The sequence below is a fragment of the Phyllostomus discolor genome, chromosome 4 (genome assembly GCF_004126475.2).
Source record: "Phyllostomus discolor isolate MPI-MPIP mPhyDis1 chromosome 4, mPhyDis1.pri.v3, whole genome shotgun sequence".
NCBI classification, from domain to species: Eukaryota; Metazoa; Chordata; class Mammalia; order Chiroptera; family Phyllostomidae; genus Phyllostomus; species Phyllostomus discolor.
The window spans coordinates 207,929,996-208,211,726 of record NC_040906.2 but is presented as its reverse complement, the minus strand read 5'-3'; the positions used below and the strand labels follow the sequence as shown (position 1 = coordinate 208,211,726).

The following is a 281,731-nucleotide window of genomic DNA, read 5'->3' as shown; positions in this document are numbered from 1 at the left end:
CTCGCTCGCTCTGGGGGTGTCACCGGGACATGCGTTTCAGTGGCATTTTGGCCACTAATGAACAGTTTGACCTCGGACAAGTCGCTGTACCTCTCTGACTCCCACGAAGACAGACAGCGTGGTACCTAGACCGTGAATCCTAACTTTGCAGTGGCAGGTGGGACCGGGTTTCCCGGGGCCCCTCCGGCTGCGTCGGCCGCTCGCCAGGACCACCCTGTGTGGGGCTCCCTTGGGGGCTTGGCTCTCACTCCCCCGCCCCGCGAGGGCAGTCAGCTGGCTTGTGCGCAGTCCCCAGGCCTCCAGCCCCCGCCCACCCGTGTGCCGCCTCCCACGGCAGCCTTCCCCGCCCACGGTTTCCTCACACCCCTGCCGGCAGCCGGCGCCGGCCCCTGCGACAGCGCCCGTCCTCCGGGGAAGACAGAGCCTGGCTGGTGCCTGTCCTGGCCCCTGACGAGCACCAGGAAGACGACCGAGCCGGCTGCTGTCCCGCCCCAGTTCCGGGCACGCAGGGCGCCGCCGCCTTGCTGGGGGATGCACGTGCTTTTAAACGGTTCCTTCGCCAGCTCTATGGAGCCGTTCCCCCCGGGTGCCGAGCGCATCCCCCAGGCGCGCAGGGCACCAGGGATCTGAGGCTCCAGCCAGGAGGAGCGACCGAAGCCTGTTCCCGGGGAACCGAGGAGCGCCCGCGCCTTCGAGCTTTGGCTCCAACACCCGATACCCGCTCAGGGGAAGGGAGCGCGGCCCTCCCCACCGGCGCCCGGAGGAGCTGCCGGCCACGCCATGGCTTACCCCACGGGCAGGGCGAGGTGCGGGGCGCGGGCCGCAGGGTGGTCACGGAGTCAGTCACTGTGTGGTCCACGCATACAGCCCCCAGGGCGGGGGTCTCCTCGGTAAAGGTCACGGTACCCACCACAGCGGGGGAGACAGCGGCTCCGGCTCAGGCGAGCGGCCGCTTCGTGCGTCATGCGGGGGAGGGAAAGTCATCCTCGGTGTCTGGGGACGATCAAAGACGGAGCGGTGGTCTCCGAGTGAGGGGGACGGTCACAGACGGAGCGGTGGTCTCCGAGCGAGGAAGACGTCACGGGAAGCCGGTGCCGTCCGTGCCACGGAGGGCGGCACGTGGTGATGGGGCGGGTGACCTGTGAGCAGGTGGAGGGGACGGCGCTTCCGCCGGGAACTGAGAGGCAGCAGACGCCACGCACGAGACAACCCAGAACGGAAAATGCCTTCTCAGGCCCCTTCCACGGAAGTCCCTCCGAGGTGACGGAGGAGCGTGACCGCCCTTCGCCCTTCCGAGGACGGGGACAGTGAGATGAGATGCACTGCCACCAGGAAGCAGGACCGACAGGTGCATCTGTAACGTTTTAAAGCCGGACCGCTGCTGCCGCTGCGGCTCCCCGGGCAGCCGAGGGATCCTGCCCGATGCGACCCGGTTTGCACATTTTCGAACCTCCCCGCGAACCCACACAAACAGAAGAGGCCTGGCTGCTTGCAGGAGGGAGAGGTGGATGCCGGGGGCTCAGGGGCCCCCTCTGTCTCTGTCTGTGTGTCCGTCACCGCGGAAGCTGGGCTGGGGCTCCGGTCGGAGGGGGGCTTTGCAGGTTGCCATGGGAATTCCAACGGGGGGGGGGGTGTTTGTTTGTTTTTGCCAAAATTTAAATTGGAGTGGCTCCCGTTTCCAGGAAACTTGTTATCATTAATTTTGATCGTTAATCATCAAATCTTCACTCAAGTTAATTAGGCATCTTGAACCACGCCACTAGGTTCAATTAGCCTTGATGACTGATGTCATTGAAATGTTATCTTTCCCCGTGAAGGTTCTCAGCTGCTCCCATCCGTGGCGAGGCGGCTGCACACGTGGCGGTGGGTTCCCGATGCTCCTCCCTCCGGCCACGCGCCGTCCTCCAGCCGCCGCCGGGGGGGACGGCTGCCCTTTGGAAGCCGTGGACAGCGGTTGTGGGTTCCACAGACACACGAGTGCCTGTGCTCCGTCTTCCCGTGCGGTCCGGACGTGGCCAGCGTGGCCCTGTGCTGGCACGCGGGGCGGTGACCGGGCTCTGGGACCCGCCGGGCCCGGGCCGCAGAAGCACAGCCGACATTGCCCAGGCTGCCCCGAGTCTGCCCCTCGTGTCCCCTCGTGTCCCCACGCCGAGTCTGGTGCAGGGTTCACGGCACTTTTTCTCCCGTGAGACCCGGCTACTCAGGATCCCCCTCATTCTCTGCTCGTCGCAGCCCGTGAGCAGAGTGTGATCAGGAACTTCACTGTGAAGTTGTCATCGGCCCCGACCATCATATTGTTTTGAGAAAGGTGATAGCAACACACTTTTAAACTTTACAGGTTACCTGTTTTTCCAACTCAGCGTAGACGCATTTCTTTAAATGACGTGTATCTCGGTACGCACGAAGGGCAGGGGGCGTGGTGTCGGGCTCAGGGCAGGACGCCCTAAACAACGGCCGTGTCAGCAGAAGGAAGACAGAGCGCAGGGCTGCCGGCGGCTCTCTGAGCGGTCCACGTCGAGCGGCGCCCACCAGGGACGGGACGTGGCCCGAGTTTCCCGGCGCCCTCGCCGCCTGGTCCGCTGGGGCCTCGAGTGACTAGACCACACACCGGCAAATGCGGTGAGAACCCCGCAGCCCCGCCGGGAAGCCACGGGGAGCGAGCACGCGCCCCTGCTCACGGTCAGGACCGAGAGGCCCCCGGTGTGTCAACACCCGCTTGTCTCTCATTATTCCCAGATTGCGCGTCCAGAATGCTTTCTAGTTACACACCGATGTGTGTCTGTTACACCGATGTGTGTCTGTTACACCGATGTGTGTCTGTTACACCGAGGTGTGTCTGCAGACGGAATACAGTGCGTGAGTCATTTGCCCGGTTTTCAGACTGTAACACACCGGCACTACCGACCGTGTGAGAATGCTGCCTGCCATAAAAAGAACAAGTATTGTGAGTGGTTGTGAAATTGCGCATGAACAGAGGACCCTGAGGCAACAGTAACGCCAAAGAGACAGAGGAAAGGCATCGCTCCCCAGCTGAGGGGACGGTCACCCCCGCCCCTCCCCCCCGCCCCCCACTGTCCTTCTGAGCACTGCGCATTCAAGGTGAGGCAGCGGTGGCCCTGTGTCGGCAGGTGGGTCTGCACTCACCCTGGGTGCCGAGGGGAAGCTCAGCATCACGGAGAAAGGCAAGCTCTAAAACACAGAGGGGAAGTGGCAGGTTTAGAAAATAATCATTCTGTAGCCCCCAAGGAAGTACCAGGTTTGGCCAGGACCACCGGCGGGTTCTAAAAATCAGACCGGAGCTGCTGCAGAACGAGATATTCCTAGGGTACCCGCCCCCAACAATCGCCCCGCACATTATACCCGTGAACTGCAGACGGTGAAACCGTGCATAATTGTCACTGAACCAAGCCATCACGCTCAGCCCCGTGACAGCGTGAGGCACGCGGCATCGCCAGGAGGCGTCCTCGCCGGCACGGTCCCCCTAAACTCAGTCAAGCCTGTAGACCAGGGGGCGCTGAGTGTCCGTTTGCTGTTTGCAGCCGCTTCCGGCCTGATGCCCAGGTGCAGCTGTGTGAGCAAGGCCCCCTTGCATCTGCGCGTGCTCCAGTTTGGTGGGGGTTACCTGGTGTCCCGTTTAAGTCCCTCCCTTGGCACACAGGAGATGCAGGGCCTGGAATAAGCCACAGGGTGCTGTGAGGAAACACCCGGCAAGGTCCAGGACGTGGGGCAGTCTGCAGAAGGACTGGCCTGTTTCTTCACAGCTTCAAGGTCACGGCCATGAGGGGAAGGAAGGGGGCACGGCCGGGCCTTTGTTGGTTGAACAGGACTCGAGGCCCAGAGCAGCCAGCCGAAAGGAAGTCCCAGTGGCCCCTCCATTGGATCTCGGTCTGGAGTAAAAATAGAAGCTGTAAGAGGAGACAGGAGAGAGTGAGCGATGAGACTCGATCTGAGACGACGTTAGGGAGGTGTTCGTATCGTTTTGGGAAGTGCACGTGAGCGGGAGGGGGCATCATGGACCACCCTGCAGGCAGGTCCCGGCCGACTCTCACCATCCGCCACCGTGGGTTCATGTCCATGTGGACCAGCACTGCGCACCGGGCAGGCTGCTGGGTGTGGCGGGGTCCTCCTCTTCAGGGGGGTGGGAGGGATCTCTGTTGGCCCAGATGGGATCTGGCTGCTGAGCACCCGTCCCCGAGGGGCTGTCTTCCCAGGCATCAGAAGAACCAAGGCGGCTCTGGCCGCAGAGCCTCCTGGGCCGGGGCCACGGTCCCAACCATGTTGAGCCAGCAACTTGCTACGATGAGCCAAGGCCTCCTTCAGGGGGACACCGAGACAATGAAGGCTAAAACCGCAGTACAGCAAGACCCCCAAACCCAGGGCAGGTTCCGGGGCAGGCTCCCCCACCCCCAGAGGACACTCTGAACAGGTGTGCGAGACGATGCTCTCTGGGCTACGTCTGTGTCCCCAGCTCACCGTGAGCATTGCAGGGCAGGAGAAGGACTGGTGTCAGCCCAGGGCGGTGGCCCGCTGTCCCCTCAGAAACTGTGCCCCCCAGAAACTGCCCCCCCCCAAGACCTTTCTCGGAGATCCTGGCACAGCCTGTCCCGGGTCATCGTTGGGGTCATCCCGGCTGGGGATCAACCTGCAGAGGCAGCGCGATGGCACATGGAACGTGCCGGGGACAGCAGGGGCGGGGGAGGAGTTCCAGAAGGCAGAGCAAGAAGAAAGTAGGAGAGAGGAGAGAAGAGAGGAAGACAAAGGCGTTGGCAGGTCACCTCAAGGAGGGGCCGCGGCTCGGTCCCCCGGAACCACCCCCGGAGAAGGGAACAATAGCGGCAGGCGCAGGGGCTGCGGCGCCCCGGAGAGCTCCCCCCCTCTGACGCCCAGCTGACAGCTCGGGGTTGAAAGCGTCTAAAATAAGCCGTGTCACCCGAGGTGCTCTTTTCCGGCGGAGGATGTGTGGAATTCTGATTTCCCCTCGCGGGCCCGTGTGCAGCGCGGGGTAGGCATGCACACTCGAGTTTCTTCATCAGTAGCCCTGCGGGTCTCCCCATCCCCCGCCGGGGCCCGAGGGCCTCCCTCCCGAGAGCTGCCCCGGCTCCCCGCGCTCACGAAAGGCCACGACCAGATCCTGGTCGCACTTGAGACGTGTCCCTTAAGGGACAGCTGTGGCCGGGGGAGGCCGCGGCTCAGAGGGTCCAGCTGTGTCAGCGCCACGCCACCGTCCTGTCCGACGAGAGGACGGCCCGTGTGCGTGTTGGAGTGCATGCGCGTGGGTGTGTGAACGGGCACGCGCATGTGAGAGCATGTGGCTCTCCCCGCCTGAACACCCGCAGATGGACGACACGGATGTGTGGACTCTCGGCCACGTGCGCCCAACCTCCCGTAAAGTCTCCCCGTCGGTGCCCCCTCTCTCCCCAGGTGCCCCAGGTGCTGTCACCGCAGTTGCAGGGCGGCAGGAAAGCTGAGCAGGGGCACAGCGCCCTCCTGCACTCCCCCAGACCCTGGCCCGCTGTGAGCACCTGGGGCCGGGCGGGGGGGCACTTTTGTGGCCCCCGATGAACCTGAGTCGGTGCTTTTTGCTCACGGAAGTCGGTGCTGGACACCAGGCGTGTGCTCCCGGCGCTGGAGAGACGGGGCCACGGCACACCCCCCACTGACGCGACGGCTGCTTCCTCTGTCCTCTCGTGTACCCGCCTTCTCAGCGACTCGGGGCATTTTCTAGGTGCCTCCCCGGCTGAGCCTCGGGGGTGCGCAGCTGGGCGAGGGCCAGCCCAGGGTGGCGGGCGCTCACGGCGGTGGGGATATCGCCGCCACCGAGCGTCCGACCTTCGGTGCCGAACGCTGGGAGACTCTGTTTCACTTCTTGGAAAAGTTCCGTGTTTATCGACTCTTCGCTCCTCAGAAGTTACGGTGCCCTCTTGTGGGTTTGCGTGTTTGTTAGTAACGTAGTGGTCGTGGTGTTTTGTTGGTGCTTCCGGGGGGGTGGGGGTGGGTATTTATTGAATCTTATCTACGACGGTAAGGGACAGCTTACTGTTGTAGTCGTGTTTGCGTTTATGATGCCGTCAGCTCTGAGGCCTCATCCATTCAACTGAATGTGAAAGTACCCACTGGGAATTACATTGCAGCTAGAGGAGTAATAATATATTTAGTTACTAAGACGTGTTTGTTTTTTAGAATGAGGCCAGAAAGTATTCTATACACGAATTCAAGCTTCGGAGTGGTTACTAATACCACTGCCATTCTTGCCGTGTACGGTGATTTGAGATCAGCAACTCAGTTTGAAGTAGGAAAGCCACTTTAGCCAACACAAAACGAGGTCGAACAGAGGGCCTCTGTAAGTGCCTCACTTCACGATCCAGATTTTGTGCGTCTCTCGGGCCCATCCGTTCCGAGTGGCTTCCGTCTTGCCCGTCGGACGGAGAGAAGCCGCTCCTGCCTTTTCCCGACGGAGAGAAACCTGGCGTCGGTCGCACGGGCCCCACTAGAACCCAGGACCAAGGCCGGGTGCGACCATCAGCCCCCTCAGCGCACGTGGGTCTGCTGTCCCGTAGAAGCCGCCGCTCCCTGCGACGGCCGCTTGGACGCCGAGTCTCCTTACGTGGAGAAGCAGAAAGCGCCTTCGTTCCCGAGCACCAGGTGGGAATGGGCTGACCCTCAGTCCGGGTTCGCTTTCTGTTCGCGGCGGGTCTGAGTGGGGGAGACCGAGGGGCTGCGCCCGGAACCGGGGCTTGGCTGCCGCCGTCTCTTCCCTCGCCCCTGGCGGTCACCTGGGAGCCAGTGGGTCACCTCTGGGTCGTGCCGACTCTGCCCGGCCTGGGGCCACCCTCCTCTGTGCTCCTGGGGCTCCTGGGGGTCCTGGGGCACAGGACTGAGGCTTAATCGTGATTTGGCAGGAACTCCCCATGAAATTTTCACTCCCACAGATGTGCACGGTCTTAGGGTCTGAGGCTACACCTGGCGTAACCCACCTCGTCCCCACGTGTGTGCTTCTCAATAAACTGGTCACCTGGCGAGCCCGGTATTCTGGAATGTATCTCTCAGGTCTGTCCATTTTAGGCCGTGAGAAACCATGACAAGTGGTGAGGGATGCCGTTAGTTTGAGGAATATAGTTACCACGAGTCCAAGAGTTACGAAAGCAGCTGCGAACCAGGTTACGACCGTGCGTGTGCAAATTGCGATCCGAAGCCGTCGTTTCAAAGGGGTCGTTCCGAGCGCCGTCCGTGGCCTCCAAGCCCGTGTGCACGCCACAGCCGCCTCCCTGAAATGCCGGGTGGGGGTTGGAGGTGTGTGTGTGTGAACCACGCGTGTGAGCCTGTGTTCTTGACGCTCCCCTGTGACGCTGCGTGCAGCCCCCGTTGGGGACGGCTGGCCGGGGGTCTCCTATCATCCCTCCTTCCCTTTTTCTCCCTTTCATCCATGACACCGTTTTAGAAAGGCGTGTGAACTACTTTGGTTTTGAACTAAGCCTCTTCTACAAAGTGCACACATTTGATAAAAGGTTATTTTTTCATAGGCAGTGGGTTGAGAGACATTTAAATTTTGAGCACACCAAGTGAATGAGAACTTGGTTTGATACATGAAGTTACAGCAACAATAATTTTTAGCCCCAAGGCCTTTAAAAACTAAGTTGAATTGTCTTTGTGAGGATACCTGTGACATGAATCAAACCCTCTCTAGTTAGAATCTAAACTTTATTTTGTCAACTGGATGTAACTATGGACTCAGAGAGAAAGCAGATTTTAAAGTCCTTGCTTTGTCAGAATTTATGCCCCCAATTTGAAAAAAAGAGTAGTTGGGGGGGTGGGGGGGCAGAGAGAGAGGGAGGGAGGGGGGAAGGGAGAGAGAGGAGGGAGGGGGAGGGAGAGAGAAGGAGGGAGAGAGAGGGGGAGAGGGAGGGGGTGGGGGGAGAGAGAGAGAGGGAAAAAGAGGGAGAGAGGGGGGAGGGAGATAGAGGGGGGGGGAGAGAGAGGGAGAGAGGGAGAGAGAGGGAGAGGGAGGGGGAGAGGGAGAGAGAGAGGAGGGGGGGGGAGGGAGAGGGAGAAAGGGAGAGAGAGAGGGAGGGAGGGAGAGAGGGAGGGAGGGAGAGAGAGAGGGAGAGAGAACTGTTACTATTCGTGTTACTATTCGCTGAGCAGCCGGTCCACGTGAAGGCTCGTGTTAGGCGTTCACTGTAAATAACGGTCCTCAGTCCCCACAGCAGCGCCGGGAGGCAGGAATCATGTGCCCATTTTGCAGATTGGGAGACTGGGGTTCTGCCCCTCCCACATGTGGTACAGCGACACCTAGCGAGTGAAAGCTGAAGTAGGGATGAAGGAGGCGCGAGTCTGTACGATGGTTAGGGGCAGGTTGACGCCTCCCCCCGGGCCTGAGTCGTCCGTGTCGGTTTTTGAGTCGGTTTTTGAGTGGATGACGACCCACCCCTCTTGGGCGCTGGGCTCCCCAGGGCAGCAGCGGACCTGTGGGGCTTGGGGAGGTTGAAGGGCAAGTCTGCCTCAGGCCCCCACCCCCACAGTCAGGGGTCCGCCAGGAGCCCTCCCTGGCGCTGCAGCCCCAGCCCCACCTTACCCTTTTTGTGCTCGTCTTCATGCGACTTGATTGACCAAATGACCACATGGCCACAGGTTCCGTGACTTGTGTTCGAGTCGTCTGGTCTGTGCAGTTCCCCACCTAAACCCCGCTCACAGCCAGGGCCACGGAGCCCCCGCCGCCCCCCCCCCCCAGTGCCCCTGCCGACCCCGCTGTCTGTCCTCCCCCCACGCTCCGGCCGGCCAGAGTGGCCTCCACGGGAAAGGACAGAATGAGAGCAAAGTTACTGGAGATGTCTGAGCTCCGTGTTCCAAGTGGACCTTTAAATTAGTGACTTGGCGTGGCTCGCTGTGTTTTTACGCCTAGCTCTATTGAAGACAGAAGCACTATGAGTTGCTTGGTCTATTGTTTTGTGTTCTACCATATTGAATGTTCGGATTATTGAAATTTCCTCAGGTGTCCTAGCTTCCTTCCCTTTGCAGGAAGGGCTAACCATTAAAAAGAGAAGGAGGGACTGAAATGGCTGGTGGAAAGACTAATGTCGTAGGCAAACGAGCAGGAAGTTAATGTAGGGAAGTAGGGAGCGGGAGGTGTGTACCAAGAAAGTGAACCACTAGGCAGGTTGCTTGATTAGCAACCAGGAGGACCAATGAAACGAGCTTTACTGAGCGCTAGGGTGAGGCCTGGAGGGCAGACGGACCAAAGACCGGCTCCCACTGCCTCATCTGGCTCTGTCCCTCTGGTGCCAGCCCGTCCCTCTCACACGCCCCACCTGGGCTGCCCTGGGCACCCAGGGCAAGGAGCAGGGGGAGCCTGACGAGTCGCTGATGCTCTTTTGTCCTGATTTCCTCTCCCTGACATCGAATGGGGGTAAGGACATGTATGCTCCTGTCAGTCCCACATCCAGACGGTGTCTTTCCAGAGCCCTCCCGTCTGGGCAGCCGCCGCCGAGGGTCCGCACAGCGCCCATGCTGTGCTGGGAAGGCACCCGCTCCAGGACGCTCTGGCTCCCGGGGTGCGAGCCCCCTGAACCAGCCCTCTGCCCGACCGCGCCCGCGCCTCTCCCTCTGTGCCTCTGAGGAGGAAGACCCCCGTCTTGAGAGCCCTCCGCTCTTCCATGACCCGTGTGCCTGGTGCCGCCCGGGAGACCGGGCCACGGCAGAGCCGCCAAACGACGGAAGGGCCTCAGCCTGCAGGAGCGGCCTCCTCTTCCATGTACACACACACACACACACACACACGCGTGTCTCAGTTCTCTTCCTTCATCTCCATGTGGAGAAACGGGGGGGCGAGAGGCCGCGCCCCCTGCAGGCCGAGGCGGAGGACAACACTCCGACAGCTCTGCCCCTGACCGGTGACGAGGACGCGTCCCAGAAAGACCGACAAGACGCGGGTTCAAACCCCGCCGCGAGTTCTGCCGGTGGCCCCTGCGCCAGCCGCCGGGCCTGCGGGGAAGTCCGCTCTCCTCGGGTCATCACCGGTCACCGTTCCTCCTCCCTCTGAGGAGGGTTCCCGGCACGGGCCCCACTCGGCCCCACTCGTGAGCAAGCACACTAGTGGGAACGCCGTGGCAGGTCGCCGAGCAGCCCCAGAACGGCCGAGTCCTCCAAGGACGACATTGCCTTATGGAGCCGGGGGGTCGGAGCTGTGCCCTGCGGGGGGAGCCGGGGGGTCGGAGCTGCGCCCTGCGGGGGGAGCCAGGGCGCAGGGGCCCCCGGAGGGACCGCCCGGCACGCGGGGAAGGGCTTCGGTGACATGAAAACACGCCCAAACATCTGTATTTATGGAGGTCATTTTGTGCTTCCCTTTGCATTCAGCGTCCTTTAAGAAACTGTATACGATTCATGCTTGGAAATGGAAACCGGCCTTTGAAACCTGGCCTGTGGCCCCTGCCCCCCGAGGCGTGTCCCAGCGAGGGGGGCGCACCGGGGGCAGCCGGTCGACCAGCTGGCCCGCGAGTGTGTGTCCCTGCACTCTTGGGGAGACACTGTCCTGGTGTCCCTCTGAGCAGGGGCCTCAGTTTCAGAATCAGCTGGAGACAGGGACGGGGACCTGGGGGGTGGGGGCCCGGGGGAATCGTGGGGAATCATGGGGAACTGAGTGAGGGGAGTTCCACACCCCACAGGAAAGGTCGGCGGGGGGCGGGTCGTGGAGTCCGGTGTCCGTCTCTGAAGGTCAAGTGCAACAGTGACAGCGCCCGGACCTCTGCTCTGAGTGTGACTCTTGCACGCGTCAGAACCGCCGCTGGGCCCGGCCTGCCCTTGAGGCCGTTGGTCACGCCGCGCTCCCCAGATTCCCCACGGCCGGTCCTGCGTGGCCCCCTCCGACGCGGTTCTCGGCGCTCTCCGGTTCGGGCGGTCCGGTGGGCGTCTGAGACTGGGGGCGCGGGCGGGGGTGTCAGCGGCAACGCCCGGGAGGCAGCCTTACGCTGGCACAATGCGGTTCCTCCGCAGGAACTAATCAAATCCGTGAGGGGGATGACAGTCGCGTCCCCGAGGACAATTAACTTGTCAGCGACTCACATGCCTCAGTCCTCTCACTGAGCTGTATGCTCCCTGTGTGATTCGCGTTGAATTACTAAGAAGAAACTTCTGATTTGAGGGATGCGAGGCGAACTACTTTAATTAGAACTTGCAGGCGGCACGTGGCTCAGGCAGCAGAGCCACGGCCCTGGTTCTCGTCGTCCTGGGGGTGTCGTGTCTCCCTGCCGTGGCTTTCTCGCCCGGAGTGCTTGGGCCAGTGCTTGGGGCATCGGATTGTTTTTCTGCGGCTGATGTAACAAATAACCAAAAATGCAGCAGGCTAACCTGACATGCATGGGCCATCTTATATAGTCCTGTGAGTTTCAAGTCCAGCTCAGGCCCCTGGGGCTGCGGTCAAGGTGCTGGCGGGGCCGCGTGCCCTCCGGAGGCTCCGGGGAGAACCATTTCCCGGGCTTTTCCAGCGTGTGCAGGTGCCCGCACGCCTCGGCCTGTGGCCTCCTCCTCATCCTCCCAGGTTCACTGTCTCCGGTCCCGCCCTCCTCCCCCCGCATCACCCCGACCTTCCCTCCCACAGCCAGGCCTCCTCCTGCCGTCCCCTCTGTCCTGGGATGTCACTGAACCCACCTGGACCGTCCAGGATAACTGCTCCGTCTCAAGATCTGTCACCCAATCACATCCTGAGGTCCCTTCTGCCACGCGAGGTGCCTCTCACAGGTCCCGGAAGCTAGGAGGTGGGCAGCGCCGGGGAGGGGCGCGCTGCTGCGGACCACAGGCTCTCGGCGTGAGGGGGTGGCTCTTTGTGTGTGTGTGTGTGTGTGTGTGTGAGTGTGAGTGTGCGTGCGTGCTTTATTTTCCCTTCCACACACGCCCGTGAAAGGACGACACCATGGCCGCCTCTGCACCTCTCCGTGCTCTCTTCAGTGAACTCACACAGCCGCTCGGTCACCGGGCTGAGTGCACCACGCAAGGAGTGACAAAGCGGCACCCAGAATCAAGCCAGCCGGTGGTCAGGTGCCAGACGGATGCAGAAAACTGGACGAGCAAGGAACAAACGCCGAGTGGAAAGCACGGTCCAGGCCATGCGCTCCCATGAATGCAACAGAAGATTTGAGAGTCAGACACCGCGGGCACGTTCAAGGCCAACGGTGAACAGTAGTGCGGGAGGGGAGCCCGGGGCCCCGCCTTGCACCTGGGAACCCACTGGTGACTTGCCGTGAAGACCGGGTGACCTCAGAGGCACAAAGAGGGCCCAAGTGAATGCTCCTGGAAGATGTTTTCTCCCGGCCTCATCCAGCTCGGCCTCCACAGCCCCTGGAGCCCGGGGGGGCAGAGTGTCGGGCAGGTGTGCGCGTGTGCCTCTGCCCTTGCGCCCCCGATCTCCTGCGTCCCTGCCGCGATGATCTGCTTTTACCGAACCAGGCCCTCATGTGTCATCTAGAAAACACAGCACCTGCAAATGAATCACATCGGGGATTTATTAACTGTTCTCTTACAATGCAAAATTGTTACACTGTTGCCTTCCTAGACTCAGCATCTCTATTAATTACATATTGGAATTCATTAAGCATGACAAATTTCAATTACACGTTGAAAGGAAATGGTCTCTGTGAATAACAGAGACTATTCTAGGTTATTGAATTTTCCCAGAACTGTTTAGGCAAAAAAAAAAAAAAGCACTAGGCACTATTATTTTTATTATTTCTTAAATTTTCATTTCCATGGAACAGCGGTTTCCAAGTGGTGGGCCCCGGGAACGTGTGTAACATGCAGTCGATTATCTGGGGTTGCGAGCAGAGCCGTCGAGCTGGAGCTGCAGGGGGAGCCGATAAAACTCGTGGGAGCAGGGGTGCGCAAGGAGGGGCGGGCCCTGGAGGAGCCCTGGTTCCTGACGGTGGGGTGAAGAAGGGGAGACGAGGTGGGAGTCACCCCGAGTCCCGCGGGTCTCACGGACGCAGAAGGAAGAGATGCGGAGAGGCACGAACACAGAGGATCAAACAGGCCCTCGCTCGGTTAGTGAGGTGGACACGAGTGGCCTTGAAGGTGGTGGTTTCGCCCGTGTGGAGCCCGCCGGGGGCGAGGAGTCGGGAGGCGGAGGCAGGGAGCGCCTGCAGCCCCTGGCCTGAGCGGACAGCAGAGCGGAGGGTCGCCTAGACTAGAGGGTGGTGTGCAGAGAAGAGAAGGAGCCGGTGGAAGGGAGGGAGAGGGAGAGGGAGAGGGAGCGGCCGAGGAGCTGAGGGCCGGGGGAGGGGGGCGTGGGGGAGGGCCGGGGGAGGGCTGGAGTGCTCGGCAGTTCCCACCTCCATGGTTCTCTCATCCTCTCATCGGCCTTTGCCCAGGTCTTACTCTCTGGGGACACACCCTCTCCTTTGCCCTGTTTGCCTCACCTCCTGGGACTGGACTCTCTGGCACTGGCACCCCCCACCCTGAAGAGCTGCCCCGTCCCACCCAGGTGCCCCCTCAACAAGGTGTGTGTCTCTCTCCCTCCTGATGCACCACGTGGTTTACAGTTCACGACGTCCCCGCACGCCCCGCTGGCCCACGCGCCTCTGTGGGCAAGAATCGCGTCTCATTCAGTTGCACATTCCCCGCCCCCCCCCCCCCCCCCACGTAGAAGGCTGTACATACAGGGTGGTTGTTGTCGACCGGGTGGGGGAGCAGCTGCAGCGGGGGGCAGGGGTGGGGGGTAGCAGGTGTGGTGTGGCCCGGCAGGTGCGCTGGCTGGTCGTGTTGAACCCCGAACGTGCCGGGTTCTGGAGGCGGTGTTTGCCTGGGGCGTGTGACTGTGCGTGTTGGTCTCAGAGACTGGAGGGGCAGGGCCAGCGACCGTGTCCCGTTCTGGGCTTGCTGGGTCTCCTCAGACAGCGGCGCTGAGGGTCTCCAGGAGGAGGGGGAGGAGAGGCTTTGCGGGGGTGTTTTCAAATCAGCTTTTCTTTGTTTTTGGGGGTGTGTGGCGTGCATAGCCTTTTTATACTTTAGAAAAATTTAAATGTGTGTTATTAGTGTCATAACTAGTAAGAAAAAGCTACATGATTTATGTAATTTACAAGGCTCAATCCTAAAAACATAATTTTAATTGGTGTACGTTTTACAGCTAAAAATCTTTGATAAGAAACATTGGAGTGTTTTTTTTTCTCATAGAGTGGAATGTTTGAAAACAGTTAATAGGTAAGTGAGGCTCAGTCCTATTGGCAGGCTTGTGTGTGTTCTCCAATGAGCCAGTCTGACGAAATTATCCGAAGGCTTGGGCAATGCGGAACCCAGTTAAATTTATTGTTCACGAGTTTTAGTGATTATAAAACAACACGACCATTGGCCATTGTTTTTGTTGTTGTTGCTGACAATTAGGCATCGGTTTTAAACTCTAACACTCGTTAATGGGACCATCCATTAAGTTTGCATTTTCGCAACTATGAGTGTTACAGGGATACTTTAATAACCAGCATTGGAAGATAAACCAAAAAGAAAGTCAAATTGCTTGGACACAACAATTTGTTTTCAAACAACTTCATTCTTCCTGACAACCAGAAGCAGGGTAGTAACGTGCCGTCCATCCCACTGGCGCCTCTTTGTCCTAAATGGTGCCCCGGATGAAATCTCAGGTCCCCGTCCCCGTGTTAAGAAGGGCAGGAAGCTCATCTGATTTCTCTCAGCTGAGATTTCTGCCTTCGCTCTGAGGGATGGAGCTCAAGGGCGGGGGTGGGGCCGGGGGCTGGGCGGTGCAGCCGGAGGAAGCCGGCTTGTTTTCAGCCCCTGACCTTTGGAAAGTTCAAGAACAGCAAACAGTCATCCTGTTGCCAAAACAACTGACGATTTCAAAGTGTTCCGAGGGTTGCTAAGGAAGCGTGAGGCGGCGTGTGCTATTGTGCGGCCGCGGTGGTGGCGGGGCCGAGCGTGTCAGGAAAACGTCCCTCGCTCCAAGGGGGCCACCGCCCCCCCCACCCCGGCCTTGCTCGCAGCCCTGAACGGCAGCCCCGGCCCCGCCACCGACCCCTCGTCCTGCAGCCGGCCGGCCTGGCACGGGGTTCGGAACGGGGCGCCTCTGTCTCCCCGCCGCGTTCTCCGCGAGATGCCCGAGATAAACGAGAACAATCCTTTCCACGTGCCCAGCTGCGAGCATTCACGTTTCCGCTGGATGGAACGTGGGCCGTTTGCAGAGGTCGCCAGCGGGAAGCGTGGCTTCCACGTCAAGGCCTGGCCCGCTGCACGGGGTGCTCAGGGGCTGCCTTTCATTGTGTTTGTTTCCCACGTGACGGCACCGCAGGACGCCAGTGAGCAGTGACGGGCTGGCCGCCAGGAGCTCCAGCTTCCCTGTCCCCAGAGGCAGGGCCACGGCCGATGGCCACTGAGCTCTTGGGGAATTGTCTTAAGCATTTCTGTGGGAGCTTGTTGTCAGGTTGAGAGAGCCCCCATCCGCTTCCAGCGTGGCGAGCGTTTGGATCCCGAAAGAGGACTGGGTGTCCTCACCTTTCCTCCGTCTGTCTGGGTGACCCCGGGTTCTGGTCTTGTGCTGGAGTGACGGGTGCATCGCGTGAACCGTTTTTACGTGTTAAACCAACCCCCCTTCTTGCAAACACTGAGGCCTCCGACAGAGGTCCTCTGATGAGCAGCTGTTCGCCCGAAGGTCGGGGGAAACGTGCCCGGGAGTGAGGCAGCCCAGGGAGCCGGCCTTGCCGTGTGGTGCGCGAACGCCGCTGTGCCGCCGCGTTCATCCGTGTGGCCGTGTTTTGTGTTTTGTGTTATTGCGTCTCAGAGAATGCTCTCATTTCCCTTTTGATTCCCCATTGTTCTTTGGAAGTGTGTTGTTTAATTTCGATACACCTGCGAATTTTCCAAATCTCCTTTTTTACTGATATCTAAACAAATCGTATTCTCTCCAGAGTTAAAAAAATGAACTGTTAAAGAAACAAAAAATGCCAAAAAGGAAAGTAAAGAAAGCCATGAAACCATAAAGCTATTTCCCAACCATCCAGAACTGAGAGTTATACTTTTGCCACATGAGCTTCCAAGCAATATTCTTCTTTCAAGAACAGATTGTTAGCAACAGTGAAGGGCATTTTGATATCGAGCCCCCGCCCCCACCCTCCAGAAGCAATGCCCCTTGGGAATTTGGGGTGTTCGATTCAGGCCAGTCATAGAGTCAAGAGCAATGTGTAGCTCTTCTACATGTGTTCTCAAAATATACAGAAAAATCCATTTGTCTCTGCAATTTGCTTTCTCCCCTCGACATTCTCCTGAAAGATATTTCTAATTTCTCTTGCTGCAAATCTACTACTAGGAGTCCATTTAATGGTAACTTTCAGAGTAAAGTTGAAATTAAGAAAAGGCAGCACAGGTCAAGATAATCAGGTCCGAGTCACATTCCTGCCACCTTCGCATTTTAGAAATCCTTTCATGTTACTTCGGACTCTTACATTCCTTTAATTTCTCTCTCTCTCTGTCTCTCTGTCTCTCTCTATGGAGACCGTGCTCACATCTGAAAGGCCTGTAGTCACTGGGGGTTCTGAAGAAGCTGGCGTTGCCCCCACGTGAATTTCCCAAACAGCTGAAACGCCAGGTCTTTCTTCTAACTGGAAAGTTCGGGTGGAAGTCCCTCTGAAACCATGCCTTAACCGCATCCCAGCCTTAAAAAAACGAACACAAACAGCCACACAGGCTGAGCACGCGCGCTGAGCCCGCGGCTGGCTGTGGAGCGGCAGCAGCAGTTCTGAGAGTTTCCGGGCCCCAGGCCGGTGTTTCCCGCTGAGAATTGTTGCATGTGGGCTTGTGTTCTTGTGTGTCCTTGGTATGGTGTCCCCCGTGCATTTACTTATCTTTACACGGACACGGTTGCTTTTTGCCCTCCTCCATGGTGAAGATTCCGGGAACAGTCTCCATTCCATCTCTGCCCTGCTTCTTCACAGACCGGTCCCTGAACTGGCGAGCCCAGCTGACCGTCTGTCCACTCGGGGCTTGCTCCTCTCACGCCCACGTCTGCCTCGGGGTCTCTTCCCCTTCCCCTGCCGTTGGCTCCTGGCTGCATCCTGGCCACCCCTGAAGATCTGAGCTTTTCTGAAATTCCATGTGTCAGGCAAAAAAAGAAATATTTGAACATCACCATTTTTTAATTTTTTGAGTTTATATTCTTATTTGAGGCTATGAAAGAGTAATGAAGCGTGGAACCCTGTTTTGTCCCGAGAAGGAGGAAACCAGCTTTTCTTTTGCTTCTCCTGCGTTTCGGATTTGTTTCCGTCTGTCCGTTTTCGCTCGGTTGCGTTTCTATCGCGGTGTTTGCACGTCCGAGCACCGCGCGGGGGGTAGATGTGGAGACTCTTGCCACGACTCGTTTCCGGATGAAGAAACTGTCTTCTTGACATGTCAACACATCCCTTGGTGCTTTCTGAAATGACATTACAAGAAAAAAATCAGAACCATGCCATAGATGAAGGATGGTCTTTTTGTCTACAAGGAACTTAGGTTCCTGGAGTCCCTTCCAGTTTTTAAGGGAGCGTGCTGCACAGATCATGAGTTTCATCTGCACAGAAGAAGGACAAACCCCGCGCGGGCTGGAGTGCCAAGGGAGCGGCCGGCGGCGGGTCTGGGGCCGGAGATCGGGGCCCCTGGCGCGTCCGCGTCCTAGATGCTCTGAGTCTGCGTGCAGACCTCAGGCGCCGTCCCTGCTCACCAGCCGGCGCAGGTTTTACGCTCCTCTACGAGGGCGAGCATGTGCTTTCCAAGATTTTCACAGGGTGCGAAAAACTACGAGCAATTACACTTTCGTTTAATTTTAGTTACACGCTTGGCAGCGCGGAGGGCCTCTGGAGCCAGAACCCCGCGCACACGCTCGCCTCTGGCAGGGAGACGGCATTTCTCACTCGCAGTGCGCAGCGCCGTTCAAGCCACCCGCACCGAGCACCGCAGACGCTGTCTCTCGCCTCCTGCTTTTCTGCGAAATGGTTTACGGCTCCAATAGACTCTCCCATCCACTCTGAAACTCACGTGCACTGTCAGAGCAGACTCTAGACGCCGGGCAAGCAGACCCTGCTGTGCAGAGAGCAGCCGCCAGGTGCCTGTGGCCATTTCAATTCACCTGAATTCCAGTCGGATCAGATTGAAAAGGTAGCTTCTCAGCTGGGCCGGCTGCATGTCAGGCACTCCATGCCGCACACGGCTGCCGGCCATGGCAGGGGACCCTGGTCATCGCAGGAGGTTCTGCAGGTCAGCATCGGCCCGGAATGCGCCCGGTCCACGAGCGGAGTTGCAACGGGAAGGTTTCTGCCGTAGCGTGTAAAGTGCACGGAGGAGAGCACGCGGTTTCCTGTGTGTTCCTTGCAGGACAGAGCACGCACTGCATGTGCAAACTCGGTGGTGCGTTTTGCCCCAAGTTCCCTCACCGTGCGACACCCTGGACTTCGGGGAGCTCCGTGCTTGGTGTGTGTTTGGCTATCTTGTGCACAAGCGGAGGGAAGTGTGAAAGTAACAGAGAGGGTCACGGGCACAGTGTTTCTCAGGGTTGATACCCCCCAAGATCTGAGTCAGAGTCGGGTGCGGCGCCTCCCTGGGGTGGGGGGGCATTAGGGGGTCCACTGCCCTTCACAGACTCTCCAGGAAAAGTGAGTCAGGGGGCCAGCCGTGACCTCTACCTTTGTTCCCAGTGTTCTTCGAATGTCGAACCCCAGATTATCATTACATACATTATGGCGGATTCAACAATATGATGTATTTTATGTAGCTACATCTTTTATAAATCACATAGACTGTATATCCTATATTTCTGCAATATGTTAAAATGATAACATATATGATATGTTGAGTTTCAAAACTGCTTAGAAATACACAATCAGATTACTTCTATACGGTTCTAATGCTTTTAACGATGTTGTATAGTCTTCTATTTCCCTATACATGTTGGAAAGTTTGAGAGCTAAATGCAATACATTTAAAATGTTGGATTGGCCAAAAAGTCTGTTATGTTTCTCCATAAAGTAAAAGACACACTTTTCATTTTCACCAATGACTATTGATTTGGGTATTCTGAGGATGTCAGCACTCTCCTGCTACTGGCGTCCAGAGGGCAGAGGCCAGGGTGCTGCTGAGCGCCTTCCAGTGCATCGGACAGCCCACAGCAAAGGGTTATTTGGCCAAAATGTCAGCAGCACCAAGAAGCTTCACAAACCACCTTTGACTCATTTGATCAGTCACAGCACCTTCTCCATACAGGGCACAAATATTTTTTTTGCATTTCAGTTGCACTTTACTTTTCTTGAAATAACAAAGCATGATACACTGAACATGTTGCATATCTTCTTCCATCTTCATTATTAAAATGTCTGCACAGAAATTCACCAATTTTCATAATTTTTTTTAATGTACAACAGTCACAATAAAATCTAATGAAATTGTTTTGAATAAAGTTAAAGACAACTAAGCACTACTAGAGCCATAGTATGGAAAAAACTAATGGACTTTTTGGCCAACCCAGTAAATGACTGCCTTACACAATGAACAACAATTAACTCAAAATAGACAAAGACCTAAATATAAAGGCTGAAATGATAAAACTCTGAGAAGAAAGCATGGGTGAAATCTTTATGGTCTTAGATTAGGGGATGGTTTCCTACCTCTGACACCAGAGCATAAGCAAGAAGAGAAAAAGTAGATAAAATGGACTTCCTCAAAATTAAAGACTTTTGTGCTTCAAAGGCCCCCAACCCCCAAGAAAGCGAAAAGGCAGCCCACAGGTGGTATATGCTGCTGGGGTGGCAGAATATATTTGCAAATCGTATAGCTGATAAAGGTTCAAGATACATAAAGAGCTCTTACAACTCAACAAGAAAAAGACAAGCAACTCGATGTAAAAATGAGTGAAGGATTTCAGCAGGTATTTCTCTCAGAAATGTATACAAATGGCGTGTGGGCACATGAGGAGATGCTCGGCTTCATTGGCAACAGGGACATGAAGAGCCAAACCACAGTGAGATGCCGCTGCACACACAGTAGGGCGGCTAAAACTAAAACACAGGTGCAGGCCTCCGATGCTGGCAGGAGCGCGGCGACACTGGAGCCCCAGGACACTGTGGGCGGGGTGCAGAGACGGCGCGGCCGCTTTGGAAACCGTGTGCAGTTCCTCCGAAAGTCCGCCACGGCGACACCAGCGACCCACCGGAAGCACAGGGCCCGGCAGAAGGGACGCCGGCCGGAGTGCAGTTGGCCGGCTAATAACAACACGGGTGTGAAACTTTGTACTTTCAGTGTGCACATTTCCCCTGAAATGTCCTGTGGCGTGCTCGCCTGTGACGTTGTCATGTTACCGAATGACTTGCTCATTTATGGCTTTGCAGTAAAAGAATTTGTGATAAAAGAGGGGTGTTCTTTGTGCCGGACCCTGTATCTACCCAAGATGACCGAAAGCCAACATTCCCACAAAACTTGGGTCCGAGTGTCCAGAGGAGCAGTGACCAAGGCGGAACGGATGTCCGTCAGCTGACGCACGGAAGGTAAAGGGAAGACGGCTCATTCGTACCCCGGCACGTCGCTCAGCCACGAACAGGAGCGCGGCGCGGACACAGGCAGCGACCCGGCCGCCCCTGGAAGAGGTCACGCTGTGTGCGAGGAGCCAGACGCGGAGGACTGCTCCCCGTGTGATCCCGTGTCTGCGACACGTCCGGAACCGCGAGCCCACGGAGGAGAGAGGGGGCTGGCGGATTCCCGGAGCTGCAGGGCGGCGTCCGGCAGGCGGGGGCTCGCCCTCAGATGTCAGGGGGTGCTGCTGGCTTGCGGCAGGGCCAGGGGCCGGCGACCTGGAGAACACACCAGAACCCATCGAACGGCCCCCTTTCAGGGAACAGATCGTATGGTGTGTGCATCGTACCTTAATAAAATATTTACAATAAACCCATGTGTATATGCACCCAGTTCTGGGTTTCTGCTTTTTAACCACCTAATCTAACAATAAGTCATTTTTCCCCCACTGCTATCTGACCTAGTCTTTTCCAGAACCCAAGGCCAAAAAAAAAAAAAATCCGATAAGACTAAGTGTCAGAGTGAAATGATTTAGCAAAATCAAGGCCATGCTTTATGTGGGAGCATAAGAAGGCACTGCCTTTCACTCCAGCTAAAAGTACAAATTAGAAGTGGGGTGCGTTCCTTGGGAGCCAGGAGATTCAATTATAAAACAATAGAAAGTTTGAAAGTAGTTGGCTTCTTTTTTCGGCAAAATCGCACGTTATGTAATCTCTCAATGGGTATATAAAAAGATCTCTGAACCATACGGGCTCTTCACACGTCTCTAAAGTTTTAGACAAGCGGGGCAGTTCCGGGTGCAGCGGCAAAGGCTTCCCCCCACACGTGTGTGTCCACGTTCCCGCCCCTGCTTCCCCGGGGCACGTCCGTGTCTCCGGCGGCTGCACGCTGGGGAGGGGCCGAGGGGCCGGGGTGAGCGGTAGGTCATCCCCCGCCGAACTGCCTGCAGGGCGTGCTTCCCGCGCAGCAAATAAGCAGTAAAAATAGGGAGTGGGCATAACAGTTTTAAAGACTTGACCAGTTGGCAAACACACACACACACACACACACACACACACACAATTGCATGGGGACTTGACCTTAATCTGCAGGAGCTTTCAGGTTACCTGCTAGGGTTCCAGGTCACTGTCTAGAGTAAATGTTACCCAGAGCTTTTCTGCGGGGCCCTGAGCCTTGGTTTTCACGCCGGATTTAGAGCGAGGAGAAGGCAAATCAAATTTTAGAATAAAAGTCTTGCCGGGGCCCATTGAGCAGTGTATAACTAGGTGAGATAACCATACATAAGGATCACTCTTTTTTCATTTTTGGTTTTTGCTTTCGGCTTCTTGATGAGATGTACCGGGGTGGCCTCGGCTAGTGTGAAGGCAGGGGTTTCGAGTGGACACTTCTGCGGTGCACCACCTGTACATGGCACTGCACTGCGTGTCCACCACCCGCCGTCAGACCGTCTCCCGTCACCGCAGACCTGGCCCCTTCCCTGGGTGACCCCCACACTGCTGTCTGGGTGTACCCCGTTCCCTCTGGGGACCCCCACACTGCTGCCTGGGTGTACCCCGTTCCCTCTGGGGACCCCACACTGCTGTCTGGGTGTACCCCATTCCCTCTGGGGACCCTGACACTGCTGTCTGGGTGTACCCCCTTCCCTCTGGGACCCCCACACTGCTGTCTGGGTGTACCCCCTTCCCTCTGGGACCCCCACACTGCTGTCTGGGTGTACCCCCTTCCCTCTGGGACCCCCACACTGCTGTCTGGGTGTACCCCCTTCCCTCTGGGACCCCCACACTGCTGTCTGGGTGTACCCCCTTCCCTCTGGGACCCCCACACTGCTGTCTGGGTGTACCCCGTTCCCTCTGGGACCCCCACACTGCTGTCTGGGTGTACCCCGTTCCCTCTGGGGACCCCACACTGCTGTCTGGGTGTACGAGTCTCAGTTCCATGTTCCACGCATGAGTGAAACCACGTGGCCCTTAGCTTGCTCTGACTGGCGGGTTCCTCTGAGCACAGTGTGCTCCAGCTGGTGGTGGGAACGTGGGCTGGAGCGGCCACCATGGAGACATCTGGAGGTTCCTCCAGAACTCAGGATGGAGCGACCACCCACCCGGCCGCCCCTCTCCTGGGCACCTCCTCCCCAGACCCGAGGACACTCCCCCGCAGATGCACGCAGGCCCCGTGTTCACAGCAGCGTCACTCACGGCGGCCGGGACGGGGACACACCCTGAGTGCCCTTCCACAGAGGACCGGACGGAGAAGGCGGGGGACCCAGGTGTACGCTGCGGGACACCCCTTGGCCATGACACAGGGCGAAACACCGCCGTTTGAGAGTCACTTTCTCCATCGGGAGAGCCTGCCCAGCCCAGGCTCACGCCCTTGTTTCTGGTGGACAGGAGCCGGCGTCCGAGGCAGGCCTGCGCAGGATGCACATGAGCCGCTACAAACGGCCCCCCGCCCGTGGCTCCTGCCCTGGGGCTGTCAGCGGCCGGCTGACTCTTTCCCGGCTTCTGGCACACACATCACTCACGTCCCTTTGCCCCCCACACGGCATTTCTGGGGACAGGCCCCCCTGAGGGGGCGGGGGACTTGAGAGGTGGCAGACACCAGCTGTCCGAAATGAGAAAGGGTTTGCTCTTGTTTACTGGTGGACGGTTCACTGACTCTGTCCTCCAGATTATTTTCTTGTGCTTTTAGAGGAAGTGTTTTAGAACCGTGCATTCGATATTTAAAAAATAAAAAAAATTCAACAATTTGCTTCATTGTTTAAATTAATCATGCCAGAATCTGACAGAGGCTACACGTAAACTTTGTTGATTTTTCCAGGAGGGAAAATAATCAGGGCAGCATTGCCCCATCTGCCGTGTCAGATTCTTTGGCGAACAGATTTTTAACACTGGAATGTATTAGAGCCAGCGTGATCTTCTAGATCGGTTTTAATAATATCTCTCACTGCTTGGGTGCCTGTGAGGAAAATGCTAATATTATCTTTGCTTTCTAGGTGGTAGAAGAGAGTTTTTCAAACTAGCTAACAGAGAGCTCAGCCTCCAAGGAGAGCTCAGAGCCCCTTAAGCGCTCCAGCCCCAGCCAGACCTGAGAGGTGCCCGGGGCTGCCCCTGTCTGTCCACCCCGGCCTGCTGTCTGTCTGCCCCAGCCTGCCGTCTGTCTGGCAGCCACGGGACGGCCTGCGGGTCCCACCCTCTCCTCACCAGCCCAGGGGTCCTGGGCCTCAGTTTCCTCGTGTGTGACGTGGAGAACAACCAGATGAAAATAATCTTGATTTCCCTTTGTGACTGTTGTCCAGATACCATTTTCTTCCCCTGTAAGGAAATGCATGTTTTTCAAGACCTCACGACGGGGCGAGGAGAGGAGGACGGAACCTCCGAGCACAGGACGACGCGCCCCTTCGGAACGGCGGAGTGTGCGGACTCGGAACAGGCGGGCCTGCAGCCGGGGGGCGGGTGCCAGCCCCCCGTGAGCCGCAGCCTTCCTCGTCCTGGGGGCTTGGTTCAAAGGCCAGGCCGGGAAAACACGAGGCCTCGTACTAGGTGTTTGATCTCAAGTAAAACTTATGCGCGATTCTGCACCTGTCACAGCCTTCCGCTTGCTGTGGAGACGGCCGTCCTGGGGGAGGACTCACTCAAGGGCCGGGGCCCGTGACACTTCCCCTTGCTGCCATTTTCACAGATTGTCGCCCCTGGAGAGCCACACAGAAGCCTGAAAATGTGTTAAGGTGTACTAAAAAAATTAGAAATCAGGATGAATCCAGCCTGCTCTTAGGGAAAATAAGCCACCGTTGTGAAGTTGGTAATTCTCCCTAAGTCATTCCAATAAACACATGAAAATTATTTTAAGGAGACCAGGTGTTTCGAGAGGTCACTCGGCAAGATAAATAAATTGAAAGTTGCGTTGCCAGACACTGAAGTGTTTCACCAGACCACGGTGGTCAGAGCCGGGCCGCGTGCCGTCGCGTGCACGACCGCAGCTGTTTCTCCACGCGTCTGCCTGCTGGTGGGCCCTCGGGCGCCCCCAGATCGGGGCGACTGTGAAATGACCTTCCTCCATTTCCGGCATTACCTGGTCGTCACATAACATTGTTGGGTTCCCCCAGGGCCTGGCTCATCTGCTGCTGTCTGCGTCACCTGGGTTCCGTTCAGGGCTGAGTCCGTGTGAAGCGAAGGTCACGTGTCCCTCCTGGACGCGGCCTCCGTGGGCACAGCCCTCCGTGTCCCCGGGCGGAGTCAGCGGCAGAAAGAGAATTGTGGGCCAGGGGGCTCCAGGCACATCTGCCCACGCCCATGTCTCTGCCCTTCTCCCAGACTTCTCAGCACTGTGGCGTGCGGGTCCCATCGCCAGCCCTGCTCCTGAGTGACGTGACCCCGGGATCCTCCGTCGTGACGTCTGGCCGGGTCCCGGTGTCCACTGTGCAACCTCTCTCCCACGGGTGCTGTGCTTACCCGTTCCCTGTCGCCTCTTCTGGGAGCCTCCTCGCCCGATTCTTTCCCTGTTCGGTCTTCCGACACCAAACCCTCGCGTCCCCTGGTGTGCATCACTGTCTGTCTTCCGAATTCCTAGGGAAGGGTCAGCTTCGCAGGGTCCTTCACAGTGAGACGGACGCCCTGCTCACTGTGCCGTGAGTTACGGAAACGAGCGGGGCTCGTGGGGCTGTTTCTGAGTGACAAGCGTTTCAGGGCGGCCTGTGCCTCCTCGGCCCCCCAGCTGCTCCCCCGGGGCGGGGTTGTTTCACAAGCCTGATTGTCCGCAGTCCCGCTGGGCACCGTGGGGTTGAAGCTGGTGAGCACTGGCTCACAGCGTGCTGGGCGTCAGGAGCTACTGTGCAATGCCGACGCCGGGGCCGTCTTCTGTGGGAACGCAGGCGCTGTCAGCAAAGCACAGGGGGTTCAAACTCAGCCCCCCGATCTCAGGTCCGCCCCCAGGGGGCGGGGCGGTCAGCTGCCACCTGTGTTTGTGTCCACCGCTGTTTCGTTTTTACGTCGGGGGTTCTGTGCATGGAGGGCACGGCTGCTTCTTCAGGGGAGTTTGACTGAAAGAGAAAAACATCGGTGGGACTTTCCTTCTGCCTCGCCCTGCCCCCGGCGGAGCCTCACCCAGAGTGGACAGAGGGAACGGGGGGCTGTGTCCTTCTGCTTGGGGAGACGACACCCGAGGCGGGCACTCTTCCTCCTCCCGCTCCTAACCGACCGTTGCTGTTAGAGCAGGGGGACGTCACACGAGCGTTTTCAGTGGGCATTTAGTGTTTCTACTTCGATGGGTGAATATATATATATATATCGCCATATACATTACTTGTATGAGTAAGTTTTATATCCCCGTTTTACAGCTAAGAAAGGAAGTTTGTCACAATTAAGTCATTCCCTGAAGCTATGAAGTGAGAGCTCCGGGACTGGTGTGCGGGGGCAGCAGGCCCCGGACCTCCGCGCTGTGCAGGCCCACCCAGGTGCGGGCCCACCCAGGTGCAGGCCCACCCAGTGCGGAAGCCTCACCTGCCAGGGGTCCGGTGGCCGGGGCACTCGCCCCCCTGGGTGTGGGCACCTTTACCTGGACGGTGGAGACTCCCCGCCCCTGACACACAGCTTTGATCAAGGCAGTGCAGATCCTGTCCAGTGGCGTCAGGGACTGAACATGACCTGGGGACCTAATGCCTCATTTCTGCTGTAGGAAAATAAACGAGCGACGAAATCCAAGCAGGTCAGACCGGGTTCCGGGCCTTGGCCTCACCTGGCTCTGGTCGACGGCCCGGGCGGTCCGGCCATCGCCGCCCGCAGGGAGAAGGGGGCTCCCAGGAGGCTCCCTGCCGGGGAAGGAGCGCGTGAACTTCTGTGCAAACCCCTCAGCTTCCTGTATGGGAAGATGCTCTTTTGAGGGTCGTTTCTTACGGCGGTGCCTCTGAAGACGCGCCCGTCGTACGAGCGGCTGTCCTGTGTTGGCTGTTTGTCAGTACGGCTTCTCACTTTCACCCTTTCTGGCTGTTTTATATGCATGGTTTGCACGGTGTGCTTTTTTATTCCTGTCAGCAACGCCTGCATAACATTTCGCCTTAGGAAGTGACTTGTGAGAAAATAGGGTGGTTTTTCTGAGTGGCCATGAATGCACATTGAAACACACAGGACGACCCTCACCCCTCCCTGACTGAGGAATGGGAACGCCAACCTCACCTGTCAGACGCCCCCCCACCCCCATTCTCAGAGGGCGGAGACGGCCACTGATTAGACAAGAAGTAATTCAAACATTTTTAAACATTTATTTTAAACCAAAGGATGCTGAGAACCTACACAAAACAATCAGCCACTCTCCCTGGGTTGTGCTTTTGTGCTGGTTCCTTTTTTCTGTAAAATTTTATAAATTTTCAAATTTTATGTAATTATATGTAGCACATTCTCATCAGGAGGAACGAACAGAATATATCAGAAGCAAGATGCGTAATGAGGTAAAAGAAACTTTTGCATTTCATATTTGGTTTTAAAAACACACGGTTTTGAAGGAAGCACTTTGAAAGGGAAAACCCTTGCAGGCGATTTATCAGCACGTTCCGGAAACGCACAGAGCTGTTGAAGTAAGTGCCACAGGTACGCCGAAGACCCAGACTCCTCCAAACCTTGTCAGTCTTCCCTGCATGTTCTTGTTTTGGAAGATGGCGCTCAAATGTTTGGGTCACCTGGCAAGCAGCTGCGTTTTCTTACATCGCGTACGGTCTGCCCGGCGACCGGCCCCCCTGCCCGGACCGCCCTTCCTGCCCTGGGTGGGGCCAGCCGGCTGCTGTTCTGGCTCGGGGACCCCAGGGCCTGCGTGCACCCCGCACTCCGCCCCCGCCCCCGCCCCGGTTCCCTAGGGAACATGGGTGGGAGGAAGGAAGAAACGCGCTGCTCCTCTAGGGCAAGCCCCCTCCAGGGCAGGCGTCTGCGGGAACGGCCCCTCTGGGTCCCACGTCCTCAGGCGTCGGTCACGGAGGCGTACACCCGCCGTGGGCGCAGCCTCGGCCCAGCCCACTCCGGCCGACACCCCGTTCCCGGAGTCCCTGGCTGCACCTTGCGTGGATGAGTGAGCTCACCCCACACAGTCCGAAACTGCCCCTGACCTCGACCCCCAGGCACGTTGCTGTGTGTGCCGCTGCGTGTATTTTCGTTCCGACGCCGGTGTCTCTTGGGTCATCGTGAACACAGTCACCCCCCCCCGAAGCTTGTCCTCGCTCCCCACTCTCAGGTCCCCACAGTCAGCTGCAGACCAGCCTGCTGAAAGTTCCAGAAACAAACAGTTCGTACATTTGAGGTGGTGTGGCATTCTCAGTAGGGTGACAGAATCTCGTGCCTCCCCACGCGGTCCTGTCCGGGACGCGAGTCATCCCTTGGTGCAGGGTCTCCACGCTGGCTGGGGCCGCCTGTCACTCACGGAGCGGGCATGGTCATTATCTGATTGGATGTCGGCAAGTGCAAGGGTGAGGCCGCATCCACGTAATTTCAGTCACAGGACGGGGCTACCATTGCTCCATCTCCTTATTGGTTGCTGCTGTTCATCTCTTACTGCGCCTAACTTGTGAATTAAACTGTATCACGGGTGCGTAGGTCTAGGAAGACACCTACTATGGTAACACTGGTGTCAGTGGGAGGCATCCACCGGGGGGTTTGGAATGTGTCCCCGGCGGAGAGGAGGGGCTCCAGGGTCTCTCGTTTGTCAGGCTAAGACGTCTTCAGAGACCCGGGTGCTCCCAGGTCGCCCCTCGCTCCGGCCCCTGGCCGCGCATCCGCAGTGCAGGTTCCTGGGCCCCGCCCACAGATCACCCACACACGTGTGCACATGCACACGTGTCACCGTCGTGGATGCGTCGCCCACTGGCTCTGGCACACGAAACAAAAGAAAGAATACTGTAACGAACATCCGTGCCACGCCACCCAGCTCAAGACCCCTCCCCGTGTGTGACCCCCCAGTCTGGTCTCCCGGCCCTTCGCTGCACCCCGGGGAACCCCTGTCCTCGAGTTGCTGTTTGTGGTTCTCGGTGCGTCTCGAAACCTTCACGACGTATGACGCAGACCTGAGCAACACTTGGGTTTCTTTGCAAAGTGAAAAACCACACCCCAGCAGTCCCGTGACGAGTCCGCCCCTTGCCCTCTTCATGCGCTGACCTGAAGCTCTGGCTCGTCCAGGTTTCCGGGGTCCAGGAGGTGCTGCCGCACGGACAGGCTTCAGCTCACTGGCGGGGTTGCACTGTGAGGGGCATTTAGGTGCTTCTAGTTTTTTACTATAAAATGCTCTGTTTTTGACACCTGCCTCCTTGTGCTTGCACGTGAGAGTTTTCGCGGATGGGTCGGCGACCTGGGCCACACAGTAGGCGCACCTTCGGACTTGCCGGCGGTGGTCACGCACAGCGCCTCCGACGTCCTCTGACCGAGTGCAGATGGTCCTGTCCTCTCCCCAGCCCACCGTGGGCATTTTAGCTTCCCAGGCGTCTGCCGTGTGGGAGGCCGTACGTGGCGGCCCTAACTGTCACGTTCTTATGACCAATGGATTTAAACACATTTGTGTGCTCAGTGAGTGTTTGCTTTTTTGGTCATTTCTTTTGCTCATTTTTTAAAATCTGGTTTTTGATGTTTTCCTGGTTGATTTGGGGTTCTTTAACCTTCTAGATACTTTCTCATTTCTATTTCTGTTTCTGTTTCTGTTTCTATCCATAAGCATTGCCTAGCTGTTTGTGTCTTGTTTGGTTCTGTTTATTTTCTTTTCATGGACAGAAGTTTTTTTGCTTTGACGTTCTCCCTTTTGTCAATTACTCTTTTTAAGATTTGTGCTCCCAGAACCTAGAGATAGTCTCCCAAATTTTCTTCTAAGCATTGCAAAGTCTCCTTTTTCTATAAAGGTTTTTTCCCCACCTGAACTGATTTTTGTCTATGGCACAAGGTAGGGAGCCGATTTCTATTTTGCTCAAGATGAGAAAAGCAACCGCTCCAGCCCCGTTGATTTAAAAATATGCGGGACTTAGGTCACAGTTTAATTCCTGCCGAGGTGTGCGCCTGTTTCTAGGTCCCGTCTCGCCCCCGTGGATGGTCTGTCGTTTCTGCGCAGCCACCTCATTGTCATTGTCGAGGTCGCTGCAGGTGAGAGAGAGTAAGCCTTGGCTGCAGGGACGGCCCGTGCCGACTTCCCCTCCTCAGGATGCTCTCGGCGTCTGGGCCTTCGCGTGCCCCCAGTGACTGTGGACTCGTCTTCCCGAAAGCCCCCTGGGGAGCCGGGTTGGAGTTCACGGGACTTTCGGGTCAGTTTCGGGGAGGACCGGGGTCTTCCTCACACGGGCCTGCCCGTCTCGTCCGTGTCGTATCACTCCGTGTGGTCACACGTTTTAAGGATCTTTTCCTATAGTGCAGTAATTTCCTGTTTAAGGATAATTAGTGCTTTTATTAGACTTAGAACGAGTGACTCTGTAATTAGCTGCTCTCAGAACAGCCCGTTGTTTGAGCCGCATTTGCTACATAGTTGTTACCAGCTGGCAGGAGGCAGTTGGTCCTCTCTCCGGCGAACTTGAACTCGTCCCAACGACCCGTCCTTGTGTCTCCCGGGTCCTGTGTCGTTAGGGATCTCATCTGCACACACGACAGTCTGAAATCCCCCTTTCCAATAATGCAAGTGACTCCTTTTGTGTATGTCGAGTTACCCGTTGAACACCGATGGTGCCCGAGGACACGTGTGCGGCACTGCTGATGGGACATGCTATGTCAGACAAGGACATAGAAGCAGTGATGTGGAGCCCTGCTGGCGTGTGGGACAAGCGGCGGTCAGCCCAGGTCAGAGGCCGGGCAGACACGGACTGACAGGAGTCAGGAGCTGCTCACCTGCCCAAGACCCCGCCCACCTGCCTGAGGCCCCGCCTAGCAACCAGAGGTGGGCGTCCCGGCTGCGATGCATTCTGTCGCACACATGGGACTCCGGTGTCTCGGAGCTGACAGCGGGTGGTCGGCAGCCAGAGGCAAGGCGCTATGGCCGGCTGCTGGGCGAGGGGCCCCAGCGTGGGCCCTGGAGGCGTTGCTAACGGGGGTGGGCGGGGGCTCACAGTCGGACGGGCTGGGTCTGGGCCAGGACACCCTCGCTCACGGGCGACTTTCTCACTCTGTGCGGCGGCCTTCCTTCCTGAGATGGGGTCACTGCTGAGCCCCACTCGTGTGTCACCGTCATAATGATGCAGTGACGTGGGACTCGGGAAGGCCCGGGGGCGGAGGCACTTGCTAGGTGTGGGTGGTGCAGTGTCTTAGGCCAGCGGGGGCGGACGGTGTTTTCAGCTCTGAGTGGCGGGGGTGGGGGTGGGGAGACGCTGGAGCAGTGAGAAGTCGGTGCAGGTTTCGACGGCTCACAGACGGGTTTCGACCAAGGTGCGTGACGTGACTCTCTGCGTCTCGGCGGTTTTCTGCTTTACACCTGAGATGGACGACACTGACAAACTCGACCCTCGAGTAAGATGACGCACAGGGAGAAGCTGTCACCAAACCAGCGGCGGATGCAGCGATGGCTGCTGTCACGGCCCGGACCACTCTGCCGCACGGGCCTGCTCCTGACGCCCTGCAGCCTCGCTGCCAGCTGGGCGCGGGGTGGCGCAGCCGCCGCCCCAGCGCGTGGTGTTTGCGGGTGACAGGCTGACAGGGAACCTCTAGGAAGAGCCCTTGTCCGTGGCCTGTGACCCTGTAAATTTGGAGGTTGTGCTCTGCAGACTTTTTTTCAAAAAGTCATTCACTAAAAACATGAATAAATCTAAGAATTTCGAACAGTCCAGTAGTTTCTCTGGCTCGAGCTTCCGACGTCTGGGGACCCTGGGGACTGTGAATCTTGGCGTGCTCGTTGGTTTCATGTCTCTCACGGGGTCTGGTCCCTCCTGTTCGGTCATTGTCACCGTGAGGCCGTTTTGGGTGGGAAGCCGGTTGGCTCAGGTGGCGGCAACGCCCCTCCGGGTGGGTTTGCTCTTATTTAGGGGAGGCGGCCCGGGAATGTCACCTCCCTGTGTGTGTCCCATCCTCAGGGCTGCCGTCCCCCAGCGGGTGGGTCCCCTGGGAGAGCACGTTCAGACCCCAGACCCGCTTGAGGTGCCGCTGCCACGAGATCCCACCCGGGAGACCTCTCCTTTGACTGAGTGGATGGGGCCGCCGGCCGCACGGTCAGCCTTTCCCGGAGGCTGGGTCCTCCTGGCCCCCTTTCTCCGTGGGGAGGCCGCCCCCGAAGAGTCCTGGCCCTGAGCTCACACCCGTCTTGCACGGTGAGCTCCTCTCCCCAGCTTGCAGGGACCCAGAGCCTCATGCCGCACCCACGCACAGGGTGGGGGCGTGTGGCTGGATGTGGGGGTTGCACCCCGGGATCCTGTGTCTCCTCGGGGCTGTAGGTGCTGCTGTGAACAACAAGTCACTGTTTCTTTGTCCTCTGGGACTGGGTGTCTCGGACCCCGGCTACTGGGGTCCACGGCGTTGTAGCTGAAACAAAAGAAATTCACACGAACTAACTACTGAGTCCTGTGGAGAAAAGGGGTGGGTGGCTCTTCTCTCAAGAGGAGCCAAAAGCCTCAGCCCTTGCTTTGATGAGCTTTTATTGTCTTTTTGGGCACATGACAAAAAGGACCCCGTTAACTGTGCACAGGTTCGCTTTAGGTGGTTACCTTTTACAGAAAACAAAGGAGCCAATGCGGCTAATCACATCACAGAAGAAGGATATTTGCAAATGAAAAGGCAAAAGTGGTCGAACTAGTTACACTCCTTCTTGGAAGGCTTAGCACGGATTTTAGGAAGTTGCTTTGCAGTAAATGTTTGCTATCTCAATTCAGGGTGAGGGAGTTTTAGCAAAAGCAGGACTCCAAGTGGCCTAGGCACATGGCAGGCCTGATTCCCCACGGGAGAACCTACCCGTGGGCGTGGGTCCTGTGCACCGGGCCTTCCTCTCCACTGGGAGCTGGGCCCACGCCATGCAGAATGGTCCCCTGCAACCGGGTTGTCTTTTCAGGGAGTATCTGCACAGCAGCCTCTCCCACGTGGAACTTTCCTGACTTCAGAGAAAGTTTGGTGCAGGAAGAGCGAGACCGTGGGGTGCGGTGAGTGAAAGAGGAGCATTGTATCTTTTGAGACGAGAGAACAGTTTAATTTTCTCCTGTCAAACAACTGGGTGTTTTAATAATCGGAGCCTTTTAAAGGCTCAGACTTTCAAGTCTCCTTGCATCTCTGACACGGTGTCTCTTTGCCATTCCGCCCACTCCGTGTGGGGGTAATAACGTGCTAATGCTCCATGCTGCTCCCGGCTCTCTGTGCAGAGAGCTCCCCGCACTTTACAGACGCCGCCGTTTATCCCGACAGCCCCTCTGCAGGGCCCGGGGGGGGGGGCTGCTGTCGGGAGGAGAGTCGGGGTGGTGGGAGCCAAGGCCCGGCCGCCCAACCTGGGCGACTCGGAAGCCCGTCTCGGAGTGCATGCACCTCGGGCGCGTTGGCCCAGGGCAGCCCGTGGCGTCGGGGGGCTTGCCCCTGTTTTCCAGCCCCGAGCGCTGTTCTCTAACCTAAAGTGACACATAGGGAAATACATCTCCATCCTGAATACTCTTCAAGGGCTTCTCGCTTGACTGGGTCTCGTGTCTTGGTCCCGCCGGCTGCTGCTGGTGGCGTTTCCGAGGGCTGAGGGCAGGGCCACCGAGGGCAGCCGTGGCAGGGAGGCAGCCAGTGTGTGTGTGTAGTGCTGACGGCCCCGGGCTGGGCGTCACGGGCGTGCCGCCGCTGGGACCAGGACACCTCCGCCGGTGGTGACACTCTGGAATGTGCAGCAGGCCCCGGGCACCCCCGAGCACTGTCACCAGAAACCGGGGGCCAGAGTGACTATACCCACCGACTCCTGTAAGGGAGCTCCCCAAATCCGAGCGACTGCCAGGGCACCCCTTGGCGTCGGTCGCTGGAACCCTAGACCCCCTGTACAGGAAGGCAGGAGGCAGCACGCACTTGTGGGACAGCCCAGGGAGGTGCCCCCGGAGGGCCGAGTCCCCCAGTGGTTCTGCTGGGGAAACTGCTTGTCCTCACGGTCCCTGAAGCCACAGCAGGGAGCAGGGTGGGGTCACGGTTTCCTGGCAAGGGGCAGCTGCCTCGAGGGGCGTCCCGCGCTGGGGCCGGGCTGCCGTGACCGTCTCCTGGCAGAGCACCGACTGCTGCTCTTCCTGCCTGGTGGCCCAGACTCCGTCCGGACAGCTAATAATCGTGTGAGTTTGCCAGAGAGATTCTGAGACCCACGGGCATGTGTATGTCTTTGTCAGAAATGTGGAGAGCTTACTTGGCTACGTCTTACGTGTACCCTCGGCAGCAGGAGAAACAACAGAACATCCCGAGTTTTCTGCGCATCTCCCAGGAGAGAGGCCCGCGAACTCCCCGAGCGCTCCCTACATCCTAGGCGCAGCGCCAGGTGTCTGATGCCTGCACACACAGCCTCGCAGCAGCGCCGTGCAGGGCCCACATCGTGGGAGGGGAAACGGAGGCCCGGAAAGGCTGAGGACCCCGCCCCGGGCCACGCTGGCACATGTGCAGTGTCAGGGCTCCCACCGGAAGTGTTGGCGGTGGCGGGCGGGCGTGGAACCGACCCCTCTGCCTGCGACGCTCCCCGGATCGGGGCCGTGTGGGGAGGCCGTAGACAGTATTCACGAGACACGGCCCCAGTGACGCGGCACTGGTTGGCTGAGACCGTTGCAACGTAACCCGGCGTCTGCTTGTCCGCTGGGTGCGTACTGGCGGCAGCATCCGCACTGTCCGGCTCCCCCGTCACCAACACGACACTTGGGGTCATCCTTCTCACTGCCGAGTGTCCCCCGGCCCCGGTGGCCTCTGCTGCTCCTCCAGCGCCCGGGCACGCTCCTGCTGGACATCACCCTCCATGCTGCTGCCCGAGCCCTCTTCCCCAGATGTTTGCGGGGCTCCCTCCTTCGCCCGTCCCCACATCTGCACAGACGCCCACTTAGCAAAGGGGCCCCGCCCCACCTGGCACAGCACGCCCCTCCCCCACCGGACCCTCCTCTGTGGCGCTCGCCCCGGGGCACACACAGGTGCCCGACTGCGTTACCATCCCTCGCTCCAGGAGGCCAGGTCTTGCTCCCGAGTCCTCTGTCTCCAGGACCCCGGGCAGCGGCGGCCTCGGGGGTCGCAGTGAAGGGACTCCATCGGCTTCTGGGTGTGATGGTGTCTGTCCCTCAGGTGACCTGGGTACCCGGTTTGGCGTTGTCATCTCTGTCAGTCACACATTTGCTTACGTTTTTGTGTACATGCTGGGGTGCAGGCTAACGCAGAAAACGCTCGGAGTCTCAGAGGAGGGGATCTATTTGACCGAGGGACCAGGGGGTGTGGGATGACTTAAAAAAAAATGCAGCTTTTGAGTGCAGTCTGAGAGAGAGGACAGGAGGGGGTGGGAACACCGGGCAGGTTTGCCCTCAGCTCCGGGTTCCCCGGGTCTCGGGATTCCCTGCTAGTGTTTTGTTTGTTTGTTTGTTTGTTACCCTGTCTTGAGTTTGGGCTTTTTTTTGTCATCTTTTCACTGGAGTGCATCTTTTTGACATCTTCCAAGAAGCATGCGTACACAGCTGGCGTGTTTACTGAGGAAACGTGTGCCTCGGCTGCCTTCACACAGTGTGGCCGCACGCACCACCCTCTGCCACCAGCAGCGGAGACTGCCCTGCTGTCTCCGGCTTAGGCGTTACCTGCCGGTCCGAGGCTAGTCTGGTTCGCCCTTCCAAACACACAGCCTGGGCTTTTTTCCTGCCCAGCAGTCCGCAGCAGCTGTAGTTATTGGAGAACGGGTTTGAGGACTTGCAAACTTCTCCCCTTTACAAAGGGTCGGCTCGGAAGGCATCCATCCCTGCTGTGCAGGTCCCGCCGTGCAGGTCCCACCGTGCATGTGCTTTAAAAAGACCGGAGTCAAAGGTCCGTTGAGACTCCGAAGGATCCCCAGGACACTTGGGTCCCCGGGGCTGGCCCCCTGGCTGCCCGTCTGGGCTCCCAGGTCAGCTGAGGATTGGGTTACCGCCCCCCGGTGGTGGGAGCTGGGGGGGGGATTGTAATTTTATTACACTCTTTGTCTTTAAATGTCTCCGAACACAGCTCTTTTTAAAAATAGATTTCCAGCATTTCATATCTGAGAATGCTTTAAGGGATTTATACAAATACTCTGGTTTTTTAAAAATGTCTTTATATCTGTAAGTTGGAGAATGAAACGAGGGTGAAAACACCTCTGTGTAGTTCGGGGATTTTCCATCTGAAGGAGGCTGGTGTTCAATGTCGCTGAAACTGAATTTTAACTGGGAAGGTTTAAATATATCCATTTTTTTCTAATTCTCTTTAATTGGCTTCATTTCAAGTGATGATTCTTTCTCTTTTTGTTAAGTTTGTCTATGGCTCTTATATAACGTGGCTAATGAAGAAAGCAGAGTGTCAAGCACTGAGGGGCTGGGGCCACCTCTTGCCCCCGGGATGGCTTTCGTGTGGCCCCAGAAGTGGTTAAATTTCCCCGGGGACATCTGTGCCTTGGGGCGCGTGGTCTCTTCTTCCCGGCTGTTTTACACACTTTAGCCACCTCAGCTCTCTGACGGGTGACTTAAATATCATTTTTCCTGGACATGGCGTCGCGGCCACCCAGCTCTGCGGGTGCTCTCACTGTGGCCACCCCGCCCCCACTGCGGAGGGAAAACCAGCTGTGGGAATGGCACGTGGATGCTCTGTCTCCGAACCCTCCCAGCTCTCAAGATGCAGATTATTCCCGGCAAGCTCCCAGTGGAGCGGGAAAGCTGATCTCTGTGCGGGGTCCGTGCCCGCACCCCAAGTCCCTCCAGAAGTGGGCGGGGCCAGCGCTAGGCGCTGACGGAGTGCGCCGCGCCCTCCCCTCCGGCGCCCTGGGGACCGTGCGCGGGCGTGTCCGCCTCGGGAGCGGCTGGGGAGGTGCAGCGCGGAGGAGGAGCCGAAGGAGAGGATGGCGGGAAGCAGGGCGGCAGACCCGCGGCTGTCCCCCAGCACGCGCCCGACTGGCAGGCGCAGGGCCGCAGAGGGAATCACGCCCCCAGAGCTCCTCCCTGCTGACCGGCCCGCTGCGGCACCGCCGGGGGATCCCCTGAACGGCGCGTGCGTTGGGGGTGGGGGGCTCCCTCGCATGGTGGGACTCTTGCCTCGTTTTCAGCCGCAGACCAAGACCTGGTTGGAAGTCTGGGGAAGACCGCAGTGGTCCCTTCCTCTGCTCTCTCCCGCAATCTCACTTTTGCAGACACACGATGCAGCTGTCGATGGCAGTCTTTTCGGCGGCGTGAGCCGAAGCGCAGCTGGGCAGGATAAAGTGACTCCGTGCGTCTTTGGAAACACGCATTAGTCCAGTCCTGTGTCACTGAGTAAACAAACATGCTGGGGGGTTTTCCTTGAAGCGGCTGGACAGGAAAGTACGTGACTGATTCATTTCTTTATAACCTCCGATCTTCCGGCTGCCTTGCTCCTGGCCACGGGCCCAAATCTCCGGAGACATCCAGAGTTCCTGAATCACCACTGCGGCTCTGGCCTTAGGGAAACGGCCAGCGAGCTGGCCCACCTGTGGGACCCCCTGCCCCCCAGGCCAGCTGCCCATCAGGGCTCAGCTTTCCCCTGGGACCCCTCCTGGACCCCGGCGAGGGAAGGAGACGTTTTCAGGGAGAGGAGGAGAAGGGGTGGGGACTGCACGCTGCCCTGTGGAAACGTCCCCAGAGGGGCCCCGCGTGCCCTGCCGGGGGGGCCCCACGCCGGGCTCTCTGGCTTCGCCGGGAAGCTCTGTGCGCCGACCTCGGGCGTCAGGTCCTGAGCCCGGATCAAGGCGAGACGTGCAATTTGGCTCCGACTGGAGCACGTGATTCTGGGAAGGGAACGTGTCAGCGCTCAGTCTCCGTACAAATCACTCTGCTGGGTGGGCGCCCGGGGCTTCTGTCTGAAGTCGGCCCTCGGCCGGCCCATGACGGGGCCGCCCAGGTGGGGCCGCCCAGGTGGGGTGGTCCACATGGGGTCATTCAGGTGGGTTCATCCAGGTGGGTTCATCCTGGTGGGTTCATCCAGGTGGGGTGGTCCACATGGGGTCATCCTGGTGGGTTCATCCTGGTGGGGTCATCCAGGCGAGGTTGCCCAGGTGGGGTGGTCCACATGGGGTCATCCTGGTGGCTTCATCCTGGTGGGTTCATCCAGGTGGGGTTGCCCGGGCGGGGTCCCGTGTGTGGCCATCTCAGCTGGGAAGAGCCCCCCGTCCTGGGCAGGCACCCAGCACAGATTCTGGGTGGGAGGGGGAGGAAGGAAGGAAGGGCAGAAGCGCCCTCAGCACCCTCCCTGCTCCTGTGCCTGGTAAGAGCCTCTCCGTTCGGACCCCCTCCGGACAGACAGGATGGCATGTCTCCTGCTCCGCAGACCTGCCCACCTGCCCCCAGGCAGCTTGTGCTGACACGTTGGGGCTTCCCTGTCATCTCCAGTGGGGCCGGCGGAGTGGAGTTTTCCAAGGGGAATCCCAGCTCGTCTCCTCCTGGTGGGCAGCTGGCCTGGCGAAGTGCTCCTCTGCGTCTTCAGCTCAGCAAGGGTGGTCCCGCGCTGCCCCCCGCCCTGCCCTGACCTTGGGGGGACCGGCCTTCCCGGGGAAGCCGACCCCGGGGGGTCGGTGGGTCTAGGCACCTGCTCTTACACGGACCGGCCTTGATGACCGGCCCAGACTTCATCCTGACGGGGAGCCACCGAGCCCGTGCAGCCGCCTCCAGCCCCTCCTCCACCCGCTCACGCTCTGGGGTCTCGCGGGCATCGCTGGGCTCGCGGCCCCCGGCGGGCGTTTGTCCTGCTCGCTCGTCAGACCAGCCCCGCGTGTGGCTGGGGCGAGATTTTGCAGATTTCCATTTAACGGCTGAGCACCATGCTTGTCCCCGGTGAAAAATAATGTTTAATGTTTTCTCCATGTATTTCCCCCAAGGTTATAGTGTTTTTCATTTCGGTAAAATAATTCTCAATTTATTTACTTGCTTGCTTCGGAGAACCCAGCGCTGCTGGAGGTCCTGTATTCTCCTCCCCTCCCACCCCCACCCCCTTCCTCCGAGAGCCGGGAAGTCGAGCTCTCGGGAAGCAAACGTGTGGTGGACGAGCTGCCGCCTGTGCCCTGTGAGACCCTGAACTTGACCCTTTATACCCGTGTGGCTCCGTGGGTCTCCTTTCCCCGCCTTGCGTGTGCAGCAACGTAAGACATCTTTGCGTCTGTGAGCCCAGCGGACACAGAGCCGGTGCGGTGAGACCGTGCTCTCCCAGGGGAGCTCCCCGGAGGAGGTGGGCCACGCCGATTTGACTCTCGCCCTGTGGAGGGCAGGTGGGCTGGTCCTTCAACGCCCCTGAGCTCCGAGGCCAGCTCCTTTGCCTGACAGGGGCAGACACAGCCACGCTGGACGTTTGCAGAGGGCGGCATGTTGCTGGGGTTGGCAGAGTGGACAGGTCTTGGTGGCCGGTTGTCGCGGAAAGAATGCATCTCCGTGGGAAGCAGCAGAAGAGGAATGTGGGGCCCGTGGGAGAGCGAGGGAGGTGGTGGGCGGGGGCAGGGGGCCCTCCGTCCGCACTGCCAAGGAGAGATGTACCGATGGCTGATGTCCCCAGTAGCACGGAAGGCAGGGACCACATTGAGAAGAATGGGAGTGGAGAGACAGTCGTGAGCCGTTGGGTGGAAGGCAGCCAGTCCCCCACATCTGAGGGCACAGGTCTCAGGACACCCGAGCAGGACTCCCCACAAAGGGATGACCTTCAGTGAGCCCCCTCTGAGGTCTGGGTCCTCTGCATCCCTGGAGGGGGGTGGGGCGGGGGGGCCGCCTCTGCTCCGGAGCAAAGGTGGCACCGGGATGGGGGCTTGCCTGGTGTGTGGTCGGCCGTCTCCTGACTCCCAGGGTCCGCCTGCCTTGACGCCACCGTCTGATCCTCCCGCTGTCTTTTTTCCACCTCATTGGCAACGTCAGGGAACCTTGTTTGACGGCCCCCGTTTCGCAGCGAACTCGGACACGGAGCAGACTTCCGCGATGGCCGTGGGAGGCAGGCCTCAGAGGAACGGCAGGGACCCTGTGGGCGTGGCGGAGGGAACTTTGAAATGACACTTGGCATACTCCCAGGCGGGACGGACCCCACGAGGACAACATGAGAAACAAACGCTCCTTGTCCTGGGCTGGGAGACTCGAGACGGCCCGCGGGCTTGCAGCCGCTGTCCTTCTAGCCGCCCGGCTGCTTGCCTTCCGGCCCAGCACAGCGAGGCCCAGACGCCTCGCCCTCGGGCACTGCGTCCGGGTCGCCTTCCTCGTCTTCTTGCGGCACCTCCCCTGGACGGCACTCTGAGCCTCCAGACGGCCCGAGGAGAGCGGGGAAGGTTTTCTTAGATGACACGTCGGAGCCCCTGGCGGGGGGGGGGGTGGACCCCGTGACGTTCACCGTCCTCTCGCAGCTGCGGCATCTTCATCTGCGAGTTCGCACCAAGTCCCCGGTTTTGCAGGGCGACTGCGTGGCCAAGCTCCCCGGTGTGGAGTTGCTCGGGGTGACACCCCATGTGAGCACTCGGACGAAGCCGACTCCTATGTAGCGGTTCACCTCCAAATGCCGACAGGCTGAGAGCTGCATGCTTTCGCCCGGAGCACCGGGAAACCCGGCCGTCCCGGTTCTGGGAGAGCTGGCGTGACTCCAGGGGTGCGCTGCTCGGTGAAATAAGGTCCCTTTTCACCCCGGCGTCGCTCAAGGGAGATTTTACTGTTTGAATAAAACAATCTTCACAGACTAACCTCCAAGGGAACACAGAGAAATAATCAAGCCTTTGCATCATTCCTTGTTTGTTCGTGCGCCTTCAAAGTTGGCTCAACCCCGTTTAAGGAACCCACCGAGGCTGCTAATCAGCACCGGCACGCGGCTGTGACAGGGCTCAGAGGGAGAGGGTTTCGGGTCCTGCCCGACCTGCTTCTCTGGGACGGGCCAGCCCCCCCACCCCCCCCGCCCCGTGCATCCCTGGCTGCCTCTGAGTGGTCCCTTGAAGGTGTGGGATTTCGAGCGGCTCTCGCAGACCACGCTCCAGTAGGGTCGCATGAGACCGGCTCACGCCGCTCGGGAGCCTGACCGGCAGGACGCGCAGTCCGCTCTCGGACTCCAGCCTGCGTGACCTGAGCGAACCCTCCGCTGCGCGTGAGCAAGCGGGGCCTCCAGTGCAGCGGGACGGGGAGCTCGCTGCTCCTGCAGGAATGCCATGTTCGAGGCTCAAGGGCTCGGAGAGCTTTCTGTGCTAGACACGAGGGTAACAAGCACCCTTGCCACCTGCTGAGAGCACCAGGGGGAGAGATCGCCAGGGGGGACGGCGGGAAAGGGGAGACAAGGGGTGACTGGGGGTTGTCTGCCGTAGGTCTCAGAACTGCAATTACGACCCTGGGCAGCGTCCCACAGCCTGTCCTCTGGGGGCGCCCGCCTCCCCTGACCCGGCAGGCCCTCGGGAGGGTGCCTCTCCGCTGTCGCTGCAGGGACGTCAGCGGGTCTGTCTGGTCCCCCCACTGGACCGGGTGGCACCGAGACCCCAGGGCGAGGCCGGATCCCCAGCTTCCGTCTCCGGAGCTGCGGCCGCCCAGGGCCGTGCCCCCCTTTTGCTTCCATCGACTTGAGAGGAATGGCGCGTATGTGGAGTTCCAACGGGGGTGCTGTCTGGATTGGGCTTCTGAGGGGCCACACAGACATGCATTTACTTTGGATCAAATTTCGTGAAAGAATCGGCGAGATCTGTAGGCCGTGCTGTTTGGCCCGCCAAGGTCGTGACCTGAAGTTAACTCTGATGTTTTGGGTGCTCGGTAGGAGCCCTCCAGACTGCCCAGTGTCTTGGCTCACCCGGGACTGATGGGGCGTGAACACGGGTTAAAATCAGCCCCCAACACTGCGTCCTGGCTGCCCACGAATGGAGCGGGGTCAGGTTCCCGGGAGGCCCCTGCGCGTGTCCCCAGGCCATGGCGAGGCGACAGGGCAACGCTGCCTCCTGTCACGGTGCGGACACGCCCGGGAAACGAGCTTCTGTGAAGCTGATCTGAGATCGAGGTGGGGTTCGTCAGGCAGAACTATCGGGCGTTCTCATGGGAATTATTCCGCCCCATGCCGGTATTTGGGAAACACAGGTGGGATGGCTCACACGAGTCCGTGGTTTCGCGCCTGTGTAAGAAGTCACCTTGGAGCCCTGGCTGGTGTAGCTCAGTGGATTGAGCGCGGGCTGCGAACCAAAGTGTCGCAGGTTCGATTCCCAGTCAGGGTACATGCCTGGGTTGCAGCCCACGGCCCCCAGCAACCGCACATGGATGTTTGTCTCTCTCTCTATCTCCCTCCCTTCCTTCTCTAAAAATAAATAAATAAAATCTTAAAAAAAAAAAAAAGAAGTCACCTTGGACCCCCAGGTTCGGAAACCAGACTGATGTCACGGAATCTGCAGTCCCCACCCCACCAGTTCGCAGCTGGACAGGACAGGTGGTCCTGAGCAGCTCTCGGAGGGCGATTGTAGCAGCTGTAGGAATTCTGTGAGAGCCTTAGCGCCTCTCAGTGAACCTATCAGCGCTGCTTCCTGGGCCATATGCACCGTGTGTGGTGGGCAGTACCTGCCGGCCAGTGAACCTGCAAACAGGGTTGTGGGCCCCCCCGGGGGCAAAGGCCCAGGGGGCTCCTGTGCAGATAAAGGTCTGAGGGCGACCTGTGACGGTGCGCCCCAAATTCTGCTTACTTTCCCCACAAACATGACTGTTTACCGGGCACAGCACCTGGATTCCACCGCTATTTCACTCCTCGTGGCCCGGGGCGGGGTCTGGGACCACCTATGGTGTCCCAGCCCCTCAGCGGGCGCTGAGCCAACAGGCAGGAAACGGGGGTGAGAGGAAGGTCTCTTCGGGGCAGCTGAGGAGTCTGGGTCCACCGTCCTCAGGAAGTTGTCTTGGGTCTCCTCCGTATCCCAAAGCGCCCTCCACCTCGACGCCGGTAACCAGCAATGCGGTGCTTGCACGCTGAGAGGCAGCGCAGGCCTGGCCCCACACGGCCGACCCAGAGGCCTTGGGAGCCGCGAGGAAGTGTGGACGTGCGTCCATCACAAACCCCTGGCTCTGGGAAGCTGGTGCGGCCTGCGCACGGGGGCTCTCTCGACAGGGCCCTCTGCCCCATGCCGCGGGGCCAGGGGCCAGCCCCAGCGGTGAGGCGGCGCAGTTCATCTCGGAAGCGCTCCCTAGGAATTGGAGAGCCCTTCAGCATAGTGAGCCACATGTCTCTCTCCACTGGGTCCGTTGTAATCCAGAGAAGTCCAACGCACCGCCGTTCCGCACGGCGTTCTAATCCGAAGGGGGGTTACGAACAACCGTGCCGACTCCGCGTGGCCGCCCTTGGCCGTGAGAGAGAGCGCAGTGCCGCCTCAGGGCCCGGCTGGAGCAGGGGGGTTGGAGACCGTCTTCCACTTCTTGCGGGAACTTTCATTCATTCGTCCTCAAACTGCATTTCAATGCCTCACCCCTTAGCAGTCGCGTCAGACCTTGGGTGCTGCCCCAGCCAACCAGCCCAGCCACGCCTTGTTGCGGGTGGGGGGGGGGGTGGACGTGACTGTCCAGCCAGGTCGGCCAGCTCCATGTTCCCCAGGGCACTCCTCAGCCTGGTACTCGAGTTCTTCGGGGCCGTGGGGGGAGATCCGTGAGTCCCGCTTTCGTGGGCTGGGCGTCTCCTGGGACCGGCTGGGCTCGGCCCCCAACCCAGGGTGCAGGGGTTATTACTCTGCACGCACGAAGTGGTGGCCGGCTGTGACCCCGCCTCAACCCGGGGGCACAGAAGAACGTGTGTGTGTGTGTGCGCGGACACAGACGCGGCCCCTGCGCTGCCCCCAGCCCAGCCACGTGGTCAGTGGGGCGCCAGGAACGGGCTGCTCTCCCCCACCATGGCCTTTCTGCAAAGTCGAGAGGCAGAGGCCGCCTGGGCAGCCCATGTGGTATGCCGAACGGGCCGGGCGTCAGCCTGAGGGACCAGCACCTCGCCACAGCCCGGCCCTAGGGAGGACGGGTTAACTCTTACAACGGGGTGAAAGACGGGACACCGCAGGGGACAAGGACAACCCGCCGGACGGTCTCCTGAGATTGAGCGCCACACCATGAACTGTCCAGTGAGGTGTTTTTACTCGTCTGGCTTGGACTCAAATAACAGTAACAAATAATGTCCAGTGGCTGGAATGAACCCCAAGCAGCCCACCGGCCGTGTCTGTGTCACAGAAATGCATTTGAGACCCACAGGGGACGAGGGCGGCGGCGCGACCTCTGGCTGCTCGTTCTGAAGAGCGTGCAGCGCAGCTGAGTGCGGTCTGCGTGGTGCTGGACAAGCAAGTTCGTCCTGCTCGTCACCCACACGGTCCCCTCACCCCCCCGCCCACCCCAGGGTCACACACACATTCCATTCCTGCATGTCAGGTCTGGTTGGGGGTGGGGCCGTGCAGGCTGGCCTGAAGCCCCCTTAAAACATCCCCCAAGTCAAGTCCGATCCCAAAGCCCTCCCGACGGCGGCGGCCAGCGCCCCCCGGCAGGGTCTGAAGCAGGTGTCCTCGCGCACGGGAGTTCCTGGCGTGCCGGCTCTGAACCCGCAGGTGGGAGCCGTGTCTGAGCGGGCTGGTGCGTGCACCCCCCACACGGAGGGCCACCTGCAGCCCTGCCACACCGTCCTGCGTCCATAAGGGTCCCTCCGTGACTGCGGGGGACCCCTGACCACGGTGGGTATTTCAGTGGGAGTCGACATTAACACCGTGTCCTGTTGTTCTCTCCAGCCAGCTGTCCCCCCTTCACACTGGACAGTGTGAGCAAAGGACCCACCGCCGTGCGGAGCCTGAGCTGCAGGACCGGCGCCCGGGAGCCAATGAGGGATGAGCCGGCCGGAGGCGGCCTGGAGCCCTGCAACGCCACAGGTACCGGGGGGGGGGGGGGGGGGGGGGGGCGGCGGCGGGGGGGTCCCGGGGACTCCGCCCTGATGGCTTCTGCCCTTCTCCGACCGACCTCCAGCCTGTCCTGAGCAGGGCCCCCCAGGCAGGCGGGGGGACCCCAGCTGTGGCTGGACAGCTGTGGGTTCTCCGTGACAGAGCAGCGTCCAGAAACACAGAGTTCTCCGAAACTTCTGCCTGGCTTTGCTTTTTCCTTTTTCTACTTTTGGGGACTTCTGTGACTGACACACTTCCTTTTTATCTTTTATTTTTTGAGATGAGGTCAGATACCTTCTTGATTAGTGCCTCTGCCCAGTGAGTCATTTCACATGACGAAGTATGTCCCGATCACCGCCAGCCCAGGACACTTTCTCCACCCGGCGTTCTTGTATCTCTTTCATCCGACAGTCTCTGGGGCTACACAACGGATCTAGCCAGAGGTCCCTGTTTTATTTAAAATTCTTTATGAAATCAGACTGTTAGAACCTTGGAAGCACACTTCCCCGAGTACAAAACACACGTGTGTTTCTCTGTTTTGAACATGGAGCAGGTGGTGGCTGTCTTTGAAAGGCATCCGTTTGCATGTCGAGGCATGTTTTATGGTGGGGAAACACAACTTCTGAGCCGCCTTTCCCTGATTGTTCACGGAAACCACATGGACGTTGCCGGGCCCAGGACCGGACCCTGGTCGGCTGAGTGCTGCCCAGGGGCGGCCGCTCATTCCTCCGCAGACAGGACGGGGCTCCCGCCGCGAGCTGCTCTGGCTCTGGTCCCGGGAGCCCGGTCAGGGCCAGGGCTCGGTCCCCGTCTGCACGGGCTCGCGTCCTCTTTGGTGGGTGGGAAGTGCAGAGCCCACCCGGGGCGCCGCTCCGAGGGCACAGGTTGTGGGGTCTGCCGGGGTGTTGTAGATCGGGGGGTGTGGTGAAGAAAGGGGGGCAGAAATGTTCCCGTGGGCTGGTGGGTTTGTGGTGGGTTTTTGTCCCAGGGAAGATGCGGGCGTGCGGACCGGGAGGACTGAGGACCGTCCTTCGGACATGCCAGAGAGGGGGGCTTTTAGAGAGACGCCCGAGGTGTGGACGTGGAGGGGACAGAGGGATGCGGGACGTGGTGCAGAGGGACCGACGGGAGCCCTGCCGGGGTGTCTCCAGTCATCGCGCCGGCGGAGACGCCCCCGAGAGGTCGGGGGTGCAAGCAGCCGAGCGCTGGGCCTGCCGCGTGGTGGGGAGGGGCGCTGAGAACGCAGGGGGCTGAGGTGCGGCCACACAGGTGGGGGTAAGGAGGGGGCCAGGCCTGTGGTGGCCCACAGCCTGGGGGGGGCGTGTCCAGGGGAAGGAGAGCGGGGGTGACAAGCACGTCGAGGGTGTGATGATGGGACAGGAAGACCGTGTCGGCCTGGCTGAGCGCTGCTCCCACCGGGGCCGGAGGCCAGCCCGCAGGGGAGGGTCCAGGCAGAAGGAGAGCCGTGGGGAGGGAGAGCCGTGGGGAGGGAGAGCCGTGGGGAGGGAGAGCTGTGGGGAGGGAGAGCCGTGGGGAGGGAGAGCCGTGGGGACGTGTCGTCCGGTGAGTGTTGTTTCCAGAACAAAGACTCGGACGGCCGTTGGCAGGGCCTGGGTGTCACGTGGGCTTGTCCATTTTTTCGATAGTGGCCCAGGCAGACTGGCCGCAGTGGGGGCCGCCTCCCGGCCTGGAGGGGATCCCCCCCCGGCCTGCGGGAGGGTCAAGAGCGAATCAGGACGTGTGTTTCCAGTCTGGGTCGTAGGGGAAGGTCGCTTATCCCCCCCTTAGAAGAACTTGGCGGGTGAAGGACACCAGGAGGCGACAGACGGACACAGGGACGGACACCCCCACACACGCGCACACTCACTTCCGGCGTCAGCGGCACCTCCCGTGCGGACACCAACGAAACGTGCTCCCGTTCTTGGGCGGCCGCGTGCCTTCCGTGGCTGTCGTGGTTCACGTTCATGGAAATTCCGTTTCCCAGTGGCCCCGCCACCTCCCGGGGTCAGCAGGCTTGTGTGGCGAGTGGGCACTCGTGGGACAGCAGGGACGTGGCCGGCTGCCCCGGCCTCCCGCCTGTGGGACAGCGCTGCCGTCCGCCGGGGGAGGGGTCGGTCCGGAGAGAGCAGCCCGGGGAAGAGGACGTGGTCAGGACAGGCGGCAGAGCCAGCCGAGAGGCGGTTGCGGCAAAACCCTGGACGCCGCTGGGGAGACGCCGTGAAAGCGGGCTGTGCCTTCGAAGCCCGAGGAGACACTGAGTCACGTGAGGAGACGCTGAGTCATGGGTCGCCATGAGGACCCAGGGGTGAAGGCCAAGGGCACAGCTGCTGGCCGGAGCCGGACATCAGAGGCCAACAGTGAGCGCAGACGGCCGTCAGGACATGGGACTGGAGCTCCAGCAGCTGCCCTTCCCAATCGGTCAGCCGTCCAGCTCTCGGCGGCCCCGAGGAGGGGCCTGAGGCTGGGCGGTGAGCTCCAGAGGGCCCCCCATGCCCCACTCCGAGACCGTGGACGGCGGCTCCTGATGCGTGCTCCTGTGGCTGACAGCCGTTTCCCGCTGCCTCCTATGTGAGGGGTTGAGGCTAAGCAGGGTTTCGCCTTTCAAAAGCTGTTCTGGAAAATGGTTCTCCCTGAAAGGGACCGTGAAAAATTGTTATTTAGGAGTCTTTTCCTCCCTAAAGTTCAGATGTTAAATGAAAATTCGATTTTGATGTTTTCTAATGCTGGCTCCCAAAGGATCCCTTTCTCAACAATGGGAATTGTTCACCCAGGTTTCCCCTTTTGTCTTGGCTGCCAGGGAGCTCCTCGCAAAGTGTACTGACTGAGTCGAGGTCTTTGGGGTTTTAATGGAAAGGAGGTGCTAACACGGAGACCAAAGGGAATCATTAGGATCAGGGGGGAGGGGCAGGGAGCAGCAAGCGGGGACAGGGACTCTGACTCCACCCCACCCCTGTCTTTATCAGTATCAGCGCGGGGTCAGAGACGGGCAGAACCTCAGCAATCACCCCCCAGGAGAGCCCACTGCCGCTGGGAGTGTTTATCGGGACGCTTCCTGGCTGACTTCCACTGGCCGCAGCCCCTGTCCAGTCACCAGGGGGCTCCTGTCCGTGACCCATGGAAACCTCTTCCTGACCTTACGATGCCTAGGGCGCCAGGGCGGTGACCAGGATGGGCTCAGAGAGCAGGGCCTGGAGGCACGCGGCAGGGACTCCTTCGCAGGACGTGTCGTCCAGACGACAGTAACACAGCAACGTCCCCCAAAGACACCTGTTGCCGGGTCAAGAACATTTTTCCTGTCTCAGGGCGCTTTTCCTCCTCGGTCTCTCTTCCCCCTCCCCCCACGCTTCGGGGCCCCGCCCGGCTGTCCTGTGCTTCCCAGCACCCACGATGCCACGTGAGCCCTCCACTGCGTTCTCCTGTATGTCCCTCACCGACACGGTGAGAGCCCTGTGCCCGGACAGCGGCCCCACTCAGGGGACAGCCGTGCCCTGGCCTCCGGGTTCTGGGAGGACTGAGGTCCCGCCCACGCCTCCTCTTTCAGCACACCTGTGTTTCCTGAGCAGCCACGGGTGTTCTTGAAAGGGAGGCCCCGCTTGCATCGCGAATGCAAATAAACACAGTTTGCATCATTGAAGTGAGGGCTTCATCCGCAGCAGACGATTGGTTAGTTGTTGTCTGAATGACGCACAGGCGGTTGTCAGGTGTTTCAAGTTGTGGCATCTTTTTTTTAAAAAAAGAACAGACTCCATATTTTCCCTTTCATCAAAATTATCTGCTACCTCCATGATAATAGCCATCTTAAACACCAAAAGAATCACGCCCCCAGGCTGTGTATGCATAATTTTCCAGCTGAAAGTCGGCTTACACTCAGCTGTACTTGGAGTAACGAAATTACGTTGCATGGACTCATCCGAACGATCCTTTGAATTCCTGCGATCGGCCGCCCCACCCCGAGAGCAGTGTCTGGGGACCTTGCCTGAGTGGGGTGCCCATCGGTGCTACCGGGAAACGTGATGGAGCCCCACACCATCTCCGGTCGACAAGGCCTTGTCTTGGAAAGCTTTGCGGGGGTCCCCAAGTGTTTCCTCGTGGGAGATGCAGGGAGAGCTGCCTGCCCTTGGATGAGCCCTGCCCCCTCACCCCGAGAATGGGCACCCGAGGACAGCGGGGTCCGCGGTGCAGGGGGACGGCCTCCGAAAGGGGGACGCCAGCGGGCCGAGACAGAAATGAGTTGTCCTGGGGGACGAGGGGACCCGCAGGTGTGTGCCACTGTGGAGCATTTGCCTGCAGACTTTAGCCACTGAAGATGGGGGTCGCTGGTCGTGTGTCTTCATATGTAACTGAGCATGTAACAGGAAAGACTCTGTCGTGTGTCTGTCCGGTGCTCCGTCCCTTTGTGCGCCTCCTTCAGCCTCTTTCTCTTCTCACGTGAATTGACACAAAGGGGGCTTCCTGCTCCGTGACACCTGTTCACAGGACCCCGTCAGCACTTTTTCTCTGGCTGTGGATCAGATCTCCTTGATTCATTTTTTTCCCTCCGAGGGCTCAGCACACGGGGAACTTGCAGGTGTGGTGGCAGGTGTGTGGTGACAAACAGGATGAGGGATGCAGACTCCCCGTGGACTCTTCCCGGAAAGCGCCCCACGCAGAGGAAGCCGGGGGTGCAGGGAAAGGTCCCTCCCCGCCGCCCCTGCAGCCAGCTTCCCCTGACGCTGTCTCGGCCGCACACCCCCTCTCCGTGGGCTGGGCCGAGGAGGGTTGGCTGGGTGACAGTTTAATGGATCCCCTGTGCTCCCCCACCCCCCACCCCCGGCCTTCCCGATCATCGCACCCCCTCCCTTTCTTGGAAGGAGCACAGCGGCCCCCAGAGCTGTGGCCAGGGGGAGCGCCTGCCCCTCTGGCACTGGATGTTGTTTGAGGAGCCCAGACAACGCCGCCCACGGTGCCCGCTGGCCCGGAGCCCGTGAGCGCGCCCCCGCGCCCCAGCGCACACGGAGCCGCTCCGTCAGGGACGACAGGCTGTGCGTGGCTGCGCGGCGGCTGAGCCTGCCCCCGCCGCGGTGAGCCCGCGTGAGGCTGTTTGGATGTGTGTGACAGGAAGGGCTAGAGTCCGCGTTCGCCAGGACCGGCCTGCTCCTGCTGCCGCGGCTCCACTCACTCTTCTCCGTGATCGGAGCTTGGGCTCGTGAGGTCGCTCCCCGCTCCTGTGGGGCCGGCCACCCGCCCGCACTGCTTCTGAGAGAATCTCGGGGGGTCTCAAATCGAGGAGACACGGGCTGGCTGGGCCCCGGTCATCTTCTCAGCCCCCTGCCATCCCACAGCCGTGCGTGGGAGTTGGGGAGGGGGCGGGGGTGGCTGCTGGGAGGGAGCGGGGCTTTGGGGCAGGGGAGGGGCTGGATGGGGACGGGGAGATGGGCGTTCCCGAGGAAAGTCAGGGGCTGGAGACCGAGTCCCCCAGAGCCCCGGGGGCGGACAGCGTGCCCTTCAGAGCGGGTCAGCAAACCGGACCGAGTTCCCGAGCCTTCAAGTGTGTGGCGCTTCTCTCCTGTGTCCTCGGAAGACAGCACCAGCTCACGGCCGTGCGCTTTAATGTCGTGTCCACAACGGCTGCAGGACCTTCCAGAGGCTCTCGGCCGGCACACGGTCGGTCTCGGCCCCACGTTGTCCGTCTTCGGAACTTGTGCACAGGGGCTGGGGAAGACCCGGTGAAGCGACAGGTGTGAGAGGCAGCCGGCCGCTGGCCGAGTCTGGTTTTTCTGCTCTTTGGGCGTCTTCACCCGCAAAACCCTCTCCGGCTCTCGAACCTGGTGCACTGGCCCGGGTCAGCCCACACCGGTGCCTGGACCAGGCTGGAGCATGCGTGCTGCGGGCCCAGCGTGCCGGCTCTGATGGCTTGCTGTGGCCGAACCCGGCCCCGGGGCCCCGGCCCCACACAGGCTGTGAGGCCCTGTGACCTCGAAGTGTGAGTTACACCGCTAGACTTGGGGGACGGGTGTGGTTCCGGCTGACCAGAAGTAATTATCTGCAACCTTGCAAACGCCCCAAGAACCTGGTCTTGGCCACACAACAACCCAACCTCCCTTCTCCGAAGCGAGTCTCTGAGTAAGTGAAGTGGGCACCCTTTTCGTGGAGGGGACCCCGTCTGGTGGACCCCCCAGGTGTGTTTCAGCCCGCGCGGGAGCCTGGAGCGCAGCAGGCGGTGTAGTCACCACAGGTCCCTGCAGAGGGTTATCATCGTCTGCTGACCGGTTTCCAGGACCTGAGGCTCCCCAGAGCGAGGCCCGGTTCTGGGAACTCTCCCTTCCCTTCCCCCGCTCGGGTGCAGATTAGATAAGGAGAGGGAGTGGTCCCGTGGGTGTGCGGGCGGCGGGGTGACGGGGAAGCTGCAGCTCCCCGGGCGGGAGGCCGGCCGCCAGCTCAGGTCACCCGGGGCCCGTTCTGCTTCCGCTCCCTGGGGCTCCGTCCTGCCGGTCAGCTCAGCACCGTTCAGAAGCCTGCCACATGCTGTCCCCTCTGCCAGCCGGGGCAGCTGACCCAAACAGTCCGCTGCTGGACCCTCAGCTGCATGTCTGTCTGAAACGTTGCTGGAACCCCCCTCCCCCCCCCCCCCGCCATCTCCGCGGGGCTCGCGTGGACAGGTGTCCCCAGAAGGGCAGCGCTGTCCCAGGGAGGCTGCCAGCCCTCATGCCAGAGATTGGAATCAGGCCCTCGGGGCCGGCTTGCGGTCCTGGCTCGGGCGGGAGGCCATTGACGTCAGCGCCCTGGGAACGTGGTCTGGCCGCATTGTGACACAGAAGTGGCCAGTGTCGGAAGGAAAATAAAGAAAGGGCAGTGTGTTTATAGAAAATCGCATTGCAAAACGCACCCTCCCCCCGCTCTGCTCCGCCGACCAGGGAGCTTATCCTTAAGCAGGCGTCTCAGGGCCTGTTCCGAGTTCACCCAGCCCTGACCCCGGGGGAGCCGCACCGGCAGGCTCAAGCGCGGCTCCTGCTGGAAGGGCGGTGTCACGCGTGGGGCTGGGCTGCCCTCCCCCCTTCCCTGGGCTGCAGCACAGTGGCCGGGCGGCTTCCGTTCCCCCCTCACCCTCCGAGAGCATCCCGCCCCCGGGAGAGTTCCTCTCCCCTTCGTTCCCCCAGCAGGCAGGCTTCCAGGCTGAGCCCAGGGCGCACAGTGTGCCCGCAGCCCCGCCCTGTGCGTGCACAGGAGGGCCCCAGGACAGCTTGCTCCGACCCTCCGGGTGTTCCGCTGCCGGCCACTGCCTCCTCTCCGGACTGCGACTGCCCGACGGCGGAAACCGTCTTGTTCACTGGTGTGTCCTCGGGGCTGAGCGGCGTTGGGTCATGTTAGAGATTCACCCAAACAGGTGAATCTGTGGGCTCTGAGCCAGAGCGGAACTCCCCCCGGGAAGTGCCAGGGAGGGGTGGTGACCCACGGGGAGCTGCTTCTGCAGAAATTCAGGGGACAGGGGAGGCCCCCACCTGTGGAAGGCCCAGAGCCGCCACGAGGGAGCAGGGCAGCCGGCCTCAGCAGGGTCCAGAAGGGCCTGTGGCAAAACTTCCTGTGGGCCAGGGCCTCGGGCGTAGACCCCGGAGCCAGGGCCTGCTGTTTGCAAACAGTGTCCCTCCCTCCGTGCGTCTGCGGGTGCCGGGGGCAGGCCTGTTTATTCTCCGTGGGCAGCACACGCCGCTGACGACCAGCTCTGAGACACACACACACACACACACACACACACACACACACATACACATGTATATATATATGGAATTACAAATAAGGTCCTGGCCTCTGTCCTCCGGAAATAACGCCCCGTGGTGTTTCCCCAGCCGGGCCGGCCGATGCACTGGCTCCCACACAGCCTGGAAAAGCCCCTCCCTCTCATCAGACCCCCCACGAAGTCCTCCTGGAAGAGAAAAACTCTTACAGAAAGCACCCCCTTTTCTCAGAGGGCCCCGTTAGGAGGGCACCAAGCCTCATGAGCTGCGTGACTTTCGTGCAGTTCGGAAACCAAAGATAAATAGGCGACGGGATTCGTCCAGTGACAAGCAGGCGGCAGACACTCCCACCGCTGGGAGGCGGGGCTTCGTCCCTGGCGTGGAGAGCCCTGAGCCCTGCTGTCGTGCAGCCGGGCAGCGAGCAGCCCAGGGTGCGCCCGGCGGTCCGTGTCCAACAATAAAGTCACATCGAGCACTCAGTTCTCCCCGGTTCTGAGCCTGCACAATGCATCGGGTGACAAATGGCCTTTTAACGTTCTTCCCTCCCAGTTCTCTTCTGTGGGGTGTTACCCACGAAAAGGGGAATGACAGAGACGCGCCGTGGGTGCCCGTGTCGGGAGCCAGCAAGCCAGGGGACGCCTGAGGGTTTATTGGGCTGCAACGTGCCCATCTGAGGCATGAAGTTCACGGTTTTGGCACATTCACGCACGTGTACGGCGGCCAGCCCAGGGGGTTTCAGAGCAATTTCGTCCCTTCAGAAAGGACCCGCGGGCCCCTTGGCCGGGCGTCCGGCCCTTGCCCCCCCGTCCCCCAGCCTGGGGCAGCCGCCATGCTCCTTCCCGTCTCTGCAGAGTTACCCACCCGAGCATTTCCCCCGGGTGGGCTCCGAGGGCGTGGCCTGCCGTGACCGGCGTCTTTCACAAAGCACAACGTTTTCGAGGTCTCTCCCCATTGTGCCTGCATCGGGAGTACCTCGTTCCTTTTCCTGGGCGAGTAATATTCTCTTCTGCGGGCCCACCGCACTCGCTCGCCCAGCACCAGTGGGCGGGCGCTGAGGATTCCCACCCGTGGTCCGTGGGGGACCCCGCCGCCGTCAGCCTCTGGGCACCAGGCTGGGGCCTCTTCGCTGGTGCTCTGTGCTGTTCCCCCGCTCTGGGTGTCGCCGGTCCCCCCCCCCCCAGTCTTTGACGTCTTCTCTGCCGCACGTGCACGTTGCTGTGCTGTCCTTCTCCCAGAGGCGCGGGCTGTCAGGGCGGGTCTGACGTGAGAGCCGCCTGCTTCCTTCTCGCCGGCGCGCGTGCGCGGCCTCGAATCTCCCCGCGCACGGCCTTGTCCGCGTTGCGCGGCTTCGGCGCGGCGTGTCTCGGTCGTCCTGCGTCTTGAAGTATTTCCTGATTCCCTTCCCGTTTCTTCTTGGACCCACCAGTTGTTTAAAAGGGTGTTGATTCACTTTCACGTATTTGTGAGTTTTTCAAACTTCTCCGTGGGGCTGGTTTCTGATTTCATTCCCCTGTGGCCAGAGAGGAAACTGTCTAAATTTTTTCTCAGTGAATTTGTTGGGGTTGTTGTGTGGCCTAGAGGACGGTCTACTCCGGAGAGCCCCCGCCCCGTGTTCGTGAGAAACACGCGTGTTCTTCGGCCGAGAGGCGGGGTGCTCTGTGGGTGTTTGTCAGGCCCACGTGGTTGGTGGGCTGTTCGGGCGCACTGGTGCCCTGGGGGTCCTCCGTCCCGCCGTTCTGTTCACTGCTGGGACTGCGGTGCGTGGGTCTCCGACTGTGGCCGTCGGCTTGTCCGTTTCTCTCTTCAGTCCATCAGTTTCTCTCCGTGTGGCTGGGCGCATGCACTCGGACGGTTCTAGCCAGTCCTGACGGATTGGACTTTTGTCGTTACAGGACATCCCTCTTTATCTCTGGCAACACCGGCTTTTTGTTGTTTGAAAACCTGTTGTATCTGCCGTCAGTCTAGTCACTTCAGCTTTCCCATGGCTGCTGTTTGTGTGACACGTCTTTTTCATTCATTTAAAAAAAAATTCTGTATCTTTGGATCCGAAGTGTGTCTTCTGTAGACGACAAAGTAGTTGGATTTTTTTTTCAGTCTGACAGTTTTTCTTTTTCCATTTCTGTTTGTCCGTTTTTCTGTCTGGCTCGCCGAATCTCTCTCAGTACCTTCAGGTTTGCCGGTTCTTTCTTCTGCCAGTTCTTGCTTCTGGCCGCCTTGAGGGCGCTGACACTGAACGGCCAGTCACACGGGCGTGCGGCTCCAGCGAACCCACACAGCTGGTGAGGGGGGCCAGGCCTGCAAGACTGGAACCCCCGCGTGAAGCCTGCATAAACGCCACACGTACACTTTCCGTCATTCTGATGCGTCCCATTGCGCATGCTGCCTAGGCAGTGCTGGGGGGGGCGGTTGCTTTTGTTCACCGCATGGCTTGAAATTTAAACAATGTAAATGGCCTGACGGGGGTACTTTGGGAGGTTTCCGCCCCCTCAGGAGCGCCGAGGTAAAGCACGCGGCACTGCCCAGGGAAGGTGAGTCGGTGCGTGGACGCTGCGCTGGGCGGTCTCCACCTTGCGTGCCCGGAGAAGGAGTCCTTCCAGCGTGGGCCCCTCGGCGTCCCTGCCGAGCACTGGGCATGGCCTCTTGCTGACGGGCCTGGCGGGCGGGTCAGGCGGGTTGGACAGCATCTTCAGTGGGTCTCCTGCAGGGGGCGGTGCCGAGCAGAAACCGCTCATCTCGGGAACACCTCCCCTTGGCCGTCCTCGTCTTCCCAGAGGGACGCACGCGGTCGTGATCCCCATCTTCGTCTAGAAGAACCGTGTCAGGGTCCGTGTTTGGTGACGTTCATTCCACGGTCCAGACATCCTTGTCAGCCGTGGGACTTTCTTACCGAAAACCCGCCCCTCCAGCCCGCAGAGGCCGCCCCCAGCCCTCTGGGAGCCGGTGGGGGGGTGGGGGGTAGATGCAGGTGCTTTCAGGTGGCAGGGGGGTGGAGGCAGCGGGCGCACCTGGGGGCAGGCGGAGGGGAGACAGGACGGGGGAAGCAGCCCCACGCCGGGCCACCCTGGTTGGTGTGCCCGGACTTTGAATGGGGGGGAGGGGGGGAGTTTTGTGACATTTATAAGAAACGCTGGTTTTGTTCTCACGTCATGCCTGTCGCTGGCCTTTGCATCAGACTATCCCACGTTCCCCCACCACCTTCCTGGGGCCCCCACAACCACGCTCCTGGAGCAGGGGGCGCCACAGAGGGGTTGGGCCTGCGGGGCTGAGCTCAGAAGTGGCCCCAACGTGACCGCAGCGGGGACAGCGGGCGGGAGGTGAGGCTGCACTGAGTGACAGAGGAATCTCTTCCGGAGAAGTCATCAATCACTGACTGTCCCTTCAGCAAGTGTTGGTGGCATCCCAGGGGAGTGGCAGGGGTGTGATCACACGGGTTGTAGGCGTCCCCCGAGGAACGGTTTCTGTGGACTGCACATGTGGACCGGGCTGTCGTGCGTGCTGGGGACAGCCGTGAGCACTCTTCTGCCCCCGGGGCCTCCTGAGAGGAGCCCCCAGGAGTAACTAGTTAGACATGGAGCGCCCCAGTGACACTCCCAGGGAGGGAGCTCGGGGTGTGGGGAGAGGCTGGCAATGAGAGGTCATGTGGTCAGGGAGGCCTCTCGGACAGAGTGACCTTGGCAAACAGTTCGAAGGAGGTGGAGAGCAGGGGTGCGTAGGCCAAGAGCACCCTGGACAGGGGGAGCTGTGTTCAGGGGGCAGCAAGGAGCCTGCGGTGCTGGAACAGAGCCAGCGGGGGAGGGGGGGAGGGGAAGGGGGGAGGAGGTTTGCAGGGGGCGCAGAGGGTCGATGACGGAACACGAGAGAGGGCTGGAGGGGCCTGTTCTCAGCACACTGTGCTCCGAGTGCTGCGGTCGCCACACACACACACACACACACACACACGCACACACACTCAGCTCCGCCAGCCTCCCGGCGTGGCCCCGGGCCCCCCAGCGCCCCTGGGGTTCAGCGCGCTCAGTCACATGTTTCAGGAGGTCTGTGATCTACTTCGGAAAGGGTGATGCTTCCTAGCCAGGCATCTGTGACAAAAACCACCTCCAGTTGTTTCGGCAGGGTCCCAGTTAAGGGCAGCCTGAAGAGTCCTTCTGTCTCACCCACGTGCATGGCACGTGTGGGCAACTGTGGCTGCACAGTTGGCCCGCTGGGGTCTCAGCAGGGTCACGTGTGTGCGTGTGCGTGTGTGCGTGTGTTGGCGGTATTGCTGTTCGACTGAAGTCCGTCTCCGACGGCCCCTCGGATGCCCGCCGCCTGGGCTGCGCCTGAGGCCGCCCCGTTGGTGTCTCCACTGTGCTCAGAGTCACATTCCCTGTGTCCGCCCTGCGTCCTTCCCCCCGCCATCGGGGCGTCGTGTCCTGCTCTGACCGGTGACCCTTTACCAGAGAGCCTCGCCGTCTGCCCTCTCCCTGCCGGTCACCCGGTCGCTCAGCTGTGCCGCTGGGGTCCCTGTCGGGAGGTGCGCTCAGCATGAGCCCCACAGCGCGGCGCTCCCAGCCCAGGGAAGGGGGGCCGCCAGGGGCCACCAGCCCGCCACACGGGCAGTTCCAACACACCAGCCCACCGGGGCCGTGTGGGGGCCTGCGGGAGCACCCTGGAGGGGCGGGCGGCTTCCCGGGGCCGGGGTGGGGGGTGGGGGGGGCAGACACGCTGGCCGGGGGCGGCCACACCCCGGCCGGCTGACATCAGCCAGATTCCGGGCCGGCTGCTGATGACGCTCGTGTCCCCGGGGCACAATAATTAAGGCGCTTAGACAAATTCGACTGGCGCTTTCGTGGCTGGGTGGGAACTCAGCAAGGCACGTACCAGATCAAGGACGTAGAGGGATTTCGTCACGGCCACCGGACACCGGCTGCGCTCCGAGCCGCTGCACCCTCCTCTGAGGCTTGGCAATGGCCTCGGAGCGAGGAAACCGGCTGTGCTACTAATGCCAACAGACTTGTGTCACCAGATGGGCTCAGGATTCGGGGACCTCTCTCAGCGCCTCACTTCCGGGGGCAGCTTTTCCGGGGACAGGCAGGGCGCGGCAGCGGCCTCTGCAACTCGGGCCACTGGGCAGCCCCCGAGGCTGGGACTCGGGAAGCACCATGCCCTCGCCCGGGGCTGCGGCTGGGCCTGTGGGTGCAGGAGGAACGAGTTTCACAGCGGTTTCTCCCAGAGGCCACCCGCCCTGCCCTGCCCTGGCGGAGCTCTTCCTCCAGGGAGGGAAGCAGATGGACCGGCTGGGGTTCCTCTCTGGTTTCACGGAGCGGTGGAGGGATGCCGGGCCCGCGGGACCCACACGGGGGGACACAATGGAAACTGGCATCCTCACCCCACCCCAGGCCTGCCTCCGAGCTGCGGCCTGCTCCCCAGAGACCCTCCGACCGAGACGGGCCCACCCACGGCTTTGAGAGAAAATCCCTCGCACACACCCCCCTTCCCCGAGCAGGGACTGACGTGAGCACCGGTCCCGAACAGATGTCATTTTGAAGTTTTCTGCTGAGAGTGTACACACACGGACCTGCGTGTGAGGAGCGGGCATTTCACTCGTTTTCGTGCGGCTCACGCCGTGTCCTCCACGTGGAAACCGATTTCACGGCCGGGTCTGCTGTCTGTCGCACGGGCGCGCAGGCCGAGGCAGGCTCGCCCCCCCCCCCCCCACACACACACACAGGGCCCCGAGGATCGGCCGCCTTGCAGGGAACGGGTCCCCGCAGGCTGGCCCGTCCCACTCTCCCAGGGAAAGCCCTCTGAGGCCTGGGGCTGTCTCCGGGTGCTGGCACGTGTAACCAACACAGTCACTTGAGAGTCTCCAGAACGACGGGTTCTGGAGCGATGTAACAACATCAGCACCTAAAAGCACATCCTGCCGGGGCGGGGGGGGCACCCTGAAACGCACAGGAGGAAACACCTAGTCCTGAGGCAGGAGGTGCTGAGCGTCTCGAAAGAAGCATTGTCACATGTTTGTGTTGCTCCGGGCGGGCGTTTACCAAGGCTCTTTTGTCCGAAAACTACCTGCAGATGAGGACCCAAGGTCAAGGCCGGTGCACGTAATCAGGACCCCATTGTCTTTTTTTCTGTCGTGCCTGGCAGCTGTCCGTCTCCAGGGGAAGCGCCCCGAACTGGCTGCACGCTTGCCTTGCGCCGAAACGGAGGAGGGGCGATTCTCCGCCCGGTTCGCTCCGCCGAGGTCGCCGCAGCTGAGCTGCGGGCCTTTGTGGCTTTGGGGCAGCAGCTCGCTTACGTTTGAGAACCCGCACGATGTTACGTTAGGGCTTACGTTTCTCTTCAGTGTGTCTGTCACTCCCACAGCCTCAGGGGAGAAGCTCCACTCCTCCCCGTGAGGTGTTACACGCCTTGCGGGAACAAGCGAAGAACGAAGGTCATGATCGTGTTTGTGTCTGCCCCAGCACCTAAGGGCGTGCTTCGTGAGACCCCCAGCGCCCACTGTGGGTGCCCGACACCGCCCAGCGACGCTCACCGCGGGAGTCCAGCAGGACTCAGCAGCATCCGCAGTGGGTGCTCAACAGTGTGACCGAGACCCGCGTGGATGCCCAGCAGCACTCACCAGCAGCCGCCACGGGCACCCGCCATGGCCTGCGATGGTGGTGAGGATGATGAGACAGAGGCTGCTGCTCCGGAAGTGCCCCCTCCCAACCTCCTGCTTGTGGCCCCGGGTCCGCAGAGGGAACCGAAAGAGGGCTCAGCTGTGCAGGGGTCCGGGCCGTGTAAAAAAACCACCATTTCCATAGCTGGAAACAGACGGGTATCGGCAACTGCAGAGGCTCAACTGGACTGCGTGACTGCTCCTAGCTGTGGGCTGGCACGGCCTCTCGCCGGAAGGGGGCCGCGAGGAAGTCGCCCGGCGTTCGGGCGCGTGGGCAGCTGCGGGAGCCCGGCCTGGCTTTGTCGGTGCGTCTCTCCAGGGTCTCCGTCGGGAGGAGGAGGGGGAGGAGGCAGCCCCACAGCCCCCCAAGGGCTGCCAGTCATGAGGGCAGTGGCAGAATTCAGACTTTCCTTCCAAACAGGCTTTTCGGCTCCTGGTCCTCCTCTCGGCTCATAGGAAGCCGGGAGAAGGCTCTTCACAGCTTTTCTGTGTCTGCTTCCATGCCTTGCTTTTTCCTGCGGGTCCCTCAGGCTGCCACTTAAATAACACAGAGACGCCAAGGTGAGGGTCAGGTGACCTGGGTTTAACCCGAGGCCCGGCCGCCTGAGTGGGTCCTTAAACAGGGCGGAACCACCTTCCCCAATTTTAGCCCTGCCTGCCTGGGGGGTTGCTCTGAAGGTACACCGAGCTGGCGGATGTAACGGCACCTTGTGCCGGACACCCCAGGCCGCAGCGACCTGCGCTGACCCCGGGCTGCGAGCTTCACGGGTCCGTCACAGCTGCTGTCACGTGCCCTTGGGAGAACCCCGCATCTCTACACAGACCATCGCGGTGGAATCTCTCCCAGACGGCCCCTCACCTCTCACCTCCCGACCTGCCGCCTCACGTAGAAGAGTCTGGAAGAGCTGGGCTGGCTGTGCCGAGTCTCCTTCCAGAAAGAGCCAGACGCCATCCTCGGGGATGGCAGTCGATTCGGCGGCCGTTGCTAGGGCAGAGTTTCCGCCTCGTGCAGAAAACAATGTGCATGCTAATTTATCGTTCAGAGGGATTTTTTTTTTTTTAAATTTCCGTGAGAGCTAATGCACAAAAACTCTGAGCACAAGGAGAGAAAGGAGATGGAGAGGCTGAGCGTGGGCGGAGGAGGGTTGTGCTCCAGCCTCGTGAGACGATGTCAGAGCCACGCAGTTGGCGACACCCGTGGGGGCTGGTGGGGTGGGGGGGGGCACCCTGAATCACGTCACATAAGAGAAAACTGTTCCCCAAAGGCCAGTCGATTAGATGGTGTGTGTGTGTATGGGCAGGGGCAGGGGGGGAGCAATGGCTAATAACTTTATTTTGGAACCCAATGAAGTGGTTACGAGGGGTTGAACTTTGACAACCCCAGTTTAAATTTGAAAAGGAAACCCCACATGTTGTTGCTGCTCAAGAGACCACAGAGGGTGTTTTTCTCCCAGAGACACAGAAGAGAAGAGAAGGGTGTGAATGCCGAGGCGGTGGCCTGGCGACCGGGGAGGAGTCATGGGGGAGAGCAGCAGCCAGGGCTCCCCGGAGAGACAGACAGAATCAACAATGTATGTGTGTGAGGGGAGAGATAGAGACAGGCCACCGACTTCCAAAGGCGTCTGCAGGACGACATAAGCCCTCACTGACCAAATGGTCGTGCGCCGGGGCCTGGCCCAGCCGGCACACACAGTGAACCATCATGGGGAGGAAGGAAGCTCATGCTTGAAGGGAGATTTTGCAGACCCCGTGCCCCTCCTCTAACAGTTGTCTTCAGAACCGGCCGTCTCTTGGGAGTGAGCCCGTGCCTGCCCCGCTGGAGGGAACAAGACCGGAAGTCCCCGCAGCGTGACCAGGCCTCCCCGAGGGCCCCAGGCCCGCTCGCTCCCGAGGTGGCAGGCCCCTCGCGACACCCAGGAAGGGAAGGACGGGTGTGGGTCGTGGCATTCATTGTCCACCTCACAGCACCCCTGCCTTCGAGAGCGCTCCAGGGAAAACTAGACATGGAGCGTCCACGATTTTTAGAAAGATCGTGGCTTTTATTTATTCATTTTTAGAGAGAGGGGCAGGGAGGGAGAGAGGGAGAGAGACAGGGAGAGAAGTATGGATGTGAGAGAGAAACTTCCATCAGCCGCCCCTGGTTTACACCCTGACCAGGGACCGGACCCACCACCCAGGCAGGTGCCCTGGCCGGGAATCACACCCGAGACCTTAGGTTTTGCGGGACGACCCCGCCCCACCGTGCCCCACTGGCCAGGGCTAGGTGACTGTTTCACGCCAGAGCGTGTGAGTCCCCCGACGTCTCCCCCTTCCGTGGGGAGGGAACACCGAGGTCGATGGCATAAACCGCTCGCGGGAGCCGGTCCCGAGCAGCTGCGGCTCCCAGCCACGCCCACCCGCTCCCTCCGCGGCGGCCCCGCGCTCCCTCCCGCCTGCCCTGGAGAAGCTGCCACCGCGCAGCCCTCAGGGGCCGTCCCCCCACGGGCCGCCCTCCGCCTGGAGCGTGTCCCCGCTGCCCCGCAGGCGCCCGCTCCCCACTGCCCAGCCCCGGCTCACACTCCAGCCAGCCACTGGTCACGGCCGCGCCGGGCATTTGCCCGCTGCCCTGGGTCCTCCCGGGGCTCGGCCCCTTCTCCAGGCGGCGCAAGGACCGGGGATCCTGTCTGGTTTGTTCCCTTACGTGTCCCCAGTGCCCAGAACGGTGCCTGGCACGTGGCATCAGGATTTGCTGCCCAGTTACTGTGTGTTCACTGGATGCACACGAGCCGCGTCCCAGCAGGGTGCGGGGGTTGGCGGGCAGCACCCCTGACCCTCTCACTCCGAGTTTCCGGGGGTTCTCGCTGGCCCCACCGGGTGCTTCGGGAAGAGGAACGGCAGCTTTTCGGTGTGCGAGTCCCTGCCGGGACACCCACTAGCACGGGCACCGCTGAGAGCCTGTGCACAGCTGATTGAAAAGGATCCCATTTTGCCCTGGCTGGTGTAGCTCAGTGGATTGAGCGCGGGCTGCGAACCAAAGTGTCGCAGGTTCGATTCCCAGCCAGGGCACATGCCTGGGTTGCATGCCATGACCCCCAGCAACCACACATTGATGTTTCTCTCTCTCTTTCTCACTCCCTTCCCTCTCTAAAAGTAAATAAATAAAATCTTAAAAAAAGAGAAATTGATCTAATTTTAACTAAATGCCGAATGCCTTCCTACCAGGAATTTTGAATAAACTGTTTTAAAGGTTCCTTCTCCTTCCTTCTCAACACACGGAATATACATAGGGAATTACACGCTTTATATGCCTCATTATACGCTTCTTGTCAAACAAAAATAATCCCTGCTGTTAGACCTGTGCCCGTGTAAGCGTTCTGGTGACTTGTCACTAGGTGGGCTAGTTTATTTACACCTCCCAAGGATGAAATCAGAAGTTTTATGGCTGGCCAGTTTGCTTAATACACGTCGTCCAAAGCAAAAACAAGCATGCAAAGCAGATACTGAAATCTCAGGCTCTCGGAAGCCTATCAAGAGATGCCTGTGTGCAGAACAGTACATTGATATAAAAAATTTAGCTGTATCCTGGCTGGCGTAGCTCAGGGGATTGAGCGCGGGCTGCGAACCAAAGTGTCGCAGGTTCGATTCCCAGTCAGGGCACATGCCTGGGTTGCAGGCCACGGCTCCCAGCAACCGCACATTGATGTTTCTCTCTCTCTCTCTTTCTCCCTCCCTTCCCTCTTTAAAAATAAACAAATAAAATCTTAAAAAAAATAAATTTAGCCGTAATCGTAGGACAGACACGGGGGTGAAGAAAGCCACTCATCTGGCCGCATCACCTTCTCTCGATGTCTTCACCTCTTGTCCTCAGTGGTGAGAGCACTGGTGCCGAAAACTCCAGCTCGGAAACAGACCCCGCTCCCCGGCAGAGAGGTGCGGGCACGGTGGGCGGGGCGTGTGATGGGGAGGGGCCGGCCTCCGGGAGGAGCGTGCAGTGGAAGCGGGACAAGGGAGAGGCAGGATGAGGCCGCGTTTCTCTGAGCTGTGAGAAGTGGGATGGCCAAAACCCACTAGCGCGAGACGGCAGCTGGGCTCCCGCGTCCCCGACGGCAGGCTGCCCCCAGGGTCTGGTCTGGAAGACCCCTCTGGGCACTTGGGGTGGCGGTGGTCCCTGCCCTCCTTCTGTGACCAGCTGCTTGGCTCCCATGGGCCTGGCCAAGCCCTCGGGGGTCATCGGTGAGGCCACGGGCTCCTGAGCCGGGACACAGGTCAGGCTGCGCTGCCCCACTTCCCGGCCCAGGAAAAACGGCAGGTCCCGGTTCCCGGGCTCTGGTCCGAGGCCAGCCCTCGCCCAGCCTAGTCACTGGTTTTCAGGCGTTTTTTTCCCTCTGAATCCTCAGTTTCATGTGAAATGGTTTGTCCAAGGGCAGCTGGGACGTGGCAGATCCGGGGTTCAATCCAAGTCTGCTCTGACGCCGAAGCCAGCGTTCATCTATTTGTTCACAGCGTTCCGGTCCCTTGGGGACTGCTGCCTAGAGCCTTTACACCCACCCGGGGTTCCACGACGCTCACAGCGGCACATGGAGGGGAGGGGCGTGGCTGCTCCCACTTGGGAGAGGGGGAAGGAAGCTCAGAGAGGCTCTGTGTTCTGTCCAGGGAGACACAGCTGGGAGGAGGGAGAAGCAGGACTTGAACCTGGGCGCCGCGGCCCCGGAGCACAGACGTGAGTCCGCTCCCACCTGAGTCCGCCCCGCCCGGGCCCACCTTCCCGGCCGACCTTTCCGGAGGCGGAGCACGTGTGTGGTACGAAGGTCACCGTCGTTAAAATTTCGAATGAGAGATTTTACTGGCCATTTCTTTTACTACAATCCAATGATGATGATGATGATGATGTGGCTGAAAATATTTTTCACTAGCCGGAACTCAAGAAACACACTTCTCCATAACTGACGCATCAAGAAGGGTCTTCAAACTGAGATGAGGAACCATCTAGAAACATACGAAGGGGGGGATGCTTCAGGCTTTGTTTTGAAGACGATGGGATCCCCCAAAAGCTCCACTCGGGGAGAATCTGTGGATGAAAATGTGTGCGATATGAAGGAAGCAAGACTAAAAATAAAGGACCTGAATACACATCCTAAAATAGTTTAAAAACAAATAAAAAAACACACAGTGCCAAGAAAGAATGTATAAACAGCCCAAACTGACGCCCCGTAACATGAGAGGAAGCAGAAGCTACTGCGCAGGCGGAGCCTCTCCGAGCAGAGGAGGCCGGAGGGGAGCACACAGGGCGTCTCAGCCCCTCCAGGGCCACGGCCACGGCCATGGCCACTCAGTCCACAGGGACGCAGGGACGCCTGCCCTTTGGCGGCTTGGGCTTTAACCCTTCTCTTTCCAAAACAGAGTTGTTACTTCGGCCTAACGAAGCCAGCCTGCTATGGCGTGAGAGAAACAGCCAGAAGCACTTAAGGGCCACGCTGTCCTTACTTTGGAACGGTACCTGCCAAAGTGGGCTCCAGACCCTCGGTACGTGATGTGGAGTTTCACGCCGATGTTAAACCCCCGGAAACACTCCCTTCTCTCCCTTCCCTCTCGTTCATGGGCGGGAAAGACTGAATTGTCACTAATTCTGTTTTCGTCACAGTTTTGCTGTGCCCAGCGCCTGCCTACTCAACACACAAACCAGGGCTGTCGGACCCCCTTGCAGGGTCCGCTGCCCATTAAAACTCACGTACCACTGGTTACTTGGGGTTTCTGGTGGGGAGCTTTGAGGGCAGCATTGTAACCGGCTCCACTCAGCTCTGGCTCTTGTTTGAAAACCATTCATACTAATTTTGGATTTTGATATGGTGCAAAATGATTTTATTTATTTGTTTAGAGGGACAGGAAGGGAGGGAGAAAGATAGAGAGAGAGGAAAAAGCATTGATTGGTTGCCTCTCATGCACACGCTGACCAGGCCTGCAGCCCAGGCATGTGCCCTGACTGGGAATTGAACCCTCAACCTTTGGCTTAGCAGGATGATGCCCAACTGACTGAGCCACGCTAGCCAGGGTGTTGTGCAAAACTTCCCATTGTGAATCTGTACTTTTTACCTTGGGATTTATGTATTCATTGGTTGCTTTTTGCATGTGCCCTGACTGGGGATCGAACTGGCAACCTTGGCATATGGGGATGACCCTCTAACCAACTGAGCTGCCCTACCAGGGCCCATAACATTTTTTAAATGTCACTAATTACGTTTCCTTCAGAGTGGCACTGTGCTGGGTGACTCGTTGCTGGATGAGCTCACCTGGGAATGACTGCTAGGACCGTTAGCCGAGTGGTCAGTCGCAGGGGACCCGCTGCTGTCACCCCATTTCAATCCACCGTGAGGGGAGGGGGGCACTCCCCTACCCAGTGAGGCCCGGAGGCTGCGGCGGGCCCCCCGTGAGGGGCTGGAGTGGAGTGAAAAGGTCTGGTCAAGCGGAGACGCGGCGGCACAACTCGGGGCAGGGACGCACCCTGCACACCTCACGCCGTCGATGACGCACTGTGTGGGGACGTGACGGGGTGCAGCCAAGGGGGGCACACACAGGGGTTCATAATGGGGTCCAGAACTCAAGGTGTCCAGGAAATATTAGAAAATATAGATATATATATGTAGGATGTCCTCACCCTGAAAGTCGGAGCTGGGGGATGGGACGCACGGCGCAGGGCCATAGAGAGTTGTTTCAAATAGCAACAGTTTTGCAGGTGACCTCTGGAATGGTCCGTTAACATATCTATAACCTTTAACTGGTTTCATGGGTATGTGAAACAGCTGTGGCCCTCATTTGAGCCAGGAGGATGCTAGTGACTACAACCCATGATGTAACTGGGTGGGGGAGGGAGCTCCCCCTGGTTACAGGGCCTGCATAAGAGCTTGGAGATGATTGGCTCCACACCACAGGGCCACCCCTGCCCGGACTTACTACGGCAGCCCAGGAAAGCTGGGAGAATTCGGGAGTGCCGGCAGCTGTGGCCAATTGTGGGCGGAGTCAGAAATGGTGTGGCAGAGGAAGACTGGCGCTGGGATTTAATCCCAGGTGCGGCAGCCGTGCGGGGTCTTTTTGGGACCACACAGTTGGGCAGAGAAGAACCACAGGCTTTTACTTCTTTTTCTAAGATGCAGTACCCCGGAGTGGGCAGTGGGGGAAGGAAGGACTGTGCGTTTGTGGGTATTCTAAAGGACTTTGGGATCTCAGTGAAGACATTAAGTCACTACTCTCTTAAGTCTGTATAACTCTTTAAATAAATAATCCCTTTCCTTTTCACCAATCTCTGGCATTGAGAGACGTCTTTCCCTGGCAGTGGCCAAGGTGAACCTGGAACAGGGTGGGGGACCCCCGGAGCACAAGGGGGGTCCACTCAGTAACAGTGTATCGTTCCCCGCCCCCCGCTGGGTCTGTTCTGTAACAGCAGCTCTCTGAGCAATGCTGCGGAAATCTCCACTTTTATAGTTACAGTCAGGATCCCAGTGCAGGGTTCAAAGGAATGTTTCTGTGAGTCTGGGTGTATCACCTCCCTTCTGAAAACCTGCTTATGTGGGGTTTCTTTACATCGGGGTTCAAACCCCGGGACTGGCCCCGGCCTGCACTGCCTGGCCGGCTGCGAAGGGAAGTCGGACTGAACGCGGGCGGGGGTCTTCAGAGCACACGCACGGACCCGCTGTGAGAGAGGCCTGCTTGCGTGTGCGCTCGCGTGTGGGGGGGGGGGTCTGAGCCCAGCTCTCTTCAAACTGACCTGGGGCGCACCAGCACGGGATTCTGGGAACACTGCGTGCTAGCATCCTGCCTCAGAGGACAAAGCACGACATCTGTCCTGAGGGGGAGTCGAAAGCCCGGATTTGCCTTCATAGCTGCTTCCCCCCAGGTTCATGATCCGAGGATGCGACATCTGTAAAATGGGTCTAAGTTCCACCATCAACAGAGGCTGCCTGGGGGCGGGGGGGCTGTTACGAACAGTCGGGGCAGCGCCCTGAGTCCCTGAGCGGGGCCCTGGTGAGCGCGCCCACAGAGAGACCCAGCGGTCGGTGGGGAGGCGGCCCGGCGAGCCACCGATCCGTCCCCAGCGCTGACGGAGCTCACGAGGGGCTGTCCTCCCCTGGGCCTGTGCTCAGCTCTGCCGGTGACCGGGGCCGAGGGACCGGCGCTCCCTGTGCTCCGCAGGGGTCGGTCGTCCTTACTCGGTGATCACTCTGGGTCACGGGGGCCACCGTGTCCCTGAAAAGTAAAGTGACCAAGCCTGCCAGCCCCACGGGAAGGGGCGAGGAAGATTTCACCAGTGCAGTCACCCGGCAGGAGTCACCCGAGGGCGCCACCCTCGCCGGCCAGTGGGCGGTGGCCGCCAAGGCGGCGGACTTGGGGGACGTATGGCAAGGACGGTCCCCCCCTCCATGACGTGCAAGTGTGGCATAGACCATACACACACAGCATGCATGCACTCTCTCTGCTTTATCGGCTTTATTGGGGTCCCGTCGAGTAGTGAGATCACACAGGTTTGGGGCGCATCTGCGTGCTGTACTGTGTGTTCACCCCCGGGGGCCAGTCCCCTCTCATTAGCACTGGCCCCCTTCCCCCCCTGCCCTCCCCACCTGCGCCCACCCCTCGTCCGTCTCTGTTCTCTTCGGCCGTCCCCACGCCGCTGTCGGCGTCTGGGGGTTTTGTTTTGTCTAAGTTTGTTTTATTTTCACCCCAGCCGTTCCCCTGTCCCGCCCCGCCCCCACCGCAGGCTCGTGATGAGGCAGAGGGCAGGCGGCTGATGGCTGTCTTCTGAGGGAAGCGGTCACACTAGGCGAAGGGATTAAATTAAAAAAAAAAATGTATTGTTCGAGAAGCAGCGAACCGCTCGCCCCCACAGGGTAGCTGCCGCCGCCACATGGAGAAGCCGCGAAGACCGTCTCTCCTCTGGCGGGGCCTGTGCTGACGGGCGCCCGGGCCACCGCGGGCCTCCGTGGCGGGAAGAGGCGGCCACGGGAAACCGTCCTGTTCACATTCAGGCGCTTGTGCCGCAACTCCCCTGGCAGTTCCACAGGGCGGTGCCGTGAAAGGCACGGGCACGTGGAACTTGGTTCTGGTCGTCCAGTTCCATGGTTCACAGTCAGGCGGGGGGACCTGTCAGAGCCCGCAGGCCGGGCGCCCCGAGTTTCCCGCTCTCCGACGACCGCTCCGAGCTGCTGCGGGCGCCCCCTGTGCGTCCCCGAGGGCCCGCGGCGCGGCCTCTGGGCCGTGATGGGCAACCGGGGCGTCCTCGCCTCCGAGCCGCCCCGCGGGTCCTGCATGTCCCACACGTGCGCGTCCTGGGCGCTCGGGGAGAGTCCGTGACGCGAGTGTCAGCCTGTGCCCCCCGAAGTGCGGGTCCTGGGGTAAAACCTCGGGGCCGAGGCCCGCCCGGGACCCTCTGCAGGAGGGGGCGGCGGGCAGGGTCTCCCCGTCGCCTGCCCACCTGAGGCTTTCTCTGTCTGCTCTCCCAGGAGCCCCCGACGGGCCCTGTGCGGCGGGGTCCTGCTCCCGGTCCCCTGCCAGGCGGCCCGGGCCGAGCGAGCGCAGACGGTCCCGCCCTGCCCCGCCCGTCCTGCCGCGAGTGTGCAGACTCGGGCCGGGCCCGCTGCGTCCTGCAGCAAATGACCGAGGTGACACGGCAACGCGAAACCAGCCGAGTACTCGTGCCACCTGGCTGCGGGGGGGTCTTCTGCAGGGTCGGCTCCAGCCACGCCTGCGCGGCCCAGTCCTCCAGCCCCAGGCGCACGGCGCACGGCAGGCTGACGCAGCACCTCGGGGTGAAGGGTGAAGGGTGAAGGGGAGGTCTGTTGTGGAGACCCCCAGTCCGGAGAACACGGCTGGCTTCCGTCGCTTTCCTTCCCCAGTGGGGCTGACACTCTGTCTCTGACTGATGGCGGTGGTGGCGCGTCCTCTGAGCAGGGCGGGCGTAGGGCGGGATAACGTGGCAGGGGCAGGACTCCAGGGTGGGGATTTCTGGAAAGTTCCAGGGGAAGTGCCTTCTAGGATGGAGGGCTGGAGGGGGCAGGGGGAGAGGAAACTTCCCCACGAGAGGGTGATCACAGGATCCCCACTGTGGCCTGGAGTCAGAGCAGGGGGCGTTCCCGCGTGGGGCTAGCCCCCCCCCACTCACTCACGGCTAACCCATGACCCCCATGTTAGAAACAACGGAACCCCGTCAATGTCTGCTGACGTGTGAGGAGCATCAGATGGGTGCACACGAGCTCTGCGGGAGGAAGCGCACTGTTGCAACCATACTTTTGTTGGCGATTACAATGTTGCTGAGTGCTGCGCAGAAACATAGAGTTATTAGACCCCAGTGTATCAGGCAAACAAAATGCATGTGTCGCGAGATTATGGAAGATACATTGTTTCAACTTCTCCTTCCTTCAACCGCCTCCTAGATGCTGGCGGAGTTCTCTGACTCTGTCAAGAGATACACCCAGCAAATGCGGCTGCAAAGGCCAGGCTGCTCACCCTTTGGCTTCTGGGAGTCACTTTTTCTCGTAAGGGTCCACTTCACAAGCGTTAATACACCAAGTGCTCGCTGGCATGTAGCATAGAGTTCACAGACCCGGACGGCGCGTGCTCCAGCGAGGGGGGCCAGCGTCCAAGGGGCTTGCTTCTCTGTCGTAGAATCCACGTCCTCTCGAACTGTCCCCTGCAGACACCCTGAGTCTCAGTGCTTAGTGGGTGTCTGCTGCCCAGGGCGGGGCCGCCTGCCCGGAGCTCCCTCCTGCCCTCCGGACACTTTCAGTGGGGAAGTGCGGGAGGGACCTGTGTTTCCGCGTCACGGCCTGACGTCAGAACAACTCCCCCTGCGAACAAGCCTGCCCTCTGCCTCACGCCCTTGAGAACCCGTCCACCCCCCGCCCAGACCGGAACGGCCGGGCGTGCCTGCTGGTGCCCCCGGCCAGGCCCTGTTTGTTTTTTCCCCCGGAGATGAACAGAAAAGAATACATTGTCCAGATTAAACGAGCCCTTTGGGTCCTTCATCTTGAGGCAACTCTGTCAGAGACAACAGTTTTCTTTTTTTCCATAACTGCCCGTGACCCCTGGTGTAAATGTCAAGGCTCATCATAAAAACACAGCTTTTAGAATAAAGTGCTGTTTGCAAGAAAACGGGTTCCAGGCCGCAGATGGAGGCCTGCTGGTCCCGAACCACAGGATGATGTGAGGCTCACACACCACACGGTCCTTCCTTCGTGGGGCCGGCGAGGGTTAGGGTCAGGGCGGGCCGGGCGTCGGCGGGGTTTTGGCAACCGTGGACCGAGCTCTGCGTCACCGGTACCTAGGGTGTTCCCGGGGATCGGGACGCGCCACCTGGAGTAATTCCAGCCGTTCCCAAACCTCAGGTGTTTGTCCCCAATGTGCCTCTGAGCTCACTTCCTACTCCAATGCTTTACCTGGGCTTCGGGTCTCTTAACTTCTCTTCTCGGCCCATTAGCTATAACACACATGCATATCGTTTTTCAGCAGCTTTTATTTGACTCCTCAAACACAGCCTTAAACAACACGGGCATGGCATGGCTGACCTGTGGAAGTCTGGCGAAAGTGTTGATTATGCACTGGAAGTCCTGGCTGCATTTTCATTTGCATGTTTTTGAGAAAGCAAAGCTGTGTCAGCATGCTGCAAACCTCAGTGGACTTCCGAAGTGACTGACTACTTTTTAATGGCAACCTCTTCAACAAGTAGTTTTGTATCACAACACCACGGCAGCGTTATGTAACAGAGTTAGGGCTCCCATGGTTACCACAAGAATTTAGTATCGATTATGTAACCTCGGCAGTGCTCTCACGCTAGTGTCCTCGGGCCGGCCCGGCCACCAGGCAGGGCTCGTCCTGGGGGGGTGGGGGGGATTAAATGGGCGTTTGGTTAGTGAAAATTTACATGTGGCTCTTCCTGCTCACCCAGAAGCACCCTCAGCCTCCTGTTTAGAAGCTATGGGCACCAGAGAAGGTTTATTTGGAATTTTGATGTTGTAATCATCTGCCTATTATGGATATTTTCATTGAAAATTAAACACTGTTTCGATGTGTTAAATGAAGAATCATATGATCTATACTGGTTTTTTGTTGTTTTAGACCATAAAGCAATACTAAAATGGTAGTCTGCTTTGTAGTCAAGTTGTTTGAATTCATAAAAGTAATGTAAGTGAAACTGAAGATCTAAGGGTATGATGGGTAGCTGAAGGAGCTTTTTTTTTTTTTTTTTACCACCTTTGGTCTGTTTTCAAAGCTGTCTTGTTCCATGGGTTGACTTTATACTGTTTTTCTTACTAGAAGTATCACAGCCTGCCCCTTTTTGGTTTGACTGCTACGGTACTGTACGAATGTATCCCTCAGTTTACCCAACATTTGTTAACCTCCACACGAGTAGAAGTTTGTAACCAGCTGGCACGCCGGCGGGGGGCAATCGTGCAGCACCTACTGTGTGCTGGCCTTGGTGACAGGTTATGAGTGGGGAGGGAAGCATGAGCCCTGATACCAAGCTGTTCAAATTGGAATTGGCCATGCGAGTTAAACGTGCAGAAAATTTCTTGGCAAGAGGTTTGGTGCAACTCGTTCGTGTGTGCAGATAAGATACCTCGGTTCCAGGGGCACCGGCCACAAGGCCATGATGGGTTTGGACTTGGAGAGACACGCCCAGGGTTCATAGCCGGGGGTGCGGGGGGCGTGGGGGGAGAGAAGGCGTGCCTGGCCCCAGCACGCCATTCACAGCAGGCCCCATGATGGACGAGTGATCTCCCTAATGAGAATGCAGAAAGTTTGTGCCGCGAGACACTTCACACCCGAATGACATAGATGCCGCTCCTCTAGTGGCAGTGAAGTAAAAAAGTCTCACATGCAACCCCGCCTGTTTCCTTGGCACCTGGGGGCAGGGGCCGTTTGCTGATGCGCTGTTTTGCTCAACTATATTTTGAACAGATCAGACAAATTACAATCATGTAAAGAAAATGTGGATTTTGTGTTGGCTTTATCTGTATAAGTAGATGAGTTTCACGTTTGATCGATCTTTGTTTTATATTTTATTAAAAGTTTATAACTGTTTTGAAACAGGAAACAGGTTCTTCAGGAACCCATCGGCAATGTAGAACCCACAGTCTGTACGCGCTAACATCGAGGGTGCGAAGCATAATCACTTGAGACACAAACCTGCCTGTTGACTGAAGAATTCCTAAAGTACTAGCTGCCTTTGTGGTACATCTCCCTCTCAGGCTACGAAAAGGCTGCTCACTTTTAAAGAAATGTCACAGTTCGATGAGGAAAATCATCGTTTTAAAATTTGTGGGGCTCTGCCTCGATGCCTGCCTTCAGGAGCCTATCATTTAAATTGGATAACGGTCATGCAGATACCGTTTCCTCTGCAGACGGGTGATTATGCATAAAATACGAAAACAAATGTAGAATCGGCTTGATGAAAAACAATCTATGGAAGCATGTTTGGAGAATTTAAATATACTTATGGCTGCATAGACGGACTAACTGGAAAATTTCATTACCCACATAACTTCCTCCTTCCTCATCTTCCTTGGCAAAGGGCAGAGGCAAAATGCTTTATATTCCTTTAAAATATTTGTCCTTTAATAGTCTTTATTTGCTAGCGATTCTTTTCAACTGCTAGTAATAATCATCATCATCTTGCCACTTCTGCTGGTGTTGACTGACCTCTCAACGTTCTCCGAGCTTTTCTTCTTCGCAGGGAGGGCTGGCATTTTCGCCAGGAATGAGAATGAGAAAGAGAAAGAGGAGCCCCGCCCCCCCCCCAGAAGGACTACTGGGCGCTTAAACCGCACCGCAGCCCGAGGCCCCGGGACGCGTGGCTCAGCGGCACACTGCGCAGGGGCAGTCGGGGTGCAGAGCTCACTTAAGCACGGGCCGGAGCGTTCACTCACGCAAGGTTTGCAGCCACAAGTGTGCAGCGGCGACCTTCCTCCCCCTCTGATGTGTCGTTACTGGGGAAGATCAACGGGAAGGGAAAGATCCCCAGGAAGCGCCGCGCAGGCGTGGGCACACCCGCGCCCGGGGGTGAGTGCCCAGCGTCTGTCCCTGGGGGTTTGTCATGGAAATCCCTGGCCGAACCGCGTCTCCGTAGGACGGGGCAGTGGCGGGGCGCCCCTCGCGCCGAGAGGAGCCGGAGCGGACTCCGGAGGGAATGGGGGGCACACGAAACAAATGTGACCACTCTTCGGTAAACACCTCCTCCACACGCTCCCTTTCCGTTGTCACGCTTTTTCTTTTTAACTTGCCCAGGACATGGGTGCCTTCCCCCAAGTATTTGGAGAAAAGAAGAACGAAAAAACAGTTGTTTGATCCCAGAAAAGGCTTAGTGAAAATTGCTGTCGGCGTCCTGATTGAGCAAACCCAGGGAACAAATGTTTGATGCTTTCCGCCCTGCACAGCTGTGGAGGTTTACTTTCAAGGTAAAGGGACGTGTGTTTGTAGCTGTAAAGACACTTGAACGACTCCGCAAAGGCAGCCAAGGAAACGTCAGTGGCGAGCAGAAACATCGTGAGGGAAAGGAGCAAGCGGTGTACACTCGGAGGAGAAACCCGCCCTCTCAGACCCCGCGGGCGGGCGCCGCAGGGACGCTCTGTGCCTGTCGGGGCCGCACCGGGCGCCGGGCACGCCCGCGACTCCCAGGGAAGTTACAAGTGTCCGGTGTGCGCTGCCCAGACGCGACAGCCAGGAGGCTGCAGCAGACCACACACCGCAGCTCGGTCGTCCCCATTCTTCGCTACACCGCCCCCCTGACCCCAAACACAAAGCAAAACCGCACGGGCCCCCAGGTAAGGTACCAGCCGGGGGGTCGTGTTATCCTTCCGCCGGTCTGGGGATTCTGATCTGGAGCGCCTGGGCGCACGCCCCGGACCTCCCTCGCTCGGACTACACCTGTCCGCCGCGGAAACGGCTGAGTCCTCGTTGGGGCAGGGGAGCCTCCCAGGGCTCCGGGGAGCCCCACATGCCCAGCTGGATGTGAACACAAACATGCCCTGTCCCATGTGGGGCATTTGGATTGGAGTGAGGAAAAACATAGACCAAGGAATTCTCCGGAGCAAACTTCACAGTGAAAACGCCCGAGAACTGGTCGGGGAGAAGGGAACGTGCAGGGTGAGAGCCGGCCCGGGGCCTGGCGCACTCCCGGGGCCCCGAGTCTTTCCTCGGCGCCGCGGCGGCACCCTCGTGCGCGCCTCGGGCTTTGGGGACAGCCTTGCCCTTCGCCGAAGTTGAGCTTCGGCGCGCGCGCTCCACTCCTGGGAAGGTGACCTAGTTCTGGGAGTCCTGGCAGCGCGTCCCACCGCGAGACAGCCGGCCCGCCGCCCCCACTCGAACCCCGCGGGCGGTGGTGGCTCCGCCGCGCGCGCGGACTGGCACGCGGACACCTGCGCCTCTGTGCGCTCTGGCGCTCCAGCTTCCAAACTTGTGGCGGCGCCTCGTTTCCAGCGCCCTTTGGGCGGCACGTTTCCCTCCAGGAGCAACTGTCTGGGTTCAAGGCTGGGAAGAGAGGGGGCGGGGTTGCCCGAGAAGTTCACAGGTGGCTGGTTGGCTGTCAAGACTTCGGGGCGCAGATCTCACGGTTTTTCTCTTTCGAGCCCTCGTCTGCCCTTTGCATTGCCTGACCTCACCCGGGCAAGCCGGGCCGCGCACCCGAAGTTCCTCAGAGGGTGGGTGTCCGAGAGGAGGGCTGGGATGGACTGGCTTTCTAAACCTTAGTGTATTGGAGGCGCTGGACGTGGATTTACACCCGAACCCAACAAACCTCCGCGTTTGAACGCTCCTCGGGGAGCTCAGAGCACAGCTCGGTGGGAGCTGCCGGCCCACCCCCCCCCAGGCGAGCTCCCTAGCTTGGGCAAGGGGCAGGCGGGCGTCTCTCGCCCGGCAGAGCACAGAGCGCAGCTGGGGCAGCTGCTGTCCCGCGGGTTGGAAACCCAGAACAGCGGTCACAGCCGCGACGACACCCGGCCCAGCCGCAGGCGGCCCCCCGCCCGCCGCTCCGGCCCAGGCGCACACTCTCCGCAGAGGCGCTTCGGGCGTGGGGGCCTGCGCCGCCAGGCCGAGTCGCGGTGGGGCGCGCTACGTGGGCGCGGACCGCGGCGGCGTGGAGAGAGCTCGCTCCGCCAGTGGGCGTCTTCTGCCGCCGCCGCCGCCACCGCCTCCACGGGCAGCGGCATTGCGGCGCTTTTCTCCGCTGCTTTGGAGCTGTGGCCGCGGCTCAGCCACCGGAGCGCGCACAAACCACGCCAGGCTTGCAGGCAGCGACTCCGCAGCCCCGCGCCCCGACCGGGAGCACGCCGATTGTGTGCGCCAGCCGGCAGCCAGACGCCACCGCCCCGGACTCGCAGTGGCCCCGGGGCCCCCCGCACCCAAAGCGGTACGCGATGTGAAGATTGGGCCGGCGAGGGGCGCGGAAGACGCGAGAGAAGCTCGGGCGGACGCTCGGCTGACCGGCAGAGGAGGGCAGGTCCTGCGGGGGCGGAGCCCGCTGAGGTCGGGCGGAGGAGGAAGGCCATGGCCAGCCCCGAAGAGCCGCTCGCTCCCCGCCCCCAAGCCCCCCTGCCCGAAGCCGGGGACCAGCCCCACTCCGGCCACGGCAAACTCCGCCCGGAGCCCCGGCGCAGCGCGGCCGGCGGGGGGAGCGCGGCGGGCCCGGGCCCAGCCCCCGAGCGGCCTGCCCGCGGCCGGGCCGAGCGCGCCGCGCCCTCGCGCCCCGCCCCCCTCCTGCGCAGGCCGCGCCAGCCCGGCGGGGGGCCCCGGCGCCCAGACTGCGCGCGGCGGCAGCGGCGGCGGCGGCTGGGTCCCGGCCCGCGCTCTCTTCGCGCTCGCCTTCTCCTCCTCTGTCCCCTCCCCCTCTCCATCTTCCTTTTACTTCTGGTCGCCGCCCCCACTGCCCCCTCCTTCCCTGGTCCCCTCCTCATCTGCCTCCCACCTCCCCGTGCGGCTCCCAGGAAGGCAGGGCGCAGCGGCGGCAGCAGCTCGAGGCGGCGGCGGCGATGCTGGCGGCAGCGGCGGAGGACAAGAGGCGGCTCCCGTGAGCGTCCCCCCCAGCACGAGTCCCCGCGGCGGCGGTGGCAGCGCCGGCGGGCGGCGGCGGCTCTTTCTCTCCCCTGCGCTCCTGGGTTGGCTGCTCCCAGCCCGCGCCGGGCCCCGGCCGCCGCCGCCGCCGCCCCGGCTGCCTCTGTGCCCAGCTGCCCGCCGCGCGGGCTCCTCCGGCTCTCCGGGCGCCGGCGTGGACGGTCCCGGCCCCGGTCTCGGCCCCAGCGCAGGAGGCGGCCGGACTTCGCGGCGGCCCGGAGGCGCCGGCTTCGCCCTAGCGGCTGCGGCCCGGCTGCTGTTCGGCTCCGACATGGAAGATGGACCTTCTACTAACACGAGCTGCTTCCGAAGGTTGACGGAGTGTTTCCTGAGCCCCAGTAAGTGCCCGCTCCGCACTCCCGGCGGCCGGGGCGGGCGGGGCGTGCGAGTCCAGGCGCGTGGCGCCCGGCGGGCTTCTCTGGAGGGGCGCAGGCGGGGGCACGGCGGCAGCGCGCGGGAGTGGCGCCGGCCCGGGGACGCCGGGGTTTCCCAGGCTCGGCGTGCGTGCGGGAGAAGGGTGACCCCGAGGGCTCCGGGCGCTTAGAACCGGTCCTGCTGCCCCGTGCTGGTTCGGCCCACACTTCCCCGGCACGTCTTCACGCTCCCCGCTCTGAGCACGCGACCCAGGTTCCTTGCACTTTAGCCTGGGACCGCTTGGCTGGAGGAGCGAACGCGCTTCTTTACACGGGGGGTCCTGCCCGCGGAGACCCCGGGCTGGGAGAGGGCTGGCCAGGGTCCCGAATCCCGCTCTCCCGAAATGAAGGCACTCGTGGTCCCCGGGGTTTCGGTGTCTGCGACCGGGTCGCTCTCCCCCGTTCCCCACCCCGTGACCCCGTTCCAGAGGTAGGACGAGCCGGGTGGAAACGGCAGGCCTCTGCAAAGAGGGCGCACCCCAGCCGGGCTCCACTTTCTAGATCTTGGGGGATAGCTGGCGCTCGGGCTGGAAGAGGCAAGGACAATGGGCGTTAGGGCGAGGAGAGAGGGGCCCCCCGTTCGGAGCCCGGGGTCGCGCCCCTGATCGGACCACGGCCAACCTCCCCCCGCCCCCCCCCCAGCCCCTGGTAGGAGACAGAGTTAGAGCAGGGGCGGCAGAAGGCGTGTCATGGGGGCGGGAGGGGGCCAGGCAGAGCAGAACAATCGAGGCAAAGGTTCTCTAGAAAGCAGGACGCGTGAGATGTCGAGGGAGAAGGCAGCCGGTGCGCACGGGAGGGGCCCGCCTTTGTCGTGGATGGAGGGCGAGCAAGGTGAGGACCGCTAGTGCGGACCGTCGCGGCCGCGGGGCACCGGGGACTCGGGCGCCAGCCCTGCCGGGCGCGGCTCCTCTCAGCCCTGAGCGCGGGGCGCGGGCGCCGCCGTCCGCCGCGTGCGCACCGAGCCTTTGTCTGCGCCTGGCAGGGGGACCGCGCTTCCGCGGCGCCTGCTCGCGGCGGACTCTTCCAGGGGTGGGTTGCAGTGTCGTCTTCCTGCTCCCGGGCCAGGCCTCCGGGCAGCCAGGGTCCAGCCCCTCCTCCCGACTGGAACTTGTCCGGGAGGCTTGGGGGCGTAGCCCCGGGAAAGTGTGCGCGTGGGCTGCTCGGCCGGCTGCCCCCACCCCCACACCATGCCGCCTCCCGTGGGCTCCAGTGGGCTCCAGTGGGCCTCGTGGCCAGGCAGCCTGCCTCACACTCCTGAGCGGGCTGCAGCCGGCGGGTCTCTGCTCCTGCTGGCTCCCTGACCTGGTCGGGGCTGGGGGCGGGTGCCGGCCGGTCTGGCAGCTGACCCCTGCCCCTGCCCCCCATGCGCTGTCCCCCTCTGCTCTGAGGGGCCTAGCAGAACAGTCTGGTCTGCCCACCTGCAGGGGCGGAGGTTTCCAGAGAGGCTGCAGTTGGGGAGGAATGTGGTCAGGTGTGGGCATCCGCACCTAACCAAGGCAGAGGCCACGTGGCTGGGGACGGAAGGGGGGGAGGACAGGCACTCTGGCCAGACCTGACAGGTATGGGGCAGGCCAGGCCTGGCCTGCCTTCTCCACTTGTCAATTCCTTCTTTAAAAAAAATAAACGCCTGCTTTTAACAGTTTGCAGCTAGGGGTGGGGGGAATGGAGGCTGCCACGGCTTGCCCGTGACAACATAGTTTTTGGGCCAGGGTGGCAGCGAGGAGAGGAGGCTCGGGGACGGAGCGGGCTTCCCCAAGACCAGGCGGTTTCTGTTCATGCCTCCTCGCTGAGGCGGCGGCGGCTGCTCCTTTGGGTGTTGGTGGCGTCGGGCTGCGTGAAGGGGAGCAGGTCAGTGGGATGAAGTTGCCCCTGGGGACGCCCAGCAGGCTTTGCCTTGGGGAGCACAGAGGACCTGGCACGGACAGGGGTCATCCGAAGGGGCCCCTTCTGCAGAGTCCCCACGGGGAGAAAGAGACCCAGCGGTCGTACAGTCAGGAGGTGTGGTGCCCTTTTCTTTTCTTCTCTTCTCTTCTCTTCTCTTCTCTTCTCTTCTCTTCTCTTCTCTTCTCTTCTCTTCTCTTCTCTTCTCTTCTCTTCTCTTCTCTTCTCTTCTCTTCTCTTCTCTTCTCTTCTCTTCTCTTCCCGCCAACCGAGTCAGCAAGAGGATAGCTCGGTGCTGGGACGGGAGCCGCAAACCCTGCCGGGGACACTGCTAAGGCAGCGAGCGTGAAGAGCTTTTAGGGAAGGTCTGTGGCTGGATGGCCGGGAGGAAGGTTGGCGGTGGCTGCACGGGGGCTTAACGGACAGGAGCCAGCGCCTGCCCTCCCGTCCACGGCGGCATCCTTGTCCTGCCCGCAGCTGTGTGACCGGCGGCCGCCTTTGTCTGGGCTGCTGGAGCGCCAGTGCTTGAGGGAGTTTTTGGGTGTTTGGCAGCAAAAACGAGCCTCTTTGAAAAAAAAAGCCTGGGTGCTGTGAGCATGTAAAAATGCCCACGTGCATACAGGTGTGTCTTAAGCGTTGCGTGTTTACTCCCTGTCTTCCTCTCCGTGTGGCCTCGTGTCCTGGCGAGCACCTGGCCATGGGTCGTGTCCAGGCTGCCGAGGTCGATCTCGGGGGAAAGGGCTGCCTGTCCGGTCTTCATCGTCATCAGAAAGTCCCTCGCCTGTTGGTGCTGTGACGCCCCAGCTGCACGCCCGTCCCCATGGCCCTGCACCTGGTTCACGCGGTCACCCGGGGGACAGGTGCGCCCCAAGCTCCTACCACTTCCCAGGCGCTGCCCTGTGGGTCCCTGACCCAGAGCGGCCGACCCACCAGTAGGAGAGGGCTCCCTGGAAGCGGCGCCGGCACTGATGCCCAGCGCTCCGGGCCAGGGGTCAGCCTCCGTCCCTCACAGGTCAGGGCCTGTGAGGCTGGCCCTGTCTCCTCTGACCCGGCCACCTGACTTCCCCTGCTGACCTCGGAGTGCCTCAGAAGGGTGCTGGCTGGAAGGGAAGACCTCTACCCACGGAGAGCACCAGCCCCCGAGGGCCGGGGAGGGAGGTCCACTCTGCAGGTGCGTGTGTGCGTGTGTCTGTGTGTGTGTGTGTGTCCACACAGAGGAAACCAGGAAGCCGTGCCGCGAGAGGCCAGCGGGGGCCACGCCAGTCTCCTGGAACCTTCAGTTCCAGGTGCTGGGGACCAGGTTCAGTCCACCTGGTGCTGGGGACAGCAGGGGAGGCACCTGGAGGAAAGGCCCTTTGGTGTGGAGCTGAAAACACTGCCTTAAGGATTTTGGGCATTCCTCCGCTCTCGCCAGGGCCCTCGCCCCGTCTCTCTCCACGATGTGCGTGCGTGGAGCCCCGGCCGCCGCTGGGAGGGAGGCCAAGCGGCAGACAAAGTGGGGAGGGAGGGATGGAGAGAGCGGGAAGGGGAGATCGGGCAGGTGTGCGTACGCGGGCGGCAGCGGCTCCCGTGGGCTGCTCTGCGTCGTCTGGTTCTCACGTGTCCAGAACGGAAAACACGCGTCTCCAGGGACCGTGCACTTGGAACACGCCCCGCATGCCTCCCCCCTGTTCTGCTTCCCGGGCACCGAGGTGCCGCGGGGCCCACGCTGGAACACCCCGAGAGGACTCCGGTCCCGCTGGGGAGCGGACGGATGGGCTCAACATGGAGGCTCTCGGCTCAGCCGCACAGTTAGCTCCTTCGGCCTGGCGGGGCCGGGGGGCCGGGGTGCCGGGGGTGCGAGCCGGGCCGGCAGCGCGGCCACGGCCGTGGGTGGGGATCCATGAACAGTCGACTGGCAGGTGAGCCCCGCGGACCTGCTCAGCGCAGACCGCTGCAGGGCGATGGAGGTGATGACCGCTGTCCCCTCCGAGCACCCGAGCTGGAGATGCGGGGACCTGCCACCGTGGGGAGACCAGGGTCTGGAGCCATCGGGGAGGACCGGCCTCCAAGCCCAGGACCCGCTTTCTGAGTGGGGTGGAACAGTTTAGGCGCCTTCATTTAGGTTTCATGACGTTTCTGTTTTACTGAAACAGAACAGAACAAAACAAAACTCTGCACAACTAAGAAAAAGCCGTAGACGTTTGAACGAGAAGCAGGAGAGACACTACAAGGTGGTGTCTTCTGTCAGTCACCTCGGCCTGGCGTATTAGTCCCCTCAGGTGCTCCTACACATAAAAGTCTTTCTAGCCCGTAGGAAAAACAAAACCAGACAGTGCCGTGAGATGAGTGGGTCCCAGGACGTGATGTGCGGCTGGCGCCCGGGCCCCACGGCCCCGTGTGGTGTGGGTGGAAGTGGCTGAGAGACCGGACGTTACCAGTCCTGTCGCGGGAGGCAGATGCGCGGTGCTCGGTGCACGAGCGGCTGTGAGACCGCGCTCCCCGCGTGGGAGGTTCACCGAGGTGCAGCCAGCCTCCCCCCACCCCGTGCCTCGCTCCTCTCCGCTTGTTTAAACACACCGCGTGCCGTCTGACCAGGGAAGAAAACATGGTTTTCACGAAGGGCTCTTTCTCCCTCAGAAGGGGAGCCCTTTTCCCTGTAGTGTAGGACACTCTGATGTCCTTTCACAGCGTCAGGGAAGCTGCCCCGCTGATCGGGAGCGGGCTGCGGGGCCCCAGTGGTCCAGGGGCGCACGGGTGTTACCCAGGGGGCGGAAGACCTGCTCTCCGGTGCGATTGTTGCGCTGTCCACTTTCTGGGGTTCTCCGGGCCGCCCATGCCTAGGGGCCTTCTTGCTTCCCGCCTGCCTGCCTGCCTGCCTGCCTGCCCTCCCCGGGCAGAGGGGCTGGGAGCGCCTGCGGGCTGGGCCGGGCGGACCCTGAGCCCAGCGGCTGACACACACACACACACACACACACACACGGGAGGTGCTCAGGTGTTCGCGTTGGAAACCCGGAGGTGCAAAGGAGCAAAGACAACGCTCGGTGCTCATCTTCAAGGAACTTGGAACTGGAAGGCCACTCACCGAAAGCCTCCTCGGCCTCCGTGCGGGGGGGCCGGGGTCCGACCCGGGGCACAGTTCCCTCGGGAGCCCGTGGCGGCGGGAGACGCGGGCAGAGCTGGCCGGCACGCTGAGGGCCGGCAGAGGCAGACGGAGGGCCCTGCGCGCTCTGGTGGGGGCCCCTGCACGGAGGTTTCCTGAAGGAGCTGCCCTGAGTCGGGCCTGCAGGGTTCTGCCAGTGGGGGGCGGGGGCGGCCTGGGGGCTGCCCCCCACCAGGCCGGCCTGGATGCAGGGTGCGAGGACGCCCAGCGGGCACGTGGGCCAGGCCAGGGGACAGGTGTGTCCCACTGCACGGGCAAGGGAAAGGTTTCCAGCAGGTGGGTCACAGGTGGCCAGGGACCTCGGGAGCTTGTCTGGCTGCGGTTTGCTGAGTGGAGCTAGGAAGCAGGACATGAAGGCCACTGTCGCCGTCCAGACAGGAGACGGTGGAGGCTCGGGCCGGGGTGACGCCGTGGAGATGAAACGTGTTTTCGGGAGGTGCATGGAGGAAGGGCGTAGCAGCACGCAGTGGGGCCGGGCTCTCGGAGCACAGGGCAGATGGGGAATCGAGAACTCGGCCTGGTGTTCAGTGGGAGGCGTCTGCCATGTGGGGGCTGGGGTGGGCCGGGGGGGCCGGGGGGGCCGGGGGAGGGTGGAACCAGGAGGTACCGGGCAAGGAACCGGGCACCTGCTCGGAACGCCAACTCTGAGGGCCCCCTGCGTGACTCAGTGGACGAGCTGAGAAGGCGGTTGGGCGAAGAACGTCAGGAAACCGGAGGAGAGAGGGGTCAAGCCTGGAGAGCGAGCCTGTCGATGGGGGGACGTCACGGTGTCCCCCCCGCCATTGAGAGTCAGCCGCCATGCCCTGCGGCGTCGGGGCTGCAGGGAGACCGGCCCACGGAGTTGGCTCCCGAGCTGCTGGGGCCCAGGAGGGTGTGCCCGCGGAGAGCGCTGGGTTGGCGACTCTGCAGGGGGCAGTGGGCCACCGTGCTGAGCGGGTGGGCCACCATGCTGAGCGGGAGCCTGCACGGAACCGTGGGAGTCGGAGGAGGGCAGGGTACAGGTGTGACAGGAGGGGAGAGGAGAGGAGAGGAGGGCAGGGGACAGGTGTGACGGGAGAAGAGAGGAGAGGGAGCCCCGTGGCCCCCCCCGCCAGGAGGAGGCGGCGCCTGAGCCGGAGGAGTGGCACGGGGCTCACTTGGCTGCCGTGCCCCGGAGCCCGCGGGAGGAGCCCGAGGATGGAAGGAGCTGGGGGCCCCAGAGGTCAGCGGAGCCGCCAGGTGGACCTCGAGAGTGAGTGACCGCTGTCCTGGGGCCCTGAGGGCAGGGGCAGGGCTGCTCGCCTGCCTTGAGTGGGGCGGGTGTCCGTGGAGACTGCGTGGGGCCGCGTTGGTCCTCGGGGGACGGGAGGGAGAGAGCCGGAGGCTGGCCCCTCCGCCCCGGTGGGGCTGCCGTGGGGGCGTCTGTTGGTGGGGGACGAGCGGTGTGGAGAAGGAGGGAGGGGAGAGTGGAGGCAAGCCTTGCCGAAGATGGATGGGGCGGGCGGAGCGGTTTCCTCCGAGGGCTGCGGGGAGGACGGGTTCGGGTGGACAGAGAGGGAGCCGTCGGACACCGACTGCGGGTTCCCGAGGTCCTGCCTGATGGACAGCGTCACGGTCACCTGAGGGCGAGCTGAACGGGGTGGGGCCGGGCCGAGGCAGCCAGGCGGGGCGGCAGGGGTCGGAAAGGGTGGGCTGTGGACAGGGGTGCGAGGGCGTGATGGAGAACTTGCTAGAAGGCAGGTGCCGTGGTTCAAGCACCACTTTGGAGCACGTACCGCTAACGGTGTGGAGCGCGGGCTGCGCGGGCGGTGGGCACTACGAACGCCCAGTGCTCTCGGCGTCAGGCCCACACGGGACCAGAAAGAAGGGACACTGGGAGCCCCGGCCGCACGGCTCGATGCGCGGCGTGCGGAGGGAGGAAGCGTGCGTGCTGGGAGGAGCTGGGGGCAGGGCTCCCCGCAGAAGAAGGTCCCGGCGGGGTCGCAGAGCTGGGTGCCCGCAGAGCGAATTCGGGGACAGGAGGTAGAATGGACTAGTCCATGGAGGCGGGGGCCTCCCGCTGCCTGCGGAAGGGGAGTGGGAGACGAAGCTGGTGTGGGGGATTGTTGGGGACCGCCCTGCCTGGTTTCAGAAGCTGTGTCCCCCGCCAAGGCTAGGGCTGAGGGAGTGGCCTTGGACCGTAAGCCAGCAAGGGGACAAAAGCTTATCTCCCTGGCAGGAGCACTGCTTCTGCTCCTTTTACTTCACCCTGCCTGGTCCCCAATGCTTGGTTGGTCAGCCAGTGACGGGTAAGATTTCCCAAGGGGGGACGATCTAAGACAGGCACGATCACATGGGAAGCCCCCAAGGAAGGACTTTGGGGGCTACAGCAAAAGGGGGCGATGGACCCTCGCTCCTCGGCTTTGACAGAGCCTGAGTTCTCATCATCTGGGAGAAAATCTCCTTATCTCTTGGTTGCCTTACTTCCCTTGCTCCACTTAAACTTGAAACAATGACAGGGTGGTGCAGCCCTGTGCTGGAAAGGGTGGGTTCCCTAGGCAATCAGGCCTAAGAAAGAACACGTAAAATACTGTGAAACCTGCTTTGTTTAGAATGTTCTCAATGAAATGATAAGGGTCCAAGGAAGAAGTAAGTTTGTTCCTTAAAGTTTTTTACGGCTCTTTAGCTATCTGACTCTGACTCAAAATAGGCCCTCAGAGTTCCTTGTTATTTGATCCTTACTTCCCAGCAATGAGTAATGAGCTTTACCTGAATTCCTGTGCGAACGAACCCAATAAAGCCGTTGAGGAACAGGGTCCTGCCCTTCTCCTGTGAGAGATCAGCCACCTTTCCTCCCCAAGCAGGTATGTCTTGGTAGACTTACTCTCATACGTGGCGGACGGGGGGCTCTGGGACAAAGCTCCCCCACAGAGGATCAGAGACTCAGGCCTTCCTTAGTGGACGTTTGCACGTGGGCGGGGTGGGGAGGGGGCGCAGAGAGCGGTGTTCCAGATAACGTGACCTGCCACCTGTTCGTGGAGTGCCTGCTCTGTGCCCGCTGCTGCCGTCACCACCGGGAAGAAGTGTGAGCAGGCAGGCCTGCTCCTTGCCTTCGGGGAGCCACTGTATGCGGTGGAAGACACTTCCTGTGCCTGTGAGCAGCGGCGGCTGACCGGGGCGCGTGCAGGTGGGAGACACTGCCGTCCCGCGGCACCTGCTGCCCGCAGGACAGACGCCTTAGTTCCTCCCGCTCCCCCGGGAGGGTCTCCACGCAGACACTCTCAGCCTCTTGCCGCGGCGTGTCCCCTCCACGCCCCACGCTGCCCGACTGCCTGTACTTGGAGGACTTCTGCCCCGGTCCTGATGTCTCTGCGGAGGGGAGCCCTGAGTCCCGCCTCCTCCCGCCCGCTCAGGGTCCTCTCCTCGGTGCGTGCGTGCAGCCCTAACGCCCGGCACGGCGTGTGCCTCCCACTGGTGGGTGTCCCTTTGCTCATTTCCTGAACCTCAGCGCCCGGCCCGTTGCCAAGCACAAAGCGTCTAATGTGTAAGAAGTGAACGGGTGTAACTGGGAGAGTAGGATGGCAACGGCCCTTTAAAAATAGGAATTCTCCTACAGGGGAGGACATAATGAAGTAAACCACGGGGTGGTTGAATTTTGCTAGCGTAACGTGAACCTTCATTTGCTCCGTCGCCGTTGTCACGGTTTGTGTCGTCCAGATGCACTACTTAGCAGCCCCCCTCGGGGCCAGGGCTTCTGAGTTACGGGGGGCACAGTGTGGTCGAGAGCCCGGGCCCCATGTCGGCGAGCGAGTGCCGAGTGCTGCTGGGCAGGAGGGGCGGAGGAAGGAGTCCAGGGTGTTTCGGGCATCTCCGGGTTATTTCCCCAGGCGTCAGTAAGCTGCCTTGTACTGGGACAGACACCTCTCCCGCGGTAGCCAAGAGAAAGTAATGCGTACGGAGGGCAGAAACGGTGCCATGCGTTTGGGTGTGGTGAATTATTCATACAGAGGCAAGCGCATTTGGACTGTTTAAGGTTGGCAAGCGCTGTGGGAGAGCAGTTTTGCAGGAAGAGCTGGTCGCTGCGCTGGAGCAAACACCAGAAGGGGCCTCGGGAATGGCAGGCTTGCCCCGGGGCGGACGCGGCGGCGGGGCGGGGAGGGGCGGGCGTGGGTTCCAGCCGTCCGTCTCGGACGTGAGGTGCTGAGGTTTCTGTCACACACACATCGACGATGCCATCCCGGAAGGTTCGGTTGCCGTGGCTTCCCAGGCTGAGAGACTGTGCGTCACGTCATTCTGTCCGGATTACACACAGCTTCGAACTTTCTCTTCCGTCCCGAAGTCAGAAGTCTGCTTTTCAAGACATTCTCGTCTCGTGAGGAGGCACCGTGGCTCTCGGGAATAGTGCTGGTTGTGTCTCCGGGTGAACTAGGTCCTCTAATTGTTTTGAGGCAGATTAAAGACCTAGTTATAAAACCTCGGCGATGAAAACAGCGTGGCACTGGCGTACGAGTAGAGAAGCCAGTGTGACAGACTAGGAGAGCCTTAAAATAGACCCAGATGCATAAGGAACGAGTGTATTTTTAGAGTGCCATCTCGTACAGCAGTAAAGATAGAGCGTTGGATGTACACTTGGGGACGTCTAGTAAAAATAAAATTAGATCCCACTTTAACGATACATCCAGGATAAATTCCAAGTGCATCCTACGTTCAACTAGGTATGCTTTTGACCTTGATCAACATGGGGGTTGGGGCGCTGACGCCTTGCCATGGAAAATCCATGTGCAACTCCTGACTCCTCCAACACTTAGCTGCAGGCACCCCCCGGCCTCCGTGGGGGACTGGTTCCAGGGTCCCCTCGGGCACCCGGGTCCAGGGACGCTCAAGTCCCTTAGCTGAAGTCACGCAGAACCGTCCCTGCCTTCGGCACCCAGGCCGACAGGCTCGTTGTGGACCCACAGCCGGTTGAGTCTGCAGGGACAGGCAGAACACGGCAGTGGGGAAGCTGGGCCAGCTGCGAGTTTATTTTTACAAACCTGCCTGGAAGGGGACCCGCGCCGTTCAGACCCGTGCTGTTTCAGGGTCAACGGTGTATTTAAAAAAAAAACCTAAAGGGAAAAAAATAGGAGGAATTTCTTTCTAGCTTTGGTGTGGGGAGAACCTTTCAATGTAACTCCGAGTCCAGCAGTAATCAAAGAAAAGACTGGTGTTAATCTGCATTAAACAACCTCCTTACCACCCTGAGTAAGCCAGGCCATGACTCCATCCTGGGGGGCTCCTGTGCGGGGACCCCTGCCTCCCGCCCGGCCCCTCCTTCGTCCTCTTTGAGGCTCCGGCTGCCCCCCACGGCGGGGCGTTCTTGAACCTCTGCCCTAGAAAGAGAAGACAGCCAGAGCCCAGATCCCTGCGTGGGGCCCGCCGTGCTGACGTGCGGGCAGCTCCCGGACACGGCGAGAAGAGAAAGAACAACCCGGCGAGACGCAGTCTCAGGCCAGGGACGGTTTCTGGAGCTGTGAAGGAGGAGAGGGTGCGCAGCCCCGTTCACGGTGAGATCAGCGCACTTTATTTAAAAATAGCGCCGAGGGACCCTTTCCGCCCCCAGGTGCAGGAGCGGATACACCGAGTACATGGCGTGGCGGCTCCGCGAGGAGGAAGCTGGCGTTGGGGTGCGTCCCTGGTGAGCGGAGCGCCCAGGGGCAGGGCGCAGGGAGAGGGCCGTGTGGCGGTGTCCGTTGGTGTCAGGAACGCACGTCCCCGCTGACCCCACAGTTCCACTTCTGGGACGTTATCCTCGGACAGGCGCCCATGTAGGCGGCGCGACCGGACGAGGTGTTGGTGTATTGCAGCGCTGGTTGAAGGAACCCCGGGGACCACGCACGGGTGGTCCGCAGGGACCTGGCTGAGTCCCGTGGGCAGCCGAGAAGCGAGTGTCCTGAAGACACCCCGACACGTGCCGGGGTGAGAAGAGCAGAGTGGAAAGCAGTGCCCGCCACGCACATGCTTGTGTGTCGGGAGAGCCTGTCCTTGGGTTTCTGTTGGTTGCTGAGAGAGGGGGGGGGCCGAAATTGGGGCCGAAATTGGGGCCGATCCGGGCACGCTAACCTGGCTGCGTGGGGTGGCCACAGGAGCTGGGGCCTCGGAGACCGGGCAGGGTGGAGGCCAAGAGTTAGAGACACCGCAACGTGCACCTTTTTATGTTTTGGGGTTTTTGAATAATGTAGCTCCCTACCTGTTCAAAAATTACATTTAAAAATAAGAGTTTGCCCTGCCCAGGTGACCCGGCTGGCCTGTCACCCCGGACACCCAAAGGCTGTGTGTGGGATTCGATCTCCTGTCGGTGTGGGTGCAGGGGGCAGCCCATCCATTTTCTCCCTCACGTTCATGCCCCCCAGTCCCCCTCCCTCTCTCTCTCGAACCCATAACCCTACTGAGAAAAGTGAGAATTGACTGAGATGCCATTGGACCGTCGTCAGCCGCTCTCCTGTGTGGCTGATGTAATCTTCCTTGTGTTTTTTTTTTTTTTATTGTCTCCCTATTGAGATCATAGTTTATTTTTCAGCCCCTGAAGTTTGCTCACATGGTTTCTGTCTTCCTCTAGCCTCCCACCTACTGCTCCCACACAGGAGCCCCGCATGTCAGGCCGCGCGGGTTACACACACACACACACACGCACGCACACACACGCACCAGCGCCCCTCGCATCGATCCTGTCAGCGCCTTCCTGCGTCACCCAGGGTTAAAAATGGAAACAGAAAGCTCTTGTAATGTAATTTCTGACTCGGACACAGACTATGGCTTCCCATTGAAGACACGGACCATTGTTTCGGCTGCTGGAGGGCTGCCCAGCCTGCTTCGTCGGGTGGAAACCACTACGTTTTGGCAAGAGACCGAGCGTCTTCCCCGTGAAAACGTGGGCTGTGCATGCCGGCACCGCTCGAGTGAATGGAAACGCAGCCCCGAGTGCTCTCGCCGCTTGGGGCCTCTCGGTGGGGGCTGCGGCCCCCCGGCATTCCCTGCACCCTCACGGCCACTGGAGTTGTCTTCGGAGCAGGGACTTGGTGAACAGGGGCAGCTCGCCCGGAGGACACTTGTGGGGCCCGGGGTGGGGGCCGTGCCGGGCAGCCCGGAGGGACGACGCCGGGCCCCTGGAGACCGTCCCCGTGAGCGAGGACCGTCACCTCCCCCCACCCCCCAACCCCCGGCTGTGCCCTTGTGGCAGAACTGAGTTCTTCTGACCCCCACGTTTGATCTAATCCCTGGTCTTATTCTGGGCTGGACGTCCGCACACAGTGCAGCTCTGAGCCGCTGAGCGGGTTCCTTTGCTCGGCCCCCGGCGGGCTGTCCACCCGGCTTGCTTTCCTGTGCTGTGTTTGTGACGTGAACATTTTTCTTTGTCTTATCACTTACTATTATTTCCTCCTCGTCCACCCGTTGGTTTTATTTTAGCTGCCACTTCCTTCCCAGTTACTGGAGCTGGTGAAAACCCTTTCCTCTCCTTAAACGCCCGCCTTCCAGGCCCCCCCAGGCACGTCTCGGACCCGTGCCTGGCGCTTCCGGGGTCTTCACGTGGCCAGTGCCCGGCGCCCACCCCGGGCTCGGGGGCACAGACGCTGTCGGCTCGCACATAGTAGGCCTCTTTCTTGAAGGCGCTGTGTTCTCTTAGTGGCCTGAGTCTCGGGGGGGCTGGATGATCATTGCTCTTGTTTTTGGGGTGGTCCGTGGTGATGGGGGCCCAAAGCAGGTGCAGTCTCCACTGAGCACCGCGGATGCTGCGTTCAGGGGCCTTTCAGGTCCCTGGGAACATGCTGTGGTGAAGGGTGCTCCCGGTGCCGGCGCTCCCGGTGCCGGCGCTCCTGCCGGGTGTCACATCTCGCAGGGGCCACCCACCCTGCGGAGCTTGGCTCCTTCTGTGCCGTGCATCTGTTCTTGCTGTCAAATGCGTCATCAGTAGGAAGTCTGTCATTCTTTCCCCCTAAGCGATGCTTGAGTTCTTTTTGTTTTGTGTTGATACGATTTTAAGTGTGTCCTGGCCAAGTGTGTGAGAGTGAACACTATTATGTTTTGTGTCTGGGTTACAGTCTGGTGGCGGGGGGAGCACCTCCTACTGCTAATGGTGCTCGGTCCCCGGTACCGGGTTTGGGGATGACCCCAACTGTGCACCGATGCCGTTGTTCGCTGGAGTCGGCCCCGGAGAAGGAGCGCGTGTGTGTGCAGAGCTACACACCGTTCACGCTCGTCCCCTCCCAGTCTTTGTTGATGCTCACTGGCCCTGGTTACCAGGCATCGTTCGCGGTGTCTCGGGACCGGCAGCTTCTTGGTGAGACGCAGCGGGGTCGGGGGTGTCGTGAGGGGCCGTGTCTGCATTTGCTGTGTGTGCAGCAGGGGGAGATGTGGGGTGACACCGTGTCGGGGTGCGGTGACCCACACCGGTGTGGCGTTGCTAGTGGTCCCACTAAGGTGAAGGCGGGAGCAGTCACGGTGTGTCAGGGGTGGACGGCGGAGCCTCGGATGGAGGACATGAAGCGCGTACCCATCACCTTGTCCTCGGATGCCCAGGGGCCCGGGAGCGTGCCCTGGGGAGGGCAGCCTGCAGGCCCTGCGAGGGCGTCCACATGGTGGGAGGGCATTGGTGGTGATGGCGGTGATGACGGGGCTGCCTCCCGTGTCTGTGACTGGGAAAGGTGTGTGTGTATGTGTGTGTGTGAGTGTGTGTGTGTGTGTGTGTGTGTGTGCAGGGACGGGAGGTCCAGCCTCTGGAAACACCAACACCAGAAAATGCCGGAGCTCTGGAGCAGCCCCACGTTCTTGGCGAGAAACGAGAGGACAATGAACTGAGAAGAGAAGGGAAGGATGTCTGGGAAGAGAAAGGACTGAAGAAGAAGTGGTTCGTTGGAGCTCTTCCATCTGGGGGGGCCTGGTTTTGAATGGCCCTGAGGGTCCTGCCCCCCCTTTAGGAAGCCTCGGCAGCTTCGGGCCCGAGTCCCTGTGTCTGCAATGGTCACGTTCCCCCACCCGAGCCAACGGGCTAGGCGTCTTCCCGCTGGGCCTCCCTGCGCTGTGGGCGCACGCCGGCCAGGACACCTCTCCCACCGGGGCGCCGTTAGCCCGGGGACACTCACTGTTGCTGGGATTTGGTTTCCGGGTGTAATTGTTTTCCTTTGTAACTGGTTATTTGTCTACCTTAGAATTTCATAGATTGTTGGTCTGGAGTCCTGGCTATCTACAGGAGTGGCCTCCGTCCCGGGTACAGACGGTCTGTGTTATTATTATTATTATTATTTTTGTAACGTAACTCACTCTAACTTGAAGAAAGCTGACCGTGTCCGCATGAGCGATTCTCCGTAAGGGCAGAATCTGAGGCTACATTTGAAATCCCTTTAAAATACATTCCAGGTCTGGTTTGCATTTATTTGAAGCAAAGCTAGCATTATGGTGCATCATTTTAATTTAAAACTGCACAAATAAATCGAGGACTTGCACGTTTGTTTGCCTGTGATGAGCCTTCGGAACCCTCTGCTGCGACATGGTGGACAGGCACCTGCTCCTTCGTCCCTGAACCGGCTTCTGCTGGTCAGCAGGTGGGACTCCAGAAACGCGGGAAGGAATCGCAGGCCGGCACTGAGTCGTGTGGCCGCGGCAGCGGGTCCTGCCCTGCGCTCTGCCCTTCGTCGTGTGGCGCACCTGCATGGGGAGAGTGCCAGGAGGCCAAAGTGATGACCGCCTGTCCACCTGTCTGTCCTGGACATTGTCAGCGTGAGGCTGGCTGAGCGGGCGTCTCAGGTAACCAGCAGGAGACTCTCTGGAAGTGTGTGCTGGGGGGAGCATTTCCAGGCAGCTGGGTGGCGCCCCAGAAATGGGTCTCTTACTGCACAATTTGGGCTCCGATTTCTGCTTAATTCCTGAGAATTCCAGGGTCCCATGGGTGCTCGGCAAGCCACCCAGTGTCGGCATTTTCTTGAGTCGTAAGGATTTTACACTCGTGATATTTCCCTTTTCCTTTTCCGTGACGAGCGTGTGGCTCACCTTAGCTCTGGAGTGCGGAGGGAGGAGAGAGAACGCGGGAGGGTTTCCGGGAGACCCTGATGCATGGCTGCTGGCTCTCAGGGAAGCTGTGGCCTCGTGGGAGGTCCACGGAGCATGTCCCTGTGGTCGCGGGCTGTGCGGACAGCTGGGGCAGCGAGGCCTCCGCTGCCCGTCCGGGTGCCGCCCGTCTCGTCCCAGGCCTGTCCCCGTCCGGCCTGGTCCCCGAGGACACGCGGGGGGGCTCCTGTTTTCCCACGTGACCTCCTGCTGGGCTCGCCGGGGACTCCCGCCCTCGCCCTGGGCTCCCAGCTTGGAGGCGGTGTCGTCCCGGGGTGGAGGCGTCCTGGAGGCTATTTGTGGTCGTGTCTGGTAGTTGTTTCGGGCGAAGCTGGTGGGTCGCTGGGAGATCTGGGCCCACGGCTCACTTGGGTCTGGCCGGAGGTGCGTGTGACACCCCTCTGAAATGGCGTCAGACCCACCCTCTGCTGCCCGTGTCCTCCCAGTCCCTCAGTTTCCCCCGAGGAACGCTCCCCACAAACTCCAGGCTCCGACCTGGGGCTCCCTGGAGGCAGGGCCTGATCGGAGGGCAGGAGGTTCATCGGGGAGCAAGTCCCAGCAGAGAGGAGGGGGGCGTGCAGCCCGCAGGAGGGGAGTGGGTCACACTGCAACGGGGCAGGTGGGCCGTGGGGCTGGGCCCCAGCAGGAGCTGCCCCCACCCCGGGGAGCCTCCTGCCCCCCAGAGCAGAGGCAGCAGCGCCTACCCACCTGGCCCTTCTCCCCCGACTCCGCACTTCCAGGCGCCTCTCGCTCTGGAGCCTCGCTGCTTTTCTGTGGAAAAGCAGCGAGGCTCAGGGCATGCACCTGCGTAGGGTGAGGACCCTCAGGTGAGGCCCCCCTGGCTGGGAACAGGCAGTCAGGAAGCAGGAGTGGGCTGGGAGGTGAGCCTCAGCGTGGCGGGGGCAGGGGGTGCGCTGCCCCTGCACATGCCCGGAGAGGCGGCATCTACCCTCTCGTTCCACGGGGAGGGGCCGAGGCACGTGACATTGTTTTTAGAAAGCGTTAGTTAATTTTTAAGTCCCCGGATTCTTCTTGAGGTCGATGTGAATCCAGACAGTTGAGCTCATTCGGCCTCCGCACTGTGCTCCGAGGCGAGACCCTGTGTGCCCGGGCGGTTCACTGGCAGAGAGACGTCGGCGTGTGGGTCCGGCGACTGGGGAGGCGGCACCGTGGACAGAACACACCGCGACGGGGCTTCAGTGAAATCGTGGACATGAGGCAAGGTTTTCCGATGAACTCACATTAAATTGAGTGTTCAATACTCCAGAACATTCCATGCACAGGGCACTGGAGGTACCCAGCGTGTCCACAGTTTGCTGTTCCTGGAATCTTGCTTTGGAAAAGGGACATCACGTTAAACCACACACGGGGAAGGCTGCCCCACTGACACGTGTGGCAAGACGGATCTTAGTTTAGCAGAAGTATATCGTTATCATTGCGTTTTCTGCATCAGAATCTTATAAGGTAGTTGATTAAGTGATTAATCAACACTATTCATTGTCAGCCAACATGGTGACTACCTAAGACTACGTAGACTGTTTAAAAATAAATGCTAGCCCTGGCTGGCATGGCTCAGTGGATTGAGTGCGGGCTGCAAACCAAAGTGTCGCAGGTTCAATTCCCAGTCAGGGTACATGCCTGGGTTGCAGGCCATAGCCCCCAGCAACTGCACATTGATGTTTCTCTCTCTCTCTATCTCCCTCCCTTCCTTCTCTAAAAATAAATAAATAAAATCTTAAAAAAAAATAAATGCTGAAACCAGCGTGCTATTTGAAAACGTCTGCATGACATTAGCGTCTCTGAATAAGGGCACACGTGTCCGTGGAGGGCCAGGTGGCGCGTATTGTAGACGTCGTGGGCCTTGACTGCAGTTTCTCGTGCAACCGTTGGACCCTGCCGTGGCGGCGGGGACACCCGGGGCTTCGTGGGTGGGCTTCAGCAAAAGTTCACTCACGGAAACTGGCCGTGCACGCTGGTGTGCTGAGCGCTCCTCGTGTTAGGAGGCGATGCTGTTTTTGATGAACAGGAGCTTCTCCCTTCGGCTCTTCAGAAAGCCCCGTCATTCAGCAGGTCACGGTTGGGGAGGGTGGACGCCCGCCCGACCCCGTGCGACCCGCTGGCTCTCTGCCCCAGGGCCCCTCTGGGTCCAGGCCGGGCGCGCTGGCCTCTGTAAGGCACCCTCTGTGGGGGCTGTAACAGCAACCTGTTGCAAAAAAGGAGTTTTTGGATTTTCTGTCTAGAATTTGTATCATTGATTTCCATGGTTTTTTCCCTACTTTGTCGTCTTAAATCACGTCACAAACAGTGAGACAGACATCAGGGGACGCGTGCGGATGTGAGCTCCTCCCGGAGAGCCGGACGGCAGTGGGACGTCTCGGGGCAGAGCGCTCGGGGTGTGTGTGCGCCCGAGCGAGCCCGGACGGCTGGCGCTGCCTCCGCGCGGGCGGCCAGGCTAATGCGCACAGAGGGCGGCGGCAACACGGCGCCGAGACCGGCCGGCTTGTCGGGAAGCCCTGTGTCCCCCATGTCGGCACAGACTCCTCTCCTCCTAAAATACCGATGATGACTGCTCCCGGTGAGCACTGCGTCCTGAGGTATTGTCGAGGAAAATGCAGGAAAATTGTAGCAGGGTTTCCATCCTGAACGTGTAGTGTGTGACACGTGTAATGCATAATAAAGTGTTAAATGCTACACACGACGATGTGTTAGTGTTATGATGCAGTCGCACACACATCACCACGCGTGGTCACGTTCTGGGGAGAGGTGCCGTTCGGCAGGGTTGTCGTTGTGCGAGCATCACGGAGTGACTCACGCACACTCACACGCACCTCGGGGGTGCGGCCGCTGCCCGAGGGGCTGTGCTTCGCATGTACGACTGGCAGCGCCACAAACACTCGAGAGACATGCTGTGCCCCGTGTCAGGGCGGCCACGGTGTCACTGGGCGGTAGGAACTTTTCAGCCCCACTACAGTGTCAGGGGACAGTCAGGTGCATGCTGTCTGTCGTTGACTTATATCTTGTTACTTGGCCCATGACTGCAGGCTGTGGAGGAGCGGTGCAGGGGGTGCGTGGGGTGGGGGAGCCCAGGGGACCCTCGTGGCCCCTCCTCCGTGTGTGAGGCCTGGGGACGGTCAGCACCGGGTGGGGTACCCGACGGCCAGGCGCCGGGATGCCGGTGCTCAGGGACGGGGCCAGGAAGTCCCTGGGCCCGTGGGGCCTCCCGAGGTGGCATTTCTTGGTCAGCTGTCTTCATACAGGGGTGCCCACGTTCAGGAGGGCACTTGGGCGGAGACTGTTTTAAGACCAGTCCGGTTCTGTGCCCTCGCCGTGCCCGTGGCCTCGGAAGAGTGAAATGGCCCGAGGACGACTCCTGGCCCCACAGCCTGTCCGCCCTCGGCTGCCGTTCACAATGGCCCTCCTTCTGTCACCAGAAGCACACGGGCTGCCCTGTGTCCGCCCGGAGGCTCAGGGCGGGTTGTCGCCCCGGAGAGTGAGCGTCTGCGGAGCTCACGGCGGTGCAGCCCGACGAGGCCCTGCTGGGACACAGACGGGGACTGGGGAGCGGGGAGCGGGGCGGGAGAGCTGCTGTGGGCGGGGCGGGCTCTGCTTCACCAGCTGAACGACTAAGCACAGAGCTCAGCGTCTCCAGCCATCTGTTCATCCCTCCCTTCATCCCTCCATCCATCCATCCCTCTCTCCATCTCTCCATCCCTTCATCCATCCATCCATCTCTCCACCCATCCATCCACCCATCCATCCATACATCCACTCCTCCCTCCCTCCATCCATCCACACATCCATCCCTCCATCCATCCATACATCCATCCCTCCCCTTCTCCCTCCCCCATCTATCCCTCCCTCCATCCATCTCTCCATCCCTCCACCCCTTCATCCATCCCTCCATCCATCTCTCCATCCATCCATCCATCCATCCACCCATCCACCCCTTCCTCCCTCTGTCCATCCCTCCATCCATCCATTTATCCCTCCCTCTCTCTGTCTATCCATCTATCCATCCCTTCATCCATCCCTCCATCCATCTCTCCATCCATCCATTCATCCCTCCCTCTCTCTGTCCATCCCTCCATCCCTCCCTCCATCCATCCATCCCTCCATCCATCCCTCCATCCATCCCTTCATCCATCTCTCCATCCATCTCTCCATCCATCTCTCCATCCATCCATCCATCTCTCCACCCATCCACCCCTTCTTCCCTCTATCCGTCCTTCCATCCATCCATCCATTTGTCTATCCCTCCATTCATCCGTCCCTCCATGCCTCCATCCACCCATCCCTCCCCCTCTCCCTCCCTCTGTCCATCTCTCCATCCATGCATCCATCCATTCATCCCTCCCTCTCTCTGTCTATCCATCCATCCCTCCATTCATCCATCCCTCCATGTCTCCATCCATCCATCCCTCCCCCTCTCCCTCTCTCCGTCCATCTGTCCATCCATGCATCCATCCCTTCATCCCTCCCTCCATCGCCTCATCCGTCCACCCACCCATCTGTTCACCCACCCACATTATAATTATGACTCAGAAGCGGGAAGTTGTCAGAAGGATTCGAGTTGGGACGTGTCTAAGTCAGAAGATGATCTGTTCAGACAGGACTCAGGCCGACTTGGTCCTTCGAGAGGCGATGGACCCGGGGGAGAGGGTGTTCCACGCCCGGGTGCACGTGTCCAGTGTCCTGGGACCGCGTGGCGGCGGCGGACTGCCTCCCAGGGTGGGGGCAGCTGGTGGCGGGCATTCCCCAGGAAACAGACAGCGTCCACACACACACACAGCAGGTGACGCCCCTGTCCTGGCTGCGGGGGCAGCGGAGGCATCAGCGCCGTGCGTGAGCCGTGGTTACACAGAGAGCCGCACCGTGCAGGCCTGGCCCGGTCTCGGGGATTCAAGTAGGTCCATGTCCAGGGTATCGCTGGGTTCTCCTGACCGTCGAAGGAGGGCAAACTCTAAGGGAAGTGAGCCTCAGAGCTGGGGTCGCGGTGGGCCCGTGCGGTGGACGCGGAGATGACACCCGGCTCGGGCGTCTGTCCCCAGGCTCTCCCAGGGTGCCCTCAGCAGACTTGTCTGCTGGGTGCCCGCCACCCTGCAAGGGACGGCCTTGGTGTCTGTGGCCCAGCCGGCCTTTCTGGGCAGGAAAGTGTTTTCCAGTGACTGAAGCATGACTTCTATAAAACAGCTACTTTGGGTATTCAAGCTGTTCTCCATCTGAACCTTCCAAACCTGCCGGATGCCTTTCTTATGTCATCAAATGTATGTTGAGACGCTGGTGTTTCCCCCTTTACCGTTACGAGTGTCGATCGTGATCTTTTATGATACACAGAAGGGCCTTCCACAAGGCTCTCGAGGCTTACAGTTCTATTTTCTGCCGTAGTAACTCCAGATAATGACGCGCTTCTGTTTTTTCCAGCTGTTAGAGATTTTTTCTTTCTTCTCTGTGGTTCCACCGGCACCCGCCGCCCTGGGCCGACCCCCATGTGCTGTGCACAGGGAGGCCCGCCTGTCCTCCTCCCGGGCGGCTGGCGGCCTGTGGCTCCTCCGGCCCCGTGAGGCAGGCCCCACATGAGTGCGTGAGTCACTGGCCCCAAAGACGGGAGTCACCCGGGGGCCACCTGTGGGTGGAGGGCGCCCACCGCTGGGTGCCGTCCCTCTGACGCCACGGGGAGCCGTTAGGGACGTGGCGCCCCTCGGGAGTGATTTTCTCTAGTGGGTGCGTTGTTCCCAATATCTCCTCATAGGGCGCTGGGCACAGCAGCAGGATCCAGTTGCTGTGTGTTTTGGACGAGTTAGACTATTTTTGCCAGGCTTGCCGTGTTTATAAACAAATGCACCACCTGTGCCTTCACACAGTTCTCGTTTGATCTACACCCGTGCGTGACGGGGGAACAGCATCGCCCAGCGCAGCTCATCACAGCCCCGCTCCACACACCTGACGTCCGGGGAAGAACGTGGGGTCGCCAGGGTCCCCCGGACAAGGACGCTGAGCAGGGGGACGGGGAGGGCCCAGCAGCTGCCGGTGGCTCAGAGTGACAGCTCACGGGTCGTCATGGGGAAGTTCCTGCTTTTTACCGAGTTCTCATGCGCTTTGCATCCTCTCCTGGCGGAAGGAACTGACTGTGGACCCTCCCAGTCTGGAGTCCCCAAGAGTCAGCTTGTCCAGATGTGCAGCGCAGTCCGCCGACCAGGTGGCACCAACTGTTTACTTTCACACCCTTTCAGACCAGGAGTGGCAGAGGTGCATTCATCTAAGGCGCTCATTGAGTAAATAACGTGTTAGGGTTGGCGACTTGAACGTGGTGCAATCTTAACAGGAGACACACAGGATGAAGAAACGGAAAAGCACGTGGTTTTTAAAAAAACTGGTAAATAAAAGCCATCAGAATGTTTACCTTTGGAAGGCATCTTGGCAGGTTGCAAACATAGTCAGCATCCAGAAAGTTCCCATTTCCTGCGTGTCTTCTGTTCTAATGGGAGAGAGAGGCATGCGTGTGGGGGAGAATGTCGACACGTTTGATGGTGCATAGGTGGTTTTTTACGTGCACCTTTGTTTTTATTCCGACTGATTGCCGCTGAGGATCACAAGAGGCGTGGCTTCCTGGGAGGATGAAATCAGGCCCCGTTTGCAGCCGTACGGACCAGGTGACGAGTGCAAAGGTGTCAGCGGTGAGTCGGTCAAGTACCGTCCGAGGGTGAGGTGGGAACTTCACGCTCGCCGCCGAGGGGCTGCGGCTGAGCACCCCCCATGTTCACTGCCGGAGCCCCTGTCCCTGGGCTGTGCACCCCTGGGCCAGTCACTTCGTTTCGCAGGTTTTCCCTAACCTGGGAGATGGACCCCTCCCCTCCCCCGCCCGCCCTCTTTTGGTCCAGAGGAAGAGGTGATGACGCCCGTGTTCCCCGCACTGTACAGTTCGGCACAGACGTGAGGCGTCCTTGCCACACCGGGGAGGCACAGAATGTGAACGTTAATGATCCTCTTTGTTATGTAACGTTTGAGTGGCAGCTGCGGCTCCGCATACCTGGAGAATCTCTTCTCTCTCAGGTAGCAGTTACTTTGCCATTGTTATCCCCTGCTCTACTTGAGAGTCCTAGGTAGGCGACCGAACACACACCTTATTATGCAGTGTGGGCGTGGGGGGGCGGCTTCACACGGGGACCGCAAGCCTTGCTTTTTCTAATTTCGACGAGTGTGTGGTTAAGTGAGCGAGTTTTGAGGTCTCAGAGTGCACGCTTTTGAAACTTTGACTTTCTGCATTTATCTGTATGGTTCCGTTTACAATACACACCAGGCGATGTGAGCATGGATGGGAATGAGCAAACTCTGTTATTTTTTTTTAAAGCTAGATTTTTTTTTGATATAAAAATGACTGAATTAGCCCTTCCTTCCTCCCCTTCCTCCTTCCTTGCCTCATTCTTTGTTAGAATCTCTTTGCACTTAGCTTTTGTTTGCACCCAGGGTGGTGCCTGCTGTGCTGACCGCAATCCGAATTCTGGAGGGGAGGCAGCGGGGAGGGCTGGGTGTGCTTCCTTTGGGAGTCATCTCCAAATAGGGAAGGCTCAGAGAGCGTGCGGGGTTGGGTTTTTTTTTTTTTTTTTTTGGCAAAAGTGAGAGCCTTTGCCCTGAAGCATCTCACAACAGGCACTCGCGTCAAGAAACCAGGGCCCTTTTTAGATGGTTTAGGAGGTTTCATTGCTAAGGTTTCCTACCGGCCAGCACTGGGGTGGGGGGGGGGGGGGTGGCAGGGAGCGAGGAGACAGCACCACAGGGGAGCCCTGTGGGGGAGAGGGCTCCGGGGTGTGACTCCTGAGATCGCATTTTCTCCCTTCAAGAGGCAGAGAGAAGACACGTTTTCAGAAATTTGTCTTTGGCTTTAGGGAAATTCAAGCTGTGTTTCGCCTCCTGCCTGGGCCTCCGCCTTCGTGGTAAATGCCGAGTCCCAGACCGTTCGGCAGTGGCTCTGCAGCCCGGCGTCCGCACGGGTCCGGGGGTCCCGGCCTGTGCCAGGGGGGGCTCTGCTCTTCTCTCTCCCACCTCGGACGAGCGGGAAGTTCCTAGCACCCGTGCAACGCCCTCTGCAGAGTCAATCACGGTGCCTTTGTCTTTGTCATGCCGCACACAGTAGGTGCTCCCCAAGTGTGTACTGAGTGGGGGGGGACTGGGTGTGGGCCCTGCGTTCTCCTGTCCGAGGCGGGTCAACTCCGGAGTCCGCGTGTGCACGTCGCGGCCGTCCATCACGAAGCTCTGGTTTGGGGGACGGCGGCACAGGCTGCCCTTGGCGGTGCCCAGTCGGGCCACGCGTGCACGTCACCGAGAGGTGTTTCTGGTGCGACACACACACCCTGACGCCCTGGAAGACCAGGCAAGCTTGGGGGGGGTGCAGTGACGGAGGACAGTCCACGGAATCCGCAGCCCCGGGGTGGAGGTGGGCGGTGGTCATTCCTCCCTTTGACAGGTGCTTTGGTGTCAGCGCTGTCCCGCCTTCTTTGCCGTGTGACGCAGCCCAGTGGCTTGTGGCCTCGGGCCTGGGACCACACGTGTGGCTCCCAGCTGGCCCGTCACTTCCCGTCTGCGAGAACTGAGCCCCGTGGCTCGGTGTGGCCTCGCCGACCACGGCCCTTGTGCCCGGGGTGATGACGCCGTCACAGAACAGGCTGTGGGACGAGGCCCTGAGGACATCACTCCCTCTCTCGAGGGCTTGCAGGCCCGCCGTCTCGGGTGGTCGCAGCCAGCTCGCTCGGGAGGCGGGTTTGTAGGAGTTGGGGGGCGTCACGGTGATGCCCCTCAGCAGGGACCCAGGTCCTGACTCACGGCCCGGTCCTTTCCATGCTCTGCTTACCTGCGCAGGGGAAGGGTGGCCGGGCAGGTGCTGGTGCGGGCGGCAGGAGGCCCGTCCTGGAGGCGGAGCGATGCCGGGTGACAGCGAGCAGACTCGCTGCGTCTCTGTGTCTCCGGCCTCTCACAGGGGTCTCCACAGAGCCCCACACCCTCCACGGCTCCCGCACAACTGCCGGGCAGCACGGTGTCGGTGTCCCTGCCGGACAAGTGAGCGCCGCGTCCGCCCTCGCCTCGGCCTGGCCGGGGAGCGTCAGGAATGTGGGGTCTCCTGAAGGGCTGCTTGGCCTGGCTCCCCCCCACCGCCCCCGAGGGTTTTCCCCAAAGCTGTAGTGTGCACTAAGGCCAGAGGGCTCCCCCCGCTCTGGGACCGACGTCTGATGCTCCCCATTGCGTGTCAGCGGAAGGGCGCCCGGTTCCACAGAGACCAGTCAGCAAATTATACCCCCTACTTTCCTCCTCCAGTTCCCTCTGCAGGGTGGTGGTTGTACCTTTGTGTGTGTGTGTGTGTGTGTGTGTGTGTGTCAGAGCTTCCTTCACGAGCAGCCCGGGAGTTCACATGTGTGTTCGCTCTCTGATCGCCGGTGTGGGGACAGCGCACGGGAAGCAGTTCCTGGAGGTGCCCGCGCCCCAGGGTGAGGAACGGGGGTTCCTTCGACAACGCACGCCGCGTGCCCTGGGTCCACGAGAGGGTCACGTTCGCCCCGTGGACGTGAATACCTGTCCGCAGACAGCACTGCGTGTTTGGAGTCGGTGGGGGAGTAAAGGACAAAGGCCCGGGGCCTTCCTGGAGGTCACGGGACGGCTTGTGGCAGGTTGACGTGCTGGTGCAGCGAGAACCCTGGGCAGGAGGTGTTTGGAGCGTTGCCCTGGGAGACGCTCCGCACCGGTGGCTCCCGGGGACGGTGCAGGTGCGGTGGGCGGCACTCCGCTGAGAAAAACCAGGGTCTTCCGTGTTCCTTAGATCAACACATCAACCACTCCTAGTTGCTTTTTGTGTATAACATTTGCTCAAGGGATTATTAAAGATACCTTTTCTTCTTTTTAAAGATTTTATTTAGCCCTGGCTGGTGTAGCTCAGTGGATTGAGCATGGGCTGTGAACCAAAGCATTGCAGGTTCGATTCCCAGTCAGGGCACATGCCTGGGTTGCAGGCCACGGCCCCCAGCAATCACACATGGATGTTTCTCTCTCTCGCTCTCTCTTTCTCCCTCCCTTCCCTCTCTAAAAATAAATAAATAAATCTTTTTAAAAAGATTATTCATTTAAAAAAAGATTTTATTTTTTTACTTTTTAGAGAGGGGAGGGGAAGGAAGGGAGAAAGAGAGGGAGAGAAACATCCATGTGTGATTGCCTCTTATGCGCCCCCTCCTAGGGAACTGGCCTGCAACTCAGGCATGTGCCCTGACTGGGAATTGAACCTGCGACCCTTTGGTTTGCAGGCCAGCGCTCAGTCCACTGAGCCACACCAGCCAGGGCTATCTTCTTTCTCGAATGCCCCAAATTATATATCTCCCAAAAATAAAGATAATGCAGTGCTCATGATGGTCTTTAAAATTTTTGACCGGAACACACCGATTATTTGGATCTCTCTAAGAAAAAGATTCCAAATCGCTAGAAAAAGTCTACAAAACACAGAGGTCAGTAACTCACTCCCTCTGGAGGAAGTTGAAGGAGCTCTGCGTACACTCTGACTCAGGTGTCCACTCAGCTTCATGTACAATGCCAGACCTGGCTTGAACCTTGCTAAGTCAACCATCGACAAGTAGGGACCTGAGAATGTTAGCAAGCCTCCTTCCACACTGACCAGGTCAGCGTGCCGTCTCCGAGTGGACGTTTAGCAGGAAGCCGGGTAGTGCCGAGCCCCCTCCTCCTGAGCAGCACTGAGCCCCCGCCCCAGCCCCAGCCCCCACACGCACTTGACCTTGCAGCACAAAGACGGCTGCATTCGGCGCTGGTGCGGCTGCCTGCATTCAGTCTCCTGCAGCCGTAGGTCACAACCGTTGCCCGTCATGGACCACAGTAACAAGTAACATCCTTTGGGGGACATCACCCTCTGCTGGGGCCTGTTGTAAACCCACTCCCCGAGCCGGGCGCGTGCCGTAGACGCGTTTGTGTTGGGGCCCTGCTTGCCTGCTCACCTGCCCTGCCCGTTAGAGCGAGCAGGAACCTGCCCCGGCGAGGGGAGCCTGGGGTGGGGGTGGGGGGGCAGGAGCATGGCCTCACGGCCCTGTCGAGGGGAAGGACAGCTCCTCTCCCCTTGTTCCCCTCCGCTCGAGACCAAGGCAGGCGGGTCTCCGTCTGACACCCTGGAGGGGCGCAGTGGGCCACCCTTTGGGAGGGATGGCCATGAAGACTGCCAGGTGGAGGCGTGAGGGACGCCAGGCCGGAGACCCGGGGACTCACCTGTGCCGCATCCCACCGGGCCCGCCCGTGCGGAGCGTGGCTCTGTTCTGGGGACACCGTGAGTGAGGCGTGTCTGCGGCAGGGTCCTTGGGCAAGGCCGGCAGCTGGGGTCACGCGTGTTCCCTGAACGCTGGGGAGAGCCCTGTGTGTTTGCAGAACGAGGGAGAACTTGGGGTCTGCTTTGATCCCCCGGGCTCTGAGGGGCATCAGCGCTCAGGTCGCATGTCACCCCGACCGCCAGGAGCTCGTGGGCCCGTGTCTGGCTCCTCTGTGACACACACTTGCGTGGCATCTGTTTATGGTGTGTGTTTGTCCTGCTCCCTTTCCCTGCTAGTTTCTTCCCCTGCTCTTCCCTTCTTCCTGGTCGTGTCCGTGAAGTGTGCGTGGTCCGGTGGGCTGGCTGGGCTGCGTGTGCACTGGGTGCAAGCTCGCCGGGACGAGACAAGGCAATGAGCCTTCATTTACTGGCTGTTGGGTGCGACCCGAAACAGCAGGCTCTTGTCCCCACGGAGGACCCCGCGGCCTCAGGCCCTAAACTGGGTGGCACCACTGAGCGGCAGCTGGCGGTCTCGCCCCCAGAAACCCGAGCTCCTTCCACCCGCCGCGCCAGGTCCTGTCTCTGGAAAACCGGCAACTACCGTGTGTAAGTCGGGGTCGCTCCTTCGCACACGCACGTGAGCTTCGCTGGCGGGCTGGAGGCACACCTCTGCCCCGCAGGCCACGCTCACATCCAGGTTTGCAACGCCGGACCCAGGCGGCCGTGGTGGTGCCCCGGCCCCGCCACATCCACCGAGTCAGGGACACCGGCCCGGGAGGCGCGCTGCACGCTGAGAACCACTTTGAGTGTTCGCTGCAGGAACCAAACACTTGTGCTGCCGACGGGCTCTGCTCACGGAGCACGCCCTCCGGGTCTCTTTGCCTTAGCGTCCAGTTGGTAAGGGCTCTGTGCGCATGCCTAGCTTCAGGGAAGTCTCTACCGAGGAAAAAGGAGTTTTTAAAGGTAAAAATGACCGTGAACTGTGTCTGTCCCCCAGTCCTCCCGGAGGGACCATTCCCCGTTTGCTGTGGAGCCGTGGACGCCGGGCTTCCGAGCGTTCGCTGGTCGCCTGGTTCCTTCTCTTCACCGCTCTGCCCTCCCTCCCTCCCCAGGGGCGAGCTTCTGCTTCCGCGGCCTGCAGCCTCTGTAACCGTAAAGAAACACTCAGCCCATGCGGCAAGAGTTTGCAACAGGAGATTCCGACTTCAGGAGAGGCCGAGGCAGCAGCGGCACGCGGCCTTGGGTGGGGGTGCTCTCAGGCTCGGTCCTTTCCCTGGGTGGGGGGGCAGGCAGCCCTGCTATGCCAGCTTGTCACCTCAGACCCTCCCTCTTCTGCACAGCAGAGACGGGGTCCTGGGTTCCAGGAGCCTCGACCCCTGCAGGAATGCGCCGGCCCCCTGCGGCGTGGGCGGGCCGCCGCTCAGCCTCGTCGGAGGGAGGCTGACCTACTGAGGTGGGGCCGCGTGGGGCCTTTACTATTAACTCTGTGACGTCTCCCTGGCGCTCGGGGGCCGCACAGATGCCACGTCTCTCCCGTGGCTGTGTTGTGACGTGGAGAAGCGTATCCGCGTCCCCACATGCTGCACCGAAGGCTCGTGCCTTATTCCGTGGTGTCAACATCCCACCGAGATAAAAAGCCCTCCTTCCCCAGAGCGACTCGGTGTATTCTCGGAGAGGGGCGTGGCGCGCTCTCTGCCGGGGCTGCCGATCCATCGACCGGAAAGTGAGCACAGTGACTGGATGTCCCTTCGTGCTGCGTGTTCTCGCCAGGGGTGTGTTTCTGCCCTGGCGTTTCCGGGGGACTCTGGGGGTGCAGCACCGAAGGGCGCACGGTGCTCTGGGGCGGCCGTGGGGGTCGTGGGGTGGGTGTTCTGTGAACCCCTGAGATCCCTTTCTGGTTGGGGTTTGTGGGCCCGAAGGGACCCTCCTTCCCTCTTCGGGACTGGAGCTGGTGGAGGCTCCCGTCTGTCCCGCCAGGTGTCCCCGACAGGTGTGCGAGGGTGGCTCTCTCTGTGGTCTCTTCGCCCAAAGGAGCGTCGTCTGGGCCGCGCTCTCTGGCCACTCTTGACCCAGATGCGTGGGTGAGAGCCACAGTCGCCCTGCTGTTTTGCTCGTCACCTGAAACCACAAGGTGTTTGCTGAAATTCTTGGTGAGCCCTCCCTCACAGCTTCTCGGCGGCCGGTGAGACTCGGACACGGTGCAGCGCCTGTGTCATCCTCAGAGCCACGCGTCCCAGGGCGGCTTCTGGAGGTGCCAGGGCTTGGTCGCCACGATGGCACGGAGACACTTCGGTGCCAGAGAGGGCCGCCGCTCCTCGCCCCGGGGGTGCTGTCTGACTGTCCCTGAGCCCCGGGGCGCGGCCTCCTGGGCAGCCTTCTAGCGCCGGGCGCCCGCCCAAGTGGCACTGCCCTCCCTCCAGTCCCGAAGTCACGCGGCCCCGCGGCTCCCCGCTCAGGGAGGGATGGCCCCTGGAGCCTCCACGTCGTCACATGTTCCCTGTGTCTCCGTCACCTTGGGTCTCAGGCCCTGTCTTGGGGCGGTGGCTGTTCACAGTCCGTTTCTGGGCGTCTCGGGTGTTCTCGTTGACCCAGGTTTTCTGTGAGAGGTGACATCTAACAGACGGGTGTGCACATGACACTCTGGGGGTCACACGTGCCGCTCCTCACTCCTGGTGACTGCGACGGACGGTCCTCACAGCGTGCGGAATGCAGCTGTCCACTCGTGGTGTCACTCGGCGGATGTGCCCGCGCAGCAGGAGAGGGCGACCGTGCCTGCACTCCGCGGGCTGCGGCCTGTAGGTGCGCACACAGTGAGGGGCTGGCGCAGCGGTCATGTCGGAAGGCCGTCATGGGGGGGGGGGTACTTCCATCCAGACAGTCTTGCTTGCCCTGTGCTGAGGGACTGCGCTCTTTCTCCTCCCACCCTCTGCACAGGATGAGAGGATGGTGCGCGCATTTGGGGGAGACCAAGTGGCTGAGTTTGAGCGGAGTCCTCCTTCCCCCCGTTGAGGGAGAGCAGGCGGCGGCGTGCACACGGCGCTGGGGGGCGGTAATTCCAGCTCCTGTGGTGCCTCCACTCACTTGATGGTTAGAACACAGCTCATCGCGCTGACTGGTGAGAGAGCCTGGCCCGCTGTGGACAGCTGTGCCCAGCGGGCGCTGAAGGAGCCGCCCCTTCATCCTGCTGTCCCACCTGCATTCCCGGGGCTCCCCCCCATCCTCCCCAAAGGCTCGGGGGAGTGGCCCTCCTCCCTGGGCATCGGGGTCGCGCTGCGCTTCCCTGCAAGATGCCTCCACCTTCCCCGAGTGCAGGTCTGCGGCCACGGGATCGTCCAGCACAAGGCTCCTGAAGTAGAAACGTGTCCTCCACGTGCGTGCTTCCAAGTGGAAACGTTCTTCTTCTCCACGCGTGCTCCATCTGTGTCCTGCCCGTGTGCGTCCGGGCGGTCAGAAAGCACGTGCTCCCAGCGTGTGATGAAGAGTAAGAAATGGGAAAAGGGGTGAAACGACAAAATGTCCTTCAGAAACAAGTGTCCGTTTCCTCCGAGACTGAAGATGTAGAGCATCCCGGTGACACTTGACGGGAAAGCTCCAGGGGTCCCAGACGCCCCCCTTCGGTGCGCCCACAGAGTCTGCATTCCACGGACCGCCGTCAGGTCGCTCAGCTGCGTCCGGTTTCACGCCAAGCACCCAGCCCTTGTGCGTGTCAGGCTTCTCTGCCACCGCCTGCCCGGCCTGCTCAGGGGCGCACAGAGTGGGCGGAGACGGAGCCCAGACGCTCGCAGACTCTGTTCGGGCCCTGGCCGCCGGTGCCAAGGTGCCCGTGTGGCCCCAGGAGGGGGCTGGCCAGGGCCCCTCTGGACGCCAGGTGCTCGCTGCCTCTGCGAGGGTTCGTGCAAAACAAACCCTCAACACGTTCTTCACCTTTTCTCTTTCTTTTTTCTAGCAAAGGCAAGCATCCCTTTTGGATTTCTCATGTAGAAACAGTGTTGATGTAGGTCTTTCCTAAAAGCTAAGTGGCCTAAAGAAAAACTTTCAAAAAGTGGGCGGCAGTGGGTTCTATGTATGACCCCCAACGGCCAAGCGACAAGAGAAAAACTAGGTACATCGGACTTCCTCAAGACTAAAAACTCCTGTGTCGCGAGGGACACCATCAAGAAGGGGAAGAGACCAGCCCACAGGGTGAGCGTATCTGCAACTCGTGTGTCTGATAAAGATTCACTGTCCGGAGGGTGTAAGGAACCTCTACACCTCAAGAACACAAGGACAGACAACACCATTCAAAAGGGGTCAAAGGACATGGCTCCCGAGAAAACTCACAGGTGGCCGGTAAACACGTGAAAAGGTGCTCAGCGTTATTGGTCACGGGGGGAATGCAAATCCAGACCGCGATGCGGGACCATTTCACACCCACGACGACGGCTACAATTTTAAAGAAGTGAAACATGAGCGTTGGAGAGGATGCGGAGAAACGAGGGCCACTGACCGTTGCTGGTGGGGGAATAGCCACACACAGAAAACAGCTTGGCGTTCCTCAGAAAGCTAAACGCAGCATTACCGCGTGACCCAGCAGTTCCACACCTAGGTGTACGAGGGAAGTGTACGGAACTCGCACGGATACCTGTGCACTGGTGTTTATCGCCGCGTCTATTCACGAGAGAGGGCAACGACAGCCTGAGCCTCCAGCGGCAGGTGCACGGGTGAGCAGGACACGATACACACACACCGGAGTGTCATTCAGCCTGAGAAAGAGCGGGAGTTCCGAGACGCGCTGCCACACGCAGGAATCCTGGAGACATCATGCCCGGTGGAAGAGGACAGGTGTCGAACCGTCCCACTCACATGAGTTGTTTGGGCACATTTGTCGAGACAGGAAGGAGAGCAGAGGTCCTCGGGGCCGGGGGGGAGGGGAGAGGACAACGTGGGGGGGGGGGTCAGTACTCAGTGGGGACGGGGCTTCTGTCCGGGGCGGTTGGTGATCAGGTTTGGGGGCTGAGCAGTGGCGAATGTCGAACAGCGCTGTTTTCCACATTTACTACCCATTGACCTGTGCACTTGAAAATGGTTACATGAGCCCTGGCTGGCGTAGCTCAGTGGATTGAGCTCAGGCTGCAAACCAGGCATCGCAGGTTCGATTCCCAGTCAGGGCACATGCCTGAGTTGCAGGCCATGACCCCCAGCAACCGCACATTGATGTTTCTCTCTCTCTCTCTCTCTCTCTCTCTCTCTCTCTCTCTCTCTTCCTCCCTTCCCTCTCTAAAAATAAATAAATAAAAATCTTTAAAAAATGGTTACATGGAAAACTCTACAGCACACACGTTTACCACAGTGAAAGCATGTTATATACCAAAAGCCATTGAGTTGTGCACTTGTTATGGACTGACCGTGGGGTATGTGAATCATATCTATCTCAATGTAGCTCTTTAGAAATGCAGATAACGCGAACGCCTCCAAGGAGCTGGTTGGCTGCACGCCGTCCAGCTGGGAGAGAAGGAGGCGCACCGCTCTCTGCTGCAGGAGCTCGGCCTCCCTGACCCCACCCTCCCTCCGCCCCCCCATGGGGGGGGGCGAGTTCGCTCACGGTGCGTCCCCACGGGCAGAGGGCTCACCGGTGCACCTGGAGCGCGGGCAGTCCCGCTCAAACGAGCCCCCCTTGATCAGTTACATAGCAGACGGGTGGGGAGGGGGCAACGAGAGCAGAGGCAGGAGGAAGGAGGGGAGAACCAGCCTGCACGGTGCCCTCCGGTCACTATATATTTACCTTTTGTAGTGAATGCATCGGGGTGACACTGGTCAATACAGTCACATACAGGAGCTCTGGACGAGGTGGGGGCGTAGGCAGAAACCCTTCGCTTTCCCGCACAACCAAAAGGAGGATAACAACCAATCTGAAATCAATAAACAACCAAAAAACACCAGAATATCGAATTGCATGGAACTCCACCAACTAAGGAATTAAGAAAAGCTCAACCGGAATAACCAGACCCGCCAACTCAGAAAACCCGCAGTGAGGCAGCTGGGGGCGGGGCTGACGGCCCGGCTGGGAAGAGCTGCCAGGGAGGGGCCGACTTACGGGGAAAACTGAGACCCAGCGCTGACTCTGGGGTAGGCTGGGGTTGTTGCCCTGAAAGGTGCTTCCAGTCTGACCCGAGAGTCTGTGGGGAAGTGCCCTGGAGACAGCGGGCGAGCTGCCCTGCTCCCTCTCTGGCCCCTCCCACACAGGCAGCACAGAGGGTTGCCCCATGGAAGTGAACCCCTAAGGCCCCGCCCCTTGCAACCTAGCAGGTGCGCGGAGACGAAGAAGTATGGCCCAAGTGAAAGAACACAGCAAAACCTCGGAACTGTCCGATGAGGAGATGGCCAACCCATCTGATGGAGAATGGAAAGCCCTGGTAGTCAAAATGCTCACAGAACTGATTGAGCTTGGTCGAAAAATGGAAAAAAACAAATGAAAGATACCCAAAATGAAATAAAGGAAAATGTTCAGGGAACCAACAGTGACAAGAAGGAAACCAGGATTCAATGCAACGATTTGGAACAAAAGGAAATAAACATCCAATTGGATCAGAACGAAGATACAAGAATCCAAAAAAATGAAGAGAGGTTGAGGATTCTCTGGGACAACCTGAAACATTCTAATATCTGAATCACAGGGGTGCCAGAAGGAGAACAAGAGCAAGAAATTATAAACTTATTTGAATAAGTTGAAGGAAAACTTCCCCAACCTGGCGAAGGAAATAGACTTCCAGGAAGTCCAGGAAGCCCAGAGAGTCCCACAGAAGTTGGACCCAAGGAGGAACACACCAAGGCACATCATCATTAAGCTACTCAAGATTAAAGATAAAGAGAGAATCCTAGAAGCAGCAAGAGATAAGGAGACAGTTACCTACAAAGGAGTTCCCATGAGGCTATCAGCTGATTTCTCAAAAGAAATCTTATAGGCAAGAAGGGGCTGCAAAGAAGCATTTGAAGTCATGAAAGGCAAGGACCTCCATCCAAGATTGCTCTATCCAGCAAAGCTCTCATTTAGAATGGGAGGGCAGATAAAGTGCTTCCCAGATAAGGTCAAGTTAAAGGAGTTTATCATCACCAAGCCCTTATTATATGAAACGTTAAAGGGACTTATCTAAGAAAAGAAGATAAAAAATATGAACAGTAAAATAACAAACTCACGACTATTAACAAAGGAACCTAAAAGAAAAGAAAACCAATGAAAACAAAAACTAAGCGAACACCCAGAACAGGAATAGAATCGGAGAAATGGAGATCACACAGAGGGAGTTCAGTGGGGAGGGGGAGGGAGGAATAGTGGTGAGAAGGCACAGGGAAGAAGCAGCATAATTGGCAGGCATTCAATAGATGGGAGAGATAAAAAATGATGTAGGAAACAGAGAACTCAAAGAACTTATATGTACAACCCATGGACATGAACTAAGAGGGGGGGATGCTGGAGGATTGGGGGGTCAGGGTGGAGAGGGGATAAAGGGGGAAAATTGGGAAAACTGTAACAGCATAATCAATAAAAATACTTAAAAAATAAAGTTATACACGTGTCAGGTGTGCAGTCCTGTGGTACGCCCTCTGCATACGGCATCGTGTGCCTTCCGTCCAAACCAGATCGTCTTCCCTCACTTGAGACGCACTTGACCCCCTTTGGCCGCACCCCCCCCTGGGGACCGCCACCCTGTCACCTGTGTCCATGAGGGTTTGCTTGCTTGTTTTTCTTCTTAGTTCCTTCATTCGTTGCCTCCAGTTTTCTATCCCACCAATGAGTGAAACCATAGCGTTCGTACCTTTTCTGGCTCACTCACATTGCAGAGGACTATTACTACTACAGTCCGTTCCCACGTCATCACAATCTTCAGACACGCTCCCGTCGGTGCAGGCGTGGCCGCGCTCGGACTGTCTGCTTTTACGAGGAAGGCGCGAAGCTTTCGGGAGCTTTTAGAGCTGCTTCCGGTGGTGCGTGTTTCCCGTAGGGTTGTTGCTGGGTCTTTCTGTCGACGATGGTGTTTAACTGAAACCGAAAAGAAACGTGCCCAGCGGACGTGATTCAACGTGACGGCAGTTTGTTCTGGTCCGTGTGCAGACGGAACGCGACGGCTCCTCCCCGGCTCGCTAACGTTCTCCTGTGCACTTGGACTTGAGAAACCTCATGACCCGAAGCAGGCTAATTGAAAGGAGTTTTGAACATTTCCTCATGCTCTCCTTGGGCCGTGTGGGCACCAATTTGTACCTGATTAAGGAGTAAACAGTTTAGATTTGAAAGTGTCGTCGCAGGACTGGTTTTCTGGCTTCCTGCAGGGGGTCTCGTGCCATGTAAGAATTTGATTCGGGGAAACTGTTTTCTATGAAACCCTAACTGCGTGCCACCAGAGCCGTCCCGCGTGCTGGCAGGCAGCACCCAGCTTTCTGGAATTCTCCTTCCCCAGCCCCGTTTTCCCCTCGGTACCCGAGGAGGACAGAAGGAGCCCGTGCTACGTGGCGGGCCGTTTGCGAGCATGTCCCCTCTGGACCCTGGCCGGCTCGGCCCTCTGTCCGCGAGTAGCTGCCGCCGCGGCATGCGGCCGGGTCTCCTCCTCACATCCCGCCGCAGCCTCGTCCCCCCCCCCCCCCGACGCCCCGGAACTCGTCAGAAGTTTCTGCGACACTGAGTCATCGCGCCCTCCCACGCCACCTGCCCACGCGCACATTAAAGACCCCGAAATAGCGCGAGGCCCTTTATCTCTGTGTGGAACAGCAGCTCGCGCCACGAACGCCGCGGCATCGCAGCCTCCGGCAACGGTGGGAGAAGCCTGGACGCCCCACGAGGAGGCCCGCCGCCCGCCGTCCGGGGAGGGGGGGCTTCTCGGGATCCCGGCTGTTTCAGGCTCAGCACGCGGGGCGTTCCGAGCGTTACAGTTTTGTGTATTGTGAGAAGGTGCGACAGCACACTCTCAGCTCTGTGACGTGCCAGGGGTTTTAGACCAGATTCGTGGGTTGGTGAGTCCCAGCCCTGCTGGGGGCGCCACACTTGACAAAAGGGACCCTTTGGGAGGGAGACATCTTTCAGATTTTGCTTTAAAAAGTCGTGTGTGCTGCGGGGACTTCCAAATCAGAGCAGACTGACCTCACGTGACCTTCCCGGGTAGAAGTGACGTCGGCGCGCGTGTCCTGGGTGGCGGGCTCGCACTGAGCGAGCGTCCTGCCTGTCTTCCAGCCTCGGGCAGGACCTGCCCCTGACCAGGTGCCTCCGTCCTCGCCCCGCACACGGGGACGTGTCCGAGCCGGCCCTGCGGCCTGGGAGCACCCGGGGCTCGGGACCCGGGGAGCGGGTTCCCAGCCTTCCTCGGCCTGTCCTGCGTTTCTGACGGTTGGAGTCTGTGACTCCAGCTAGCCCCTTACATTCTCACGGGTTAAGAGTTTCGTCATTTCCTAATTCATTTATTTTATTTTTAAAAAGATTTTATTTATTTATTTTTAGAGAGGGAAGGGAAGGAGATAGAGAGAGAGAAAAAAAAACATCAATGTGTGGTTGCTGGGGGCCATGGCCTGCAACCCAGGCACGTGCCCTGACTGGGAATCGAACCTGCGACACTTTGGTTCGCAGCCCGCGCTCAATCCACTGAGCTACGCCAGCCAGGGCTTCCTAATTCACTCTTGTTTGCTCTGCTGACGTACCTTGGTCTTGGTTCGTAGTCCAGACAAGCAAGGTTTAGTGTTGTGTGTGTATAGAGAGTGCGAGCGGAGTAAACCGTGTTCAGAGACGGGGTGGGAGCCATATCTCCCACTCGAACCCGGGTCCCTGCCCGCAGCTGGCCCATCCCGAGAGCTCCGTGAGCCCCCTGCTTCAGGTCGCTTCTCATGTCCCGTTCTTTGTTGAACCGCAGTCTGCACATTTCACCTTCCACGTTTTGTCGGAGGGCTTGGCGCCGGGAGCGACGGCTATCACGTGGATGAGGCCATTCGACGCTGACGCCAGTGCCTCTCTCCCGCGTCTGGCCCCCGGGAGGGGGCGGGGCAGGGGGGCGGGGGCAGGGGCAGAGCCGCCTTTGCTGCTTATCAGCATAGATAGACAGTCCCTGCTGGAGGCCTGAAAAAATTTGGGGGTGGCCCTGAACCCCCTCTTTGTGACTCTCTGTGGGGAAAAGGACCGTCGTGGACTTCTTGGATCCCTGGCCCGAGTGACAGTCTTCTCTCTGGCTTCGGTCCCCCTGCCCACAGACCACCCCCTCTCAGGGCAGGCCGAGTGCGAGAGCGTTGCTGTGGGTTTCACGCCCGACACCGAGGCGAGCCCCCGCGTGTGCCGGGCGGAGGCAGCCGTGGTGCTGGTGAGCCCGCCTCCTCCGCTTCCCCACGAGCCTTCCCCATGGCGGCGGTGGGGCCATGGGTCCTGTGGGCACAGCGGTGGGATTGTGGGCCCACGGGCTGTGACCACAGTGGCCTCTACCCCCTTCCCGCCGTGTGACCCGAGCATCACGTTTGTCCTGCTGACGGAGAGTGACAAAATCCAGGCTCCCATGCAGCGACGTTAGTCCAGGCGGGCTGGAGCGTACCGGTTTCGACGGGAAGGGTTTGCAGGAACAAGTACAAAGGCCACCTGGACTTTAAAAACTAGAGGGGGGTGGAAATGGGAGCGAGGTGGGGAGGGCTGGGGGGGTGGGCTGGGATGGGAGTAACAGACAGAAAACTGTACTTGGACAACAATGAAATAAAAACAGCACACGCAGTGCGTGTGCACATGCACACACAGTGCAGATTGTATACTTACTGTTTCTGCTGTCAGAGGAGCCACGGAGCACACGCTTGTTATAGCTGATATCTGAGAAGCGGGGTCACTGTAGGCCTCTCTGATGGTCCTATCGGCCAGTTTTCCTAACTGTGGACTAGTATGCACAGTTGGTCCGGGGGGTAAAGCGGTCTCAGCGTCTGGGAGGTCACTCCGCAGCTGACCACTGACCGTGCGCCTGAGCCCTGGGCGCGTCGGTGTGGATCCTTAAAGGGGTAGGTCAGGGCAGGGCTCTCTGCCCTCAGGACCGAGTCTGCGTTGGGTTGGCCTTTGTTTGAGCTGAACCCGAGCTGATGAACCGTGCTGCGTCTGGCCCGGGCAGGCTGACGGACGCTCGGGGTGGGCCCGGGACACCCCCAGTTCTCGCAGGCCAGGGGGGCTGTTCCCCCTCGTGCCAGACCGTCCAAGGGGCTGAGTGAAGGGGCTGTTCCCCCAGCCCCCCCGCAGGGCTCCTTTCAGTTCCTAGTGACCTGAGGAGGGTGGACTGCTGGACCGTGGAATTCCTCCTGCTGACCCCGGGCTGACCTCCAGGCCCTGCTCCCTGGGGCTGTCCTGCCGGCGGAGCTGGACGGACAGACGGACAGGAAGGGACGCCTCCTGCTGCGCGGTCCCAGAGCGGCTCCCGGCATCCGGTGCGGGGACATGCTCGGGCCCTCTGGCCGCAGCCAGCCTCTCTGGCAGTAACGTCTGTGCTCTTGAACTCGTGCCCGGGGGTTTCATCCTGGGCGTCTGATTCGGCCACAGCACTGACTCACTCTGCGCTCACTCGCGAGGCGTCTGCCTGCCAGCAGCGTTAGCAATAAAGCACTTGCTTTCGGTGAAGCGCATTGGAGAAAAGATCTGCTCTCCGGTGTCTGTCCCATGTAAAGGGGTTTCACGTGTCTGTGGACGTGCTGGTGTGCACGGTGTCACGGGCGCCTTTGGCTCCGTGTTTGCCAGTCACCTTTATTTTTCTGTCTGTGCAGGAGACTTGGGTCCGTTCACGATGGCGAGACTCAGGAGAAGCTGATGGCAATGAGTTGTCTAGTAACGGAGTAACTTGTGCTGGAGGGAAGTGGTCTGTGAGCCCCTCCGGGGGTGGCGGAGGGTGCGCTTGTCGGGTGTGGGAGCTCAGCAGCTGGGCCGGCGCGTGTGGCGGGGCGTCACCGGGGTCTTGTCCTGTCTGGTCACCACAGAGACATTCTAGAAAAGTCCGCAGAAGCGCTGCCTCCTTTAGGCTGCCTGCCTAAAGGAAGTGCTTCCCCGAAGCAGTGAAAGCTACTTGGGAACAAAGGTAATTAATTAAAAAAATGTTTATTCTTAATCCTCACTCAAGGATAGATTTACTGATTTTTAGAGAGAGAGGGAAAGGGGGAGAGAGAGAAAAAAAGTATCCATCGGTTGCCTCCTATGTGTGCCTTGACCAAGGATCGAACCTGCGACCTTTTGGCGTACAGGACAACATGCCAACCCACGGGGCAGCCTGGCCGGGGCCTGCTGTGTGCGTGTTCCTGTGGCAGGGTGGGGCGGCCACTGGGGAGGCGCACAGTTGGCTGAGGGGGGGTTCCCCCGGGGCCTCGGCCTGCGGCCGTGCTGAAGGTGCAGGGCAGGGACGCCCGCCCTCGTGAAGTGAGGCCCCGTGCTGCGGGGACGGGGGGGGGGTTGCTGACTGCGGAAGCAGGTGACGACTCGGCTCCTGGTGACTGTCCCAGACCACGCCACAGTCACAGCTACCGCCTCCACTCCGCCCCGTCACCCGGTGTGCCGCGTCAGGAGTGCAGGGCCGGACGGGGACAGGAGCGCGCCCCACCCGGGAAGTGCCCCCGGGCGCTTTTGCAGAGGAAAACAGGGGAGAGGAAGTTCGAGAACAAACTGGGGAGCCAGGGTTTGCAGACTGCACGTCAGGCATCCAGGCTCGGGGAGAGAACGCGACTTGGGTGAAACCCAGGGTCGGAGGACACCCGACCCGCGTCAGGGACCGCAGACTCAGCGTGGTGTCCGGGGGTTCGGCCTGCAGGGCGTGAGTCACGCATCCCCCGCGGCGGCCAGGGCTGCAGACCCAGCAGGAGCGCCACTGAGGCCATAGGAGTGACCACGGGGAGGGACCGGTGCCGGCCCACGGTGCGTGCCCGGGGAGGTGCGGGGAGCAGGCAGCGTGCGTGTGAGAAGGCGCTTGAGTGTCAGTGCGGTAAACTCAGCAGCAACCTAACGGAGGCGGCCTGCACTGCCCAAACAAATCCCGCTGTCCTGCGTGACATGATGCTTTGCAAAAGGGGCTTCGAAGCAAAACTTGTGAAAAGCATTTTGATGGCTGTTATGTTTAAAGGGGCCTCAGTCTCGCAAATGTAATGGTTTACCACTTCTTTGAAAAAGCAACCACGGCACAGCGTCCCCCTGCCCCCGCCGGGGCCTGACGGGCTTCGCCGTTCGCTTCTGCTCGTCTCGCGTGGAAAAACTCCAAGCCTCTCCTCATCGCTCTGGCATCAGACACGTCCCTCGGCGTTGTCGGAGAGTGCCTGCAGGAAATGTGTTTTCGAAAACAGACATTTGACATGACAGCTTTTACGTAACTGTTTTGACTTACTTGGCTGCCTCGTCCAGTTTGCTTTGTCTTCACACGATGAGTGGCATCCAGCCCGGGCGATGTGATATTTTCTCTGTGCTGTCCGGCAAGTCCCCTGCCTCGCATGGTGGCTGCTGTGACCCCATTCTCTACACCGAGCCCCCCTGCCCACTGCCCCCCCCCGTCCTGTGCCCCCTATTTCTGTGTGGTCGGGGAGGCCATGAAACCTGCAGGGGGATGCATGCGTATTGTCTCCGTTGAATTTATTAATCAGCCGTTCCCATGTGCTCCCAACGCCTCCTGTAGGCCACGGACTTGGCTAGGTACGGACATTCGACAGTGAACAAGATACACAGAGTCTTCATTTCCGAGGAGAATGTAGGGAGAGCATCTCTCCCAGGCTGGGTGTGTTGGGGAAAACTGTACTGGGATTAGTCTTCTCGCAGGGAAGTAGAAGATGGATGAGTGGGCACTGACCCGGCTGCGACCCAGGCGGGCGGGTGGGAGGGGCTCCGGGTGGAGAAGAGAAGTCTCCCGTGCGAGGCTGGTGGGAAACCCGGGGGAGGGCTGTCCACAGGGCCCCGTGCCCCGAGTTGCAGTCAGGCGTGGGGTGGGGGAGGTGGGGCTGGAGGGGTGGGGTCAGCCGGGGTTCCTGGAGGCTTTTGGAGCCCCGTTAACAGTGTTGACTTCGTCCTCAAGGGATGCGGAGTCCTCGGAGGTTCCTGAGGGCGAGAGTGTGAGGAAGGGCATGCTATGAGCTTTTGCAATGGCTCCTCAGGCATTTCTGGGCACTGGTGTGGGGGGGTGGGGTTTGGGGCAAGGGTGGGGAGGGTGGGGGCAGGGGATACAGAAGCAGAGAGTCAAGGACTCGGTCCCGGAGGAAAGGCTCACACAGGAGAGGAGAGGGTGGGCAGAGGTCAGTGGGGCTGATACGGGTGGCGTGACCTGGGGCGTACGGGTGCTTGTGGTGGAGACGGGTGGGCGGCCTGGAGCCCAGGGGCCCTCCGGGTGTCCGGCGTGGGCCCTGAGAAGGGGCCCCGGGCTGAGGGCCGGCCTGGGGAGGGAGACGCCAGGTTCAGTTGCAGGCCGACCGCAGTGCCCGTCGGGCGGAGGAGCAGAGAGGAGCTGGCGTGGCGGAGAGGCGTGGGGATGCGTGTGCGCTTCTCCATTCGATGTCCCCGCGTGTTTAACTCCGATGTCGCCGATCAGAGGGGGGCCCGGGGCCGAGGGTTGACCGACGTGATTTCCCAGTTGGCTGTGGCCAGTGCTGAGCTGCACGACCTCAGCTTTCCCCTCGGTGCCCACCCGCAGGCCGATTCCTGAGTGCGATGAGACGGATACTCGGTCTGTGGACCTCGGGGCTACGGAGTGCGATACAGTGAAAGGACCATCCAATCACCCGCAAAGAAGGCGTCACAGGACTCCCCCAAGGCAGTCCGGTGGGAAAACCGCCGCCCTGGGGCCGACCGCCCGCGACCAGGGACACGCCACGGAGGGAGGTGTGTGTTCTCCGTTGCGAGGACACGCAGGGGCACCAGTCAGTGTGGAGGAGGGGCGACCTCCCGAGGAAGGAGGAAGCATCCTTTTCTCTCTGTTTTGTGGCGTCTGGCGCGGGGGGGTCAGCGTGCGCGTGGGGTCAGCGTGCGTGCTCACCTCGAGCGCCGCCGTTTCCGGTCGCACGTGCACTAAAGGGCGTCGATGCTCGTCCTCACGTTCTGCTGGAGTGCGTGCCCCGTTGGTTAGAAGGGTAGCGTCTTAGCTTTGGCCTCGTTCCGATGGTGCAGTTATTATTCTCGAGAAAACGTAGCGAGACGAGACTCTTGTCGGAGCAGGTGTCTCGTGGGCTGCTTTGGTGTTGTTCTCTAGGGCACCTCCGAACTGCGATCCTCCTAGTGCGGGGCAACGCCGTGCAGGCTTTGTCACATGGTTTCCTGACGCGAAGACCCTCGCAGGCACGCGTGACAGGGAGAGTGTCCCCACGGTTGCTCGCGGCGGGGGGGGGGGGGGGGCAGCCAGGGGAAGGGCGTCCCCCGTGGTCGGCGGAGTTTGGAGCTGGGACGGTGACCGATGTGTCCCGTCAGGAGCTGCTGCCGGTTCCTCTCTGAACGACACGGCCACCTCGTTGGGCCCGCGTCCCCGTGCCGCGAGGGAGTTCGGCATTCCCGGGTGGGTTCTCCTCCTCGGTGATCTCGCTCCGTGGATGGGGCTTTGGGAACCTCCATGCGTGTTGATGACGTCGTGTGTTCTCGGTGCCAGAGAGGTGAGCGGGGAGGGGCGGGAGCGAAGTGGGGGAGGGGACAGAATGTCCGATCTGGGCCACCGCCGGAGTCGTGTGCGGTCATCACCGGTGACGGAAATTTTCGGGTGGAATTCGGCAGGTCTTCGTGGCTGGGAGGGAGGCTTGATTTGGTGCAAAGGCATTCAGACCACCTGCACAGCACGGGCTCTCCCTGACGCTCAGTGGGGGCAGGAAGCAAACCCGGGGTGTGCGATCCAAACACGGTGGCGGGTTTCTTCGGGGACAGTTGTGTTTGCTGCCTGCCTCGCTGGGCCACCGTGGTGCACACCCCCCACCCCCCGGGGCCACAGCCACGGCAGAGCCCTTCCCCCCTTCCCCCCTTCGCTCCAGACCCCACCTGCTGTTCGCCCTCTGTGGGCCTGGTGCCCCTTTTCCTCCTGCCCGCCCCGCCCCGCCACCTGTGTGCGGTGGCTGTCACACCTGCGACCGTCGGAGATGCTCCTGTGTCCCCGCTGCAGTCTGGTCCTCCCCGGTGCCGGCTCACCCCCGGGGGAGGCTGCAGCGCGTTGGCGGACCCCCTGCACGCTTCTGGAACAAAGCGGGGACCTCCCCAGGACCGCGGCTGTGAGTACAGGGAGCCGGTGTCACTCCGGGTGTCTTGAGAGACGCAGATTCTGGGAGAGCTTGTTTCCTCTGCAGACCTTGGCCCCTCCACCCCACCCCCCGCAACCCCGACCGCTGCACGCCCCCGTCCCCGTTGTTGCTGAGAAGTTTCGGGCCCGGCGTTTGATCTGCGTTCCCAGTGGGCTCTTCCCGCCAGCCCTGGGCTGCGTTCTCCTTCCTTACCACTGGTGCACCTCCGGGGAGCTGCGGCCTGGGGCTGCGGCCTCTGTCCCAGGTCCTGCTGTGTGGCCCCGAGCCTGGGCTCCCTGGGGCCCCGGCCTGGGTCGCCCCGCTGGTGTCCGTGAGCGCCGGCCGGCTGTGTGCCGAGTGAGCTCTGCGTGTGGTCCGAGGACCGGCGGGTGGGCCAGGCGTCGTCCCCGCCCACGGGAGGGCAGGGTCTGGCCCGGAGAGAGAGAGGCTGAAGCGAGTGGGTGCAGTGAAGGGCTCACACGGCAGCGCACGCGGCACAGGCACCGGCACAGGCACCGTGGGTGCTGGGCAGGTTGGGGGCCCACACCTGCCTCCCTCGCTGGTCTCGGAGAGTCCTCCCCCCAGCCCAACCTTTGTATTCTCCCCGCCCGAACTGGGGGGGTCTCCAGCTGTGCAGGCTGTTGTCGTTGTTTCCGTGGGAGAGGCTGTGTGCACGGGACAGGACCCCCTGCTGCAAGGAAAGGAGCGGAGGTTGGTGGAGGTGACCGTGAGGGGAGTTCAGGGACAGGAGGTAGGAAAGGGGAGAAGGAAAGTGTGTCCCGGCTAAAGGAAGCAGCGTCAAGAGTGAGGAACCGTGCGGGCAGCTGCGAGGAATTTATTGTTGCGGAGACGTGGAGCGCGGTGGGGGACGGTGGGCGGGGACGCTCGGCTGGTCTCCCGGGCGGACCGGGTTCGGTGGACTTGACTGCTGGGACTGCGGGAGGGTTCAGTCTGGGCCGTGGCTGCGGTCGTTGTGTTCAGTGAGTGTTCGGGAAGGGTGGACGCGGTGCCATCAGAGACGGGCGGAGGGGTCCCGGGGGGAGAGGGAGCCGGGGGGGGGGGGGCGGAGGGCGTGTGGTGGAGGGAGCAGGTCAGAGCGGCGCCAGGCAGTTGCAGCGCCCGCCTCTTCGTCCACAGAATTTCGGGAGGGAGCAGAGTGGGGGGCCGGGGCCAGCTCCCCGAGTCTGAATTCGGTGACTTCGGAAGATGTTTGTGATAAAGATTGGGAATGCTGGGACAGTTGGGTTCATTTTTTTAAAAAACTATCAACATTTCTTTTTTGTGTAGGGATTATTCACTTTAAAAATTTAAATATATAAAAAACAAAGCGAAAGTCCTGGCTGGCATAGCTCAGTGGATTGAGTGCGGGCTGCGAACCAGAGTGTCGCAGGTTCGATTCCCAGTCAGGGCACATGCCTGGGTTGCAGGCCACAGCCCCCAGCAACCGCACATTGATGTTTCTCTCTCTCTTTCTCCCTCCCTTCCCTCTCTGGAAATAAATAAATAAAGTCTTTAAAAAAACCCAACAAAGCAAAAGGAGAAATTCCACCCCCCAAACTCGACCTTGTTAGTTTCCCCCCTCCGCTGTTAAAACCACACACGCGGGTGGTGATCTTGAGCAAAAACAGTGCCCATCGAAGCTCCTACATTAATGACATCGCACAGACTGCGCCCCACGGGCCCGTGGGGACGAGCCCATGTCCCTCGATAGGGCCACAGGGTGTCCCCCCGTTCAGGGCGTTTCTGGCTGATTCCTTCTGTTTGCTTTACAAGTGGCGCTGTAAGGGACACCCTTGCCTGTCTCTGCCTACTTTCACAGCCTAGAAACCACATTTTCTGGAGAGTAAATTCGGTTGTGTGTGCGCAGCTTCAGGCAGGTATGGCTCAGAAGGGGCTGGTGTTGCGGAGAGAGGGCCAGCCAGGAGTGCTGTGTCCCTAAGATACCGGATGTCAGTGGTTTTGAAGCGCTGGACTGTGACTCATTCACTGCAAATCTTTATCGAGGGTCTGCTCGCTGTCAGACGCTGCATTACCTTCAGGCTGTAAGGCCCCTACCCTCCCTGAGCTTCACACGGGACAGGGAAGGGGGAGATGAAATGTGTGGTTACTCCATCAGTTTACTATTAACAACTGGATACGGCTCTCAGAGGAGCAGAGACGGTGCTGGGAGGGGCCCGGGTGTCGGACTCCGTGGCGGGGGGTGAGGGGAGCCTCCTGTCTGTCACACTCTCCTGGTTGCTGTTCCTCCATCATCTTTTCTTCATGTCACTGTCACTGCACTTCCCACGTGTCGTGAGAATCCGCGTGGTTTTATTGGCTGACGCAGCGAGCTGGGGGAGAGTATTCCCGAGTTTGCTCGTCCCGCCCCCCGTTTATTCATTCCGCAGTGGATAGACACTTAGGGCACTACAGACTCTGTGGGGGGGGGGGGGGGCGGGCATAAAAGCTACTTGAGAAACAGCACGTAACAACATTGAACTTGCCTTCCTTCTCTGAATTTCTACCGGTGTTTCTGTTTCCAAGTGTCCGTGACTGCCGCAAAGTTGCTGCTTGCTTGGAGAAACATCCCCACCCCAGGCCCTCTCGGGTAACCCCCCTCCCAGGCCCCCCGATCACTCTGCGGCGGGGAGCGGGGTACAGGGGGAGCCTAGAGCCCGCCAGCGCCGGGACAGGACAGCACATCTCACTGTTTTCAGGGTTTCCTTTGGGCAGGCAAAAGCCTTCCCACTGCGGGGATCTCCTGCTTTCACTGGGATGCCACCTTCTAGCCACCTCACCCGACAAGATGTTACAAGTGTCACTGTCGCTCCTAAATGCCACTTCTCTGCGTTCAGGCTTCCTGCGAGCACCCCGTGGGTTGCAGTCGCCTTGGCCCTCTGTCTCTCCAGCCCGACGGCGCTAACTTACGTCAAACGTCAGTGGGTTTTCGAGGAGTGGCCTGGGAGAGATTCCCACAATCCTTCAGTGCCTCCGCCTCTCCTCACTCGCTGCCCCGCCGAGCCCAGGAGACCCTCCAGGTCCCCGTCCCACGTGTAGTCACGTGGTCGCTGCAGATGGACGTTCTTTTTTTTTTAAGATTTTATTTATTGTTTTTAGAGAGGGAAGGGAGGGAGAAAGAGAGAGATGGAGAGAAACATCAGTGTGCGGTTGCTGGGGGCCGTGGCCTGCAACCCAGGCATGTGCCCTGACTGGGAATTGAACCTGCAATGCTTTGGTTTGCAGCCTGCGCTCAATCCACTGAGCCAAGCCAGCCAGGGCCAGGCTCCAGCTCGTCTTATCAACCTGCTTGGCTCAGGATATCCTGACCTCAGTGTCTGTTTTTAAGAAGGTAAGTTATAAGAGCAATTTTCCCTTTGTTTTCGGACATCCGCCGCAGAGCTGCAGTGACTGCAGCCAGGGCGGACTGGGGCTGGAGGTCCAGTGGGAGGCCGGACCCTTCATTCAGCGGGACTCGGTGCTCAGAGACTTCGGGAAGAGATGGTGTAGTCACTCGCTGTCATTACTAAGTTATAGCCTGCTGGTCCCTCATGCCCCTGAGAGTGAGCGAGTGACAGCACTCACTCAGGGGACCGCTGGCCTGAGCGACAGGCGTCAGTTTTCGGAAGGACTGAGACGTCGGCAGGTTCTTAGTGCAGCAGCTGCCGGGGCCGGGACGCCGAGAGAGCAGGCACTCTTGGGAGTGAGTACTCGCACCCGCGAGAGGGAACTGGGGGACAGGAGGAGCCGTGCGTCTTCCCGTGTCGGCCCCCCCCGGGTTGTACGCGTTAGCTTCCTTGTCGGGAAGGTCCCTTGCGGGGCCGGCCGTGGGCGCCACTCAGCACGGGGCCACCGGGTCACGTGACGCGCTGCGGCGTACACGGCAAACGCTCCGCAAATGTTCCCGAGTCGCGTGTGAGGCGGCCCCGTTTGCGAGACGCGGTGATGATGTCACGGCCCTGGCGTGGCAGGATGCGACGTGCTGAGACCACACTGAGCGTGGAGCTCCGTCAGCGCCAGCCACGCCGGGAGGGTCCCTCTGGGTCCGTGCGGCCCGGGTTCGAGGCCCCGAGTGGAGCAGCGTTGGAAGTACCGCTGTGGCTGTGCTCACTACAGTTCTGGCCCAGGGCTCGGAGGCTGTTCCGTGGGTCCTGTGGCCCTCTGTGGGCCCTCTGTGGGCAAACGACGCTCTGCACCCTCGATGAAGTAGCCGTAGGGTGTCATGGAGTGCATGTCATGGCATGGAAGGCTTGAGGAGGAAATGGGCGGGTGGGAATCTGCGAGGGGGTGACCAGGGGGATGGAGAGAGACCATCCGTGGGATGGAGAGAGAAGACCAGCGTGGGCTTAACCCGGGGAGGCTGGCAGGGCAGGGGCCTGGGGGGGGGGGCAGCGCATGGAGGGAGACGGGACGTCTGTGTCTGCAGTCGTGAACCGGGAAGAAACGTTGGCCACTCTGTGAATGGAGAATGCAGGGACACGCCAGGACACATGTGTGCCCTTGTGTGCACATGCACGCGCTCGGGCACACACTTTGGCTCCTTGAGTGGAAGCAAGGACCTGCAAACGACAACCACTTCCCCCCGGATGACGTTTCACCCGGAACCCGAAACGCTGCTTTCCAAGGAGCTCGCTCACTGCCGTTTCCCTGGATAGTCGCTCCGCAGAGCCGGGCACGTCCCCACCCCCCGCTCCCCCCGAGTGCGGCGAGTGGGCGTCCCGGAGAGGCCGCCGGCCCCTGGGCAGTGAGTCCCCTGCAGGTCCCACCGGACACCGGGTGTCCTCCCGGGGAATGGAGGCGCGGTGGTGGTCGCGTGCGAGGTGCCACCTCCTCCCTCGGGTGGGAGGGACGGGTCCTATGGCCGAGGCGGGCTGTGTGGGGGGCACCGGGGCCAGGATTCCGGGGTCCACTGTGATGTCAGCGACACCGAGGGGCCGGGCTTGTCCTTGGCCTTGGCAGTTGGAAGCTGTTGGAGGGCAGTTGGCCAGTCCTCGGCCTGGGAGAGTTGGGCAGCGGTAGACCCACTGGGGTGTTGTCACCTTTGACCCTAGGTGGGAAGGAGGCGATGTGGCCCCGCCCCTGGGCCCGGACGGTCTGCAGGCCCGACGCCCGGGAGGCCGGGACGCCCTGAGTAGGGCCTCTGCTGCCCACCGGACCAGCGCTCCTGCCAGACCCTGCCGCTCGGCCCGTCCGCGCTGACCTGTGCTATGAAAAGGTCATATGGTGAGGAGGGTGCTTGTTCGGGTAGCAAAGCAATGGGAGTGGGCGGAGCCCTCACCCGTGTGCGGGCGACCTGCGGAGTCGGTGTAACCGGCCCTGGGCTCTCTGGCTGCTCTGCCGTGCTGGGAGGGCACGGGCACCCCCGTCTGTCGCCCACGGGTGCGGCTTGGGGCTGGAAGCAGGCTTCCTCTGCCTTTCGGGATTCCGAGACACTGCGAGGAAACCGAAACCCAAACCAAACTGACGGGCACGCGGTGTATTGGAGGGAAGCTTGCGGAGAGGCGGTGCTGGGAAGACGGAGGGGCCGTGGAGATGGTCCCGTGCAGGGAGGGAGTCCCGCTGGGCGCGGGCCACACGGAAACGCTGGTTTGCCTCCTTAGCAAGGCGGAGGCCGCGGCTCGGCGACCGCACACGGTGTTTCCCTGTCGCCGCGTTTGTTTCCCGCAGAGCCCGAGCTGCCCGCTGCCCGCTGGGAGCCCCGGCAGGCCCCACGGGGAGGCCTTGACACGAGATCCATTAGGATGATGCGTGTTCTTTAAACTTCCTCCCTTATTTCCCCGTAACCTGGCGACTTTGAGATTGCAGAATGAAATGACTGCCAGAACACGTTAGAATGCGGATGGGGTTACGGGAGTGAACGCTCATCGGGAGGGAAGCACTTTTGGCCGGGCTGGTTCTCGAGTTTTCCGGAGGGCTGGTGCAGGGGTGGGGTGGCGGGGACAGCGCAGGCCCTGGAGACCCCGGAGGCGGGGGGCGAGCGAGCACGGAGCCAGCCGTGCAGAGGCAGTCCCTGTGTGTGGGCCCCGTCACTGTATTTCCTGGAAGGGACAGGGCGTAGCCACCCTGTAGGGGCAGCAAGACAAGTTCCTAGCTCTGAGTCCAGGGTGAGGGGCTCAACTTCTCCTAATTTATTGGAAAAAGAACAGGGATGGTGGAATATTTTTCTTGATGTGTGATTCAGCCCTTTGTATGAGCTTCATAGAAAATAGAATGACGCAAGGAACTATTTTTGAGCAGTTATTATGTTTTAGACAGTGTATTAAGAATGTTACACGCCTCGTTGATACTAGTCTCCATAATGATGCTTATGAGGTCGTCTGGTTGTCATTGCCCGTTTATGGATCCGAGTGTTGGGGCTGCGGTGGGGACCGCGCCGTTTATACTCGGTTATCAGTGGGGGGGGCAGGGGGACTGCCCTTTAACGATGCGGAGCGGCTTCTGCACCAGTGTCTGATGTTTGTACATTTCTAAGCAACATTTTGCTAAAAAGTTTTTTTTTCATTTATTTTCCCTGTTTTCAAAAGGCATTTTTGACTGAGCTGCCCGTGCATTTGCACGTAACTCTTAAAATTTGTATTTTTTAAACGCTCTTTGATTGATTTAGTCTTTTGGGGCTCTCTTTCTCTCCATGATCTGGAAATGAGGAGAACAGAAACTCAATACGAGTTGCAAAGTTTGCTTTCACATTTTGGCAACAGCAAATGTCACTGTTCTCAGGTGCGAGTAAATAAATGCTAAAAATGTATATTGGTATTTTAAGATCTAGGCAGCAGCCCTGGCTGGTGTAGCTCAGTGGATTGAGCACGGACTGCAAAACCAAAGCATCGCAGGTTCGGTTCCCAGTCAGGGCACATGCCTGGGTTGCAGGCCATGGCCCCCAGAAACATTGATGTTTCTCTCTCTCTCTCAAAAAAAGATGTAGCCAGCAAATGGACAGGTTTGGTTGGGGTTTTTTTCCTCCACAAAAAGTAAGTGGGAGAAACATCTTTTTTTCTTTTTTTTTTAAGATTTTATTTATTTATTTTCAGAGGGGGAAGGGAGGGAGAAAGAGAGAGAGAGAGAGAGAAACATCAATGTGCGGTTGCTGGGGGCCATGGCCTGCAACCCTGGCATGGGCCCTGACTGGGGATCAAACCTGCGATGCTTTGGTTCGCAGCCCACGCTCAATCCACTGAGCTACGCCAGCCAGGGGAAAGACACCTTTTTTAAGTGAGGCTGACGAGTGTTGGAGCCGGTGCGTTGGGCCGACCCACGGCCTTGAGTGAGGAGGCGGGGGCCAGGATGGCACCTGTGCCGGGGCGGGCAGTTCGTGCCGCCACAGGGCTCTCTCCCAGGGGCCTCTCCGCTTCTCCACTCCGACCCGGGGCATTGGGCCTTACGGGCACAGGGAAGACGCAGGCTGTGGATGGACCCAACGCCGCTCGTGGGTCCCCTTGTCCCCTTCACTTTGCCTCCGGTAAGTTCTCGTCCTCAGCCGTGAAGCTCTCCGGGGCGCGGCGTGTATGCCTCCTGTTTCTACCGTGGATCTGTGTGGGTTCTAGAAAATTCTCCCGAGTCTTTATGTGTTGCATTTGGACTTGAGAGACTTTTCCCTCCTATTAATCTGCCACATGTAGTATCATGCACATGCTACCTTAACACTGTCTTGTAGTAAACTCAGATAACCTAGAGGGAGAAGACAGTTTTGTGCCGGAAACCCGATTCTGTAGAGGAAGAAAGTCTTGGGCGCAAAGACAGCCGGAGACTCACTGGCTTTCCCACACAGGGTTTAAGAATTGCGATCATGTCGTGACTAGTTCAGCATTAAACCAGGTTTGGGTTTAGTGCTCTGTTTTAGAAGAAGGTGGCGAAAAAACATTCCCCAGGTTGCTTCACCGGATCCCTGATCGGCGTGTCCGCGTTGGCCACGTCATTGCTGACCCACTGGCCCGGACGCCGGGCACTAGGTGCCCGCTGTCTCTAACACGGAGAACGCAGCGGTGAACAGACAGGTGGAAGGAGGAGCCCCTGGCCCCCTGGATGGCTGCACGAGGGGGTGGGTGCACAGGAGCAAGCAGATAACACACACGGTTTGCCTTGGGCCCGTGGCAGTTGCTATGGAGAAAACACAGCGGTGGGGAGGGATGCGTGGTTATGCTTCTGACTGATGGCAGCAGGGACGGCTGCACCTAGTAGGTGTCTTCTCAGCCTTGACTTCAAGCGAGGGGGCCACACACAGCGCCAGTGACCAGGGGGTCCAGCCGAGGGGACAGACAGCACGTGCAGAAACCTCGCCCAGAGCCTGGCTGGGGGACCAGGGTGCCTAGGACCCTGGGGAGGCGTCTGCCTGTGCTCTAAGTGACCTAGGAGCAGACATGGGGCCTGACCCGGCTTCTTCGTAAAGTCGCCCTGGCTGCTGTGTTGAGAGCAGCCCGTTCGGGGAGAAGGGCAGAAAAGGGGGGACCTGTCAGGGGGCCAGTGGCCGGTGCAAACCAGGGTGATGGTGGCCGGGCCGAGGCGCAGGCGGAGGCCTGGGGGAGGAGTGGCGGGGTGGTGGGTGTGTTTTAGGGCCCAGCCGACGGGATCCCCTGGCGGATGTGGGGCGAGAAAGACAGCTGTGGGTGACGGAAGGAGATTTCACTCTTGGGTGCAAGTACAACCAAAGACCTTTTTTGTTTTTTTAGGACAAGTCTATGAAACATCTTTATTTATTTGTTACGTGTGATGTTTAAATTTAACTTTGAGTTCAACCTTCAAACTTTTTATAAATCCCTGGCAAGAAAGACTTTCGGTTTACTTTAACAAACACTGACCCAGGAAGACACATTTTTTTAGCAAAATGTGTTATAAAATTCACTGGAAAATACTGTCCTTTTTAACCAAAGTGTTACATGAAGTCTTTATTAAAAATGCACACACCACAAAATACAAGTCATGAGCATGCTGCACACGGTGGGCCTGATGCCGACCGAGGGGCCCGCGTCCGCGGCCAGTGCCAGTGGGTGTTGGGACGCCAGCATGCAGCACAAACCCGGATAAGTGACATCCTGACACGGGAAGTCTCTTATACACGATGCTTCAGGTGTGCACCTGAAGCCTATATAAGCTTATTAGACAACGTCACCCCAGCACATTTAATCATAAAAAGCGAAAAACGTTTTGGCCAAGGGTTTTCCTCCCAAAGTTTGTAACGGGGAGGGTCAGGTTTGTAGGACAATCAGGTGTCTGGGTGCTGTGGGGCGTGTCGACTAGACGTGCCAGACACCGGAGGTGCCAAGGAGGCTTCTGGCTAGATTACGGTGGGGGCCAGGCATTGGCGTCCAAATTGATTAAAATAATAGGCCCTGATTTTCGTGGGCTGTTATAATGGGTCACAGATAAACGTTACATGGGCATGCTTCATAGTTGTTTGTTTTTTCAGTCATTTAAATGGACTAGAACGATCAAATGATAATAATCTTTGCATTTTGGTTAATCTTACAGGCTTATCTTGATTACCTTTGCGGCGCCCATCCTTACGATAATTGAGCCAGTTTTCTGGACTTCATAATACAGTCAAAGACTTCCAGCCTTTACTGTACAAGGCTGTCACACAGCCTGTTGGGTGTGTTTGTTCATTAAGTCTCCTAAGGCTGATGTGGAGACAGCTAGTTGAGGAGCAGGAGGGAAGGGGGCTAGGGCAGGCGAGCTGTAGGGCCTGCCCCGGAGGGAGCTGGCCAGGGCTCAAGGGGGCAGGCTGCACTTGGCCAGACCCAGGCTTTGGAGCCCGTGGTGGCTGGCGATGCCAGGCTCCATAGACTAAAAAATCTGGGTTTTAGAATCAGACACGGCTGGGCCCAGTTCTGGCTTTGCCCATCGCCGGAGAACTTGACTGGGAGGGAGTCGTCTGGCGTTTCTGGATTTCAGCTGCTTCCCCCACAGGCCGGAGGCAGACCCAGCTGGGGGGCCGGGCCACGCCAGCCTGCCTTCCCGCCGTCCCTTCTTCTCGTGCGGCTTCTCGCTCGGGTTGCGTGGGATGGTTCCTTGCTGCGTCACTTGGTGTCGGTTTTGTCTCCCGTGACGCTACACTTGCTCCCCAGGTTCCGATGGTGTCTGCGGGGTGTCTCCCCGGGAAGGGGTCTCTCCTGCTTCGTGATGGGCGCTTAGTGGGGTGACACTTTGAGGTGGTGCGAACATCACATTTCTGGTTTGGGCATTCATTGATTATCCTTGCCTGGGTTAACTATTTGGGGGAGGCTAACAGAATGATGACGGGTGATAAATTGTGCTGTTCCTTCTGCGTTTGAATCTTGGGGGAGATTGAAGAGTGCCTCCCGCCCTCCCTTTCCGTCCCCTTTAGGTTTCACTCTGCTCTGGGTATCAGTGCAGACTCATGGATTCCTTCTGTATTCAACGTTATAAAAGACATTCCCACATTTATTCTTTTTCCTCCTGTGTTTACTGCGTTACATACAACTGATTGTTGTATTGATCATTTTCTGATCCTCAAACTGCCTCAGATGTGACCCATATGAATTCTTTCAAAACATGTCCTTGGTCCCTGTCACGTGTCCCCTTTAGCCTGAGACACTGCCCTGCCCTCCTGGCACACCGTTGTCCATGCCTGCTTCTTGCTTTCCTGTCTCAGACCTGGGATCGGCCGTTTCTCCAGGGAACCTGGGCCCTGGGAATGGGGACTGGTCTTGAGAGGTTCAGACCTCAGCGCTGGGTGTGCTCCCTGCAGCCTGGGTGTTAACCCTTCCCTACCCTTCCTGTTTATAAAGCGAGGGCCTGTCTCTTCAAATGAGCTCCTAATGCCAGCCCCAGTTGAAATCGAAGAGAGTCTTCTTTCTCACTAGCAAATGGAATTTTAAAAAAATCATTATGTAAAGTAATCAGCATAGAAGGCAATTAGGAAGCGTGTGCATTTTATGGGCCTCTGTGATGCAGTAAGAATCTCAGCTATGCTAGAAGCATTCATGTCGGTGATTCAGTTCGCGTGGAGTAAGTGGGGCATGATAGCATGGTGGGGCGTGATAGAACAAGAAATCCGAGGAGAGTTTTGGTACCTTGGCAAGTTTGACTTGGTGCTCTTGGAGTCCTTGACTTTTTTAGGATGACCTGTGTGTGCCGTAATATCAGTGTCCTTCCAAGACGGACGGTTTAGGAGTGCAGTTAGCATTTTAAAATATCTTAAGTTATAATATAGACCTCTTCATTAAAACATAAGTGTTTACTATTAAATATTTAGAGAAGTTAAAATGTGACTCATGCAGTGACTTAAGTTAGCTGTAGATTATGCTGATGTAAATTCCAAATTGTGTAGTTTATTTTATTTAATTGCAACACACCATATTTGTATTGCTTTTGCTCATTTTGGAATATTGAATCGTGTTATCAACTTTTCTACTTAGGATGTTTTGAACTTCATACATAAGGATTTGAATTCAAACTTACTAAGCTGTAGTGAATGGTTTTTATCCTAGTATGACATCTTTGTCTATTTGCATTTTAAAATAGGTATTTGGTCCTTTCGTTATGAACACATAATATTCTTTTAAATGGTAGGCATTGCTGGATGAATGGGTCTGCTTTATGGGTTAAGTTCCTTCCTCCTGGCGAACAGTGTAAAGTCCATTGAAGGCAGTCTCGGGTGGGTTATATCCTTGATTCGTGTCAGAGTAATATATAGGGTCCGGCAGAAGTAAAGCCCGATTGAGTGTGGTTGGTCGGGTAATAACATGGGTGTACTGATTTATAGCTGTAATTGGAACATGTCACCTAGAACATTATAAGCTGTGCTTGAGTGTGACATTGTTATGTTATGGATTAACATGCTTATGATTTTGTAGTACCAAAGGGGAGCTCTTTGTGCGAGGCCTTGTGTATTAAGCAGCTACTTAAATTTTTTGTTTTCTGTTTTTCTGAAGAGCCTTGTTTGTGTGTCTCCAGTTTGAGGTGAACTTGACATTGCCTCTTGGCCAAGATGGCAGAGCAGGGCAGGGCCCGATGAGTAATGTAGTGCGGCTCCCGTCTCGGGCCGGCCCCTCCGTACAGCTGCGGTCCCTGTCGGGAAGCCTGGCTGTGACCGGGGGACAGCAGCCGGGCGGACAGGCCTGCTCTCGCAGAGCAGAGCAGAGCAGAACAGACGTAACTATAAACCAACAATTTCCATAGTGGCACCCACCACAGTGCAAACTTAAACCTCATTCCACGTTATGCCTTGCATGAGTAACACACACAGACTGAAAACACTTGTCAGGGAAAATGCCTGAGACCCGTTCCCACTTGGGGGGCTATGAGAAAAGCCCCCTTGTGCGGGCTGTTAGGGCAGGTTGCTGCTCTGGGAGTTGTTTCTGAGCACGTTCATTTCCAGTGAGTGACACCCGTTTCTGTTACACCCTCCTTCACTCCTCCCTCCGCTCCTCCTCTCCCTCCTGGGAAGACCCCTTCTCTCGCTTCCCTGCCTTTATAATCCGGGTGACCAATACGCTGTAGTGGGACAGTGTCTGGGCAAAGAGACTCTTTGTCGCTTTCCAATCTACTTTGACTTAAACTCTGTGCTGTTGGAGGGGAAATAACTCCACAAACCTGTGATGTCATCAAGGTTACTGTAATCGAATGGAACGTTTGCACCATTTATCGAAAAGGATGTTTCTTTAACTCCAGTTGCATGTGTCAGTCTCTCACTGTGAGTGTGTGCATTGAACGGAGAACAAAGGGGGCTCCGATGTCGCCGAGGGCACGTTTTAAGCGCTCAGAGAGTTTTCGGGGGACGGCTGAAAGCACAGGAGGCTCCCTGTGCTCGGCCCGCCCGCACACGGTGGTTCCGTGTGTCTCAGCAGGTGCTCTCGTCTGCTGGCGGGGAGAGGGACTCCGGAGGCCGACCGCGGGTTTGCGCCCAGCTCTGGCGCGGGCCTGCCGCTGCTGCCGTGCGACCGACTGCGTGAGCTCCCTCGGCCTCCGTTTCCTCGCCTGTGAGACGGAGGGGCAGTCATTCTCATCGTACAGGGCTGTTGGGGAGAGCACATGAGGTAAGACAGGTGAACAATACAGTGCTTGTTCCGGGATTAATGCTCACAAGGGTTACTTGTTGTTACTGTGACTACTTTTGTGTGAATTAGTATTACCTGATTCCTCATTGTATAATTGAGGAAAAAAGTCCAAGAGCCAAGATTTTCTTGAAATTCATTTTGGTGTTGTTATAAACGAAGACCTAGTAATTAAAGATTAATTCGTCAATATTATCCTATTTCCGAACCTTTTATAATCTCCATAAATATTTCTGAAACACAGTCACCAATAATCCAAAAATTTATCTCATCCTCCAATGAAAATCCAAAGGTTCAGAATACTCTTTTATACTTTTTATCTTAGCTTGTCATAAAAAAAATGAAGTAACATAGTATGCACATTTAAACCTAACATTTTGATTTTTGAAGTTCTTTTCACACCTTAATCTAAAAAAATTTCTATCTGTGCGTTGGGTTTTACGCACAGCTGGGAGTGTTAACGTGCCCCGATGACTGGGCTCGGGAGAATCTATCCCTTGCTTTCCAGTTTGACGTTCAACTCGCAGTTAGCTCCACGTTGCACACGAGTTAGTTAGCCTGCGCACCTAGAGAACTCCAGTCTGTGACTTTTCCCCTCTCAAACTTACAATTTTCCCATCCACCTACCCGGCTGGCTGTCCATGTAGCGAAGCATGAGCATTCTCTGGGCGAGGCCCTGTTTGTTGTGCGTCTTGGGATAACTGGCATTACTTGAAAACGCTCAGGAATGAAGCCAACAGCCACGCGCTCCCACGCCAGTGTTAGAAACACCAACTTGATTTTCAGGGTTAAAAAAAGGTTGTGGTGTTCATTTTCTGTAGTTGTTTTTTTTTTGGGGGGGGGTGAGGTCTTCATTTTCTGTAAAGCTCACATAAGGAAAGAAACCGTTTTTCTTACTATTCAAACAATGCATTTTTAATGGAGAGTAACAGGGCCCCTAAGAGAATGAGGGGAAGTGAGAAAATGTAACATTATCTGCTGCAAAAATGTGCGAAGGTCATGTGCCTGGGGCTGTGGAGAACCGCAGGGAACACAGCACCAAACCGAGGTCTTATTGACCTGAAATTCTTTGTCATCGCAAATAATTTTACTCAGTTTACTCTTCCCCTGTGCCGTGTCCGATAAACAGAAGTAGGAGGTATATAACGACCTGCAATATCTTAATGTCAGTGCTGTGTGTGTTTGGAGTTGATTACATTTTGTTTTTTTATTTTTTGGACTGCAGCAATTTGTAGAAAAATGTACAAGTGGGTTCATAAATTCTGGCAATGCATTAATCTGTGTGAAGTATATTAGTTTTCTGGCCGTGGCTGATTTGAAAGGAGCTATATAATCTTTCTATGCAACCTCTCCGCCCTCCACAGCTTGCGTGCAGAGATTCGGGCGTTAGCACGCGTTCGAAAGCAGTTTCAACCTCCCTCCCAACCCCCAAAGAACTGTTTTAATGGAGCTGTTGTAAGAATTATATGGACATTTTCTAACAAATTGCTTTTCCGTTCACTCTTCTAAGTGAAATATAATGGAATCACTCTCCCGGAAGTGTGACTTTGCATACGTAGGAGAAGTAAGTGGTTTTCGTCTGGAGTTAGAGTGCTGTTTTCTTAAATCCTCACCCAGGGATATGTTTTCACTGATTTCAGAGAGGAAGGGAAACAGAGGGTGCAGGGGGAGAGAGAAACATGGGTGTAAGAGAGAAGTATCAGTCAGTTGCATGCCCTGACCAGGAATCGAACCCACAGCCGTTTTGGTATATGGGACAGCACTCCAGCCAGCCGAGCCACCTGGCCGGGGCTAGAGCCCTCGCTCTGTCTCACACTCCCATGTGAGTCTGGGTGTGAGGGCAGACACTTCCACTGTAGTCGGTGAGTCAGCTCGCTTGTTGTGCTAGCGAGTGGCGAAAACCTGCTCAGCGCACAGCGTGAACCCACATCCCCACCCTCACGCACCTTCCTTCCGCTCGGGCTCCCGCGGTCACGGCTGACACGGCTGACGCGCCCGACGCCGGGACCGATAAGATAAGGAGCGCGCGGTCCCCGCCCGGAGCCGGGGGTCCCCGCCGGGCCGGCTGACGCACGCAGTCACCCTCTGATGTCAGGCGGCCGATAAGTAGCTGCTTGGCCCCTTTCCCACACTCCGTGCCAGAGCGGGAAGGCTCTTGCTCTGTCTGGAAGAGCAGCTCGGTGGAAGTGTTTTCTTAAAGAACATTTTATTGCTTTTCTTGACTGCGGGCCAGATTCCTGTCTGTTGAAAAGGTTCAGTATTGTTTCTGAGTCGTTGGGCAGAAAGAAGTGTTTGTTAGCAAAACCACGTTTAATTCACTATGCGTGACATTGTATGGTGTGCTTGTTACCCTTTACAAGTCTTTGCATTTGGTGTTTTTTTTTTTCTGTGAAAAAATAAGCGTGGCAAATGGGATGAAAGGGGTCGTCCAGTAGGTCTGGAGAACCCGTGTGGGCCCAGTCGCCAGTGTGCGTGCGCGCACTGGGGCCTCAGTCACCCTGGAGGAGGGGCTGAGTGCGGGTGAGGATCCGCTCAGCGGCTCCGCCCGCCTGCCCTGAGGTCACCCTCCACCTGCTGCTGCGCGGGTCACTGACACGGAGCACTGACACGGAGCAGGGCCAGCGAGGCTGCTGAGGCCGAACCGTTCCCACGGGCAGTCACCGGGGTGCACAGCCAACGTTTTCTCTCCGCTGACTGAAGGACACACAGAAAGACAGGCAGGACGTGCCGTAGAGCCCAGCCGTCACTGCACTGCCAGAGCTGGAGCAGTGCGTCATCTGGAACAATGCCTGCTCAGCTGTGCCGGTGCTTCGTGACGAAGTCCGGAGAACACCGCTGACTTCGGCCTGTAGTGCCTGCCTGCCTTCCTCGTAGTGCCTGCCTGCCCCCAGAATGAGGACTTTATAAAACATTGTGTACTCATTCTTACGTGTTTAAACTCAGTCACCTTCATTTGATGCAGTGCACCTGTCAGGAAGTTTCTCCCCTGCGTAGTTATTGAGCTCGTCGATTTTGATGCCTTGTTGTGCTTCTGCCAAACGTTTCCCTTTGAGGACTTTTTAAATCCAGGGAAACCAAAAATAAAATTGCCCGGGGAGAGACTGGGTGAACAGGGAGGGTGGGGCTTGGGAGTCATGGCATTTTTTGGTCAGAAGTGCTGAGCGCTCAGCGTGGTGTGGGCAGGTGCACTTGTAGGTCACCCATCACGACATGGGCAAAAGTATTGAAAGGGTCTTCAGAAAAATTCACTGAAGCCGAATGCAGCCTCTCACAACAACGCCAGCTGGTGCACTGTTAAGGATGGGTTCCTGGGACACTCGCCTAGCAGGGGAAGTCTTTCCTCCAAGGGGGCCACCGTCCAGAATATTCCTGTTTTTTTTAGGGTCCCCCCTCGTGTATCAAGGCTAGGTCAAGTTAGTGAAATGCAAGTTTTATGTTATCATGTAAATGCCCCATTTCCACACACACAGGTGTTAAACAAAGTTATCAGGGAGAGTTGTATTAGTAATTAATAATAAGCTTGTATACAACCAGCTAGAACCAGGAAGAATGGTGAAGTGCACATGTTGACCACGAAAAACCTGACAATGACTGTTTCATTTCTGATGTTTGTCCCCGAGGAAGCCGAAAAGAAGTGTTTCTGGAATTTAGAAATGTCTCTGAATTTCGAAAGTTCCATTTTTTAAAAGATTTTATTTATTTATTTTTAGAGAGGGAAGGGAGGGAGAAAGAGAGAGAGAGAGAAACATCAATGTGCAGTTGCTGGGGACCGTGGCCTGCAACCCAGGCATGTGCCCTGACTGGGAATCGAACCTGTGACACTTTGGTTCGCAGCCCGTACTCAATCCACTGAGCTACGCCAGCCAGGGTTTTTTTTTTTTTTTTTTTTTTTTTTTTAAAGACTTTATTTATCGAAAGTTCCATTTTTAAGCGGTGACACTCCACTGAGGCCCCTTGTCCGACAGTGTGGTCTTGTGTCTTTCGGTGACTGTTACGTAAGCTGATGCCACGTTTATGTGGTAGCAATCGCTAACGTGCACTAAGCACCATTGGAAGCAATTTTTATCTGTTATTCTTATTTCCCTCCCTGTGAGGTGCAGACACCGTTGTTGTCTGCATTGTCGGGGGAGGGCCCGAGGCCCAGAAGGGTCTGGTGACCCGCTGGGAGCGCAGGCACGGCGGAGCCCCACGAGGAGGGGCCCAGCGGTCCGTCTCTGTCTCCGGGACTCGCAGGCTGTCCGGTTAACGACTTCATCGTACAGAAAAGTGGGCCCCTTCCCTCCAGCTGCTGACCGGTTGGCGTTAGGTGACCGCGTACCGAGGAGGGCCGTCGGAGTTTCAGGGTCAGTGGGGGACACGCACGAGACTCCCGAGAGACGGTGTGCCTTGTTTGCATGCACCCGTGTCCCTGCGGGACAGACACGCGAACTCGGTCCTGCGCTGTCCTCTTCCCGGGAAGTGAGCGCACGCTAGCCGTGTGCGGGGTGTCCACGCGCGTGTCCCCGTCGTGGCACTTCTCAGTCCCCAGAGCACTTGGCTCGTTGACCGTGGGGAAGGGCCTGGCAGCCGCGGCGGGGGAGGCGCAGGCTGTGTGACAGACGGCCAGGTGGCGGCCGGTCACGGGCTGGCGGCGGGATCCGAGCTGGGGAAGCCGCGCTGTGAGCCTGGGCGTGAACACTTGCGTGCGCTTCTGCACAACTGGAAACTATAGAGCAAGTGTGCACCGTGAGGGGTGCACACAGCGGGCTGGCCAGCCGGTGCTGGACACTGACCGGTGGGTGGACGCCTCTGGAAAAGGCAAAGTGGGGTGCCCGGGAGGTGAGATGGGAGGCTTCCGAAGCCTGCTGCCATGCTTCCCAGGGGCTGAGGTCGTGCGGTCAGAGACTGTCTTTCCAAGAACAGGTGTGGCGGAGGGGGGGCGGGGGGCTCCCGGGCTGCTGCCTCAGGCACCCGTCCCCTCATAGACGATGTTCTCCGCGGTGGCGACACTGACGCGTGAGCACAGGAGTGAATGTTCTTGCCATCTCGGAGCCGATGCCTCAGTGGTGTGGAATAGAAATTCCAGCCTGTGGGAAGGACTTCACTGCTTAGGTCCCCAGCAGAATCCGGTGTGATGACGCGCTCTGTCCCAGAATCGGCGCGCTCGTCAGCCAAGAGCCGGCGGAGCAAACGGAGAAGGTAACTGCGTGCTCGCTGGGCGAGGCGGGAGTGTCAGCGGCCGCGGATGCAGCACGGGTCCCGGGTCAGGGACGTGCGGCTCTCCGCCCGTGGGTCCGAGTCTCGGGGGCGTGTCTTCCCGGATCCGAACAGCGGCGCCCTGGAAGCAGGCGGGGCGCCTCGTCCCGTGAGTGACATCCTCCACTCGCTCTTCGGCCCCAGCGCACTCCTCCGCCGGCTGCGGCTGCGTGAGAGCGGAGCCCGTCCCCGCTGCTCGCAGAGCCTGCGAGTAGAGTCCCCGCGGTGTGGGTGCAGCCCCGGCTCGGCGCTCGTGCTGGCGCCAGCACTCCGCACGGGCGCACGCGCAGAACCGTGGAGCGCTGAGTCCGCCCCGTGCCCGGCCCGGCCCAGGTCACCCGGAGCAGCGCTCTGCCCTCGGTCTCAGCTCTCGGATCCTCCGCACAGTGGGCCTTTTTGCGGCGTAGCAAGTGCCTAGTTTTTGTCACCTCTGTGCATTTTATTGGTGATTTGCCACTTAAAATGCCCCCTGGGACTAGGGCTGAAGCTGTGTCTAGTGTCCTCATAAGCACGAGGAGGACAAGGAGGCTGGGGCGTGCCTCGTGGAGAAGGTACGTGCGTCACCTACACTTCGTCCGGGCCTGAGGTAGAGTTCAGTGTCAGTGGATCTGCAGTTTACACCCAAATGCCCGTGTTTAAACAGGGACGCGCGCACCACAAGGTTCTGTGTTGGTCGGCTGATGAAAATGGGGCCAGAGGACCCCAGGACCCCGACCCCAGGTTTTCCCAGGGGCAGCGGTTAGCATTGGCCGACTCGGTGTCTGCACTGACTCGACAGAACATAAATGCTGCTGCTGACGAGAACTGACAGCAATTAAGGGCCCTGGGGGAGGAGAAGGGGAATAACACACGTGGTTTCTCCCTTTGAGGATCGTGCCGATGGGGGGAGAGAGGCTTCAGGTCCTGTTCTGAACACTGATTTACTCGAAGTGCTCCGTAGCATACGTTTTCAGCACGTACCTGGAAGATGATTTTGGGTTGAGAAGTCAGTGTATTACCTTTATTAAAGAAAACTGTGTTGTTCCTCCTTTAAAATTAAGTAGCACTTGAGAAAATTGGTTTTGAGTCTGAAAACATCTCAAACAAAACCGGCTGCTTTCTTGATACGGATACAGTAAAATGATGTCAGTGGTGGTCACTCCCTGCGCGTGTTCTTGAGTGTTTTTGCGTGCCGTTCTGTGCACCGTGGCCGTTCTTGCTCAGGGACCCTCCCGCTGGTCTCGCCGGAGTCCCGCCCGTGGGCGCAGCTGCCCGTGAGCACCAGGCAGGCGGCAGCCACGCCTCGCGAGTCACAGATGTCAGATTCGTAGTCTTCCTCTGATTGTTATCTCTTGACACAATGTGCAGTTGTGGGAAAGATTCGTTCTGTCTTTTGAAAGTATTTTAGAAATCAGTGGAAGGTGTTCGGAAAGGAGCGTGTGTGAGCTCGCCGGGGCTGCTCTCCGGACACCGGCCGCACAGGGTCACACACCCTCGTGCGTGACCTCTGTCACCTTCCGGCCCTTTCCAGCTTGTGAAGCGCAGGCCCGGGACGGGCGCCAGGGACTCCCCACCTTGCTTCTTGGCCAGGTCGCCTCCGAGATCCTTCTCTTGATGGCACCGCTCTCTGCCCTGTTGAATAGTTTAATGAAACGCGAGCCACGCCCCATCGTAAGACCAGCAATCACTCCAAAGGTTGGCCAGGATCAGCGTGGACAGGTCGCCCACAGTGAGCGGGGTCGGTGCTCCTGGAAGAGAATGCGGTGCACCTGTGCTGCCGGCGTGTGGCCCCGGCTCGGCGTGCCTCCCTCTGCTCGGTCCCCCTCAGGGCACCGGCTGTAGTGGGAAACGGGGTTCGGCCAGTCGGAGGCTGCGGCTTCGCCTCTCTGTGTGCTGTGTTCTTCTTCGCGGACTGTTTGTTTGGCGTAAGTCCTGTGCAAAGCAGAGCCCGCAGATTGGGTTTGGTTCTGAAGGCCACCTACCTGTGGGATTCTCTCATAAAGCAAAGGGGCCCTTCGTAAAGCACGTCACAGTTCGCCCTGCCAGCGAATGCGGGTGTCCGAGACCCTAGGCTTATGTGCGTGGTGCAGGACAGGTGTGCGCTGGGGTGCCGCAGCTCGCTCTCTGTAAGGTAACCCGGGCTTCGCTGGAGTGAGGGCGTGACTCCGAGAGAGAAGGGGGGGCCCGGGAGCCTGGGGGGTCGATGGTGTGGGCGGCGGCCTGGCCTTTGATCCAGTGGACGGGCGCTGCCACTTTCGTCAAACAGAACAGAACAGGCCGGGGAGGCGAAGTGATTTATCCAAAGTCACACGGTTGCCCCTGCTGCAACCACTCTTGTCTCCAGGTCTGCCTGACCCGCACCCTCCCCTTCTCCCTCCTCGGCTGTAGCTGGCACAGCTCCCGGAACCACAGCCGCACCGGCGTGGGACCTGGACCACCGCGCCGAGCTCCTGCCCCGAGCAGTGACTCTGGGGACCGCGGGAGGGTGCACGGGCTTAAGCGGTGCCCCCACCCCCGCTGTGTACCCCCCCCCCCCCACTGCCAGCGTTTCCTTCTTTGGAGGAAGTCTTTGTGGGTGTGATTCAGTTCAGGCTCTTGAGAGGAGCTCACCCTGGGTGACTGCGTTGGGCACCAAGTCCAGGGACAGGTGTCCTTGTCCGAGAGAGGCAGAGGGAGAGCGTGCGCACCCAGGAGAGCAGCACACACCTGTGTGCAAGAGAGAAGCCGGCGGCGTGGCCCGGGAACTGGTCACGACGGAGGTGGCGAGGCTGCAGGCTCAGAGAAGCTACAACCAAGAAGCAGGCCCTCCAGGGCCCGGGGGGAGGGTGTGTGGCCCCACCTGGACTCGGGTCTCTGGCCTCTGGAACTGGGACAGCGACGCTCCGGCGTGTGCAGCCTCCCGTTGGCGCTGACGTGCCGCCGCAGCTGCGGGGACGCGCGGAGGGTGACCGAGTATTCCGAGGACTGTGGGGGGGGGGGGGGGCCCGCAGACCTGGCTCGGGTCTCTGCCCGGCCGGTCGTGATTGCGTGAGGTCACGTCCTGGGTGAGCTGGGTACGCCTTGCGCGGGATGTTCGGGGACCCAGCAGCCGCAGGGTCAGAGTCCGCGTTTGGGGAGATTGGCAGAGTTGGACCATGTGCTTTGACCACTAACAGTCCAAAGCACTTCCTTCATGAGAGGAAAAATTAATAAACCTCCCCACGTGGAGCCCAGGACAGAGGGTGGCGCTGAGTGGGCTGTCGGTTTCCACCGGGCAGTCTTTTAAAGAGTTTATTTATTTACTTATTTTTAGAGGGAGGGGAAGGGAAGGAGGAAGACATAGTGCTGAAATTAATTTTACTGATGCATTTAATTTAACCCGAAGTAGCCAGAATGCTAGAAGTGTGGCGTGCAGCCAGTATGAAAATCCTTACATGTGCACAGTTATCTTTGAAATTCAGTGTGTGTTTCACACTGACAGCGCCTCTCACCTCGGAATTGCAGCTTGTCGAGAGTTCGGTAGCCACACGTCCCTGACAGCCACTCGGTCGCACCAGTGGAGCCCTGTACATTTGGCAACAGTAGCGTGCTTCTCATTCTTTCCACCTGGGGCAGGGGAGGCGGTTGGTATCTGTTGAGTCATCTGACACGTGCCTGTATGTTGTGATAGAGCCTTTTTTAATCTTCAGAGGAAATTATACCTGTACATTATTTAGTTCTTTTAAAAACTTTTTAAAAAATATTTTATTTATTTTTAGAGAGAGAAGGGAGGGAGATAGAAAGAGAGAGAGAGAAACATCCATGTGCAGTCTGCTGGGGGCCATGGCCTGCAACCCAGGCATGTGCCCTGGCTGGGAATCGAACCTGCACACTTTGGTTCGGAGCCCGCGCTCAATCCACTGAGCTACTCCAGCCAGGGCTTCTTTTAAAAACTTTCATTGAGTGCTTGTGAATATCCTAGGCACTGTGCTTAGAGTAGATGATACGAAGATAAATAAGTGAGAGACTGGCAGAGAAGTTAAATCTTGAGGTCAGCACAGACGGAAGGATCGTCCCCAGTGAAACACAGTGGAAGGTGGAAACACGGTGTGGAGGGTGGAGCTTTGGCGTTCGATGCAGAAACTATATCGGTGCTGAGCCCCCTTCCGTCCTCTTTAGCAGTGGGTCACTTCTCTGTCCTGCCGCCCGTGTCCTTCAGAGGACACTGGCCACGTTAGTGTTCCGGGGCTGCCACACACGGTGCTGTGAACCGCACAGCGTGGCCGGCAGACCTGCAGCTCACAACCCCGGGGCAGGGGTTTGGGGGGGGGGCTGGCGGTGTGAGGTCCCGGGGCCGCGGGGCTGGCTCCTGCTGCGGGCAGCGAGGGGCGGTCTGTGCCCTGCCCCTGTGCTCGCCGCGGAGGGTGCACCGGCAGCCTTCCGTCGGGTGAGGGCACCCGGACCTGTAGAGAACGTTTGTAAAATGCATCTGAGCTGAGGGAGGGCGTGCCTGGAAGCCAGGTGAAGGCAGGCTGAGGTGGATGCTGCTCAGGATGGCAGCGTACGGCTTCTTTTCTGCTTTGGGATTACCGGGGGGCGGGGGACGGGAGGGAGATTCCTTGGGGGTGGGAGAACGCAGGGTGTGGATGACAGGAGAGTCAGCGAGACCACGTGCTCTCTCCAGGGCGGTGGGGCTGACTTCCATCTGGGAAACCGGCTAGGCCCGGGGTTGGGGGGGCTGCTTCCACGGGCAGGTGGGCGGCGCAAGGTTGCAGCCTGGTCCGCGGGAGCCGGGGTTTGTGTTGTGGGGGTCCAGGGTTACAGCCCGCTGGACTCAGCGACGGGCAGGGAGTGCGGGGAGAGGGGCACTTGGGGGAGTGGAGCTTTCATTCTGTCTGCAGAGATGATTAAGGAGAAAGTGTTGGAGATGTTTGACTTTGGAAATGCATTGATTAAACAATTCTAGGGAGACTGGCACTCCATAATAGTGTATTATTAGTTTAATTGTAAGGTACGCTACTATAGCCTTCAAGGGTCTCAGATATTATGCAAACCTTCCCCCCCTGTTTTCTTTTCCATTTGGATCCATACAAACATTGATAGCTTATCAGTGTTTAACTAAGAAGCTACAGTTCAATTTAGAATAAACATTGTGATGATACTGAGCCTTCTGATACATGTACGTGGTGTATCTGTTCCTTTGAGCATTCTTTGATTTGTGTGTGCAGTGTCTGAAAGGTTGACAGCACATGGATCTCAAACTTGTTTTGCTGAAGTTATTTCTGCGTGTTTTATTCCTTTTGATGCTGCTGTGTTTAAGTTCATTTTAAAGTTACTGACTGACGGTATTTAGAAGAATCATCGATGTTTGACTATCTGTTTGTGTCCCATGTCTTTACATGCACCCTACCTGATCTGATGCGAACCCCGGGAATATGATGGACTTAACGAAGTGTGCTTATTTGTTCTAGTGGTTTTTTACAGATTCTCAAGGGTTTTCGACCTACAAGCTCATGTGTGATGTTTGAGTAAAGACAGCTTTATTTTTTCCTTTCTTGTCTCTATGCTTTTGACTCGTTCTTGCGTCGTTCCTCTTGCGTCATCAGAACCGGCTGGAGCCCTCAGCGCAGAGTGAGTGACAGTGGCGGGGGTGGGGGTAGCAGGTGTCTCTGCCGTGCTGGTGGTCGCGGGAGAGTGTCCAGCTGTCACTGTGCCCTGCAGTGCTCCGTGCAGACCTTTCACAGACGCCTTTTGTCTGGTCGGGGAGGCCTCCTTCTGTTGCTACTTTGTTGAGGTTTATGTCATGCATGGATGTTGGGTTTTGTCCTGTAACTTCCGTGTTGACTTAGACGGTCGTATGGTTTTTCCTTCATTGTGTTGGCACAGTGCATCAGGTCAGTGGGCTTTCGGATGTTAAACAAACCCTGCGTTGCGGAGACAAGGCCCCCGGCCCGTGAGGCCTGTCCCTGCTCACACTGCGCGGACTTGACTCGCTAATGCGCAGCGAAGGGCCCGTGCTCCGCACCCATGGGCGCGTTGGGCTCGGGCGTCAGGGTGAAATGCTTCCTCACGTGAGCTGGGGAGTCTTCCCTCCTGCCCTGGAGGTGGCCTCATTTCCTCCTGGAACAGAACACAGTTCTCTAGTGGGGCTGCGTGTGTACACACACACACACGCACACAGGTCTGTCTGGAAAAAGTCCGGCCATTGTGAACATAATGAGAGTAGTTTGCGCCACATCGATGTGACCCGGCAGCCCGGGAGGGTGGACTGGACACACCTGTGTGGACAGTGAGGACTTCACTGTGCTGGTCAGTGTGGGAGGGTAGATGATACTGTTGAGTGAGCGTGTGTACTGTGTGGCTGTTGCATTCAAAGTGACTGAGCGAGTAGAGCAACGGATCTGCATCCGATTTTGGGTTCAGCTTGAACGTTCCTCTGCAGAAACTATTCGACGATTCAGAAGGCTTTCGTGGATGATGCAGGGAGCGCAGCGCAAATGAAAGTGCGGCACAGACACTCAAAGACGGTCGGGACTCTGCTGAGAGTGACCCCCGTCCGGAAGGCCTGCAGCGGGCAGAGCCCCGGGAGTGGTGAGCGTGTGCGGGCCGCAGTCAGCCGAGACCGGCAGCTGGCAGGGCGAGAACTAGAGGCTGATCCGGGGATTCCAAACACCGCCGTGTCTGAGATTTTGACACAGGATCTTGGCATGAAATGTGTCGTGGCAAAATTCGCTCCACAGCTTCTGCTTCCAGAGCAGAAGGAACGGCATGTTGCAGTTCTTAGTGACTTGATTGAAGCCGCTGCCAATGACCCAGATTTCCGTAAGAAGGTCGGAGCTGGAGATGAATGGCGGCTCTGTGGCTGCGATCCAGAAATGAAGGCCCAGTCATCCCAGTGGAAGTTACCTGATTCTCCATGCCCGGACAGGGCACGGGGGAGTTGCAGCGCGATCGAGACCGCGGTGACTGTGTGTTTGATTGGGAAGGTGCAGTCCCTCACGGGTGCTCCCCTCCAGGCCAAACAGTGAGCAAGGAGCACCGCCCCAGTGTCCCTCGTCGGTGGAGAGATGCAATATGACAGGAAGGGCTGTGGCTGTGGGCACCTGGTGACGGGCAGCTTCGCCACGACAACGCGCCTGCTCACGCGTCGCTTCTCGTGAAGAGTTTTCTGTGTGTGAAACATCAAATCACCCAGGTGACTCAGCCCCCCTGCAGCCCAGATTTGGTGCCCTGAGACTTACGGGTTTTTCCAAAGTGAAAGTCACCTTTGAGAGGGGAGAGATTTCAGACCATGGATGAGATTCAGGAAACTATGACAGGGCAGCTGCTGGCGACTGGGAGAACTGTGTGAGGTCCCAAGGTGCCTGCTTTCAGGGGACTGAGGCGTCGTTGTCCTGTGTACAGTGTTTCTTGTCTCTTGTGTCTTCTTCAGTAAATGTCTCTGTTTTTCATGCTGCGTGGCTGGGTGCTTTCTGGACACATACACACATACATATCCCTACATATATGTGTGTATGTTTTACACACACACATACACACACACATACCTGGTACATGCACGCATGTGTGTTCATATCTACACATTTTATATTTATATTATGTATTTATAGGTAAACAAAATATATAAATGTATGTAATAAAAACGGATTCTGAGTTTTAGAATCTCACCTTTCATGGGCTTATTTCCTTTCAGTGGTTTCTGCTAATTGATGAGCCTTAGATATGAATATCTTTTAGCCACTGTTCCACTCACCTTAATACCCTTTTAAACTTAAATGTGTATCTCTTCACTCTTTAGCATCTTTTGTTATTTTAAAACTTAAGCAATATGACAATGCTGTCTTTGAGATGATTCTTCCACCCACGAAAGGGATTTAAGACGTTCGGCCTGGGAGTCCCTGCTGCCCTGGGCGGAACCGCGTCCCCCCAGGTCCGAGTGTGGGAGCGCCGACCTCCCGTGGGGCTGCGCGTGGGGTGAGGGAGCACCTCCAGGTGAGCGAGGCCGGGAGAGGGGGCCCCTGTCCCGCAGGCTCAGCGTCTTTATGGGGGAGACCCGGGGCACCGGTGCTGTGTCTCTGCCTGTGGTGACCACCAGGGCCCATGGGTCTCCAGGGTCCAGACCCTGCCGGGATCTCGGCTGGGGACCCCCCAGCTGCCGGGGCCGGGAGAACTTGCAGGCGGTCACCGGAGCCGCCCCGCCCGTGGTGCTTGGTCGTGGCTGAGCCGCCTGCGTGGTGCTCTGGCCTCGGGACTGTGTCTCCTGGTGCTGGTGTGAGGTCGGCGGAGTCCTGACGGACCCTTCTGAGTTTGTGCTTCCGTTGTACAAAGTAGCGGTGATTACAAAGTAACGGACTTGGACAGCTGTTGGCGGTTGTGCTGTTTGTTAAACTGGTTACGGGCCACATTGTTGGGGAACTGGATTATCCCTCTTAACTGACAATACTAAAAGTCACCCAACTGCCAAAGGTGTGTCAGTGTTCTGGTTTTGTGTAAGAAGTGATCCCAGGTTGAGTGGCTTAAAGCGGTGCCGCAGCCTGCAGCCCGGTAGTCTGCAGTCTGGCGCCGTGTGAGTTTGCTTTCTTTCTTTCTTTGCTTCCTTCCTTCCTCCTTTCCTTTCCTTTCCTTTCCTTTCCTTTCCTTTCATTTCCTTTCCTTTCCTTTCCTTTCCTTTCCTTTCCGTTCCTTTCCTTTCCTTTCCTTTCCTTCTTTCCTTCCTTCTTTCTTTCCTTCTTTCTTCTTTCTCTTTCTTTCTTTCTTTCTTTCTTTTCTTTCTTTTTCTTTCTTTTCTTTCTTTCTTTCCCTTCCTTCCTTCCCTTTCCTTTCCTTTCCTTTCTTCCCTTCCCTTTCCTTCTTTCTTCCTCTCCTCCCCTCTCCTCCCCTCCCTCCCCTCCCCTCTCCGAAACTGAGGTGCTAGGTGCACCGAGTCCTCCTCGGGAGGCTCTGAGGGAGGCTGCTTCCAGACCCCCCTCATGAGCAGGTTTCCACTCCCTGTGGTTGTAGGACTGTGGCGCCTGTGTCACTGCTGGCTGTCGGCCTGGGGCCTCTCCCGGCCCCCGGGGCTCGGCCGTGCTCCCCAGCACTGACGGCCCATTCTCGGGCCGCAGCGGGGCTCCACATCTCCCCGTGCTCCGAGCCTCGGAGCCCTCTCTGGCACCAGGAGGAAACAGGCCTCTGGTCTGGAGGGGCTGATGCGATTAGGTGGGACCCGACTCGGTAAATGCCCTGTTAAGGTGAGTCTGCAGCGCGACACAACCTAGTCACAGGAGCCACGCCCATCGTCTCCACAGCGCTGTGGGTTACGCAGGGGGTGCACGCCAGGGGGGGTCTGGGGGGCACCCCTGGAATTCCACCGGTCACAGAGGCATCTGCTAAGTGAGTATGTCCGTGGTTTTGAATCACTGCAATTCGGATAAAGACGGGATGGATCAAAGGGTTTACTACGGTACAGTCCAATTGAAAAATATACATACATGTTTTTTAATTTTTTTTAGAATGACTTAATCTTTCTGATGAGTCTGTATGTGATACAGTTTTTTTTCCCGTGATTTCAAGAGATCATAAAGGGCAGTGATGGGAATTCACGTTGCCTTTGGCCACGTGGGAGGCAGCGCAGTCGTCCCAGGGAGCCTGACCTGTTTGGAACCCGCCGTCGACGCGGTGGCTTCTGCGTGCCACCTCCGTGCCTGCGGTGGCCTCCGGGCTGCTGCGGGGCTGCGTCCCCTGCCGGCTGCGGGGGGGCTGCAGCGGAGGGAGCCCCCGGGCCGGCTGCCGCTCAGACCGTCGTTTCCTTGGCCTTGAACCCTTCCGTGCTCCCTGCGTTTCTCACCCCTGTCAGCCGGCTGAGCTGGGAACGGGGCCACCTTCGACACTGCCTGCGGCCCCGTTGCCTTTTCTACTTTGTGTCTGGTGTCCTTTGGCCGGCCTTACCCAGCTTCGAGGTGATTCTGAAGTTCCGCAAGGTTAGGGTATTGCTTGCCGTCCTATCAGCCGCACAGGTATGCCTGGTTCACAGGGGCTCTCAGGGGACGGTGACCGAGTGGGTAAAGGGGTCTCACCGAGTGCAGAGCTGATCTGGCCCCACGCCCTGGAGGGTCCGTTCACGTGCCTGACTAACTCCGTTCTCCGGCTGACTGTCAGCTGGGTGATCTGGCCTACCACTCGCCTTCCTGTTATGCTATTATCTGAGTTCCCTGATTTATCTTAAAGCGTGATATAATGCCCAGGACCCCAAGACTTTGATAATATTTTAAATGAATTACTACACTGACTAGAGAAGTATAAATAGTGATAGACTTTTATAGAGGAAATCTAGAAAAATACCATGTCTAGATCTACTTATAACATTTTAAGGAGGTGTGTTTTTGTAGCAGAGAAGGAAAATAAAAACTCTCTTATTTTCTTTGTCTCAAAATTCTTTATGAATACCATGATTTAACAAAATCCCATTTCACAACTAATATAAAGAAATGGTTTATAGAAACCTCTAACATATGGGATTGGTACATATTTACCTTTAGGGTATAATTCTTTAAAACTTAGATGAATGAAAATGTGGATGTAAATACTTAAAAAAATATTTCACCAGGGTATTAAGTGACTATTAAAATTATAGTTGTTATCCTGCTTATCTAATCTAAATCCCAGTTTTAAAACACCGAGGTTATTAATTTTAAATCTATTTGTACAGTTATTATGCTACTGTCTTTTTGGTGTCTCTTTTCTCAATTTTTCTCTTCTTTTATTTCACCAGATTATAGTTCATCACATGAAACTATGTCTTTCCTTTCTAAAGTATTTTAAAGCTTTCTTAAAACATTATATGCTACTATAAGGTTTATTTCTATGGCACTTTTTTATCACTGGTTTTTAAAAATATTTTCAAAAGCTTCACTGGAAATCTCCGTGTAGAGTAGTAAATGTACACTCTTGTTATTGTTACTCTGAGTGTGTAGGTTGTGCCGGCTCCTGGGAGCTCAGAGGTTTGTGCGCGGATTCTGTGCGTGCGCCGTGGCTAAGGTGCAGCACGGACTTACCAAGTACTAGGCTCATCTGCATTTAGAGGCTATTGTGCACCATTTGAGAAATCCCTTTTGCTTTCAGACAACAGAGTGTTAGTCGTTTGGGCATAGTTGCCACGTGGATTGTAAAGAACATTCTGAGACTGCCTGCTTTTTTCCGAAGTCAGGGAGTCCTCTGTCTTGGTGCCTTTGACCCAGACCAGTCACTCTAGCTCTCGAACCCTTTGAACTGCGGCACCGTCATGCAGCCGACACAGCCCTGTCCTCCCGCTGTCTCCCAGGCAGAAGCCTTGACCTGGCAAGACCGCCTCTGCCTCTGCCTCTGGGCTGCTTCCTCCCTCCCTGCTGTCGCCCGTCTCCGGGTTCACTGACTGCTTCCTGCAGGACCCCTCTCCAGTTCACGTGTGGGTTGGCCTCGGCCTCACCTCACCCCGGTGCTCCGCGGGGTGACGCTCTGTGCACGTGCCACATCCCTGCGGTGACCAGCCCCGTCCCAAGTGTGCGTGCGTGTGTGAGCACAAGAGGCTCAGAGGGTCACCTGGCTGGCCGCCTGAGCGTGCATCCGGTGACTCCACACCTGGAGCACCAGGAGGCGCCGTCCTCCGCCAGGACTCAGGACCCGCGTCGGTGTGCTGAGGGTCTGCAGGCCCCGCCGCCGCGCAGCCGTGCCCGGCTCTCTGCCCCCAGCTCGGACTTCACCTTGCAGCTGTGGTTTTCCGAGTCCTGGAAAGATGCATTTTGGTGCACTTGAGCTTGCTTTGTACTTTTACACAGGAACCATTCTTCTCACCTTTCTCCTGTCACTTCGAGGAGTGGGTACGTTTTGTTTGGCTCCCCCGCTGAGACTTGCACGGGCGTCCTCAGCCGCGGGGACGCACGGCAGCGTGGGGCTTGCCTTCTGGGAGAGGCAGATCGTGAGGGTTCGAAACAGCGTCTCTCCTGCAGCCCGGACGCCCCTCCGCTGTCCGTCCACAGTGACGTGGGCCAGGCCCCGGCAGCACGCCCCACCCAGGCTCACCAGGTGGCTGCTTCTCAGCCCACAGACAGATCGTGCTCCAGTGGGGATGTACTCGGACGGGGGGAAATTACTCAGGTGAGGTAGATGGGCAGGTGGAACGCAAAGGTAATTGCAAAGCAAAAGATTTTTCCAGCGTTATCGAGATTCTTGACTTCTTACATGGGAGCGTCGGGTGTGCAGCTTGCTGATTTCACGCACACACATGCTGAGACGTGGTCGCTGTAATACGGTGAGTTAACAGTGCCCCGTCCCTTCCCGTCAGTAACCTGTGGGGGTGACCACTGCAGGGTCACTGCTGCTAACAGCTGTCAAGTAGATAATGCGGGGGCATTAAGGGCACTGGCCCTGCTGGGCAGTGCCCTCCAAACTTCCTCCCAGAGAGCTGGACGCTGGCGCCCTTTGACCGGCATCTCCTGCCACCGACCCGCCCCCTGCCCGCCGGCAACCACAATTCTACTCTGTGTCACTTTGACTTCAGCTCTTCCAGATTCCACATTTCCACATATCAATGAAATCACACGTATCTGTCTTTCCCTCTTCAACTTACGTCGCAGCATGATGCCCTCAGGTCCATCCCTGTTGTTGCAAAAGGAAGGCTTTCCTTCTTTACGGCTGAATAATACTCCATGGTGTGTGTGTGTGCATGTATAACAGATTTTTAAATTTATAATGATGTGAAGTGTATAATGTAGTTTCAGATTGGGGAATAACACCGGTCAGTAGCAACTGCACTGAGATTCCATAGCTCAGAAGACAGGAGGGAGTGTCACAGGAGTCCCTTTGATTTAAGAGGCGAACTCTCGGGCCTGTCCCTGTTCCAGCCTTAATTGTTGCTTCCGTGGCCAACTCGAAAGTAGTCCGGGTGCTGCTCTGTGCTGATGATTGTAATTTAGCTGTCTGGCCAGGGTTTCTTGAGCATCTACTCTCTGCCGGATCCGTGATGCCCCGAGATGGTAGGGAGCTGCCGCCGGCCACCTTTTTGGTGGCACAGCGCCCCGTGGGGCGGGAGCACTCCGTGGGCGGCTGCGGCTGCCCGGTGCTTTGCAGCGTCTCACCCTTCGCTGGGAGGGAGGGCAAGCGGTCGCATAGGTGCGGGGAGAGGTGCGAGTCCAGTGGGCGGAAGGCGTGTCGAGTTGGATTTTCGGGTTCTGAGAGCAAACGTCACTGATCTTAAACCTCTTCCCCTGCTGATCCTCGTTTGCCTTTGGATAAAGAAAGGTTGCACATAGAAGCAGATATGCAACCTGGGAGAACAGTTGCATGCCACTGGTATGAACACAGAAGCATGTGCTCTCGCACACACACACACACACACACACGTGCACATGTGTGCACAGGCAGGCTGGCCAGAAGGTAGCCCTTGAGCAACGGGAAGCCCGCCTACTGCCTGATAGGACAGGAGAGGACTTGTTTGTTTGAACTTGACGCACTTTGGTATTAAGCTGCTGAAACCACTCATTTTCATCACCAGTAGAAACTTTTCTGGCATGTGTTTTGGAACTGTCGTTTGGTACCAATGAGAATTCTCAAAGCAAACTCGTGTGTGCACCCGTGTGCCGGGTCGTTGAGGCGCTTGGACACCCCGGACGGGGAGGGTCTGTGAACGCGCCGGACGCCCCTGCCCGACCCGTCCGTCCTGGGACGGTACGCACTCTGGGTGGTACCGGCCGGTCCCCTCGAGGAAGCGTCTGCTTCCCAGCAGTGTCCTCCCGCGGTCCGGCTGCCACCGGCTCCCGCAGACTGGCTGCCACCCGGCTCCCTGCAGTCCGGCTGCCACCGGCTCCCTGCAGTCCGGCTGCCACCCGCTCCCTGCAGTCCAGTGCCGGGTCTGGGCCGGCCCCCGGGCTCTCTCCGTGAACAAACGCAGACCACGGAGTCAGACAGGCCAGCCCAGAGTCTCGCCCTGGCTTCCTCTCTGGCTCCCGCGGGTCGGGAGTGGGGTCCGCCCAGAACCCCGAGTTCCCCCAGCCGCACGCTTCCCTGCTGCGTGCCCTCTGCGCCCCGTGGGCCCGGCGGCCCCTCCCAGGCCCGCCTGTTCTTAGACAGCTGAACCGCTACGGGGCGAGGGTAGCGGGAAAGGTGTTTTTCCTTTTTCAGTCATTATCTGTTTGTTAGAGTTGTGCCGAGGCTTTCAGAAGCTGAACGTCACTGACTCAGTCCCACCTCGAGTCAACACTCAGGGAGCGATAAAACTGAGGCGGTCCTCCGACAAATCAGGAAGTAGATGATTAGTCCTGTGTAACTGAGAATTTTAGAATACACGGTTTCTTTTAATCTAGCTGAGATGAGCTGTAGTGAGATAATGGGGATTTAGACCCTGCCCCCCACCCCAGCCCCTTATCTGTGATGGGGCGGCAACAGAGGACCTGATAAGACACGGAATTTGGGAGAATTCCTTTAAGATCAAACAGACCAGGGCCCGGCTCCGGCTCCGCGCGGAGCCCTGGGGTGGGGCTGGGGCTGGGGCTGGGGCTGGGGCTGCGGCAGGGTGGGGGCAGGTGCCAGGCTCCTGCCGTGTGTGGTTTTGGCCATTTTCCCCCAAATGCTGCAGACACGCGCTGCGGTGTCTGTCCACAAATTAAGATGGTGGAATTGATACTGCAAAAGTTGTGCTTTTTAAAGTTTCCAGCAATAGATCTTTCAGTACGTATTGATTAATTAAAAATACCCCGCTGACGGAGAAAAGCAGGTTATTTTCAGCCTCTGCTTTGAAAGCGATTTTCTACATTTTTATGCATATTAAGATAAGCTTTCGGAAGTATTGAAGAAGAAATGCTGAAGCATGTGGATCCCATTTATAACAACAGTTTGTCATAAGGACACTTGCAGAGACACCTGACGTGAAACGGAAGACGCATCCAGTAGGTGACATGGACAGAAAGGAGGACATTTCAAGTGATTTTAAAACACAGAATGGCCCTGGCTGGTGTGGCTCAGCGGGCTGGGTGGTATTTTCACAAATGGAAGGGTCACCAGTTCAATTCCTGGCCAGGTCACAAGCCTGGGTCTCGCGTTTGGTCCCAGGTCGGGGCATGTATGAGAGGCACCTGATCGATGTTTCTCTCTCACGCTGATGTTTCTCTCCCTCTCTTTCTTCCTGCCTTCCCCTCTCCAAACATAAGCACATAAAAATCTTTAAAAGTAAAATACAGAATTTGTTCATGTTTACTAAGTGATGTAAAGGACCAGAAAATCCCCCTTATCTATTCGTAGCGCACAGGCACCGTGTGTGCGCACCGTGTGACAACCACGATGGTGTGATCTCCGTGCATCCCTCAGCCCCGTAGCTGCAGTACCGCCACCCGCCACAAGGGCATGCCCGCCGGGGAGTGCTGTCTGCGTCCAGACCCGGGCGGACTGCGTCCAGACCCGGGCGGACCGCGTCCACGCTGGGCCTGGGCCTCCCCAGGTCCACGTCGCCGATGGGGAGCGGGTCTTCAGGAGCCGCCGGGCTCTCGTCTCGGGGGCTGGGGACCAGCGGGAAGAGGCGTCCACCGCCACTGCCCGCAGGATGGGACAGTTGGAGGATGGGACAGCAGTGACAGTGGGAGAAGCATGTCAAATCTGTCCCAGTAGTTAACTCCGTACTAATATTGATATTCGTAGTTGCTTGTCCGCAGCAGAATGCTACCGAACCCACTCGGGGAAACTGCCACACAAAGGGGAGTGCATCGAGCGTTTTTCCTGTTACCTGTGTGAATTCCCCGAGCAGTAGACGGGCTGAAGCTTCTCTTTGATTGTTCCCGCAGTCAAGGAGAAGGCTTTAAGGAGTCAGGAAAGCCCCGTTCTCAAGCCCGACTGAGTGACTCGGTGACTCTCGCATCACTGATGCTGTTAGCGTCACCGGGAGCCCGGTGGCCTGACCCTTGTGACAGAAAGCAGTGCCACCTCTAACACTGTCCCCCCGCCCCCACACCCAGCCTCCGCCTGTTCCGGCCTCCAGATGTCGTTTCAGGAATGCAGCGGGCGGATCACACCGCCGCGGGGATAGGGTCGGGAAAGTCCAGACTGTAGGCAGCCACGGGACAGAAGATCTGTTTGCTTAGTGACACATTACAGCGGGGACACACACACTACAGCGGGGGACACACACCACAGCGGGGACACACACACTACAGTGGGGGACACACACTACAGCGGGGACACACACTACAGTGGGGGGACACACACCACAGTGGGGACACACACCACAGTGGGGGACACACACACACTACAGCGGGGACACACACTACAGCGGGGGACACACACTACAGCGGGGACACACACTACAGCGGGGACACACACACTACAGCGGGGGACACACACACACCACAGCGGGGGACACACACACACCACAGCGGGGACACACACACTACAGTGGGGGGACACACACTACAGCGGGGACACACACTACAGTGGGGGGACACACACCACAGCGGGGGACACACACACACCACAGCGGGGGACACACACACACCACAGCGGGGACACACACACTACAGTGGGGGACACACACACACCACAGCGGGGGACACACACACACCACAGCGGGGGACACACACACACCACAGCGGGGACACACACACTACAGTGGGGGGACACACACTACAGCGGGGACACACACTACAGTGGGGGGACACACACACTACAGCGGGGGACACACACACACCACAGCGGGGACACACACACTACAGTGGGGGGACACACACTACAGCGGGGACACACACTACAGTGGGGGGACACACACACTACAGCGGGGGACACACACACACTACAGTGGGGACACACACACACCACAGCGGGGGACACACACACACCACAGCGGGGACACACACACTACAGTGGGGGACACACACTACAGCGGGGACACACACTACAGTGGGGGGACACACACCACAGTGGGGGACACACACACACTACAGCGGGGACACACACACCACAGTGGGGACACACACTACAGTGGGGACACACACTACAGCGGGGGACACACACACACCACAGCGGGGGACACACACTACAGCGGGGACACACACCACAGTGGGGACACACACCACAGTGGGGACACACACCACAGTGGGGGACACACACTACAGCGGGGGACACACACTACAGCGGGGACACACACACACTACAGCGGGGGACACACACTACAGCGGGGACACACACACACTACAGCGGGGGACACACACTACAGCGGGGACACACACACACTACAGCGGGGGACACACACTACAGCGGGGACACACACCACAGTGGGGGACACACTACAGTGGGGACACACACTACAGCGGGGACACACACACACTACAGTGGGGGACACACACTACAGTGGGGACACACACACACTACAGCGGGGACACACCACAGCGGGGACACACACACTACAGCGGGGGACACACACCACAGTGGGGGACACACTACAGTGGGGACACACACTACAGCGGGGACACACACACACTACAGTGGGGGACACACTACAGTGGGGACACACACTACAGCGGGGGACACACACTACAGTGGGGACACACACTACAGCGGGGGACACACACTACAGTGGGGGACACACACTACAGTGGGGGGACACACACTACAGTGGGGACACACACACACTACAGCGGGGGACACACACTACAGCGGGGACACACACACTACAGCGGGGACACACACCACAGTGGGGGACACACTACAGTGGGGACACACACTACAGCGGGGGACACACACTACAGTGGGGGACACACACTACAGTGGGGGGACACACACTACAGTGGGGACACACACACACTACAGCGGGGACACACCACAGCGGGGACACACACACTACAGCGGGGACACACACCACAGTGGGGGACACACTACAGTGGGGACACACACTACAGCGGGGGACACACACTACAGTGGGGGACACACACACACTACAGTGGGGGACACACACCACAGCGGGGGACACACACTACAGTGGGGACACACACACTACAGCGGGGACACACCACAGCGGGGACACACACACTACAGCGGGGACACACACCACAGTGGGGGACACACTACAGTGGGGACACACACTACAGCGGGGACACACACACACTACAGTGGGGGACACACTACAGTGGGGACACACACTACAGCGGGGGACACACACTACAGTGGGGACACACACACACTACAGCGGGGACACACCACAGCGGGGACACACACACTACAGCGGGGACACACACCACAGTGGGGGACACACTACAGTGGGGACACACACTACAGCGGGGACACACACACACTACAGTGGGGGACACACTACAGTGGGGACACACACTACAGCGGGGGACACACACCACAGTGGGGGACACACTACAGTGGGGACACACACACACTACAGTGGGGACACACACACCACAGCGGGGACACACACACCACAGCGGGGACACACACTACAGCGGGGACACACACACACCACAGCGGGGACACACACACTACAGTGGGGGACACACACTACAGTGGGGACACACACCACAGCGGGGACACACACACCACAGCGGGGACACACACTACAGCGGGGACACACACTACAGCGGGGACACACACACACTACAGCGGGGACACACACTACAGCGGGGACACACACACACTACAGCGGGGACACACACTACAGCGGGGACACACACCACAGCGGGGACACACACACTACAGCGGGGACACACCACAGCGGGGACACACACACTACAGCGGGGACACACACCACAGTGGGGGACACACACCACAGTGGGGGACACACTACAGTGGGGACACACACACACTACAGCGGGGGACACACACACTACAGTGGGGACACACACTACAGCGGGGACACACACCACAGCGGGGGACACACACACTACAGTGGGGGGACACACACTACAGCGGGGGACACACTACAGCGGGGACACACACCACAGTGGGGACACACACTACAGCGGGGGACACACACACTACAGTGGGGGGACACACACTACAGCGGGGGACACACACACTACAGTGGGGGGACACACACTACAGCGGGGGACACACTACAGCGGGGACACACACCACAGTGGGGACACACACTACAGCGGGGGACACACACTACAGCGGGGGACACACACACTACAGTGGGGGGACACACACTACAGCGGGGGACACACACACTACAGTGGGGGGACACACACCACAGCGGGGACACACACACACCACAGTGGGGACACACTACAGCGGGGGACACACACGCACTACAGTGGGGAGAGAGATGGAGGAGGAGAGGGTAGAAAAGACCTTGAAGAACACGAGACCGCTTCCCCTGCAGCGTGCAGCCCGGACCTGGCGGGTGCACGTTCAGAAGACACCCTGCAAAGGGAAGGAAGCGCTAGAAGCTCGAACGTTGGACTTACTGGAACGTGTGAAGAGTAAGGACCAGCTCCTCCTGTGCACGAGCGTACCGTCTGCGACCAGACTGGTTCCCATCGCTCAGAGAGGCGCGTGGCCGTGTGGGGCTGTGCTGAAATGCGCCTGCGATTTGCCTCAGCGTGCTCTGGGGGGGGGGTGCGTGGGGGTCCAGGCGGAGACCTTCGGCTCTGAGTCGACACCGCGGGAAGCTGGGTGTTGGCCGTTATGTTTTGTGTGGTTTTACAAAGGGTTAGACTTTCATACACACACGTGTGTGTGCGCACACGCACAGAATCTTCATGGGAAAAGCCGACGTGTGGGCCGCAGACAGCAGGACCGAGAGGATGGTATGATAGCGCGGCATGTACTTGGAAGCGTGTGAATCTCTGTGGAGACAGAAAAGTAGCCTCAGTGTTGCTAGATTGAAAAATAAAACAGTGAAAGTGCCCGGGCATCGATGTCAGTGTTTTGGTGCTTTGCAGCACCGTGTGCGGACACCCGAAGCGGCTGACCCTCTCCGTGGAGCCCCGTGGGTGAATAGCAGAATAAGGGAATAGGAGTGACTGCGGGGGCCTTCATCTGTCCGTCTTTATGTCTTGGAAGGCACTGCTCAGCATCAAACTGAAGCTGTGCTTCATGTAACCCTCAGGCTGTCAGCTGAATCGCTAGCCACAGGAGCCATCGCCTGTACTGAAATATTTACCCGTCTTTTACTTTGCCCTTTGCTGTGTGTCCTCAGGCTCGGTGTCACATCTAACCCATCCCGTGGCCCTCTCTCTGCTTGACAGCTTTGGTTCCGTGCGGATCGTAACCCTTCGGGCCATTTGCCGTGAGCGTTGTGCAAACCAGTGAGGTTCTCCCAGCCCCCCCTGACTTAGTGTGACCCTTCTGCCTGCCGGGGTCCCCGTGAGTGCTCCCTCTCGCTGGGACGGTACCCGTCCCCCACGTGGGAGCACTGTCAGAGGTCGGAACGTGAAAAAGGATGGGAGTCAGTTAATCTGATTATCTGTTTAATTAACTTTATAATTTGTTTGCCTCTTAGCAAAATGTTGCATAGAAGAGAGAATGTAGTTTATTAGACGTGAAGTTCAAGTATACGTGTTACCTTGGAGTAGCTACTTATACCAGTAAATATCTGTGTTTGTGTCTGTCTGTGTTTGTGTCTATAATCCACACGTTGTGTGGATTATGGGTGGCAGGGTTTTGATCCCTGGCCGCCAGTGTGTGCCAGTGATGGAAGTCTGGTCTGGCCCTGCTACTCTCGTTGGGTTCGTCCACGAAGAAGCGCTGGGTCTTTCATTGACAGAAACCAGAGGAGTCGGCCGTGGGACGCTGTGGAGACTGAGCCACACTGAAACGAAAACAAGAGGAAGCTCATCATCCATACACCTGCCTGTGTCCGGGAGTGAGGCTGGGGGGCACTTCAGGCTCTCACCCTGGGGTGCCTCTGTGTCTCCCAGAAGGCCCTCAGCACACCCGGATATTAACAGGAGGTGAAAGTGGGTAAAATGTCAAAGAAAGGAGGGATCCATTGCTTTTGATGGCTAAGGACGGTGAGCATACACCAGATACTAAACTAAAAGCTGAAGTTTTAGAAAATTTGGAGTTGTGACCTTAAACGAGTTACAAAGGTGTGCTGTGAGTCTTTGGACAAATGCAGGAGTTGGCTCCAGGCGGGTGAAACACGGCTTCTTGGTGCCAGCATCGGAGGGGCAGGCAGAGGTGCTGCCCGAGGGTGACCCTGCGGGACAGGTGCTCTCGCTGCCCCCGCTGCCGCTCAGGCCCCGTCCCCGTGCAGTGGGGAGCCAGGCCCCGGCCCGGGGAGGCGAGCCGGCGGGACGCCTGCTCACCGAGTCCCCCGCGCCGCAGTTCCTCGTCCCGCCGTCCCGGCATTGAAGGACATGCTTTCATGAGACGCGAATGGTCGTTGAGGGAGAAAAGTGCACGGGCGTCTTTGGAGACATCTGAGGGAGAGAGGTGTGTGTCGACTCCTGGCACTTTAAATGGAGCCTACGACCAAACTGTGCTCACTCTCTCGTGCATATTTAACCCTAGGGTTTGATCGGTTTATTTAGTTTAGAGGGTTGCTTAGACGTCATGACGCATTCGTGTGACTCAACTGGTATTTAAAAATTTAGTTTTGGCTGATTTTTACAAAATAGTTGTGAGGCGTAGGGCGTTATTCCCCACCTTCTTGAGGGCAGAGTATCTGCATAGATGATCCGTAGTTCTTCGTGGGAGATCGGTCGGTTCTCTGGTTCTTCAGCCATTTATGTACATCAGCGTGGACTCGGGGGTTGTCTCAGTCCATTCAGGCTTCTCTGACGACAGACCAGGAACAGGGTAGCTCATAAACAACAGGGACTTACTTCTTGTGGTTATGGAGGCTGGGAAGTTCAAGGTCACGGTGCCGGCTTGGCTGGGGGAGAGCCCTCTTTGAGGCTCAGCCTCTGCACGGCCTCACACTGACCAGGACGGCCCTGCAGCTGCTCTCGTAGGGCACGGATCGGCTCCTGAGGGTGTCCCCTCCTGGCCTGAGCACCTCCCAGAGGCGGCCCTTACTGACGCCACTGCCGTTGGGGACTAAGGTCTTAACACAGGAACTTTTCGGAGGGAGCACAGACCTCCAGACCATGGCATGGACGTGTATTTTGTTCTGTGCATCAGTCGTGCTTCCTTTTGTCACTCACGTTGCTCCAGGTCTGAACCATCGGCAGCTCTTCCAGCCCGCAGCTGCGCCCTTTTCTGTGATTCCCTGTGTGCGTGAGCACACGCGCGTTTCTCACTGCCTTACACTCCGGTGTGGTGCAGGGTGGCCGGAGCTCGTGTTCGGCGGTATTCCCTCCTGTCCGACAGTCAGCCGTCTCTCCCGGGAGCCTTTCCTCTCACCGGGAAGGGAAGGCATCAGGAACCATGACCTGGGTGCCACGTGTGATGCTTGGCTCTGTGACGCTGTTGCTTCCGGGCCTTGCCCGCTGACGTGGCAAGGAAATGCGTGTGTGCATGGTCACATAAGTACCAGTACGTGCACGTGCATGCCAGTATTTCTGCGCGCGACCATGGGTAGCTCTCGGCAGCTGAGTATCAGCTCGTGCTGGCGTCTCGGTCTCTGGCTCAGTTGATGCCCCGTCGGTCACTCCAGACTGCTCCCGTATGTGAGGTCCCGTGGGACCCACCACTGGGAAACCTCATTCCCGCCGTCCCCTGGTTTAACTGTTCGGTCCCCGTGTCCGTGAGTAGTGGTGTCGGAATTAATGGGCTGACCCCCCAGGATAGCAGCTGACGAGCCGGAGTGTAATAGGGTGAAGGCGTGCGGCCCCTTCGGCCTTCGGTCTCCCAGACCCCACGCCCCTGCAGGTGCTGGGGGGCGGCACCTTCTCCGCAAGTGCTTTCCCGCCGCGAGGCCGCTTCGTGCGTTCCCGTTGCTGTGTCGTATCCTGACTTCCGCCCTGGGACGCCCTGGCCTTCCAGAGGCGTTGACATGTGTGTGCATTAAAGCTCATCGGTGTGCTGTGAAGTCCTGTGGGTTTTTGCCACGTGCACAGTGCCGTGTGTTCCCTGTGACGGTGTCTCCCCGAACGGTGTCACTGCCCTGCACGGCGCCCCATTCGGTCCTCCTCCCTTCCCTTCGGAGGCCCGGCAACCCTGACCTTTGTGCTCCTTCTCTCTCTCTCTTGCTTCGCTTCTCCCAGGGCGCCGTGTGACCCGGATCGTGCAGCATGCGGCCTTTTCAGACGTGGCACGTAGTAGGCCTTTAGCGTGATCCCTGTAGTTGGTGACTAGCTGGCTCGCTTCTTTTCATTGCTACGTCATATCGAGTCACGCCGATGTGCCGCAGCTTGCGTGTCCACTCGCCTACCGCAGGGCCCCTTGGCGGCTGCCGTTTTGGGTGATCAGTTATGAGCAGAGCTGCTGCGGACCGTCACGGGCGGGCTGTGTGTGGGCGTGCGTCCTCATGTCAGCCGGGGACTTCCCTGGCGTGTGACTGCTGGGTCACATGGGAAGACTGCAGCTAGCCTTAGGAGACATTGCCAGAAAGTCTCCCAAAGTGACTACTGTTTTGCATTCTCACGATCAGTGGATGAGAATTCTTGTTGCTCTGCTCCTTCATCAACAGTTGATTCTCACTCCCTTCAGTTATAGCCACTCTAATAGGTATGTAGTGAAATCTCCTTTTTTTATTTTACCTTCAGCTCACTAATGAAAATGGAGCATCTTTTCATATGCTCGTTTGCCATACCTTTATCTTCTTAAGGAAAGTATCTGTTTAGATCTTTGCCTCGTCTCTCATTGGGTTGTTTTTCTTCTTGTTGCATTTTAAGCATTCCTTGTGTATTTTGTCAGCTGTGTAATTTTGCAATTTGGCAAATAAGACTCGTATAATAATGCACCGAGACTGAAACGGGATGACAGGGAGGGTGAGTCAGTGGTGACTCTGTGTTTGCAGCCTGGGTTTCCGAGAAAGTGGAGAGGAACCAAAAAAGGAAAGGTGAGAGTTAAAATCGTGCTGGGGAGAAGGGGCAGGAGATGAGTCACTTGGTTTTGAGTCGAGAGGGAGCCCGAGGTGGAGGAAGAGTGTCCGAGGCCCGGGGTTCAAAAATACGTTAAGACTCCTGATTCAGATGTCGCTGTCCTCATCGTCGGTGACCAGAGAGACAGCAGCAGTAACGCACGAGTGGGAGTTTAGGGTAAGAGCGGCGTGGTGCCCTGTCACGAAAGCGGTGGAAGGACATTTAAAGAAGGGATCACCTTCAGCCGTCTGCCGCCGTGGGGACCTGGTCAGAGGGAGGATGAAGTGCATCTGGTCTGTCTGCGTGAAGGTCAGGCCAGCTGTCAGCCCGCTCCGGCACCCTGTGCTTTTGTGTCCGGGGCTGTCATGGGCTCCCTCGGGGGTTCTCTCTCGCTTTAACCAGCCTCTCACACCTAGCACCGTGTGGACTGTCGCCAGTGGAATTTGCAGGGCGGGCACCGATGGGGCCTCGTCTTTAAAACCTCTCTTACGAGTACCTGTCTCTCTGTGCGGACCTGTGTCGCTCTGTCTCCCCACCTCCGTCTGACCACACTGTGGGAGGGGACTGGGTCAGGGCCGAGTGCCCGGGGGGGGCCCGCCTGCCTTCTCTGGTCGTTCCTCTCCCCTGCTGTGGAGCCCGAGGGGCCGAGACTCCGTCCCTGCAGAAGGGACCCCCCAGGACTCGGGGCCTTGTCCGGGGCTGCCGCGGGCGGTCTGTTTCTTGGAGTCACAGAGTTCGCTTCCTTCGCTCCTTGTTGCATCTGGAGGTACAGTTTTCCATCGTCCTCTTCACCCAGTCGCCCCCAGGGATGGCCCTTGATTGGGTAATGTACAGAGCGGACACAGTAGCAGGAACCATGAGCTTCACCCAGCACACCCACGTGAAGCACCAAATGCAAAACAGAAGTTCAGTGTCACGTGTTCAGTAGGAGAACAGTGCAAGGTGCTCTGACAGGCCTGGGTGCAGGGAGCGCAGCTGCCCGTGGACTGGGGGAGGTATCTGGGGGAGGCAGGCCCCGCACAGCGGGTGTGAGTGCGCACACGTCAAGGCTCTTCTGAACTGACAGTCACTGGGTTTAGTGCCCCTGAGCACAAGTAGGGTCGGTGTTGTCAACAGTAAGTGATAACTTGCTTGGTGGACACTTTTTAGGACCTAAGAGGTACCAGTGGTATATTCCTCTGTTTCGTGCTGTTACCAGAGTTCCCTTTGCCTTGAGTGTCAAACCTGGGGTAGTTGTTCGCACACAGCAAACAAGGACTTTGTGGGGTGTGACCACACAGCTGGGACGTGGCATCGGTCCAGATGCGACACTGAAATCTGGTGGGAAACAGCTGTTTCATGATGCAATGTCTGTAGTTTCAAATCACTGATGTTCTGACTTCTTTTTCACCGCTCGTGACGGTGGTAATGTATATAACAGAAAGGTGCCACTTTGGCCCTTGCACATGTACAACTCACTGAATACACCCCCAGTGTGCACCACCCTCACTCCGTCCACTCCCAAAGCACGCCTTCCTTCCAAGTAGAACCTCTGCGCACTCAACAGTGCCTCCCCATTTCCCTCTTCCCGAGCCCCGGGAAGCCCTTGATCCGCTTCCTCCCTGTGGGTGCCTGTCCTAGACGCGCCGTGCCGGCGGGGCCACGGAAGATCTGCCCCTTGCGTGTCTGTGCTTGTTTTGGGGACCCTTCCTGTTGCGGCGTGTACGAGACCACCATTCCCTGTCCGGCCAAGGGATGATGCTCCATGGCCTGGATGCGCATCCTTCTGTTCTTTTTGTGCTTGCATTTCACGTCAGTCCGTGTAATGATATCCTTGTTCTTCTCAACTCTCTTGCAGGTTTGACAGATGAAAAAGTGAAGGCATATCTCTCTCTTCACCCCCAGGTATTAGATGAATTTGTTTCTGAGAGTGTTAGTGCGGAGACGGTAGAAAAATGGCTGAAGAGGAAGAACAACAAGCCCGAAGGTAAGAGCCCGTTCGGACCGGTGTGGGCTGTGTTCCGCTGCGCGGTGACTGGAGCCCGCGTTGGGTCCGTGCTGGGGAGGAACAGTGAAGCCCACGGACACTCGCGTTTTAATTTCGTGATGGCTTTGTTCTGTTTAAGGAGATAACGTACAGCTAGAATGAGAGAGAATGCGTACAAAAGAAAGATCCTTGATGAAAAGTAAATTTTGGCAACTAAGTTTTGAAAATGTAAATACATTATTAAAGAATGCAGTATTAGATATGGTTCTGTTTCATGATTATGAGGAATGGCCCCAGAAATAATCTGTATATTGCAAAGCTATATTTATGCTCTGCAAAAAGAAGTCTTGGAACAGTTTTTATATGTGCCCCGTAGGAAGCGACCTGTTGAGTTCGCATTAAATGTTTCATTTGCATTTGTCCGTGGGAGCCGCGGTTCCGTTGGCGACAGAAGACGTGTGGGCCCGGGGGCTGTGCGGTCACACGCGTGCCAGATGGAGAGTGTGTGTCACAAACAGGACTCGAGCGTTGTAGTGTGTGGCTTTGTTTCTCAGGGAGTGACAGTTGGCCAAGCATTCGTTTCTGAGACTATTATTTTAGAGCAGAAATTAATTTCAAATATGACTTTAACTATATGGAGATATTTTGTATTAAACACAGTGAAACAGATAGTGTTTTCTGGATGTTTATGTAGTATAGCAAAAGGGCTGTATTTCAAGTTCAAGGTTGTCATTCCTGAAGTATGTTGTTAGAAGCACGCTCCTAGTGTGTTGCTTGCAGCTGATTTTCCTCACTCTGGTTTTGGAAGTTTCTCTCATTTCTTACCTACTTTTTATAATAAAAAATAAACTTTTAATTTATTTTTTAAATTAAATCGTTTTGCTTGATCCCTTCACCTTTTTCACCTGGCCCCTCCCGGACGGCAGCCTGCCTCTGCATCCGTGAGTCTGTTTCTGGGTTGTTTTTCTTTTTGTTCAGCATGTTCGCTGGATTACACACACCAGTGGGACCATAAGACATTTGTCTGTCTCTGGCTTGTTTCCCCTTCAAAAAGAGCTTTTGCCATCGAAACGCACAGTAGTTCTTAAAGCACACGTATGTGAGTGAATGAGTGTGTGTGTGTGAGAGTGTGTGAGAGTGAAAGTGTGTGTGTGTGAGAGAGTGAATGAGCGTGTGTGTGTGTGCGTGTGTGTGAATGAGTATGTGTGTACGTGTGTGTGCGCGTGTGTGTGTGCGTGTGTGTGTGTGTGTGGACTGGGGGAGGGAAGCGCAGAGTCCGGCGCGCTCCTCCCAGACCCTGGGACCGGCTGGTGCCGAGGGCGGGGCTGAGGGCGGGGCTGGGGGCGGGGCTGGGGGCGGGGCCCGCTTCACTGCACCCGCTGACGCTTGAGGACGGTTTTGGGCGCCTGGAGAAGGGGGCTGGGCGGCGCTCCGGGCAGAGGACGCACCCTTCGGTTCGCTGTGTGAAGGCGGGTGCAGATCCTGTGCAAGGGAACACGACACAGGTGCCCTGGGAAATTGAGTGAAGGTCTTGGACAAAGGAAGTTGTGGGTGCTGGTGTAGTGCCTCAGCGGGAGTTAACCCTTACGTTGCTGTCCACGTGTCTTCCCGTGTCACCCGGATCCGGTTTCTGTACGAGCCGAGCAGCTGAGGCTGCAACTGTGTAATGTACGTGCTCAGGTTATACATTGTATTTTCAGACCGTAAGACACACCCAGGTTTGAAAAGGAGAAAAATAGGAAAAAATTTTTGAAGCAAAAAATGTGGTAAAATATTTGATAACATAGATAACATAATATTTCACCCATGTAAATGTAAACAGAACTCAACAGCAGCATTAACAACCAGTATTCCTCCCAAATTTGGGGGGGGAGGACATCTTATAGTCCGAAAAATATGGTAGTTATTAAGAATATTTTGGAATATTAAGAATATTTATTTAATATCTTAACATTACTATTATACAAATGAACAGGAATAAAATAGATAGTGTAAGAATATAAATAATAAAATAGAATGCAATAATAAAATAAGTGTTAAAAATTAAAGTAAAGTGCTCATATTGGTGCTGACACTGTAAGGGTGTTAAATAACGTTGAAGCCGCACTCGGTTACGCTGGGAGAAAAACTCGCCTGTGTGAGGAGGTGACTCGGACAGTGGCCCTTGGACAGTGGCCCTGCCGGGGCCAGCGGCCGGGAAGGAGGAGGCTGCAGGGGCCATGCGTGCGCCTGTGGCTTCCCAGCCAGTGGTGGGGCAGTAGGTGGGCGTGGGGCGACCCCCTCACCCAGGACGTCGGCGATGAGCCGGGGTGGGAGAGCTTGGAGGCGGGAATGTGAGAGAAGAGCCTTGTAGCTCTGCCCCCACGGTCTGTGGAGAGCCTCTTCCCTCCTCTCCCACGGGGCCAGGCACGAGACGGTCTCGGGCTGCCCACTTCCTTCCACGCAGCCCTTGCACACTGGGTGTTGAGAAGGAGGCTCAGCCCCGGCCCGAGTGGACAGTGCTCGGGGAGCCGCCCGGTCTTCTCCGAAGAGTAGGGAGCTGGTGAGCCGCCCTCCTCCCTCTCCCGCCTGCCCGCCGCGGCTGCACACTGGGAAGCGGCCGGCCGGCTGGGGCGTGTGGTCTCCGCCTCCCCCTCCCTCTCCCGTGGTTTTTGCGTGTTGTGTTCCCCTCGGACAGCCCTCCTCCTTCTCCCAGCCCCACTGAGGCAGTGTCTCTCGAGGCGGAAGGTTTCGGGGGGAGGATTTCCAGGCGGCGTCCCTGTCTCTGTGCGGGGACGGACGGTGTGCCAGCCAGGTGGAGGGCCCTGGGGACCGGTTTGTGGACAGTGGGACGGGTCTGTGCAGAGGATCCCGTCATGTGCCGGCTTAGTAAAAGGGAAGGAAGTGAGGGAAACCATGCCAGAAAAAGTAACGTGCACATCTTTATGTATGCCGAACAGTAAATGTTTATTTTTACTTTTTAACCATGGATGAACCAGCCTCGCAGAGAAACGGTCTGCTCCGTGGGGAGATTGTGTAATGGCCCGTCAGGCTTAGAGGGGGATGAGCTCTGAAAACTCACATCTCTAAGTGACCGCGGGGGTGGCTGTTTAAAGTTCTCACTATGTTTGCTTTTATTATTTATTTTTTAAAGATTTTATTCATTTATTTTATCTATTTTTTTATTTTTAGAGAGAGAAGGGAGGGAGATGGAGAGAGAGAGAGAGAGAGAGAGAAACATCAATGTGCGGTTGCTGGGGGTCATGGCCTGCAACCCAGGCATGTACCCCGACTGGGAATCAAACCTGGGACATTTTGGTTCGCAGCCCGCGCTCAATCCACTGAGCTATGCCAGCCAGGGCCAGAACGTATATTCTTAATATTCTATCTGTTACATTCTATCAAGGGGCCTTGTCCTTTAATTTATTCAACAAACTGTGTGTAAAGCACTGTTCGCGTGCTGGGTTGTTACGTTTCTACGGAGCTCCCAGCTCTAAGAAGCAGAGGAAGAGGCAGAAGTTTCTGCTTCCTTCCGGCTGGCCCAACTGGGAGGCTAAGCACAGTTCAGCCCCAGAGGCCTGGAGCCAGCGTGGCCCCGTGGAGGGGCTGGGACCACAGGGCGTCCCTCTCCGTGCTGTGTGGACGGAGAAGGGGGTGGGGGGGAGGTGGGCTGCTGCGTGTCCTCAGAGGCTGGCTTTTCAAAGCGGTCACTGTGCTCGATTTCAGTTCAGCGACGCTGCTTTCGTGCCGTGTTATTTCGGACGCACGGGGTTCTGGGTGCAGTTTCCGGGCAAACTGCCTCTTGAAGGACGACTCCTGATCCTGTGTCCGAACAGTCGGCTTTCAGTTAGAGAGAGTGTTTTTGAAATAACCTGGAATAATCACTTAAAAATTTGTACACATTTCCTCAGAAACCCCTGAGGACTGCGCACCCTTAAAACCACTCTTACATTTGGCAGAAACTTCGGGGAGAAGGAAAATGATCTTGGTCGGGATGTATTTCACTAAACGTTACACTTTTATGCTCATTTTTATCCAAAGTGAATTTGACAGGCCCAGCTGGCACTCAGCAGCAGTCAGATTACTAAACTATTTAACATTCATACACATATGAAGGTATGAGTATAAAGTTAGTAGATAAAAGCTAGGGTACACTGCAGGCCCAACCCTGCACTTCTTGGGAGAACGTCATCATAAGGTGGAATGCAGCTGCACAGCCCGGCGCCATTGCAGCTGCGCAGTGACATGCGGGGAGGTGGGAGGCTCCTCCCCTCCGGGCAGTGTCCCTGTGGGCTCCTGAGGTGGGGACGGTGAGTCGGGATGGTGGTGGTGTTCTGAAGGACTCGTGACAAGTGAGAACACTGGAGGTCAACATGCCTGTAATTGATGTTTTTTTGTGTGTTAGAATAGTATTAGAAGTGTGTAAATTAATTTTTAAAAATGTAACTGTGATACTCATTTTCTTTTTTTTTTTTTAGATTTTATTTGTTTATTTTAGAGAGGGAAGGGAGGGCGAAAGAGAGAGAGAGAGAAACATCAATGTGCAGTTGCTGGGGGCCATGGCCTGCAACCCAGGCATGTGCCCTGACTGGGAATCGAACCTGCAACACTGTGGTTTGCAGCCCGCGCTCAATCCACTGAGCTACGCCAGCCAGGGGATACTCATTTTCGGGAGGGAAGATATTTGGTACTCAGCAGGGTGACTGATTGAACTCAAATTGTCTAAAAATTATGAGCAGCCATGCCATGGCTTATGGCCAGTAATTTTTATTACATTCCTGTGTTTAAAATGCTCAGTAGCAGACCATGTGGCTGTTGGTGAGCTTGTAAGTGTCAAATAATTAATAATGAAAATACTGATTGCAGCTGCCTTAAATATTTTTCATCAAATACATGAGCAGTTTCTTTTTTTTCCTCAAAGAATATGTAGTATATACTACGTATGTCTTCCCTGTCCATGATTCTAGAAATGGGGTTTAATTTTCATTCAGTTGAAACTGCTGGATATCTCATACTGGGAAGCAGTGGGTTTGAGGTATGCCTCCTGAGGCGCAGACCACCCAGCGTCCGCCCTGCTTCGTGCACGACAGATGTCTCCGTGCTCGCGTGTGCGTGCAGTGGGTGCGCGTCACCGGTGTGGGGGCCTGCCACAGCGTGCACCGTGAGGAGGTTTCGGTGAGCCGGGCAGTAGTAAGCGGTGCAGTGACTGTCGGTGATACCGCACGTAAGAGAACAGTGTGGTTGAAGTGTCTTACCCAGAAAGAGCTCCAAGATGTTGTTACTTCATGTAATGAAATTAGGGTCTCACCTAGGACTTCCCTATCTTCTTTTATTTTTCTATGATGCAAACCAGAATGGGTGTCGAATGCCTTGATCGGAATCAAAGGCAAACACGAGTTGGCCGTCTGGTAACCAGGAGGGGGTGCAGTCACTTGGTGTCTCCCGTCGGTTTTGTTCATTGTTCACGCTACCGTGAAGGTGCGTCCGTAACAGGTTCCTTGCGGAGTGTCTGGGCAGGTCTTTGAAGGGACTTGTGCTTGGTGACTGGGGCCCCGCTGCAGTCTGACTGAGTGGGCTGGGGTTTTGGTGATGAATTTAAAGGTTAAATCAGATCATCCTGCATTTTGTTAGTGATTATGAAACTAGTTCAAGTAAATGTAGTGGCTTTGCTGCAGGTTGCCTCCTGAAGCAGTTTTTAGAGTGTCTGTGAGGTTCCTCTTGACGGCAGCTATTATTTGTACACTCACCACTGTTAGTGTCCATCCTGAGCACAGTTTTGTTTTGAAGGGGTTCTAACTAGTGAAAATGTTATGATCTATTGGGTTTTTGAAAATGCTTTGTTTTGATTAGTGTTCCTTTTTATAAAAGCTCTATTTCCTAATTGTGCATCTTATAAAAATGTTTAATAAAAGACATTGCATCTACTTAGAATTCTTTTCGACATTTAAAACTTTCATATAACAGATTTTTAAAAATGAAATAAAGACCTGTGAAAGATAAGTGACATATGTAACCAGTTCTAAGTTTTTAGAAAATGTATCCCTTGAAAGCTTGCTGGATGTTTAACATTGATCTGGATTATTTAACCAAAAGTTGAATAGTCATTTCTAGAAACACTTATTTGGGTGGTGAGTTACAGCTGGAATGTGGCCGGCCACTCCTCATTTCTGTCACTGTCCATTCAGTGCGTCAGCAGACACACATTTATTGAGTACCTACTGTGGGTACATAATCGTAGAACAAGCAGCGTATTGGATTGGCCAAAAAGTCCGTATTTTTTTTTCTATAAAATAAAAACCACATTTTTTTCCATTTTCACCAATACCTTTATTGATCTGGATATTTTGAGTATGTTGACCATCTCCCATGTGGTAGAACATTGATTGTTCTCAATTAATGTCTTGATTTGATCGCCATCAGCTTCAGCCAGTCTGCCTGACCATAGCGCATTGTCCAGCGAGAAGTCTCCAGCATGAAACCTAGCAAACCGCTGTTGGCCCGTTCAACCAGTCACCGCACCTCCTCCTTACACGGCACAAATCTTTTTGCATTTTAGTTGCATTTTTACCTTTCTTGAAATAAGAAAGCATGACATGCTAAAAATATTGTGTGTTTTCCTCCATCTTCAGTATTAAAATGACGACACAAGAATTCACCAATTTTGGTAGTTTTTTTTTAAACGCATGCTGATAGGACAGCTGTCACAATACAGCCCAACAAAATTGCCCCCTACGAAGGTAAGGACAACTGAGCACGACTGGAGCCGTCTGGTGGGAAAAATCCGGACGAACTTTTCGGCCAACCCAACGTAAACTTGTTCCTCTCGAGGTCATTTTCGTACAGGGAAGACAGATGATAAGCAACCCGAGACTGAGATTGTGTCAGTGTTTGCTGACTGTGTACATTTGACAGTATCTAGCATAAGGTCCAACAAGCAGGAATCTTTAATGAAGTTACATTTGCTCGAGACGTACAATTCTCACTGGTCTCTCTCAGCCAGGCGGCCGAGGCCTGTGCGTCGGCACGCGTGTCTGGCTGTGCACCCGTGTCTGGCTGTGCCGTCTCTGGCTGTGCCGTGTCCCGGCCCCTGTGTGACGGAGCCCCGGCCACAGTCTGTCGTCCCCGTGTTTGCTGACACGCCCGCACTCCCGGGGTGTGGGAAGAAGTGACGAAACCAGGGCGGTGCAGGGGCGGTGGCGTGGGCTATCGAACGAGGCTTGTGGGAACCGCGGCCGTGAGGAGGCGTAAGAATTCAGAAGGCTTCTTGCAGGCACTGGCTCTGGGTCCAGGCCTCCGATTCCCCAACTGCAGTCCCCTGCGCATTGGTGGGGACACGAGCTAGAAGTGCTGTGGGTCAGGCCTCACCCCAGCCCCCCTGAACCAGCCACTCCTGGGGGGGGGCTTCTGGCTGTGTTTTGACAAACTCCCCAGGTTGTTCCAATGCAGGCTCACCTTTGAGGACCCTTGCCCTTGCCCTTGGGGCCTGTGCAAGAGCAGATGCGGTGCAGCTGTTGCCTGGGGAGCATGGGACAGGGGCCCAGGGCTGGCTGCGATTTGCCGCTGAGAGACGCCTGTGGGGCGGGGGGGAGGAGCGGGGGGCCGAGGTCTGCCGGAGGGCAGCAGGGCGGCCGACGGAGAGCGGCCAGCACAGCAGTTCCGCCAGCGAATACGCTCGGTCCCGCCTTTTCCTTGTTATGTTTTAAGTGTGTGGATATTTTTTTATTGCTTTTATAGCACTGGAATATGAAAGTTCTTGAGAGTAAACCCTAAGGGTTCTCATCACAAGGAAAAGGTTTTTATCTTTTTCCCTGTCTCTGTGAAATCGTGGCTGCTAACAGAGTGTACTGAGGCTGACATGTCATGACATGCGTCAGGGCAGTCCTGATGCTGCCCCCCCGACACACACAGAGCGGTGTGCCCTCACATCTCGTGAGAACTGGAACAAGTAGGTAAAACGTGCTGACCAGGAAGGTCAGTGGGGAGTGAGTGCAGGCAGCAGGAGGGTCTGGTTTCGTGGGGGCTGGGAGAGGGTCTCCGAGGCCGGCGAGTTTCAGCGGAGGCCTGGGGTGGAGCCGGCTGGACAGACGGGGGGTGTGGGGGGGCACCGAGACGGGCGGTGCCCGGGTACGGAGGGCTTTGCTGGGGGCAGAGGCTGCCCTGGGGGGCAGAGAGGGCTGGCGGGGCCTTTCCAGGCCTGTATAGGAGGGCTTTGAACTTGATCTTGGGGGACAGCGTGGAGTTGCTGACAGGTGTGAAGGAGATTTGATGAGACACTTTGAATGGATTTCTCACAGTCTGCGGGCTCTCGTTCAGTGTTCACACGATCGGCGCAGCGAAGCTGCCGTCTGCCCGGCCTGCTGCCGTCTCCCCTGAGTGCATTGGCACCCTCGGTGGACGGTGTGTCGCGGCGGCATCACCGGCGACTTCCTTGCAGGTATCCCAATGCAGCAGCTGCATCTTCTACACCTGAAGCAAAAACAGTCTCTCTCTAATGTGTGTGAAACATCGAGGAATGAATGCACTCTTGCTGGAAACCAGTTTGCCAGTTACTTTTTTGTGGTTTTGCCAGAACCTACCTGACTGATATTTTCAAGTGCGGCAAATAATTGTTCCTTTTGGTTTTGGCACAGTTTAAAACCCAGTGGTAAAACATTGCACACATTTTGGGAAAAGGGCACACGGGCGAACGGCCCGCAGAAAAGGGGGCGCTCCCGTACTGCCTGTCTGTGCGGACCGTGAAACGGTGTCAGGAAGGACTCCCGAGGCGAGAACACTGCACAGGGACGCCACGGAGGAGGAGGACTGGTTTTGAACTTCCCAAGCAGTCGAGCAGGAGATGATAAAAACGGTGAAAAGAGTGCCTTATCTCGGAGTAATTACGTTTTAGACATTGACCTGAGACTCAGGGTTTTAAAAGCCCTTCGATCCATCGTAGTCAGAACTCCTTGCTTGGGAACCTGCACGGTGTTTTTCATGTAGACAGTGTGTCTGAAGCGTGTACCCACGGCCGTGGTTACTTTCGCAGTTAAGAACGTGTGAGAACCGTTTGAGACGGACTTCCCGACGCCACTCCCTTGACCCCGGAGCACCGCCTCCTTAGAGTGCAGGGGCGGCGGCCAGGCCCGCGGGGGCCGCCCGTGAGGGTGCACGTGGGGTCTCTGCAGAACAGCGCCTCCCGAGTCCGTCCTCCCTCGGACGTCTGAGAGGCTGTTCTAAGCCGTAGACGCCTGCCTTGTCCCTGGAGGTGTCCCGTGTCACTGCGGTGGCTGGAACCCTGCCTCCCCGTCCAGGACCCTCAGGACCACCCTTGCACCTGCATCTCTCTCTCTCTCTCTCCCCACACACATCCCTGGCCCTGTCTGTCCTGGACCGCCGACACGGGGTTTGTTGGACGGCCCCGCCCCAGCCCGCCTGTACGGGTGCTCCCCCTCTGCCTTGTTGGGTCGCTCGTCCTGGAAAAGGTTCAGTGTGTGCGTCCAAGGGCTCGCGCAGTCAGCAAGGGGAAGGGCAGCCTGGGGGAAGGGTGTCTGTGAAGCAGGCACCTGAGAAGGGGTTCGTGTCCAGAACATGAAGGGCCCCTACAGCTTAGTAATAAAGAACCAACATTTAAAAGTAAGCGAAGGGCTCGAACAGATGTGTCTTCAAAGGAGACGCCCAGACGGACGGCATCTGGAGGGGCACTGAGCGGCACCACTGTGAGGGGAACGCACACCCCAACCGCGGTGCAGCGGGCTCCCGCCCCACGCCCGTTCAGACGGCTGCTGGACGGTGAGGGGTGGACAGGTCCGGAAGGGATGTGCCGGCTGGGCTGGGGCTCGACGGGGCCCTTCCACTCTGCGGGCAGGGATGGAGCAGGGAGCAGGAGCTATGAACACCATTAGGGTGGTTTCCCCCCAAATTATGAGACAGAATGACCTCGTGACCCAGCAGCGCCGCCCCTGGGTAGGTGCCCCCTGGCAGTGCAAACGAGACTGGAAGAGATAGTTGCACACCTCCGTGTGCAGCAAACGGCCACGTGTGGGGAGCAGCCACAGCTGGGGGTCTCCCGCTCACACGTAGCAGGGTGTCGCGTGGATCACTGGTCTGTCCCCGGTACCGCCGAGTGACACGTACCCACTCTCCCGCTGAAGCACGCGGCTCCGTTCCGCCTTGGGGACTTGCGAGTAACACTAGTGCTGTTTCAAGTGACACCCTAGAATGAGAAGTTTCGCGGGGAATTCTGGGCTACAATTGCTTTTCCTGGAGTGCTTTCGTGTTTTTGTCTCTTGGATGAGATCTGAAGTTCACCTCTTTGGTAGACAGGGATCTGTGAGTCTCGAGCCCGTTGGAGACTTAGAAGATGTTTTAGTGTGTATGAAAAACGCCATCTGTTCCGCACTTATCCTACTTAGCTTCTCGTTCACAGAGATGTATTTTACATTTGCTTTCTACATTTGGAGAAGGAGTCTCCAAATTGAACTCCACGTAGGGACGGAGCTCTCCATGCCCTGGCACAGCCTCTGACATCTTAAGTGATGCTGGACAAAATGGGCCACACTAAAGACTCATTTAACGAGGGAAAGCGTGAACGACTGAATAATTTAAAAGCACTGTCTACCGTGAGATTAACTTTGACTCATGGTGTGATAGTGCTATAAGATTGTATTGTTCAGCAGACTGTGTTAAAACACAGAGGTCTTTACATTCATTGGAAGCTGTTGTCTTTTGAGTGGTTTATTTATGGCTTACCACAGAAAGCGAGCCGTGTTTTAGTATGCAGGGATCCCGTCTAAAGGTCGGGGTGACTTTGTTCTACGCTGGCCTCGTTACAGTCGGACACAGCAGAGGGACGGATTCCGCGTGTGACTTAAAGGGAAGTGTGTGATTCACGATCGCCCTAGACGCGTTTCCGGTTGCTAGAGGGCACCCGTGATGGCGTTTGGGTAAACGACCGAGGTGCCCGAGGCCCGTTCTGCAGTGCCCACTGCCCTCGGGTCAGCCTCACTCTGGTGTCCCCGAGTGCAGGTCACTTCCGGAAGTGGGTCCTCCCGGGGGGCGTGGGGTCAGGTGTGGAGTGCCCCCACGCTGTCATCAGAAGGGTGTGGACATCAGGGTTAGGGCGGGAAGCGGCACGGGGGCAGGTGTAGGTGACCACAGTCAGGGAAGACACTGAGAACTGCAGCCCGTGGACAGTTCGCTGCGGTTCTGCCGCTCTGCACCGCTTGTGCCGTGAGTGCGGCCGGGCACTCGCCTTTGCTCGCTCACGGTGCTTTCCTGCTCCTTGATATGGGAAGCTTAGTTGGGAAACAGTTCCCTTGACTACGTATGATGGTCCATGGTGCTCTGGGGAGGGCATTTTAAATGCACTCACTAGGAATGCCATTTTGCCGTTACTCCATAAATTATTTCTGGACAAGTCCAAGAAGTGCATTTAATTTTGATGTTACTGTGGCCACAGTACGATTCCACGCTCACGTCTCCGTAAGAGCGTGGAGGTGGGCCTGGACCCCCGGCTCGAGCAGGTGAGGCCGTTGCCTCCTGACACCACCGCAGCTCGGTGGGCTTCTGCTCAGGTCTGTGGCGCGTCCCCGTGTTTGCGCCCTGCTGGTCAGACCAGTCCTGACAGCACCCGGTGAGCGGGCGGGCGCGTGGTCCTGCCGGGTGGCTGTCCGCCCGACGGAGCTGGAGGAAGAGGCAAAGTGTGTTCCCTTCGGTGATGCGTCACTTAACGCCACGTCGGTTCTCTCCTCACGTTCGCAGCAGACAGAGCCACACGGGCGGAGCCTTCAAATTCTAGTGGCGGTCAGTTTCCTGATGCGGAAATTTTCAATGTCCTAATTTTAGAAATGTGTATTTGCTAATAAAATGAAACTGTGTAGAGAGAGTACATACTTTTTTTCACTTTAACCCATTCACTTATAAAATCAAGTGTTGAAATTAATTTCACAATACCGTCTTTTTGGCTGATGCAGTTGAGTTGTATTATTCTTACCAAATGCGATTCTAAATCCTGGGATATATACATTTATTTACTTAATGGGCATTAAATTAACCATGTCCAAGAGCAGCCTAATTTCTCCTACCAGATAGCTTTTAAAAGTGGAAGCATGGTGGTACTGAAATTCATACGGATGGCTCACACTCACCCTGAGGCTTCCCATGGACCCATGTTTGAGTTTATGACAAAGTCATTCATGACTTTAATGGACATGTCATTACTTTATAGTAACAGGCATGTTGAACTTATTTTAAATAGTGATTTCTAACTTGAAAACATCTCCTTAATCTTATTTCTGGAAGTAGGGGAAGGTTTGAAGATAGGAATACAGGTCGGGCGCATTTTGTTGTGGGAGAGGCCATCCCAGTCCCGTCCCAGACAGGCCAAGGCGGAGACGTGTAGTGGACACACGCGTGCAGTCAGAGCGGCACTGGGCGTGTGAGTCCCACGTTCAGACCGGGGCCACGGCTGTGCCGTGTCTGTGGCGTGGTGGTTTGGCACGCAGGTGGCTCCCTTGGACTGACCGTTGAATCCCACTTTAAGTGGAAGCGGATACAGTCAGGTGGTTGTGTGTTCCCTGCAGCCAGGGGCAGAATGGACAGTGTTGGCGGCGGACAGCAGGGCGGTGGCTCTGCCCCGTGGGTGCCGATGGAGAGGACCCAGGTGACCGAGAGGGCGGGCGAGGGAGGGGCGGCCGTCCTCGGCGGGGCTGCCGCGGGTGAGTGAGGCCGGGGGGCCGTGGGGCAGCAGGAGCCGGCAGGACAGGGGCTGCGTGTGGACGGTGGTGGGCAGGGCTGGCATCAGCACGTTCACACGGCTGTGCCCGTGCTGCCACCGGCCCGTCCAAGCGACACTGAAAAGCAGCGGCTGCTCTGCAGCCTGGGGACACTCCCCGCCACCTCACCCTCTGCCGTGGCGCTCCTAGACCTCCTGCCGCAGGTTCGATTCCTCAGGAAGTCAGCCCTGAGGTGGGGGCTGTGGAGTGGGTTTGTCAGTGACGTCCTGTCCTGGGATGGGCCCCTGTGGATGGACGGGCTGGGGGGAGGGGCTGGGGACGGGGCTGGGGACGGAAAGGGAGGCGCAGTGTGGCGCAAGGAGGCAGTAGGCAGCGGCTGTGCCTGTTTGCACGGAGCTCCGCGGGCCCTGGGCGCAGTTCTGACGTGGGTGCCCTTCAGGGTCGTCTGGGTGGGCTGAGGCCTCGGCGCCTTGGCCTCCCTCCCCACGTCCCACGGGCACAGGTGGGGCGGCCCCCGGAGCTGAGTGTGACTTTGGGCGAGGCGGCCGTGTCCTGGTGGTCAGCGCTGGCAGGGAGCCGGGCTCTGTGCCCACACCCCTCCCAGCGTGGGGGAGGGGTGTAAGTTCCCATTACTCAGCGGGGTGCATGCTGCACCCCACACACTGTACAAACCAAGTGCAAAAAGGCCATTAATGTGGCTGAGAATCCACACTTCCACCCCTCTGTGAAAACGGGCCTGCTGAGTTCTGGTGTGACGGCAAAGAGAGCATGTGCGAGGCTCCGAAAAGCCTCTTAAAACACTCTCCCTCCTCTGGGCGCCTGTGTTGGGGGCGGGGGGTGGGGAGGGGGGTCAGGTCACGTCTGTACGCTGCAGCCAAGTGAGATCGCAGCAGACTCCGGTTCGAGACTTCAGCGGTTTCTTCGCTTAGAGCTCTTTTAAGGATATTTGTAAAACTGTAAAATGATGCCCCACTGCCTAGTAAAAATACTCTTTTCTTGGAAAGTATTTTCATAAACATATGTATGCATGTTATAGGTAAAAGTTGTATTATTATTTAGTATTAATATACTTTTAAAAAAAAGATTTTATTTATTTATTTTTAGAGAGGGAAGGAAGGGAGATAGAGAGAGAGAAACATCAATGTGCGGTTGCTGGGGGCCGCGGCCTGCAACCCAGGCATGTGCCCTGACTGGGAATCGAACCTGCGATGCTTTGGTTCGCAGCCCTTGCTCAGTCCACTGAGCTACTTCAGCCAGGGCATAAGAATTTTTTAGAAGAGTTTATTAGACTCAAACAGTGGGTATGCCTGGAAGCAAGATAACAACAGACTGAGGAAATTCCGCTTCCGAGAATGACAGCTTTGCAGTTTCTTTTACACATCTGGAGTCAAGGAGGGAATTTAAGGAAGAATATAAGAAGGTGGGAGAAAGCGCGGCGGGGAAGGCTTTCTGATGGGGTGGTGGCGTCGTTAACGAGATTATGGCTCCCTTGAGGTGAGCCCCCGAGGGCTGCTCTGCCTCCCGGGGGTCTGCAGAAGGAGTGCTCCGGCCTCACCAAGGCGTGCGAAGCTGGCTGCGTAGGACAGTGGACAGGCTTTCAGTGAATAAGTTATGTGCCCGGGGTGTGACTGCCCCCCACCACCTGACTCATGACCAGGTCACCTCGTGAGGTTCCCGTCTGTCAGATGTATTACGGGGCGCCCCTCGTCTGCCCGGGTGTGGCGGAGAGTGGGGTACTGACGTGTCACTGTTGTTGTAGAACTGCCTGTCTGTTTCGTTCTGTTCACTTTTGCTTCCTACATTGTGGTGGTCTGTTACTAGGTGGGTTATAGTTATAATTTTGTCTGCATTACACTTCTTAATAACTTATACCATTCTTCTTTGTCTCTTTTAACCTTTCTTGTTCTGATGTCTGTTTCGTCTGAAATTAGTGTAACCACTGCTGCTCTCTCTCGGTTATTTGCACGGTTTATTTTTTTTCTGTCCTCTCACTTTTAACCTGTTTGTGGTTTTGGATCTGAAGTGAGTCTCATAGATAGCGTATAGGTGCATCATTTTTTTTTCAGTCATTTGTCAGTATCTCTCCTTTGATTAGAGCATATAAACCATTTATGTTTAATTAATTACTGTTAAGGCGGAACTTCTGTTTGCTCTTCGTCTTCCACATATCTTCCAGTTTTATTGTGTCCTTCATTTTCTGCATTATTGTCTTCTTTCATGTTCAGTTAGTTTTTGTTGTGCTGCATTTAAACTCCTTTCTTCTTTCCTTGCGTGTGTGTATGTGGGGGTGGGGGCGTGGTTGCCAGACAGATTACATTTAACATCCTAGCTTGATAGCACTTGAACTTAAACCAGCTTAACTGAAGGAGCATACCAAAAACTCCTTCCCCTTTTTAGTATTTTTTGTCACCAAGTTACATCTTTATATATTGTGTGCCCCCAGCCATAACCTAATACTTCTTTTAAATGCATTGGCCCCTTAATTTATGGAGAGAAATGCGGAGTCACAAACCAAAGTTGCAGGAGTGCTAACGTGTAGACCAGGCATTTTTTAAAGAGTGTATTCATTTTGTAAAGCATGTAGATAGCACAAATAAAGTGGTGTTATGGACTGTTGTTAAGATAAGACTGGCTTTTATGATTGTGCATCTCAGTCTTTATTGCATCGTATGGCTTTGAGTCACTATCTGGTGTCCTTTCGTTTCTACCTCCTGGGCTCCATCAACATTTCTTGCAGGTCAGGTATAATGGAACCAACTTCCTCAGCTCTCATTTGCCTGAGAATATCTTGCTGTCTTTTTACTTGTGAATGATAGTGTTACTGGATGTAGTGTTTGGTTGACTTTTTTTAAAACACTTCGAATACGTTGGCCTCCAATTTTCTGATGAGACACCTACTTACCATCTTATTGAGCATTCTGCATATTATCGTATTATATCCAATGAGCTTACTCTGTATTGTTGCTTTTAAGATTCTCTCTTGTGGATACTGACCCGCAGTGTCCAAGACGTTATGGATGAGACATGAGATACATTCACACGGACTGCCGAGACCTGTGGAGGAAAAGGGACGGCACGGCTACCCTCTCCAGGGGAGGGTGCCCTGATCCTTGCCTTCACAGGTTTTTATTGGCTTTTAAATTGCACAGGAATTAATAAGGTGCAGCTTATTAATCATTGCCAGGCAGAAAGGATGAAACGGCAGATAGCATACAGAGAACTATTAGGGCTCATGCTGAGTCAGGGTCTGTCAGCTAAAAGGCTACAAAACTTTGGGAAACAAACTCATTTCCTGCTGGAGCCTTTATCATTTAAGAAAGAGCATTCTTAGCAAAGCAGGTTTCACAGGAGTTTATGTATTGTTTCTTAGGCCTGATTACCTGGGGAACCCGCCCTTTCCAGCACAGGGCTGCACCGCCCTCTGTCATTGTTTCAGGATTAAGTCAGGCAGAGGAGGCAAGATAGCTGGGAAATTAGGAGACTTCTCGCAGGCAGAATGAGGACTCAGGCTTTGTCAAAGCCGAGGGGTGAGGGTCCATCACCCCCTTCCTCCACAGCCCCCCAAGTCCTTCCCTGGGGCCTCCCCGTGATCATGCCTGTCTTAGGTTGTTCCCCTCTTGGGGAATCTACCCCTCATTAGCTAACTGACCAAGCACTGGGGTTCAGTTATGGAAAATGGAGCAGAAGTGGCGACCCTGCCAGGGAGATAAGCTTTGTTTCCTCAGTGGCTGCTGGTCCGAAGGTCGCTCGCTCAGCCTCAGCCATGGGGGGAAGGGGGGGGGTTACAGCTCCTGAAACCAGGCAGGGCGGCTCCCAACAATTCTCCATCTTTTGAAGATTTGAGTATAATGCATTTTGTGTGTATCTTTTTGAATATATATTACTTGGAATTTGTTTGTATTCATGTCTTTCATCAAGCTTGGGAAGTTTCCAGATGTTAGTTGCTTAAACATTCTCTTATACCTTGCTCTTTTCTTCCACGACCTCTCCAGTGTGTATGTTGACCTGCCTCCTCTGCCCCACGGGCCCCTTGGGCCCTGTCCTGCGTGAGCGTTGTGAAGCCAGCCCCCCAGGTCCTTGTCTGCAGATCTGCCGTCAGTCATTTTTAGGGGCAGTGCGTGCTGATTTACCTTTCCTCTGAGTGAGCGGTACACTTTACTGGTACTTGGTAAGCCTTGTGGTTTTTTTGTTTAAAATTGGATGTTTGAATGTAATAGCTAACCATAGATCAGAATCACCTCCTTCTCCAGGTGTTGAGGTGCTTTGTTTCTGTGTTTTGGTGGTTGTAAGCTGCCTCCGTGTCTAGGGTCAGCCGCAGGTGCACACTTGCAGCGGTCTCCGTGTTCCGGCCTGTGTCTTTCCCTGTGCATGCATGGCGTGTGCAGCTGCCTTTGAAGTCCTCACTGCCTGGAATGCCCCCCACCGAGAGGAGAACAAGATAAGGAAGTGTGGGTGCAAACAGCCCCAGCTCTTTGAGGTCCCTGGAAGTGTCTGTGATCAGGAGGGTGTGACGGTAGCTCCCGCCTCTCTGCGCCTCTGAGGTCAGAAATAGCTGTCCGTGCCGAGTGTAGACCGCCAGTACTTGGGAGACGGGGCCTGTCTCCATCCACCCTGACTCCTGCGAGCCTGTGTGAGCCGCCCCAGAACAGGCACCCGGGGGCCGGCCTTGTGGCTGGGGGTGGGGGCGGGGTCTGCCGCCGCGCTGAGAGCCGGCGGGCTTGACGGGAGTGGACCGCAGTTCGCCGCCGCCAGCCTTCAGTGGACTCCCGAGTCTCAAAATACTGGCCTGGCCAAAAAGTCCGTGTGGTTTTTTCTGTAAGATGAGAGACACATTTTTAATGTTCGCCAATAAGTTTATTGATGTGGACATTTTGAGTATGTTGGCTGTTTCTCACGTTGTAGAACATGAATTGTTCTCAATTAATGTCTCGCTTGGATGGCTATGGACTGGAACTGGTCTGCCCAATCTCGGAGCATCGTGCGGCGAGAAGTCTCCGGCACGGAACTTCACACACCACTTCTGACACATTTGACCAGTCACGGCGCCGTCCCCACACGCGGCACAGCTCTTTCTGTGTGTTTCATTACCGTTCCTGAACTAACAAAGCATGATGTGCCCAAAATGTTGCTTATTTCCTCCCATCTTCAGTATTAAAATGGCTACACAAAACTTCACCAATACAGTCTAAAAAAATGGTTTTGCGTGAAGTTAAAGACCACTAAGCACTATGAGACCCATGTTGCAGAAAACAACCAAATGCACTTTTTTGCCAACTAACCACCCAGTATCAGTGACGAGAAAGACTACATCACATTGAGGGTGGGGACGACACGCTTGTCCCCGAGGTGACCCACGTGACCACCTGTTGGTGAACTCCTGCCGCGCGTTGATGGTCAGTGGGCAAGCTCAGCTCCATGGCCTGTTTCTGCAAGGACACCCTGGAACGGAACTGGCGCTTTCTTCTGCAGGTGCGCAAGAGTTTCAGAACTGCTGTGTGGCACCTAGACTGTTCTAGCGCTCGAGTGCTTGCTGCCTACTGTGTATACAAGAGACTTCTCTGTAGTGCGTGGCAGGGGAGAGCGCGGCGGCTGCTGGCACAGCCGGGGCCGTCGCCTCGCTTTGTGCCGGCCCCCGGCCCTGCCACCACAGCAAAGGCTCCCTCGCTTGTCCCCAACTACAGTGCTGGGAAGTCCCTGGGCCCACAGGTTTTGGCACCACGCCCCTCTGCTGCCCGATGTTTGCATACAGGACCCTTCATGACGACGGTGTGCTGACGTCAGGCAGAGGTGACGAAAATGACGACGCTGGCCCCACCTGCGGCTCACTCGTTGGGAGGCGACGTGACCGCGTTGCTGCTGAGGCTCCCTCAGCCTCGGCGTCTGCAGCTGAGCCTGTCGTGGGCTACCCTGTCATCGGAGAAGTGACGGCGCTGTGAGTCCTACACCTCCGCTTCCTGCAGCGACAGCCGGTAGTGCCAAGTGTACATGCGCCAGGGCCGTCTTGGCGGTGGCGTGTGTTTCCACGGTAACACAGGGACAGGGACGTGCTCTGAAGCCAGCGCTCCGCAACACTTCTCGTTTGGAAAGTTGTGGCAGGGGTGAGCTTTTAGCGTGTGTGTGACGTCGGCCTTGAACACACTCAGGTGGTTTCCTCCGTCTGCTCGGTGGGTGGTCTGGAAGTGACCTCGCCACTCAGTGGGGACTGCGGTCCTCTTCGGGGTTGCTCTGTTGCAGGAGGCAGGGTTGGGTGGACTGTGAAAGCCAGGACAGCGGCTGGCTGTCATATTTGGGTTTCTCATTTGCAGTTCCACCTGTTTCTGTGGCGTCGCGTCCTCCCCTCCGTGACTCAGAGGCCTGTCTCCCGATGGGCCAGTTTGATCTTTCTCAGTATCTCTAGACACAAATAGGGCAGCTCTAGGCTGAGGAAACGAGCTTACTAAAGCCCTCCTTCTAAAGCCAATAATCTGTCCTTAAATAAAAGAAAATATAAATAAATTTCACTTTAGGATAAAAAGAATTAAATAGTAGTTTTAGGTAAAGGGTACCCCTTATCTTTCTGTGTAGGGACAAAGAAACTGTGGGGCTCCCGAGAGCTATTTATTGGGGGTTAATACAGTTGCAGAGGCCGCAGCAAGAAGACTGAAAATACCGAGCGGGAACGGCTGTGGAAGCATGGAGAACACGAGCTCCTCTGGGAAACTCACATTTACATTCTAAATCGGTTCTAAATGGACGACACCGGAGCGTCCTGGAGGAGACTGCACGGGGAGCAGGAGGGCGTCCCGTGGCCCCTGGGAAGGCGGTGCATGCGCACTTGGGACGAGATGGGGACAAGGCCAGTGTGGCCTCGGTGTCCCCTGGAAGTGGGGTTCGTGCGGAGCCGCCCCGTGGTCTCCGTCCTCGTCGCCGGGCACCGCTCCCCCCTCAGGCTGACTCTGCGTGGCCGCCACATGGCCCCGCCACCACCCGGGGCCGGAGGCTTCCTCGTCCGTGGCTCTCTGGAAGCCACGGAGTTTCATTAAGCCCCTCCCTTCTGTCCGGCGGGACACTCGGAGACCTTTACTCTGTCCGGCACGTGTCAGGTGTCTGACAGGTCCCTGTGGGTGGGTTCGTTGTTGGGGGACACCAGCATAAACCTTTATGGGCGTGCATGAAAAGGGCGGCCAGTCTAGTAATTATGACCTTTCTGCGGTGAGAAGACAGACGTGCCTCATCGAGGGATGTTGGAACCCCCCCTCCCCCGCCCCCCCCCCGCAAGGAACATGGCACGTGAGGCCGAAGGACGGAGGTGCCGTGAGGCCCTTCCAGGGCCGGGCGCCGCCTCCCTCTCTCGGTTGCTGCCGCTCCCCTCCGAACCCCCGGCGTGGATGGGGTGCAGCTCCTGGGACCGCCCGCTTTCCCCGCGGCACGGCAGGGAAAGCCAAGAGCTCAGCCACGGAAGATCCAGTAAAAATGAGCGTGTGCTCAGCTTCAAGGAAATAATTGTTTTAGGTAGAAATCGTTCAAAACGCATTCTCTGAACATGGAGTCATACAGCTCAGAGTTTTCAGCACGATCCCTACTGAGGTTTTGGGTTTAGGCTATGTGAAGATCGTAACTTAGAATTTGGAATACAGGGTGTAGTTTTAAACCTTAGTTCATAGTGCAGGCCTTGAGTCTGGCCTCCCCCTTTATTCTGATGTCGTCCTTATTTAACATGCAACATTAAAATACAGAAATCTTGTTTAAAATTATGTGTATTGGGGTGCCATTGGTCACCAAGGTCATAATAGGTTTCAAGGGCACATTTCTGTGATAATTGCACTGCGTGCCCACCACCCAACGTCAGGCCATCTCCCGTCACCGCATACTGGGCCCCTTTCCCCTTTACTCCCCCACCCCCTTCCCTGGGGGCCCCCCACACTGCTGTCCGTGTCTGTGAGTCACGTAGGAGCGAGCTCCCATGGTTCTTAGCTTTGAGTGAGAGACTTGTTTTGCTCAGCGTCACGTTCTCAGGGTCCACCCGTGTCGTAGCAAAGGGCAGAATTCCACCTTTCCTTGTGACTGAGTAGTGTTCTGTAGTGTGTATGCACCGAGTTTTCTCTGTCCAGTCCTCTGTCACAGGACATTGTGTTTGTCTCCACGGCTTGGCCACTGTGAATAACCCTGCAGTGGACATAGGGGTGCATGTATCTTTGCGAGTAAATGTTTTTGAGTGTTTTTCGGCAGCTATCCAGAAGCAGAGCGGCTGGGTCAGATGGTGACTCTGTTAATGTTTTGAGGAACCCCTGAACTGTTTTCTGCGGTGGCTGCACCAGTCCGCATCCCCACCGGCAGGGAGTGAGGTTCCCTTTTCTCCACAGCCTCTCCCACACTTGTTAGTAACTGTTTTGTTTTTCTTCCATGCACTTGTGACGGAATGAGACAGCAGCCGTTCTGACAAGTGTGAGGTGGCGTCTTGTGCTTTTGATGTCCCTAGTAGCCAGTGAAGTTGAGCATCTCGTCATATGTCTGTTGGCCGTTTATCTGTGTTCTCGGGAGAAGCGTCTGTGTAGGCCCTCTGCCTGACTTTTCACTGGACTGTTCGCTCGGTGTGGAGTTGCGTGGTCCTTGGTGGGGCCGTCGTGTGCGGCTCTCTTCTCCCGTTCGTTGGCTTGGTTGCCGTGTTGCTTCGCTGGCGCTTCCATCTGCTGCTCTACACAAGCCTTCTAGTGCGACGCGGTCCCACTGGTTCATGTTTGCCTTCGCTTCGCTTGTCTTTCAGGCCAGACTCGTAAAGTGTTCTCTAAGGCCAAGGCCTGTAACTCGAGCACCTACGTTTTCTTCTATGTAGTGTACCAGGCTTTCTTTTATCCATCGGGTGTTCTTGCCTCCTTTGTCAAAAATTACTTGCCTATATACGTGTTTGTTTTTTTTTTTTTTTTTTTACTGTGCTTTCAGTTCTCTTTCATCGGACTGTCTGCTCTCTGCCAATGCCATGCTGTTTTAGTGACCATAGCTCTGTCGTATAATTGAAAGTCAGGGCATGTGATACCTCCAGCTCCATTCTTTCTTCTCAGGATTCCTCTGGCCATCGTAGGACTTTACGTGCAGTATTTTTAATACCAGACTTCAGTTTTTTCTTAACAACAGCGTAACAAAGACCAACTTTGAAATGTCTTCGTCTGTGTGAGGCAGATGGCGAGCATAGTGCTAACCTCTACAGAGCTCATGGCCGAGGGAAAGGAAATCTCCCATAATGCTCCAGTTCATCTGCTGTATGTTAAGCAGTAAAACCCCCATCACCCATAGTTTCCTGTTTTACTTTGGCTACTGAGACATGTGTCATCCTGGATTTTCATGTTGCGGATTTTCAGTTACAGTTTCCTTTGTTTTTCTTTTTTTCCTGTCACTTGACTTTGCATATTCTCTGTTACTTGTTTTTGTTTATGCTGTTTCTTCTCTGTGGCACCAAAGTGACGTGTTTTCTTGTTCGAGTGTGGCAGTGATTCGCCTCGGGGGACATCGGACACTCAGGGTGCCTCAGGGTGCTCTCTCGGTGCCGGGTTTGCCCACCAGGAGCACCCAGGCCGGCACGGATAGGCGGGAGCGGTGAGGGGGCTGCCTCTGGGAGCCCTGGGGCCCCAGTCCCGACCGCGCCCCCGCTGACGGCTCCCGTGTCCGCCCCACCGGTGCGGGTGTGCGCCGGGGGCTGGGAGAGGTGGGGAGGACCCAGCGTGCCAGCTGAAGTTCACTGCAGTTCATTGTGATTGTGAAAATTCAGAAATGTGAGTGGAAGAACGAGGAGGTCCCATAATCTCACCACCCAGGGATACTCTTAACACATATTTACACGTATATGAAGCATATGTGGGCACATTTTTTAATTTCAGGCTTGTGAGATGACATGATATACTGTAGAAAAAAATTTATAATTTAAACCAGTTTGTGTGTGTATATTTATATACATATGTAGGCTAATACATATGTTTTAGGCAACATAGGCTCATATATAGTTCTGCTTTTCCCTTGATTTTAACTTAACCAAATTATGTGAAATTATAAAAATAAACAGTCATCATCATTTTTAGCAGCTGCACTTTTGGATCGTGTTGTATTTATATTTTTTTAAATTGCAAGCCTACTTAAATCTTTCTATTTTAGTAGGAAATGTTTAAACATCAACTAAGAATAAAAATACTTAAGGATTATGAGGATCAATCAAAATCCTTTTCAGCTCTTTAATGCTCGATTTCATGAGACGGATGCGCTGCCTACGGCGTTAAGAGGGCGGGCTAATAATGCTTGATTTTAAGTGGGTCTTCTTTAGATCTCCTGTAACTAAGGAGTTTATTTTGTTTACTCTAAGTTTTCTCTTCATATTTTGTCGTTTAATAGTGTTTACTTTTGTCTGTAGTCCTTATGGATCAAATTGTAAGGAAATGTAATAATTCCTTTTAATTCTGAAGTCTGTGAGTTTCGGTGGAATTTCCTCCTGTTTCTAGGATCTTAATTCAGAGTGCTGAAGAATATTATAAACAGCCACTGAACACTAAATCAACCATCATAATATAAATTCCTTTAAGTTCTAGTTATACACTTGGATTCATTCCTAAAATCCCACTGCTTATAAAAGGAATATCGAGAGTGATCACACAAAGGAAAGTATAAATATATGTATTGTTATAAAGATTTATAAAATATTCCAAAATAAGTACTTACCATGAAGGGTGTACTTACTAGGAAGTTCACCAGGGTTTTTTTCTCCTTTTTTTTTTTTTTTTTTTTGCATGAGCTATTATCCTTCCTAAAGCTTTAAAAAAATTAAGATGATTTTTAGATTTAAGATGGGTTCTTCTTTTTAACATACAGTTCTCTTTAGTAAACATAGATAGTCTACTTCCAAAATTATTTCCTCTGTTTTTTTATTCCCCTCACTGGAGTGTGAGCCCCTAGAAAGCAGGGTGAGTGTCTGGCGCACGGTGGATTTGTAGTAGGTGTTGGCTGAATAAGCACATGCTCACGGAACCCTGAGGCTGCATAAAAATTAGCTTCTGCTGGGTGAGCATTTTTGTGGCGGATTAATTGTTCATGAATGATTCAGAATCCGGTATCCATGGTGATTCCCTTCCTTCCTGTCGTCCCCCTGGCCTTTCCTGTAAAGCAAGCGTCCCTGCTGAGCCATGTGGCAGCGCCAGCAGGCCAGTCCCGGGTGCGTGTTGGGAGTGGGCAGACACCCGGGGTCAGGGGTCTTCTCCGCCCTCACCCTCCCCCGCCCCGCCCGGGGTGACCTGCACAGAGTCAGGCAGGGCGTGTGGAGACCGGGGCCTGTTTCTTCTCAGTTCCTTTGAAAGTGTCTTTGTGGGAAAAAAAGTTTTCAGTGTCAAATTGCATTGTCTGGATGTTGTTTCACTGCAGACTTACGGGGTGGTGGGAGGAGCCGCCTCAGCCCCCAGTGCCTGCCGCTTTGGGCTGCAAACGCTGTTCCTGGTCTCAGCCCCCGAGGCTCCTCACCGCGCAGCCCCCCTTGGAACGGGAGGGGATGAGTCTTTGACTTGTTCCAGTGTCCCTGGGGCGGCAGCCGTCAGCCGAGCGAGAGCTCCCCACACAGGGAGCGGGAGGCAGGGGCCCCTCCGGGCGGACTTTTCACCGTGGCCGTTAACGTTCTCAGCTGCAACAGCAGTTCTGCAAATGCAGGGGACTTGACGTTCATTGCATGAAAATTATCTGAGGACGTCTGAGGAGGAGGAAGAGAGAGAGGACGCATTTCTAAATCACGGCATATGGCGAGGAATCTGGCATTCAGCTAAAATATTCTTTCAAGTACGTTCAACTATCCATTAGGCAAAAAAGTTTTTTCTAAATACACGTCGGCAGAGCCAAAGGGACACTCACACAGACGTGTGGACGGCACACGCTTCCGCCCGTGAGCTGGCGCTCACACGGAGCAGCGGGTGGCTGCCGCGGCCCTGGCAGGGGCCTGCTCCCGCCCCTGCTCCCGCCCCTGCTGCCGCTCACGCCTGCTGCTGCTCACACCTGCTGCTGCTCACCTGCATTTTCCGCCATCTCACTGAATGTCTTAGCTGAAAACTTGGAAGGGATCGAAAGCATACAGGCCTCCTTAACTTCAGAATCTGTTATTAATGAGTCTGTGGCGATGATGAAGACAAACATCGTCAGAGAGGCCTAGGAGAGGCGGGTGAGGGGTTGGGGGCTGAACAGCGAGTGCAGCGTCTCTGTGACGGGCCTTCAGTGAGGTGGGAGGTGAGCGTTCTCCGATACCACGCTTACTCCCAGGGATGTCGGCGGCACCGCCAGATCACTGCAGAGCTGTAAGAAAAGTGTGTAAGCCGCTGTGTGTAACAGAGGACGACACACAGAGGTGCTTCTCACTGGGCACTCACTGCCGGACCCCCGTCCCAGCGTGGCGAGTGGCAGGGGGCTCCGAGGGCGTCCGTGCAGAGCCCGCGTGGGCACACGGTGTACCGAGCGTCTGCAGCAGCTGAGCGGCGTGATGGGCGGGGCACTCTTGAAGGACCAGCTGGGTGGGAGAGGGCGTGCGTACACGCTTGTGTGTGAGCATGCTTATGTGTGTGCTGTGTGCGTCTGTGTGTTGTGTGAGTGCATGTGTTAGCATGTGTGTATGTGTGTTGTGTGTGTGGGGGCATGACTGTCCAGGCAGATCCTGGATTTGGGGATGAGCTCGGGGGCTCCTGGTTGGTGTGTGGTTTGGGGCCAGACGTGGTGTGGACGCGGTGGGTGAGCAGTCAGCCGGAGAGAGGTTAGAGAACACAGGGACCAGCAGACCCGGTGGTGAGTGAGCGAGGCTGCTACAAGAGAAAGAAGAACCACACCCCCGTTGGAGCTCACTGGGGGGCGTGTTTTATCGGTGTGCAGACCGGCCGGGCTGTGCTTGGAAGCAACGCGATGCGCCTGGAGTGGGCGTGAGCAGTGTGCGCCCGTGCTGGCCTCGGACGAGGTCGGATCGCTGCATGAGACGCCGGCAGCAGCAGCAGGTGGGGGGAGGGCTGCCTCCCCGCAGGGTCTGGAGAGGCCACGCAGACACACTTTCCGTGGGTCGGGACCAGTGACCTGGGCATGGGACAGCCGGAACCGCTGGGCCACAGGTGGAGTCGTGGCCGGTTCCCTGCACCCTGCACCCTGTTGGCCACACAGGAACGCTCTTGCCAGGCGGCCAGCCCCATGGGGAGGGCCCTTCAGCGGGCCTCCCCCGGCCCGCCGTGACCCTCGGGTCTCACTGCGCCAGGAACTGGTGCCGACGAGCTGGTGTGGACGCCCGCCCCCGGCCAGGCCCGCCGTCCAGAGGGGCGGTGTTCCCACCGGGGTGCCGCACGGGCACGTGCCGTGTTTCAGCAGGAGGCGCTGGCATCACCCTTGCGGCACGGGTGTCCGTGGGCACTTGGGATGTGCATGAAGGCTGTGTAATCAGCACACTGAGGTGTCACAGGCCTCCCTCTGTCTGCGTGTGCGTGGGCAAACCGTGGCGCGTGCGGCAGCATTCGCAGGCCCGGCCGGTTTACAGAGACTCTGGAAATGACCAGCAAGCTGCGCTGTCTCATGTCCCTCTGGAATTAGCGTGCACACGGAGCCCCGAACTTGTTGTGACAGGATTAAGGAACGAAATTCTAGATTGCTTAAGCAGAAGCTCTGCAGAGGAGCCTGCACTGTGTTGCGCGTGGATGCTGCGCTGTGTGTTCCGACTGCTCCGAGTTTCTAACTGTGTTTTCCCTTCCTTCCCCTCCCCCAGACGAGACGGCGCCTAAGGAAGTCAGCAGGGTGAGTACCGTGAGCGTGGTCTGTGCGGTCACCGGGCGGGAAGTAAGTCCCGTCGTGCGCAGCATCTCGGGGCTGGGACGTGTTCAAGGGTCGGGAGGACGATGGCGGCAGCTCTCCCCACGTGGCACTCACTCCTGTGGGACCAGGTCGGCGGGCGTGGCGGTCGCAGTGCGGAGCCTCAGGACTGACCCCAGGGGGGGTCTTCTGGACCAGTGGCCAGCACGCAGAAACCGTGAGACCGCGTGTCAAGACGGGGCCCTGGGCTCGCGGAAAGCCATGGTTGAGGCGACGCCATGCTGCCCACCCACGTGGCAGCTGTCGCCTGGGCCACGAAGCAGCCGCTGCCTTCCCCATGGCCCATGCCCCGTGGCTGGGTCACATGCGTGACTGGCTGACCCTGCCTTTGAGTCCAGGCACCTTCTCTGCGGGGGAACAAACGGCGACCCCTTGGGCACCAGAGACACGAGTTTCTAGCCTGTTTAGACGTATATATATATATATTTTTAAGATTTTATTTACTTATTTTCAGAGAGGGAAGGGAGGGAGAAAGAGAGAGAGAGAAACATCCATGTGTGGTTGCTGGGGGCCGTGGCCCGCAACCCAGGCATGTGCCCTGACTGGGAATCGAACCTGCGATGCTTTGGTTCGCAGCCCGCGCTCCATCCACCGAGCTACGCCAGCCAGGGCTGTTTAGACGTACTAAACGAACTGTTGTCGTGTCCAGGAGAATACTTAGCGCTAACTCTGAGAGACTTAGCAGACTTGAAAGCCCCTGGGGGACGGGCACCGAAAGCACTCAGCACACTGTGTTTACTGCTGCTCAAGCAGAATTAATGACGCGTGAGGCGTATTTTGTGTGTTCTGTATGCAGATACAGATCTTACAGGTGGGTCAGATACTGAAAATAATCAGTCAAAATTGCATCTAACAAAGCCACGTACAAGAGGTCGTCACACACTCTTTGTCTTGAGCTGTGACCGACGTGCTTCCGTGTGGCCGTGCCTATGGAGCCATTCCCGTAGTCTCGGTCCTTTGCAGAAAGCAGTCTCTGACGTCACCAGGGTCTCTGCCGGCGTCCGGGCAGAGCGTCCTCTGTCCCAGCCGATGCCGAGTCTCTGTCGTCTCCGGGTCTGGCCGGGCGCCTTCTTGCTGACGTCACCCCGATGTCAGGGCTCCCGGTTGGAGAGTCCCGGGAGCGAGCGCTCCACCTCGTGGTGCCGAGGGGTGGACGGGTCAGCCGGGCATGTTTGCGGCTCCTGGGAGCAGCCCCTTGGGCTGGGGGTGACGGTTGAGGATAAAGGGAGCCTTCTCCCAGGGGCACGTGAGGCAGACACCGGGTGGGGGAGGGGGGCGGTACCGGCCACGCTGCTGCCCGGGTCTCGGAAGCAGGGGTGCGTGTACACGTCGTTGGCGGCAGGAAGGAGAGCCACGCATCCATGTTCCCTAAAGACCAGACTGGCTTCGGCTTCCGGGGCAGGGCGCGCCTGAGCCGAGTCTCCCTGCGCAGCCTGCCGCGGCGCGTACACGGTGGTTCCTGAGGGCGGCGGGAAGGTCGCTCTGATTTAGGGGGCTCCTGTTTGCCTCCTGGGATGTTGGTTCCCTGCCGTCGGATTTGTTCCCGTCTCCTGCGCCCCCAGCTGTGCGCCCACTCTGGAGCCCGCGGCGTGGTCCCGGTTCTGCTCCGGGCCATTTCCCACGCCGCTTAGACCATGGCGGCCCTTGAAACCAGGCTTGCTCCTGTCTTCTGGTGCCTTCTCTGCATTTCAGTCTTTTTTTACGATGTCATTGATCATTTCCTGCTGTCAGCTCTTTAGTTTCTCGAGCTTGCAAAGCAGAGTCTTGGCTGAAACTGGCCTTGCACATGGCCGTCGTCTCACACGTAGAACTAGCTTCGCCCTGGGCACGCCCCGGCGATGCGGACACCCCATGTGGCCCTGGTGTTTTTCCCTTTCTTTGGGGGTGCTGCTGTGTATGCTGGGGGGCTGTTTGTTGATTTATTTTTAAATGTTTTTTATCTTGAAGTGGGGTTAGGTTTGTACGTGTAGTTAGGGTTCCCTTCCCTTGCTGACTGTGGGTGTCAGTGCTGTGACGGTTCTTCTGGTCGACGCCGGGTGGCAGGGCTGGCTGCGGGGTCAGCGGTGCCCCTGGGCCTGCGAGCGGGGTGGTGGGGCGTCCTTCCATCAGCATGGGGGCTGACGGAAGTGTGTCGCTGTGCTGGCCCCCAGGTGTGTGTCCACCCTCCCGGGCTGGGGCAGCGCAGGACGGTGCCCCTCTTGTGGTGCCTCCGGGGGCTGAGCTCCGGGGCCTGCCCGGGAGCCCCACAGCGGCCTGGGCTCCTGCTCAGCGCTGCTGCTGCTGCAAATGCAGGGTCCGCTGCACGGAGGGAGGGTGCGGACCCAGCCTCAGGGTCCCCGGCGGGGCAGGGAGGGGGTGGTGTCCTCCCCTCCCGCCGAGAGCCATTTACCGATTTCAGCAACAGTGCCGTTTCTGGGGAAGGGGCACTGTGAGCAAGGTGTGGTGATGCTCTTCAGTTTGGTTTCACTGGTACGTCCGGGGAGGTTGCCTTGAACTTGACGGCACGGGGCCCCAGGGGCCCCACTTCTCTCGGCCTTTTTCTTTGGTTGTTTAATGAAGCGAGGCAGGGCAAGTCACAGAACTCCAGCTCCTCTTTCTCCTGGGAGAACCCGTCTTCTGCCCGCGTTTGTAACACGCTCGTCACCGCGCTGGCAAAGGCGTCTGCCCGCTGAGCGCCTCTCCTGTGCGGCCTGCAGTGTGCACCTCCGTCCGTCGGGAGGGCGGGGCGGCTTCGGAGTGCGGCCGTGGAGGACGAGGGTACAGCGGGTTTGTGGCAGGGACGGTGGCTCCCGGGGCCCGGGGGAAGGGCTCGGTAGAGGCAGCCGACCACCAGGGAGGGTGGCCGGTTCCTCCATTCCCAGGGCAGCGTGCTGGGGGTCCCTGGGGGTGGCAGCCCCTCGGCCCAGGCTGGGATGGCAGCACCGACCTGCGGGAGCCCGGGGCATCTCTCTCTTTCTGTCTTTCTGTGTCTCTGTCACTCTGTCTGTCTGTTCCTCTCCCTTCCTTTCTGTTTCTCTGTCTCAGCATTGGAGATGAAGCTTTTTCTTCTTCACAGAGTCTGGTTTTACTCGCTGGAGGTCACGCTGCTTGGTGACGGTGCGATCGAAGCTGAGGTTGTAGGGCTGACGTTTCGGGTCTGGTCCCCGCTAATGGCAGCGGGGTCAGGGCCTCGCCTGGTCGCCCCGGGAATGCACGGCCCGGTTTCCCGGGGAGGGCAGGGGCGTTGGCTGCGTCTGTGGAAGGTGTTGGCGACCACACACACGGAATCTTCTCCCTGCCCTTCAGGTCTTTTGTGTTTATTTGTACAGCTTCTTGATTTCCTCTTTGAAATGTGAAACTTCTTCTGGTAACACATTCTGTAGAGAGGGTGGGCCCTGCGGGTTGGGTGGTGGGGTTTCCCTCCTCTGCAGCGCAGCTGCTCTTCCGAGGCTGCGGGGCCTGGGCAGGGCCGGCCCAGAGACACCTCCCTCCCTCCTCTCGGGAGGGGAGAACCCTGGGGCAGGCGTTCCCTGGGTGCGCGGGTGCCCGTGGCTGCGTCCCGGGGTGAGGTCACCTTGAGCCGCATCTGAAGGAGCCTGCTGACCACTAGTCCCTGCGGGGAGACCTCAGGACTCCAGGGTTTCTGGATGAGTCTGTGGGAGGAACGGCGGCCTGCCTCCCTGGGGGAAGGAGCAACTGGGAGAGGAGGAGGGCCCGGGCCGCAGGCCCCTGGGCGGGTGGCTGCCCCGAGCGCGTCTGCGACTTCTCCGGGCGCGGCAGATGCTCAGCCTGTGCCGCCCGCCCGGGCCGGGCCCCGAGGCCTCTGCCCCTGCCTCTGCCCCTGTGGTGCTGTCTGTCCGTCCCGCCGCAGCTGCGTTTGCGGGCAGGTGGTGTCCGCCCTCGCTCCGGAATGGGCAGCTGTTCCAGAGCTTTCCTTCCCTGGAACCCGCAGCCCTCGGCTGTCTTCATCGTCCTCACGTCACGGCAGCCTCCGTGCGTCCGAGAGGACGGGCCGTCAGACCAGGCCCCTCTCGCTCGCCCGTCCGTGGGTCACATCGTCCGTGGGTCAGCCCGTGGCTCCAGCGGGTCCCGCTGCTGGGCCCGAGGCCGAGGGTCACTCTTGCGTGGCCTGGCGCTCCGCGTTTGGCCTGTCCTCATGCGGCTCCTCCAGCGCTGCGGACACGGGCACGGTCGTTTACACGGCAGAACGAGGTTTCTGAAATGACACTGACGTCCCCTTGAGCCGGTCAGGAAGAGCGGGAATGTTTCCTTTTGGCCTTCGTTTCCCACGAGCTCACTCACATGGTAGTAACGGTGGTGCCTGTCCTGCCCGTGTCTCCGCCTTTCGCTCCCGCGCCGGGGGTGTCTGACGGTGCCGGCGGTCCAGCGCTGCCTTCAGTGGCTCCCGGCGGTCCTGGGAAACTCCCTTTGCGTTCCCGCGGGGTAAGCTTTTACTTGCTCTCTCTGCTGTTGAATCCTTCGATCGTTTCTTATTTTCTGTAGACTGAATGTTTTCCTGTGTTTAGCAGCTTTACTTCTGTGGAATGGGTCCTAAGGAAAAATGCTACGGCTTGAAGTTACGAGGTCGAAGGACGTGGCTATTTTATGGCTTGTAATACACATGGCTAAGTGGGCTTAGCAAATTCCTCCTCCAGTTTAACGTTTTGCTTTAACCCAAATAAATCACCCATTAAATAATCTTCTTGTCTGTACGTGGCTTGGCATTGTCTGCATATTTTTATTTAAAGCAAGCAGGCATACTTCCCCACGTTAAGTAACTCTTTCCTTTGGTGGGACCTGCGTCTCTGCGTATTTCGTGACACTCGCACCAGAGCTGCTCTGGGGCGGTGTCGTCACGCTGAGACTCGAGTCCCTGCTTTGCCTGCACTTATCTGGGTCATCTTTTAAAACACAATTTTCAAAGCCTAAAATGTAAAATGGGGATAAGGTCTACCAGACCTAAGGGACACAGCCAAAATAGGATGGAATTGATATCTTACAGTCATTTTAGAGGACCCAAATTAAACTCTTGAAAAGCAGAGGGGAAGCGTTTAGAAGGGAAGGAATTAATGGCTCACAATTTAAAATATTGACTTGGTTAATAACGCAAAAGGTGTTTCCTGAAATAGGTCAGTAAAAGAGACTGTCTTTGTCCATCTGTGGAAGAAATAAGAGAATACAAACATTAAAGAATGACAAAGGGCATGTGACTATACATAGGGCGATTTTCTTTTAGGTTTCATTTTTTTATTTTTAGAGAGGGAAGGGAGGGAGAAAGAGAGAGAGAGAGAAACATCAGTGTGCGGTTGCTGGGGGTTCTGGCCTGCAACCCAGGCGTGTACCCTGGCTGGGAATCGAACCTGGGACACTTTGGTTCCCAGCCCGCGCTCAATCCACTGAGCTACGCCAGCTAGGGCATGATTGTTAATAATTTCATAAAAATACTATATATACACACACACAAATGCTTTTGAAAATTTAGAGGAAAGGGCCAATTTTGAGAAAATTGTAAATCATTAAAACTGATAGAAAAAGAGTTAAGGGACCTAAATATACTGTTAACCATGAAAAAAACTGAAGAAATTAATTAAGAGTGAACCAAAACTGACATGATACCCAGAATCTTTTATTGAATAATTCCACTGGACATTAAAGATGAAAAATCTTCCCACGTAATAGAAAGTATGTATGTCCAAAGGTAGGAAAAGAGCTCATTCCAAGAGGAAAGTGGTTCATGGCACAAAAGTTAGAACGGAAAAGCTACCCACCCGTTTGACCCCTGCAGACCTGAGCTCAGAAACCCGAAGTCGGCAGCCCGGCTGCTCTGGGAGACCCGTTTCTCCCGCCACGGGTGGCGGCGGGTGGGTGGCAGGCTCTGCCGGCAGTCCTGCGGAGGGCGAACCGGCGAGCGCCAGGGTGGAGACACCGGAGGTGGGGGGTCCCCGGACCTCAGGGAGGGACTTGCAGGTAGATGCCTTTGGAGGCAGCGTCCACACGCGGTGCTGATTGACTGGACGTGTGGTTGGGGAAAGGAAGGGAGGAGAAGTGACGGCATCCACGTCCCGAGCCCCCCCCCGCCCCCCCCCCCCCCCGGCCGCCGGACTGGGGGCGGGGCCTCCCGACTGGCACCTGAGCGTGTGCGGGAGGGCAGGCCTGCATCAGGGACTCGGTTTGGGAGGCGCTGAGTTAGGGACACCTGACGGATTTCCAAAGGGAGACAGACGTCCAGGAGCTGGGTGGCAAGTCGAGCGCAGGGGGATGGTGTGACTGAGAGAGGTACGTCGGGGAGTCTTTAGTAGCATGGGTGATTTAACAACCGTCCACAGACAGCAGGTGCGCAGAGCACCCGGGAGTGGGTGGGGTTTGAAGGAGAAAGGGGGCTGCGGAGGGCAGCTGGGGCACGGCCCACACGGCCGACTCCCGGGGAGACTCGCAGAGAAGGGCAGTCAGCGAGGGGCAGCGCTGACCGGCCTCGTCCCCGAGGCAGGTGGACGCAGGGCCATGTGCATCCCCCTCGTGGCGGAGGAGCGCTCTGGTGAGGGAGCCCTGGCTGTGCCAGAGGCTGCGGGGTGGCAGGGAGGCCCCTGGCCCTGGCCCCACGGAGGGCACCAGGGACCTCAGGGGCAGCTGTGACCCTGGAGTGACTGGAGCGAGTTGGAAGAGACGAGGGAAATGGTGGGTTGCAAAGTATGGACCAGTGTGCTGTGGAGTTGTGCCCTCACGGGCGAGAGAGAGAGAGAGAGGAAGGAAGGAGGGAAGGAAGGAAGGAAGGAGGGAAGGAAGGAAGGAAGGAGGGAAGGAAGGAAGGAGGGAGGGAGGGAGGGAAGGGAGGTGGACGACCTGCCGAGAGGGGGGCGCGGTGGGCGCGCCAGAGTGGAGGTAAGCGCCGGTGTGCAGGCGCTCCCCGAGCTGCTCCTGCAGTGTTCTGCACGTCCGAAATCACGTCAAAGTAAAACATGATAGGAAAACAGAAAACGGCAGGACATTGTAAGCAGCGATGAGAAGGTATTGTCTAGCTATTGAGGTTTCTGCTGAAAACTGGGGGCCGTTTTGCATGCGATTAAGGGTTTATCCAAAGTCACACCAGCTTGCGGTGTTTCCCCCAGCGTGTTGCTGTGGCCTCCCAGGTGTCGGGGCGACACCTTGAAGAGCCGGGGTGCCCGCCCCGGGTGGCAGACCTTGGTCCGTGTCTCACTCAGACTCCCGTGGCCTCTCGCCATGCCTCTGACCTCCCCTGGCGAAGCGTCTGCCTCCGGCGTGGGAAGGCGGGGTCACTCCAGTGCGTCCGGGCAGACCGGCCCTCCCCCCAGCCTCTGAGGCCTCACGGCAGGCGGGTGCGCCAGCGTTTCCTGGGAGACGCAGCCACCGGGAGCACAGCCCGCAGAGGTCGCAGCCGGAGTCCTGTCCGAGGGGCCGTGTCTTGGCGAGGCCCTGTCATCGGTGGGTGTGCCCTGAGGGAGCGCCAGGCCTGAGCGAGTCGGCGGGGACTGGAGCTGAGGGTCTCGGTGTCCACTTCGGCCCCAAGGCTTGAGGGGTGGCATGCCGCTGGGTTCCTCCCGCCGCCTCGGGGCTCCGCCCATGTGGAGGGAGGGGCATCGCAGGTGTGTGCCCCCACATGCCCCTCACGGGCACTCCCAGACAGCAGTGGCAGCTAGAGGGTGCTGTGGAGTCAACGGTGTGGTGGGACCATGGGCACAGAGGGGAGGGCCGGGGTCAGTGGGCAGGGTCAGGGGGTCAGACACGTGGGGAGGGGGACTTGACTTTGGGTGGTGGGCACACAGTGCAGTCTGAGGGTCAGACAACAGCGCAGTTGGAACCTGTGTGACACTATTAACCAGTGTCACGCCGGTACCCTTAATTAAAAATGCTTCAAAAGGTCAAGTTCTTGATGACACCATTAGTAGGCTGTTGTGAATGGCCGGCACTCAAGCCACAGAGCTGAAAGTTTACGTGACCGAACTGACCCCTCCGTGAGCTTTCCTCGTGACGCCGTTTCCCCAGCGGCGTGTTGGAAGTGCGTGACTGGCCGCGTGCCTGTCTGTGTCCCCCTGCCTCTCCCGTCCCAGCAGCCCCCGGGGCAGCAGCTCGGCCCGCTCGTGCACGTTGGTCTGTGTAGTTCTGCGTCGTACAGGCATCACGTTCACACAGATAGTAATTGCAGTAAGGCATTCTTTGTGATGGTGTTTATGCAGTTGTCACTGGTAGTCAGAGGAAACTGGGTGTGTAGCCCCACTGTGAGGTTAAAGATAAGCATTTGAAGCTCAAACAACGCAAACTGGGGTCACGGCTTCTCGTAGTGGGCGTCGAGAGGTACTGAAAAGACCACGCATTTCAGCCTCCTTGTTCCGCACACGAGAACGCCAGAGCCCAGGGACGTGGCTGAAGGGCACCTCCCAGTAGTGTACCCTCGCACCCCGGCGTCTTCTGGTTCTCGCTTGGGTGTGACAGAGTTTTCTCTCCGGAAGACGTGGTGACAGCTGGCCTCCACCCCTCTCCCCCCGCCCCCACACCCTGCTCCGGTCCCAGAAAGGGCCTCTTTCTGCGCGCTCTGCATGGGGAGCTGTCCCCAGGTTTCCCAGGTGGGGACCCTGCACTGTGGGGGTCCCGCCAGATTCTGAGAACGAGTCTCCCAAACGCCCATCTAAAACTGCACGGAGCCCGGGGGGTGGGGGTGGGGCGGGGGGTCTCTGCGTGGTGCGGCCCCCTCAGGCCTGTGCCTCCGCCCTTATCCTGCCTCCCACTTCCCACTGCTCTCTGGTGTGTGGGGGGTCCTCACACGTCATCCTCTGCACGTCATTTCCTGGGGCCCCCCGCGCGCGCGTGGGTCCCTCTACCGGACAGGAGCACAGAGAGGGGTGGGTGACCGGCAGCCCCTCCAGGACAGCTGGGGGCGGCCCAGCACACCGCGTGCGTCTGTCCGTACGCCAAGCGCCACAGAGACCCCCCTCCCGGGTCCTGTTGGAAAGTCAGCGCTCCCCCTCCCCCTCCCCTTTCCGTGTCCCGCCTGTGCCGTCCGGCCCACCCCGCAGTTCACCCACTCCTCCTCTCCCAACTGCGTGCCGCTTCCTCGGGGCCGGAGGTGAAGCTCGCTCACGCGCGCGTGCCCCCGGTGCTGGCAGAGTGCCCCCGCGGGACAGACCGTCCAGACCGCCGGGGCCTCTCCGTGCAGTGGCCAGCCGGTGCATCCATCCTTGCGCTTGTGTATTCTAGTTCCACCTGTTTCCTGAGGATCACAGCAAGTCACAGACCTCTGGGAGAAAGATGTCTGAGTGGGCAGGAAAGAGAAGGATGGCTTGAGACCGTTTCCGAGGCGAAAAGTCCCCGCGTGGTGTGGAGGGAGGGGAACGTGCCCTGGGGAGTGTGTCTGTCCGTCTCTCTGAGTGCAGGGCGCCTGGGGGCGCTGTGAGCCGGGAGTGATCGAGTCTCACTCGATTTTTCCAGTTCTCAGGGGCTGTCCTTGGGCCAGCAACCTAGGAAGGCAAGCCCGATAGCTTATTTTTTGAAAGGGGGGATGGGAGGGAGGGAAACATCCATGTGTGGTTGCCTCTTGTGCGCCTGCTACTGGGGACCTGGCCTGCAACCCAGGCTTGTGCCCTGACTGGGAATTGAACCAGCGACCCTTTGGTTCACAGGCTGGTGCTCAATCCACTGAGCCACCTCAGCCAGGGCAGGGTGACTTTTTCTAACATCTTATGATGTTTCACTCAGCAAATTTTTTGCACTTTTTTACAGATTAAGTTATCTGCTACATTATGTATAAAACTTCAGAAACAATGTTAAAATTTGTAACATTTGATATTTAATATAAATAGGCAGGCATAGAATCTACATGTGATTCTGAGTAAGCCCTCCGTGTTAATGTGCAATCTATCTGTATACTCGAATGTATTAAGCCATGCTCTCTAAGAGCCTAAGGAGCAGCTAGTATGTAAAGTCAAGCACAGCACGTTTTACAAACTGAGGGATTTCTATTTTATTGTACTGAATTATGCCCTTTATTTTTTCTATTCCAAGTACCAAGATACGAATATGCAGGGCGTCGTGTACGAGCTGAACAGCTACATCGAGCAGCGGCTGGACACGGGCGGGGACAACCAGCTGCTGCTGTACGAGCTCAGCAGCGTCATCAAGATAGGTGAGGCGGCCCTGCGCCCCGGCGGCCCGGGGAGGCCGGGCCTCCCGGCTCGGCGGACGGCAGGGACGGTGCGCCTGCGGAGGGGCCCGCGGATGCCTTCCTTCCACTCTGTTCTTGCTGAGTTGGAAGCGAGAGTATTTTATTATGAACCTGCCAGAATTCTGGAAGAAGGGTCTGCCTTACGTTTAAGTGGAATATACTGTGCCTTCTCCTTAAAGCCCAGTTTTCTTCATAAAGTTTTGTCGAACTAAATCACATGTAGAAGAGGAATCATTAATTTTTTATGTCTTTTTTTAAAGATTTTATTTATTTTTAGAGAAGGAAGGGAGGGAGAAAGAGAGAGAGAGAGAGAGAAACATCAATGTGGGGTTTCCATCAATGCTGGGGGCCATGGCCTGCAACCCAGGCATGTGCCCTGACTGGGAATCGAACCTGCGACACTAGAAATCATTAACTTTTAAGGAAGAAGCGTTATACATTTCCATGGGGAGAGGACACCTGTGTCACCGCCGCCTGAGTGCTGTGGCAGGCGGGCCAGATGTCCTCCCCAGAGCCGCCAGGCGCAGAGAAGTTGTGCTGGGTGTGCCTCCGGCCACTCCGCCGAGACTCGCCTATTCCCTGCTGTGGCAGTGGCCTTCCGATGACCCGGAAGCAGTTTTGGGAAAGTTAAATTTTGCTCTCCTCAGTGATGATAGGCAGAAGTAAGCGTAAGTCTTTTTGGCTGATGCTTATGTTGGTTATTCAGAATTATGAATATCAATTCTAAGAGATTTAATACTTTAAAAATGAAATACAATTCTCAGATTTTAAAAAATAATTCCCAGTAATTCTGATTTTAAAATTTGACACGTTATTACATAGTGCACAGGCCGCTGTATGATTTGAGGTGGTCACATCTTAAACTTTGCAATAGCTGATCAAAATGAATGAAAATGCTCCAATTATGTAATTGAGTGAAGCCGTGAATGAGTTTGTTCCGTTCACTGCATGACCGTTTTGTGTTAATAATACACCCCCAGAAAAGACCCGTATCTGAGGTTGCACCTTAGAGAATTCATGCCTATTGTGTTCTTCTATTCAGACTAGTTTCTTCCTCTTTCATTGCCTTGGCAGCCACCAAAGCTGATGGATTCACACTGTATTTCCTTGGCGAGTGCAATAATGTGAGTATCTGCGTTTAGATGTTGGTGTTGTAAGCTTTTTAAAGAAGATAAACTGTTTGTGTTAACAATGTAATAGGCACATTGTCATTAAGGACTTTAAAATCACCTTGTTGTAATTTCTTTCTATGTGTGTGGTTATTACCAGCCAAGCGTTTTACCAGCGTGGCAGCATTTAGGCATCAAACCTCGTCCTGGGCGGGTCGTTTCGGGTGCTCATCCAGTTGCTGGGTGCGCAGTTCCGTGCGCAGTCACTCCGCCCCGTGGGCCGTCCGCGCCCTGCGCCCTGCGCCCTGCGCCCTGCGCCCGCGCCGCCGGCAGCGGGGAGACGTGAGCACGGAGGTTCGGCGTTCATCTTGTGTAGATGGTGACTTACCTGCTCGTGTGTTTTATGTTTTCCTTTTTTTAAAAATATTTTTTATTTATTTTTAGAGAGGGAAGGGAGGGAGATAGAGAGAGAGAGAGAAACATCCATGTGCGGTTGCTGGGGGCCGTGGCCTGCAACCCAGGCATGTGCTCTGACTGGGAATTGAACCTGCGATGCTTTGGTTCGCAGCCCGCGCTCAACCCACTGAGCTACACCAGCCAGGGCAGTGTTTTTCTTTTCTTTTTTTTAAACTGCTACTCCTTGGGCCTCTCAGAAGCGGGTGTTCTCGAGGCCTGTGTTGGAGCGCCTGTCCCAGACGCAGGGCGTGAATGACGCTTGTTTGCCAGCCACCCGAGGAGGCTCTGCCAGCCCAGTGCAGCTTTAATGAGATGATCTTGCTGGGATTTCCTTCAGTCTACAGGGTGGTTTAGATCGCAGCCCCCTGTCCACGTGAGGCTCCGTGTGGCTCCTGGGAGGGGATTTCTGTTCCGCCCCCTGCAGGAAGGTCAGGGGGCCCTTCAGCCTCTGCCGGCCTGGCCCGGGCAGCAGGGGTCTCCGTGAGCCGGCCATGGGCAGCCGGCCCAGGTTTCCGGCCCGTCCCCTGTTCGCCGCGCGGCTTTGCTGAGTGGTGTCCGTGGATCTGGGCTCTGAACGCTGCACTCGAGAAAAACCAGTTCGGGGCTTGCCTCTCGGAGTCCCTTTAAGCCTGGCAGCGTGTTATAAAAGACTTGTAACTTATACTTTACCCAGCCTCTAAATAATTTTAAAATGGCTTTTTTCAGAGGCACCAGCTCACCTAATCTGCCGTATTGCTTGCAACAGATGTGGGCACGCTTCTAGCATGTAAGCTAACCGTACTAAGTAAAAAAACACTTTGTGTACAGGTGAGAAGATACACGCGTGTTTTCTTACATTCCATCCTTCCGTACATGGAAGTTAGCACTTTATGTTACCGTCTACCAGCATTTTGAAAAATTGCCCATGGACTTTGAATCATAGCTGGAAAGCTTTCTCAGATGCCTTCTTTTCGAAACAAAATGTGTATGATTCAGTGACAAAGTCACAACGTGCAACCCAGAGTGACATAAAATGTTTAGTGCAGATCAGTAAATAACGTGATTAAGATAGAGGTGGGAAGAACTGTAAAATTCTTGTACTTTAAAAAAGTATTCATTTCTTTTTTTCATGAATGACAGTGAGTTTAAATAATTAATTTTCTGAAAGTCGAGCACTGAGAAACATCATTTAGGATATCTGAGTATATCAAAAGTTCTGCTAGTAAAAATCAGCATCACGCTACCAGAGAGCAAAAACTTAAAAGAGACCACAAAAAGTTAAGTAGAAAACAAACTAGATAGTCCTAAAGCACCGAGAACAGGACACCAAGTGTGACTGTGAAACTCATTATGAAAAATGTGTCACAAAGTACAGGTGGAATAGGTCCGCTTGTTGAAAGACAAAAATTGCAAATCAGTGTAAAACCCTCACCACTTTGCTCTGTTTCATAGAGGGACATAAAAACAAAGGACATACAGACAAGGAACAATGAACATAAAAAGGAGATTGTAATTGGAGCAAAAGTGCCCCAGAAAAATGCAGGGGAAGCGGAGTGAGCACGCAAGATCAGCTCGAAGCTGAGCGTGGGGCTGGGGAGGAGGCCGCTTGGCTCACGAGGGGCTTGCTCCGCAGTGACGGGCCGGCTGTCCTGAAGGCTGCACGGTAAACACTCGGTGCACTGAGATGCATAAAGCAGAGCCATTTCACTAGAGAAAATGGGTAGAAGAGGGCAGGAATTCTCGACGGACCCAAAACACAGTTTAGAGGATGTGCATTAGCAGTATCGTCAGTTAGGTTTTTCAAAAACCTTATCTATGTGACTCAGTTTATTATGTTATGATTCCCCAACTTGGGATTCCCTTTCTTCTCTAGGTTAGAGCCTACTTGGATACATTTAGCCCCACTTAAGAAATTCAGGTCCCCGTGATGGCTAAAGACAAGGAAATTAAACCTTGGTATTTGAACATAAATAATATGCCAAGGGACTCTTTGAACAAAGGGGAAAAATCAAATACAGTTAGTGGGATAGTTAGAGAACAGTGTTGATGGAAAGGAATTACAGTATTGTTAAGTCTGTGAACAAAGTTATTCAAGGGAAAATTCACACTTTAAGGTATGAGACATTTTATACGCAGTTTTGAAACATTCACACGTGAGAGAACGAAGATAAGAGAATGTATCACTTGGACGTGTTTTTATCGGGCAGGACCGCGTGACCGTGGGCCTGGTCCCAGGGACACTTGTGCGTCACGGCTCCTGCCGCGTGGGGTTCGCCCGCTCCGCCTGTGGACGCGGGGAAAGACAGTGTGCGTGAGCGAGGACACGTCAGGGTGCTGAAGTGGCCACTCGCCAGCCTAATTAACAAGAAAGCGAAAACACCGTTATGCATGTCTAGTAGTTTAGAAAATAATAAAACAGTAGTTACAGTGAAGATGGCATATTATGAGAGGATCCCTGCACTAATAACATTGAAAGCTTAAATCAAATGGACAGTGTTCGAGGGGAAAAACAGAAGTTGCTGCATTTAAAATACTCAAACAGTGCTAGAAAGCCCAATGGACCGGCAAATGGAAGAAACTGGAAACGCTGTTCAAGGAGCACTTTTCTGAAAACGAGCAGGCCCCTGTGCAACGCGCTGTCCCCAGCAGCAGCCGTGTGCAGGCGGAGGCTCGGCCTGGGGGCAGTGACGGCTGGGCAGCTCCCCGCACCGCCCCGGTCACATCCCACCCGCGGGGACAGCCCTTCGGGGGAGGGGCTTCCTGTGCACCTGTCCCGTCTCAAGACTCCCCAGTCAGGACTTGGCTTTTCAGAGGAGCTTGATTTTGGAGTTGGAGCGAGTGAGTGCAGTTCGCTGCTTTGTGACTTGGGTAAGAGTCTGAAACTTTCTAAAAGGTAATTCGACCTCCACTGCTTAAGTGTTATACGGTGAATGGTGTTCATTCGACAAACCTGCCATGTGCCCCAAACGGCTACACTGCTGAGTACACAAAGATAAGTAACAGGTCGTGTTTGTCCGCAAAGTGTGCCACCAGCAGGAGAGAGGGGGAAATGCACACTGAATTATCGCACACAGTGTTCCGAGGGATCAGAGAGAAACCTGAGGTGCTCTGGGGTTCTGCGTGTGACGGGGTGCAGGGGCGGGTCACACCGGAGCAGCTTGGGCGGTTAGCCCGGTGTGAGCAGAGCTCGGAAGGCCTCCTCCTCAGGGAAGAGGAATGCAAGGGAATACGAAGGGAATGCAAGGACTTTTTAGGAAGAAGCAGCGCTTCGTGAGAACTCGGGGCTCTGGGAGGAAGCGGGGGCGCTGTGTCCTGGCCCGGAGCGGTGGGGACACCGAACGGTGAGCAAGGCACTCTGGGAACGCTGGCTGGAGAAAACGAGTGTTTCCACGGTTAAGATTTTGCTTAATTCAACGTTTAATGTTCTTACAGTCTCTTGCACGCCCAGCCACGCCCTCCAGCTGACTGGTGTGCCGCATACTTTATGTGGTTGTCATTGCATTGTTCTGTGTTATCCCTGAGAGCTGGTGGACGCTGAAAACCTCAAGGACTCTAATAATACTCTAAAATATTTAATACCTAAAGTAAGTTCACAGATAACTTTTCACCTGTTGGTTTCAGAAGCCAGTTTAGAGCCAGTCATTTCCAATAGTTTTGTACTTTTTCCAATTGTCAGTAAGCTTTAGTATTAGTAGGTTTATTTTTAAGAATTACGCGAAGTTCCTTATTTAATTCCAGTTCCAGATGGATGGGATCTAGTCATTTACTACCTAGCGCCATCTAGTGTCCTGAAATAAAAATAATAGTGCACCTAAGTCATTTTTTTTCATCTTAAAAAGTATTTCTAAAATGTTAACTGGTTGTGAGTTAAAGCCTTAACATGAAAATGGACTTTCATGAGTGAAGAGGTCTTTGAATTGTGAATGGAAATTTGAGAGCAGGTATTTACCAAGTGAAGTAGAATCTTCTATTTGTTGATGGTAATGAATCACATGATCCTATTTCATTAAAAAAGTAGGTTTTTAAAATAAGTTGTCATAGTCTATTCTGTTTTCCACCAAATCTTTTTTTAATTGCTTTTTTCATAATTGTAAAGTTATTGTATTCACGGAGCCAATCTACTGGTTATATTAACCACCATTACCAATCTTCTCTAGTTACATCACCTAACTACAGAAATCCATATGAAAACTTGCTGTTACTAGAAAACATCGGCCAGCTCATGTGAGTCTCTTTGAGCAGAGGAAAAGCTTGTTTGTTTGTAGCCGTGCACCACGTGGCCTTGCTGTCCTGCTCGTCGGCCTGGGTTCCTGATGCCACCGGCGGGCCGCAGGGCCGAGGCCAGCTGGGGACCCCCAGGCCTCCTGTGGGGACAGGACCCCCCTGCTGTCCGGCAGCGGGCCACACGCCCGAGCGCAGTGAATTTCTCCTCTGATGCTTGAGGTTTGAAACTCTGAACCTTTTCTTTGCTTTTAGTGGTAGGTTTTAGCTCTAGCTGCTGAAAGTGCTTGTGCTAATAAAGGTTTTCGTAGATTTTTCCAGCATTAGAGCAGCACTCAATTTTAGGGACTCAGTTCAGCACGGTTTTGTAGGCCAGTTAGACGCTGGAAGTGTGAGCAGAGTAGCCGGCGCGTTCTACAGTAGCGTGTGTTGTTTTTCTGATTTTCATTCATCCTTTATGGAAATGATACAGTATTTTTCTTATTAAACTCAACAGCCCAGTCAAATCCTTATGTCGAAAGTCATGACGGACTTTGAAAAATAAAGCCCTTATTACTTCCTTTGTGAGTTTCTTTGGGACTTATTTGCACCCCGATTTGTTAACACATCTTCGCAGGCCCTTCACCAGTCAGGAGCACTAGCTGTAGCTAATGAAACAAGCTGTGATTCTTCTGAAACATGAAGAAACCCCGGGAGGAATCCCGCTTGGTCGTGCTGTACGATCTTGTTCATGTAGTGCTGCGTGCGGTTTGCCAGGACTTTGTTGAGGATTTTAGTGTCTACCTTCATCAGTGATATTGGCCACAAGTTTTCTTTCTTCGTTGTGTCTTTATCTGGTTTTGGGATTAGGATGATGTTGGCCTTATAAGAAGAGTTTGGGAGTCTTCCATCATTTTGGATTTTTTGGAATAGTCTGTGAAGGATAGGGGTTAGACCTTCCTTAAATGCTTTGTGGAATTCTTCTGTGAGACCATCCGGTCCCGGGCTTTTGTGTGTCGGGAGTTTTTTGATTACTGCTTCAATTTCTTTTGCTGTTATTGGTTTGTTTAGGCCTTCTGCTTCTTCTTCATTGAGTTTTTGGAAGATTATATTTTTCTAGAAATTTGTCCATTTCACCTAGATTTTCAAATTTCTTGGCATACAGTTCTTCGTAGTAAGGAGAAAAGGGGTCCTTAGTGCACTGTTGGTGGGACTGCAGACTGGTACAACCACTATGGAAAGCAGTGTGGAACTTCCTCAGAAAACTAAAAATGGATCTGCCTTTTGACCCAGCAATTCCACTGCTGGGACTCTATCCTAAGAACCCTGAAACACCAACCCAAAAGAACCTTTGCTCCCCGATGTTCATAGCAGCACAATTTACAGTAGCCAAGTGCTGGAAGCAACCAAGATGCCCATCAGTAAATGAGTGGATCAAAAAACTGTGGTACATTTACACAATGGAATTCTATGCAGCAGAAAGAAAGAAGGCGCTCCTACTCTTCATGACAGCATGGATGGAGCTGGAGAGCCTTATGCTGAGTGAAACAAGCCAGGCAGTGAAAGACAAATACCATAGGATCTCACCTTTAACTGGAACCTGAACAACAAAACAAAGAAACAAGCAAAATACAACCCAAGACACTGAAATAGGGGACGGACTGACGGTGACCGGAGGGGAGAGGGGAGGGAATTTCAGGGGACAGTGGGAAGGGTTTACAGGAACAAGTATAAAGGGCACATGGACAAAACTGGGGGGGGGGTGGAAATGGGAGGGAGGTGGGGGGCACAGGGGGGTGGGCTGGGATGGAGTAAAAGATAGAAAACTGTACTTAAACAACAATTAAAATTAAAAAAAATGTAAAACAAAAAAACCCAAGCAAGTCTCACCTTGCCGGATGAAGAAAACGTGCCGTAAACTTACAAGGATTAGAACAGTGCGGTTGACGGATCGGCCAAAGGGCACCGCGGAGAGAGCTCAGAAACCGACGCGGGGCGGGGGGCAGGGGAGTGGGCCAGCCTGCGGTGGGGGTGGCGGCTTACTCTGGGGAGAGAGGAGACTTCTCAATACACAAGTGTCTATTTGACAATTACTAGAAGATAAGTAAAAGCAGGCTTAGCGAACTTCTCCCGGTCCTCGAACACATGTGACATGCAGAGGGCTGGTACTGGCTTTTTGCAGCAAGAGCTGCCGGCCATCCCACTCCACTACCAAGGTCACAAAGACCGTGAGTGGGAGCCCACGCAGTTCCAACCAGTGACGGACCTTCAGGCAGCCGTGGGCGCTGCAGAGGGGGCTTTCCCACGGGTGAATTTTATGGAGTGAAAAAAAAACCCCAAGCTCCAAAATCCCGAAATAATGTAGGAGCTTCAGGGGCGGTCTGGCAGGAGCGTCCGGACTCCTGGCGTCTCTGGGCCACACACTGAATGCAGTGCAGCATGTAATCACACACACACACAAATCTTACAGTCTTTTAAGTAAGTTTACGATTTTGTGTAGGGTCACCCCTGTCACCGTCCCGGGCCACGTGCGGCTTGCGGGCTGTGGGCCGGATGCCCCTGTGAACGATGCTTTGGCAGGTCCTCGCCTTCCAGTGACAGCAGTCCATGTAAGATGGACGTGGTGTCGGGAGCATCCGCCCGACCTCGGCGAGTTTCGAGTTGAGCGTAATCATAATTCAGCCAATTAGGTCAAACTGTTGCCCCCAACGCAGGGGTGTTCGGCTCCTGGTCTGCGGGCCTCACGTGGCCCAGGACGGCTGGGAATGCGGCCCAGCACAAAATCGTGCATTTACTTAAAGGCTTTTTTTTTTTTTTTTTTTTTGGCTCATCGGTTTTCGTTGGTGTTTGTGTATTTAATGTGTGGCCCAAGACAAGTCTTTTCCCAGTGCGGCCCAGAGACGCCAGCAGGCTGGACACCCCTGCCAGATGATTGGTTTAGAGGAGCAATTCTGATTTAGTAGGTAGTTGTTTAAAAATGTGATTTGATTTAGTCAGAATAACGAATTATATTTTAAAAACATTTATTTAAAAACAGTGTCAGAACTCGCCCCTCCCACCCACCCAGACTCACCGGAAATGTGCACGGGGAGGGGCACGGGCTCGTCAGGGGTGCTGGGGGGCGGCCCGGCAGGCAGGCCAGTGGCGGGGACGGAGTGACCGGGTCCTGCGGCGAGGCCGTGCTCTGGGAAAGAAGGGTGTTGGAGGACAACGGGACACCTAACTGCACCCCTCTGACGTGTGGCCCTGGACCCTGTCCTGAGATCCGTGGGCCCCGTTCCTGTGTGACGCTGTCTCCAACCAATACCAACTTCCTCCTCCCTTCCTCCCTGTCCCGTGTGCGCCCCCACGGGAGGCCACCGCAGGAGCCCGCCTGCACACCGGCAGCCCTCCACGCCCTGCCCTGCCTCTGGCCTGCGTCCGTGTGCAGGCGGGGTGGGCGGGGGTCTGCCCCGGGTGCTGCAGTGTGACTGTCCGGAGGCACAGCACCGTCCCTGTGTGGGTCCCCCTCCTCCTCCTCCTCCTCCTCGGCACCCGGACTCCTCCGGCCTGTCCCGTCGTGTGCAGGAGTCTCTCGTGCCCCGCACAGCACGGCAGAGTCTACAAAGCACGTTCCTCTCTCCTTGCCAGAGCCTGTGCGTGTTCACGCCGCCCGGGATCAAGGAGGGTCGGCCCCGGCTCGTCCCGGCGGGGCCCATCGCCCAGGGCACCACCACCTCCGCCTACGTGGCCAAGTCCCGGAAAACGCTGCTCGTGGAGGACATCCTCGGGGTGCGTGGCTCCCCGCTCTCCGCGCCGGTGGCGCCCGGCAGTGTCGGGTTCGGAGCGAGACGCGTCGTGTTGGTGTTGTAATCTAAGGCCTTTTATTAAAGCAGCGAAGCGAGACGAGGTCAGTGAGTGAGTTTGGGAGGGCACGCAGCCTGTGTGCTCAGAGGCCCGTCACGCCCATACCCACCGGGAGCAGGTTTGAACACACACCAACGGAGGGGGGCTCCCAAACGTGTGCTTATCTCTGTGGGAACTGAAGGACAACTGTCCCGTGCTCCGTGTCCCAGCAGGGTGGGCGTCAGTGAATAGCCGTTGCCGAGTGACAGTGACCCTGAGTTTCACTAGAGTCCTCCAGCAGCGCCCTCCTGTTCCCGTGAGTCCGTGAGCCGGGGACTCCCGCTGCTCTGGGCTCTGGCTGGCTGAGTCGCTTACATGTCTGATGTCGGCAGACCCCCACGCCCAAGCGGGCTGGTTTCAGAGGGCCTCTGCCCTCCCTGGGGGTCTTGTCCCCCCTGCCCAGCGTGGGCAGCCTGGCAGGGTCCTCAAGAAGGAGACAGGACATGCATGCACGGGCATTCTCCAGCCTAAGCTTATGTCACATGCTCTCCCCTCTCACGGGCCCCAGCAAACCCCGTGGGCGGGCCTGGACTCCGTCCGGGGCCCTGGTGGAGGACACCAGCCCAAGAAGCACGACAGCGTGGAACTCTGTGTGGTCTTGGTCTCGCGCGGTCCACGTGAGCACGGTGACACAGTCAGTGTGGCCACACACACTTAGCCTTTCCAGGTGACAAATGCACAGGCAGGTTTCTAGGTGGAACGACTTTGCTCTGAAAATGATTAATGAGACCCCTGACATCTGAGTTTTAATTTTGGTTCTGCCTCCATAGGACCTTGAGGAAATCGGGTCACTAGTTATTGTATTTTAAAAGAGGCAAAAAAAGGCAAGTGGTTCAAAGTTGAATGCTGTAGTTGACTATAGACAGTGATAGCGTGTTCTAATTACCAAACTCGTGAGGATACTGGGTCTCCATCATTCCCATCACAAAAAGAAAAGGTGATCATGCGAGATGACGGAGGCGCTAACCAAGGGCTGCGGTGGCCGTCACATCACAGCCTGTGACGGCGCCATCGCGTCCGTGTGCCGTGACCTTACGGCCGCACTGTCATGTGTCAAGTGCAGTTCAGTTTTAAAAAGCATTAAAAGTAGACACTATGTCCGTTGCCATTTGAAATGTTCAATTACGTGTGCAGACTTCTGAAACACTCGCAAATCACAAGTATCAGTCAGTGTTGTTCTTCTCAGTCATGAAAAGCGCCCTGCGGACAGCAGAGGCTGAGCGACTCGAGTTGGGGCTTTGCTGTTAATTCTTTTGATTTCCCTGTGTTCTTCTGAGAGATTTTGCTCAGCTAGAAGATGATTAAAGTCAGAGCCAATTTCATTTCTTATGATAAAAAATGGATAGATTGGGTGGTTTGAATATTCGATATGAGTCCTTGAGTCTCAGTTGGAATGACTGTCATCAACGTCCGCTTTTGTGTCGTTCCAACCTTCCCAATAGAAGAGAGACATTTCACATGTAATCTCCACGGTCTCCTTCGCACATGAGAGGTACTTACATCAGGAGTGGCCTTCCCTGGGGCCCGGGCTTACAGAGCCCTCGTAAGAGCTCTGGCACAAGAGAAGGCGATGAGTAGGGCATCGCCGGCCACGATCGTTGCTGCATTATTGCGTGACGTTGACGTGTGGTAATGGGTCGAGCCCTCATGCGGGAAGGCGGACATCGAAGCAGGCTTGCGGGGGGCAGGTCCCGTGTTGCTGGAGGCCCGCGTCTGTCCTCACGGCCTCGGCCGGCTGGCTGTTCCTCGGAGGGGCTGCGCGTGAGTGAGGGAGGCTTGGTGACGTCCCACGGAAGGAAGGAGGCTGAACCGTCCTGGCTCCTAGTGTTGGCTCAGTCTCTGTCCCGCCCCGTTTCCTCCCTCAGGACGAGCGCTTCCCCAGAGGCACGGGGCTGGAGTCGGGGACGCGGATCCAGTCGGTCCTCTGCCTGCCCATCGTCACGGCCATCGGCGACCTCGTCGGCATCCTGGAGCTGCACCGGCACTGGGGCAAGGAGGCCTTCTGCCTGAGCCACCAGGAGGTGAGGCCGGGCCGCCGGGGACGGACGGGGTGGCACCCGCCCGCTGTCTGCTGTCTGCCGTCCGCCGCGCCGCGGTCTGATGCGCGCTGCTGTGACAGTGATACGTTTTCAAAAAGCTTCTTTTTTGGGCGCTTCATATACAGAGAGGGGAACGATTAACCTGCAAATACAGGCGTTTTTACAGCCAGAGTCTATTTTAACAATGAAAAGGAAAGTGTGTCATATTGTAAATCAAAGTAGGAGATGACTGTGGAGGGTTGTCACGTTCTGGTGGTCCTCGTTTTCTTAAAAAGGCAGTCTCCCTAGAGTGCGTCCTGAGCAAAGGATCTGACACCAAATCCGTTTGGGAAACAATGAGTCCTGTCCCCTCTCCCCTGACCTGGAATTGGCTTATTCACACTGAGGTCCAGTGTCACAATGATCTGCCCGCCATGCTCGGGGGCTCGCACCCTGGCCACTGTCCTGGGCGACACCCGCCTGCCCCGCCCCCGTCCTCCAGGCCCACTGGACCCTGGAGCGAGGCCTCCAGGCTCCGGTCAGAGCCTCCTGGGGCCACCATCCTGCCCACGCCCAGCCGCCCCCATAGTGATGAAAGAGAGCATGGCCTGCTCAGCGGGGTGAGGCCTGAGCCTCCTGCCCTCCAGAGCCCGCCGCCAGCTGGTGTGCGTGTGTGGTGCATGGCCTCCCTTTGTGTCCCACCTTCTCCTGTGCCCACGTTGGCCCCGAGGTCGTTGGTGCTGTGCCCCCAGCACCGAGAACGGCCCTGGCACTGGCAGGTGGCCGGGGAACGGGGTGGAGCCAGTGGGGAACGGGGGAGTCCAGTGGGTGGGGACTTGGGCGCCTGGCGGCAAGCGTGAGCAGCCTTCCGACACTTCAGCGCGGTCGCTGAGGCCTTTCCAGTGGTATCTTTATTAACCAAAAATAATGACTGTATGTTGGAATCATGGGACTCTAGCTCTCTTAACCCATTTATCCTCCTTTTTGTCCAAACTGAAGAGGAACACGGAACCATTCAGTTCCACTGTAAAAAAAAAAAAAGGGAGGATGTAAAAGAGAAATTTTGTCCATGTTTGGAACTTTGTGTTGGGCGAACTATTCAAAAGCACAGCGACCCGTGAAAAACCCTTTGCGAGGGTCCTGTGTGGGCGTGTCTGCATGTGGCTGACGGGAGTGTTTTCCATCCTCCTTTGCAGGTCGCAACGGCCAACCTCGCCTGGGCTTCCGTGGCCATCCACCAGGTGCAGGTGAGCCTGGGGCGTGTCGGGGCTCCTGGCGGGGGGCTGCTCCGGGCTGGGGCTCACGGCCTTGGCCTTGGGGTGGGGCAGGCAGGGAGGGGCCTCGAGTTTCCTGTCTGCGTCTTAGACAGTTTGTATCTGTTCACTCAAATATGCTGTCTGTCTGAAGTATCTGGCCGTTACTTTATGCCTTCACACGTAATCGCGCAGCCCTGGTGCTGTAGGCGGTGGGTGTCCTTTATGAGGTCTTTCCAACAACACCCGGGGGCGATCTCCCGCCGGTGACAACACTGATGTTTTTGTGACTCCATTTCCTGAGTGGAAGCCTCCCCCGTGCCACATGGCAGGAGAGAACATAAATCTTAAATTTCAGACGACCGGTTCCCTGGGAAAGGGGTGTGGTTCCCAGACGGCCCCGAGTTTCCCTGGGAACTGGGCGCTCGGAGTGAGGACCCTGCGGGGCCCGTTCTGCTGTGTGTCTGCCACCGCTTCGTGTGGCCCGTGGTTCTCCCGCGCCCACCTCCGCCACGCAGGTCCAGGGGGCCTGTGTGCTGGCGGAGAAGGCCCGGTGCTGCCCACGGTCTGGGGGGGCGGGAGCCCTGGCCCCGACGGGGGGTGGGTGCGGGTGGAGGACGCGCCGAGTCCCCGAGTCCGTTGTGGAACGTGGGGCGTGGTCTGCAGAGCGGCCCTGGGGGCCCCCTCCCACCCTGCACCCCTCGGGGGGCTGAGAAGGTCCCGAAGGGCCTCCTGCCGCATCACGAAAGTGGGTCCCAGCCCCACCCTGTCCCACGGGGTCACGTGAGGTCATAAAGATGAAGTGCCTGGCCACTGAAGCGTTCAAGGAAAAACATGAATTGCTGTTGATGATATCGCTGCATTGTAACTGAGTGACTGTCACACCTTTTAAAATAAGGAAAGGTCGGCCGCCCCCTGGAGCCAACGAGCGAGGCCAGTGGCTCCGGGCGTCCGTTAACGGCCTCTCCTCTCTGCGGCAGGTGTGCAGGGGGCTGGCCAAGCAGACGGAGCTCAACGACTTCCTGCTGGACGTCTCCAAGTGAGTGTCCGCCGGGGGCTGGCGCGGCGCGGCGCGGGCTGGAGGTGACGGGCGGGCCCCCGCCGCGGTCATGTGACTGCGCGCCGCAGGTGCGGGGTGCGGGCGTCTCTGCGATGGGTTCAGGCTGCCGTCTGCTGTGCGTGTCCCCCAGACTCCCTGGGGCTGGCGGAGACACCCGGTGTCTCTGATCTGCGGACGAAAACGAGCCGCCGTGGGACTCGATTTTCCCTCTTAGGTCCCCTCAGGTGTTCCCCACCGGTGTCAGCCCGTTAAAACCAGTTGCTCCTGTTACCGGTCTAGCTTTCTCCCATCGTGGAGTGGCTCAGGTGTAACTCAGGGACGCTGCTCCCCGGCCCTGGGGGCTGGGGGCTGGGCCGGGAACAGCACCCCGGCTGCCCTGGAAGCAGTTCCAGACGCCGGGGAGCCCCAGGCCCGCGTGGGCGCGGCTCCACGGGCAGCCCGCCGTCACCTGGCGCGTGCTCGCGTGTCCTTGGCACCTGCGCCTCCGGGCATGGTCAGGGCCCCGCCCTCCCTGCTGGCCGCCGGGGGCAGGTGCACTGGGCCGTGGTCGCGCTCGGAACATCCGTGGCTCATGGGTCTGATGCTGCTGCTCTCTGTGGCTCTGCTCTCTGAAATATCAAACCAGAGAAACGTGGGGTTGAGTGAGGCCTCCTCTGACCCCCGTAATTCAGCTACTTTCTCTGAGAGAAAATTAAGTAACAGCTGTGGGCACACAGGGCGAGGGAGGCCGCTCACCTTCTCTTGTTCTTGTGAGTTTTCCAAAGTCCAGCTCAGTCCCTCACGCGACACTCCAGTTCCCCCTGCAGCTCTAGCCCGTTTACCTGACCACCTTCTTGCACGGGTTCCTCAGGGGGCAGAGCCGTGAGCTTGTCCGAGTCTCCGTGCGGTCCAGCCAGGCCATTCGAGTTTTAGTGGAAGGCGTTGCTTGTTGTGGCGGTGTCTGGATTACGAGCCACTGCCCAGCTCACGCAAGCCTGTGCTGCAGGCACGCCTTGCCCACGGACTCTCACCGAGACGGCCTCTCTGCACATTGCATCCCCGTAACACACGGCCGTTAACTCAGCCGGCGTCCAGGTTCGCGTTTCCGTCTGTGTGCCGGCCGCCTCCCAGACATTGCCTAGCCGCTCACGATAACGAACACGCGTCCACCCCGTAAGGGCGGTCGGCCCTTCCCCTCGCCGGCGCGCTGCCGCGGCTTCTCAAGTGAACTTTGGGGCTTGCTCAGGACAGTTTCGCTGCCTCGGAACTTTTTGATTTCTCAGTGGTGCTTTAAATCTCACGTAAATGAGATTTACCTTAATGTTTGCATTTCAGATCAAAATGATTGATGATGATGCTAAATGGGGTGAACCCAATGTTATTCTTTCATAGTTTTAATTAAGCACTACACACTTTCTGCATCAGTGCTTATCAATAAGTAGTTACTCAGTGCATCCTCTGGAGTTAGAATCCTCATACTGAAGTCGGTAGTCAAGTTTCCTTTCTCTCTTCAAAATAATGTTATTGATTGTTCCACAAGAGGACAAAAACCAGACATATTTCTTTCTTTTTTTTTAAGATTTTATTTATTTATTTTTAGAGAGGGGAGGGAGGGAGAAAGAGAGAGAGAGAAACATCAATGTGTGGTTGCTGGGGGCCGTGGCCTGCAACCCAGGCACGTGCCCTGACTGGGAATCGAACCTGTGACGCTTTGGTTCACAGCCCGCGCTCAATCCACTGAGCTACGCCAGCCAGGGCTATCTTCCTTTTTTTTATGTCAATGTAGACAAAACTGGGAAATGCATTCAAAGCTCAGTATGCTCGGTGTTCTCAATAAGATTACCAACCTGTCTTGTGTCTTTTCCAGGACGTACTTCGATAACATCGTCGCGATAGACTCTCTACTTGAACACATCATGGTACGTGGCCTCGCTCCGCAGACGCCCTGTTTGGCCTCCCGCGCGTGTCCGACTCAGGACGGGACAGCGGGCCCTGCAGTGTGGGCGGCATGCGCGCGGTTGTCCGGGGGTTCCCAGTGACCTGCAGGGACCGCCTGGGCTTTTTTCTTTCATCCCTTCTGTTCATTTCCATGGGTTTCGAAGAATGTTTTGAAAAATATCTCCGAGTTTCTCATTACTCAGTGGCGAGTTTTGAAAACATGTGGTTTCTTTGTGTAGCCTTCAGAACACCTTTGCGTGGGGGTGGCCTTGGGAACCCCCCCCCCCCCCGCAAGTCTTGGATGTGCTGGTTCCCTCCGCTCAGTTTCAGCCCGACTTCCTCCTGTCTCCTAGGGGGTCCAGGGGCATGTGGGGCCAAAGGCCACCCACACCCACAGTGGGGTTCCATCCGTGTCTCCCTGCCTGGCCGCTCTGGTGCTTCGGCAAGACTCCACTGAAGCAGTGGCCTCTGGTAGTCTGAGTGACACTACCACTCTGGTGACGTGTGCTGTCCCTCGTGGGTGGCCAGGCTTGATGGAGACCGCTTACGCCCCGCTGTGTAGTTTCACAAATGGTCGTCCTCCCCCCTGTTTTCCTGGTTTGTCTCTAAACATAGAACCGCCCTGTCCGGGAAGGAGTTGCCTCGTGCCCGGATTTCACGGCGTCTGTTCTCTGGCCTCTTTCTCTCCGATCTCGGGGCCGGAGAGTGTGGGGTGTTGGGTGGTCCGTGTCCTGGGAGACAGGAGGTGACTGAGGGTGACCAGAGCGACATCGGGGCTTGCTCCTTGCTGCACGTGTCTTCAGTGATCAGTTACGTGGTCAGTGCCGTGTAGACAGTGAGAAGAGTGCTTCCCTCACGGGGAAGGATAACTCGTTGGGTTATGACGAGACTCGCAACGTTTGTGAAGAAGTGCAAAGTGTGTAGGAGAATGTACAAGGACAAGGGTGTAATATAGAGTGGCAGAGCTTGTGCTAGGAGTGCAAGAAGCCCTTATTGACTGGTCCTGGTATTATTACTGTTTTAAACACATTCTTGGTGAGGTACAAGTCATATACGGCACTACTCATCCGCTTGAAGCGGTCAGCCCAGTGGTTTGGGGTCACGCTGCACTTACAGAATGGACGGAGGAACATTCCACTCCTCAGTGGAATGAACGCGTTGTGTGTTCCTTCAGGGTTTGACACAAATCAGCCGTTAAAGCACGCGGGTCTGACTGGGGGCTAGATCTGTGGGTTGCTGCCCCGTGTCTGTCGTGGCGTTGATGCCCTCAGGTTTTCATTGGCCCGTTTTTGCTGAACCGTATCTTGGGCCTCTGCTACGTTCCCGTCCAGACAGCAGCTGGGGTTCCCATCCGGCCGTCACGGCTGGCTGTCTGGGCAACCACCTGGGACAGACAGACATTGATGGAGTCGCACCATCAGTGGGAGATGCGGCCCCGGGAGGGCCCGGGAAGGACGGGGCAGAGTGCGGGGGTGGGAATACCGCGACCCAGTCCGGGTTGCTGCACCAGGGTGCCCTGGGCGTGCCCGTGGGCCTCAGGGACTCGGGGAGCAGGTGCAGCAGGAGGCTCGGGTGCACTCTGGGGAGGTGGGGCGGAGTGCCACCGTGGGGGCAGCCCCTCGGAGACCCACCCACGTGGTCCAGGCCTGCGGGCAGCAGGACTGTAAGCACTCAGAGGGCCCAGACCAGGCTTGTGTTTGAGAAGATAGCCCTGGGTTAGAGGCCATCTGAGGGGCGTGACATGAGGTGTGTTGGGAAGGCTCTGTGACAATGCAGATGAGGTTGCTTGCTCCTTGTAGCTCGAGGCTGGGTGCGCCTCACATTGCTAGCTTGTGCGCCGGTGCAGTCCCGTGTCTTCCAGTGAGGAAGGCGCTGGCACGTGGGGCGGGAGGCCCCTTCTTGCACGGGATGGGCTGGGGCCCTGCAGACGCGGTTAGCGCCTCTAACCGGTGGGCCCTGAATGCCGGGAGCAGCCCACCGCCGCCCGGTGCCCGTGGATCGGAAGGGCCCCCACCCGCTGCACGGGCTCTGCGGCCAGCTGGCCGCGCCGAGTCGGCTTCTGTGGGTGTCTGCGCGCTTTCCATGGCGTTCCGGACGGCGCGTGCTCGTGACTGCTTCCTCCTCTGTCCCGCGCTTCGTGGAGGCTCGCTGGCTCCCACGGCAGGCTCGCCTTGGGCTGGGTTGAGTCCGTACACACTGCCCACATGTCTCGGGGGTTTCCTTGTTAGCCCCTTTCTCGGCTGGCAGTGTCAGTCCCGTCTGGGGCAGTGGGGGGGGGGCGCCTGGTCGGAGGCGCTCAGGACAGAAGCCTTTCTTCACCGCCCGGGATTGCTGTTCCGTGGGTCTTTCGACGTGTTCAGTCTCAGTGTCACCAAATAGGGAACTTCTGCCTCTTCAGGGACGCATGCTCTCCTTCCTTCCCGAATTACGGGCCAGTAAGCGCAGTAACATGTCTTTGTCTTGCTTTCACTTTAATGTCTTAACCTTAATGGGGTGGTTCTGGTACTTGACCGTGTTCTGTGACGTCCAGTGTTGTTTTCGGGAACGTATTATTAGGAGACATGTTCTTCTATTCCATTTTGCTAGAAGTTTTTGTCATGAATGATTGAATTGTATTACATAATTTTTTTAAAGATTTTATTTATTTATTTTTTAGAGAGGGAAAGGAGGGAGAGAGAAACATCAATGTGTGGTTGCTGGGGGCCATGGACTGCAACCCAGGCATGTGCCCTGACTGGGAATTGAACCTGCGACACTTTGGTTCGCAGCCCGAGCTCAGTCCACTGAGCTATGCCAGCCAGGGCTTATTACATAAAATTTTGACAAAGATAATTTTGTGATTTTTTTCTTTTGCTATTTATAATTATAATAGACTTTACGATACTGAACAGTTCTAAAGTATAACTTTAAAATATTATAATGTGTTAATTTATTCCTACATTTGATTTTGTTACTATTTTTATGTATGATTTTTCTTCTGTTTCCAAGGAGAATTAGTCTGTGATTTTCCTTTTTATAATATCTTTGTTAACTTTTAATATCTTTGACATAGGGGTTGCAAAAATAACTGGGGAAGTTTTGTTCTTTCTAACTTATAACAGTGTAAATTGGATAAGAATTTATTTGTTAAAGATTCTTTAAATATTTTATACTTGGAATCATTTCGGCCTGATGACTTCCATGTATATCATTTTTTAAAAAAGATTTTATTTGTTTATTTTTAGACAGGGAAGGGAGGGAGAAAGAGAGAGAGAGAGAAACATCAATGTGTGGTTGCTGGGGGCTGTGGCCTGCAACCCAGGCATGTGCCCTGACTGAGAATCGAACCTGCGACGCTTTGGTTCACAGCCCGCGCTCAATCCACTGAGCTGTGCCGGCCAGGGCTCACGTATATCATTTTGGACAATTTTCTAGTCGTCTTTGTGAGTGTATCTCTCCCAACTTTTCAACGTCTAAGTTTCTTTCTTCTTTCTGGGCAATTGTTCATTTCACCCAGATTTTTATAATTATTATTAGCAGGGCCACGTGACAGAGTGCCACCCCCCTGACATGGCCCTGGGCAGCCGGGAGGGACGCAGGCTGGCTGCAGATGACTCGGCCCTGGGCAGTGCAGGGCCGCCACTGCTGCTGAGTCATTCCGGGTCTCGTGGCCGAGCCAGACAGACGGGCGGTCCTTCTGTTCTGCTGGCCGCGCTGCCCCCGCCCTCTCTGCAGACCTTTCTGCCACTGTCCTTCCTGGGTCCTTAGTGACAGGTCTCAGGCTATGCAGACCTTATGTGCTCTGGCGTCAGGGCGGGCACCCTCTCCGTGAAGGGCCAGATAGGTGTCACGGGCCGCACGTCACGGGCCGCACCCCACCGTGATTGCTCAGCCGCACCTGTCACGCGGCCCTAGGCGGTGCGCAGAGGAACAGGCACGGCAGTGTCCCCGAAACCTTCACCTCGGAAAGCGGGCAGCGGGCGGAGGCGGCCTGTGGGCTTCCGCTGCCCTCCGTCCCGGGCCGCGGTCTCGGCCCGCGGAGCATGTAGGGGGAGCGGCAGTCTCTGCTGTGATGGAACTCGCGGGTAACGGGCGATGCTCACGGTGCCGGCCTGCTCGGTGCCTGGCTGCCGGGGCCCAGCTGGGGCTGGTGGAGCGGCCGAGAGTGGCCGGGGCGGTGACGTGGAGCGTGCGGGGCGCCAGGGCCCGGCTGGGCACCTGGCCGCTCTGGCTTCCTTTCCATCTGTCCGTCTGCTGGCTTTGCACAACATGACCCGTTGTCTTCCGGCCACGAGGCAGCTCCTGTCCCTCCCGCGTGAGCTTGGGGACACCTGTTATTCTCGGAGAACTCCTCCTTTCGCTCTAAGGAGGAATTTCCCATCTGTCCGCGGGCGGGGGAGGCGGCCAGAATTCTCAGTGTCCGTAAACTCCACACTCGCCGCCTGCTGCAGGCCTGCCCCGCGGGGCACCGGGGCCGGCCAGGCATTAGGGAGGTGCTCGTTGAAGGGAGCTGACAGAGGATGATGGAGTGAACACAGAGGTTTTCATCTGGAAACGGAAAAGCAGATTTGTCAGCAAAGCCAGGCTGCTGAGACGGCTGGGTGGAGTTCAAACACCCGGGCCCCCAGCTCTGAGCCACGTGACGGCAGACACGTGGCCACCGTCTCTGTGCCCCCGCCCCTGAACCGTGTGCCGTGGGAGCAGATGCATTTCCTGACTGTGTGCTGTCACCGTGCGGGCGGTGGGTCAGTGCACGCCGAGGGTGTGGGAAGTGTCTGGCATGCACTCACCGCTTAATGATCTCTGCCCGTTGTTATCGGAGCCGCAGATAAAATACAACCGGTGCAGATAGGAACACTGTGTGTCCTGTTAGGGGTTATACTTCATGCTTTTTATACCTGTGTGTCACCAGTCCTGGCCGATCAGCATGCAGCTCCCTGTGAGCGGACAGAGCCCCAGGCTGCACCGTGGAGCGGGGAGGGGGGTCTGAGAGGCCCTGGAAGACGGGCCTGGGTGGCAGAGAGACTCACAGGGGGTCGGAGCACCAGCTGCTTTCCTCCCCGTACCGAAGGGTCTCATTATAGTTCACCTCTGAACTACCTGCCCAGGTACAAGCTGCACAGGGCCTCTCAAATGTGGGAGTTTCCCAGCGGGTACCTGTGCTGTTTGCCATTCGTGGCTGGGAGTCAGCAGATGGGGAAGGGCGGCCGCTGACCCGAGCCATTGATACTAGCTGCAATTTCCTGCCTTTTCCGTCTCGTGGCGCACAGGAACTGGTGACCTAAATCTTGCCAATCTGACAAAAAATAGGAATAATTTCAATTCATTCACACCGGCCAGCTGTCGCTGTGTTGGCTGTTGTCATTTTTTATTTGATAGTCTCAGGGAAGACAGGTCCGTGGCTCCGACTAAATAGTCAGGCACCACACACTTTAAAGTTCTTGCGGCGCGCCGTATGTGGGGGACTTGAGCACCTGTGGCTTTCCTGACCCGTCCCCTGCGGGTACCGAGGGACAGCTGATGTGCTCATGTTCTGGGGAGTCAGAAGGTACATGTGGATTTCTGACTACAGGGGGTTGGTTCAGGGGTGAGCCGTAGGTCAGCATCCAGCGTGTGGCGGGGAGGCCCAGCAGCTGCCCGTGCGCTCAGGTCGGGGTCTGCCAGTGTTGGCCCGCAGCGGGGACCGTGTATTTTATGTCTTGTGACGACATGCCTTTATTTCACCAGTTACCACGCCGATCCCCCGCCCCGTTAGAGCACAGAGGAGCTGAACGTGGTATTCGCGTGTGATGACGTTTACCTGGACACTCCCCGAGGTTCTCATCGGCTTGTCTCGCTCTATTGTTTGTCTTCAGATATATGCAAAAAACCTGGTGAATGCAGACCGCTGTGCACTTTTCCAGGTGGACCATAAGAACAAGGAGCTGTACTCGGACCTCTTTGATATTGGGGAGGAGAAGGAAGGAAAGCCCGTGTTCAAGAAGACCAAAGAGATCAGGTACAGCCGGGCGCGGCCTGTCCGTGTGCTGTGAGCGCGGCCGCACAGGTGTCCTGCCACCCACTGTTCTGTGCCTTTCACAGGTGCGCTGACACTGCTTGTCATACTGTGATATCATTCCCACCAGGACCCGCCTCCTGAAGGTAGTGCTTCTGGGAATGACATTGCAGTGCCAGCGAATCCGCGCCTAGGAAGCTTTAAGCGTCACTCCTGGAAATGCCGTCTTCCGGAGGCGGTCCTTTTGGAAATCATGTTGGAAAAAGTTGCTAGTGCTCCCAGGTAGGTAAAGGTGTGCCCCACCTGGATGGGGTCTGCAGGTCCTCCCGTGTGCAGGAGCAGGGCGTGCTCACACCGCCGGGCACCCACCGCTCCCCCCGTCCGTGGGGCCGTCTCAGAGTCCAGACCGCGGTGGGGCCCGGCCTGCGGTGCCGGGTGCCGGTTGCACCCCCCGCTGTGACGGGGCCATCGGCTCGGTGTGTCCTCGCACACGCCTTTGCTGTGCCTGGACACCGAGGACACCGGCGCCTCCTTCGTTCTGGGAGTGGCAGCTTGTGCCACTTACGAAGGAACGGCGTGTTGCAGTCTGAATGCCTGCAGGGAGCACTGTCGCAAACCTTTTAGGAATCAAGCTTGACATTCGAAATTGACCTTTTTTAGACATCTGCTTGTTTCCTCCCCCCTTTGTGTGTCTTGTTTCACTGCTTTCCCCACAACGCCCTGCAGGGGTGTCCAGCCTGCGGCCCGAGGGCCGCACGGGGCCCAGGACGGCTGTGAATTCGGTCCGACACAAAACTGTGCATTTACTTAACGCATTGTATGTGGGAAACGTATTTATATGTTTTACGGTGACGGGTGGTAGAGCATGCAGTAAAAACCACCCGCAAACAATGTGTTAAAACAGGATGGGACTTTTGTGTGGTTACGGTGCATTGAATGTGTGGCCCAAGACCACTCTTCCTCCAGTGTGGCCCGAGACGCCACAAGTTTGCACTGGCCTGCTCTAGGGCGCCTGGGTCGTGACACCGTCCCCGGACAGCACCGTCCCCTACTCGGGAAGGACGGCTGTCCACTGGGGCCGTCTGTCTGGGAGGGAGCTGGCCAGGTGTGACGGGACCCTGGGGCCCTGCAGGTGCCTCACCGCTGCCCCCCACTGGGCACGTCCTGTTCCCAGTCCTGGGGGCATCTGTCCCGTGTTCCCCACACACGGAACGCCGACCTCCAGGCACGAGTTAGTGTTTCTCGTGGTTGTGTTTCGGTTGGTCTGTGTCTCAGACCTCCGTCGGTCTGGATGTCGTCACCTCTGCGGCTGCACTGAGGGTCCCGTGTGCCCGCACAGTGCGGTGATCGGGCCCACGGAGCCCGCGCCAGCAGCCGGGAGCAGCGAGGGGTCGTGGTTGCGGGAGCCCTGGCAGCTGACCCGGGCCCCGCCACGGATGGCGGCCAGACTTTTCTCCGCTGGGAGCAAAGTCTCCGTCAGACCGCCGCAGGCCGAGAGGCCCAGCGCAGGTGGTGCGGCGGCGGGCTCTGGCGCTTGCGGCTCTCGGCAGCCGGCTGGGCTGGGTCACGTGGTGCACGGCGATGCAGGGAAGCCGGGACGGAGTGCCGCGTGCGGCACCGGGTGTTTGCAGTGTCTGTCTCGGTTCTCTTCCGAGTTTTTCTCAGTGCAGGTCCTTACGGGGGAGCTTTATCTCAATTATGATGATGATCTCCTGTTATGTTCAAAATGTAGTATTATGAAAGTTACTTTTCAGGCATTGAAATATGTAGATAGTGTGTATTGTAGACAGCTTTGTTAACTACATTTTGAAATGAGTGCCTGACTGATGATAGTACTGCAATCAGAAAACTGTGAAAGAATGCACTTCTAATAGAAAATATTGATATTAAACATTAAAACATAATGAAGTGTCTTTAGATAATGCTTGTATTTTGACTGCTTTTCCATTGAACGAATCAGAGAAATAAAAGCACTCGGAGTTTCAGACTGGGTTGTTGTTATGTAGTGCCTGTGTGGCAAATGCCTTAAATTCCAGCCCTGCCTCGCACCTCCAGATCAGACACCCCTGGGGCCTTGCTTTCAGATGGGGTGGGAAGTCCACCGTGGTGGACCCACATTCTGTGTTTACTGTGTCATTAGTAGTTGAGGAATCTTAGCAAGTGACGGAGCCCACATGGGCCTCCGTTCACACCACAGTGAGAATGAACTGAGAAAACGTATGTGGCAGCGCACTGTGAATTAGAAGGCATGTTGCCATCCGATACAAAGGACTGTTACTGGTCAGTGCCGGAGAGTCTAATTAACTGTTCAGTTTCAGTCTGTGATTCAGTGTAAGTTCATGCTCCGAATTACGTCTTACACCGAGGTTCTCCGGGGATCACCATGCAGTGTTTTTCTGCTTTTGCGCACTCTGTAGTGACACGACGACCACCGAGGCGTGTGCGTGTGAAGTCAGCACGAGCACGTCAGGCGCGGCGGTGCCCTCCCGCTCACTGTTGGGTGGCAGCGGGCCGTGGCAGACTGTGCACACGCCCGTGTGCTCACGCGCCGGCCCTGTCTTCCATGTGTGCAGGTTCTCCATCGAGAAGGGCATCGCTGGGCAGGTGGCGAGGACGGGGGAAGTGCTGAACATCCCGGACGCCTACGCGGACCCGCGCTTCAACAGGTATGGGGCCGCCTCCGCCTCGCGTCTCGCAGCCCCCCGCCCGGGCCGGGCCGTGCCCGGGGCCGCTTCCTAGCTCTAGAGCGACGGAAGTGAGTGGCTGCCTCGCCGAGCCTCAGTTTCCCCATCTTTGAGTTGGACACAGCAGAGCTTCCGCAGTAGTTGTGTTCTCGTGCTCAGGTTGGGAGGACATGTTCATAAATGCCACCTGTCAGCTGCAGCTGACGCACGGGGCAGGAGCCGCAAACACCGCGGCCTCGCTGGGCGTTGTCAGCGTCAGGCTGGGGCGACTCACGGCGGTTTGGTTCTGTCCTGGGCTTCTCGGGAGAACCAGAAGCCAAATTACGTACATGTAATTTTAGTAAGTCTCTAGCACTTGAGTCTAAGATCCATGCCATGACTATTCAGGAGTAAGTAGCTCAGATATTTTGTCTAGGGTGTTCCATTCAATCGTGCACTCGGTTTATTTTAAGAGACACTGAAATAAAATAAATAATAGGATGTTTTATCAGGTGTTTGACAATGTCAAACATACACAACTTGTATATGAGCACAGACGTCTCCTAGTCATGTGTTTTATCAACAAAGAATATGCTGAAGATCTTCATTTTTAAAAGAAATACCTAAGCGTGTTATTTTAGTGCTTAAACACTGGAAATACTTTTATATCCTTTTATAAAACCTTTATGTAAAAATGTGTAGTTCCACTATTGAGAACACGAAAAGGCCAGGAACAGATTGCGAGACAGTATTTACGAAGCATGAGTCTGACAAAGTACTTGCACCCAGAAGGTACAAACAACGTTTCCCACCGAACAATAGCCCGGTTTGGGGTGAGGGGGACGCAGGGTTTTAACAGATGCTTCTCAGGAGCAGGGACACGGGGGGCCATCGGACCGGGGGCAGCACGCGCAGTGTGAGGGCGTGTGAGTGTCACCGACAGGGGCCCTGCCGCACACCAGCCTGAGTGTCTGCAGTTCTTGCGGGTCACCATGAGCAGGGGCCGGCCAGGAAGCGGGGGGCCGGGGCGGCCCGGGCTTTGCGGACGGGGGTGGGTGGTGGCACAGCCCCTTTGGAAAGCAGTTTAGTGCGTCCCTGTACAGTTAAGCGTGCCTTACTATACTCAGCTCCACCGCTGGGTACCATATTTTGCTGTGGATAATGTGTACTTTTTGCCCAAATTTTCAAGGGGCAAATATGGATGCCCTCTACACAGGAGTATAATGATTACATACCGTGGGTGTAATATCTTGTGTATGACACGCCCCAAAACGTGGGTGGGCGTCACACACAGCAACATGTGGTATCTCGCCAAGGATAATGACGACACTGTGCACACGCAGCACGCAGAGGTATGTGTGAGTCGCAGGTACGGCTCTGAGTCGTAACGCCCATCCCTGGTGAGTGGACACACATGAAGTGTGATGCCGCCACACCCTGGAGTGGCGCTCAGCGGTCACGGGGCTGGGCCACTTGGCGTGCGTGGCCTGGACAGGCCTCAGAAGCACCTGCCCCCGGGGGGCGCTGCGCAGCCCAGTGGGCCTGCCTGACCCACGGCCTGTGGTCACCCTGCCGCCTGTGGGCAGAGAGTCTTCTTTCCCACCAGCACCTCCTCTGAGTCAAAGCCCGCTGTTCCCGTTAGGGGTCAGACAGCGGGTGCTCCTGCCGTGAGGCCACGGTGGCACTGGTGGGGGCTGCTGGCCGTCCAGTGAGGCGTGGCTGTGCCCCAGGAAAGCTCTGCCTCAGGGTGGGGGGAGGGCCGGTGCTGGTCCGGCCTGCGCCCCACTCATGCCTGCCGAGCAGGCTCCGCCCCTCAGAGCCGTGAGCGGGGTCGAAGGGTCACACTCTCGCACCAAACCGACCTCGTCTTCCTCCGGATCGGCGGCGTGCGTTCCCTCCGTGATGCTGGGCATGTACACCGACCGGTGAGCTGGGGCCTCCCGGGTCCCGTTCTGGAAACTCTTGAGAAAACAAAAGGACGAATTGGTCAGAAACGTTTTTGAAAAGGTTTCATTTTAGTAAGTCACTTTCAGGTGCCACACGGCCCTTGAACTTAGAAGGTAACGGTTAGTCCATCACAGTGAGTTGTAACAGAAGCGTGTGACCTGCAAAGCCGACTTGGGACTCAGGGTGGAACGCGAGGTTTATCATCTGTCTCTTCTGTTTGTTTCCTTTGTGCCGCCGGGGCCCCGCGCGCCCGCAGAGAGGTGGACCTGTACACGGGCTACACCACTCGCAACATCCTGTGCATGCCCATCGTGAGCCGCGGCAGCGTGATCGGCGTGGTGCAGATGGTGAACAAGGTCAGCGGCAGTGCCTTCTCCAAAACGGACGAGAACAACTTCAAGATGTTTGCCGTCTTCTGCGCTCTGGCCTTACACTGTGCCAACGTAAGGGCGGGGTGCTGCGTGCCTGCCTTGCTCCTCAGGGTTAACCTTCAAACCTTTGCACCCGAGAAGTTCGGCGTTTTTTCCCCACATAAGTTTCCCTTAGAAACCAAAAGCACTGATTCCTGGTGGCTCGTATTTTAGGGAAAGCCTTAAAACGCCTTGGAAGGAAAAAAATCGAGTATTTTGCACTTATTTCAAGGTGTGAATGTATTTTTGAAAGTGAGGCTGAATAAAGGTAAGGCGTTCCAGCTCCAGGTGGGTGTTTCACAGGATCTACTACAGCGAACGAGGGAGTGCTCTCTGGCGCCCCCTGCCTGCGACGCGCGCCGTGCAGGTGGCTCTTGCGCCAGGGCGAGGGCTCGCGCGCCGCACTCTGGCCAAGGGGGTTCTCCAAGGAACAGGGCCGCCCCTGCCCGGCGCCTCGGTCGGGTGCTCCTGGGCGTCACCCAGGAGTCCCCAGGGTGGTCTTGGCTGTTTCCTGAACGACACAATGGGCTGCTCTTTGTTTTACGAAGCCTCACTGTGGAGGAGTTGGCTTGATCATCTTGTACATTTTAGCATTTTTATTTTTTTTCAGATTTTATTTATTTATTTCCAGAGAGGGAAGGGAGAGAGACAGAGAGAGAGAGAGAAACATCAATGTGCGGTTGCTGGGGGCCGTGGCCTGCAACCTAGGCATGTACACTGACTGGGAATCGAACCTGCGACACTTTGGTTCTCAGCCCACGCTCAATCCACTGAGCTACGCCAGCCAGGGCACATTTTAGTATTTTTAAACGACGTGAGCAGTTAGTACGCTATAAACTCCAGCATTCCTTCCGTGATGTTACTGGAATTCTGAAGGTGGGGAGACTTTCATTAACCTTTTTATAAAGCCCAATCAGTATAAATGGGAGTTACGGCCTTAGCAATTAGAGAGAGTGCCTTCGTGGGACATAGAAGTTTTGCCGGATGAACACGGTAACTGATGGAAACGGCCTGAGGAAGACTAGGCACAGAAATGGCGAAAAGCGTGTGTCAGCGACCGGAGACCCCTGTTGGCAGCTCGGTGGCTGCAGGGTCGTGGGCACGCGTCCTGTCGTGTGTGGTGGCGCCAGGGGCCTCTCCTGGGGACAGGCACCGTGCGTGGCTCCCTGGAAATGAGCTGATGCAGGTTTCAGATACCTTTTTGCTTCAGACATTTCCTGTGTCCCTCTCATTGATAAGGATAGTGACAGGGCACGTTTGTGTAGCTTAAAAGTTGCAGAGGCAGCAATTTCCAGTATATTCTGAATATTGATTTTCATCATCTTTTAAGTGCATTTAATGGAATGTGAGTATTGTAGCAGCTTGACCCCTGCACAGCCCATTTAAAAGAAAAACAATGACAGGCTGTTATGATCGGACAAGCTAGCATTGTTTCTCTTTCTGGACGTGTGTTCCTGTTATCCTACAAAGTGCATTCTAATATAATACATTTCTGCTTTAAGTATTTTCATGATTACCGTGAGATAATACTCCAAAGTGGACATTGACAGTGAGTGTTAAAATCGGGGTTGTGGCAGTTAGTGCACCTGGGACTCTAGGGTGCCGTACGAGCTTCGTCAGTGCGTGTGATGGAAACCACCGCGCCAGGGGGCGTCACAGAGAACCGTCGATCATGAGAGCACGGATGACGGGATGATGCTGTTGCCCGAGGAGGGGGCTGTGGCTGAACCCAGGAGCAGGCCGCTGCGTAGACCGTGAGCACGGGGCAGCTTCCCGCGGTCAGCTGTTCCCGCGTTGGGCCGCGCGGGTTGGCCCTGGGAGTGCAGGGGCTGCTGCCCCTGAGCAGGTGGCTGTGTCCTCGGGGCGGGGGGCACGTGCCCTGTGTGCGGATCACTCCTGGTCCCCAGCATGGTCACCGTCGTCCGGCTCAGTGGTCTCGTTTGGTGAAGAGGCCCGCCGGAGAGGCTGGCACACTCGCTAGGTCTGTGTTCTGTCTGCCTTCGTCTGTGGCTCTGTGAGGTTCTACCCCTTCTGTGGGATTAAAGGGGGGTGGGTGAGGTTTCTGATCCACCTCCCCACTTCATTTCTTTTCTTTTAAGATTTTATTTATCCATTTTTAGAGAGGGAAGGGAGGGAGAGAGAGAGAGAAAGAGAGAAACATCAATGTGCAGTTGCTGGGGGCCGTGGCCTGCAACTCAGGCATGTGCCCTGACTGGGAATCGAACCTGCGACACTTCCCACTTCATTTCTAACAGGTGATGGACAGTATGTCAATGGAAAGGTAACCATTTAAAAAGACGGAACGTGTTTTAAAACCATCAGTTAATTTTCTCACACATACTATGACCTGAAAGGAATAGTTAGGGGTGATTCAGAAAGCCAACAGGAAGGATAATAGTAGTATCTGCTACATTTTTTGCTGGAAAGAGGACTCCTTAAGAACAGGTGATTGTGGATCAGAAGACATTTAACGTTAAAGGCACGTGGACAGAATCATCATGAGGGTGAAAGCGGTCGACTAGGACACATTTAATACGTGGTTCTACCTTGAACCATTCCTGACCCCGGCAACCAAGGATGGAGTGTCTTTTCTGCAGCAGGCAGTGGGCACACGGCGGCCACTCTGCACACTGCGCGCTTGACCGCTCTGACCTCAGTCTCACAGAGGCCCCGAGGGAGGTTCTCGTTGTGTCCGCTGAGGAAATGGACATGGAGAGCCCGGTCTGCCCGAGTCCACACAGCGGGTGGCATTAACGTCGAAAACGAAACAGCTGCTCCTCCAAACACACTCACGTCCTGAAGACGGCACTCTGGGGACAGACGTGTGCACGCCGTTTCTTCGCGTTGCGCCTGTCTGACAGCACAGTGGTTGGCAGCAGTGGGTTTGCCATCGTTCGCACGGAGAAGTACCACAATGCTTCGTGAATGATGGTGCGAGAGGAAGCTCTCTGTTCTGCATGCTCCCAGCCGTGAACCTACTTTTGCCCACTCCTGTTTCAAGAGATGCGGCTGAGTGGTTTTCAGGATTAACTGGTGGACATGAGTGGAAATAGAAATGTATCTTAATTTCAGCCAAAATATCACCTGTCAGGGAACAAAGCTAGAAGTGGATGTTTGTGAACAGCCAGGACCACCTCTGACTCCGTCTGGTTCCTGGCGCGGCCTTCCCAAACACTCCTGCTGGAGATCCGAGCGCTGAAACGGATTAAACAGAAGCAGGCGTGAATATCGCTAGTTTACAGGGTATTAAAGAAACAGCTTGACAACTGATAGTATACGTTTCATTAGTGTTTTCATTTAAAATATGTAATTGTTCAGTAATAACAGAAGGTCTCCTTCAGCAAGTAAGACATAAAAAATACATACTTTTATGAATTTCTATTTTAGTGCGTGTTGTGTACTATAAATGGCATATTATTAGCACAGTGCGTGTGCCCACAGTTGCTAAAGGAATGGACAGTTATTGGGCACGAATCCCCAAAATTCTTTGCCAGCAAAGGATTTCACAAATACATATTTTAGAGGCTCCCTGGACTAGAGGACTTTGAGATCCCTAAGAATTAAATTAAGTATTTTTAAAAATATTTTATTTATTTATTTTTTTAGAGAGAGTAAAGGAGGGAGAAAGAGAGAGAGAAACATCAATGTGTGGTTACCTCTCACGTGGCCCCCACTGGGGACCTGGCCCACAACCCAGGCATGTGCCCTGACTGGGAATCGAACCAGTGATGCTTTGGTTCGCAGCCCATGCTCAATCCACTGAGCTATGCCAGCCAGGTCAAATTAAGTGTTTTAAAAGAAGGCTAACATTAATAAGTTTTTTTAAAAACTTAAAGGAGAGAAAAATGGCTTGCCTCTTGACGCATCTGGTCTCCGTCCGCACCTGTCCAGGCTGTCCTAACAGAATGCCCGGCCGGATGGGCGGCTGGTAAACCGCAGACCCGCGCTTCCCCAGTCCCCGAGGCTGGACAGCCCTGCGTGGGGCCAGGTGCAGGGTCCCCGGCAGTCTCACGGCCAGGCAGAGCGTCTGGTGAAGAGTCGTGTGCTAAAGGGTGGGCTAAACCTTTTAAAGCGGGGTTAGCGGCTTGAGTCCTGTCTGTAGCCCGCGTGGAAGTGGGTAGAAGCGGGCAGGAAAGGCAGCGAATGGGCGGGAGCCGCGGTCTGATGGCGGTGGTCCTGCTGCACTCGCACCGGATGCCGTGTTTGATATGCACATTGATACGCGTTTTCTTCCCGGGGTCTGCTGCCCAGATGTACCACCGGATCCGGCACTCGGAGTGCATCTACCGGGTCACCATGGAGAAGCTGTCCTACCACAGCATCTGCACCTCGGAGGAGTGGCAGGGCCTCATGCGCTTCTCGCTGCCTGGACGGCTCTGCAAGGAGATCGAGCTGTGAGTGCACCGGGCTGCGCGGCCCGAGCCGCCCTATGGGGGGAGGGGCGTGGAGCTGGGGCCCCAGTGCTGGGTTGCCTGTGCGCATTTACTGTGCTGGCTCCTCCTCCAAGGGCAGCATTCCAGATCTTAGGCTACAGCTTGTCCAGACCTCGTCATCTTGAAGAATAATCTGAGCACAATTTTTTTAAAGCTTTTATTTATTTTTTAGAGAGGGAAGGAGGAGAGAGAGAGAGACAGACAGACAGGCAGACATCAATGTGAGGTTGCTGGGGGCCGTGGCCTGCAACCCAGGCATGTGCCCTGACTGGGAATCGAACCTGCAACACTTTGGTTCGCAGCCCGCGCTCAATCCACTGAGCTACGCCAGCCAGGGCCCCTGAGCACAATTTTTAAATGAGTTAGCCTAAGTGGTTGCTTTTTTCATTAGTCTTTTATATACTTGACCCTATGTAATATCTCATATTTAAATGGCAGTATCAGATATCTAAAAGTTTACATTTCTGCGTAGATTTAAATTTGCAAATTAAATTTGAGACGTTCGTGTGAATCCAGCTTTCATGCTTTGTTTTCTAACCACGATAAATAATACATGTGATTGCTGGGGGTAGAACCTGCGATAACCTGTACACCCATCATAAGTGACAGCCAACACCGTTCAGTTGCACAGGAGACTTTCAGAAGTGACCCAGGGCTGACAGTGGCCTTAGACTTGGGAAGACAGTGTGGGCCAACCAAACAAGGAGGCCGTCAGACTGGGACGGTCTCACTCACTGTCCTGGGGGCCCGGGAAGGCAAAACCTCACGGTCAGGACATGGGAACACTGAGGGTAGACCATCCCAGAGGCCTCACACCGCAGCCAGTCAGTGAGCTCCGTTCTTTGTCTGTCTTCACACCACAGCCAATCAGTGAGCTCCGTTCTTTGTCTGTCTTCACACTGCAGCCAATCAGTGAGCTCTGTTCTTTGTCTTCACACTGCAGCCAATCAGTGAGCCCCATTCTTTGTCTGTCTTCACACCACAGCCAATCAGTGAGCCCCATTCTTTGTCTGTCTTCACACCACAACCAATCAGTGAGCTCCATTCTTTGCCCGTCTTCACACCATAGCCAGTGAGCTCCTTCTTTGCTAACTAAATTAGCAAATGGAAAATAGGTGATAATTTTGAATGTTTATGTTTGCGAAGGTTTTCTCTGGATTTACGTAGGAAGTAGAATAATTTTCACCTCTAAAATAAACTGATTAGGTTTCCTCACCACATCTAGGAGCTGTGTAATGGATGTGTATTATTCCTTATAATGATTTTGTCCTTTCTCGTTGCTCTGGTAGTAACCACTGCGTCCTCTCTTAACTGGTTGTTTCACAGAAAATTAAGGGATGGCAGTTAGGCCGGTACTGAGCTAGGTTCCCAGGGGAATGTGTGGGGTCTCCTCCACACGCAGGAGCGAGGTGACCCAGGTGGCTGGGCCCCCGGAGCCTCTTCCGCTCCTTCCTCGTCACTGGGTTCCTGCCGGCTGGGTTCGGGCACGAGCTGAGCCTTTTTGTCTCCTTCCAGGTTCCACTTCGACATCGGTCCCTTTGAAAACATGTGGCCCGGCATCTTTGTCTACATGATCCACCGCTCCTGTGGGACATCCTGGTAGGAACAGCCTGGAAACTCCTCTTTTTTTTTTTAAAGATTTATTTATTTATTTTTAGAGAGGGAAGGGAGGGGGGGAGAGAGAGAGAGAAACATCAATGTGCAGTTGTTGGGGGCCATGGCCTGCAACCCAGGCATGTGCCCTGACTGGGAATCGAACCTGCGATGCTTTGGTTCGTAGCCCGCGCTCAATCCATTGAGCTACGCCAGCCAGGGCTAAAACTCCATTTTTAAATGGGGGAGTGATATGACCTCTTCCTCCCCTCCCTCTACGCCTCGCTGCTTTCGTGACCTACTGCTAACATGTGCCCTGTGTAAATGGCTTTTTCTAAATGTTTAAAGTTACAAAGGCTGACATGCTTGTCGGACCGAGCCATGGCCTTTTCCTTATTTCCCCGAGAGCCCGGCTGCCCGCCACTAGCCAGCCAGGTGACCCTTACAATCAAGGCTGGACACTCAGAGGCCGATTCCCTGAAAGAGAGGGGGCGTCACTCAGACAGCACTGCCCGCGGTGTGGACGTGTGTTTGGGCATAGAGACACACTGTTTGCATCAGCCGACGTCACGTGCCAGTGGGACTCGGTGGGAAGGAAGCGAGTCCCCTGGTCCGAGGGCTGGCACTGCCACGGTTGGCCAGTGCCGCGCCGCCTCCAGTGGCTGTCCTGCCTGCCCGCCCGGCCGGCTGGCCCTGCCTGAGGAGCGGTTGGTTTTCTTCTCCCCTTGCTCCTTCCGTCCTCAGGTGGCTGACAGGGCTCTCCGTTGCTCGAGAGGGACGTTGTGTTTCCTGCCAGTGTCTGCATTCTCTCCCACGTCTGCCAGCGACTTTGCTCAGTGCCTGTTTAACGGCCGTGTGCAGGGGAGCTGGCCTCAGCGAGGTCTCAGGCGGCCCTTGAAGGGCCGGCCGTTTGGGACGCTTAGAATGACACGCCTTGGAGTTGAAGGGCACTTGAACATTTGCAGTGGGGCAAAGACAGGTCACCTGTGTTTGGAAGTTTTTTGCGTTGTCGTTTCTTTGGTGTTTCGGAGAGCCCTGTTTAGTACCGATGTGCTTTTAGGCTGCTGTAAAATCCACTGAGAAAGTTGCTGACCCTTAAGTGAGAACAAGTACATGATAATATAAAATAAAACACAGTCACCAGACTGGAGAGCAAGAATGTCACCTCTGTCACGGATCGTGTCAGGATACAGTCATTTGCTGCTGACAGTTTGTGGACCTGGGTAGTCTGGATTTCGTTTGAAAGGACAATTCTCGGGGCGTGCCTGTGAACATCTGGGGTTTGCGAGTCTGACTGTGCTCTCGGAAAACATTGGCTGGAAGCACTCTCAGCAGGATGGTGGCGTGCATCTGGGGCGCTCTGTGGAGCGGGGGTGGCCATGAGGGGAGGGAGCTGCGGCCAGGCCGTCCCTCTCCGTGGTGCGCAGGTCGGAGCAGAGCCACGCAGGGCCACCTGTCTGAACTGGCCGGGATGCCGCGAGGGAGCCTCCTGGGTGCCGGGTTCCCTGGAGACCCTCGCAGTCTGCAGGGTGGGGTCCGGGCGTGGGCACCCGGCTGCAGCGCGCTGACTCCCGGCCGGCACCTCCTCCCTGTCTTTCCCTGCAGCTTCGAGCTGGAAAAGCTGTGTCGCTTCATCATGTCCGTGAAGAAGAACTACCGGCGCGTCCCGTACCACAACTGGAAGCACGCGGTGACCGTGGCGCACTGCATGTACGCCATCCTCCAGAACAACGGCGGGCTCTTCACCGACCTGGAGGTGCGTGTGCCCCGAGCCCGGCGGCCGGCAGGCTCTGCACCCGCGAGTCCGGAACACGTGTGCGGCACGGACGTGCGCCGTGTTCCAGGACAGATGGGGCTCAGTGAATCGGGAGAAGCACGTGGCACAGAGTGCTCCCCACAAGATCTATCGTGTTAGTTTGTGTAAGAAGTGTAGACGCACAAATCCCACCTTCACTGAAACGACCCCCAAGGAAAGAGCGATTTCCTCCTCATTTAGTCTTCTGAAGGGATGGACCAAAGTGCGCTCCTCCTGTGGGCCCCGTGCCCTGGACCAGCAGGAGACACGGCCTGCTGGTTGGCCGCCCCGGAGTGCTAGTGATAGTCCGGGCCCCCGCAGGGCCCGAGCTCCTCTGCGGGGCGGGCAGGGCCCCCCTGAGGTGCCTCACCGCTGAGGATCTCTAGTCTTCCGCCCCCGGAGACTGTTCCCCGCTGGGAACTCTGGGCTCAGGCTGGGGAGGTCCAGGGGCAGCCTCGTGTGCTTGTGCTCCGCTGTGTGCCGGGGGCCAGGGCCCCTCAGCCCCGCCCGCCTGGCTGCTGAACGCTGGCTCCAGCAAAGTGGGAAAGCCGTCACTAACCACCCCCCCCCCCCCCCCGGCCTGTGAAACTGGCGTCCTGCTTCAGGGGACATCCGTCCATGGAGAAGAGGGGCCTGTCCTCTCCTGATGCAGAGACTGCTGTCCCTGTCCCTGGCTCAGGCAGAACACAAGGCCTGTGCGGTCTTCAGCCTCCCCTGTCTTCCTCTGTCCTCTCCCCCCCTTGTGCCCCGGCCACCTTCCTGGCCCTCTGGACTCCTGGGGATGGCTCATCTGTTGCCGCTGTGTGCTCCAGCCACTCCCCCCGGCCCTCCTCTCCCGGAGCCCCCTGCTTCCCCGTTCTGCAGCCCTGAGCGCCTGTGGCCCTCGGGGGCGGCCATGGGCCTGCCGCCCGCTGCGCCCTGCAGCCCAGGGTGTGGCGCACCCTGTGTGGTTTCCTTGTCGCAGACATAACGTTTAATAACGCTAGCTCCGCCAGCACGGAGCCGTGAGCACGTCTCTGACGAAGGACGGGCCCCGCCCTCTCCTTGGGCTGCCCTGTCTCGTCTGTGGACGAGAGCGTTTGCTTCCACGTGACACCGCCCGCACTCCCTCCCAGGGTCCAGCGGGAGCCGCAGGAATGCCTGGGCTCTCAGGGTCACAAGCAGGGCAGCCGGGAGCCCCACCTGGGTTAGGTTGCTTAGGATGCCGGGGCCCGGGGGGACGTTGCCGCCTGACGGACGGGCGGAGGTCAGTGTGCGGGTGTGCCGAGCGGCAGCCCCCTCGCTTCCCTCCCCCCTTCTGGGTCATAAACGCCTGCGTCCTGCCGCCTTGTCTTCCAGCGCAAAGGGCTGCTGATCGCGTGCCTGTGCCACGACCTGGACCACAGGGGCTTCAGCAACAGCTACCTGCAGAAGTTCGACCACCCGCTGGCCGCCCTCTACTCCACGTCCACCATGGAGCAGCACCACTTCTCCCAGACGGTGTCCATCCTGCAGGTGGGGTGGCTGGGCCGGCCTGCCGCGGGCACCGTGGGGTTAGGCCGGGGCCCTGCACGGGGAGCCCGAGCATGTGTCCGGTGGTCACGTTAGGTGTTTGAGAACGTGGTACCCCCCGGCACAGGGTCACATCATTTAATTCCACTCACGTGGGTGCCCGTCGCCTTGAACCAGGGCGCGTTGAGTGATAATCTTAGGCGATCTCCTGAAGTCCTTTTAATTTTTCTGTGGTTTTAAGTTTGCACTGCTTGATTGCACTTAGGGTGTTCTTGGTGGTGGGTCTAGGCAAGGACACGCGTCACTGCACTGGAATATCTGTGTCCCCCTTCACTTTCAGCCTCTTTCAGCCCACACCCACCTGAGCAGGGCCCTCTCACTGGGCCCTCTCGCAGGCAGACGACTGTTCCCAAGGTGCCTGTTTGACTTGGGACGGCGGCCCCTCCTCTTCCTCTCGCTGCCCGTCCTCGGTGCAGGGACAGGGACCCTCGCAGGCCTTCAGGCCCTGTGTCGGGGGGAAGGGTCGGGACCGTCTGGGCAGTGGCTTCGGCAGGATTGGGGCCGCCAGGTGTCTCTGAGGGGCCGTGCTTCCTCGTGTCGCCCGGGGGCTCCCTCTGCACCCTGTCAGCTTCTCCTCCCCTGCCTGTCCCTCTCTCCCAGCCCCGCTCAGGGGGCCTGTGTGGCCGAGGAGCTGGGCAAGGTGGGGCAGACACGAGGTGCTGCCCTGAGGACCCGCCGAGTGAGAGTGAGTGACGGGCACGGGAGATGCAGGCGGCTTGCCTTCGAGTCGCACCCGGCTGAGCGGGCCGCCTGCGCGGCCGGTTCTGTCCCCGAGATCGGCCCCGGACGCCAGTTCTTCCTCTTTTTTTTTTAACAATCGTCTACAGATGGACGGACAGACACAGCCGTATATCCGTACCTAGAAATTTCAGCAGGCAGGAAGGGTTGTGTGGGTGTATGTGTATGTGTGTGCACACACACGTGTGTGAAACGTGCTTTTTGTAAATAGACGTGGAAACTCATGTGAGCTCATGCCTCCTGTGGCCCCACGCTCATGCCGGGCTGTTTGTGCAGGAAGGAGGGTGAACGAGAAAGCGTGTGCTGAGGTGTGGCAGAGCCCGCGCTGGGGAGACGTGCCCGCCGGGCCCGCGGTGGCCCGTGTCGTGGCAGCGAGCCCTCCGCAGTGTGGGGTCTGTGGGCCGGGTCCGTGGTGCATGCAGCGCTCCCAGGAGGAGCAGGGCGCAGGGGCTCCTGGCAGGAGGGCATCCGGGCGAGCCGCCGGCGTCTGAAAAGTCGCGGGTAGGTGGTCGGTTCCGAGCACTGGAGATGGGACTTCAGCCACTGGAGAGGCGACGCCCAGGGCACCTGTGTTCGTCGGTGTTCGGAGAAGACGAGGGCCCAGGCGAGGGCCAGAGCAGGGAGCTGGGGAGCGGAGCTGGGGGTCGCCCTAGGTCCCGGCGATGAGCCCCCCGAGTCAGACGCTGAATCCGAGTCGCGGACGGACCGAACCCTCCGTGCCGGACGCACCGGGGCCAGCTCGGCAGCCTGCACCTGTGGCCCCGGAGCCCGGGGCTGCGGCTCCGTCTCTCCCTGGCAGCTCCCACCCCGCGGCCGACTCTGCGTTCGCGCTCACGGTCGGTCTCGGAGCAGTTTCCTCCTCGGTCCGTCTGACCGCCCCTTGACAGTCAGTCCAGTAGCAGGAGTGTCTACTGGGCGCCCCCCGGGGCCCCCCCATCGTGGGCGGGCAGGAGCGGTGGCAGAGCGAGCACAGGTCCCCGTCCCAGAGCGTCCGTCACAGGGAGGGGGACAGCACCTCCGTTGCCCCGGCTCGGCCCTGTTGCCGCCCCGCCGTCCGCCCTGCTGGCCCACGCTCTGCCACCAGGCCGTGGCTCTCCTGTGTCCCAGCCTGGTGGCAGGGAGACTCGTCCCCCACGGCTCCAGCTGGCATCAGGGGCCGCCCCTGTGGAACAGGCGGGGACAGATGAAGTCACGAGTGAAGTGAGGAGCCGACGGGACCAACTGGACACAGAAGCTCGTGCTCTCGCCTTCCGCTGAGCTGCCCGTGGCCTCGCGGGCGTCGGGGCCACTTCCCGTGGGCACTGGCGGCAGGGCCGTGTGCCGGTCACGCTGGCCTTGGGGGAGGGCGGCGGGCCCACCCCCAGGAGTGTCCCTCAAGGCCTTTCCCGCTTGACGTCCTGAACCGGGCCTTTGTCGGTGTGTCTGTCTGACCGCCCTCCCCGCCCTGACCGCCGTTTCTCCAGGCCGGCGCCTCCCAGGTCCGCCTCCCAGGTGCTTGTCCGAGCCCTTGTCCGAGCGCGTGCTTTTTCCCAGTGACGGCCGTCAGGGGCTCCTGGGCCTCCGAACCACTTCTCTTTCTCGATGGACACGCACGTGTTGCTCGAGCAGCCGTCTGATCCGGGACTGCCGTGCCTGCTGCGCCCCCAGTTCCGGGCCGCCTGCCCCCTGGCCATCACCTCGACTCCCTGCTGGGCCAGGCTCCCCCCCCCCCCGCCCTCTGGGGCCTTTCTGGCCGCCTCTCCTCGGCTCCCAGCTCAGCTCCCGCAGGAGCGCATCCTGGGACCTTGTTCTGTGACGCGGCTGGGGCCACAGCGTGCCCGGGGTGGCCCCGAGCCCCTGGCACGGGCGTGTGCCTCGGCTGCTCCCCGTTGTAGCGTGGTTTGCGGACAAGTGAGCTTTCCTCTGCTCAGAGTCATGGGCCCGGAGGACCGTGCCTGCCCGGCACTGGCCTCCGCAGCCGTGGGCTGCTGACCCCTGGGTCAGGGCGTGTGGGCCCAGGGGTCCCGTGAGAGCACAGGTGGGGAGACAGAGGACTCAGCTGTGGCGGAGCAGTGGGCAGGAGACTGTGCGCGTGTCACTGTGGGCGTTACCGCGGGGGAGTGAGGACACCAGTCTCCTGGGGCTGCGGGTGAGGGGGCGCAGTGGGGGCGTGCGAGTGGGTTGCCCTTGGGAAGGGATGTCACTGGTGGGGGCCGTGACAGCCACGGACACGGGCCGTGTGTCCTCGCCCGAACGTCCCCCTCGTCAGCGGTGACTCCGCCGGAGCCGCCGGGGCCGGAACATCAGGTGCATCTTTGATCCTGTTTCCTCCCGGGATGCTCATGGTTGTGTGGAAAAGCGACACTACTCTTTTTCTGTCCCTCGCTTGCCGTGAATATCCCACGCTAAGTACTAAAAAGTCAAAATCTCAGAACACAGACCGATTAGGAGTGACTGCTCTCCTTATTAAGAACATTTTCTCAATATTCCACTTACCTTGAGTTATCCAGCGCTTTCAGGATACGCTCAGATTTGAAGAAGGTCACCTCTACGCCCGGCACTCTGGGGCCCGAGGCATCTTCCCTGCCCTTCCCAGCAGTGACGTGTCGGGGACACGGCTGACGTGTTCCTTCGGTCTGTGCAGCGGGAGGAGTTGCTGTTGTCTGCGGCAGTTACAACAGACTTGCTGCCTTCACGGAAAGCCGAGTGTGTGTGACACAGAGGCTGGCTTCCGTCTGTCCCAGCCTGCAGATGAGTTCCGAGTAGAGACGGCCTCGGGCCACCAAGTTCTCTTCTGGGCGTGTCTCTCTGCCTGCTCGTGTCTCCTCCACGCTCTCCCGTAACCCCGACTGCGGGCGTTACTCTGACAGGTTGCTGCCTCCTCGCCGGCACCCCGGTCGGCGTTTCGTCACGGACCGGGCACTTCCTGCCAGCCGGCCACTCAGGGCGGTCCCACGTGTCTGTGGTTTCCACTGCGTGGGGCCCTGCGAGGCAGGGACTCTTCCCGGTTCACAGATGAGAGTCGGGGGTAGCGCGGAGGTTCGGTGACCTGTCTGTCATTGTCACAGCTGGAAGTGGGAGTCAGAACGTTGCTGTTACAACTTTTCGTGATAAAAGTCCTGGCCTTTTCCGCCTTCCACCTGGAGAAGTAATGAAGGAAATAGTGAATCTGGAGTAGCTGGCGGGACGCATAGACCCTTTAACACGGGGGTTCGTCGGTCCTGGACCATGCACGCTTTAGAATTGGGGGTCCGCACGTGACCCCGGAGGGCCCACTCAAACGTGGTCCCCAGGTGGGTCCACGGAGCCCAGTCCGGGGCGTCCCTGTTTCAGAGAGAGAGAGAGACACTCAGGGGCACGCCAGAGTCCGGTGCTCCCCGTGAGGGGTGGTGCGTCGGTGATGGAGCGGACAAGCACAGAAATGCGTGAGCTGCGCGAGGTTCACCCGCAGGCGCCCTGCCGGTCGCAGACGGGTGCGGTAGGGCCAGGCCCACACGCTGCAGCTGAACCCAAGTTCACGGCGGGGAAGCCCCGGGCACGGGCTCTGAGTGGCCAGCTGCCCCTCCCGGGCTGTGACCACACCAGAGCAGAGCAGGGGCCGTAGCGTGCAGGGGAGAGAGTCCCTCTTTGTGACCTTCTGCAGCCAAGTGGTGGGGAGCCCGGGCTGGGGGGCACTGGAGGGGCTGCCGTGCCTGACTCCTTCCCGTGCCCACCCTGACAAGCCAGCCTCCACGTGCACGGCTCTGCCCAGCGCCTCGCACGTGCATGCTGAACAGTGAGCTGGGCCCTGCCTGGCAGGGCACCCTCCTGCAGCCGGCCCCGCTGCCCTGGTGAGCGCCGCTGCAGGGGAGGGGTGGCCGCCCTGGTGACCGGGACGCACAGTCCCCTCGGATCCCCTTCAGTGGGAGAGGCAGCTCGTGGGCGTTTCGGCACACACTCCGCTTCCGATAGACGTTGGACACGCGCCTCCGTCTTGGGATCTGAGAGCGAGACCGTGCATGTGAAAGTGCCTCACGGACTGAGTGCTGGGGAGGCGGAGGGGCGAAGAGCCCGCCCAGACAGACTCTGCTCGCTGCCCTGTCGCGGGACGGCGTAAACATCCGTGACCCCGCAGAGGGGGCGATGCGGAAGGGTTCTGGCGCATGCAATGAACAGCGGGCACACCAGCAGCTTCACGTCGGAGCAGGAGGGGGCGGGCTGTGTGTACTACTGAGTGTCCGAGTGTGCAAGGAAGTGCACTCTCGTAATGTCAAGGGTCCGTGTGTTTGTCGGCCCGCGGTCCTGGCCCACGACAAGTGAGAGCAGTTAGAATCGGCCCAGGCAGGGCCAGGATGGCTGACGGCGAAGTGGTTAGAAATGTAATGGATGAGCGCACACATTGGACGCATCTTAATCATCTCAGTCTTTCTGTTTGCAAAGACCCGTTTTTGTCTCGATTACAAATAAAAACCTTAAATTCTCAGAGGGAGGAATTACGGTGAAGGCTTTTACAAGATTCCCTTCCGGGCTGGTTGGGAGACGTGCCCCGCCGAGCCCGGCTCCCCGCTGGGTGGGTGACTGGTGGGTGTCGACGCCCCGGCCGTGGGCAGTGTCTCGGGTGCCGGGACCACAGTGTTCCGAGGTCGCGGGGTGGCTCTCTTCGGACAAGGACGCAGCAGTGTGGCTCTCTGCTAGGCGTGCCGAGGTGGCCGGGGTCGGGGTGGCTCTCTCAGCCCAGTAACTTCCAGTGTAAGATCAACATTGCTGCCACCTTTAGTTTAAGAAGAAAAGTTCTTACTGAAATCGTTTCCATGTTACAGTCCTTTAATTACTTACTAGGAATGTCCCCAAACTGGGTCTACAGTTAAATCCCTGGGATTTTGTGGCAGCAAACGATGTCGCTGTGGTTTCAATAGTTCGCTGCAAGGACAGCCCCATGGGGGGGGGTAGCTCAGAGTGAGGCCAACACGTGAACCCCGTTGGTCACAGCTCTCTGCTCCCCCAGACCCGTCGTCTGTGGGCCGGATGCCACCGACGGACCCACTCTCTGGTTCCCGGGGCAGGCAAGGGTCCCGGGGTCCGAGCCGGTGCGCGCGTCATCCGCGGTGTCTCTCCGTGTCCCCCCCAGCTGGAAGGGCACAACATCTTCTCCACGCTGAGCTCCAGTGAGTACGAGCAGGTGCTGGAGATCATCCGCAAAGCCATCATCGCCACCGACCTGGCGCTCTACTTCGGGAACCGGAAGCAGCTGGAGGAGATGTACCAGACCGGGTCGCTGAACCTGAACAACCAGGCCCACAGGTAAGGCGCGTCTCTGGGGGGTTGGGGGGGCCAGGCGCCCAGGGACCGTGGTCTGGAGCACACGCGTGTTCAGAAACCGAAATGTAGCATGGCACACGTTTGCATTTGGAAGTAAAGATGTAAATATACGTGTGTATGTTTTGTTTTGTTTTGTTTTGTGTGCACTTTTTACTGACCCTGGGTGTTTTCATCTGCAGGATTTCTGGCAGTGTATTGGGGGGGGCGTCTGGAGCATGGACTGGACTTCACGGGGCTCCCACGGCGGGGGGCGTGCTCTCAGAGGGGAGCCCCTGGCGAGCTGCGCCACACCCCGAGAGTCGGCCCGGGCCTCACGGGCTCCAAAGCCAGTGCAGATGCTTTATTTTCCAGGATCCAAACTAACCACACTCGTGTGATTGCCGCCTGGCACTGGAATTTCACTCACTGGTCCGCAAGTACGCGTTCCAGTTCCGGGCCTCGGAAGGTCCGCGCCCTGTGTGGTCGGAGCCGAGCGGAAAGCCGCGTGGCGTCAGAGCTTTGTCTCGGGGACGTGGAGCCGGTGCGGGGAGGTTCGGGCCCTTCCGCGCCCGGGGGCACCAGGCTCTGTGTGTGCACAGTAAACTCGTGTGCACGTGTGTGTGTGTATACATGCACACACTTTTCATCTCACACTTTTTAAAACAAAAATGGGGTTTTGCCAGGTACATTGCTTTTTTCAGAGTTCTATAACTCTGGACTATGTCAAGATTTATTTAAATCTGTCACGTGTAATGCAAAGTTCTAGAAAGATCTTTGCATGATAAATAATGATGCATTAACTCTTGCTTATGTAGTGTCATCTGCTGGTCCTGTAAAAAATACGCAGCACACACACCGGCTGCTAGAAACGGAGACACACACTGCGTTCTCTGGAAGGACAGTGGAGACACACACCGCCTCCTTATTGGGGGGAGAGCGGTCCCGTTGATGGTGCTGGTCTCTGGCAGCTCCTGTGCTGGGGGGGCTGTCTTTCTGTGTTCTCGGACTGCTGCTCCTACTTCTTTTTTTTTTTTTAATTTTATTTATTTATTTTTAGAGAGGGAAGGGAGAGAGATAGAGAGAGAGAGAGAGAGAAACATCAATGTGTGGTTGCTGGGGGCCGTGGCCTGCAACCCAGGCATGTACCCTGACTGGGAATCGAACCTGCGACACATTGGTTCCCAGCCCGCGCTCAGTCCACTGAGCTACACCAGCCAGGGCTGTTCCTACTTCTGTGTGTTCGCCGTCTCATAGCTCCTCCTTCTTTTTGTTGAATTGTTTACTTTTTTTATAAATGGGTTGACAATGTGTAATTTTGTTAAGGATTAAAATTTGTTTTCTGTTACAATCATTTTTTGTCCACGTAATTTTTCAAAAATTATTGGGTTGGCCAAAAAGTCCATATAGTTTTTTTCTGTAAAAGACACATTTTTCACTTTCACCAATAGCATTATTTTGAGTGTGTGGGCTCTCTCCCGTGAGGTGGAAGGTTGAGTGTTCCCAGTGAACGTCTCGATGGGGTCGCCGTGGACCCCAGCTGGTCCGCCCGCCCGTGGAGCATCGCCCGGCGGGGACTTTCCAGGAGACCTTGCACACCACTGCCGGCACGCTCGCTGGTCACCGCGCCTTCTCCGCACACGGCGCAAACGTTTTTGTGTGTTCCAGTTGCATTTTTACCTTTCTTGAAATAATGAAGCATACTATGCCAGAAATGCTGCCTGTTTTCTTCTATTCTCAGTATTAAAGGGGCTGCACAAAACTCCAACAATTTCGGCCTAATTTTTTTTTAAAAAAATGCACGCTGATATGGCAGCTGCCACAATACAGTCTGACCGAACTGCTTCACATGAAGTTAAAGACCCACCAGAGCCATCTTACAGAAAAAAACAAATGAAATTCCTGGCCAACACAGTATATTCAGATTGTCTTTCTTTTGTTCTTGTTCACATGTTTTTTCTTTCTATTTTTTATTGTATTTTTCATTGCCATGTATTCCCCTTGTGCTCTGCTCCTCCCCCCAGCAGTCCCCACACTGCCGTCCGCGTCCGTGAGCCCTGTTTCCTTTTTGCCCCATCCCTCCGCCCCCCCCACCCTCAGCTGCCATCTGCTCTCCGTCTGTGAGTCCCAGTTCAGTCTGTTCATCATTTTCCACATAGGAGCGAGATCATATGGTTTTGTCCTTCTCTGACTGGCTTGTTTCACTCAGCATAATGTTCTCCAGGCCCATTCGTGCTGTTGCAAAGGGTGAAATTTTCTTCTTGTTAATGGCCGAGTAGTATTCCACTGTGTGAATGTACCATAGTTGTTTTACCCACCCATCTATTGATGGACGCTTGGGCTGCTCCCGTATCTTGGAGGTTGTAAATAACGCTGCAGTGAGCATAGGGGTGCTCATGTTCTTTTGAATTAGTGTTTTGGGTTCCTTTGGATCTAGTCCCAGAAGTGGGATTGCTGGGTCAAAAGGCAGTTCCATTTTTAAGTTTTTGAGGTAACTGCACACTGCTTTCCACGGTGGCTGCACCAGCCTGCAGTCCCACCCACAGTGCACGAGGGTCCCCTTTCTCTGCACCCCCACCAGCACTTGTTTGTTGATTTACTGACGGTGGTCATTCTGACAGGTGTGAGATGGTACCTCATTGTGGTTTCAATGTGCATCTCTCTGGTGATTAGTGACGCTGAGCATCTTTTCATATGTCTATTGGCCCAACCTGCGTGTCCTCTTTGGAGAAGTGTCTGTTGGGTCCTTTGCCCATTTTTAATGGGATTGTTTGTTTTTTTGGTGTTGAGTTTTATAAGTTCTTTATAAATTTTGGATATTAACCCCCTATCAGAGGTATCAGTGAGTATGTTTTCCCATTTCGTGAATTGTCTTTTTATTTTGTTGATGGTTTTCTTTGCTGTGCAGAAACTTGTCAGTTTGATTGTGCCCTGTTTGTTTTTTCTTTTGCTCCCCTTGTCCAGATTTTCTTTTGACTACAAATACATGTAATTTCAGACGTGAGGCCACGCCTGTCATTTTTTATCAAATCTTGTTTCCTATTTTACTAAGGAAGGCCTTCCCTGTCTTTCAGGTTATACGACAAGTACTTAAGTTTTTCTTTGTGTATTTATAGAGTCTTAATTCTTATTTTAGAGCTTCATTCTTTTGGAGTTAAAGTTTTATGAATATAACTGTTTCTTCCAGATGTGTTGAATCAATACCACTTAATTAATAATTCATTTTTCCATGGAATTGCATTTATTTTTTTATATAAGCTTGACCAACTGTTGGGACTCCGTAAGCCGCCTGAACACTAACTGTCTGATTTTTAACCATGATCACACTGTGTAATTACTGTGACTGTTGAAACGTATCATCCGTATCTGCTAAGATCTTCATCTTTCACTTACTTTCCGGAGACTGTGGTCATGGCAGCCCCCAGAGATACGAGTTACATGTATTATTTTGTTTTGACTGAGTCCCAGGGACACCTGTGCCCTGTGGAGACATTCCCGGGCCCCACTTCCTCCAGAGGCCACCCTTAATCCCGACGGAGGGAGGGCTCGTCAGAGAAAGGACATAACGTTAAACACTTGAACAGTACTTGAAACAACTTAGAAACAGACCTGGAAAAGTTGTAACTAATTTGTCATTAAAGAGTAAAAAATGAGTGCCTTTCTTTATTAGAAGCATTTCATGTAAGTTGGTTTACTTACTGGCGAGGAGTGAAGGAAGTACTGTGTGGTTGTCTTGTCCAGGCAGTGCTGACGGTGAGCTCTAGGTGATGGCTGGTTCGTTGTGTTCCCAACCCCGGCCGCGCCCTGTGGAGCCGCCCCGGCCGGAGCGTGGGTCCCGGGCGATTCACAGAGTCCAGTCAGTTACGGACGCGTTTGTTTTGTTTCATACATTTGTGATGTACGGAATATTTATGAGATAAAGATTACCTAGATCGAATGAGTTTGAGTGATTTCAATGTCATGAAATAATTATTTGTACACAGAATGAGAGCTTCTTTCTCCATGTTACTCTTTCTGTGTAAGTGAATTTACCTGTAAAGCAAACAGGTAACACACCTGTTCCTTCAGGAGCCCCGAATCCAGAAATAAACGTTCTTCCCCTGAACCACGAAGAGCTTCGGAAACCACGTCATCACACATGCACCGAGCGCTCTGTCTGGTCGCATTCGGGGTGCTGACTGTTCCCAGGGCACCCGCCTGTGGTCACAGGGCGGGGGCCCCTCACACGCAGCCCCCACGCCCCTGCCTCGCCCCGGCCCTGCAGGGCCTCGGTGTGACGCGCAGGCGCCGACCAGGTCTGCGTTCCTGTGTTCTAGGGACCGTGTCATCGGCTTGATGATGACCGCCTGCGACCTTTGTTCTGTGACCAAGCTGTGGCCAGTTACAAAGTTGACGGCAAACGACATATACGCGGAGTTCTGGGCTGAGGTACGTCCGTGGTGTGTCTGCGAGTGAGGTCATACCGAGACACGGGGAAAGGGAGAGGGTACCCGTGTCGGTGATGCGGTGACCGCGTGTTGCTCACGTGACACGGTGTTCCAGAAACTACAGTCGGTGCCGCAGTGACGGGTGGAGCGTTCACGCAGGTAAAAAGTGAGGCCGCCCGTCGCTGCCCCGGACTCCGATGCAGGTGTGAGTTCTCGGATCTCACCCTCGGAGCCCGGGGACGGTGTCACCGGGTGACAGTGTGGCGGTGTCCCTTGTCCAGCAGTGGGCCTGGCCCTCCCTCCCTGGGACGCCACTGCTGCCCGTCTCCCGTGGGGTGGGCACCCAGCGGGTGTCCCGAGGGACCCAGCATCGCGGCTGCGCACGCCTGCGGTTAGGCGTTCCGGAGCTTCGCTGTCGTGTGCCACGGGCAGGGTCGCTGCGCCGGCCAGCCAGTCCGCGGCCGGCTCGTGATACTCCTGACTCGCACACTACTTGTTACTGAACGCCTTTTCTCGACGGAGTTTTCTCTAAGTGACCAGAAATGGGGTCTTACTCCTTAACTTACTTTCTGAATTGTGAGTGAGTGGAATCGAATCCTGGGGTTCGAATGAGCCCACCTGAACCGGGGCCCCCCACACGGAGAGGCAGCTTGAACGCAGCGTGTTCCGTGAGACGTGGGGGCAGAAGGTGTGTAGGTCACTCGGCCCAGGCCTGCGACACAGGGAATCTCCGGTGAACGCCCGTCGTGCCGCCCTGGACGGTGTGCCTGGCCACTTGCACCGCCCCTTCACCGGCACAGGCCGGGTCGGCGCCCCCAGCGCCTAGCTGCACCCACTTCAACGCAGGGGTATCGTTTAGAAGCAAGGGGGAAAGTTCCTGAAGTCATTCCATGTTTTGTTCTCGTTTCTCTTCACTGTGTGTTCCCCGTGTCCCCTCTCCCTGGGACCCCTCACTCCCGCACGTGGACCCAGAGGGTCAGCCGGGTTTCTGGGCGTCCCGTGCTGGGGACTCAAGGTAAAAACCAAGTGATGACACCTTATCATTGTTCGGACCTTCTGTTGTGTCATCGGCCAAAACAAGCCTCGTTTCCCAGAAAGTTTGGAGATCCAGGGAGGACTCCTGGGTGCCCCGCTTGCTTGTGTCACTGTGGATGCGCCGAGAACACACGACTGTCCCCACCTCTTGCAGGGCGACGAGATGAAGAAGCTGGGGATCCAGCCCATCCCTATGATGGACAGGGACAAGAGGAACGAGGTCCCCCAGGGCCAGGTAGGAGCCGAGCCGTGAGGCGGTCCTTAGTCCCACGGGAAGGGCGAGCAGCCCCGCCCTGGGTTTTACGTGCGGTGCCTGGGCTGTCCTGGGCCTGACCCTGAGCGTGGAGACCCCAGGGGTTCCTCTGCGAGGGGCTGAGCCGCCCCCCCGGCATACACCGCCCCTCTGCCGTGCTTGTGCCCACGGCAGTGGGCCTGCCCTGCTCGGGGCTCTCGGGGTTCTCGCTGGCCGTGGGGGGAGCGTGGGCTCCAACAGGGAGTTTGCTTCCCAGGGGTATCTCCAGCCTCCGGTTTGGTCCCTGAGGCTGAGGGTGTGGCCAGCCGTGGTGTCGCTGGAGGGCTGGCGGTCGGAGCCCGGCGCTGAGGCCCCCGGAAACCACGGTGTTGCAGCCCCCTCCGGACAGAGTGGCAGTGCGCAGGCGCGCTGTTTGACTTGAAATCGAGGGGATGGATGAGGCTGATTGTGAACATTTTGTTAACAAGCAGAAAATACTTTGTCACTGAATATACGAAGATTTTGGCGGGAAGGGAAACATTAGAGGTTTTGACTGGGTCTGCCTTTCCTAACCAATAAGCGTAGTATCTTAGTCCGTGTTTAGTTTTGTCTCATCGTAAATGGCCGTTAATTATTCCCTCTCCAGGGAATATATATGAACATACATAATTTATGTTAATCATTTGTGTTTGGAGAGTTCTTGGGCCTTGTTAATTCCCCATGTGTACATGTATGGCGCAATAGAGTCCTCAGGATGACGGGTTTTTAAACTGCCAGTTGCCTAATGTCACCCGGGGAAGTTGGTTATGGACCAGTAATTACCCTACGGCCTCCAGGGTAGAGGTGATTTCTGAAGACTCACGGGATGATGGTTTTGAATAAGTTCTCCGGTTTTCCTGCTTTACGTAAGTCCATTGACTGTCAGGTCAGACGTTCATGCACGGAAGGTGCCGGCGTGAGACGGCAGCGTGCGCTTGTCCTCCGCGCCCTGGCCTGGCTGTGGCCTCAGTGCGCGGCGGCCCCGTGCCCCTAGCCGGCGCGTGGGACTGCGTGAGCCCGGCGTGCTGAGCACGCAGGTGGCACGCACGCTCTGAGTTCAGTGGCTTCCCCGCCACACGTGAGGGCGCTTTCCCGTGAGTGCGGTGGGTGGTGAGACCCTCTCGCCCGTCCGGGGCCGGGTCTGCCGGCCCTGCCGCGCGGTGGAAGGCTTCCCCACCCCGGGACGTCCTGCCGTTCCGTTCGCCGGCTCTCTCTCCTCTCACTGCCTCATCCCTTCCCACTCGCTTGTGGCTTTATCTGGAGTTTGTCTCTGACACAGCCTAAGCTAGGGACCAAACCGTGTCTCCCTGTCTGGATCGCTGAGCAGTCACCCTGAGAGGAGGACGCGCAGGGGGCTGCGCATGTCGTCCGGGGTCGGGCCGTGTCCCGGTGTCACTGAGTTACTGGGGGCATTTGTTTTTTCCAAGATGACAGGTTCACTTACGGTGTGAGAGAGTTTGAAATAAACCCCTTTTCTGGTCAACCAATATTTATTTTACCAAGTGCATTCTAAATTGTGATTACTATGAAATCATTCTTTGCCGCACTAATAAGGTACTCTCCTTCCCAATATATAATCTTCTCCTTGGCATCTTCCGCTCCGGGAGGTCTGCGAGCAGGGGTGTCCAGCCTGCGGCCCCGGGGCCGCATGTGTCTGAACGGAGTCGTGAATGCAGTTAGAACATCACTGAGAACATTTTTCGTGATTGCATGGTGCAGTGTATTCAACGTGTGGCCCAGGGTAACTCCCCTTCCTCCGGTGTGGCCCAGAGACGCCACCAGGCTGGCCGCCCTGCGTTAGAGCAGGCACCTCTCCACGAGCCGTGAGGTCACAGACAGAAGCACAGACACGGCTCCACCGAGGTCGCCGGGCTGGCTGAGCCGGCGGCGGGAGAGAGCAGGGAGGAACCGAGTAGATTGGACCCTTCCAGGTCCTCTGGTGCATCTCACTGAAGTTTGGTTTTTGTTTTAAGTATCGGTGAGCTGTGGCTTGGCGGTCACCTCTTCCGAGGGGCCAGAGGTACCATGTCCATGCTCGTCAGCCGCTGGGCAGGTACCTGAGCTCGACACTCGGGTGGCCCGGAGCCTAGCAGGACTTTTGTCACTACGCCTGCCCTTGCGCAGGCCGGCCAGAGCCAGCAGCATTCGCCTGCCGGTGGCCCGGAATCCCCGGGGAAAATGCCCCTCAGCCTGTGTTCTGAAAGTGCCACGGCTAGAAACGGTGAAGCCAGACTGCGGAGAGAAGTGTGGCGAGGCAGTGGGGCATGTTGTAGGGCGGAGCAAAGGCAGGAGGGGGTGAGCGCAGTCTCGGGGGGCCAGGCACCGGAAGCCGGCGGGGCACCAAGCACACACGACAGCCCTCCAAGGCTCCTCAGTGCGAGGCCATCTGTGTGCGGGCACGGTGGCTTGGCCTGGGCGCACCCGCGGGAGAACCCTGCACTTGACCCGAGACGGGAGCAGCGCCTGACTCACAGCCCGACTCTCCTCTCAGTAGACCTGGTCGAATGCTGCGCTGGGGTTTTACAGTGGCCTTTTCCACGTGGTTTAAATTTTCCTGAGTTCCACGTCTAGGGTGCGGTTAACGCATGTTGAAACGCACCCTGCGGTGGGGGTCTGGAGCCCCGGTACCCGTAGCAAAGCCCAGCCCTGAGCCGAGTACAGCCTGGCTGGGGGCGGGGCGGGGGGGGGCAGGACGTGCCCGGGGAGGGCTGTGCGGCGCAAGGCACTCACTAACCGCTGTGTCTCTTGCCCGTGTCTGCGCAGCTCGGCTTCTACAACGCGGTGGCCATCCCCTGCTACACCACCCTCATGCGGATCTTCCCGCCCACGGAGCCCCTGCTGCGAGCCTGCAGGTACGGCCCGTGGGGGTGGGGGCCGGGGGCCGAGGGCGTCTCCGTGGTGGGTGTCTGAGTCTCCCCTCCGAGCCGTCATCATCTCCTGGCTGTGCGCGTGCCTGGGCGCCACGTCCGTGTCAGGAACTCGGGCTCCTTGAGTCACCGGAAGGGACCAAGACTTTTTAAAAAGATGAATCAGCCACGCCCTCCTCCCCCTCCCCGCCCCCGCTGCACTGTGTGTGAAAAAACAGGACAGTGACGTCTGTGCAGGCGGCTGCCTAGGAGAGCAGCTCAGCTTAGGATGGATCGGGGGTGGGGGGGCCTTGAAGGGGGGTCGCCTCTCTCTCTGACGGGGGTCGCTGCCCGTCAAAGAAATGGGAGCCGTCTGCTACCCGTTCCAGCTTCCCGTGTCTCCATAACCGGCCACCCCCTTTCATTTGCATTTTCGTTGAATTTATTGGCCTGGTTTCCGGGGTGCGACTCTGGGACATGTCCTCCGTGCGCCGTGCTGCCTGCTCGCCGCCCTGCGCCCCCCGCCCCCATCTCCCACCTCTCCCAGGCCCCTTCCCCTCTGCCAGTCACCCTTCCGTTGTCTGTGTGGGGGGGGTGGTGTTGGTTTGTTTTGGGGTTTTTTATTTTGCTTGCTTACCCCCTTCACCTTTCTCACCCCACAAGCCCCGCCCCTCCACATGTCCGCCTGCTCTCTGTAACCAGGAGTCTGGGCAAGACGGGTCCGTCGGGGGGCCGGCACCCCACCGGAGGAGCCACTCGGCCCCCATGTGGGCAGCGCAGGCGTGGAGAGAGAAGGGCAGGAAGCCCGGGGCGGCTCGAAGCCTCACTGAGGCCGGAGTCCGAGGCAGAGCCCAGGTGCAGTCACCGAGACAGGGAGACTCAGAAGTCCGCCCCAGGTGCAGCTCACGGCGACTGTTTGTATGTGACACAGAGTCCGCTGCGAGGCCTCATGTGTCGTGTGGCAGGGGTGCCCCACGGAGCCCAGTTGCCTTGGCCGTTCCCAATGTCCGCTGACCCCCTGTCCCGGCAGTAACCCGATGGCTCATTGCTTTGCTACTCCTCCTGGCCGGCTCACAATGACCTCTCCTGAGTTTGCTTTCTGCCCTTGCCGTCGGGGGCCAGCAGTCCCCAGGCACTGGTGGTCTGAGGCTCCTCTGGGGACTCTGAGCTCTGCTGTCCTCAGGGAGGCGTAGGTAGGGGCGGCTGCCGGCCGGCCAGCTGGTGCTGGTCAGGGGCGGGGCAGTACTGCAGGGCGGGGTGGCTCCCTGCTGGAACTCAGCCCGGAAACCGCGTCCCAGCAGCAACTGACCCCGCGCCTTGTCTCCTAGGGACAACCTCAGCCAGTGGGAGAAGGTGATCCGCGGGGAGGAGAGCGCGGTGTGGGTGACCTCCCAGCCGGCGGCCCCCGGCCCCTCGGAGACGCTGCCCGTCCAGACCGACGACTGATGCCCGAGCCGCGCTGCCTGCAGATGCTCGTCCCGCTGCTTTGACTTTTCTGACTTTTATTTTTGTGGGGGAACCTACACCCGGAAACGGGGATGCCAGCCTCGCCCAGAAGGTCACGCCGAGGAGACCCGCCCCGCAGACGACTCCCCGAAAGAACGTCTCGTCGGTGTCGCATCCCAGACGGTGGCCAGGCAGGACCCCCGGGGGCCGGGAAGCTGCATCCGGGGGGCTGCGCCAGCCTCACAAGCCGGCCCTTTCCAGCGGGCTGACACTGCCCGGGCCTCGGGGGGGCGGCCGGACAGAAGGAAGGCGGCCCGGGGTCCTGCCCACTGCGTCTCTCTAGGGAGGGTGTAAAATGGTACTATGACGACGCTGTGCTTTGGCTTCAGCACCGGTGTTGCTTCGATGTTGTCGGTTATAAATAGGGGTTTCTACACATCACTGTCGTGGACGAGCCTGTGTGGTCTGCTTGTGCGTGGCGTGAGTGGCAGCAGGTGGCCGGCCTCGGGATGGGCGTTGACGCGGCTGCGGCCCGGGAGGCTCTTTCTGCAGCCTGCGGTGGGGGCCGGGCTCCTGCTCCCGAGCCGGGCAGACCAGACGTCTGCCCCGGGCCCTCCGTGTGTACGCAGGGGCTCAGGTGGACGGGAGAAACCCCGGGGGCGGGCCGCAGGCTTCCCGGCTTGCGCACGCTGGTCGCCTGCAGAAGTCCCGGTGTCGGTTCACAGGATGTCAGAGAATATTTTTAAAAAAATCTTTCCTTGCAGTCTTGGCGCATTCACTAGTCATTTTGCATAAAGAACAAAATTAAAGCAAGGCATATGATTTTTTTTTAACGGACAAGTCTTACAGATAAAAACGATGTGAATTTTGAATAACGATGTCTTTATATTTTCACTCCGCGTCCCGGCAGAATTTTAGAGTCACATTCAGAATGAAAGGTTTGCTCAGCAAATTATTTTATCAGCATTCGTTTCCCCTAAAATCAAGTGAAACCATCAACTTCGTCTTCTGTAATTTTTCTCTCACCTGCTGCAGCATCGCCCCGCCCCGCCCCCTCCTCCGGCAGCTCAGTCTTCCGGCCCAGGTCCGGTGGACCGCAGGGAGGGGCCGGAGCCCGAGCCAGTGGTCGGTCAGGGAGGGCGAGGAGCCCAGAGCGAGCGATCGGACAGGGACGGCGAGGAGCCCGGAGCGAGCGATCGGAGCGGAACTCTGCTCCGCTCTGCTTAGCGCCCGGTGTCTGCACAGGAACCTGTAGTTTGGGGAGTTTCCGGTGCGTCACTTTGGCCGACGTCACGCCCCCGTGTAAACGCTTTGAGAGCATGTGCAGAGGTGGTAATCAATAGTGTGGACCCTTTCCTGTGAACCCTGTGAGCCCAGGAGTGTGGTTCTGGTGCGTGGTAACGCTCTAGTGCGTGTGGCTAGAGAGCTTTGTGGGGACGACCCAGCGGCCTCCGAACGGGGGGCCTGCGGTCAGTCCCGACCTGGAGGAATTAGCCGAGCGTCCCAGCATGCGACAGGCTGACCCACCACAAGTCCACTCTTTGTGGCAGGAAACCGGTATAATCCTTTCAGTAAAAACACATTTTAAAATATTCTACATGCTCAGTACTGTACACAGGGTTTTTCATAGGAGCTTGGTTTTTGCAAGTATCAATCCGCTGTTTCTACAACAGGGTTTATTTATGTTGCAGCAAAGAGAGCTGCACATAAACATTGTTCTTTTTTAAAAATTAGCACCATGTGTTCAGTTTCCTTACGGGCTCATGAAAGTTGCCATCTCCTGTGCACGGAGCCCCCGGTGCTGTGGTGGTTGCGCCGGAGGAGGTTGGGCGCACCAGCAAGAGAGAGAAACACCACTCTGGCTAGATACACACATATATGTAGCTGTGTGCATGTATGTATGTAGACATACACATGCATGTAGACACACGTGTGTGAGAGAAGCAAACCCATCTATGAGAAATAAAAATCAGCCACATTCTTCAAACACTGATTTTTCGTGTTGGAACATGTAATAGTGTTTGACCAAACATTGACTAGATGGCACCCTTTCATGTTAGTCTTTTTGCAGAATTGAGTTTTTAAAAGCTTCATACTTTTTGGCATCTAAGCTGATGAAACTTCCCCAGCAAATGCGACTTCCGTCGCAGGCGAACTCGGCCGGCTGGTCACCCTGGAGACCGCACTGCGAGGGCTGAGTGTCATTCGGAACGGCCGGTCCCAAGCGCCGGCTGCAGGAGGGCGCGTGAGCGCTGCTCCTTGCCCTAGAACACAGCTCGCGGGGTCTGATGGCATTCGAAGGTCGCTGTTCCACTAGGGGACTGCAGAATGTTCTTTTACTTCAGTGTAGCCAGGTGTACTCCATGGACTTCTGAACAGTGTCCTGAAAATGTGTGTGAGTTTGTTGGCTGGTTGATGTCCTGTGAAATACTGTCATCGTAGAGACAAAGTCTGAGCCGAGGACTGTATTCTAACGCTGACGATGAATACTGCCGGCACCGCGTGTCAGGTTTACCTAGGAGTCACAGGTCTGTCTGAAGTAAGTGCTCCGGGGATAAAGTGGTACTTAGTTGGTGGTCTGCTTTTGAGAAAAAAGTGCAGTGAGGAGTATTTTTCTGTTATTTCAACGGATATATTTAGCAGGCAAACTTCAGTGTGGTGTTCTCACTTTTTCCCTAAATTTTTTCTTAAAAGGGTAGATGGTTTTTATCACCAGAAGTTTTGATGAGTTGCTCGTTAAGCTGGTATTCTCTGTTGGGCTAAAGTTTCCTGTTTGTCTAAACCTGGTAACCAGCCGTCAGTGTTGGTAGAATGTTCAATTTCCAGACATGTTCATGGGTTGTGCTGATTTATAATGGACACAGTTTTTATTACCAAATGTGGTTATTCCATCATTTTTTCAGAGATAACGAACCTATTTTCTAACTAGAAATTTTCCTGGAAATGCACGCCAATGACATGAAACGTGGATCTTGGGCAGTGGAATGACATTCTAGAAAATGCAGGCATCTTCTCAGGGGTTGACCACGGCACACCGGGCGGGGGTGCGGTGGGTCTGGGGAGTGGCTGCCGCCGAAGGCCCTTGTCCCGGGGCGGGGATGGGCCCTGTGCCCTGGCGACGGCTGTTTCGAAGGGGCGTGTGCGAAGCCCCCATCCCCCTCCTCTCTGACTGTCCCTCACGCAGACGAGGCCACGCGAGGTGACTGCTGTTCACAGCCACGGAGCAGAACTCCCTCGAAACGAGACTTGTTCAGTGTAGGTTTCCTCTTTTTCGCATGATTTTTAGTTTTTTTTTAAGAAAACTTCTGTGCATTCTCAGTGGATGTTGCTTCGTTGGAATGTCCGGGCACCCTAGACGTGTTCGCACACGAGGCAGCCTGGCCGCACACACCCTCTGCTGCCTAGGTTTCTAGCAACACCCGTAGTTTTCTCAGCATTACGTTCTGCCCTTTGAACTCGAAGTTGAGGTTTGAGCTTTAAATAGGACTAAATTACCACGCCTTGCTCGTGCCTTTCTTTTAAATACTGTAATTTTTCATCTTCATCTCTTTCTTATTTTGCTGTTCTTGCTTAACTATAATTGAAGACACTGAAAGGGACCCATCCTTGGGTCAAGTCGCCGAGTCGAATGACCAGGACCTCAGTCCCCTGACCGGTCCCTCCCTCTCTGTGATTCGAGTTACCCGCATTGGCCGCCGTGAGTGGCACCAGCCAACGGCCCAGTCTCGTCCTGTCCTTCCCGGAACTGGGGCTGGCGGCGACACGGCGTGGTCGGGCTCCAGGCACCTGCGCATGGTTTTGACTTTGAAAACCGCTTCTATCTTTATATATTTCTGACACGCGTTTGCTTTCTGCACTTTGCCGACTTAGGCTTTGATTCTTTATAGACGTTGATTTAGCCACATAGCGTTTCCCTTCCGTTGCAAGTGTGAGCCTGAGCTTCAAGCCACTGCGAGACGCGCCAGCAGCGGAGCATGCGGCGGTGTTCCCGCCCGGGCCTGTCGGCGGCCCGGGGCAGCCGTGCCGCCCCGTTTGCACAAGTATTTATCCTGACACTCATTTCGCCAGTTTCTTTAAAGACTCGTCCTAAGTTTTCATTGGTTCGTGCTCCCCAGTCCAGTGAGTACACTTCTTGTTTTCTGTCTTTTTTTTTAACTGGACGTTTTGATTGACGGAAGCGTTAGATGCATTTCCGTGATGATAAAAACAGTGACAAGAACCAGTCCCGTTCTGGTTCTAAATCATCAAAAGGTGGAGCTAAGAGAAACACACAGATGCTTCCCAGGAAACACGTTTAAACTCTGAAGCAGCATCGTTCTCTTCACTCGGCTGCTAAGTTTCTTCCTCCCTGGGGCCATGCTTTCCCGCGGGGGGCAGGGCGCGGCGCGGTGGAGCAGAGTGGGTGCCTGCCCACCCGCAGGCCCAGCCGGGCCCCTGGCACGCACGCGGCAGCCGGCGGAGTGGAGAGGTCGGGTGCCCGGGCCGCTTGCAGCTCCTGCCTGTGAGGTGTGGCCAGTCTGCAGAAGTTAGAGGGGACCCTCTGTGTTGCTGGTGTTGTAACAGAAGTTTCAAACGTGTGTGTGCTCGGGGGCTCCAGCCCACCCAGAATGCCGTGCTGGGGCAGGCACCGCAGCCCTGTTCCCGTCACCGCCGGCCCGAGTTGGTGACGTGGGGGACCGTTGCCCTCCGCAGCTGCGTGCACGGTCACCGCTCCCTGCGTCCAGCTAGGGCGCCGGCTGAAGGGACAGCAGGCTTCCCTGCAGAAGGCCGGGCTGTGTGACGACGCCCCCACCTGTTACCAGACCCACCCTGTGCCCCGTCTGGGATGACCTGCTCCCTCCGGACACTGTGAGACAGTTACCAAAATGTGTAGGAGTGCAGCTCTTGGACTCTTGCTGGAAAGAAACGGCAACTCTCTTCACAAGTCCGCAGGAACGTGGGTGCCTGCCTGGCTCAGGCCCCCGACCGACAGTCTGCTGGCGCCCGCCTCCCCACCGAGCCACGCCCCCCCGTGGGGCGGGGTCCCCCGCCTCCAGACGGCAGCGCCCCCACACCGGCTTCTCGGCAGTGGGTCTGCACCCCAAGTGCCCCCGGGCTCTGTTTTGGAACGAGAAAGAGTTTCAAGTGAACCAATATCCAACTGCATTGTAGTTGATGAGTGAGTAAATTTCAAAAACCATTTTATACGTGTAACAAAAAAATCTTTGTAAGATGCACAAGTGCAATAACTTAAAGAGGTCTTAACTTTGCATTTATAAATTATATATACTGTACATGTGTGTAATTTTCCATGTACCCATTTGCCGTCTTTGTATGTAAAGGGGCCCCTTCCCGTCGTGTCTGTACGATAGAACAGTAGCCGTCCATCATCACCGAAGGCGAGTTGTAAATACACGCGCCACCCGAGAGGCCGGTGTGCACGCCCGCACGGGCGTGGCGTTGCGAGGCCCGCCTTTGTCCCACTCACACGCTTAGGAGCAGCGAGAAGTCTTGTCGATATGTAACTATACCTATACAGTATATATATGTACGATACATGAAATATATTTAGAGATGTTCATAATTTTAATGGCTACCCTTCCGTGTGAATAATTGAATACAGAGTTTTTAAAACACCACGGTTCTCCTTGACCACGTGCCGTCATTTGCGGGGGAGGTAGGAGGCGGGGTCAGCGGCAGACGCCCCGGACGCCGTTGCTAGGAGACGCCGCGTTCACGTGCCAGTGACGGGGGGGCGCATGCTCCGCTGTGCGCTCGGGAAAGGCTGAGACAGGGACGCTCCGTGTTCCTGGACAAGTCACCGACTCTGCTGTGTGGTTTTGGGGGGGGGGGGGACTCAGCGGGGCGCTGTGGCCCTCGGGAAAGGCTGCTGCAGGTCGCAGGGCTGGCTGGGGACCCTGAGGCTGCGCCAGGGCTCCCGCGGTGGCTCCCGGTCTGCAGGGGCCGGGGACAGTCACGCCCTGCGGGCCCGTGGGAAGGAGCCCACAGCGCAGCACATTAGCGGGCAAGTGCCGGGATTCTTCCTGCCGCAGCGAAGAAGGTTCTAAGCTCCCCCTCCCCCTCGCTGTGCAGCGCCTGGGGGGCTGCACTCGTGGCTCTGTGTTCAGAGCTCTGCTTAGAGAAATCGCGTGGCTGGGGCACCCCTGCTTGCTGCACGGGGCGGGCACACGGCAGACCTTCACGACCCGAGTGGGAAGTTCAGCCCCTCCCCACACCCTCGCTGACCCCGGGCAGACTGGGAGTCAAGAAAACCGGCGTTTCCCGCAGTGAGGACCTGCTGGCGCTCACGCGGTGTCCACGGCCTCGGCCGTCAGAGGGCGGTGTCCCCAGCCCTTGGAGCAGAACCCTGGGGCCTCTGCCCCCGTCCCCGCCCCGCCCGGCACCTCCGGGCACCTCCGGGCGCACGGCCCTGTGTGCGCTGGAGCGGTTCTCCGGGAGCCATACAGAGTGTTCACTGTGTGAAAGTAAACGTCCCCAGCTAACATACCCCTGACCACACTCGGTAATTCAAGGCGCCGACCCTTCTGGCCGGCTGATCTGAACTTGAACCTGATGCTAACGGTGCCCATTCGACCTTTGCTGGCCTCACTGCACCCCGAGGGCTGTGGGGGGCGGCACCTGGTCGGACAGGGGTTTGTGCCGCAGCATGTCCGGGCGCTCAGGTGAGGGGGGAGCGCAGGTGGAGGGGGGCGGGAGCAGGCGGGATGGAAGGCCCCTCCGTCCGGCCGTGGCGCGGCGCGGTCAGGTCGCCCGAGCCTGTGTCGCATGGCCATCACCCCTCGTGCGGCGGCACCTCTGTGTCACCATGGCCTCCGAGGTCACGGTGCCACGAGAGGGGAGGGGGGCACTACACGGCCGTGGACCTGAAGTCACGCCTTCAACACGTTTCCCCAGTCCACAGTGCAGGGGCCCGGCAGCACGTGGCGGTGGCGTCTCCTCACTCCCCCCAGCCCCGTGGCCACCTTCAGGGTCAGACCGAAGCCGCCCCACCTGCCTGCCCCCCAATAAGCTCCTGGACTCCCTCAACAGGTGCTGAGCAGAGGAGGGAAAGTGACTGGGGGGTAAAATCAAAGTTGACCTGAAACGTCACCTCCCAGGTGTCTGCCGGTCACAGCATGCGTGCAGCCAGGCATCTGTGGCTGTGGAGCCCGCTGACCGCTCCGTCACGGGGGGAGGGCACACGCTTCAGCAGAGAATTGAACACACGCCCACAGAACACGCTACACGGTGCCTGACCTGTGCCCAGGACAGCAACGGCGGCAGCCACAGCGGAACATCCCATGTCCAGGGCCCTGTGGGTGATTCAGTCCTGTCCACGGGAAATCGTGACCTGGGGGTGGGACTGGGGGTCACCCGACTTCCTCCCTCTCCGGAGGTGTAGGACACACTCCGTGATGTAAGCCAGGCTGCTGTTTGGGGCCCTCATTGCCAGAAAGTTCTATGAAAACTGTCCTGAAATCGGTAGCTTTATAATGTCTACCCCAAGATCCCAGTTCTGCTACTGAGGCCACGTGAGCGGGCGTCTGCCGCCTCTCCCGACAGCCCCTCCCGGGCTCACCGTCACTCTCCTGAGAAAAGCCGTCTTGCGTCCTCATGGTCGCACCCTCCTGGCTCAGTGGGAAGAATTTTTATTTCTTTTTTTTCAGATTTTATTTATTTATTTTTAGATAAGGAAGGGAGGGAGAAAGAGAGAGAGAGAGAAACATCCATGTGCGGTTGCTGGGGGCCGTGGCCTGCAACCCAGGCATGTGCCCTGGCTGGGAATCGAACCTGCGACACTTTGGTTCGCAGCCTGAGCTCAATCCACTGAGCTACGCCAGCCAGGGCCGAATTTTTATTTCCTAAAAGTGGGAGTTGACTTGGGGCCCTGTGCTGTGTTTGGTGTCCCCCCGCCCCCCAAGTTCGCTGAGGTCTTCTGCGGGGTCCGTCCTTATGTCGGAGTGAGTCAAGTTCGTGGATGGGCACGAGGGGACCTGGCACACTCCCGGCTCCCAGGGCTCAGCCGCAGGAAGTACATGGCCGTGGCCCTTGGAGCCGTCCACGCGCTCCCACGAAAGGCCACACCGCGTGCCCCACCAGAACGAGCTCACACGCCCTTCCTGCGTCATCAGTGCCTCATTCGGAGGTCCGGTGCCCCCCACCCCCGTCTGCAGGAGGAGCTCCATTGTTCCCCATCAGCGACAGGTTGCCAGGGACCGTCCTGTCATGGGCCGCACGCCCAGCCCGAGACAACAGACGTTTACACACGGCAAATGCTCATTTGCCAGGCACTGTCGGTAGCGTTGGTATGCACCCAGTCCCCACAGCCACGCTGTGAGTCACGCAGGCCACGGCCCAACTGAGGGGTGAGGAGCCTGGAACTCAGAGGTCAGGCAGGAGTGAGCGAGCAAGCGGCCGGTGGGGTCGGTGCAGGGCCCGGGCTGAAGACCCCACTGTCCTGACCTGCTGCCTGCAACAGCTCTGACCTTCGCCATCACTATTACTTACCGCTAAGTGTGCGCAACCCTTTGCTCCCAGTGACCACACAGTGCGAAGTGCGGGCCGGAACTTGCAGGGAGTCCTCCACAAGGCCGTTCCGAGGGTTTCCGAAAGCAGCTGGGGGACTGTCACTCGTCCCCTGGTCTCACAGCCATCAGTGTGAACCGAGGGGGTGGCCCTGCTGTGATCTCGGGGACGTCCCTGGTGTTGGCTCTGCCCGCTGCCGCCCCTGGGGACATCGAGAGGCCACAGCACAAGGCATCCGGCTTCTGAGAAGCCGCTCTGGACGGGGTTCTGGGCCTAAAGCCACTGCCCGCTCCTGACGCCACGGGGGCAGGGACACAGGGCTCGCAGTCACCTGCGCCTCAGCAGTGGGGTGACTGGGAGGTCTGGCTGGCTCTGGGTCGCGCTCTGCAGGGACAGGGCCTCTCCCTGGGTGCCCTGTGTCCCTGGGGCAGCTGGCCTGTGCCTTTCAGAGGTGCGCCGGGCCTGGGACCGGATGTCCCCATTTTCATTCAGGTTCCCTCCTCCGCAGCCCAGGTCCTCCAACCCACTCAGACCTCTCGGACTGTGACCACGACACAACAAAAACAAACCAACTCCAGCGAACCTCAGGGCAGCAGGCTCTCCCGTCCGCTGCTCCGGCCTCTGCCCGAGCTCCACTGTCACCTCGGACGGGAGTCTGGCCTCTGGCGGCGCCCTCGCCTTGCCGTCCCCGTGCCGACACCGGCTCTGTGCCCGGAGCCTCGGGGGGCGGCCTCCATGTGGCAGCCCCGGGGGGGTCGGGGGGCGCCGTTGGCACAATAAGAGTCCCCAGGAAAGTTCTCGGCCTCACACCCGGAGCAGGTGTTGTGTCAGGTTGTGGGACAGGCGGGGTGGGGTGGCAGGTGGGAGGAGGCTCTGATCGGCTGACCTTTGCCCAGTAGGGAGGGGAAGTGACCTGCCAGTGTCCAGGTGTCCCCATGTGCAGGTGTCCCAGTGTCCAGGTGTCCCCGTGTGCAGGTGGCCCCGTGTGCAGGTGTCCCAGTGTGCAGGTGACCCCATGTGCAGGTGTCCCCATGTGCAGGTGTCCCCGTGTGCAGGTGTCCCGGTGTGCAGGTGACCCCATGTGCAGGGGTCCCCGTGTGCAGGTGTCCCGGTGTGCAGGTGTCCCCATGTGCAGGTGGCCCCGTGTGCAGGTGGCCCCGTGTGCAGGTGTCCCCGTGTGCAGGTGGCCCGGTGCTGTCACGAGGGTCCCTCCTGGCTGGGGCAGAGGCAGAAGGGCAGCTGTGGCCCGTCTCTTGCTCTGAAGTCAGAGACGGAAGCCGAGAGCTGAGGAGGCTGGACGGACCCTCCCTGGAGCCCCCGGGGGGCAGAGCCCTGCCCACCTCTCGGTTTCACCCGGTGAGACCCCCGTCAGACCCTGCTCCCTCGCCCCACCGTCCCTCACGTGATGGTCAGATTCTTCTGGCAAACCAAGACATTCGGTGAGAAGTCGTTATGTCGCAGGTGCTTTCAGTGTTCTTAATGCAGGATCACCAGCTCCTCCCTCCTGACCCAGGACGGCGGTTTCACCGCCGCAAAAGACACAGGGAGAGGACGACGGGACAGGGAGGGGAAGACGGCCAGGGGGGCCCCCCAAAGGGCAAGAGGACACGGATGGGGAGCTGCTGGCGCCTCTGCCTGGGGAAGGAGGGTGGAGGACTCTCCGTCCACAGTGTGGGCTCCAGGGTCAGAGCTGCGGGGTCAGAGCTGGCACCACTCACCTGCGCCCCCTGCTGGCCAGCAGCCCGGAACCCCCCCTCCCCCACCCCTGTGCTGCTCCACATGCCTCCCCGGCTGCGTGCCACCCCCCCACCATGTCACAAGAGTTCTCTTTCTGAAGTGGAAGTTCCTGACCTCTCCCCCGCGTGGAATCTTCAGTAGGTCCTTGCTGCAGCAGGACCGCCCTGGCGTGCCCCCGACCTTCCCTGCGTGTCCCTGCAGCGCACCCCTCCCGGTACCCGAGCCCCCCGGGCTACTGTCCCAGACCCTGCCACCTGGTGTCCCTCACATGCCCCCAGGGCTCAGAGAGCACCCAGGCGTAAAGAGGCCTTTCAACTTCGTCCATTTTGCACAAGTTCCAACAGTGAAAGAGCAGTGACTGAACATGTTTATTTTATTTATTTACTGATTTTTTAAAGTTGATACTTCTTCTTTTTAAAGATTTATTTATTTTTAGAGAGGGAAGGGAGGGAGAAAGAGAGAGAGAAACATCAACGTGAGGTTGCTGGGGGCCGTGGCCTGCAACCCAGGCGTGTGCCCTGACTGGGAATCGAACCTGTGACACTTTGGTTCTCAGCCTGCGCTCAATCCACTGAGGTACGCCAGCCAGGTTGAACATGTTTATTTCTGACCGATTTCCAGCCCGTTAGCTGCTGTGGCCGCACACGAGGCTCCTCCCTTGTCGACGACAAGGAACTGCTGCTCACCCCGCCCGCCCTGGCCCCTGCGACCTGTGGCCCCAGAGGCAGTCCCCCTGCCCTCCCCAGGGCAGGGGGCTCACTCCCAGGTCACCTCCCCTCCCCGGGGCTGCTTTCCAGCAGGGGTAAACTGGGCATTGCTGCGTTCTTAGCAGATGCCCAGAGCAGACATGCCCCCTTTTTTCCCGGTTGAACACAGGGCGGTTGGTCGGACGTGCAGAAAAATGAGTTAGTTGGAATGGTGCTTTTAGCTGCAGGTTTTCAGCGGCTTCATCAAGTATGGTCATGTGCCTTCCAGCGCCATCTAGAGCCGGGAAACGGAATAGCACCGTGCTAGCCCGAACCCCTGCACAGCCAGGGTGCACGGTGAGCGGTTGCTGGTGACGCCCACACCGGGGTCTGGCCTCGGGGAAGGTCCTGCCTGCTGTCCGCAGGCACACTCAGTGCACCAGAACATACGGAGCCTATTGCTTCTGCCTCGGACACTCTGAAGTGTTTACATGGGGGAGCATCGCAGGCGAGTTTTTGAGGCTTGATATCAACTTGCCCACCAGCCTGCCGACCTGGAGCGTGTGAAGGGTGGGTCAGTGCAACTGTACGTGTGCCCCGCCGGGAGGGCTGACTCAGCAGAAACGCAAGTTTCTTTCTGATCTAAAGGAAGACACTGCAATTCCATGCGAGATGAGCCAGACCCTCCTTGCGTGTGATAATGAGCGGAGTGAGGGCCGCGCAGGCTGGACGCTGGAGGTGGCCTGCTGGCCCCGGGGGCCACACTTCCCAGGACTGACTGTGCCAAGGTCCGGGGGGAGCCCGTCCCCGTGCCGGGCCATGAAAGGCGCCCGCGTGTGCGGGGAGGGGGCTGTGAGATGCCCCACAGTCTGTGGGGCAAGCAGCCGCGGTGCTCAACCACCCAGCAGCTCCGAGCAGAGAGACTCGCTGTTTCACCTCCGGCAGCCGGAGCGCAGCCCGGGGGCGGCAGGGACGCTAACCCTAGTGTATAACCAATGGCAGGTCAGAGACGAGCGTCCTCTCCCCAGCGTCGAGGCTTAGCTCCCGGATGGACATGATGTGGGCATTTCCGCGTCCACATTCCCGTCGTGGCTGGGCCGACACCACGAGCCTGGGAGATAGGAGATTTGAAAACACATTCCTCACCTGTCAGCAGGTGAGGTTCAGATGCACCTGATTCCGGCGTGCGGGCTCGTGGTGACCCCGTGGCTTCTGAGCACTCACGGGGGCCGTGTCCGAGCAGCACCGACCGAGAGGGAAGAAACTGACCAAGCGCCTTCCCAGGCGCCTGCTGTCCTGACGGTTGGTCACAGCTCTGGCCCCACGGTGGTCACCTCTCAGGGCAGAGCCCGAAGCAGGGAGAGCCATTTAAAGTCGGTCTCTGGGAACTGAACAATAAAGTAGTTTATGCAAAAAAGGATCAAGTCAGCCTCCCAGGAGCAGCCGGTCACTGCGCCTCCACCCTGGAGCGCTCTCAGGTAGGAAGACAGAGCCTTGGAGCAATTCCTCCTTGGACTTGGGGTGGACTTGGACTTGGACAAGGGCCTGGCCCCTGTGGGCAAACCTCCTCCTCCCTGCGACGGGTCTTGGGTGAGTTCCTGCACCTCAGCCTCCCCCAGTGTCCTGCCAGGAGACCTGTGTGTGGGTCATCGCACTGAAATGACTACCTGATGGTTTAGTGACTGCCCCCACTATGTGCTAGAGGTCTGGGCGCAGCCCCTACTGTGTGCGAGAGCTCCCAGCGCAGTGGGGTGGGTTGTGCACTGTGCCAATGTGACCCTCTCTCTACAAAATGCCCAACCGGGGACCACTTAGCTTTTTAGCTCCCGAGGCCTGGGAGGAATTAGAGTGCAAGGGTGTTCGGATGATTTTTCAGATTATAAAGAGTGTTTTGTTTTACAGGGTAAACCCAGCAAGCTGGAGAAGGCGAGAGGCTGGGGGAGGGAGGGTACAGGGGAGAGATTCCCCGGGGGCAGTGGGGCTGCGTGTTCTGGTTGCCAGGCAGCAGGGGACACAGTGGGAGGGGCTCAGAATGTTTGTCAGTCTCCTCGGTGACTCCCAGCCAGGCGGCCAGGAGCTCAGCTGCGGGGAGACGATGGCTGAGGATTCGGAGCCGGACTGTGAGTGGCACTGAGTGTTTCGTGCTCGCTGTTGTGTGTCTGTCTGAGGTGGGACTGCCTGGGAACCTGCGGCTCTGAACCGCACGTGGGAGATGGAGATCCCTCTGGTGGCCGCAGCTCAGCGCCTGCCTCCCCAGGGGTCAGGACTGGATGTGAGGTTGAGTTGCCCATGCAGGAAAGCTAGTTACAACATGCAACAGAGACAGATCAGATGCCTGCGAAGGTGGGTGCGTCCCTGTCCTTGGCAGGAGGGAGGTGAAGGAGGAGATTTCTGGCCTCTCTTCCTGTATTCCTTTTAACAAACCGCACTGCGGGGCACTTTCTGCCACGCACGGCCCCTCCCCACTCCTTGCCAAGTCCAAGTGGGCACCAGGCGCTCCACTTTCTCTTTATCTGGGGTCTCTCTCTGGCCTGGGGCTGTTGTAAACTTACCAATGTGGGGAGGCAGGGAGCCTCACCCCAGGTTGTCACTGCTGAGGCCGCTGTGTGCGCATGGAAATGGGGCCAGTGGCCCAGGCGGACTCTGGGCTGAGAGAAACCTGGCTGGACTGAGCAAAAGTTATCAAATATTTTTATAAAACTTCTATTTGGCTCTGGCTGGCGTAGCTCAGTGGATTGAGCTCGGGCTGCGAACCAAAGTGTTGCAGGTTCGATTCCCAGTCAGGGCACATGCCTGGGTTGCAGGTCACGGCCCCCAGCAACTGCACATTGATGTTTCTCTCTCTCTCTCTTTCTTCCTCCCTTCCCTCTCTAAAAATAAATAAATAAAATCTTAAAAAATTAAAAACCAAACAAACACAAAAAACTTCTATTTGATGGCTTCCAAGAGCACGCAGAACCGTTCCCTGTGCACATGGCCTGTCATGAAGCCTGCCCCCCCGCCCCCCCCCCCCCACTTGAACAGCCTCTGACTCGGTTTCCCCATCTGGAAGGTGGGCGGGGAGCAACAGTGCTGCCTCCCGTGAGTTCCTTGGCTGGTTCTCCTGGGTTAAGAAGACCCTCTTCTCCATAAAGAGCTAGACGGCCGTGCCAGCCTGGTCCCTGGGCTAGCCGTCCTGGTACCGGCGTGAGAAGCAGTTCCGGTCGTGAACCTGGGCATTTTGCTTCCCCCTTTTCTGCCTCCGGCTGTGTTGGCTTCCCGTCGGCATGGCCAGGTCTGCCTGGGGCTCCTGGCCGGTCCTCCAGGCGGTTAGTTCTGCACAACTTCCTCCGTGCGCACCGTGTGGTGTCTCTGTGGTCCCGCCGGGTGGAGGGACGAGGAGGTCATGCAGTGTCCGCCTCTGAGCCGTCCACCTCGCGCCTTTGTATCAACGGTGCCGGCCCAGACTCCCACCAGGCCCTTCCTGTGCAAACGCACCTGGTGGCTGGCATCGGAAAGTGTCCCGTCTTACTCTGGCATTTCTTCATAAGCGCACGCTCTGTAAATTAAACACTAGGAGGGAGAATTAGCGACTGGATAAACCAAACCCCGTGACCCGGTGCACTCAGGGCCAGTGGGATGGAGGTGCCTGCGCACGCCAGCTGCACGGCCGTGCCCTGCGGTCGTGGGACTGAGGCCCCGTCCCGGGCTGACTGGCAGCCCCGGCCTCCGCCTGGCCCCTGCCCATGGCCCCCACCTCAGAGCCCCCGCAGGCGCGGGGTCCTGTCGCTGTGAGCGGAAGGGCATGCAACCCCCGTGTTCTCAGGGAGGAAGGTGAGATGCCCGTCCCCAGAATGGATTCGTGGTGCCTAGCACAGGACCCAGGGAGAGAAACCTGGACTCTGGATCCTCCAGGTCTCTGGAAGTCCAGGAAAAGCTCTCTAAGGAGGAAAACGACCTTGCTAGCCAGGTGCTGGCTGCTTCCGGCCCTTTTTGGAAGAAAGAAGTGAACACAGGGTAACACGACAATTAAGCTGCCTCGGCCTCCCGTCCCCTGAAAGGGTCGGGACTCCGTGTGTGGTGGTGTACTTAGGTACCCCGATATCTGCTCAAATGTCCTTTTGGGTCTCTCTGTGGAGGCTGCTGGCCGGATAGGACGAGCATGTAAATCGGGAGGCTCTGAGGGAGCCTGCCTGCCCACCGTCACACAGGCGGGCGGGCCCCTCGGCTCGGCTGCGGGCCTCAACGGAGCAGAGGCCAGCCTCCCAGAGGGAGAGGGGGTTCTACGGCCACGGCCCTCCGGCAAAAACGGGGTCCCCAGACTGCCGGCCCGACTCCAGGCTGGGGGCTCGCAGGACTGCAGAATTGTGCGAGCCAGCCGCCCTGTAATAATCTCCTGCATCTCTGTCTGTCCGTCCGTCTGTCTGTCTCCTGGGGAAGCCCGACCAGTGCGGTGAGGTCCCAGCGTGCTCCTTGTGCGCTGGTGCCTTTGATGAGTTATGATCACCATCGGCCTCCAAGGAGTGTTCTGTGGCTCTTTGAACATTTCCGGAGTGGTCTCTTCGAGGTGCCGTGCGGGCCCGCGGCGGAGGTTCTCACTGGTCACACCGCTGGGAGCAGCTGCTCCCGTCCCTGGCCCCGCGGGAGGGGGAGGAGACTGGTTCCCAGGGGGGACGAGGCCAGGGAGACCCGGCTGGTGGTGGGTGAAGTCCCTGAGGCGGCCCAGCTCCGGGATGTCCCCTGCCCCCTAGTGGGCATGCCTGGCAGCGTCCTCAGGCTTGGGAACACGAGGGGCCAGCGCTCTGACCCTGGGCTGTGTCCTGGCGGGGGTGCGGCTGGCCTGTCGCCGCAGGAGGCGGGGCAGAAGACAGGGAGTGGGAAGGCCGTGGGGGCCCTGCTGACTCCGAGGTGGAGGGACCAAGTGTCGGGGGAGGGGGGTGGCTCCTGGGGGCGGAGTCACCCACAACAGCAAACCGGGGGCTGGGAGCCCTCGGCCCTACAGGGGCAAGGAACTGGAGCATGCGACCACGACCACAGGGATGGGCCTGGAGGCGGTCTCCCCCAGCTCCCAAGGACTCAGCCGGGCCGGGCCACGTCTTCCCACCCGAGCTGCTGCCCCGTGCAGAGGCCCCAGCCCCTCCGGGCTGCGCTGCCGACCCGCAGAACTGGGAGCTGAATTGGGGTTGGCGGCTGCTGCGTGTGGGGGTCGTTAGACTGTAGGAGCCGCTGTCGCCCTTCTTCGCTTGTCTGGGCGCCCCTTCCCTTCTCTCGAGGAGAAAACCATGTGCCCCGAGCTCCGGTGTCGGCCCCGGGGCAGGAGCCGAGCCGGCGGCCGGCGCATGCGTATCCGCGTTCCCCTCTCTGCGCCGTCGGCTCTGCCCTTGGGAACGCGCCACCGGCTCCGCTGCGGCACGCAGCCCTCCCGTCGCCTCGCTGCGGGCCCTAGCGTGGGGTTCACCGCCCCCCCACCCCGTCTCCCGTGCAGTTTACCTGCGGTGGAAGCACTGCGAGACCCGGGGCGTGAGCACGCTGTGCAACCTCACCAGGCTGCTGAACAGACTGGAGAAGAGCCACCGCGAGGACATCCTGCTGTACACCTCCGGGCACCTGAACCACGACAAGCTGTACAGGCCCCCCGAGACCATCCTCCGCCACTGGCGCAATGCCCACGGGCCGGCGGGCCGGTGGGTCCGCAGCGTGCAGCGGCCGTCTGACGACGACAAGGTGGCCAGGATGAAGGACGCTTGGGCCTATTTCACCGTCAACACCGCCCTGGGCCCGAACGACGGCCCCAGCACCCCCCTCTTCCGGTACCTGCACCCCGCGGCGGGCGGGGCGCGCGCTTCCGAAGAGGACGTCCTGGCGGAGCCGGCAGCGGGGGAGGCAGGCGCCGCGCCGCGGCGGAGGGAGGAGCTGCGCTGGCCGGACCTGAAGGTCCTGAAGCCCCGGGCGGCGCGGTGGTCCAGCCGCGAGTGCGCGATGTCGCGCCAGGGCGAGGACGAGTACCGGTACGTCAGCTCCTACCTGGCCGGCCTGACCAAGGCGGACAAGTACAGGAGGTTCCTGCGTTTCCAGAGGGAGGTGCTGGCCACGCAAGATTGCCTGGGGACCGACTTCACCGGGCGCAGGGCGGCGGTGGGCCACGAGAAGAAGCTGGAGCAGGTGAGGAGGGCGGTCGTGTGGCCCCGGGGGGCGGCGCACCTGCCCCTGTCCCTGGGGGCTGGATGCCGTGGGCAGAGTCTGGCCCTCGGACACCTCCGTTCACACCCAAGTAGAAGGCGACAGAGCTGCCTGTCACTGGGAACATCCCATGGGATGCAGGGGTCACAGCTGGGGTGATGCAAGGGAGGGCCGAGCGTGGCAGCTGGTGCGTGGGAGGTGGTGCCATGATTTGAGCATTGGGAGCGGCGGGCACGATAGTAAGCAGATGTCCATAGGCTGGGGAGCACCGAGGGAAGGGCCTCCTGCCTCAGGTGGAGCGAGGTGAGGGGGAGGGGGAGGGCGAGTCACGGCACACGGGGGACGTCTGTGAGCGGCCAACGCCATGTCTGCAGAAGGTGGAAAGGGCCACATGAGGAGCTCGGAGAGCTGCCCGGGGCTGTGTGCAGGGAGTGGGGGCCGGCCTGACATCGGGAGGGGAGGGTGGGCAGGAGGACAGAGGTCAGGTGTGAGCGGACCGGAGGACTGATGGACAGGGAGAGGCGTGGGGACGTGTGGACGCAGGGAGGGAACCCCTGGCCGCAGGGTGCAGGGGAGCGAACCACGGAAACAAAAGGTGTGAAGGACTCCCGGGCATGTGGGCCGCCGCGGGTTCTCAGCACCGGGTGCAGGGCATCAGACACCCTGGGGCACCTCCCTGCACCGCGGGGGCCTGGGCCTGGGGCGGCGGGGGCTGTGGCCCCAATGGTGGCCTGTGGGGGTCCCGGTCCACAGCCCGAGAACTGCCTGGGAAGGGAGACGGGCGTCCTGAGGGGGCCGGCCCTGGTTCTCCTCCAGGAGCTGCAGAAAGTGTGCCTCTGCGACCCCCACAACAAACTCCAGGTCCTCAGCAGGGTCTTCGGAGACATCTGCAAGAGTTCTTTGATCTTTGGGGATCTCTTGAAAGAGGTTAAGGTAAGAAGCACACCTTTCCTACCTGGCAGGGGAGAGCCGGGCCTGAATGTCCTGCACACACGACCTCAGGCCCCACCGAAATCCCTCCCCGTGTCCCTGTGTCCTTCCCACAGACTTGGGAGACCATCAGAGGTGCAGAGGGGTGTGCCTGCAGCTGCCCAGGGCTCCCACGGGCCACGTGCAGCAGGCACCCTGTGAGCTCAGCCCCACCCAGAACCGAATTTTTCACAAAAGCTTCCCAGTTGTTTACAAGTTTACACAGTTGCGCATAGGTGACATACACACTTACAGTCACGCATGTGGCATTTCCATGAACCGCATGAACGCTTACACGTGCTGCGGTGTCATGGTGAGGGAGACCTACCTCCAGGCGGAGGCCGAGCGGAACTCAGGCTGTGCACGCAGCGCGCTCTCCTCCAGGTTCCTAATGACGTGACGCACCTCGGAGCAGCCCTGCGGTGACAGCATGTGACGAGCAGGTCCCCGGGCCCGGGAGGGGAGGCTCGTCCCTGGCAGGCAGGACCCACACCCACACCCACGGAGCTTCCGTGCGGCAGGCGGTCCCCTGTGCACGTGGGTCAAGGCATGCGAAGGCAGCGCTCCGTGGGGCCCGGTGGTTCCTGTGCAAACATGCTTCAGAGACGCTCAGACCGCGTGTGTACGTTCCAGACCGTGCACCCTGTTTAGCGTGGGAATGGCTTGGCCTCTCAACAGCGTCAGTTGACGCTGACGTGCGCACCGCCCACACGTGCGAACCCCCGGCCTCGCCGGGCCTCTCCCCTTCCCCCCCCGCAGGACGAGTACGAGCTCTACATGGCCATCCTCCTGCGCACCCGGCCGGCGGAACGGCAGCAGGTGAGGGCTCTCCCGCGGGTGCCTGAGCGAGCCCGGTGCTGCCCGACTCACGGCTCCGAGGGCACGGCTCTGTGCCCGCGGAATCTGGGGCGGCCGGGGCGGGGGGCGGGGAAGGGCTGCGCCTTGGCCCGGCTGAAGGACCCGCCGGTCCAGGATTCGCTTCTCACCGCCTGCTCACCGCGCTCACCACGGGAGTCGGGGGTGGGGCAGGGCACGCGCGCGGCTCCTGTTCTGCCCGAGTCTCCGGCCGCTGCTGCTCAGCGGCCCTTCCTGCCGGCTGACCCTCCCGCCCCGTCTCCACGCACCGCTCTCTGCTTGGCGAGCGCCGTCGGCGTAGCTTCTGTGCGCCGGCGTTGTGTGTGTTTCTTTATACACGTGTGCATACCCGTGTATTTCTTTATATACATATGTACATCCATGTATTTCTTTGTATACATATGTACATCCATGTACTCCTTTATATACATATATAGATATGTGTATATATGTATTTCTTTATATATGTGTATATAGAAAAATAGAAATATAAATATATTTATAAATATAAGTATACTTTATATTATAGGAATATTTATATTTCTATAATATAAATATACACACATATAAATATAATAATATATGGTGTTATGTGTATTTCTTTATATACATATGTATATCTATGTATTTCTTTATATACATATATAAATATGTGTATATTTGTATTTCTTTATGTGTGTATATAAAAATATAGAAATATAAGTATACTTATAGTTATTTATATTTATAAGTATACTTACAGTTTATATTTATAGAAATATAAAGTATATTTGTATTCATGTATATTTATAATATAATATAAATATATAAATATATTATTTATATATAATATAATATCATGTAATATTATATTATATATTAAATATAAAGTTTAAAGTATTATTATAATATAATATAATAATCGTATATTATTTAAATATTTAAATATATTTATATATTATATAGAAATATTTATATTTATATATTTATAGAAATATTTATATTTCTATAAATACATTTCTATATTTCTATATTTCTATATATTTCTATATTTAATATTTACACACATGTAAATATAACAATATATGGTGTTATGTGTATTTCTTTATATGCATATGTATATCCATGTATTTCTTTATATACAAAGATACATATATACATATATACATATATATAAAGTACAAATATATACATATATATACATTCCTTGCGATGGCCACCAAGGCAGCCGTGGAGCGCAGTGAGAGGGGAGGGTTAGTGGTCTGGTTTGACCTACGTTGAGCTTCCCCTGTTTTACATGATTTGGAACCCAGAGACAAACATGTACATGTGCGTGTATGTGCATGTATGGACCTGTCCTGGCCAGGCGGCTCTGTGGGTGGGAGCCCTGTCCCACCCACCGGAGGTTTCCCGTTCGGTGCCTGGTCAGGGCCCGTACGGGCGGCCACCCATTGATGCCCCCCGCCCCAACCCTTCCCGTCCCGTCTAGACTCAAGGGACGCACCCTCGGGCGAGGGGCGAAACACTCGCAGGGTCACGCGGAGTTCCTTCTGGCGCCCTTCCTCGTCTCGGGCCCACGCCTGAGTGGGCCGTCCGCTCTGCTCTGGGGTGTCCCGGGGCAGAGGCAGCAGCTCCCGTGGGGCAGGACCGGCCGTGGGCCCCAGCTGGGCGGGCCTGCCGGTTGCTTACCTCTGGGGCCGAGTCACGGCGGACCGCGTGCCCGTGCGTCAGCCAGCCGCCACAGCGACGGGACCCCCAGGCCGCAGGGCGCCTGCTGTGCGCCCTGGCGGGGTGGCAGCCCCTCGCCGAGGGGGGGGCGTCGGCATCCCTCACCGGAGCACGGCACTGCTCTGCGGCCCCGCGTGGTGCCGGCACCGAACTGCTGCTCGGTGACCTGGAAGACGCCGCACGGTACCCCGGCCACGGGCTCCAGGCCCTTGATGGGCGTGTCCCTCCCACACACGGACCGGCGGTGACACCCCCGCCCTCTGACACACTTCTCAGCAGAGTAAAACCCTAAACTGTTGAGCAATGCGTCATCCAGACCTTCACGTGACTAGGTGTGCCCCCTCAGCCCCCAGGCCTCCCCCCGCCCCGTTCACCTCGCTCCACTTCCCGTTTTGACTCGGACAGCTCGAATGCTCGGTAACCCCCAGAAAAAGGCAAGGGCTCACCCCTCCTGTGCGTTTGTGTCGCCCGTGGGCCTTGCCCTCCCAGGCGCTGCTGGCGGAGGCCAAAGGGCTGGAGCGGAGGCCGGTGAAGACGGAGGACATCCAGCGGGCCCGGGAGCAGCTGCGGGCGCTCGTGACGGCCACCAAGGCGGCCCTGGAGCACAACGACAAGTGAGGGTCCGCGGTCTGGCTTGGTCTGCGGTGGGCGTGCCCTGTCTCACAACATTTGAACACCAGTGGCAGCACACACACACACACACACACACACTTTTCTGCACCATTGCCCTCACCACGCTGGTCGTGTGGCCTCTCCCACGAGCCGTCACGTGAGACCAGGGGCTCCAAGGCCTGGTGTGTTTCCAAGGGGGGGTGCGGTAGTTCTGTATTTCTCACACCTTTTCTGGTGGTCCTGGGGGGCTTCCCTTGATAGTCGAGCGAGCTGAAAAGTCAAGACACCTCGTGAACGCCCCTGCTCGTCAACCTAAGGAACCCCGTCTACCTGTCTGCGCACTAGTCTTTCCGGAAGCAGTGACGAAGGATTGAAAAAAATTAAAGCAGATCCGACATACCCAAACTATTCTCAGGAAAACAAAATGAGAAACAAAACCAAACAAACAAACAGAAAACCCTCAAAGAACCCTCTAACTTCGGTGTGACCATGAGAAGAGAGGATGCTGTGAGAATTCAGAAGACCTGGAAACAGGAAATAATCGTGGCGTGTCAGGAGGCTTGTCCCTCGCTGCAGACCGGCCGAGCGGGGACCGCTGGGGAGAAAGAAGGGAGCCCGCAGACACCCCGGAATGTTCTACACCCACTGCCCGGGAGCGAGGGGGTGCTCCTGGGTGAGGCGTAGCAGGGAGGGGCCCCTGGTCGGTCTCCTGGAGCACTGACAGGGGGAAGGACTGAAGGCGAGCGTGGAAGCCAGAAACAGCGGCAGAGCGGCGGCGAGGCAGCGGAGAAGAGGGATGGAGGGTGGTCACCGTCCTTCGGAGGTGCGTGGCATAGAAAGAGCGGCCGTCGGGGGGATCTGGAACCCCGCAGCAGGAGACACTTGCAGGGCACTCAACCCTTCCCGTCACCAGCCTTCTTTCCCTCCCCTGCTCCAAAAATGTCATTCACATAAAGATCAAAACAAAACAAAGGAAAGAAACCCAAACCACAGTGCATTAAACATTTGCTGCTCTCGAATTAGGGAGACCACACACCAACTACCCCCAAAGCACTGGCCCTGCCCACAAAATGCAGAGGCATAGCATGTCTTGTTTGTGAAACCCAAAGAGAAAGCAGGAAACGAGAATCGGACCAATGCAGCGGATGGAAACCCCCGTGTGGGAGGACAGGCTACGGCTGGCCAAGCTGCCGCCCCAGGATCCGGACCGAACCCGGGAGCCTCAGAAGAGCCTTTCAGGTTGTGAAAACCACCTGCAGTCAGAAACTTGAACCTGAGCACAGAGAACGACAGCAAAAAAAAAAAAAAAAAAAAAAAAGGAGACACGAAACAGGATGTGACAACTGAGGAAGGAGCAGTGAACGGTCCGAGTCAGAGGCCAGGAGCTCCACGGTGGCTGGCCGCTGAGGCGGACGTGTGGGTGGGGACGCAGTGAAGGGCGGCAGGGAAGAGCAGGAGAACAAGGTGGTGAAAGCCCCGCAGGAAGACGGTGAAAAGGGGATAAACACACGGGGGGGGGGGGGGGGGGGAGAAAGTGGCTGGAGTGGAAGACCCGCGAAGAAAACCCACCGTGTGATTCAGGTCCCCGGAGAAGAAAAAGTAACGGAAGGGAAATACAAGTCATGTTTAAAGCTGTACCACCTGGAAAATCTATAGAAACGAAACACTCTGAATGTGTGTATTGAGAAGGCTGTTACCGTTACGATCAATCCACTTAACCTCCATTTCTTAAAATTGGGGATCACAATACTTTTCTGTTGTTGTTTTTTTTTTAACCTGTGATAAAATGAGCCCGTGTGTCCGAAAGCCTTCTGAGACACGGGACCCCTGCAGACACGCAGGCCGCTGTCTTTCGTGGTGGTGATGTTTTCTCCAAAGTCACAGGGTTCCCCTCAGTAGACACAACATGTTAGATCCCCTTATTTTTCTCACTCGGAATCCGTTAGAAGTAAGATAGTCATCACATTTATTTTGAACCAGGAAGAGGACACAAAAAGGAAGAGATCGCAAAGATTTTTATTTTCTTCTTTTAACACTTCTTGCATTTTATTTTGAGTTTAAGTACGGTGGCGTTTGTGAATTGTGTCTGTGGATGAAGACGTAACACCGGAAAAAATGGGATCTTACTCGGACTCTAGGGAGACCTTTCCGTCGTCCTTGGGTTGTCCTTTGCCTCAGAACAGAGCATGCCAGGGTTCTGCCCCCTCGCCTTTTCGGAATTCAAGCCACAAAATAATATTGACGAACAAGGTGGGGAATCCTTTGTTTTACATGAGTCGGTCCCTTTAAAGAGTGGTCTGTGCATCCTCCGTGAGGACGTCGTCTTGGGAGGTTTTAACTCGACACGTTTAAGGTCTCAGGTACATCTTTATGGACATTTTCTAATGAGCTTTTGGTTAGAGAATGAGAGGGCTCGTTTTTCTTTCTCAACTTGAAACAGACGTGAAGTAGCCCGGGGGGAGAAGGGAGGGAGGAAGGAACCAGGCTCTAATGTTCCACCGTGTCTGCTCTCCGTCCATCCACAGACTCAGAGACGAGCTGGAGGCGGAGCGCAGGCTGCTGCGCGCCACCACGGAGAGCTCGGGATCTGTCCAGCACGGTGAGTTTTGTTTAACCTGACGGGCCTTGGGGGAAGTGCCTTAGGGGCACGGCAGGGAGTTTGTCTGAGAGCTTGTGTGGGGGCCGGGACGTCACCCCAGGTCCCGGGGTGTCGAGCACCTGTGGGTGGTTCGAGACTCCGGCGGCAGGCGGGATGCTTGCCGGGCTTCCTGTTCCCTGGAGCAGGGGCCCGCCCTGTGGTGTCCCTGGGCCCCGCCGGAGGAAGAGGAGTTGTCCTGGGCTGCACGTCGGATGCATCGTGGCATGGCATCACCAAAACGTCTCATTGTGTTTTAAGTAAATTCACGATTTTGCGTCGGCCGCAGGCACAGCCATCCTGAGCCACCTGCGGCCCGCCCGCTGCAGCGGACGCCCCTGCCCACGGTCGGTGTGGTTTCCAGGGGAACGTTGCATGAGGTCAGGGCCTTGTGTAGAGAGAATTATGTCAAGTGTTGATCGAGACATTTGAAACAGATCCTGGGAAATGCACCCGTGACCTAAACGTGGGGATGAGGCCCCACGAGGACGCGCTGGAGGGCTCAGCACTGTTTATCCCAGAGGAAGCATCTGAAAAGACCCAACGGACTCCAGGGCGGGGTGGAGCCTCTGGCTCCGAGCGCCCACGTGGGCACGCACCTGAGGGCGTGGGTGGGGACTCCAGGGGCTTTCAGAGTCACAGTGTAGAGGGAAACTTTCGTTTCTACCCCTGCCTCACAGCAGCCCGCCTTCGCAGACTCTGCCTGGCAAGCTCCCAGGGCTGTCCGCGGTCGTCGGCCCTCGGTCTGGCACACCCCTGCCCACTGCGGGGGCCCCTCGAGCAGGGCGACTCGGGCGGGGGGAGGGGGCAAGGACAGGCTCCATGGCTAGGGGTTCCCCGGGACCTGAGCCTCGTCCTTTCATCCAGAGCAGCGTCAGCTGCCCGTCTGCGGGCCGGCCTGACGGCAGCACGTGCCCCTCTCGGGGTTGGGGGGAGGGCCAGGGGCGACATGAGGGCCCGCAGGCAGAGGACGCAGCTGGGCACAGGGAGCCGCCGCCCGTTCCTCCTTCGTTCCGCCCTCGTTCCTTGTGCGGGAAAAGGCACAGTTCATGGCCAGCGAATTACATTTTATAAAGACGGATGCATTCAGTGGGTGTTAAAAATGACCTTAAATTAGACGCACGATTTAAAATATGATTAAATAATCAAAATAAGTTCAACTACGTTTCTTGCTCATGAATCTTGACTGTTTCCACGACGATTCTGTCAAATGCCTTCCCCTCCCCCCGCCCCCCCCGAGTCTGTGACACACAACGCAGTGACTGACAAGGAACCACTGCATGCTCTTCCCCAGCTTCTGCTGTTTCCTGTCGCCCGAGTCCCCGAGGCCACTTCTCTGCTCTGGGTCGGGTCTGTGCTTGACCTCTGACCTCCGAGCCTGAAGCGGGTGGGGTCCCTTCTCTGCCTGCACCCGTGTTTCTCTTTCTGGGTCAGGGTGCTTCTCACAGACAGGTCCTGGGGTCCTGGACCGGGGCTGCTGCTGCCCGCTTGCCGTCTCTGAGAACATGCCATCATCATCTTGTGTTTCAACCGCCGACGGCTCACTGCCGACGGAGCATGAGGCGGAGACGGACACAGGAAGCCGCCACTTGCCAGAACTCGAGCATGGTTTCTTGGCGTTGGGCCCCACGCTCTCCGAGCTCCGGAGCGCACTTGGCGGCCCGTGCTCTCCCTCCCGAGTGCTCTTCCGAAGGCTTCCCACCTGGGCGTCTCCCTCCCTGGACGTGGTCCCCGGTCCTCCTCCTCGTCAGCAAGAACCGGGGGGGGGGGGGGGGGGGTAACACAGGGGCCATGTGACCGGCCTGGTGCTACCCTGGGGTCTTTGCTGCCGGTCGGGTCCGGCCGAGGCCTTCCGCTAGGGTCGGGGATGGGACCACGGGCGTCCCTTGGTGGCGTTTCTCACAGTTGGTCCGGGAGGCCGTTCGTCCGTCGTGTGTCTGCTAACACGGTTCCCCGAGTTCCACAACGTCACGTCGGAGCTCTCCCTCCCTTCAGATCTGGCGAAGCGGAGCGATGGCGACGACTTTGGCCTTACTCGCTACCCATGAGGAAGTGTTTTGTCTCTCTAACTGCCTTTTTCCCACCAGAAAAGAGTTGTTCTTTCTCAAAACGTTAAGTCTTGCCGATCTAATCAGAACCTGCCTGAGCTCTTCACTAACCCACATCGGTGCCCAGCAGGGCCCCCCGCCCCCCGGGCCCCCTCCTGTCTGCGCCCCATGAGCGCTGCTGTTCGCTGGCTCCGGGCGCGTCTTTGAGTCAGTCCACCTGTCTGTGACTTAAACCCTCTTTCTTGCTGGAATCTTTTGTTTTTCAGTCCTGAGATCAGTACATCCAAGTGCCTAGTGGGCATGGCCCCTGAGTCTCAACTCAGCATGTCCCAGATGGATTCGCCTCTCTCCCCCTCCTACTCCCCCCGCCCCCACCCAGCACATCCCCGGCTATTTCCATGAAACCGTCACCGAGCACAGGGAGGCTGGGTCAGCAAGCCCGAGGCCGGTGCCCTTCCCCTCCCCCGCCCCCCACCACTTCAGCTCGGCCTGTAGCGAGGGGCGAGTTCGGTTCCGCCCCAGAGCTTCCCTCCCCGCGGCGTTGAACTCGCTGCCTCCCTCCCACCACGTCTGTCCCGGCTCCGGCCGAGCTGAGGCCTGGAGGTGCCTCGGGCACCTGCCTCTTCACTGCAGCCGGGTCTGGTCAGCGGCCCGGTCTGCGCGTGTCCTGCGTCCTCAGTCGGCCCTGTGTGTCTCCGCTTCCCCGTGCGCCGCGGGCACTGTCCCAATCTGGGCTTGTTGGAGTGGCCGAGGCGGCTTCCTGGGGCGTCTTCCCGATTCCGGTCTTGCCTTGCATTGGGCATGCTTGGTCCCAGACACACGGTGACCACGGTCTCCTGGTTTCTCCCAGAGGTGTGAAGGCTTTCGTCCCAGAGCCCCCGACACCTTTGACTGATTTCTTAACATCGCTTAACGACACTTTCTCAGGTCGGGCCCTGCTTCCCTGTAGGCGCATCCCGCCCCTCAGCGCCCAGCCCCGATGGCCAGCCTTCTTTTCCAGCAGATGCGCCAGAGTCTGCTGCTCCACCGTCCCCTCCCCTTTCACTTGTCAACCCCATTGTCTCCCGAGTCTAGCGTAGTCACGGTTCTCTGGCCGAGTCACTCGTGTGTCTTCCCTGCGTGGTGTCGCTGCCGAAGGGAGGCTTCCAACAAACACAGCGGCTGCACGGACGGACTGAAGGGGGGACACCCCCGTTCTTGAATCGGATACTTCTTATGATGAGCTTGGAGATCGCGTTACACTGTATTTTATAGCTACAGAAAACACATAGCTATGTGCAACATCATATCGTTAGTAATACATGATGTTAGGACGAGGGGCTATGGTAGTAAACACAGTAACGCTTTGCTTTTAAAAAATCCCCGCAGAACCCCGTGAGGAAAATGTGGGGAAGGAGGAGCACCTGACCCTGACCGACAAGGTGGAGAAGAAGAGGTGTGAGGTACTGAAGAAGCTGGAGGAGATCCGAGCGCTCGAAAAGGAGATTAAAACAACTTTGGTTCACACTGGGATCTTGCACATCACCGAGAACAGGATTAAAAGCATAGAGGTATGTGGTTTATTTATGTCAGTGTTTCTGCTGTTCTTCCCTTGATCTTGGCAAACACATGAAGCAGTTTGATTTTATAATAGGGTAGAAAATTACATATAATTTGGTCCAAATATATTTTCACTTCAAAACATTTGTAGCCAAGGCTTCACAAATGATTGAATAATTGAGACACCCAGCTAACGAAACAAAAACAAAACAAAAGGAAAATGAAGGTGGTAAACGTTTTGTACGGTTCAGTAAGGGTCAAATCTCTTTCAGGTCAGTTGATGTCTCTATAAACATTTTTAATATTTTGTATAGAAAATCGTTGTAAAAATAATGGCCGAGATACCTTAGCGTCTAATACGTGCTAAGTAGTTTAAGCTGAAGCTCAGAGCAGGTCAGTGACCCCCCAACATGAAACAGCTTAGAGGTGGCCCAGTGGGTTCAAGCTTCGTTCACTTGGGGCCCCGAAGCCACTGTCACTCCTGCCAGGCCACACGGACTCAGAAAGAGACTTGGAGTTGGTGGTACAATCGTGCCGGCAGACGGGAACGAGCTACGGCCATCCAAAGGAGCGTCTACTGTGTTAAAAGTAGTTTGTTTGTTTTTTACACTTATTGTCATAATTTTCTTGACGAGCAATGTATTGTAAATTATAATCCGTGTTTTGAAACGCCAGGGTGCCCTACTTTCTATATGTCCTCACGCCACTTTAATTCATGCAGAATCCGGGCAGGTTAACCTCTGGTCACAGAGTTTGTCACCGAGATGGAATTATCCCTTCTTATCGGGGTTGTTTCCTTGCATGTATTTCCAAGCCCCCCTTTTCCTCCCTCTTGGGCAGAACTGTAAAGTGCACGGGAAGGTGGCGTGGTCCACGCTTGTTTTGATTTCTCTCTCTTAAAATCACATGTTCAGATTTCTGTGGGTTTCTTCAGTATCTTTGTTTTTGAAAACTAATTAATGTTCTGAGAACAGACACTGACTTATGGTTGAATTTTTAAGCAGTGAAAATAATAACGAGTTACAGCTTTATCTAATGTAAGCATGATGTGGTGCCAAAATCATATAAACTTTTCTTTGACTATTAGCATCTCCTTAAGTGGATTGGACTAAATGAGAAAGAAGATTCCGTATAATGATTCCATATTATGAACTTATATTACTTCATCTATTATTCATATTTGGTTCCTTAATTCGAATAATGGCACGTACAATGAAACTGCATTTACTATCCTATTAAGTAGTTGATTTCTGGTGTTGACTATGAAGTACATTATTTCTAACCCAAAGAAAAATAACTAAGTGTGTCACCAGTTAAACAATGCAGCAGATGCGGCGATGAACAGTTAAAAAAAAACACTATGTCATTTAATTCTCAGCAACCCTAGAGATAGTAAGAAACAGGTGAACTGCTATTAACCCTCTTTTCCAGGTAGGGCCAACGAGGCACAAATGTGCCGTGTGACCCGGATGAGGGCGCAGGGAGCGCGTGGGAGCACGCGCAGTTCCTCCGCTCAGCCCGGGTTCTCGACTGCGCACCGCGCGGGCTCACGCTGGGACTGCCAGCCCGGCTCCCACTGTCGGGCCTCTGGGAGGGCGGGTCTTGGCGACCCCTGCTGGCCGTCCTCTGTTCGCGGTTATTTTGCATATTTTTCATAGCGTTCACTAACTTTTTGAGTCCCAGTAATAATACTTTCAGTGTTTCAGTTGTGCTTCCAATGAATTTATAGATTCATTTGAGCAGAAATGACAGCTTTACAATATTCACATTTCATCAAGGATTATTTTTATATTTATTTAATTTACATTAGGCATTGCTTTTAAGTATTTTATGCTATGTGTATGCCTATGACTTTATGGCATCTGCTACTATTATAAATGAAAATGTAAAATAATCTCACGTGGTGGTTTATAATCAGTCCTTGTTGGCGTATATGTGACTCGTTGACATTTGTATGTTCATATTGTGTCGGGTCACCTTAACAGATTCTATTGTTAGTTCTGAAAAGTGAGGGAGTCTTCTGTTCTAGAATTTCCCTAAAGTTCTCTAGTGTTTTACAATACCAGCCCCCACCCCCTGGAGTTTGTGACCCAGAGGAGCAGCGCCCGTCTGTCTTACTTTACGTCTCTCTGGGTGTACTTTGTCCCTTCATCTCTCTCTCTCTCTCTTTTTTTAAAGATTTTATTCATTTATTTTTAGAGAGGGAAGGGAGGGAGAAAGAGAGAGAGAGAGAGAGAGAGAGAGAAGCATCAACGTGTGGTTGCTGGGGGTCATGGCCTGCAACCCAGGCATGTGCCCTGGCTGGGAATCGAACCTGCGACACTTTGGTTCGCAGCCCGCGCTCAATCCACTGAGCTACGCCAGCCAGGGCTCCTTCATCTCTCTTGAATGGGGTGCAGCTGGGTACTTCTAAGTCAGAACAATGGCATTCACATAATACACTGCGTTCCATAAATGGGGGTGCTACTTACTAACTATTCTTAACCAAGTGTCTTTCTCTTTAAACCCTTTTCC

General features: G+C 57.5%; 2 protein-coding genes across 2 annotated transcripts in view; both read left to right on the top strand.

The window, feature by feature from the left end:
* Positions 1-75,225: 75,225 nt before the first annotated feature.
* On the top strand, positions 75,226-252,633 carry PDE10A (phosphodiesterase 10A). The gene is given in 23 exon segments (XM_028504006.2): positions 75,226-75,492; positions 75,494-76,196; positions 162,703-162,831; positions 189,250-189,278; positions 199,347-199,467; positions 200,581-200,630; positions 208,881-209,021; positions 211,001-211,156; positions 212,350-212,400; positions 213,387-213,445; positions 215,313-215,364; positions 221,218-221,360; positions 223,931-224,023; positions 226,224-226,410; positions 230,629-230,771; positions 232,326-232,409; positions 234,009-234,159; positions 235,537-235,692; positions 241,574-241,746; positions 246,057-246,168; positions 247,357-247,437; positions 250,237-250,325; positions 251,648-252,633. Coding segments are annotated over 23 exon segments (3,219 nt in total). The 5' UTR covers positions 75,226-75,294; the 3' UTR covers positions 251,766-252,633.
* A 12,088-nt stretch (positions 252,634-264,721) lies between these two features.
* Positions 264,722-281,731, top strand: part of C4H6orf118 (chromosome 4 C6orf118 homolog) — a 19,106-nt gene continuing 2,096 nt past the window's right edge. Inside the window, exons 1-7 of the mRNA XM_028503990.2 lie at positions 264,722-264,813; positions 268,158-268,834; positions 269,669-269,785; positions 270,581-270,640; positions 272,873-272,997; positions 275,521-275,594; positions 279,047-279,228. Coding sequence (XP_028359791.2) covers positions 264,726-264,813; positions 268,158-268,834; positions 269,669-269,785; positions 270,581-270,640; positions 272,873-272,997; positions 275,521-275,594; positions 279,047-279,228 — 1,323 coding nt within the window. The 5' untranslated portion in view covers positions 264,722-264,725. The remainder of the gene's footprint in view (positions 264,814-268,157; positions 268,835-269,668; positions 269,786-270,580; positions 270,641-272,872; positions 272,998-275,520; positions 275,595-279,046; positions 279,229-281,731) is intronic.